Raw genomic sequence first — 288,358 nt, 5'->3', positions numbered from 1 at the left:
CGTCTTTCCCGTTTGTTTATGGAAATCGAGTTGACAACTTGCTTTGATTGTGCTGGTGGAGGCTGCCACGCCTCGGTTTACTTTAGCAGCTTTTACGAAATTTGATAGCTACTCAAATATGGACAAAGTCCGTGAGCTATTGATGGATTGGATTTTTTTTCGAAGGTGAATTTTAATTACGAAGCAACGGAAGTAAATTTGCGTTTTATGCATTGTTTAAACGAATTTATTTTCAATTTAATGCTAATGAGATAAATTCTTTTAATTATTTATATTAAATCACGGGACATATTCCAAATGCTTACAAAGTAGAATATTTAAGTAGTATATATTAAGTTATAGTCATGAAAATATTATAATATAATTATTTCATTAGAACTTTTTAAAAAAATATATTTTAAATAGCTCAACGTATTTTCCAATTCAATAATTTATTAGATATTTTACGTCAAGGAAACGTTCCAGAGGCTGGGAATTAACAGTATCAGGGAATTTACAAAGTAACACTCCTCTGACCGTGCATTTTACAATGACTCACCTATATAAGTATAAGCGTTATGAATAAGCTTCACAAGCCTACTGAACACATGCATTTCCGGTAATCTGCCAAATATAAAGAAATCTTAAATAATACCTTAAGTTGATCCTTAGCTACAAGTTATACGTACTAATAGTCAATATTAGTAAGAATAAAAACATCAAATTATGTATATCACACAACACACACAACAACAGCCTGTAAATTCCCACTGCTGGGCTAAAGGCCTCGTCTCCCTTAGAGGAGAAGGTTTAGAACATATTCCACCACGCTGTTCCAATGCGGGTTGGTGGAATACGCATGTGGCAGAATTTCAATGAAATTAGACACATGCAGGTTTCCTCACGATGTTTTCCTTCACCGCCGAGCACGAGATGAATTATAAACATCATATATTATAAAATTAAGCACATATATATAGTGGTGCTTGCCTGGGTTTGAATCCGCAATCATCGGTTAAGATGCACACGTTCTAGCCACTGGGCCATCTCGACTTCTTATGACTCCTTATTATGTATGTCTGTGTTACAAACATATTATAGAGAAGGTGTTCGTTGTTGTATTAATGCTATTCTACAAAAAGAATAACATAGACAACGCGCGTAAAACGAACGAGGCAAATTAAGATGTACGAGTATGTGCGTGTTGGTGGCGCAAAAATACCTTGTAAAACTAGTTTGTCGATGTGTGCGTAGCTATCAGCGCACGAAAAAACTAATATTTTATGGAATTTCAAATTTTCAATAGATATTGATTACATGTCACAGCTACATAGACTATTATTGAAAATCAGCGATAGGTTTTGGAACCCGACTTGAAATCTGAATGGTACGTCTATTTAGAACACGTTTGCTATCATTGCTCATCAAATGTCATTTTTTTCTTTTATTTTTTGTTGTGTGTTTTTGGTAGATTAATTAGTAGGTATATACTTTTTCTATTTTCTGGCAGTATTTCTTACACTCTTTTATGAACGTGCCGCATCTAAATAAACTTTTATTTCTTTAGTACATTTATGAAGAAATATATTAGGTATACGTATTTATACGTTTACATACTAGTAGGCAGGGTAGGTACTAACCGGTAATTATAAGTAATTATTCTTAGTAAATTCTAAAGTTGAACTTTGGATTATAACTGTTTTTTACTAATATAAATATTTATAAACTATAACGCAGCGAAGGTCTTAAACATATGGTTGCATTACGTTATATATATATAAGACGATCTTATTTCAAAAAAAATTATGAAGATCTAAGAAAAATCTGAAATTTCTTAATTTCAGTCAAACCTATCACCTCCAAGTTTGGTGTATTCCATTTGGAATACATATGTATATATATACATATGTCATGTATATATGTATGTAAGATCGTCTTATATATTGTATATAATACATACATAACGAATAATTACCTTCCATAATTTGAAAGTTCCATATCAATTAAAATATACATTGTATGAAACTGAAAAATACAACCCAGACAAAACTTGAATATACCATATAAATGAGCGTATATTCTTACACGTTAAAAATAATGGTTAAGATAAAATGGCTCCTGTTTATAAAATCCAATAGCCCCAAAGTACCTACTTCTTGTTCTCAGCTGGCCCGTAATAACGCTAACAATGATTAAGATTGCACTGGCAGCGCCCTGTTGAGCGATTTGAATCTCCTCCAAGTCTTAAACGAATTTCATTGTAGTAAATAATAGGAGCATACGGCAGCGATGCGGGCTCGTATATTTATAACATCACTCGACTTAATGTCTTCGTATTTTATCTTAAGTACGTTTTTCTCTATCAAATTATTTTCTGTAAATTATAGCGAACTTTTAAAGATTACTTAATGGATCATTCTCTATTTGTTTTATAAACTGCACTCAACTGAAACCCACGTCACTGGATTTATTGTATTTAAGTTGGCTTAGTTGCCGATTTATCTATAAAGTTTCTATCGGTAGTTCAAGTGTAAAACTTCGAGGTCCATCCCAGTAGGTCTGCGAGAGCCCTGAGTAATATACATCTTATCAGGGGTAGCTCACCCGCAACGCCGGTGAGCGTAAATCTTGCCTTTACGACCTCACCTGTCGAAGGAATAATTTACTGCCGGCTTAAAACTTCTAAAAGGAAATCCCAAACACTTCTCAAGAAATAACTGAATAAGAAATTCACGATTGTACGCACAACGCGACAAGCGGCCCGCCCGCCTTGACAGGAGGAAATTTGAACTTAAACCTTTCCTAATGGAATGGATAAATTTTCAAATATTTTAGCTGCGACGCAGAGCATTACATCGAAATGTTCAAGTAAAGCTATAGTAATGCTGGTAAACTATACATGTTAATTTTTAAGGGATAATAAGACGTAAGTGTGTGTATTTGGAGCATGTCGAGAGTTATTACTGACTAGATTTGATAACGTTCGCCGCAGGGGACGAATCCATAATCAATATGTCGGTTATTGTAATGATAATATATGTGTGTATAACTACATTATACTATTATGCATATGAGGCCGGTTTTCCGATGCCGATGGATAAGCAATTTGCAAGTAAAATGCGGGTGCTGGATGCATGGCGTCGACAACGCTTCTAGGTATTTTTTATTTAACAATAGAATTTCATACACTTTATTGCGCGACTTCGTTCGTGTCTGACTTTTAGTTATGAGAATTTATCGAACTTTATTCGTGGAACAAGTTTTCTAGAACATAAGTCAGTCTAATGCCAACTCCAAGTAATTTTCTAGACATAACTTAAACTACTGAAACTATAAACTAGTATACTGAAAATAAACAGATAAACATTTTTATAATAATTTTAAAAAATATATTTATTTACATTATTTTATAATAATAAAAATCATATATATCTTGCCTATGTGGAATGTTAACGTTATAATATTCTTTATATGTGTTGCAATTAATTTTTTTTCAATTTCCATTTGTTAAGTACCAAATATAAAATCTAAAATAAAACATCTTCACTAAATTATGAAATACAATCCTACTAATATTATAAATAAGACTTTGTGAGGATGGATGTGTGTATGTTTGTTATTCTTTCAGGAAAAACCCACTGAACGGATTGGGATGAAATTTTAAACTAATGTAGGTCATTAACAACAAACAGGCTACAATTTATAATGTTTTTTTTTTCATAGGTCATAATATTATTTATCGTTATATCAAGTACCCATGCAAAGACGGGACTGGTCGCTAGTATTGTGTAATTATGACGTATACTTATATATTAAACACTTATAAAAATATACCGGTTACGATTTAAAGAAAATTAAATATACAAATAATAAAATATCAATATATGGCAAAAGTTTTATTAAAAAAATATCTAATAATAAGTTAGGTTAGTATTTACTTTTTAAATGAAGGAAATCATCGTAGCGAAACCTTCACATCGCCTTTTTATTTATTTTTATAAAAACAAACCTAAAAAGTCGACGTGCATTCACCATTGCCCCTCCATAACGTGTAAAAAAACAACATGGCCGAATACAAAAACGAATAAAAAATAATATTAAAATACAGCAAACTACATACTTGATAACGAGTGCGTAAGTGAATACATTAAAGGTAACTTAAAAAATCGAATTGAAATTAACAATTTAACACGCTTATACAAATGCAACCATCAAGATACAAGTCAACCGTCATTTTAAGGATAGTGATGTATATTAAACCGTGAGTCGATTAAATTATGAAAAACCGATATTCTCACTCCTACCAAAAAATACATGTTCGTAATTTCAAATTTACTTTTGATAATTATAGTTTGATATAAATCGTCTATATTGGCAGTGTTTTGAAATTTTTAAGTACCTGTATAATTATATCGCGTTGTAATTCTAAATATTTTCTGATACAATTTCAAACATTTGTTTTATGATATTGTTTTACAAAACAATATATACCATCGATAATAAAGAAGTACAACCCTACATTGATATTGCATGCAACGATGAACGAGTAAATTCGAACACACCATTTTCATTCACGAGTGTTTACGGTCTAGGATTTTCAATGGAAGTGTTTGTTTGTTACCTTTCTAACGGTACGATACAACATGATCCACTATGAGCCACGATAAACGGGCGATCAACTTCAATAGTGCTTATTACCACGGCGAAGCTAAAATGTGTTCTCAAAAGATATCTTTGTACATTAACAGTGGTTATCTTATTTATTTCGAATCGAGTTTGCTCTTGCTCGATGTTTAAATAATTTTGACAGAGTATTATTTTCGTAATATTTATAAAATATTTAGTTAATCCATTAACGATATAAATGAGACGCTTTAATTTATAAATATACAAGTCCAATCATATTTATTTATACATTTATAAAACGCAATTACATGTCATCGCACTAATTATTAAATATATATTGATATAACAAAAATTTTCAAATTATACTTCGACAAAAAGTGTGTTTATTTTATTCGTAATTTTATTTAATATTTATTTATTTACATTAAACTTAATTCGATGATCCGAATACAAATTCCTTCCTTCGTGTAAAATTAGTGGAGCTTCAATATAATATAATATAATAATATATGTTTCTTTATAATCTAACTTGTATCATTCTCCATCCTTAATCTTAATCATCTCAAGCCCACTAAGATATCTAGTAAGCACGAATTTCACTTACTCATACTAATGCATGTCGATTATAAAATTTTATGTGGTAGGGCGCGCCTTCGTGGGTGAATAGATCTGTTATAGAAATATAATATTATAATATATGAAACAAATGGTGATGATAACGCAAAGACTATCGCTCATCTCTCAGACAACCTTTGGTGAAAGAAGTTTAGTAAAATCGTTAGTGTGGTCAACGAGACATAAATACTATTGTATAAACCACAAAACATATGAAAATTAATTTCACACATATATGCACTATACTTTTTTTTAATCAGGTACACACACACATACTAATACTAATGTATAAATAATATCCTTCCAATCGAATTTCCGAAAGGATTGATGTCAACTGTCAAATACATATGTGTGCGTTGAGTATTCGCGAGCTTGACGACTTTAACAATAAATAAATTACTTTAGATTTACGTCCGACTGCAAAGAACCTCTTTCTTTGGTTATTGTCATCAGTAGAAGACAGACGAAATTGCACCTGTTTAATTTTTCCTAGACTTTTCCCATAGACTATGACATTCCAGGAAATATAAATTATGCCATTCCTCATAACAGTTACCATATTTTTACTAGAATCACACAACAGATATGTATGTAAAAAAAGGACCACAAATAACATTATATTTGTATTCTTTACACAGGTCTTTATTATTAAGAGAAGCCTTAAATAAAAGCGAATACTTAAATAGAACATTAGTTTTGACTCGTCTTTATCATATAGAGATCCTTACAAGGGAAGAGTTTGTGGAGATTCGGTTCAGTAGATTATCTTGGCTTGGAACTGGCCTCATATTATAGGCAACATTCCAACTGGCACACGACGTCCTGAGTCGGCAAACAATTCATTAGTACGTCCGATTTACCACTGAGAAATTTATGTGGGTTGATTTTGTTTCGTTTAAGTTTCGGTTAGTTATTTTAAATTACTTTTTATCAATGCAATCTTAATAGATGAGGTTTCTTCTTATAATATTATCATATATAATGTCTGGTTGCATTGTTAAAAAAAAAAACATTTTGTTCACAGATAGTTTTATTCAAAAGCCTCCCTATAATTTTACAGGTAGTCAAGTCGCGTTTATATAACATATAAATAATAATAATATAAATAAATATGAGACAACATCACATACATTACTCTGATCCCAATGTAAGTAGCTAAAGCACTTGTGTTATGGAAAATCAGAAGTAACGACGGTACCACAGACACCCAGACCCAAGACAACATAGAATACTAATTATAATCTAGATCGACTCGGCCGGGAATCGCACCCGGGACCTCGGAGTGGCGTACCCATGAAAACCGGTGTACTCACCACTCGACCTCGGAGGTCGTCGTACACTTTTAAGTTGTTAATCATTACTTAAAACTATCGGCTATCGATTTTCTCGTAAAATTAACATTGAGAACTGAGCATAAATTCTATGGAGCTAAATTGCTTCATACATATTCCGGACACTTTATTTAATTCGTCGTATATTTAAACTATTAGTTGAATGTTGATGTGATTTTATTATTATTTAGGCCTTATTCGGAGTGTTATTATACATATATTTATTTTAATATTATCAAAAAACTTTTGTCAAACTATTTATTACAGTATTAAGTATTCGATATCTTTATTCACATTCTACCACCGATTCGGTAAGAAACAGGTCAGAACTGAGAAGAAGTAGGGGAAACACTTTTTTTTTTTTATTTATTTATTTATATAAGTTTACAAAACTGACTTACAACTATAACTTACAAAATTAAATCTTAGCATAAGAGACAATACTTTTGTTGCAGTCTTCTAGATGTAAACCTAGCATGCTTTAAAATAAATTTAAGTTACTCAAAGAATAACCGTACTTGTGTAAATACTACATAAAATATTTGTTTAACTTGCTTTTAATAGAGCAAGTGGACTCACCAAAGATATCTAAGTTTTGACGAGTACAGTTCGCAAGCGAACAAATACGGTAAATTGGTGAATGCTGACCAAGATTCAATTTGGTGTCGGGTAGGGTAAAAACTTTACGATTTTGAAGACGGCTGCCTTGACGCGGTATTGAGAAGGTAATCTTAGCTAGTAACTCTGGTGCATCAATGAATCCGTTTAACAGCTTATATAAGCAGAGAAAGTCAGCAGCATCTCTTCTATGTTTGAGTGTTTGCATTTTATACTTAGCTAGGCGAGCGTCGTAGGAAATATATTTTTTAGCATTGAGATCTATATAAGCAAGGTGATAGATAAACCGTTTCTGTACACGTTCTATTCTGTCTGAGTGTACTTCGTAGCCAGGATTCCAGACAACAGAACAGTATTCTAAAATACTTCTTATTATACTATTGTATACTAGTATTGTTAGGCTTGGCTCTTTAAAGATTTTCATAAGTCTTAGTATAAGACCAGATAGTTGTGAGGCTTTTGATATAATAGAGTCAATATGGTATCTGAAACTTAAAGTGTTATCTATTATTACGCCGAGATCTCTAACGCTAGTTGATTCACTCAGAGGCACGTTATCAACATAGTAGGTGTGATCATGAAGCTTTCGTTTTCGGCTAAATTTAATATGTGTACATTTATCCTTACTTAAAATCATATTATTTGCAAAACACCAATGAACAATACTATTAATATCATTTTGAAGGATATCTGTATCCTGCAATGTCTTTATTTCTCTGTAAATTTTTAAATCATCTGCAAATATTTGATATTTTGATTTAATTACTTCTCCTATGTCATTAATAAAAACAAGAAAAAATAAAGGTCCCAAATGCGATCCTTGTGGCACACCGGACGGAATTGTGCACTGATAGGATTTAAAACCATTAATTGCAACTAACTGTGATCTATTCCTTAAATATGACTCGCACCAGCGTAATAAAGAACCATGAATCCCCATGAATTTTAATTTGGCTATTAGAATGTCATGGTTAACAAGGTCAAAAGCTTTTTTGAAGTCCAGATATATCGCATGTACTTCTTTATTTTTGTCACCTGCTTCTGAAATATCAGATATGTAACTGACTAAGTTAGATGCAGTTGATTTGTGGGGACAAAAGCCATGTTGCTGTAAATCCAAATAAGGTTTTGGGATGAGAATACATTTTCTTTTGAACTAGCGACTCAAAAATTTTGCCAAAAGAAGACAAGATGGATATTGGTCTGTAATTTGCTATATTATTCAAGTCTCCAGATTTATGAACAGGTGTCACATATGCGATTTTCCATTTAGTTGGGAATATACCTGATCGAAGAGATTGATTGTATATAGTTGTTAGAGGATTAACTAAAACTTCAGCACAATTTTTAATAAATAAAGGTGGTATTAGATCAGGTCCAGCACCTTTGTTACAATTTAGAGTAGCAAGATGTGTACTTACTTCTTGTTTTGTTACAGAGCAGGTGGCATACGTTTCATTAATGAGTTTATTATTGGTTAGGTTCTTAAATTCAACGGGTGGAAAGTTAAGAGTCGTGCCGTAAATTGTCTGAAAGTTGTAAGAGAAAAGATTACACATATCCTGCTCTCCGGTCACTTTTTTATCATTTAGAATCATTTGATTAGGAATTGACTTAGAATTACATTTTTTCTCTTTAAAGTATATCCAAAAATATCTTGGATTTTTGCGAATGTGATCAGATACATGTTCTTTAAATAATTTGACATTCAAGTATCATCTCATTTAAGCGATCTCTTAAAAGATCGTAAGTATATTTGTCCATAGGATTTTTATACTTCTTGAATATTCTATGATATTTAGCCTTTTCCCTGAGAGTAGATATAATAGAGCGCGAGTACCATATAGGATGTTTACCGTCGAGACTTGGATTTTGGAGTATTTTTTTTAATAATAATTAATAAAGTATCATAAAACATTTCTATCATTTCATCTACAGAGTTACAATTTTTTCCATAAAAATGACAGGTCAATGTCAAAAAGTTTTTTAATGACAGATTCATAGTCACAATATCTAAAATTTAGTTTAGGCTCAGTTCATGGGAATTATCATTATCAGAAACATTTATTTACAACAATAAATTTCTAAACAATAGCTTTTTTCCTAAGAAGTGCTTGAAGTCGTTAGTGGCACTCCACTCAATATCTTCCTTCACCACTGAGCAAGAGATGAATTATAAACACATTAGGCACATGAAAATTCAGTGGCGCTTATCTGGGTTTGAACCCGTAACCATCGATTAAGATTGCACGTGTTCTAACCACTGGCCCATCTCGGTCTATTGGGTAGTTTATAAAGCCGCAGTCCCAGCCTATATGAATAAAGTATAATTTAATTTAATATACGTTTTAAATAACCCCTATTACTCTTTGCCTGTTTCGCAACTTAAGCAATACACCATCCATGTTTCACAGTTGCATTCTTTCATAAATATTTTATTAAATCAAATCGCTAGGAACTCTTGCGGACCACTCAGCTCGAATTAGATTTTGTGATTGAACTGCCTCGCTTTTAGTGTACGCGTGCGTGACATTTTGCAATAAATATACTATATCTCGTTTGCATGTTTATATATTATATCAAACACTATGGAATACAAAACGGGTGTCTTTGTACGTGATTTATATGTGTTTGCAAAAAGTTTTAAAACATTTTTTTTCCTTATCGTTAAATATAATACAAAAACAAATTTTGATTCGTTTACAAATGAATGTATTATGTAATCGATTTATTTCCTGGCTCCGCACGCGTAATAAGGCTCTAAAATAGTTCACTTATATTGTAAAAAGATTACCTAAACCTTATTTTTTTTAGAAGGATATTCGTAAGCTAGGATACGTAGAACACTTCATCTAAGTATCGTCACGATCGCATAGTTTTTGGAACGCATTAAAGACCAACATGCAAATATTAAATTTTATAAATGTTTAGCCATATCCTGTGCTATACTTTCACTTTTGTTATTGAAATACCAAATCAAATATATATTCTTATACTTTGTGAGATAATATGACGAAGTTCTAAAAAATAAAAAGAAAAATTCCAAATCAATTAAAAGATAACAATGGATTAGATATCCACCAAATGGCAGAATTTTAATCGACATTTTTTCTTAATCTCTATAGTAATGAATTTACATAGAGATTATCGTAAAGAAGTCTACAATTATCCCACAACTGGGCTAAGGTGTCCTTTGGTTTTTAAGGCTTGAATCTTATCCTGCTAGGCTGCTCCAATGTAGATTATCAAGCCAACATATGCCATATTTTCACCTGAGATATGCATATTTCCTGACGTTATTTTCCTTCACTGACGAACTCGGGATGAATTTCAAACTACAATTAAGCACATAATAATTCAGTTCTCGCCTGTTTTTAAGCACGTGAATCTTTAACGATAATTGCGTCGTTTAAGATTCACGTGTTGTAACCACTGGGTCATCCCGGCTCAATTATGGGATAGCTAGTAGCAGAGATTACAAATTGGATGAAACAGCTTGCGATTTATATATTTATACGTATACGTGTCTAGCATTTATTTAGCTATTAGCCGCCTCACGCACCGCACAACTCGCATGTGTAAATATATTATTACTTAACGTGTAACGTTTTTACTTATCGCACGCGACTATGAGATAATGTAATTATTTCCCGTGTCCGCGCCGCGTTGATACGATGCTTTTTGAGCCCAGTAATTAAAATCGGGTTGCGTATCGCGAAAACCAAGCGCGTTACATTAAAATATTATATTCATTACGTGCTACGGTTATTTCATGATTATATTGAATTTTGTGGGGTGTGAAAAACATTGGCGAATTTGAGTTATTGATATCGTCAAATGAAGTTTTTAATTATGAAAAATATCACTGTTTCTCACAGTGGTTTTCATATAAAAATGAGTCTATTTGTTCGCTGGAAAATTAAATGTTAAGTAAATATTTCATCATTTCACCTAACGTAATTTAATTTCTATAAATTATATAAATATATATAGCACATAACTGATAACAGGTCATATTATAATTTTGTTAAATATCAAAACCAAAAACACACTGTATCAAATAAATGACAACAAATAGTACTCGAATTTTTCATAGGTGTTCTATGATCAATTTATAAAAAAAAAACATCTAAAAATTCGAAATACGATTTAAAATAAATCGACAAACATAAAAGGAAACAGCAGACATCTGAAGAAGACATCTGGCACACTTTAATTTGCTTGCAACCATTGTTATGCGAAATTAATATTCCATTTCTGTATCGAGGGCTGTAAATCAATATTTGCTATCTCTCTCATTGAGACCCGTCTTAAAGGCGGCCTATCTACGGAAATAGGTGTGTCTAACAGTGAGATTTTAAGATAAACAAATCTTGGAATGTTTAAGTATAAATCAATATACAGAAATCGTTTGTTCTATTCCATTCAAATTATAACAATATTTACGAGGATTTGTAACAAAATTCATATCGTTATATAGCCGCGATGGTTTAGTGCTATAAGCGAAACTTAATCGTAGACTACAGGTTCAAAACTAAGCACATTCAATTATATTTCATTGTATTTACAATTCGTATTGCGTTCAATGGTGAAGATATAATTATAAAACCTGCATTTGACATCCCCATGTCTGTCTGTAATTCCAGCGGGATGGAACGCGCACCAAACCTTCTCCTAAAAAGCGAAGCTAGAACTAGCCGTTATTCACCCGTTAAATTTAAATACTGTTTAATTATTTACCAATGCTATCAAAGGAATGCAAGGTTTCAACTTTATTAATGTTTCAATATGATACATAATTTTTCGAAAATTACAATATAGGTGCTGTATAATGACAAAATCTGTCAGTAAGACATAAATTTTCCTATGCAACAATTTAGTTTTACTTTGAAACGAAATTCGTTATCTCCTATATCTCGTTAATATTTTGGTAAAAAAATTAAAATAAAACAAGAACTCAAGTTTTCAATCTTATTTTATCGCGATCCATGATTCCTCATTGAATAAAACTATATACATATATGACACCATTTTTTTCGTTTTATACAACACTTAAAACATGCAGATGCATGTGAATTCCAATTTCCTTTATTCCTAAGAACTAGATTTATAATTACGAACATAAATGGGAATGCTTGGTATAGGGTTTTGTACAAGCTGGATCTAAGTGGTACCTACCCACTCATAACACATTCTCCTGACAATCAACAATACTTCATAGAGTAAGTCAGAGTAAGTCAAGAACATAACGTCACATATCCCAAGGTTGGTAAAGCCTATGGGCAGTGAGGTCCTCACTAGGCTTTGCCTTCTGTGGAGCTAATTGCCAGCCCGCCTACCAATGACATAAAAAAACTGTAGAGTTCTTCCAGGTTTAAACCATAATCTTCGATTAGAGAACCATCCACGACTATCAGGTCCACAGGTTCTGTCTACCTCGATGTTGTTACCTTTTCGTAATATAACATTTAAAAGTTACACTTTAGAAACAGTTGATAATATTATATACACGTCAAAAATAATCTAAACTCGTTCGTGTCAAAACGCTTGTAGAATATTTCATTATTTTAAATATAACAAATTGTTTCACGTAAGGCCGTCGCGTGTGATCTGCGATTTGCACGAACTCCACGAAACAAGTTAACTGGAGCCATTATAAAAATGATAAAACTTTAATCTAAGATATAAAACGCAGGTATAAACGTAATTTTGTTAGCAAGTAATACACATACTATTTTATTGACATTTCTCACTCACTAACAAACTCATTATAACGCTTGCTAACAACTTTATTAGTTTAATGGTTAGTTTATACCTAAGGCTGAAGATCCTGATTAAAAAAAAAATAAATTTAAAAAGTCACCTTCCAGTGACATTGGCCCTATAAGAAATTAAATGCTAAAGTGTAACTACTGAGTTTCTTGTCGGTTCTACTTGTAGAATTTGCATTCCGAACCACTATATTAAATTAAGCTACCAGGGTATCTACAATTAATATAGTTGTTAAATGACGATTCAAAAGTACATGAATAAAGTATATTTTGATTTATATAAGATTTTAATTGATTTGAAATTATAATTTTTATACTATAAGAAAAAAAAATGGTATCCTTTATACAGTCGAGATGGCCCATGTGGCCAGTGGCGACTGATCAATTTAGTGGTTACTGTCTGTATCATATACAGGTGCAGTACTCTATAGTGTTTCTACAATAACCACTAAAATTTGCTTAACCAATGCTTAATTTGTTTGTATACTTCATCTTGAACTCAGTGGTGAAGAATAAGAAGAGTAGGATAATACTGCCTTGAGTATCCACCAACTCGCGTTATGAAACCCACATGATGGCAAATAAATTAAAATTTAAATATAACAAAATAGGTTATGGACTAAATGGGTGGTACCACCCCGGACGATCTAAAACCCGTAGACTACTAGCCTAAAACCGGGTCAGGCTTATAAAGCATTTTTATAAAATTGCTCTTAGGTATTAATCTGATAAAAAGTAATTGTGCCTATGAAAGCACGTAAAACCATTAGTTCCTCATCTGATCACTTTTAATGCAAGCATGGTTGATATTTCAAAAGACTGAGAGTGGAGAAATAGCAATACTAGTACTTATTATTATTTTGCGCTAGCACTTTTGTAATATAATTACACCTGTGAAGATGGCTAGACCTTGAGTCTGTGCACAGTGACCTACATTCGTTCAAATCGATATTATTACAATAATTTAAAAAAATATGTAATATTTATTTGTTCGATTACATTGCACGAATTCAATTTGATTTCTACGTGTCGAGGTTCAGCGACGAGATAAACAGACATCAACAAAATATATAGCGAAATACTAATATAGATGTTAAAAAAGATAAAGCTTATATCTTGAAGGCAACAAGAATAATAATTCGAGAATAACAATACATTGACTGTTTAATAAGATATTAATAAATTACTTAATGAGATATAAGCACGTAATCTAAGACGGCGTCTAAAATTTTCTGAGAAACGTAATTAATATAAAATTAACTCAGCATAAAACGAATTTATCATATTAACACTATTTATATTCAAAGCCGAGACCTCATCAGACATACAAGTTATTCATACCCGGCAATGATTAACATGAATGCTTTCATATAAAAAAAACGCTTTAAAATCTATTTCTATTTATAATTAAAGAAGCGGAAATTAAATGAATGTGTAGTTAGGAGTTCCTGGGAAGTGTTTAGAATATGCTTTTTATTTTATTAAATACATAAGTAATTAAGAGGCATTCGTCTTAAGACTGTTTACTGTAAGGAAAAGTAATTATAAGAAATGACGATGACGTCTCGCCAACTTGAGGAACACGCGTTTGAATTACATGTTTTGATAGAAAGCGGCACTAGTGTTTTCATATTATTTTATTGAAAAGCACATGTTATGGTGCATTAACCACAACTCAAAACTCTTTTATTAAGCTTTGCATAATGAAAACAAGAAAATATTTATATATAATAAAAATAAAACGAGATTTCTATTATGGATATTATGATTAATACAAATGGCATTACTATAAATATGGCTAAGGATAAAATGAAGTTTTTTTATATATTAACACAAGCTTAAAATAAAACCTTTTTTTTTACTTGCTAAAAATGTAAACATTATTTAAGTTTATATATAATATCATAAGATTTTCTCATAAGTGCTTTGTTTAACAGATTCAAAATATATTATTCCTTATTACAACTGTTATAATAAATGTTACCTTATTTTAATTTTAAACTTGTATGTAATGCCAATTTAAGAAAGAGATTCATGGAAAAGATACACACGCATAAACGTATTATATATACATGTGTCACAAATATTAGACAGTGTTTTGGGTATCCGCGTTCATACCTACATTGTAAAAAAACAAGTTCAATGAATGTTGCCCAACGCCGAACATTGTAGACAGATTTTCAAGGTTTTTCAGCCGGAAATTTTACATGTGTAATAAAAGTTTCGACCCAATCGGTAGTCTGATGCCTTTTTTTATATTTATACTGGAAACAATTTGAACAACCTGACATTTTGACATACAAACAGACTCGCTAGTACAGTACGTTTTTGAACGGCGCCACAGAGATACTTTGTGTTGTCGAAAAAACTATTGTTTAATATATTTGCATTTGTAACACGGTCAATAAAAGATACATTTAATTTTTATTTTTTTGTACACATATCTTTAAAATTGTTTTTTTTTTTTTTTGTGTAAACAGAGAAGGCAAACACGCACTCATAGTAAGACAGATATGTAAATTATTGACACCGTCCGCGTGCATCTACTATCTAAGACTTAAGAAGAAATTTGTGAGTCATATCTATAAACAAAATAATCATGATTGAAACTGAAACACAGTAATAAAATATAATTGTATACAGTACGCTTTTTGCAAAGAGATGTTACCACCTCGGTTCAGAATATACATTCTATCGAGTAGAACCGCCAGGAAACACAACAGTTATATATTTTTAACATGACTAATATGTTAATTAAATATATGATATATCCTGCCTAATAGTTAACAAATAATGGCTCCACTCCTTTATAATCATCTATATATTATTGTGTTGATATTGTGTTTATCATCTATATAGAGAGAGATTGAACGTTGTGGAAATGTTTGTTAAAACTGGAAATAGGCAATTTGAACTGTATGACTTCCTAAGTAGTAGCGCATTGAACAATATCATATACATGTACTCATATTCAATGGCTGTTGTTGTTAGTCTAATTATTTGAAGGCTATAAAATCACATGACTTTGAATCCGACATCAAGCGAAAGGCTTTTTATTAAAAAAAAACTAATTATAATTAATCAAATAATTAGTTGTAAGCTTGATTAAATGTTTCAATCTTAATTTGAAAACTAAAATGTATGTTTGACATAACAAATTTCCATCAATCAATTTCCATTAAAACACGAAATGAGGTCCACATCTGCGCACTGCCCGCGGACGTGAAAAGAAATCATAATTAATCGTCCTATTCCACGCCCGCTCGTCTTAATAGAGAGCTTTCCGCTTTCAATGTTTTCTTTGCGACGTAATAAATTAATCTCCATTCGTTGTGACCCTGGAGTCGCAGAAAAGATACAAACAAGACAATAGAAGGACGACTTAACTTTGCGACATGAACTTCACCGAGACTAGTATGACAATAAAACTCGATTCTTTAAGCTTGATAAATGAAGATTAAGATTTTACTAATGCATTTAAATGAAAAAATTTATAAAACTTTGTTCAAATATATGTTCTGATTCTTCAAACCGTTTAAAATCAATATAGATAAGGTTCGCAAACTAAGATAAATATAGAAATAGTGTTGCTCTCAATCGACTACTGCTAGTCACTGTTTAAGGTACTTAAAAATTAAACTAGTGTGAGTTGTGTGGTTTATTTATACAAAGAGATACTCGTCAATTATAAAATACATAGAAATTATAAGTACTTATACGAAAAAAAAATAAACGTTTTACATTAAAAACATTTTACTAAAACGGTTATTACATGCCGAAAGAAAATACAGAATCGCATTATGAAGAAGCAGTGTGTGTTTTAAGCCAAATCATGTTAATCCTTTGCCTTATTTGTTTGCACTGTCACCGCAATGCGGGAACCGACCTGTCAAAGTCATTGGTGAATTCGCCAGGAATTGCCTTCTTTCGGCACATAAAGACGTTTATATTATGTGCATTATGAAGACGACGTGTTTGATATGAGACGGTGACGAACAAACATACGTAATGTGGCTAAAATATAGAATTATTAATATGTTAAAAGTCTCAAACATAAGAGTAGATACTAATAATAATAAACCTATTATCAGTCTTTGTGTCTTTATTGCATAGAAAATAGCTTTTATAAATTAAGATTTCGTGTTGCAAATAAAATTGAAATAAACAACTATATTTTATTTCTGCACTATTAGCAATGTACCTAATTCAGTCAATTAGCTACAATTGTATAAATATTAAAGAAATAATACTAAAAATTTTAATCAAAATAAAAGTTATAATCTACTGACACATAGTAGTAAATTTTATAAATATAGCGATTAGAAATGAAAACTTAATGGACTTCAGATCTGTTTTGCAAACGGTTTGATTTTATTCACAAGTAGGTAGGTGCCTCCTTCCCTTTTTATTTGAAAAAGTTTAAGTTCAGATTTAGTGGAGGAAATATCAGTCCCAACCGATAATTCTTATCTCTTGAAAAAACGTCTATGAATATCGCGATGGCATTGCCGACGTTCTATCTACGCAAATATGTCCATGTCTGGTTTGCCCCAACACGTAACGTCGTTTCAACAGCCTGTCTGCTATAGAGTACCTGTACTAAGTTGCAGTGTTTACTATGTTAAGTAACTATACTATGTGCAGATGGACAGTCAGAATAAGAAAACCTTCGTTTTCAAATTCATTCCTTTATCAACTCTTAGTACCTTTTGAATCTAAACATCAAATCATTGCGAAACAATATGTCATTCTCGATCGGTAAAGACGATTATCACTCATACTGAGCACACGAAAATAGATCTTAAGTTGACGAACTTTTTTTTACCCCGACTGTACCTAAACTATGTTACATTTGTTTCAAAATGTCAAAATTTTACAGCAAATATAACAGCAATAGCGACAAGCAAGATGGGAAAATAAACGAACTTTGGACAGAGCAATAATCATATGAAACATCGAAAAAAATACAATAAAATAAGACGTAATCTTTTCCAATATTTTACTATGACTTAGTGAATAATAATATGCAGCAAGGTTTGCACTGTATACGAACAAACCACATACAATAACGTTTTTAATTTAATAAGCAGTTCTATTTTACAAGAAGTTCATCCAATCCTAGCATTATTTTCTGTTATATACACATACGACAGAATAGTTATCGGTATAAAAATAATGTGCATAATATACATTACTTTTATTGCATTGCTTGATTTCTAGGTAAGAATTAAATAAAATGTGTATTTGATACTTGATTAATTTGTCGTAATTTAAACCAATGAGAAATACCCGGGGTATCGATTTACCTATTTTACAGCTGGCCTTGTGACTGAATAACTATTATTGACTGTCATTTTCAGACATTTCTGAAATGAAGATATTTATGTTATATTTATTTATTCCGTATGCACGCGGGACGTCACTCGCGGCCGGTTATGCACTTCGAGTGCTTGCTTACGTACGGGACCATATTACTCCTTGTAACATTAAGAAAAAATTAAAATCATACTTTCTAAGTCAGTTATAGTTGATTTAAAAAGTATTAATTATGAATCAAAATCAAAATAATCTTTATTCAATTAGGCTTTTAGAAGAATCTTGGATTTGGAAGATCATTTATTTATACACACTAGAAATAGAAAGGGACCCAAAATTGAACCTTGCGGAACACCCATTTTTAACGTAGATCCAGAAGGCTTTATTCCATTAATGAAAACTTGCTGGATTCTTTGACTGATGTATCATTTATTAAATAGTATTAAAATGTTAATTAATGTTTATGTTCTGTAGATAGATTTTGTTATTGTTTTTTACAAAGCTACATTTCGGTTTTCTAACACGAGCAAAAATATAATTATTTTATAGTTAATTTCATTTATTCTGTAATTTTAAGTAAATAAATAATAAAAAATATCAAGGTCTTACAACCCTTTATTCCAATCAATGCTCTAATTATAATCCTCATAATAAAGAGATAAATGATAAAGGTTGTGAGAGATTGCATAAAGCAATAAAGCCGTTTCTATACGCTCTTACTTCAAGAAGTTTATTTGCATTTAACTCTTTCCACTTAACTTGTGCGCAATAATGATTTTTCTTCTATAAGACTTATTAGGGAGATATACGCACGCGTAAATATATCTTCTATGTACAACATTTACGATAATAGATATCTGGTTTCATTGTGGGAATATTTTCATAATTTTTTATAAAAAAATTGACCATAATTATATTCCAGACTAGCCACCACTCAGGCTTCTCTCGGTTGCATAGCTCATACTAAATTTACTACAGAATTTATTTATATACGACATCACATTAGAATCTTATAAAAGTATCAGTGTTACGTTACTATATTTTCCATTTGGATTTTTTTCAGAGGAAGATTTTTGTATATAATAATACATACAAAAATCTTCCTCTAAAAAAATCCATTGCGTAGTTTTAAAGATTTAAGCATACATAGGGATATAGGGACGGAGAAAGCGACTTTATTTTATACTATGGACTGATTAAAAGTTGACATGGACGCCGAAGGTTTTTACTCAATATGACACCAACTATCTTCAGTGTCTGAAATACGTGATAAATTTGAACAACTAATCCATGGAATCTAAACTAGTGACGATAATCTATTGTAACTTCCCATGATTAATGTTTGGATTGTATTGCTTTCAGAAGCTGATGAGATGGAATAATTTTGTTTTTTATGTACTATACTATAAGTTTTCTAGAGAGAACAAATAAAAAGGCAAAATTTTGTGGTTAAAGGATATATTTTGCCAGCGATTATTGTCACTGAAGATTTATCATTAGAATGAGAATGGACGAAGAAGCGTTAAGTATTAATATAATATGAAAACATTTTAACATTAGAAACACCTTTTACTTGAACAGTAAACACATTGTTTTTTTTTTTACTTTTTGTAACTTAAACTACTTTATATATAAGAAAGTTTTGATTGTAATTTGGAAGCTTTCCAAGTAGTTCAGCAAGAACAATCCATTAAGAGAAGTTTAAAGGACTTTTCCAATTCCAATCGAAGCTTAAGTCTAAATTATCGAGCTAAATTCATAATATATTCTGGAACTTACAAGTTTTGTTTAAATCTTTATGTGCGTTCTTTTCTTGTTACAAATTGAAAATGTATTATTTATCATCAGTATTTTACGATTAAAACTTTCTCAAAGATCTTGACTTACTGCTATTCAATTACTACACAAAATACAAAGTGACTTATGAATAAAAATAAATTCAGCAAACGTAAACCTGGTAAATACTATTCTCTTGAGTTGGAATTAAAATTATAATCATTCTTAAAATCAGATCTTGAAGGTGATTATTGTGTTATCAATAGCTAGTTAGATAAATGAATACATTTTAGCAGACCAATTTAATTGATTTTTTGATCAACAGATACTTAAAAAAAAAATTATTTAATAAAAAAGCGTGAAATTAAATTAAGTTATAAAATGTCAAACTTTTATTCAAAAAGTTTTATTTACTTTAATTTGAATATCAATCTCAATTTAAAAATTGATGTACCTACTAAAATCTCCTTGTGTGAACGTATTTTTAGCTTTAGCCCATAACGACTGTAGTAGAAATTCTAAAAGCAAAATAATTCATACCTACTTTAGTATATTTTGATAAAGCACTTCCCATCTTTTTACGAACAATAGTAGTTAACGATAAATCACGTGAAAAAATCTTTTAGAGGCAAATACCTTTCCACAAAAAGTTAATTTAGGAGGAGGCAACGAAATGTACAATTTCAACGCCATTGCCGAGGAAAAAGACAAAAAATGCCACTAAATATATAACATCAATTACACCATTAAGAAACTTTTTATTGTATAAATATAGTAATGGTGTACACGACTTTTCGCTCTATTAATACCCGATGACAATAAAAGACTTAAGATTTCATTTTATATCTTAACTGCTGGACATCTTATGCTGGAGTCTTATGCAATCAAATAGTATAATGCGTACAGTACGTATATGATTTTGTATTACATAAATACGTGCTTCCAATAAGAATAAGTATTTTTTTTTAAATAAAACTAATTATAACGGATTTGAATCGCGTATATTAATTTTTTTTTAAACATCCCGACGTTTCGAGCACTTTACAGTGTTCATGGTCACGGGTAGACTAAGTATTTTTTTTCCATCTAAATGTGGAACTCATATGTATGTATTTACTTCGCTGAGCATTAAAAAAAATAAATTCAAAAGACATTTTTTATAGAAGTCTTATTTATTATCCTTTCGGGTAAGTCGTATGTAAAAATGTTTTAAGCTCAGTAGTCGATGGCAAAGCACCGCAGTTTCGTTAACTGGCATGTATATATTCGATCAGTTATAGGACAAAGCTTGAAGCCTTTCTTACTATTATATTATATATTACAATATTAATAGGACAAAGGGCATTCTTCTAATAAAATACATAATAAACTATACACTCAACTATACACACAAGTCGTATTGAATTCAAAGAATAAAAAAACCACTCATTTGTATATTGGTATATTTTTAGTATTTGAACCGTACAGTAAATACGTAAGTATGTGCGTAATACGTAAAGCTGTTACATCAAGATCCTTTCAAAATAAAAACAGTAATAATATAAATGTTATTCTATGTATAGACGACCATGTAATTTAAATTGGCATATAAGAAAAACCTATACTGATTTGAGATTGTTATTTCTGTTAATACAAAAAGTATACGAATAAATTGTGTTTTAAATTACTGATATGTATATCTATCTCGCTCTTTCACTAGTGCTGTCGCGTTACTAATTAGATTACATGTTTAAAACTAAAGCTGACTTCAGACAATAAAATATATTTCGTCTTGAATATGAATAATTAAATTCCTATAAACAGTTCTTGTCTAAAAAAGGCCAATATTAAACAAAACCTACCACAGATTATTAACGTTACACTTTTAGTTACAAACGTAGGGCATGCTAACATTTAACTATATATCTGTTTAATATCAAAAGAACAAATCAGTATAAAGTATTTATTTTGCCAACTCGGACATGGGAAAATTTAAATTAAGTAATAGCTTTATAAGAGGCTTTGTATTAAATTAATCATTGCCCAATTCACATTGAACATAGATAAAAAACTGTGCTTACTTTAAAGCCACATACAAAAATGTACCTTAAACCTTCCTACGGAAATTACACGACTAATAGTTGATTAATTTATACCGAATACAACTGGATCTATCCGCCATGCCTTCACATACCGTACCGGGTGCGGCCTTGAGCGCGGGCAACTGCTGACCTTTCGGACATGATCCATTTCACGCAATAAGATTTAAATAAATATCATACTATATAAAATTAAATAAGAGAAAAAGTTGTAGAGCTGAGAATTATAAATAATTGTTACGGACTTGTATGGACATTTACTTATAATTCTGATAGTTTTTTTTTACAATATACTAAATACATATCAACATAATATAAATCTTGCTTTATGGTATAAATATATTTCTTAAAACCAAACTTATATCATTTGAAACAAAAGTTAACTTAACCTGGCCTCTCTAAAGAAGCTATCAGTTTTTCAATTAGAAAATTAGAATAGTATTTAAAGTCTTACTAGATAACAAAGAGCATCAATAATTGATTATTTTTAAACTCGAACAAACCAAATAACAGCTGGTCGCTTGAATTTAATTCAACATAACTGTACAAAAATACTAATGTTGATTTACTAATTGAGGCTAATATAAACAACAATTTAGAATATTTTTAGAGTATGACGAATATTTAAATTATTTATATGAATAATTAGCATGGTTTAAGGATTCGTTGTTAACAAAAACAATTTTAACGAATTATTATTTATTTGAATTATTATTATATAAATATAATAATAATTGAGATATTAGTGAGTATATATTAAATATATACGAGTATTACTAGTAGATTCGTTGGTCTTGTGGTTAGCGTATTAAGTAATAGATCCCAAATTATTAGGCTTTTATGATAGGCAGTTTAAAAGACAGTAGAAGTTTATAATTTCTCGTGCCGATTTCTGTCAAAAAAAATCAATCAATACAGTCGCTTAAGTCTATCCTAGGATAGCCAATCATCCAAAGTAACTTCTCTCAGTTGGCCACATATTTATGGAATATCTGCTTGTTGTTTTCAACCGACTTCCAAAAGGAGGAGGTTTTTAATTCGTCTGTATTTTTTTTTTTTTTTTTTTTTTTTTTTATGTTTGTTACCTCATAACTTTTCACTGGGTGGACCGATTTTGATAATTTTTTTTTTGTTTGAAAGGTAGTGCTTCCCGTGGGGTCCCATTTTTTTTATTTTTTTTTCCGATGATGGTATCCATGTGAAAACGACATAAGTCTTAAATTTGCATTATGTATATGCGCGACAAATAGGTGAATAACTGAAAATCACGTTAACCAATTTTGATAATTCTTTTTTTATTATAAAATATATACTTCAAGGGTAATTTGGTGAAAGTTTGGTAAGGTTCTGAGCACAGGATCTATGACAAAGTGACGGATCGGAAGGGAACAGAACAATTCTGAGGAGCACGTTAGCGATACTCGGTCGAATCTTTTATTTATAGGTTATTTGGATATTTGAGTCACCTTCCGTAATGTGGTTATGTTTATGTAATTATCATAGTCGAATATTATAATCAACTAGCTACGCACCCCGGCTTCGCACGGGTGCAATACTGATACTAAATATACTACAGAATTTGTTTATTTACGACATCACATCGCAAACTTCTAAAATTATCAGTGTTTCTTTACTATATTGTTCATGTATTATATACACAAACCTTCCCCTTGAATCACACTATCTTCTAAAAAAAACCGCATCAAAATCCGTTGCGTAGATTTAAATATATAGGGACTGAGAAAGCGACTTTGTTTTATACTATGTAGTGATGGAACTCCTATACGAATCGCAGTTAGGGTGCGATATGGGGCAGAATTTCTTACTATCTTTAATCAAATTTTGTGTATGTGATGTGATGTCATATGATGTACGAAATATAGTTGGTCTTTTTCAAAGTTTTTTTGCTGAGTTCGATTACAGCTCTTTCGTGGGATCCTTGTAGTTCACGCCGCGTGACGTATTAAATCCGCATTTTCGAAAGTCTATTTTTGCTTTATTCGCAAGTTTCCTTTGAAATTGTCCTCGAAGTAGTTTCTGACTCATATAAACGGAACGCTTAATCTATCCATATTAAAAAAAATTAGTTAGTCAACATCAGCTTCACTTAAAATCAAAAAATAAATAAAATTTTAACAAAAAGAAAAACCGACTTCAAACAAAACACTATTTTAAAACAAATGAATATGCACGAAAAAGTAATAAAAATAATTGCGTATTCAACATATTTTTTAGAGTCTTCCTAAGTTAAATGAAATGAAAAATATTAGACTACTTAAAAGTCGATTAACGATTATATAATGTAGTTATAATTATTGTTATATTTGGAGTCGGTGTCAGCCAATAAAACCCTACATAACCCTACGTATATCTATCAAAAAACAATACGAGAATACTTTAACAAATATGTTTTTTACAACTTACCTTTTACACAATAATGTACTGGATCAATCAAGGGGCTCGTATCGCTTCTTTCTTTTGATTGTTGGGGCAAGGGCACTGTGGCTGACACCGGCTCCAAATATACCAATAACTATAACTACATGATATAATCGTTAATCGACTTTTAAGTAGTCTAATATTTTTCATTTCATTTAACTTAGGAAGACTCTAAAAAATATGTTGAATACGCAATTATTTTTATTACTTTTTCGTGCATATTCATTTGTTTTAAAATAGTGTTTTGTTTGAAGTCGGTTTTTCTTTTTGTTAAAATTTTATTTATGTTTTTTGACAACGGGAAAATAGCAGTCGTTTTTTTATGGCAACACTTAATTACAAAAATAAAGACTAAATTTACCGATTCCATTTGAAATAGAAAGCACCTCAAGCACGAGTGGACTCATAAATCGCTGACGAAAAAAAATATGTCGTATATATCTGAATCCGGAGATACCGGATGCGTAGTCCGAGCCTAACACTCCCAAGCTATTAGAGCCGTGGATTCAGCATCATCTCATCTCTGACTAATCGCGTCGGATTATCAATCAATCGGATTATTTAAATAAAGAATACACATACAATTGCATAGTTCTACTATTACAAGGTTGAATTGTCCGTATATTTACATTCACGGTCGAAATTTGATTCTCAGAACTTTACTTCGCTAAGACATCTAATTAAACCGCAAAGCTGATGTTTTGTTGCAAGCTGTTCAATAAAACATTAGCTAAGCCTCTTATTATCTGTTATTAAGTGTATTATTGAGTTATCAACTATCACTTTATTATTCAATCGTTTATGTCTCGTGTAACCTGTAAGTCTGCAAGCAAGGCTAACGACCACGTGCCCACAGCACAGCATTGGCCATAGATAGTAAATAAAATGGAAACTTGCTTAGATTGTTGGATGGAAATGAGACTCGAATACATTATTTTTATTATGCTGTCGTGGAAGAAATTGAGTCATCTTTATGAGTGACAATTGATCAATTTTCAATCATAATTATTTGGCGTGCCACTACAAAACATGTTGTACAGCCATCACGGGTGCAAAACAAATCAAATCCTGATTTCAATGTAATATGTATGTGCTTTAATAATTTGTTTTTATTATGTATCACGTTAAATTAATAAAAAAAAAATGCAATCTTTACGAACAAATACGAAATTAATTAAAAACTAATTTGGATTAAGATTCACGTTTTTTTAGCAACTGGTTTGTAATGGTTATTACTAAGTAAATAAAAATAACTTTATGGGAATCCGAAGTAATCTTCTATATGTATAAAAGCGAAATAAATCATCAAAATCGCAGAAAGTATAACACCTACAAAATTAAAATATAGCAGGGTGCTTCCTTATAGGCTGTAGGGTGTGACATCCGTTAAGAACGGATAAATTCCAAACCTAAGTGGATGAAACAGGGATTGGGAGTATGTGTTTTGTAAATTTCGCATGTAAAGCCACAAGTTCAACTAGTATTTATATGTATCTATTACTTGATTGTATCAAGTATGTAACAAAATACGCTCAGGACATGACCTGGTTTATAATTTGTTTATAATATTATATTCAACGCTTTTAACTTCAAATATTTAACGTAATAAAAAAAGGTGTCAAGTCTAAGTTTTGAAATATAATATGTTTGATGGAATTATAGATAACAGAGACGGAAACGTATTACGGAGAGGTATTTCGAGTATGAACTACATTTTCGCCCATTAAAAAAACCAAATAGTCAGCTATTAACCTAGAGGTATAGGGAAATTGCAATAATGTATGTCATAATGTACTAAACCACGAATATTGTAAAGTATAGTAAAGTAACAGCCTGTAAATTTCCCACTGCTGGGATAAGGCCTCCTCTTCCATTAAGGAGAGGGTTTGGAACATATTCCACATGTGGAATGTAATTAGATACATGGAGGTTTCCTCAAGATGTTTTCCTTCACCGCCGAGCTCGAATGAATTATAAACACAAATTAAGCACATGTATATAGTGGTGCTTGCCTGGGTTTGAACCCGCAATCATCGGTTAAGATGCACGCGTTCTAACCACTGGGCCATCTCAGCTCGCTATTCACGGATATTGTATTTCTTAATTAGAAAATTCATCCATGTATATTTTTATGATTAGTTGTCATTTGTATAAGCACAATATAAAAGTATATTATACAATATGTTTAAATTTTGGTACCGGTAATAAAAGATACAAGAAATCAATGTATGCATAAAGTTAAGGTAAGGCTAATAGGCAACAGTTTGCATAATTTGATTATATTAATCTGTTGAGAAAATCTAAAAGTAATAATAAGATATATTGTAAGTAAAAAAACAAAAGAATCATTACCAATCTGGATTTCTCAAGTGCCTAATTATTATACGACGTAACACCTACTACCTCATGGTTACAAGGTAAATTCTTAAAATGTCACGCATGACATTAAAACATGTCCAAATAAGTTTTCTAAGGACAACGACAGTGGCTATCCGCAGCGTAATATCACTTCCTAGATGCGCCCCATACATCCGTTGTACCGCAAAAAGATAATATTTCGTAGTCGCATGTTATAAACTCGTGGTCGAACCCGCAAGCCCTTCCAATATGCGTCAAGGCCTTTACTTGTCTTATAAAACGAGTTAAAACGAACGCAAGTACACACTTTGTTACTTTCACGCGAGCAGTGCACATTTTGAGCAAAATGTATAGGCTCTTTGTATTTGCCTTTGTGATCGCGGCGGTCGCGTGCCAGCAACATGAAGGAGCAAGACGTGTTCCCAAATATGCTGGTGATCCAAAAACTGCCGCCATTGTTCAAGAGGCTCGTTACCTCAGCGGAAACGGAGCTTTTGGAGCTGCTTACCAGCAAGAGGATGGCATCGACTTCAAAGAAGAGACAGATGCTGATGGCAACAGGAGAGGAAGCTACTCTTACATCGATCCTACAGGCCAAAGGAAAACTGTGAGCTACGTTGCTGGCAAAAATGGATTCCAAGCTACTGGTGATCACATTCCCACCGCGCCTCTGCCAGTTGCACCCACTCCTGGATACCAACCTGATCCTCGTTACAATTCTCCTGATTATAAATCACAACAGTACAGCGCTCCTCAGCAGTACTCAGCTCCTGTAGCTCCTCGTAATTATGGCGGAAAACCCAATGTTGACGATGGCCAATACTACCCTGAACTGTACGAACGTGAAAACCAAGGTGCTCCCCAACAGCAATACCAGGCACAACCTCAATACCAAGCTCAAACTCAGTACCAACCCCAGCAACAATACCAACCGCAACCACAACCACAGTACCAACCCCAGCCACAATACCAGCCCCAGCAGAGCAACACCAACAACATTTACCCAGGAGTCCAACAAGCTCAATACAGTGGAATTCAATCTCAACAATACAACGCACCACAGCCTTCTCACCAAGACTACTACGAGCCCACCACGCCACCACCATCGCGCTTCTTCCCTCCGGGCAAGTTCAGTCTGAACCGTGCTCCTGACGGTTACACCTACTCGTTCCACAAAGTATAAATTTTACTTAGAGAAAAGGCACTCGGCGATTTGTAATGGCTGAAACGTAAAAAGCTCGCATCAATTAGTAATTCGCCGAGTCATCAGAGGGTAGCGCTGCGGGTACATGCTCGCTTGCTTCGAAAGCATTTCTTAATTGTTGTTTGCTGTGATATTGTGTGCTAATGGACAAAGTGTTGTTAATATCATTACTGAGTATGGGATACATAATGGAACGTCTAAAGCAGTAGTTGCATACTTGTAAATAAATTTATTATTATCTTAATTATTATTAATTAATGTTTTATTAAATTTCCTAACTTTTTCTCAATCTGTAATTATTTTATTTAATACCAACTGAAATTACATAAAGTAATATAAGTTTAGATTATTTAACGAAATTTAAGATTAAATTATTCCATCCGATAACCAATATTGAAGTATAAATACAGTTGTTTAACAAGGAGAGAGCAAAGTTACTTCCTTTGTTTCCGAACTAGACTCAATATTACATTTTCGTAACACACTCCATTACGCCATTTGGCGTAATTCATAATAAATATTATCCTTATTGTATAGTACATATATTTATGAAATAAGACATGTGCAAAGCATAGAAACTATATTAAAATACACATGAGAAGCGAAATATAAAAGTCGAAAAAAAAGTTTTAATGGCGTACGATTAAATAACAATTAATGGGCGTGTTTGAAAGAAATATATAATTATCCCAATTAATTGTATAAAATAATTATATATTTTTAATTGATTCCATTAAAAATACATTTAAAACAAAAAAGTTTGTATAAATTTACGATATTAGCTGGCATTTAAAAAAAAAACTAAGATTATAAAAGTTGCTTTCAACTTCCTGCTCTCCAAGGTTCCAGGGGCGTGGGCGTCCGCATTCTACCGCACTTGCAGACCTACAACTAGATCACCTTACTACTAATAATGGATATTATATTGTTGAACGTTCTACCACGCCTTTCCATTTACCTACACTCGATCCAGTAAAGAATATTACAAAATACTTCAAGCAAAATTAAACTTTATTTTTATACACATACGTTTTTAAATTGGATGCAAAAGGTGCAACAAAAATTGCTGACATTTAATCAGATACTGTCAGGGTACAGGCTTTATAAATAGTCCAAATATCAACAGTGCTTACTATACTGTATACGAAACTTTCTGTAGCTGGGTAACTAAATAAAAAATTAAGCTATATTTACATCAGACAAAAGTATCAAAATTGTTTAGTAATAAAATAGCAACAATATCGTATAAAGTACCGCAGTATTTGAAATTATAATTTGTAAATTATACTCACAAAAATATAATGCCGTAAACGGAATGTCATTGCTAAAAATTATAATCTGCTTAGGACACATACATGTTACCTTTATGAAATGGACAATTTCGCTCTATTTTTTTATGACACAAAATTATTGCTCAAATTGCCAATTGTGTGTACAGTGTGCGTGGAATAGTGACTATGTAGTTATTGTAGGCTAACCTTTAACTCCGATTGGTCACACCAACATTCACAATAGTTTGATTAACAGTGATTGTACTCGTATTGTTTTGTGCCTCGCAATATGATTCTCGCAACATTGTTTCAATGAATTGTTGCACCAATTTCATTGTTTGAGCTGTGTATTTTTTTTTGTTACACGTTAAATGATTATGTCAAACGGCTGTGAACTAAACACATTCATTGCTATTTATTATATGTAACTTATTAACTACGAACAATTATGTAATTAAAACTTAAAATCGAGAATAATTAGTAATACAATTAATTCATGTACATTTACATATATTATATTACTAACATAAGGTAATGAAATAGTAATGTGTATTTCGCAAAATATGGCGAAAGAGCTCTTTATAAGCCGGTGTTTACTAATCAGATATTCTTTCGCCTAAAAACAAACTCATTATTGTTGTGTTCCGGTTTGAAGAAAGAGTGAGCCTGTGTTATTATATGGGGACATATACAAACAGAAACGTAACATCTTAGTTCTTCAGTTTGGTTCAATCCATAATCCATAATTTGCTAGAATGTGGAATGTGATCTTGACATAAATTTTAGTATTTAAATAAGTCTGTTCGGAACTATATGCCAATGTCATAATAATCAGTTTAGTGCGAAAGAATAAAAGCGTACCGTATAAGCAAATTAACAATCTCACATTTGCATTCACGAGAATTATATTTATTTTATCGAGGTGAGATTAGTTCGGAATGACGAAACATAAGTGGTATGCAACTTTAATTGCCAATGTAACAGTTAAACAAAAAAAATTAGAGCGAAAATAATATTAGCACTTCCATGTCTATGTTTTCGCAATTAACATAACAATTAACACCGAATTATTTCAATATCATTCGATGCAATCCTAAGTTTTTCGAAAATGTGTAATTTGTGAGCCTAGATGGCCCAGTGGTTATCTTAACCGATGATTGCGGGTTCAAACCCAGGCAAGTACCATTGATTTTCATGTGCTCAATTTGTGTTTATAATACATCTCGTGCTCGGTGGTGAAGAAAAACATCGTCAAAACATGCATGTGTCTAATTTCATAGAAATTCTGCCACATGTGCATTCTACTAACTTACGAATATGTTCCAAACCTTCTCCTCAAAGGGAGAAGGTATGGAACATCTCCCCGGAGCACTGGCCGCCGAGTGTTTACCCACTAAAAAACCAGCGGTACCCTCTCGGTCTTTCGGCGGACGCCATGGGATCGCTTACGCATTCTACCGTGACGCCCTGACGGTCGGCCCGTCTATGCGGGTCTCCAAAACCTAGGGGGGATTCCTAGGGTACTGGGACCCCCCCTGGTCCCTGTGGCGCCTATCGAGGCGGGGAGAGACCTATGAGGAGAGCCATGACCCTCTGCAGCTTTCGCAGCAGGGCCCGATTTTTAGTGGTGAGGGCGTCTACCTAGATGGGGGGAGGTGATACTCGCCCCTCGTGGACGAGGTCTTTCCGTGGACCGTGAAAGAGGAGAGCCTCTGTTTTGGATATGGAGACCCTCAAGCTCAGCATTCCCATGCGGTCCACGGGGAGAGCTGTTCCGACTTCAGCGAGGCGAGCCGCCTCCTGGAAGTCCCGCCCAATCGCCGTGACGAGGGTGTCGTCAGCGTAACACAACACCCCCATTCCGGGAAGGACGGGAGCGCGCAGGAGCCAGTCGACACCGACGTTCCACAGAATTGGGCCGAGAACTGACCCTTGTTGAACGCCGCAGCTCACTCTGTGCCGGACTAGCCTCCCATCGACCCCCACCCAGAGGATCTCAAAGGGAGAAGAGGCCTTAGCCCAGACCTTAGAAATTTACAGGCTGTTGTTATTGTTGTATATGATTTTATTACATTTAGTGATTTGGCCACGGTGGTAAAGTGGATGGACGATTCAAAAATACTTTAATGCAAAGTTTACTTCAATAAAATGCATTTAATTTGTTTTGGTTCAGACTATTATCGCGTAGCTCATCTATGGTAACCGTACAAATATTTAAATGACTTAACGGTCAGTAGTTTTTTACTCATTTTTGGGCCTTCTAGCATTTTTCTTCCTGAGACACATATAGCTATTCTTGCGCCTGGTCTATTAACATTCATCGCATATTATATTTTGTAATATTATTATTGTGAAATAATAAAGTGTGTATCTATTTTTACGAATGTAAAATCACCACCACCATCAAACCATTGACTTCGATCAAACTGTACAGGAGATACTGTATCTCCAATGCAGTTTGGTAGAAACACTTGACGGAATGGTAATTTATTGAGGCATGTTTTGATTAATTGACGATTTCAATTTAAATCCGTGTACAATTCATTAAAGAAAATATAAGGTCAACTTAAAATTATAATCGATTCTTAATGTATTTTTAATATTTCGTTTCGAACGGCGAAGTTATTATCAAGAAAGACGATGCTTTAAATACATTTTCCATCACGGCAATTAAATTTCAAAAGTTTGTTCTGTAGCGAAAATTTAACTGGCAACATTCCACGACGAAAAAGTATTAACTCGCTAAAGTACATTAAGTAAAGAAGAAAATATTCTTGAGCAGTTGTCTTCAGGTTCGCTGGAAAACGAATAGCTCGAAGCGATTTTAATAAACTTATCTATTAACAATTTTATTACAATAGGAAATGGAAATCTAAATGCATTTAAATGCAACCGGCTCGGAATGAAATGCAAAAATCAATGACTTAGAGGTAAAAAGCGGGAAGTGGGCTAGCCTATAAACTAATATTTCACCGCAGACAGCAACAGAGTAGTAAATGGAATCCTATTAAAACAACCTCAGTCTCGGATTGAAGTTTAAAAGGCGGTCAATTTTAATCCTGTTCAGGTTTTCAATTTGTTGGACGGACGTGGACACACTGTAGACATTATTACCTCTGGAGATATTTTGTCGCTTAAAATTAAGTCAACGTTAAATCAACCAACTAGTATGATTGTAACAAAGCATGTAATAATGTAATACAAAAGCTTTGGTTAGGCTATTTAAATGAATAAAAAGTTAAGGTACTACAAAACTGAAGGATTTAAATTTAGAATTATGTTGCCATTATTCTACAAGGACAACCAATTTTCCTCCTCAGGTCAACTTACATGGTATTTAAAAATTGGACGCAATAACTAGAGCGTGGGACTTAATTGAAGTTCAAGGGTTCAAATCTAAATAGATTTGGACCTAACCATCGTGTTGGTATTTTCATTAGAATATCAATGTGGAAAATGTTCCAAACTTGTTTATTGAGATATTAAAGTTGTTGCTTTATTAAACGAAAGAAAATTGGTATTATTTAGATAGGGTATATCACGGCCGTGACATTGAACCTCATAAATAACAAATCAACTCTTAATTTATTTAACGATGAACAGGCCGATAAGTAAATGATTATCAAGGCAAAGTTCTTCTGACACCAGTAAATGTCTCAATTTAAATATCAATGTAAAATACGTTGGAGTATATAGCTGGAGTTATTGTCAAAATGATCTACACTCATCGACACTTTTACTTCAAACCGTTAAATGTAGAAGCACTATGTTAAGAACTTAGAAACTTGTACCCTAATTGGCATAAATAAAAATTGGCATAAATAAAAGCCACGGTGCCCTTGCCCCAACAATCAAAAGAAAGAAGCGATACGAGCCCCTTGATTGATCCAGTATTTTATTGTGTAAAAGGTAATTTGTAAAAAACATATTTGTTAAAGTATTGTCGTATTGTTTTTTGATAGATATACTGTAGGGTTTTATTGGCTGACACCGACTCCAAATATAACAATAATTATAACTACATTATATAATCGTTAATCGACTTTTAAGTAGTCTAATATTTTTCATTTCATTTAACTTAGGAAGACTCTAAAAAATATGTTGAATACACAATTATTTTTATTACTTTTTCGTGCATATTCATTTGTTTTAAAATAGTGTTTTGTTTGAAGTCGGTTTTTCTTTTTTGTTAAAATTTTTATTTATTTTTTGATTTTAAGTGAAGCTGATGTTGACTAACTATTTTTTTTTAATATGGATAGATTAAGCGTTCCGATTATATGAGTCAGAAACTACTTCGAGAACAATTTCAAAGGAAACTTGCGAATAAAGCAAAATAGACTTTCGAAAATGCGGATTTAATACGTCACGCGGCGTAAACTACAAGGATCCCTCGAAAGAGCTGTAATCGAACTCAGCAAAAAAACTTTGAAAAAGACCAACTATATTTCGTACATCATATGACATCACATCACATACACAAAATTTGATTAAAGATAGTAAGAAATTCTGCCCCATATCGCACCCTAACTGCGAGCCGTATAGGAGTTCCATCACTACATAGTATAAAACAAAGTCGCTTTCTCTGTCCCTATATCTTTAAATCTACGCAACGGATTTTGATGCGGTTTTTTTTAAAAGATAGTGTGATTCAAGGGGAAGGTTGGTGTATATAATACATGAACAATATAGTAAAGAAACACTGATAATTTTAGAAGTTTGCGATGTGATGTCGTAAATAAATAAATTCTGTAGTATATTTAGTATCAGTATTGCACCCGTGCGAAGCCGGGGTAGGTAGCTAGTTGATTATAATATTCGACTATGATAATTACATAAACATAACCACCTTACGGAAGGTGACTCAAATATCCAAATAACCTATAAATAAAAGATTCGACTGAGTATCGCTAACGTGCTCCTCAGAATTGTTCCGTTCCCTTCCGTTCCGTTACTTTGTCATGGATCCTGTGCTCAGAACCTTACCAAACTTTCACCAAATTACCCTTGAAGTATATATTTTATAATAAAAAAAGAATTATCAAAATTGGTTAACGTGATTTTCAGTTATTCACCTATTTGTCGCGCATATACATAATGCAAATTTAAGACTTATGTCGTTTTCATATGGATACCATCATAGGAAAAAAATTAAAAAAAAATGGGACCCCACGGGAAGCACTACCTTTCAAACAAAAAAAAAATTATCAAAATCGGTCCACCCAGTGAAAAGTTATGAGGTAACAAACATAAAAAAAAAAAAAAAATACAGACGAATTGATAACCTCCTCCTTTTGGAAGTCGGTTGAAAATGTAATTATATGCTTAGTAGACGTGATTTTTTGGTATATAGCTAGACGGAACAACTTTGATTTGTCTCTTGTGTTAGTTATTCTGACTCACTTACCCATTAAACAGAAATAGGATAAATAAAAAATTTAACAAAAAGAAAAACCGACTTCAAACAAAACACTATTTTAAAACAAATGAACATGCACTAAAAAGTAATAAAAATAATTGCGCATTCAACATATTTTTTAGAGTCCTCCTAAGTAAAGTTAAATTAAAAATATTAGACTACTTAAAAATCAATTTACGATTATATAACGTAATTATTTTTATGTTTGGATCCGGTCAAACAAAAAAAAATTATCAAAATCGGTCCACCTAGTAAAAATTTATGAGGTAACAAACATAAAAAAAATACAGACGAATTGATAAACTCCTCCTTTTTGCACTCGATTGATAATTTGACCGTAAAATATGTGATGAGTTGACGACCGTGCAATAAAACCTACCAACCAAGTGCCGCAACCAGTAATTTTTGACGAGCCGGTATGGACCAATTGACCAAAAAAACATTTTAATCTTAACAGATGATTTCAGCGCTAACACCAAGCAAGCAACGCTTCTATTCTATGCTACCGCCAAGAAACATGTTCTGAATTACACTCTTGTTCAGATACATGGTAATACAACCAATAGAGATATACCATCGTCAACGCTGACGGTGGCACATTCCCACTTCAAAAACAAGTGTTGTGTTTGTTACAGCAAAAGTGTCTATAGCGAATGTACTCGTTGCTTACCATTTTGCTCGTTTGCTTACTTTAAATAAATAAATAAAAATTTATACATTTACATAGTTGATGTTAATGGATCTCACTACAATGTACGGAAAAATAAACCGAATTAATGTTACAATCGACGCATACAAACTGCTTTACAGTTTTAAGTTTACTTAATAAATTTGGTGCTCCGTATTTCTGCTTTTATAATCCGGTTCGAACTTTGTAATGAGTGTTCAATTATTTATAAAAGTAACCGTATGTAGGCAACATGTGACCGACTTTTTCAGTTAACTAACAAGTACTACTTTAAAATAATTTTGCGTTATAAAAGTTGACATGGCTTTAATTGAATCGTTGAATAATGTAAGGATATAAATTGTGAACTGTGATTGCAACTTGGCAGCCTTTAAGCGTGTACAGTTGTGAATTACAGGCTACGTAAATCTTTTAAAGTTGTAATAATCTATAGTAATATTATAAATGTAAATGTCTGTGGATCTGTCCGTAACCTTTTTTACGCTTAGACTGCCGAACCGATTTAGATAAAATTTGGTATGGAGGTATTTTGAGTGCCGTCTTGGGACCGAGGTTGCATTTTTTATTTTACCTCTCAGGAGGAAAAATTGGAGATTACGATGTGTGTGCTATGAGTAAAGTTTGCTACTCCGTGATATGAAATAAAATTATCATATATGTTCTTACAATCTGTCTCCTAGGTGTTTCTAGAAGATTTCATAATAATATTCGAATATAATAACAATAATTATACTGCTGGAACAGCAGTATAATTATGTGACTTAGAACCATTTTCTCATAAGTTACTTCTAAAAACGTTGTAAGGGTATATATATTATACTAAGAAAATAGGATATATAATGTACATTCATATTATTTTTTCTTAAACTAACATTATATATAGAAAGCTACAAACGTATATGCCTACATATATATATATATATATATATATATATATATATATATATATATATATATATATATATATATATATATATATATATATATATATATATATATATATATATATATATATATATATATATATATATATATATATATATATATATATATATATATATATATATATATATATATATATATATAGCTATATTTTTTTTATTTAAGGGTAATATTTTGAAACTATTTATTAAATTCTAGACCCGAAATAAAGTGTTCGGTGATGATATTATAACTTTGGGACAAAAAATGTATTATTTTAAATAATTTATTTAATTTATTGTCACAAAGTAATAAGTAAGCTTGCTACCGAATTTAGGTAAAACGTTTCTACATGTAACGTTACAAATTGAAACTGTCGCACTAGGCATTCTCAATCGAACGCGTTCTTTTCTTTTTAATGTCTGTGGATGCTGCAGTATTGCTCACTGCTGTGATATAGGACTGCGCTATTATTAGACACAACTACCATCCGAAAACATAGTTTTTTTTCCTATTACTTGTAAAATATAAATACTATAATAAAGTTTTTCGATTCCGTTCGAATACTTAAGTTTTTATAATATTTCTACAAATAGGTACTTTTCCTTTTTTCTGTTTGAAAACGAAATAATTCTCTAGAGGAGAGAATGCAAAAATATTTTTACCTGTAACAAGCTTAATAATAATTCATGTTCAGTGAACCGTTGTATAGGTTTTATAGACGGAGGTGTAGGAAGAAATATTGCTTTTAAATATTCTTGCAAAATAATATTTGAAAAAGACACTGAAAATAAATATTCAGCCGGATTTTTTTAAGATTTTCTTATTCTTATGAACCAATAGAACAATGTTTAATTTTCATAGATTAGTTTCATTAAAAAAGTCAATTTTGTTTAAGAGTTTTATTAATTACTGGGCCTTATCTTTAGAAGAACAACCTTTTTGTGGTACATTTATCTCTCTTCGTTCACATTTCGCAGAATATCTGTTAAAACGTTATAAATTTGGTCCAAAGATTAGAAGTTTAACCAAATTATAATCGTTTTGTTACATCTTACTAGGAATAACAATTACTTTAAAGTTTTATATTATTTTTCCTTAATAATAATTTTTTTATTTTAGCTTTAGACTCATATTTTTATTACCTTTATTTTATTTAGAATTTTAGTTTTTAAAATATATATTTAAACCTAGTATTCATTTATAATATAAATGTGAATCTGTATTAGATTATTTTTATACCAGATTAACTCATGCGTTTAAGGGCACTATACAATATTATTTTTTTATTTTAGAATTATGTTTAAACTTTTATTGTAAATTTATAGATCCGAAATAAATTATTCAATGACACCAATGACTAGAACGCGTGCTTCTTAAACGATGATTGCGGGTTCAAACCCAGGCAAGCACCACTAAATATTAATGTGCTTTTAATTCATCTCGTGCTCGGCGGTGAAGGAAAACATCGTGAGGAAACCTAGATGTGTCAAATTTCATAGATATTCTGTCACATGTGTATTCCACCAACCCGCATTAGAACGGCGTGGTGGAATATGTTCCAAACCTTTTTCTCAAAGTAGGCCTTAGCCCAGCAGTGGAAAATTAAGAGGCTATTGTTATACATACTTAAAATCTATTTGTCATAAATAGCTTCACGCTGCCTGACAATGATATCCCCGTTGAACCACTCCGACACTTTTCGTAGCCATCTGTATATAAGAAGCAGAAATCACAGCTCGCTAGATTCACATTTCACTTTGTATGCATTGTGCATTCCGTTGCATTCGGCTGCAGATCACGGATCAGCTCGATGCGACAAACACTTGCCAATTGCCAACTCTCGGCTTTTGATTTTGTTTCAGCAGTTTTAAATTTAAATTTTTGAAAATAATATTATGCTTTTTTTATTCTGTAATTAACTATTGTATATTAATTAATAAAAAAAGAAATATAAAAGATATTAGAATGCTAAGTTCGAAATGAATTTTATTTTCATAACTTTTATTATACGTCTTTGCGACATGGACAATTCATGAATACATATATAATATATAATATAGAGCAGCATCAAACTTGTAGTTAGGAAGAAATTGATAAACCAGTTGAAATGAAAAGCGAATTTGTTTATACTACAAATATTTCCAAATTATTTATAACGTTATTCCATCACGGGGTCATAAATTCCAATCACACAAAGTCTATGTATGGAATAATCATTACAAGTATTTATTTTCAACATTGAACTTGATTAAAAAGAGTTAGAAGATAATTCAGATCTGACCGTTGTTTGTACTTTGATCTTTAGTAGAAAGAAAGAATAAGTTACTTACCTACCTTTGTGCCTTTTGTTTAACTCTAAGAGAATAAAAGTTTCTAGGTCTAACATCTCTGAGTTCCTCTCAAATATAAAAGAAAACGTGGCTTTAGAAAACTAAAATGAGTTTCATTATACCCAGAAATAATACGCTGAATTTATCCTTGTTCTAATCGTATAAACTACTTATGATATAAAAAATATTTTATTGTTTATTTCATGACACATTTTTAAATTTAGAACAATAATACTTTGTTGACAAATATTCTATAATTTGCAAACTCTGAAAGCAATCAACTCAATGAATACAAAATAAGTTCTATACTTATGAGATATATTTAAAAAAAAAGAATCACAAAATATTCAGTATTCCGTAGCACGAACGTAGTTTTATACCTGAAACAAAGACGTTTCGAAGTCGCTATCGTATGTCCGACCGTCTATTCCGACGTCCCACGGGAGGTCTCAGGAGAAACTGTTTATGCAGAAATAATATTAAACAGGACTACGTAATAGTCTAATCGATATAAGCTTACCATTTAGATGAGGCACTATTAACATAGCGAAAACCAAAAACGAATGGTTATTACCTTACGTTTGAGAAATATAATATCATCAAAATAAATAAATTGTACTTAATAATTTCTATTTTTATTCATTTTATGCAATATGTATAAAATATATGTGTATCACTTTAAAACATTGCGTCTACCTAAAATTTTAATATACATATATACTATGTAAGTGCAATATAAGACGGTAGCTGAGTATAATGTGCTTCCCCCTGAGACTGTCCAGGAAAGAACAGTTGAATTCTGAAGTACATAAACTTCTATAAAACTATAAAGAATTATAAAGTACATATTTTACACACTTATATGTAGTAAATATACTCATAGAGTAAATCTATATCAAATTAACGAAGGATGAAATAATTGCTAGGTTTTCAACTATCTAATACAAACTTCGTCATTGTCGAAAAATATATGGGTAGAACAGATATTATCTGTTGAATAATATTTTTAATGAATTTTCTAGGTTGCTCGATATAAAGGCCTACCGTAATACTATTACTGGTTATGTACGCTGATCGATTCGGTCTCGGCGTCCATTCTCCAGAGACCCAACTGCGCTGGACATACTCAAAGACTGTTCACTCACTCTCATAATCCGAAAGGACGGTAAATATGAAGAATGAAAAGACGTCAGACATGAGATCAAGGAATCTTGGTCCAATACACTCCTAACTTCCAGACTGAACTGCTACTGGGATATTTTTGATAGGTAAATCCGATAGCTTTTGTTTTGGACCAATTCGAAATTTGAATCCAGAATCTCGGGTGATCAAGGCGTTCTAACTCATCCAATGAGGTCGTTAAACTAGTGATCAGCTACTAATTTTCTTTAGTGATTGACTACCTAGTCAATCATTCAAGTAAACTATACCAAGCGTTGGCTGTCTATTCACCTGTCTACCACAGTCGTAGCGTCGAATAGTACTATAGCAAGAAACAAACCGTTTTGCTTATTTATATGAGTGAAAGACCCATCTTTGGCTATAATTATGAATTCGTCTGCCTTGAGTTGAATAATTTTTCAGGAGAAGCGCGAAAATTATCCCAACAAGCTCTAATGCTGGTTAGTGGATTAACATGAAGAGACTTGGTTGTGATGAATTATTCAATATCAATACACAAGTGCATTAGCTACTTACATTGGGATCAGAGTAATGTATCTGATGTTCAAATTTTATTATTTATTTACTAAATACTTATAAATACGTAATATTTTTTGCAACCATTATAAATACTTTACGCCTGATAAAATATTTGGAATATATATTTTTTTCTAAATATACAAAATTAATAATGATTACCGATCATTACGCTCCAAATTCAACTACAACTGTAACATCGTAATTGTTATTGATTAGGCATAAAACCATGTTACTAATGTGCGCATAGAATAATCACATTACGTACATAATGCATTGCATTGATTTAACGCTGTACAATGGCCACAAATTAACGATAAAGGAGAATGCCCAAAATACTATGGACTTTAGTATCGCCACAATTTTTTTTGTGTCAACTTTAATTCATGTTTATTTTATAGTGATAATGCTACAGAAACATATAAAAATAAAACAACATGGCTAAAACTCCGGAATTAATAAATATAAAAGTATTATTAATAAAATAAAAGTAGTTGTTAAATCTACATTAAGGTACGCTATGGTTTGAAAATAAGCCCAGCAGTGACAGCTGTTGAAAGAATGAAAGAGAAAGAGTCAGATGGAGAGAGAGAGAGAGAGAGAAATAAAACAATTAGGCAATATACAAAAAATATTTTATTTCATATTAATCATTTATATTCTTCAAAAATATAACAATATTCTTCAAAAATGTTATCTAAAAATTGGGCTGGTGCATTTACATCATTAAACGTACGATCCTGCTGATCTCTTGGTTTAATTGCCATTTCTCTGATGAAGTGACAGGTGGGTTTTCACGTCGTTCACAATCACTGTGGTTAAATTATAAGTCACAAGGTAAACTCTGCAAGGATTAAAAGTATAACTAAAGCAAAGGAGTCTCAGCCTCACAATCACTTTAGCTTATACTAACACCAATGCTGTTATACACGTACTAAAATATTACCACGAGCTTAAAACAAACAATGAAAACAGTTACTGAGTGACATATTACTCGTGCTGCCAGACAGAAGTAAAAGTTATTATCGATTTAGTTATCGATTATTTCTTTATTAATTATCTGTTTATAAATTGTATCTATATAAACAAAAAGTCTTTTTAATGCATATTGCATATATTATAATAGTGTTATGCATATTTTAAGTATTTTTAGATAAAATGTAAAAAATTCTACGATATGTATATCGGAAATTAATTTTAAAAAAAAGAATCGAAACTCGCAACGTCATCATAATCGGACTGAGTTGATCGATTTTATAAATATACAATGTAGACGAAACAACTACTTTTTTTTGGTTTGAAGTTATCCGGAGATATTATAATGTCATCATATTTAAAATAATTTGTTTAATTTTACTTTATAATAACTAAGTTTATAAAAAAGAGACACAAGAAGATTTTTTGCGATACTATTATTGGGCATTCTCCTTAGTTTGGAAGATGATTTATGGACTATCTCAATTTTTTTTATTTTCTTTATGATAGCACTCCCTTTCGTCGTAACTTGATTGAAAAATCAAGCATCAATTAAAACATACACCAAAAACTTGATATGTTAAATCTCAAGCTAAACTAAAATCGCCTGATGGTAAGTGATTAACACTGTTGTTGACATTGTAAAATATGTACGTGATTGTATTGTTGATTATTGATGTCGTTCCAGAGATTATCCGGAACAAATAGAGACAGACAAAAATGACAAAAATGTTTTTTTTTTTTGGTAAATGTCGAGTTAACACACATTGCATTTAGTAAATAGGAGTTATTTTAATAGTATTCCAATTTTATTATATGTATAGATTCCGTAAATAAACTTTCAAGTATGAAAGCACAGATATAAGTTAATCAATTGTCTTAATTAAAACTGATAGTTAAGCTAATAAGTTGATGGTACCTAAGGTAACTAAGACGATATTTATGACAACATATAAAAACTAAAGGCATAAATAAAAATCTGTCCATCTATTTGTGATGTAAAAACTTGCTTCCTGAATAATACGAAAAATATTTTTATTTGGTCGAAATAGTTCCCAGGAGATAATCCGTAAACTTTAGTTACTTAGTCGGAGCGAACATAACCAAAAATAAAACGGGCGTGAGTAAAACAATATTTTTTTCCAAAATTACTAATGGATTATATATTAAAATTACATACTTTATTGTTATATGGAGTTCAAAGGTCTTTTTTATGTAATCTATTTTTTTATTCCACAACACAAGATTATTATATGTTGTCTTGTCTGATTGATTAAACGTATATTTTATAAAGAGCAAGCTTTAAGAGGTTTCACTTGTTCGACTGCCAGATTACCTAATAATAAGTAGTGTTATGTGTAGACATCAAGGATTCTCTTGCTTATACTGTCTACAGTAAAGTTCAGATAACTGACACGCGTCTTTTGGTTTCGTTTGTCTTGAAGTATTCTCAAGGTGCTAATATCATTCCTAGCCCTCATTATGTTCTTTTTGGTGACGATGGACAGTAGTTAGGTACACGAAACCGCCAGTTTCAATTACTTCTTAGACAATGTCTTGATCGAGAGGAACGATATCCTGGCGAATAAGACATCAATTGCCCTATCTACTTAAGACACTACATGAGAATCGAACGAGAAATAGCTTATCTTCGTCTCTCGACACTTTCTAGAAATTATTTAGGCTCTGAATCTTTCAATTTAATCCTCAAGCTATTTAAATCTCATATAATCCTCCGTAGAAATTGGAGCCATAACAAAAGTATCTTTTTGTCTTTATAATTTTTATTATACATATATAATATTGCTTCATCAATTATTATTAATAAGCATTCATTTCTGTGTATAAAGTAATTCTAAAATTAAATTGAAAGTAACAATAAATTAATGGAGAAACACTGGTTGATGTTAAAATGTCAGTTTTAAAAGCGTATTTAATGAACCTTGAACGGTATATAAATTACAACGTAATATTATTCCGATTTTATTTATCGAATGACATTCACTCACCACAAAGTAACCTATTATACGAATTCAACCCTGCAATGGAGCGCATACGTTTTACGAATAAAGTGAGCAGATAACTGAGACGGCACAGTACATAAAATTCGTGAATCTCAACTGAAGATCGCATGTTCAAATCCTGCACAGACTAAATCGAATGAAATACACTCACAGGTATGAATCAGCTGATAATTTGGTGTGATTTTTTTTTTAAGATACACACTTATAATCTTTATATGTAAAAAGTTGGAAGCTTTCGCGGGCGGTTTTTCCGAACCGACACGACATGGGAACCTTGAAGAAAAGAGCCTATTCCTTTCTTAAAGGCCGGCAACGTACCTGCAAGCCCTCTGGTGTTGCAGATGTCCAGGGGCGGTGGTAGTCACTTTCCATCAGGTGAGCCTCCTGCTCGTTTGCCACCTATGCCATAAAAAAGGTTCTTAATTAATTCCTTGTAGCAGCAGAAACATACAAATAAAAAATAAAAAACGTATGCAACAAATGTAATTATTGAGAGCGTATCATCTAGTTTCACAAATACTTCAAGTTCGGTGAAAACGTAATATATGTATATATATGCACGATATAACGCTCTGGAACGCAAATATGGTGTTACTTGGAATACAATATTCTATCGGAATTCGTCAATTTAGTTATTAAATTATGATAATCCTCATTACACAATATCACCGCAACGTATTAATATAAATCCTGGTTTAAACGCAACTTAAACAGAAAAATAAACAGTACGTAGAAGAAAACAAAACAACAACAACAGCAGCCTGTGGGTGTGTTAATTTCCCACTGCTGGGCTAAGACCTCCTCTCCCTTTGAGGAAGGAAGAAGGTTTGGAACATAATCCACCAAGTTGTTCCAATGCGGGTTGGTGGAAAACAAAGGTGGCAGAATTTCTATGAAATTAGATACATGCAAGTTTCCTTCACCACCGAGCACGAGATGAAATTATAAACACAAATTAAGAAGAAAATAAAAACTTCACAGTATTTAGAATCATTCGGTCAGAACTCGTAAACTAGGCGACTAAACAACCGAAACTGCCTAACGTCGTTACAAGATCGACCCGACGCTCCCGAACTTTGGATTAGACAGATTAGCGAACAATTTAAATATTTTAATTCATTCGAACCCGATTACCGTATTGACTTGACTTCTCGCAAATAGGACAGGCTCGTCCAAATCTCGAAGTTTCTAAATTAAATAAAATTGAAGAAGTTAATAAAGTTTTTCTGTAACTTTACATAAGTTTATATCTTCGAATGACAACCTTAGTTGTGTACGTGCCTTTGTATGCGTTTGAATTTAACAAAAAAAATATTTTTGAAGCCTGAGTTACTCCTTATTATATCAGTTATCTGCCATGAAAGTCATATCAAAATCGGTCCAACCGTTCCAGAGATTAGCCGGAACAAACCGACAAAAATTGTAAAAAATGTTATTTTGCTATATGTACCATGTATACATATATATATGCATTGAGTAAGAAAGGGCTATTTTAATATTACAAACAACCACTCCAATTCTTCAAACAGGTCGTTATTTTAATATAATTTAAATACGCAAAGGCCCAACACACTTTCATTTCAACATAACCCTAACTAACAACGCAAAACGTATAACAAGGTAACATATTTTTTTGTCCTTTTTGTTTGTGCATTTAATGACATAACTACCTACCTGAAATTCCTGACAACAGAAATATTTAGCTCAAAGAGAAATTCTCATACAAATATTCGAGAGCAACATGAGAAAAATGTGAAAATGTTTCAACTTATGGATTTAGTTTGTTTTTTTTTTTAAACGTTCCATTTTATGTGCATTAAGGTTTTAATGATAAAACTATTTTTTTTCTTTGTTATTTCTTATGTATTTAATTAAATAAAAATATTTTCCCTGACTCGCTAAACAATACTTATTTTTCAAATTTGATTAAAAAAAATAAAAATATATATTAATGTAATATAAAATATTATTTTCTACTAGCAGAGCCCGTGATTTCGTGCCCGTTTGATTTTTACAAAAAAATATCTTATAACAGCCCAAGTTATTCCTTATAGCAAGCACCAACTGTCTGCCAGTGAAAGTCCCGTCAAAATCGGTCAAGCCGTTTCAGAGATAAGTCGGAACAAACAAACAGACAGGCACATATGCATTGAGTATAAAGCGGTTATTTTAATGTTACAAACCAGCACTCGAATTTTATTGTATGTATTAATTATGATTAGAAATAATAATCAGCGTTGGTTTCTCTTTTGGTTTCGTTCGATTGTTTTTGTATATGAAACATTATAATCTATTATAGTTTCTAAATTCAAAAGGGCATTGGCGCACATTACACAGATAAAATAAATAGGTTACCTTCCCAATATAACCTATATGGATGGCCAGTTTTTATTGCAGGGACTTCGGGCAGGCACGATTCGAACATAAATCCGGTTAGCGTACCTTACCACACGATAAAATTAACTTTGGACAATGACGCTTTTTCCGAAGCAATGCAATATAAACTATTTTGTAGCAGTTAGTGAGATATGTGTTTTATAGCCTGTTACGATAATTACTTCAAATTTATTTAAAGTATATACTTATTATGATACGACTACAGAAGTCATTTAAAGCATTAACCGTCTTGGTTGAACATATTTATACCATAACAATTTTTATCCGATTATTATATAGAATCATAAATATAATTCAGGACTGATAGAAAATAAGTAATTTAAAATCAATTTCTTACCAACATGGTATGGTTCGGTACTTTTATTTGGTAAGAAACTACACATTACAATTTTTTTGTGAAATAAAATATCTTTAATTCGTAATTATGAAATACATAACTATATAAATAAACATGGCTGTTGTTAATAATAAACGGTTTTATTTCCATGGACAATGTTTGGCACATGAAAAGTTTATACGATCTTTTCAAACCACAATATTTTATTCTACTGTAGTAGTAAATATATAAAAAATACTTGTTATTTCGTACAATTATTACTGAAACAGCTAATAAATGTCCCACGACTAAGCAATAGCTATATATCATTTAGAAAACGCTATATAGGATGATGGATTTACATGTGGCAAAATAAAATCGACTCAAAAAGGTTCCGTACAATACCCTCAAGGTATTCTTCGATATATCAGAAGTGTATCCTTCTGTGTATTAAAATAATTTAAAACACTTATTAAAATCAATACATATTAAAGTAGATACGTACATGTTCAAAAATTGACAACTATTTAAATATACTATTTTACAAAATGATTGCAGTCAAAGATTGTGTTAAAAGTGTCAAATATTTTTAAATTTTTAAATTTGTTGCTAGTAAAAGTCCACTTGAATAAAGTTTATTTTGATTATAATTTTTTAATTTATAAGTATATTATTTTTGAATAAAGACTGCAATCAAATAAATACGAATAATTGATTTTCGTTACCTATTTTAATCACGACAAGGAAATGTCTGGAAAATAAATCAGATGTCAGTTTCGGATATTGACCATGAAAGAAATATAAATAGTTTCATACAAGGCATTAGCAACCTAGGCATAGAGGATGTTTAGTCCTATCTATTGTTAAGTATACTAATATACCTATGCTATTAAGGGTCGGAAAAGATTAACTAAATAGGCACTAGAAAGTATATTCATTTCGAACCAATAGTATCAATTTCATTTAATTTTAAAAATGTGCAAAAGTGTTTGTTAAACCTCATATGATTAAAATATATTTTGTTTCTGAAAAATGTTGGGATAATATCATGTTATCAATACAACAAGTTGTCTTAGTACAGTTCTCTTTCTTGGTCACACAAAAGTGAGTAATCCCTTAGTTAGTTTTAATCTTTCGGTTGCCTAGGGCTTGGCGTTTTATCCCAGAGCTCGATTCGATTGTGGATAGCGCATAAATAACGATAACACGCTATTGCGTTCAATTGAGCATTCTTAAAAAGCTAGACATTTACAGGTACATTTAACACATAAAATATGCAAAGGTTTTAAACTGTTCGTAAGACAGTCGGATGCTGTATATAGGTGAACAAATAAAATTTTCATTTTCATTATTTCAGCACTACATTTTCCTCTCAGAATTCTTAGTCGGTAAATATTAATAAAGTCTCGGCGTTATCTAAGAACATAGAGACTGCAAATGCAGTCCGTGCACGTATAGTTTCGTTCAAATAAAGTGCAACTCTAGTTTACTTTAAGAGATTATTTCCTTGTACATACAGTGTTACGCTATACTGTATACACAGTAATCGAAAATCTCTTGGAATTAGCTGGCTAGTTCCGTTTACTCATTTACTTTCTCAGGTGTGGGATATACGGTTGCGCTTTTCCAATGTTCCTTTTTTCCTTCAATTCGCTTCGATTTATAGAATCACAGCAGACAGCTTAATCCTATTATAAAATCCCGCAATAAGCTATTTAAATGTTATAAATATAATTAATATATATACTATTGAAAGTTATATTCAACGTCTCTTGTTAAGAACTCATTCTAAAGTAAATAAAACAGCAGACAACCTAATGCGTTATAATTTGACGTTCGATTGTCTCGTGAGTATTTTACTATCAACTTACCTTGACTCTTTCAATATTTTTACTTTTTGCTTTCTATTTAAATAATTATATCCAACTTTTAAATTAATTCTTCTCACTAACATAGCGGTGATCATCTCATTTGTATTTTTTATTAACGTTTAATTTAATACAGTAAAAAAGGTTTTATATGATAAATATAAGTATGATAAAAAAGTTACGTATGCCACTTTCTTTAATATTTTTAATAATATTTCAGTAAATAGTTCGTCATACTTTTAACACGTGTGTATAGAATGTTTGCTTGAGTGGACTACGTTCTCACACTACTTTGTTTGCGGAGTTGGCCACTACTGGCGAAGAGTTCACTGCACTTTCTGTTTGTTTCTTTAATTGCTTCAGCCATTAATACTTGTCGACCACGTGGACCACGGCAACTAAGCACTGAACACTACATATAATGAGTATTATAAATATTTATACACTTATGTAGACAGCTCATTACGGTACAAATTCAATAAAATAATTTAACAAAGTTCGTGTAATTTAGAAATGCGTTTCAAAAACGATTAAATATATTTACAGTATTGACTTTATATATGTAAGTCATGGTGACCTAAATATTTCACAGACTCACACATAGCTACAGATCAAAGTAAGTGACGGCAAAACCTACCCTCATTTTCAGGAGCAGCCATCACTTCACCATCAGCTTAATCTAATAAGGTTGGGTGAGGAGAAATTTTCATCCGACACATGCAGGTTTTCTTATGATGTTTCTTCAATGCCAAAATAAGTATGAATTATAAAAATAAAAGAAATACGTGTAATTTAATTGGTACCCGCGCTTACAAACAATCTTCATTTCAGGGTTTTCAAAAACAGGACTAGCTTAGCTCTTATGATTTATAATTCTGTGCAAATTAAACCGATACAATTACAGCAAACGGTTACGATGTTTTGTCCTGCAGTCATTATAGCATGGTCAGCTGTCGCTCTCCCAAGGTTTTTGCACTAAACCCTCGCAACCCTCGAAGCTAAATGTTTTCTTGTATCAAATCGGTATAGCCCGCTAACGACCGGTATTTAGCATTTATATTGCTCTCTAATAGTGCTAGAAAAACGTAGTATTTACGAATAGCTAATTACAAATACTTAGTCATAGTATGTAGCTTGATATTTTCAATCTATATTAATATTCGCCTTCTGTATGTATGTGTTTCAATGAACTCCTCCATAATGGCTGGGCTGATTTTGATGATTTCTTTCTGTTTGAGTGGATTCCTGAATAGTTAGATTAGATCCAGGGTAACGGCATTCGAAAATCTTATCTTAACGATACGACGTAGTTACGTGATGCTAGTTGTATATGAAATCTTAATTACATTTATATGGTTTAATATAATAAAAATATTTTCCAAGTATTAAATATAATGATATATATGTCAATAAAAATAAGTAACTTGAAAAAAGTGCAATCTCATAGAAGTGATAGAACGTGTAAAAATTAAAACCATTACAATAACATGTATAATATTTTTCCCGCGCCCGCAAAACGTACTCTTTTAATGGACCATTTAATTTCATGTAACGGCATATATATTTTCATACGCGGCCCGTATTTTGCGCAACGTTGACACAACGTATACGAGGAAATAAAAAATATATGGATTTATTACAGCTTGGCCACAAGCGCACATTAGTGCGAAGGAACAATTAAACTTTTTGTCTCAGTACGCTCGGATGCATCCGGCACGTCCCGGAATTATGAGACGATCGTGACTGTGCAGTAGTGCTAACAATTTCTTTGTTTTCTTACTAACGCGCATCCGATGTAAATAATATATGTGAATGTATGTCAGAGGCAGTGCTAGCCAAAAAATGAGATTCTCATACACAACATCGTACGCTACGATACGCTAGATATCAACATTGAAACATTTCTGGATTTAAATTTAGATATATCGCTGATAACAGAAATAAGAATAAAGGTACTATTATCAAAATATAGGATAGGAAACATTAGTGACAAATAAAGGCATTTCGTAAATCTTATCTATAAAAAAATGAAGTATGGTAAATATATTTTACATCTTCAACACTCTTTGCCCAATCAGCCTGAAAGTAAGCACAAGATTAATTTAGTCATGTTACACTGTGACAACTGAAAACAAATGATATTTAATTTAATAAAATTAAACCACTGCCTATTAAGGAACAGGATGTAGTTTTAAAGATAAGATTTATATTTATTAAATTTATAGTGAAGTAGTGATTGATTAGATAAATAAGTTAATTTTGATTCGAGCCAAGCGTAAAGACATTCCAGTATAACTGATTTTAAATTAGCTATTTCAATGGTGTAATCACATACATAAAATCTAAAAGTAGATACCACAAATGCTACAAATAATATGAACCCAAGTGTGCCACTTTTTGTACCTACTGTAATGTCTCAAGAGCAATGAAGTGTTGGGAAAGCACACGTACTACAAACGCCAATTCTTTTCTGATCTAGGTAACAGTATTAGTTTTGTTAAATTACTCAGCGGTAAAACTCAGTGCAAGCCCGTCTTTGTAGATTATCCACTCCACTCATCAGATATTCTAACGATAGAAACCGGTTTGAAGGGTGATTGAGCCCGTATAATTATAGGCACAAGTTATATAACACTTGGTTTTCAAGGTTGGTGTCGCGTTGACGAATTGGTTAACACTTCTTACAGTACCATTGGCTATTGCCAATAACGACCAAGTACCATCAAGTAGCGTATAGTTCTTCCGCCTTTTTTTGTTTAACGAGTAGGAAATACGTTTACGCATGCCGCACGGTCGGGGGACCGGAACGGGTATGTGGGACTCAACCGGGGCCATGAGGGCCCCATTCCATGGCTTAATGCCCTGTCCTACCCACTAAAACCATCCTCGGGTTTCCACGAACTCCCCCGAGTCGGCCACTGGAGGCTGGGCGTCAACGAAGCTGACGCCCTGCGGCTGAAAAGATGGTAGGCTCCGCCGCTGAAAGCCGGTGTAAAACACCTGGAAGACTCGAGTAGCGATGCCTCCCACTCCCTCCTAGTCAACGAGGCTACTCACATGATCCGCCCTGACGCCAACCAGGAACGTACCAGGAGCATCCCCGCTGCATCCTTCCCGCCAGTCTTAGTCGTAGCCGACAAGCAAACTAAAGCCGGCCGCGTTGCTCAGGGTGCACCACGAGGAGGTGACTGATATGCACCCCATAGTTCTTCCGCCTGAGTATATCATAAAATATACATATTGAAGAAATCATACTATTATTTATTGGCAACCAACTCATATAAATTACGTTGATACATTTTAAATTAAACCCCCGAACAAATAAATTAATGTCAATAAAACACTATTTAAGTATAAATTTTATATATTGTACATATTATAAAAGATTTATGTAATAATATAGAGGAACTAATCCATTTGGAATTTATCATTCCTCAGCTTCTGTTGCCACATCTCGATCTAAAACACAAAAGTCGATATAGCTTGTGCACTATATGTTACATTTGACAGAGGAATAATAAAATCCTCCGGACAACGAAATACAAGCATAGCCGACAATATAAATCGTACATATACGCAGTACATTGCGTATTAATAAAAAAGACAAAATTTATGGCGTCGAGTTAAAGTCGCAATGAATAATGATTAAAGAAGCTTTCTCTTACATACGTCATTACTATAATATATAAAAAACCACTTCCATTTAAAAAAAAATTATTAAGAATACTAAGTAGATTGGTTTCGAGTTTGATTGTAAAATTATTTGTAATTAGACAAGTTCTATGAAACCTATTTTCAAAGAACAGTTGATATCTTACTTCCTAAGCCTACGCATCTATATATTACACTAAAGGAAGATTAACAATTCTTACAATTTGATTGTCAATGAGAAGTAGTGAAATCATACAACCAAATGTACCTTTTGGAGACATAATGAAAGTTGTAATTTACACTTACAATCACATTCCATACAAAAGTGCTTCTAATTAGTTTTATCGGAATTAAATATTGACATCAGCAAAGTAGCGGATAATGAGCTAGTCAGCTAGGTTCAGGAATATTAAAATGATTACGTAATCGTGCATATGCTCTATTACCTACTCACTCTGGTGTCATACGAGTAGAATAAGGTTCTACATTAAATGTTAATATACCCCTTACTCAAATAATATACGTGCACACCAATGAAGTTCCTAGTCAGCATCATATTCTTTTAATATTTTATTCAATCATCATCATATTTTAACCAATTTACAAAACCATAATGTATTACACTTAAATCTCAAGAGTATTTCTGTCGATTTATGAAAATCATATGCAAATCCAAACGACCTCCGTGGTCGAGTGATGTGTACAACGGTTTTCATAACCCATGAAAACCGGCTTCGGTTCCCGCCCGAGTCAATGTAGATTATCATTAGTTTTCTATGTTGCGTTGGGTCTGGGTATCTGTGGTAACGTCGTTACTTTTAATTTTCCATAACACAAGTGCTTTAAGCTTACATTGAAATCAGAGTAATGTATATGATGCTGTTTCATGTTTATAACACCTTCTCATTGTCAAAATTATGCAACTGGTTTGCAAAATGCCTCAGACTTGAGAAAAACCCGTGAAAGAATATCAGCGGGATATTTAAATCGAATCGGTAACTTTTAAATTTAACGCGTAAACACACAGCCAAGCGTGTCTTTGTTTTATAAGTGTATTAATAATTTGTAAGTGTAAAATGAAAGACCTTGACTAATACCATTTTAGGGTTTTATCCACACTAAGAGATAATAATTTTACCCAGCTTAGTGAACCCTAAACGGATCAAATCATTCACCGCTGAGCAAGAGATGAATTATAAAATCTTTTTTAAAACAGCTCTAGCTTTATGGGTTTGCGGCAAAACATACAAGCACTTGGTTTTCAATACTTTAATATAACTTATATATATCAAATAAAAATATGATTCAACCAGAAAAAGAACAGATGCAGAACGAACACTGAAAACTTTTAAACACCAGATTGCTGCTGAAGATCAGTAACTTAATATGACCCAAGACAAGATCTGCAGTCTTATACTTACTAGTATATATAAGTTTTGCATCTCACGTAAATATTAGATTACATTTCTAAGGATCACTTACGAATCTTTCAAAACTTCAAGAAAATATGTTTTAAAACATTTTAAGATAGCCTTAATATGAATCAAATAACATTGTAATGGTATCGAATGCCTGTGCGATTGAAACTTCAAATGTAAACACTTTTCATAAGCGTCTAGCTAATTAGTATTGGCGCAAATCTTCCAACTCGAAACTTTTAATGACGTCGACTGAAAGTTTACACGTCTCTTAAGTTCTAGCACTTGGCGTGCACAAATATTCTTGGCCTCATTAAGAAGTTGCCGTGAAATTTTCGAGATGTAGCCATTATTGATAATATGCTTGTAGCACCGTTAAAAGCGATGGCGGCCCATTACGAGATATGAACGTGTACTTGTTATTTTTCGAGAGCCTATTCCTCGGATGATAGGATGTTTCGTAAAATACTGACGCATTTGTTATACGCTCGTTAGCTTATTACATAAAAAACGTACATAGTCTTTATAATGTAATTTGTTTAAACATTGTTTTTGTCGTTTCGAACGCAGTCTTATTTCTAAACACAGGTTGAAAGTAATAGTAAAACTAGTGTAGTTAGCTAGAAGTTGCAATTGTGATTTACTATAATAAAAATAAACTTATGTTCTTGATTGAAAGTTTAATAAATTTATAGATATAGTTATAGTATATAGGTTTCGTTTAAAACAATGTGGAACACGATTAAACTTAGCTTTATTAAAGAGCGGGTCTGTGATAAGAAAATTAACACGAATCAGCCTTAACCAACTCAGACTTAATTTCTTGTATGTCCATCCCATAGTATTTATGAAACCATATGTGCGGATGGAAAATAGTGTGCATGTATTGCGTTTTACGCAAGACTGCGTCGCTTGCTGCACCATCAGCAGTTGTGATTTAAAAATGTTAATTAATTTCTTAACATACCCTCTTTATTCGATTTATAATAATTATGCTATCAAGACAAGAATGAGGTATTATTTTAAATGGCATCTGAATCGGGAAGGGTAATCACCACCTTTCTCTAAATTTATGTATGTATTACTATATTATTTATGACTATTGAATCACAGGAAATGACATAAATAGTCATTCAATAGCGCAATACAGTAGCCTAGCGATGTTTAATGTCGCAGATTCGATCATTGGACTAAAGTCTACACCACTCCTAGCACTAGCTTTAAGCTTAATCGTAATAGATAAAATAGTACAAAGAATTAGTGATTCCTTACAATGGAGCAGTGATATACTTTACTAGAAGTTTTCAATTTGACAAAGTTCCAATTGAACAGATTTTTAAAAGCAGACAAATAATTTTGATTTTATTCATATAAATAGTTCTGTTAAAAAACAAAAGTACTGAACCAATATATATAAAATTTATACAGAGATTTTCAGAAGATTCAGTATATTTCTGGAAAGATTATAAAATATTTACTTTATTTATTTAAATACTACGTAAGTAACTGCGCTGTCCCCTTTAACCAGCTTAACTTTAAGCCATTGAAGTGACATGATCGAAATTTCTTGTTCTTTATCTAACGATCAAATATGTAAAAAAAAAATCAAGAATGTATCTTACGCGTATGTAAGAAATTGTTATATGAAATATGAAAAAAACATATCTGACAATAATTAGAAGTACTGATGTACACGTTAGTAAAATAGAGTAATGTAAGAAGCTGACAATGTCCTACTTTTCAGCTAGGGCCGCTTATCCGTTTTGAGGATAAAGTTGGAGATGTACATACAGTGGCGTAGCTATCGTAGGGTAGGTGCAGTGCAGGGCCCCGGAGTTCAGGGGGCCCTCTAATCTAAACCTTAAGCTTCTGAAGCTAGAAAAATACGACCCTACGCACAAGATTTGTTATTTGGTATTTGTAATTTTAATGGGTAATTATTAGTTAAAGAGGGATGGGAAAGAGGGGATGAGGGCCCGATTCTTTTTCTAAGCACTGGGGCCCTTCCTTACCTAGCTACGCCACTGTATACATATACGTTAGATATCATGAATTATATTCAAAATCGCATTCAAAATGCCGCTGTTGACATATTAAAAAAGTTAAATAACTCTTGTGTGCGAAAAGCAATTAGAGAGTTTATGGTTGATGGCGCACCTTGAAAATGAAACGATCCTGACTATGTTGATATAGAATTGTCAAAAAAATGTCCCGTTGAGTTTCTTTCGCCGATTCTTCTCTGGATAGGATATTTTCTTTTCCGAACCGGTGGAGTAATTAATCAATCAATCAGTGTTAAACTTGTATATTGAATAAAGTAATTTGATTTGATTCAGTGAAGATTTAAATAAGCATAGCTCGAATTTCTGTGTTTCAATACAAAAGTGTCAATGACACCCTGTTGTAGCTAATGTCGCAATAAATATATAATTTTAACGGTATACTTTAGAAAACAAAACATTATTTTCTTTATACGAATAACAACTTGACATTTAAAAAAAAGTATTTATGTTATATATAAATTTTTCTAACAATTTATTTACAATATTAAATACTTTTTTATTTAAATAACACAAATATTACAAACTACTATATCACAAAGTACCAATACATAACTTTTTATTGATTTTTTATTTTATTTATTTATTTATATTATAATTACTATTTAATTATAATTATTTTGTAAAAACGCTAACAAAATCTATCTACAGAACATAAACATTACTTAAGATTTTTAATACTATTTCATAAATAATACATTCATAATTAATAATTTTTAAATCAATTATAACTGACTTAGAAAGTATCTTTAGTACACACCGTAGTATTCGATTTATTGATTAACGTATTAAATTATAAATTTGCATATAAAATATAAGCAATAAGAAAGAGAACGCATTCAATCGTAAAAAAATATGAGTAAACTTTTCCCTGTTTTCCGTCACAAGTCATAAAGTAACGACAATATGTTTACGATCCATAAATCTTCAAATAAACCGTAAAATTTCATTGTCTTTCAGCTTCGGTCTCCGTCTCCATCGACGATTTTATAATAGGATAATCGTAAGATATTAAATAAATACCATTTTTTTTTAACAGATTTATTCTGTAATTTTAATATTCATTCATAACATAAGTCACATTCGTAACAATAATAGTAATTATAATCTCAATGATTAAATCACGTGAATATTAATAGGTGATATCGGGTTAATACCTGAGTAAGCATCACTGAAATTTCATGTACGTGATGAAATTCTGACCCATAGAGGACACAATCGACATGAACCAGAATTGTAAATAAGGTCCAAACCCATTCTGTTAAATGAAAATCGTTTACTTATTACAACACTTTAAAAAAAGGTATCAAATTTACAAATTTAATCGTTTCGTTCGATATTTAAAAAAAAAAGATCAAAACTTTAATCGTTTCGTTCGATATTTAATTTGATGTATCGTTACTATCTGAAACAATGAAGCATTGAACAAACGGAGAACGCCATAACAAGGTCGTAGATGGAATGCAAATTGAACGGCAAAGTTCTGCGCCGCGGGAATAGAAAACGTCAGCAACTCGTAGAAAGGCTATTAATTATGAGAAAGGAAATTGAAACCCCAGTGGAAATGGAAAAGTAATAAAATGCAACAGTGATTGCAAGATGAGTGCGGACGCCGAGCCCATTTTAAACTAGGCCAATCTCTGGCAACCGCTTACTATTAAATGATAATTTCGCTCGAATAATGATATTATTTTGACTTTAAATATTTCGCCATTGTTCAGAGGGACATTATTGCCTGGCGCTCGAGGGATTCTGGTTAAATTTAACTAGGAATATTAAATGTGTTTTGTTTGTTATTTCGGTCACTAGTTATTTTATTAAGTGTAATATTTTTGATACTATTGGCGCGCCTTGGGGGAATGGCTAACTCGTATGCAGTGACTACAAAATATTGCATGGCGCTCTCTTAGTCCGTCATGCCCAGCCGTTGCTCTCTTTACATAATATACTTACATACATATATTAATATATAAATTAATATAGTAACGAAACACTATTATTATTTATGATTTTACTGTTTATTTATTTATCAGTGTTTCCTTTAAATATGGATTGTTTTAATAACCACAAATTTCGATGTTGCAGTACCGCCGAATGTCCCGTGATAGCACCGTGTTATTTATTTAATAAATAAGCGTGCATTTAGCACCTAATGAAGTAAACAAAATATTAATAATTACCTACATAGAAATATTTATATTTAAATTCTAAAAACATTAGTCAATAACATAACTATCGCAGATTATATCTCAATAAAGTTTAAAGTTGTTTCAAACGAATCAGATCGAATACTTTAGATAAGAAAGTGTGTTTATATAGTTGTTTGTTACGCTTACACATCTTAAACTATTATCATCAATCAAATTACATACACTCAGGGGTAAAGGAGATAGATATATTACCTAACATCTACCCCGCCCCCTACGATTTAAGTTAATTTTACGTATTTAAATTATAATTGAAGTTAATTTTAAAACAAGAATTGTCTTTCTCCGTTTAGAAACTGAGACGGCTCGACTGTTACCGAATGAGCAAAACATGAGTGCCTACGTAAAACAATCTCGAATATAAAGTGTGTTTAAATGACGTCACGTTTCATATTAAATAACAGGAATACAGAGGAAGAAATCGCGTAACAAAGCGACAGGGCCTAGAGGTCGAATGAGAATACTGCTGATTCGATATATTATTTTATTCATATAAATATAAAAGATATAAAATGTTATATTATTATAATTATGTAATGAAATCAAGAACAATAGACAAATTGAACACTTTAGTATTTTTTTTAGATAAAGAAGACAAAATTTGACTAGTTTTGATTTAAGATAGGTCCGTACCATGACCTACCTCTATCTATTGCTGATTGTGTGTGATGACGAATTCTGTGTGTGTGTGTGTGTGTGTGTGTGTGTGTGTGTGTGTGTGTGTGTGTGTGTGTCTCGGGTGAATAAACTTCAAACCCTCCCAACAGTGGAACGTTTACAGTCTGATACATTTTACTAACATCCGTATTCCACATACGAATTTGCTTTTATATCAGAATGAAAATTTTAAAAACAATCTCTTTTTATATACACGCAGACAGTCCTCGTAGGAAGTGCTTTTTAAAATTGTTTCAATAAAGGTTTGCCTCGAACACGAGTGTTTAATCCGGATTTGTTAACGGGCGAAAGTAACGCCACGGACATTTTTTAGGGATTTTCAACTGGTAGGTGTTGGCTTTATAAGCATTAGCGAAAACTCGTTTACGAGTTACATAAACGTGGAATAAATACAATTTGTAAATTGAATAAAATAAATAAATAAAAAAAATTGTCACAGCAATTTCATAAACCAATTTAGTTGCTAATGTTATAAGGTAACAAATTTGTTTATATTGAAAAATATACAAAGAAATAGAAAATGAGTAAGTGCTGTGTCTCCTACCGGTTGTTTTGGTCTCGTTAGAAATGATATCCCAAAATGATGATCGCTTAAACATTCAACTTAATCCTGATATATTCGACAGATTCAAAATTATTTATAAGCCTACTTGAACAAAGAATATTTTGTATTCGAGAATATTCAATTCGTAAAAAGGAAATTAAGGACAACATTTTCAGAGTATCCATCACAACTCTGAAACAGCTACAAACACTGCATACAAAACATCTTATGATTTCAAAGGGATTCGGGAGTCGTCTCTAATAGAATTATATCTGCACAACAAATACTTAGGGCACTTGAGAATTACGCAAGCTGTCTACTTACTCGTAATTGAGTACAAACGTATTACTTTGATTTACAACCCTTTAAAATAACCCTTCAGAAGTGCCCCCTTAAATCTTAACTTTAGTTAAACTTCGCCATATCTTCCACGGCGGGAGATTTGGATAATACAATAATAATAATTGAAGTAGCTCACTGAGGGTCGGAGATTCAAAGTATAATGACAGTGAATATTTAAATATACAAAGTAAAAAGTCTGTTGACGCCTTATATACCGTTGATAAACTATATATCACCTAGTTCAAAGAAGTACATTAAAAAAAGACAGTTTCTTTTGTTTAAAATAAAATATCAAAACTTAAGCGCATCACTTGAAGATATCTCTGTGTTGCTGCAAATAGTTGTTATTTACAAAACAATATAAAATCTTCAAACATAACAAGGAGTACAAAATCAAACAATCTTTTTAAACCGCGTGTTATAGCAAAGGTAGTAAAACAAACTATTCGCTGAGTGACACTTATCTGAGAGTACACTCGCTCCTCGAACCTGACCCAAATAAAACACCGCTATCGTCGACGTAGATTTGTTGGCGGAGTAAAGAATTTACTGCTCACCTCTGTCCCGGGTCAAGCCTTCCACATGTACCAGGAAAGCAAAGCTTCACTAACATTATGAATGTCTTCTTCTATACGCGTGTATTTTATTTAACTAAAAGCATATACATAATACTTATCTTGTTAAACAGTTATTTCACATCTCCATTCATTTTATTTAAATACCTTGTTTTTTTTGTTCTTTATTTGAATTTACAGTGAGCGATCGTGATTACAAAGTAATAACTATTACTGGTGAACTTACACTAAAATATGATTGAACAATAATAGTGTTTCAATGATCCTGATAAAAATGAATTAACATATAACAGTCCGTGTTACTTCACTCGTACCTAATGAAACTATTTCGAAACGCGTAAAAAGCTGGCTACCATTTTATTGCCAAAAGTGAACTCAATTTAAAATGAAATACTCTCGTAACTTGCGAGCCTAGCAGGTAATTCCGACAGAAGCACTGAAGCGATTTTGAAAAGCACCTCGCATTTTTTAGCAAACAACACATGTGGCTCGGGAATTCCTGCCCACCCTATATCAAACATATCATGGGTAGTGTTTACAACGAGTGCGAACGGCCAACGGCGACTGCGCAACATCCAGCATAACTTTTTACTCAGTTTTGTTGAGGCACACCTGAAAAAAAGTTACAGTTAGCGACCAGTAATTCACTACAACATGACATGCAAACGGTACCGCCTGAATAATCACATTTCGTGCTATCCCTTTGTTGCAGGACGCTTGGACAAAAACTTTTATGATTTGTTCGCAACGAAATTGCGTCCGCATTACAATACAGCGTAACGATGTACCCATTTTTAGTGTACTTCAAAAGTAAGGAGGTTATCAATTTTGTCTCATTGTTGTTTGTGTTTTGGGTCTTTTAATTTGATACTTCCTTTTTTATAGATATGTTTTATAAATGTTCATAAAATTCACTGAGTTATTTTTGGGATATATTTTTGCCAAAACAAGGATTTTTCCCTACGTCGACAACCTCAAAATGTTTTTTTGTTTTTTAAAAAATACTTCGTTACGCCTTCCCATTTCAAATAATCTACATTAATTTTAATGGTAGGCACTTAGTTTCGATTGAAACATTTTCCATTATCGAATTACCCAGACACAGAGAAGTCAATCTATGATAGGAAATTGAATGGGATGGAATTAAAATGAAAGTAGCCATTCGAACTTTTTATTCAATGACCCATATGACGATAAAACCTTATTGTAAGAGTATTTTCATTTAAAACGTTCGATTCGATCGTAGTGAATACAGATTGGCACTATGCCGCTAAGAACATTTCTATTGACATGTTCCTACTTTTTCTCGGGGATTCCCTCTAGTGTGAGTGTACGAAATATATTAAGTACCTACTTATATCAGTGTACTTTCCATACTGTCAAAAACTAAGAGGGATAAACTGTTAAAATTTTTAGAGCGTCAACAGCGCTATGGCTTATGGGCTCGTCTAGCGATTAAAAACTCGCAGAATCGATCCTGACCCCTTGGACTATTTGTCATACCCACTCCTAACACAAGTGATAAGCTTAAAAGGAGGGGTAAATAGAAATATTAGTAATTACCTAATACATTTTTGAGGCATTTTATTTAAAAAAGTGTGTTTAACAAATATTTAAAAAATATAACTTAATCTATTGTAATCCATTGTATTTTTTTTTAATTTAAATTTCGTTTATTTCTATATAACAATATTTACGTATACACAATTTGTTTATAAAAACAATTAAACTTAACTAGCAAGTATTGAGAAGATTGCTTTTAAATATTGCTATCCTCTATTGATTTGATTCGCATTCATGACAATTATTAATGAGTTTAAGATAAATTTACTTATAATTTAGCAGTTTTGAAAATATACTTCATATCTTGAAAATATAGGCCTTCCTAACTTACCTAATTATCTATATAACTTTTATGATTATGATTATGATATTAATGGAGATTAACTTATTTCCATTATTTTATTTCCCAATCATTTATATGTATAATATTTATATGTTTTATTGTTCTGAGTTTTCATACAATTGCGGCAACACAACACATGGGAAATAGCCGCAAAAATTATTTTGTTTCCGGTTATTTGGAATAAACTTTTAACGAACTTTACTAAATTATTATGACTCACTTTATGACGTTTGAGTATTATATTATACATATTTTCTGATAAAATAGTAAAGATTATATTTAATTTGTGATCAGATATAGAAAGTCGCGTAAAAGTCGCGAAAGTCGCGAAAGTTTGTCATATTTTTTTTAAAAGGTAAGTGAGTAGTAAAATCGGAAGGGACATAACATCGAAAATCAATAACAGCGCGATTTCTTAGACATTTTCTGCCTCGCACAACCACTTTGTGGAACCAGATTTCGCAGGCGGTTTTTCCGAACCGAACCGAACAAGTCGTATGACTTGGGAACCTCCAAGAAAAGAGCCTTAAAGGCCGGCAACGTACCTGCAAGTCCCCTGGTGTTGCAGATATCCATGGGCGGTGGTTGTCACTTTCCATCAGATGAGCCGCCGGCTCGTTTGCCACCTATGTCATAAAAAAAAATTGCCTGAGAAAATTTGGTAGGCATATACAAATTAGCTGACACAATCCCTCATTGGAAATGCTTTTTGTTGGTTAATCGGTGCACTATTAACTGAAATGCTTAAATGCTCGATTGATAAATGAGCTTAACATTCCCTTAGTCGGCTGTTACAAAGCCCAAGACTTAAGATGCGGTGGATTCTAATAGACTGAAACAAAATAAATAACATAATTTTCTTAAAGAAATTATAAAATGCTTTGACCAAACATCACATAAATCCATTACAAAATAATTAAGTATACTTTACACATTATTAATTTTTTAATAAATATATTTGATCCAGTATATTCAGATAATGCTTAAAAAACCACGCACATGCGCGATCAAGCATTCATACTTTAAAATAAAAAAATATAAGTTATGAAATTTAGAGTTCGAATAAAAACCAGTCTTTTATATTTAACATGTATGGTTGCATAAACGTAGAAGTCATCTACAGGTTGATACAGTTATCTCAATATGCAAGTCACATTGCACCCCGGAAACAATCTGAAAGGCCACAAACTCTTGGATTATCGCCAGTGGCCTGACGTGGATTTGTTACAAGAGTATAAAATTCAGTGTTCACTCGCCCTAAGTCTTTTATTGGGACAAAAAACTCAGTAGAGAATCAGCATTACAATTATAATAATTACTGTGAATATTTTTTTAGTTTCCTTTGTTTAGTATTACATATATGTAAATGTTTAGAATCAGTTAAATTTTCTGACAGCTGAAACATTATATTTTCATTTTATTTAATTGCTAGAAGGGAGGGAAACCTATGTTCTTATTATAATTGAAAAAAATAAATTCATATTTTTATTTATGTACTAAAAAATATTAATAATGACTGTTATATTTTATTAATATGAGAATGGCCCTAACAATTTAGTCATTGAAACATATCACTTTAAACAGATTTCGTATTTTAAAAAAACTATTACAACTTAACAGACGATTTAAAAGCTGAACTTTATAACTAGAAGCTTGAAGAAAACTCTTTACCATCGATCAGATTTTTTATAAGTTTTTCTCTATTTGCTTTCTAACTTCTAAACGAGTATTCCTTGTATTTCTCAATTCCCGCTATCCGTCGACACAGAGGGGCGTTCCGACTCACATCGGGAAACTGTCGGATTACGCGCTACGACCGCAAACGGAAACTTTCATCCTTTACCGTTTTTATGCCCCTAACAACTGATGCCTACATTAAGTACTTCAAAATTAAGCAACATTTACGCTATTTACAAATTCGTACGATTCCAATCGAGTCCCGCATACCGAATGAGCCAGACCTCAATAATTACCATTTTTAAAGGCGCTTAATGAGCTATTTGAAAACGAGTTCCCAAATTCGCAAAATTTCCTCTCCCGCTTAAGTAGACAAATTCTTACGATTATCTAAAAAATAAAACGTTGGAAAATAAACCAAAAGGTACTTTTATGCTCGACGTGTATGCAAAGGGATATAATTTGTACATAAAAGCGGTAAAAAGACTTTATAATACGTGGAAGGGTCATTACACGGTCGTTGAGTTCACAGCACTTGCAAAAACAACCTCGAAATGAGACGCACTGTACTTTGTGCCTATTATATATTAAACGTGCGAAGCGTATTTGGTGTCTTGCGATAATATTTATTCAGGTTGATGCGAAGAGAGAACTTTGCATGACGAAAAAGTAACGCCTTATAGAAAATTACATAGATTACATTTCAAATCAAATAAAAGTATTATATATTATAAATAATCTATTGGTTAATTTGAGTTAAGTAATACTAAATTATATATAAATAGATATTTCCGTACAAAAAATGCCATTAAGTTCAACATGTGACAGTTACGGTACGGAAATTATATTTATATGTTTGTAAGCATTATTTAATATAAATAATCTATTGGTTTATTTGAATTAAGAAATACTAAATTAAATATAAATTGAAAATGCCGTACAAAAAATGCCATTAAGTTCAACTTGTGCCAGTTATGTACGGAAATTATATTTATAGGTTGATATTGTTCGAATTCATAGTCGAAATATTGAATATGGTACAAATCCGTCTCTGTCATCACCCCCGTTTTCCTACTTGAATTAATGGCTAACGTAATTAAAGTAGTAAATACAGGTGTGCTTTTTAGCCTCACCCAGCGGACTAACAGCGTTTGTGCGTATAATATGAGACGTAGTAGGAGAAAATGAAAAAAAAGTCTTAATTTACTCGTTTTTAAATGAGCTTCGTTAAGGAAGACTTACCGGCTTATTCGCAGACAGAAAATTAAGAATGAATTTTGTGTTTTTTTTTTTATTTATGAATTCCTTAATTTGAATAAGATCCGCTATTATCGTCCTAATTGCAAACAATTATATATTATATTATATTAATTATATAATTAATATGGAATTATTTAAGCCAATTATCACAATATTACTTATTTATAATATTATCATTTTCCGTTATCTCTACCGTGTATTAACGTTCGATTTATAAATTTGATTCTACAATAATCTTAATGATAATAAAGTTACGATTTTTTAAATTTTATTTTAACTACATGAGGATAAGTTTAACTTTACTAGATTATAACAAATATTAAAAGGTGGTGTGGTGTTGTTAGCTTATTTGTTTGTTTTCATTTTACACAGTAACTACTCAATCGATCATATTCATTTCAGACAAAGATAAGAACGTCTAAGGGTAACGACTCCCTCACGCGTGGGCAAAATTGAGGGCAGAAATTACCAAAACGATTGTAAGCATGAAAATTTAAGTGTTATCAAAAGGAAGTACTATTAATGTTAGTAATATTAAATATCTGTATCAGTAAACTACAAGATATCTCACTGGCCGGCTTCGCATGCGTGCATAGCTGATACTAAATATACTACTGATTTTTTCTTGTTATTTTACTATATTGTCCATGTATTATATACAAGAGCATTCCTCTCGAATCACACTTTTTATAAAACATCAAAATCCGCTGCTTAATTTTAAAGATGTAAGCATACATAGAGACAGACAGCGGTATGCGATTTTGCTTAATACTATGTTAAGATTATTTATCTGTTTTAGCATAATATACGATCACGGTACAAATAATTTTTAATGCTTTGGTAGCGATCACAAAATTACAAGTTCGAATTTGGCTGCAACGTTTTAATGTGTAACGTTTATAAATGTAAAAAAAAACTTTTCTAACAGCATGAAAAACAGATTTGAATAGACATGTATTGAATTTTATATAGCAAAATAATCGAACAGAAAATAATATGAAAAAGTGATCTTTATAGCATAAAATATTCGCTAACATAGTGATTCTGAAACCGACGCTAATAGCATTACAACCCAAATCATGTTATACGATCCTATCAATATATTAATTGATTTTGCGTTAACGCACCATAGAGCTAAGGACGGGGTCTCACAGAGATTCATTTTGATTACGGACAGATTAAGGTCTAAGACCCGTGAGACACTGCACATGAGGACCTAGTGGAGCGACGATTAAATACGACCTCGCTGGATTAGCTTTCCCTTATCATAAAAGAGGGTAAGCTAATTTACGAGAGCCTTGGATAATGAATTAGTGTGCAAATTGACATTTGAAGAAAATGACAAAAAATATTCAAACAACTTCATAACAAAAAAATTGAATTGTTTATCAAATTTCATAACAATAAATCATTAGTGTAAGTTTTCAAAATAATAGACTTTCATTTGTAAGTATTATATGGCGGCAAACTGAAATAAAGGCAAAGTATTGTATACTTTTTTATATTGCTATTCAGTCCATAATCATGTCTTTTTCCTTTTCAACCGACTTCAAAAAGGAGTAGGTTATCAATTCGTCTGTATATTTTTTCTTTTTTTGTTTGTTACCTCCTAACTTTTAACTAGGTGAACCGATTTTGATAATTTTTATATAAAGTAAACATATAAATATAACAATAACTATATTTTATAATCGTAAATCGACATTTAAGTAGTCTAATATTATTCATTTCATTTAACTTTTTAGTGCATATTTATTTGTTTTAAAGTAGTGAATACACTACTTTAAAACAAATAAACCGACTTCAAACAATAGTTTAAAGTCGGTTTTTCTTTTTGTTAAAATTTTTATTTATCGTGTTTCCGTTTAAAGGGTAAGTGAGTCAGAATAACTAACACAAGAGACATATTAAAGTTGTTCTGTCTAGCTATATTAAAAAAATCACATATACTAAACTAAGCATATAATTACATTTTGCCAATTAGGGTACAAGTCTCTAAGTTCTTAACATAGTGCTTCTACATTTAACGGTCTCAAGTAAGAGTGTCGATGGGTGAAGATAATTTTGCTATTTGTTAAAATTTTTATTTATTTAAATACATTACCCTTGCCCTTAACGCAGATCAATATAAAACATTGCTACTATATTGTAATGTTGGATAACAATCACCATTATCACTTATAAAACTCAATGACATTTCGTTAATTGTTGAATTACCAGTATAACAAAAACATTGTTTTTTTTTGTATTTACATAGTAGGTACTTTAATGTAATTCAATGCTATCATAATGTGATTTTAAACGTAGCATTTTTGATTAAGATTTCATTAATGATATCATCTTATCTGATAGTAACGCGTTAAAACTGATTTAAATTAATAAATATCTTGTATAAGTTCAGAAAATGTAATCGTTTTTTATCTTTATAGGAAAAACCAATCCAATTCAAATCTGTACTTTACAAATATTAATCATACTGGTTTTTTACAGAAACAATAAAGTATGTAATTATATTTATATTACCAGTATCCTGTATATATATTTGGAATGTTCTGAACGATAAAGAGCATGATTAATTTAAGCATATAATATATCGTATCGTTTTAACCAGTATATATCATTCATTCATTCGTTATATACTTGCGTCGTGAAGTTTTGGTAATTGTCAAAAAATAGTGGCTATAAGGAATTATAATTTGAATTTGTCAAAAAAATCAAAATCAAAATAAACTTTATTCAAACTTTTACAAGCACTTTTTCTCATTTAACAATTAAGTCAGAAGTTAAATTATTTATAATCTAGCAGAGCAAGAGATGATCAAATAAAGTATTTAGGTAATTGTATTAAAATATCGGTTCAAAATATGGTAATATTATCCTGAACGTTCTTAGCATTAGCTATTCATAGAAACTAGCCACATACGAGAGATATTATTAAAAGTAGAAATATTACCAACTGAACCTGCAGGCTTATCCAGGAGTCATATATAAAAAAGTACCCATAGGACTCAAATGATCCTATATCTATGCCAAATATCGTCAAATCGTTTCAGCGGTTAAAGCTTAAAGAGGTAAAAGTAGTAGTAAAAAATGTAAAAGCCTGTAAATTTCCCACTGCTAGTCTAAGGCCTCCTCTTCCATTAAGGAGAGGGTTTGGAACATATTCCACCACGCTGTTCCAATGCTAGTTGTTGGAATGCACATGCGGCAGCATTTCAATGAAATTAGACACATGCAGGTTTCCTCACGATGTTTTCTTTCACCGCCGAGCAGAAGATGAATTATAAACACAAATTAAGCACATATATATAGTGGTGCTTGCCTGGGTTTGAACCCGAAAACATCGATTAAGATGCACGCGTATTATATAGTTAATTTAAACTTAAAGAGGTAACAGACAGAATTACTTTCGTATTTATAATAATACTATAGACACAGATCAAATCACAAATCTAACGTAAACTTTGGAATATTTTCAAAATTTTTTAAATAAGTCAAAATATGGTCATTTATTTTATGTATTGTTTCATTTGCTTATTATCCGTATGAATGAGTTGTGTTTATTCGTATTCAATCAATCAAAGATACATTATAATGTTCCTATATTGAAATATATATAAATTGTAATATTTTAATTACGAAAGTGGGGTACATGCTAGCTGGCAACACAATGTACTATGAATATAATACTATCTATATATTCAACAGTGACCATTTACCATTAGGTAACCTATATGCCAGGCCACCAATATATGCCATAAAAACAGATTTATCAATCTAAATAATAATTTGGATTGAAACATTTCTACATGTCATTTCCAACGCACGAAAAAAACCAAATCATGTTAATTTGTTTGTAATCAAAATACCTTTATTTATCCGTTAATTTAAACTGATTACATTCAGATAGATAAGATATCTCTTATATAAAAGGACTTGGAAACATGAATACAAAGATTATTCTCCACGATGAAGACTTTGCTAGTATCGGTTGTGTTGGCTGTTGCTATCAGCGCCGCGTATGCAGATGCCGACAATTACGATGGCGCATCTGCGTACGATTACCACAGAACAGTTGGTATTCCACTGGCTAGCAAAGTGAAGACCGCTGAAGAATTAGGTTTGAAATACTTCCCCAGAATCGTCGGTGGTGCCGTCACTGACATCGCGGAAGTCCCCTACCAGGTAAATAAAATTAACTTTTATTTATTCATATTAGTTAGTCAAGAAGTTAGATGCAATCTTAGTCTCAAAATCATAATCCATAAAAACATAATCCTTCAAACCTGAACAAGTACTGTCGTCATCTTTCCGTTTGCTTAATTAATCTTTTGCTCGGCGGAGGTCGAGAGTTTATCATTTTTTCATATCTAGATAACTAACCTAACCTAACAAACTTTTAATGTTACGACTATACATACAAATTCAACAACAAAATATTGAATACAACATTGCTTAGTAAGTATATTAAAATTGTTAATTTAAACAGCAATGAATAGAAGTAATATATAACAATTTAAGGACACTATTAATTTTTTAATATTTTGCTTTCAGGCTGGACTCGTGATTACAATCTTGTTCATCCTGACCTCTATGTGCGGTGGTTCCGTGATTTCCAACACTCGCGTCTTGACTGCTGCTCACTGCTACTCCGATGGTGTTCTGACTGCCCAATCTTTCACCGTTGTCCTCGGTTCCAACACAATCTTCAGCGGCGGTCATCGCGTCGCCACAACCGATATCGCAGTCCACCCTAACTGGACTCCCTCAACCGCTGCTAACGACATTGCTGTGATTCGCATTCCTTCAGTCACCTTCACCAGTACGTGTGATAACTTATTTTTTTTGTTAAATGATTATGTTGAATTATTATTATGATGTTAGTATATACTTTGTTGTACACCACAATCGTAAACAACCTAGCCTGAGAGATTTTTAAAAACGTAATCTGGGTGAATTAATGCTACAACAATTATTTAAAATGTTTACTGAAATAAACAGATTTACGTTATTATACTTAAGTCAATTTAAGCTAAACATGTCCTTAAAATGTTATTTCTTATTGTAGATGTAATCCAGCCAATTGCTCTCCCAAGTCAAGGTCAACTTTTCAACAATTTCGTTGGTTGGAACGCTCTTGCATCCGGATATGGTCTAACTAGTGACGGTAAGGATATTATTTTCGTTCTATTTTTAAATATACTAAACTAAGCAGTTTATATTTATAGTATTTGATAACAGACGTACAAATCAATTGAAATTCTATTTTCGAAAGTTTTTTATTGCTGTTTAGATAAAGCCCTGGTAGAGTAAACTCTATGTGTTAGTTATATCGATATTATATACAAGAAGTGATTTGTATTTTTATGTTATAATTATTAACATTTTATAACACAGGTGGTTCAACCCCAATGAGCCAGAGAGTGAGCTCCGTGACCCTCCCCGTCATAACCAATAGCCAGTGCGCTGCTGTTTACGGCACCAACTTCGTGCGTGACACCAACATCTGTACCAGTGGAGAGGGCGGCAGGGGAACTTGCCAAGGTGACTCCGGTGGTCCGTTGGCCGTCACTATCGCCGGCACACGAGTCTTGGTAAATACAAATGTACTTTTAGTCATCGTAATACATATTTTTTATAAACATATTTGTAAATATTATTATATTCCAAACGAAAATTGCTTCATACATATTCCAAAACTTTTTTTATTGGCGTAATACACAATGTAACTTTTAAAGTAAAATGATAGTCTTTTTGTAACAATAGACGTATTTACGCATTGATGTGGCTAAGGGGGTAATTAGTTAAGTAATGCTGTCTTTTTCTTTCAAATGTAAAATTAGTAATGTCAGAAAGAGTCATATCAGTTAATTTTTGCAAGGTTAAATCCGCTACCATTTATAAATGTTTGTCTCATCTAGATTGGTGTGACATCGTTCGGAGCCAGGGCTGGTTGTCAAGCCGGCTTCCCTGCAGCTTACGCAAGAGTTACTTCCTACGTATCTTGGATCAACAGCCAATAAACGATAGTTTGAATCAAATACAGCAAATTGTTTTATAAACATTCAACATTCCTGGAAACCAAATGTTTCACATCACTGATGACTTCTGACCTGTTTGCAGACACAGGTGTACTCATAATCCCCCAACTTGGGTTAAACAGACATAAATAGGTAGTCAACGATCCTATGACACTATCAATTTAATAAAGAATATTTAAAACCCACTGTTAGTATAATTTAGTACACCTTTGACAATTTGACTATAATTTAGATACAAATTATACACGAATGTCATAATTACAACACTTAGCAGATTAACTAAGACTGTATGTTCGATAATTATACATATAGCACTCAAAACATTTACCTTTGGAATTAGCTTAAAATATTCTTATTGCTTATTTATATTATTACAAATTTAAGGTACACAAATTGAATAAAGATTATTATTTGATAGTTTTAGTATAAATATTAGACAATTAGCGATTAGATGAAAAAATGGAAAGACAATGACTTATACTACCATCATATTATACCATAACTTCATCATCATCATCATAATCTCAACCGTAGGGCGTACACTGCTGGACATAGGTCTCCCATAAAAATCGATACATTACACAACAACCAGTCTTATGCAGCCCACATTCAGCGACTTACCGCCACCTTCGCCAGGTCGTCGGACCAACTCGTGGGGTGCCCAGACACGCTGCGTTTTCCGGTCCGTGGTCGTCGCTTGAGAGAGAGAGAGAAAAAAAAATGGTCAAACTCTGACGTTCTCATACATAGTGCTATAAATTTACAAAAGGTTTAGGTTTTCGAATAATGAATTCAAAATCAATTGATATAAATCCTTATGTACTTAAATTCGAAGAAATTAAAAAAGTTCGTTCGACGAAAACAAGTAGAGCGAATAATTAGGGTAATTATTTTAATCAAGTTAACATACATTCTGCTGACAATGTAAGAAGCAATGACACGGACGCACTGATGCGCAATACCTGTTCCGCATTGCTTCTAGCCTCTCTGCAATAGACAAATGAATATTCTGAGGTCAGATTTCCTCACTACACTTACTTCATTGCATTTCATGTTCTATGCGGTTACCAATAATTTTCACACGTATAGAAACTTTTTATCATTGGTATCTGAATTCGAAATATTACTTATGATCTTGTGATAGGTAAGTAGCTGCCACGGTAGAACCAATTAAAGCTAGTACCAATGGCAAATGTACTCCTGCATATTTCAGATGCTCGATGCTTAGTCTATTGAGCTCCGGAGACTTGACGCCTTGAATCGTCTCGATAACATTTGAAACTTCTATGGACAAACTAACTGGAAAAAAATCGATCTGCAAACGTCATTATAACGTATTAATTTTATTCACGATGTACCTAAGAAGTAAGTAATGTTGAATGCTACATGCATCAAAATACTTACAAAATTACAAACGTTGGGATACTCACTCAAAATAAACTATTGAAAAGTATTTTTAAACGTATTTCTAAAATGCAAAATGATGCTTCCACTTAATGGAGATATTAATAAACTAAGTTCTAATTAGATCCAGGTTGACCTTAAAACAAGCTATTCGTTTTCATTGTACCTAATTGCTATATTACCTATAATTGCACCGTCAGTTCAAAAACATTGCCCTACAACTTATAAATCTATGCCACAAAATTCATGTCTTGTCTAGAGGTGCATATCATTACACAACGTATCATATCGTTTATAAAAATATTTACCAAAAAAAAGGTTTTATTTGATTTATTTTCAGTTTGGTGAATTCGAACATTTTCTATTTGAATATCTGATAATTCGAATCTGTTCCGTTATACCCACCCAATCGTGACTGCGCCGAGTAAATTGGTAATTTGATTTGAAATATATGGATTACCTGCAAAAACAAGCGTATTGTTCATCTACATACCTGTAATATGAATCGCACACGCTCTCGGGTGTCCGATAAAATTATTATGTAAGAAAATAATTAAAAACCATTTCTTTTGGAATTGGTGGGTCATAGATAGAATGAATATTTAGATTATAAACTATTCTCGTTTTCCAAAGCTAAGTTCTCAAATGTTTTGACATATTCTTCTTTTATTTTGCTATCATATAACTCGGATATTCTTTACATCACGCTTTATTTTCTTTTTAATTCTGCAACCCTTTAAAATCAGTCAAAAGATTAAATCACAATCATCTAAAATTTTCTAAATCGTAAAAAAACCACCGTAGACTTCGTTTTCTAGACACAGGCATATTATATGCAGTTAAGTAACTGTTATGTACAAAATCATATTATCATAAAATCATTTATAATTATAAACATGTAAAAATTCAATGTAAAAATAAAAAACAACCAGAAATATTACATACTTCTTAGAACTTTTTGGTAAGCCTTCGTACTACACACACAAAAGCAAAAAAACACTTTTGCCTCTAAACTACAATAGTTGAAAGACGAAAGGTCCACAGATGCACTGAACATAAATCACGGACGAAGCAAATTATTAGCATTTCATTTGACCGAACTATCTACCTTATTATTATTATAAATTGCAACGGTCTTGGCGAATCTTACCACATGTCTTTGACAATTTATGTTATTTGACACTTCCATTTGTAACATATTTGTATTATTCAAACACAAATTATACACGAATGACATAATTACAGCACTTAGCAACTAAACTAAGTGAGGTTATCTTAGACTGCGATAATGTATAAGCGAAATAATATAGCGTTCGAAATATATACCATTACTTGCACTTAGTTAAAACATTCTAATTGCTACGTCTATACTCTACAGCATCACAAATTTAACATTTGGAGAAGAGAGTTAAATTGTATTTCATTTTGTATGCTGGATTTAGATCTTTGAATTGTTGATCATATACTTATTATACAACAACAACAGCCTGTACATTTCCCAATGCTGGGAAAATGTTTGGAACATATCCACCACGCTGTTCCAATACAGGTTGGTGGAATATACATGTGGCAGAATTTCTATGAAACATGCAGGTTTCCTCAGAATTTTCCTTCACCACTGAGCACGAATTATAAACACAAATTAAGTACATGAATATTCAGTGGTGCTTGCCTGAGTTTGAACCCGCAATCATCCGTTAAAATACACGCGTTCTAACCACTGGGACATCTCGTCTCTCATACTTATTATAATGTATGTAAATAGTCTAGATTTCAAATTGCTATCATCAGTTAAGTTTTCGACTTCTAACAACTCAGATGTTTGTGGTCATCTTTAGGCTTGAGATATGAAATAGGTAAGTTCATCTGTGATGGCGCAATGACAATGAAAGAAATAGTAATTATCTCCTATAGTACCAATTTCTATGGGGGTGATCAATTTTAAATATAATATATATGTAACAAAATATCATTTCAAATGCGACAAATATAATAAAACTGACGGATACATTTTCCGTGTTTGCTCATGCATGTGCCGAATGTTAGCAAGATACCAATTAGTGCGTCTATTGAAAATACCATTATTCTACAATGCCGGTTCAGCCAATTTACCTATCGTCCGGCCTGAGTCAGATGTTTCAACAGTCATCGCCTCTGGCTGTAGCATAACAAGAGACTGCAACAATACCTGCATACATGTACTATACTATATGCACGTATTATATATAATAATGTACACAATTCAAGTTTACACAGACCGAATGCATCAAAAGCAAATACTAATGTAGAACTGAATGACTTGGGGTTATATAAATAATACTAAGAGGTATTATTTGGTGGTAGAGCTTTATGTAAGACTCTCTTGGTTTGTTTCATCCACTCATTTTTATTTATTTATTTTATTTAAAATACTTTATTGCACAACACATTACACGACAATGGGTAATAGAGAGACAAAAAAACAACAAATGGTGCGCAAAGGCGGTCTTATCGCTTATAGCGATCTCTCACAGACAACCTTTGGTGACAGGAACTTAAGACGAGAGAACAGGTAAGTGCAAATAGAATTAATAGTTAAGAGATAATAACTATAATTTAAGTAGACTAATATTGCAGTATAATAATAAACTACACACAACTACATCCAAATAATACACATATAATAATATAATATACATATAATATATATCAATATATATACATAATTATAAACTACATATTATTTCATACTTACATACATTCTTGGGATATGGACAGATAATAGCTTTTCAAGCGATGTTTAAAGATGGACAAGGATTTCGATTGCCGAATATCGTTGGGTAGTGCATTCCAAAGTTTGACGGTTTTCACAGTAAAAGAGCTACTGTAAGTTTGTGTCCGGCTGCAGGGCGTTACAAGCTTATTATCGTTACTAGAACGCAGGTTGAGTATACTGTCACACCCAAGAAATTTGAAGCGTTTAAACTCATCTCCACTCATCAGAAATTGTACCGCCAAATAGCAGTACATTAACAATATAGTATGCTTGTGTTCCGGTTTGAAGGGTTTGAAAGTCAGAGTAACTGCAGGCAAAGGGACATAACACGTTATCTCCAAATGTTGGAAACGCATTGATCATGAGTGGATTGTTTAATTAAGGCGGTAATGACTTACCGTGAAGTGATGAAAATTACCTATTCTCTGAAATATAAGTTACATTTTTCAGAGAATTATAATGATTAGCTTGAGAACAAACTTGATATTAGAGAGGCTAATTGACAGAACACGTTGATGTTAACTGAAGATTGTGGGCCTAAATCAATCAATGCCGCTGAATTTCCAAGTGGAAATTTGCAATATACTAAAAGATCGTGAAGTAAACTCCATGTGACAAAAAAATATTCCCGACGTATTTATACCCGCCAACCAGCACTGCAGCAAAGTATAGGTAGATATATCTTAAAACCAACTTCCTTTATTAAATATAGTAAGATGATACTCATTGATAAAAGAATATTCCCTGACCTGATAAGAACCGGCCAGAGAAACTCAGAAGGTTTTCTTTTTTGGCGAATTCTGAAAACTGTCAGCCCTTAATTGGGTAATACTGTTGTATATTTATGGACTCTCGCCAAAGCTGATAAGCAAGTAGAGATAAAAAGAAACTGTCAAGATTACAGCTATTCTTGCTATTGTAAATGTTTTAAATGGTATTTTTATAAATATTAACTTAATAATGTACTATCGGGGTATTTTATAATTGTTTCTGATGCAAGTGTAGTGTCACTTTATGTATGTTTACACGGTACATATACCAAAATAACATATTTTTTCAATTTTTGAATAACCGTCTTTTTGTTCTTGATAATCTTTGGAACGACTGGACCGATTTTAATGGGACTTCCACTGGCGGATAACTGAGGTAATAAGGAGTTTTAGGAGGCTTAGGTTAAAATAAAAACTTTTTGTTTATGTCAAACGCACACGAAATCGCGGGCCCAGTTAGTTAACAAATAATTACATATGAAATCAAAATTATCACCTGGATCTATGAAAATCTAAAATAAATAATAATAATTTACATCAAAATATACAAATGAGTATCAGTTTACGAAAATATCGAACATTTGCATAATTATAATCGATTAGGACTTTATTATTTTTAAATATTTACAAACTAATTTTAAAAAATTGTAGTCAATCAAAATATCTGATCATATTCATGGTGTTTTAATTAAATGTTGGTTTATGTAATTATAACTAATATAAGGCAAAAGGACTTTTGACGTCTTAGTGACCTGGTGTTAAAAACAGTCGTATATGCCAATATAAAAATTGAAACCTTACATTTTTATTTTTATTTGTGTATTGCTATGTTTAAATTCTGTTTAATATCAAAAACGAAAATATATTTTTAATACTTGATCCAATTTAATCTTCATTATGTATACGGAATCAAGCAACTGTATTTAATAATAATTAAGCGCCTTAAAAATTAATTATCATAAGTAGTACGGAGAAAATTTTGAATAGAATTTAACAAGGCGCTTTGACAAAAACTTAAATTAAATTTGTATCTTTTAACATTATAAATGTTAAGCTAACTGTTTGTGTGTCTGTTGTTGTTGTACAGTTCAACCAATGAAACAAATTCTATGAAATTTGTATTAAATATATCTAGCTGACTTGAACTACAAAGTAGGACTTGGTTTCCTTTTTACGCCTTACACCTGACGATGATTTGATTTGATTTGATTTGATTTGATGTGTACGAGTGAAGCCACGGGCAACAATTAGTCTGTAATACGAATAAACAGAGTAAAAGTTTCTTGTAAATACACTAATAATATAATTGATTTGTAATGATGATATTGGATATAATTCTGGAAATTGTTTAACCATGTAGTGTTCTAATACTTAAACATATACCTAATTACTACTCTACGTCTGTTAAGTTGATTACGATATACAATTATCATTCCCGAAAACAGTTTAAAAAGTTAAAAGAAAATATCATGGGTGTGTATATTTTTATTAATACAGTTTTAAAAAACAACGCAAACGTGTAGTCGTATCTTTAGTCACATAAACATTCAAACGCTGAAATTGGAAGATACTCTTCGGCCAATCCCTTTATCGCGTGCCTAAACCTCTAATCGGTTTTTCCTGTACTAGAAAAACGATATCTAAATACAACCGTCAGACAAGGCTTGAAAAATGAATGAAGTTATCAGCCGAGAGGGGAATAATTGAGAGGAGGTACAATCGAGATATGATGGATCTCACACCTTCGCCCTATCAAATCGCTCTTCAAAGGGTAAATCTATATTTAAGTGCTTCACGAACTTCCACTTGTAATTACATTTTTATGTTGTCGAGGGCTCGGGTCTTCGAACTAATGCCTCTTACAAATGCGAATATAATAGAGACGACTTGCGGTTCTTAAGATTTCTTTCAGTGTTCAAATAATATCTTTATAAAAAAAAAAAAACGGTGGATGTATTTTTTTAATCGTGTCATATAAATTTTAAGTAAGAGATTTTTTTGAAAATCGAACGATAGGTTGTTAACATTATTGACACGACAAAGGTGTTGATTTCATACATGTAAACAACTAGTAATAAAGCACAGTAATCTTTCTGTAGGGCTTTGTGCCAATTTATAGGGCTGTCAAAACACTTTATTTTTAACGCATCAATCGTCTGAGAATATTTTTTGAACATGATAAATACGAAAGCATAAAAAAATTACTTCCATGGTAAAAAAAACTTTTGGTCTATTGTGGGGTTGGATATATGTCCCGTCGCACATCAGGGAAACAATATTAAAGGCCGGAGCGGAAAATAGTCAAACTAACAACGGTTAAAGAAAGTATTCATCTCTAATTACAAATTGTACTTACTACTTGTATTTGTACCGTTTGCCTTGAAATACTTGGAGTAGTATTGCTAAAACATTTCAACATTTGAGACAAAAGGACTGCATATTTTGCCCTAACAATCGGTATTGTAATTCAATAGATACAATAATAATCTTAAACCTCGTACTATTTATTGTAAAGAGCAAAATTTATTAATGATAAATATTTGCATGAGAATTATTAACACACTTAAACACGAAACAACACTTAAATACATACAAATAAGAATAAAAAATAGTTAGGTATAGTTAGACACAACTTAGATGTCGCATAGGCAAAATTCGTAAAACCGATCACATCCGAATTAAATATGCTATCCCAAATTATCAATATTTATTTCTCACGCGAACATGATCTTTGCACAAACGCGTGACGTTTCTCTGATGTTTTCTCTGACGCGTGAATCTATAGCGACGAATAGCGTCGAATGGCGCGATAGGGAGCAATTTCTAATGGTTGTGTCAATCGGCACTAATCGTTTTTATTTTCATTCCATTGCATTTTCCGTTGCTACATCTTATTTGTGTCCTACTATACTATATTCCTAATTGCATAGAATGGTAAATAAATGGTAATCTTCGTATAATGTTCGTATAGTCTATGTATAAAATTATACATTACACAATATATAATTTTAACAATAGCGTAAATTTATTTATAACAATAACAATAATATATGTGTTACACTTAAATTTAATTTACAGGAGACGTCGAGCCCTACTGTGAAGCCTTACTCAATAAAACTGTCTCGTCGTGACGGCGACAAAACGTAATATTACCTGTTTATAGGGTGGTATTTATATTTAATACAAATCAACTATTACATTATCATCCATTTAGAATGACAGCGATTTTTTATTATAGTTTTATTTTTTAAACTGGTTTGAATTCGGCTAAAAATTTAATATCACTCGATCATTATTTTTTGAAATGTATACTCTCTCTTTCAAATATAATTCATACGTAATAGTTAAGAACATATTTTATAACTACATATAACTATCTGTTTAAACCTACTGTTTCTATTATTTGTATACGATATTATTATTTGGCAATGTAAAACAGTATAGAAGTTAGCAAACTTGGATAAAAAAAAACGTTTACAGTGGGATTAAAACCTTATTATTGGAAGAAACCATGTTTCAGCAGAAGTCCAAATATTAAAAAGGTCACTTAATTCTATATTTTTACTATCATCTTTTGGCTATTTACATATTACTAAAAATATGTCACAAACACATTTTCTTTGATCTTTTCGATGCTGAAGTAACTTAATTAGAATTGTTTTACAGTTTCATCATTTGAATAGGCTGAAGGGACGGTCCGGAGTAATGATTAGTATGTGTTGTGTGGTCATTGTTTTGGAGCAAATTAGTGACGGTTGGCCGCCTGGGAATAGTTTCCAGTCTGCAGAATACCCGCTTAGAAAAGCCCGATCCTGAACTGAAATGTATTTAAACCTAATGTATTTAAATACATAGAGATCGTAATATAATTGCGACGAAGATTACTTACATATGTAGCTGTTCTTGTAGGTTCAATCCTTTGGAATTAGTTGGTTTTGCGCTATAGGTACGTACTACTACTTATTTAGATACTTTGATAAACTGAAACTTGTGTGTATATAAATATCCTTTAAGAAATTAGTAGGTTTATTTCTCAAAGACAATAAGGTATAACGTATATGAAACTCTATATAAGTGATGTTTAGCGCGTGTTTAGTTATACATTGATTTATGACTTTCTTTTTCTTTTATTATATAAATCTTTCAACATTTTATAGAACATTAGTATCTAAATAAAAACATACGTGTTTTGTAAACTTTTTTTTTTATTTATCTATTTCATTAACTTCTAATTAAAAATATTTTATGATTTTTTTTTTTTTTATCGATTAAACTATGTACTTACTATGCACCTTGTTTATCACGCATGACTTTTTTGCACAGATATTAGTTGTTGCTCTCTGTGAATTTTTTTAATACTATTCACACTTATGCAACTGTACATAAGAAAATATACTTTGAAAAGTTTTTTAATTAATATTTAAATGAAATTACTGTATCAGAACTAATCATTACAATACCTTCTAAACTTTTAATTACTTTTTACCTTTAAGGCACTCTATTTTCTTACGAAATATTAGAAGCTGCGTAGAAAGCGATTATGTATCTGATGATAAAAAGTAATATATTTCTGCTTCACGTTCGAGGGTTACAATTCAATTATGTATAAACATCTTCAAAGATGCATTACTCATGTTTGGAAAGAAAGTTAATACTCGGGAAAAGTAACTCAAGAATATATACATTAGAGTCCACGTCAGTAACACTTATAAAAAAAGTCTTCGTTTATATTTAAAAATAGAACGATAAAAACATTTGGTTTATTCCCTTTTATAAAAGCTACGTCAATCTAGATTAATAAAGATTCTTCAAAAACCTAGGATAAATAAGGAACGCACGTGCAATAATGTATTGTGTCACAATGGATACGTTAGTTTGACAGCTATCTCTGGCAGGATATAAGCTGAGAGGTCGCCTGACACTGTATCCAATACAGATATATGTATATATTTATATTACTATCTATACAATATATACATTTTGATGGTCGAAGTGGGTCGCTTGAAAACAGATAAATATGAGTCCACATTATCATGTCCAGACGTCCTTATACGTGTATCATACAGAAGGAAAATACGTATATTTTAACATATTACACAGATTCCAAACAATTTTTTTTAATAATTGTTGTGTTCTTTCGTCGAATATCTGTGGGTAGTGCTTTACAGAACGCATAATATTTTAGGATATATTTAATTGTTATCTGTGTCGGAAGGTTCTACCCATGTTAAGATTTGATCGTACATGGCTATTTCATACGCAAAATGAGCCTGGAATTAGGCAAATTGGTTGAACCCTTAGTTTCGCCGTGAATCTCTCTCAATCTTCATAAAAGGGTTATGTATCTAAAGATAAGCGCGTCCAACCATACAAACTCTCTCAATAATAGCTTTATAATAAAGCATAACTAGCAAAAGACGATGGACCTGATCAGATCCAGTCGGTGTATATTTAGTTCTTTACCTAAAAAAATGTATTGTGTTTAACATGGAATGTATTAGTTAACCAATGATATTCTAATAAACAGATATGTTGTTTCCATACTAAACAACAGAAAAAATGTGCCGCGCCGGGGACCGTTTATTTTAGTTTATTTTTACAATTCGTTAAAAGTAATAAGGATAGCTTGATAAAAACAATAAGTAAAAGGGATAACTAGATGTTTTAATTACGCAAAACGTAATACTACGTAATTATGATGTATTATAATGTATTACGTAAAACAACTAACAACTAACGTTTTCTAGTCTTCACTTTTTGCGCGTTAATAGCATATCAGTTTACTACAACATCATTGTAGTTAACATTAGAAGGCAAACGAAGCTAGATGATATTGCCTCTTATCAAAAAAAAACTCAAAAAAATAAAAAATATATTTTATCCGTGCTCCTATATTTATGCGCTATTCTAAACGAAGTAGATCGATAAAAATATTCCAACTATTAGATTAACTAAAAGCTGTACTATGTGTGCATTATAAAAAAAACTTGATGCTTATATTGTCTGTATGAATACAACACTATTCCAATTAACTACTTGTATGTTCCACTGTAATTTAACTTCCAAAGTTACGATAACAACTTCGCCGATATTCAAAACGCAATTTCTTCGGAAATCAATAATGAATACCATAGATAGACTATTCAATATCTGGGCCAAAGCTATCGCGTCAATTCAATATCAAAGTTGTTTATTTGTCATTGATCCTCCTGTGGATGAAACGGGCTATACAGCGAGCGCTGGGAAACTTGATGTTTTGCAGCGCCATCTAGTAAAATCATTCAACAAAACAATTCCATATAAATATTTTTATGGATATAAATATAAAATATAAATAAGATAAAAAGATAATTACTGCTACAATATATCTGATAATTGTCTTTTAGCCATAAATGTATTATTTTCTTTTTTTTATTGAACTTTCAATTCAAGTGCTGGATCGGGATATTGATCCCAAAGTTTGGAAGCTGATAATGATGGAGGGATTGTTCCCCTTGCCTCGGTGAGCACGTAGAAGCTGATGGTCCTGCGTTTGACTGACTCCAGTGGTATTGAAATGCCATCCTAGTTTTTTTATGGTGACAAGCGAGAATTGCGGGTGATCCACCCTGGGAACTCCAGGCAGAGGTACTAGCGGAAGTGTACCGGTTCCGGGTGGAAGCCAGAGCGAGAGGAGACCGTCCAGGATCCGCGGAGGTGGGGCGAGTAAGGACTCTTGCTCAACATGCCCTTATTCGCAGATGGGAGGAGGACCTGGGGTCCCCAACAGCAGGCCATGCGACAGTGGAGGCGATCCGCCCCCACTTGAGTCGATGGATAAAACGAAGTCACGGCACACTCACATTCAGACTAACTCAGGTGCTTACCGGACATGGTTGTTTCGGGAAGTACCTGCACAAGATAGTAAGGCGGGAAATAACACCCGCCTGCCACGCGTGTGGTGCGCCTGTGGACACGGCGTGTCACACCCTGATGGAGTGTGCCGCTTGGGGGCCTCAGAGGCATTCCCTGGTGGCGATAATCGGCGGAGAACTTTCGCTGCCAAACGTTATAACCGCCATGATAGGCAGCGAGAGGTGCTGGAACGAGATGGCGTCTTTCTGCGAAAGTGTATTGTCGCAGAAAGAGGCTGCGGAGCGAGCGCGTGAGGAGAGTGCCGCCGCGGATTCGCTTCGACGAAAAAGACCGGGGAGAAGACAACAGCGCTATGCGCAGCTTCTTCTCCAGCTGTAAACGTCGCCGGGAGTAGAGATGTTCTCTGTACCCCGGGAACTCCTCTAGCTTGGAAGCTCATGGTGGGCCAACCGTCGGGACGTCACGGTAGAATGTGTAAGCGATCCCGTGATGCCCCCCCTAGAGACGGAGTGGGAACCGCTGGTTTTTTAGTGGGTATTCCGGTGCCTTCAGCGCTGGCGAGCCCCACATACCCCCCCACAATACAACATCATGTGGGGGAAACGCGAAATGCGTTTTTCCAGCGATAAAAAAAAAAAAAAAAAAAAATATATATATGGTGACAAGCGAGAAGGAGGCTCACCTGATAGTAAGTGACTATTATTGGTACTTTGTCGGCCTTTAACGATATTTACGCTCTTTTCTTAAAGGTTCCCAACTCATATTACTTCGGAAAAACCGTCAGCAAAAGCTGGTTCTACAGAGTGATTGTGAATGGCAGAAAATACCTTAAAATTCAGAGCGTTTCAACATCTCTTCACAAATTCAAAGGATGAGGTAGGTCGGAAAGGCCTTGGGGTGCTAGTATGTCCCATGGTGCACCCTGGAAAACCAGGTCAGCTTGAGCTTGCTCGTCGGCCATGGCTAAGATCGACGGGGCGGTGTACCACGTCTCTAGTTGAGCAGAGTGGACAATGTCTGTGGCATCGTTGACTAGAAGGAGGGAGGACTCGTTACTCGAGCCTCCGGATGTTTTACGCTAGTGGTCAGCGGCGGAGCCAGTCATCTTATTCGCCGCAGTACGTCAGCCGTTGACACAGTTATTCAGTTGCATTCTCTCCTTCGCTATGTCTAAACTGGCTACTGATGCTGGCACTAAACTGCTTCTGCCCATCTATTGGTCTCCGGCTGAGCGACCCCGATCGAAATCGTCCTGGCGGTAGCTAATCAGTTAATGCTTCTGTAAATACCGAAACAGCTGGTAGTTTATAATCGAGTCGCTAGTCAGGGAATAGAGAGTTAATAATATATTTAATGCATATTGGAAGTTTTCAGTATATATTAAGGGACCATTTTTATGTACAGATATAGTTTTAATGTCTGCCTTCTTTGAGTAATCACATCGAATAGATTTTACTGTCTTTTATTTAACGACATCTATAAGTTTATTTGGCTCAAGTATATATGTAATACTTTTTGTGCTGGTAATAATACTAGTTTAATTAATTTATTATTTTTGATATGAAACATGTTTTGGCGCAGTTTGGGGGTAAAAAAGACGAACGTGTCATGCCGACAAACGGCATGACGCTCTCTTAAGCTGGCAAACCCCTTCTACTCCGCCGCTCTCCTCCCCCTTATGTGTGCGTGGCACGTTTACTTTGCTGCTACATTTTAATATAAATATAAGAAAAATACATTGATTCTATTGAAGAAACCTAGAAAGTTTTTATTTATTTCATTTCATTTTTATTAAATTATAAATCACAAAATGTCATGTATTTTTTAATTAAGTTGGCTTATCAATGTCATTATCAATTAAATTTAGCAGTGAACAATAAAATTACAATACTTTGCAATTATTTAAATTAGGTATTGTATTATTGTGGAGGAACTTGGTAACGTGTTATGTAAGCAGATAATTATTGTTAATACCGAGTGGAATTTGATCTCGTTCCGAGCAAATATAAGCAGTTAAGTTATTACTATAAAACAATTTGTAATAATAATACGATACAAAATGTATCACTTTTATATACTTACTTCATACCATTACACATTTTACTGTCTAATATAAAATATATTAGACTTGTTTAAATTCAATCAAAATAAAAACATGGCAAATTTAATAAAAAAAATATACGTATATATTGTTTCACTTTCGTCGGGAAAGTTTTACTCGGAAGTTACATACACAAATATTCTACCTTGAATTTTTATCTATTTTATCAACCATGAAAATTATTACAATCAAAACGTAAATAGTTGAAACTGTAGGTCAAACGGTAAATAAATATTTTAATTAATAGTCATTTGTAATTAATGTTTACAAACATATGCTATCAGTATGGAACGAAACATTATTCATTGTGATAGCTGTCCAGTCACTGTATGCAATAATATATAACATATCAAAACATTTTCTATGGAAATCGGGGTCACGTTCAATGACTCCGCGCAGTCACCGAATATTTTCGACTCTTACGACACTACCGCAGCGTCAGCGGAACGATTACCTCATACCATCTACCTATTATTAGGTAGATACGCAAGCTTCCATTTACGCCCTAGTACTCACGGAACCGCGCGGCAAAACGAACGTACGTCGAAAATGAATAAATACATATTCGTCGTTTTCTTCGCTGTTCAAATAATCGCGGCACAGAGCTACAAGATACTCGGTGTATTCCCCTCCCTGGACCGCAACAATTATGTCACATACCGAGGTTTGTTCCGAGAGCTAGCGAACCGAAACCACGATGTGACTCTTATTAGCCACTTCCAATTGCCAGACGCGCCCGCTACTTATCGAGATATATTACTCAGTGACAAACAAGTGTACAAAGGACTGTCGTTCGAATCAGTTATAGTGAATGAAGTCTCGCGGGTACCGTTTGAAACATTAGTATACACTAAAGCCGGCAACGATGACTGCAAGACTCTAATGAATAATAATCAGGTGCTACACATGATAAGAACTCGACCTCGATTCGATGTGATAATCGTGGAATCTTATAATAGTGATTGTGGACTCGCATTGGCGGCAAATTTGAGCGTTCCGTATATTGCTTTCAACCCTCAGCCGCTACATCCGTGGCATTACAATAGATTGGGAATCAATTTTAACTCGGCATACGTGCAGCAATCCTTGTTACCATACGGAAAAAAGCCTTGGTTCTTCGATCGAGTTAAGAGTTTTGTGTTGTATCACATTACTAATTGGGTATATTACATAGGGTCGCAAGTGACGGATCACGTGTACCTGTATAAATATTTAGGAGATAATGTGCCCACGTTGGAAAGCATCGCTTCGAATGCCAGTTTGGTGTTTGTAAACACACACAAATCAGTTTTCGGAGGCCTTGTACGGCCTGATAATGTTGTGGACATTGGTGGAATACACATTAGACCGCCGAAAGTTATTCCGACGGTAAGTAGAACTACATAAAATATAATGTTTTAGAAGCTTTTCACGGTTCTAACTGATTTTGCAAAAAAAAAAATATTCTATACTTAATACTTAAATATATTAATGTTTTTACCTGGCATGTTATATGAGATAATCAAAATACTAATTTTATTTTAGAACGGCATCCGAAACTATAGAAGTAATTTATGTTTAAGTTACTTAAATCGCCATTGTATTAAAAAAAAACAACATATACTGTGTTATCTGTTAGCGCTCCCACAGTATGACATTGAAAAATAATTTAAAATTAGTGTGTATATAACTCATGTATTTAACATATATTGTAAACAAAAATATATGATCATTCTACTTCTGTCACTGGGCTTTTTACTCGTAAAGTCAATGACTATTTGGTTTAAAAAAAAACAAACATACAGTTGCTAAATTTAAAATACATTACCTTGCAAAAGTTTATTTTACAAATAGTGACCTCATAGATAATTTTACTTTTGGTATGTAATGATACCCTCAGCCATTGCTTTTATATTAAAAAACGACAAATTATTATGGAATTTGACAAAAAAATACGAGAGCATATTATTATAAAATTGTGCCATTTACCCGTTATGTCATCTTAACTTTTGTCTTATCTACAAGTGTGTATAATACTGTTATTGTTTCGGCTTCTGAAACATATAAACCGACTACTGTATTTACTGTTGGATTATAAATAATAAATAGATTTATATGCGTGTTAATTAAGAACGCCTCCTGAAATTCTTTTTGATACGAGATAATTCCAACATATAAAAAGAACCATGGTATAAATTTTCAGGAAATCGAACGATTCATTAACGAAGCAGAGCATGGGGTAATTTACGTAAACTTGGGATCGTCGGTCAAGGACTCCACGCTTCCGATGGAAAAACTAAACGAACTAGTATCAACGTTCAGAAAATTGCCACTTCGAGTCCTGTTCAAATGGGACGGAGCAAACCTGGAGAACCTGCCAAGAAACGTTATGACCATGAGATGGTTCCCGCAATACGATATCTTAAGTGAGCATTCAGTTGTAATTGTGTCATTATTTTTTATGATAATTTCTCCTATACTTATCATCCAACTATTAAGACGTTTAATTTCTGACTAACGTATGTAATAGAATATATTTATATGTATTGAGTTTTAAAGGAATTTTAGCAGCATATTTTTGAAAAGAAATGTTTATTTTTTTAACTAATGACATCATCATTATATAGCTTGTTGAGATGAGTGGGTCAAGTTGTATTCCCGCTTTTGCATAGTATGGCCATTAAATATTTTATTAGTGCAAACAAATTTTACTGTACATATTATTTTAAAGAAAAACCAAATAACTTTATAGTAGTCGGTAATTTTGATGGTAGCTAAATTTAGACGAAACCTTTAGCCAAATAAAACAATCAAATGTAATGGAAAAATTTATAGATTTAATTTATGTCTAAAATTTATTCCAATATTTTTTTCAGAGCACGAAAATGTAAAGGCATTTATATCTCACGCTGGAATACTCAGCACTATTGAAGCTTTGGATGCCGGCGTACCAGTCATAGCTATTCCTTTATTCGGCGACCAGTTCGGCAATGCTGCGACCCTGGTAGACGCTGGTGTTGCCACTATCGTGAATTACGAGAACTTGCGAAAAGATTTGCTGTTAGACGCTATTAATGATGTTTTGGATCCAAGGTCAGTACATTTTTATTTTGATACTTAGTTTCCGTAATTTATAATCGATATTTTTGACTTTTTGTATGCGACGAAACAAATTTCAATGTCGAATTTTAATAAAACGAGTTTTAACGCAATTCTTTTTACAATAAAACGTTATTATTGTAAAATTAATTTCACTTTTATGTCTAAGCGCTTTATTCTTCTTTCTTTAAAATAACTTCTCAGAATAATATCACACAGGATTTTTATATTTAAAGCTACTCTTATAATATATAAACATATACTATATATAAATGCGTAGAAAAATCTTTAAAATAGCTCAAACTAAGAATCTTAATTGCTAAAATCAAAGCGTAAAATTCTATATTTCCCACGAAATCAAGATCAACTGGATTATGACATCATCATTGGTTTCGGCTTTGATGACGTCTTTAACACAAATATAAGCCGACATTTTTTATAGCATTATTAAAAAAAATATTCATATTGTACTCGTTACTAGTCCATTATGGGATATTTACACTTTATCAGCGATACAAGCGATTAACTCACAGAATTCCTGATATAAACATTTCTGCGATATAACTGCATTACTTACAGTACCTACTTTTTTCTTAGACGTTTTTTCAAGCTTCTTGTTTAATTATCTTCTAAAGTAAAAGCCAATTTTTACGAACCATTTTTCAAATTAGCTAATTAAATTTACCGTTAATATTGCTCATTTCAAAAAAATAATTGTTATTGTTGTTTATTTAGAAAGGTTAACTAACGCCTAGTTTTGAGGAAATATTACGTGCTCTTTAATTTTTTTCTTAAAATATTTAGTTTGTTTGTGTTTTGTTCAACTTAAAATCGCCCAAACTCACCAGTAAATATGCCAGGCGATATAGAGTTTGTAAATTGACACAATATAAGGTGCAATATCCAAATATAATATTTATTTCTAAATTTGCCCATCTCAGTTTACTTTGTGAAAATAAGTGTAAAACAGCAAAGTATATTTTGGGAAATGGAAAATAAAGTCACTCCTTGTACTCACGTATCTTTCTGGCGACTTCATGAAAGTAATTTGTAGAATTTTATGTACTTTAATTCATAATTAAGAGTACGATAGATAGAGTACGAAGAGTACGAAAATCGATAGGTTATCCTATTAGTAGCTATATGTAAATATGCGGACTTTTTTTATAATGACACCTACCAAATATTCTTTATATCGTCGATATTCAATCTTCAAAGCTAAAATGTGATGTGCGTTGTGGCTGGTTACACTGGCTCACTGACCAGGGACCACTGACCAGAACACAGCACAAGTTTATGAAAAGTAGTGCCACTACTTTACATAAAAATAAGTTTTCTTTTTTATTTTATAATAAATTATATTATTAAACAATAATAAAAGTGTTTAATAAAAATCAAAGTGGAAACCTGAGATATTGAACTATTTTTATTATGGAACCTAGATAGGGTTGCAACTATAAAAAAGGTCACTCATTTTTATGAAGCTGCCAATCGACTATCACATAGCCTAAATCACATTTACTTATAATACGTAAAAGAAAAAATGTTTTAAATCAGAGTTTATGGAACTAGGTTATTTAACTAGAGCTCAATTTCGTCGAATAATATATTTGTATATTTAAACTGACATTTAAACTACTGATATTTAAACTTTATTTTGGAACAAATCTTTCGTCACGTTAGATTCGACTTAAGCTTGTGCATGAATTGGCTGAAAAATAACGATGATTGTTGAAAATTTCGAAAAAAATATCAACGGAAACCCTTCTCTTCCTGCGCTGTGTAAACCAATAGAGTTATTTGTATAACGATACAAATGTTTTATGTTCATTCTAGTACACAGGTAACATCGGTAACTAATTAGAAATATAAAAAAAAAATGCAATGCAAACAACATAATCGTAGAGGATAAGGGATTACTTAAAAGGATCTTAAAAGAGAAACAAAACTAACAATAAAATATAAATAAATAAAAAGTATTTGTTAACCTAGCATGGCCTAGAGTCCAGGCGCGCTTGTACTGAGTAATTCACTACGTAATTCGCTACATTGAAAAACCAGTAAAATGTGCAATACCAGATATGAACCAGAAAAGGTTCAAGTTCACTGTCTCGGATGAAGCGGCTTAAATCGCAGAGCTCTGATATTTTTGCCATTTTACAGTAAAAGAACCTAAATGTTGGATTTAAAAGACACTCATTTGACCTTTTTGCGAGATTTAACGGAGTTAGCTCAACGTTCAAAATCATAAGCATTTCTGCTTAACTCCTGGCAAATACTTGATGTATATAATTTAATTTATAATTCATTATTAGGTCAAAGGTAAAGAAACTGTAGGAAATTTCTGACTCAAGTATGTATGAATGTATGTGTGATATTAAGATAATGGATTGATAAAATAATCTGCAACATTCATTTACAATAGTTTTAGAAGTTATAGATTAAAATATGCAATATATATCAGCTCTATTTAAAGATATAAAATATAGTTAAGTTTTCTCGCGTTATATTTAAAAATTACCGCTCCCTCCAATCGATTCAATCAAAAGCGGTAGTGCGAAACGATGGGTCTTTTTGTTAATACGTCAAAAGACCTATCAATTTAATTGTTAATTAATTATTGGCGTATTAACAAATTGTTACTATAAACACTACGGGGAATTTGAATTCGCTTTTGTTGTTATAATGTTCTGCGATCTCAGCTAGGTAGATGATATTATAGAACATAGTAAAAGCTGTTCTTGTATAAAAATGTGCTATTCTGTTTTACCAAAATCATTATTTTATTTTCTATTAAGATAAAAAAATATTATTATATACCTTACAATGAAATATTCAGTTCAATTTATTATTCTTGAGTACTTCTATACTACATTCATATTGTGAATGATATGGGTGCTTTGATATTTAGATTGTTAATTAATAAAATAAAGATATAAAGATATCTTTGTCTGACAATAAAGAGGAACATTATATTGATAGTATCATGATATGGAAGACGTCAGACAAAGTAACTTTATTCATTTTAAATGTAATGATTAATAATGTCGTTTTTAAACGTCGAAACGTATGTACTTAAATTAAGCTAACATTATAACTGCAGTGATATAATGTGAATACTTTACCATATAAGTGAGTGTGATATAAGCACGAAAGTAGCGGGTTACGTGTTAAGAAACGAGTGGGCCCTTGCATAAATCTGTAGAAAGTAGAAAGCTTTGATATAACACTTCACGGATGCTTGTCACGGTCCGCGACCGTGCTGTTAACGCTGAGATGGAAAATGTGGAATAAAAAGGTGTTTTTCTATTTAAGGAAACGAATTATATAAGATTTATGTCAAATATTTATATTTGTGTAGATATTTAATGCATCTTACGGAAATTATTATAAATTATATTATTCCTGGGTATAATCTAAGTAGTACATCTACTTAGATTATACCACCAGAGCACGTTGCGGTAGTTGGTCATTATTTAAGTATATTTTCTACGTTATTAAATGTTGGTTGTTTTATACATGCAATAGAAAAACTGGTATCCATATTTCAACATATAATTAATTATAATTTTAATAAAACTATTATTAAAACGAAAGTAAACATAATAATATTAACAACATTACACTTTAAAAAGCAAAGACGAAAAGTCTTATTCAGGCCAGAAGTTATTTATTATATGTACCATCTATTGTAAATATCGCGAGATGAGTCTTCTTGAATAAACTTTATTTTAATTAAATTTAATAAAATAAAAATATTGTAGCAAAAAGCTAATCCATTCTAATTTTTTTATTTTTATTTTTTCAGGTGGCAACAGCGTGCTAAACTTGTTTCTCGAATGTGGCATGACCGTCCTATGACACCGCTAGAAAGCGCCATCTACTGGATAGAATACGTAGCTCGATACAATGGAACTCCAAACTTAGTAGCGGCATCTGCTGATGTCCCGTGGTACCAACAATTACAGCTAGATGTCTTGGCTTTCGTGGGACTCGTTATCTACATATTATTGTATGTTGTTTATAAAATTATAAGCTCGTGCTGCTGTTGCTGCTGTCCAAGCGAACCTTCAGTAGAAACAATGCCACCTGGAGAACGAAGAACGAAAAGAGTCAAATTTGAATGAAGTCAAACCTAATATTAAGTACTAATTTAAAAAAAGAATACGCATTTTTATGAGAAGAAAAGTTTTCTTAAGACTTGTATCAATGATGTTCTAGTAAACAGGTGTGTTATTAACGCGCAAAAAGTGAAGACTAGAAAACGTCCTAATTGGGACGTTTGCCTTTAGTTGTTTTACGTAGTAATACGATATAATACATCATAATTACGTAGTAATACGTTTTACGTAATTAAAACATCTAGTTATCCCTTTTACTTATTGTTTTTATCAAGCTATCCTTTTTACTTTTAATGAAATGTAAAAATAAACTAAAATCAACGGTCCTCGGTGCGGCACACTTTTTTCTGTTGTTTAGTATGGATATAACATATGTGTTTATTAGAATATCATTGACTTGTATACTATATTCCAATGACAACAGAAATGAAAATAAACAAAACTAACTCAACTTTATTATGCACTACAAAAATATATTGTTCAATGTATAAATGTACATAGTTTCTATTGTACATTTCACATGACTATATACTTCAATACAACTTAGTTATAACTTTAACGACTTAAAACGCATTTTACAAAACCATAACCACCATAGACTACGCAACATAGACTAGTTAAGATCTCAACCAATAATGTAATGTAAACTCAAGGTCAAATTTGTTTATTCAACTTTACTATAAATGGTTATATTATGGTATTATAGTGCGTCAAGTGTAAGTTGGCGTGTGGCAAAAACATGTACTAATTTTTTTTGTTTATTTATATATTATTTGTTTTATTTACCCTAATTAAGAAAACTTACCCAAAACCTATTAAAAAAGAGACGTAGAGAATTATTTTCTAGGGAGATATTGGTAAAATAAACAAATAAGTGGCAAGACAAAGGGTGTAGCAGGCGCTACCACAAGAACACCAACTTATACTTGACAGTCTGTATTGGGAATTGGTTATTATGATTGACTGTCACACAAGTCAATAGAAAACTAGAAATAAGCACAGATACTTAAGTTGCATGAAATTATTTGACTGGTTATGTTTTTAATTATAAAAAAAATTTATACAAGCTGTGTTTAATTTTCTAATTCTTTAAGCATTTTAATTAAATGAAATTAGATTTTATTAATACCCGTCTTTCTCTACTGTACTTTATTGTGCTATCGTGACTTTTAGCAATACTTTGCATTATTACACAATTAAATAAAAGGTTGACTGGCAGAGAATGCTTTCAGGCATTAAATCCCTCTTTTGGCCCATAAACATTGTGGTGATCAATAAAGTATTTAAATAAATAAATAAAAAGTATTTTTTTTTTTAATATATGAGTAAAGTAATACTGAGCAAAGCTATTATAATTTCCACTTTGTTTAACTAATAAAAAATTACAGCCGAACTTAAAACAAAATAAAAAAACTGGCGATTTGATCTGGTCAAGTGATTCAAACTGCAATAAGTATTAAGATTGCATAATACATACATAGCAATAAGATTTATAACTCATGTCTTGTTGAAATCAATAAGATAATATGTTATTAGTTGGTATAAAGGCTTAAAGAAAATGCAACCCTGTTGTTACTGTTAGCAATTGCTTTTAGCCACTCTTGTAATAGTTTGCTGTTACAAAACTTTTTTTATGGTATAGATTGGCGGACGAGCATATGAGCCACCTGATGGTAAGCGGTCACCATCACCCATAGACAACGACGCTGTAAGAAATATTAAGTATTCTTTACATCGTTAATATGACACCAACCTTGGGAACTAAGATGTTATGTCCCTTGTGCCTGTAGTTACACTGGCTCACTCACCCTTCAAACCAGAACGCAACAATACTGTTATTTGGCGGAAGAATAACTGATGAGTGGGTGATACCTACCCAGACGGGCTAGCACAAAGCCCTACCACCAAGTAAACATTTATGCGATGATATCGCCGAGCATAAGTGCTTAACGCTAAAGAAAGTTTTAAAGGTAGTTCCTTATTTAAAAATAATATTATAAGGAAACTTGCCGCAGGCATGGTAAAAAAATGCCACAAATGTATACATCAACCTGTATCGGGGCAGCGGTGATAATAATCTCAAAACTATCCTTTCGAAATACGAGAAGACTTAACAAAACAGAAGGACATTATAACGGATATTTTTTAACCATTAATAACAATAACTGACATTAATAATAATAAATGACACCTGTAATTTATATATACAGATAAGAATCATGTTTTTAAATTCTATGGTCCAATATTGACAGTATTACCATACATATTTTAAGTAAAAAAACGCACGGGCGAGTTTTCTGTTAACGATATTCCCCACAAAATAATTAATCAAATCGTCTGCGTTTAGACACAGAGAATCATTATAAATAATCAAAACGTTATTATCGACAAGTCATTATTATTATTAAATTTACTGAACTCGTTTAAATAGATAAGTAATTCCAACCGTCGAGAACAAAACCTTTGTAGGTTTTTCCTATAAACACTAAACATTGCAACTAACAATAATAAAATAAATAAGTGCACTTAATCATATAAATGTTTTGATAACTTAAACACGAAATTGTAGTAAAGTATAAATATATTATTCAAACATATTTAAATTTTCGTAAAGCAAATTCAGTTTTAATATTTTTATCATTTCAACTTGCAAAAGTTCAGTTAATACATAGTCTTGTGGCATTTTTTTAATATTTGAAACTCTTTTGTAGAAATTATCTGGAAAAAGACATATTGTGACGGTAATACGATTGTGTATAGTAATTATACATACATGATTTACTGCATTATGACGAACAAATTTTTCAAAGAATTTTATCAATATAATGGTGTAATTCTTTGAATGCAATTCTTTTAGTTATGTTCCGTGAACAAGTTACAATGTTAGTATTAATTTTCGTAGTTATCCAGATTCATCTTTAAAGGCTAAAGATGAAATTGACTACCTCAACGCAACACTAAACACAACAGGTACTGATCTACCGTTATATCATACCATCTCTGCTTTGATGTTATACGTTGTATGCTATAGTCTTCCTATTAAAGTGACCTTTTTTAACATTTGCAAAAATAAGTACAATAAGAAATCTATAACACCGACTGTATTACATGTAGATTCCAGTTAAAAAACAAATAAGTGTTTTCGCAAATTACTTATTTTTTACATTGATGCTCGAGAACTGTTTAAAAATACATAATCATTCAGTACGGTTAGTAACAGGTTTGGATAAATATAATTCTGTGATAGTATAACGATATTATCTATACTAAATACTGCCTTAATGACTTGACTATTAGTCAAGAACCTTTTAAATGTTTTATAGTTACATTAAATTATATTTATATTATATTTAATAAATAAATAAATAAAATTATATTTATATTACGTCTAATAGGAGAAATGAAAAAAAGGAATTCAAATAATGAGAAGCATCTACGAACAATTCCGGATCGATTGATCATACCAATAGGTTCAGAAGTTTTTACGCGATTGTCACACAAAGTTAAAAAACCTTTGATGTTTATAAAAATCAAATTGACTATTGTCTCCCGAAGTTGGTATATTAAAAGACTTCGATTTCCTCCTTTCTTGCACCTCTTAGTTAATAAATTGGTGCCTGTAATTTTTCTCGAGTTCTCTTTCAGTGGTGAGGTAGACGTGCAAATAATTTTTGTCCTCCAAGTGTTTTGAACTATTGATCAACATTATTCTGTGCAAAGTAACGAAGATTCTTGAACTTTTAATTAAACCTGTATATTCCTATTTTACCCTTGCAAAGCTAGGACGGGTAGCTATTAAGTAAATATAGACGTATCTCCAGGATTGGGCTGTATATGAAATAGGTGCAATTAAAATACAAATACGTATTTGATATTTCTATTTCAATTACATCCTTAAAATGTAATTTGTAAGCAGAGGTATTTTGTAATTAGTATTCCAAACACTTGAGGCTTCAAAATACATTTAAATACATTTATTCTTCATTTAGCGATCGTGAGTGTGATTGCGAGACGCGAGAGTGTAATGATGTTAATGCATACACTCTCCAGCTAGAAGATGTTTGACAGGCAATACATTCAAAAATCTAGTTTTTTGTGAAAGGGAACTCTGTACATTCGACACCCGTTCACATATACACGAGCAGGATCTGCGACAAACGGGATGTATGTGAAGGGGTGTCGATTTTATTCTAATACTTTTAGGAATTCTCAAATATAAACATGGCATTGTGAATGCATAAAAAGACATAACTCTTTCACATTTTCTTATTATGTATTTTGTAATTTGTATTTAAATTAAAAATATCCTAATTACAGTATTTTGTATTTTATGTTCAAATACGTCACTTAAATATATTTCGTATTTTAATTACATGCGATAAAGTATTTTGTAATTTGTATTTTAATTAAAGTAACTCATGTATTTTGCCCAGCCCTGCAAATATCAACTATTTTACAATTTAAGATTCGGATATACCGTAGCGTATTTCGAGTATATAAATGATATTATATATACGTGTCGTAAAAAGTGTGTATGTGTACTTCTAATATAATTGAGGCTGGCTCTAGAAATTAATATTGTTGTGTTGCGATTCGAAGAGCCAATTAAGATTCAAGCACAACGGACATTTAGTTCCTCAGAGTGGTCGAATAAAGAATGGTCAATATTTCTAACAGCAGCAATTTTAAGGCTGTGATGACCACTTACTCTCAAGTGACTTATTAACCATCCAAGTACCCATTATTACTTTTTTATTATATTATAAAAAAAAACTGCAGATTAGTTTTAAAATTCATATCAGTTATTGTAAAATTATTGACAGTCTAGTAAGCTACGTTTTTCCCGACATCTGGATTATATTCAGACGGAAATATCATTTGTAAGTATAATATACAATCAAAAGCGATTGACCATCAGCGATACCGCCACTGCTTATCTTTGCAATGAGATAGCAACATAATATTGTATTAGAAAAATATTTATCAGTCAAGTAATAACTCTCAGGTAGACATTACGACTTCGCGACAACATGAGAGTCGACCTTAGTTTATTAGTACACATAGTCTATATATGTACACAGTTTTATCAAGTGCATTCGTTAAATATACTGGGAGTGTTTCCATACCAAGGCAAAAGTCATTTTTTTGTATTTAAACCTTATCTTGAGGAATTGGCAAGAAGAGGACACAATGTGACAGTTATATCATGCTTTCCAAGAGAAAAGTCGATGAAGAATTATCATGACATTAGTCTGGCAGACAAGGTTCAAGTTTTAGAAGATGTGTTTCCGATAAAACGATCGTACTATACAATTTTTCAAATCAGTGTATTTCTTCTGTCGACTGGTACATCAAACTGCGAGTCATTACTAGCTGATGAAAATGTTCGAAATCTTGTTAAGTCCAAAGCCAAATTTGACCTTGTATTAATGGAACTATTTAATAGTGATTGTGGACTTGGTCTGGCTTATAAATTAGGTGCTCCTGTAGTAGGACTTTCGTCCCACCAATTGATGCCATGGCATTACAACAGATTTGGTGTTCCCTACAATCCGTCATTCGTACCATTCCTACTACTTGAAGGAGGAACTAAACCTACGCTTTATCAGAGAGTTGAAAGAACGATATTTGATGCGTATTTTAATACAGCATATAAATATTTCGGTCAAAGAGTAGACCAGAACACGCTAGCGCAATATTTTGATGATATTCCTCCACTGGAAGAATTGGCTCGTAACATGAAATTCCTACTCTTATACACTAACTTCCTTCTGACAGGCTCGAATTTGTTACCTTCTAATGTGATCGAGGTTGGAGGATATCACGTGGCGAAACCTAAACCCTTACCTAGTGTAAGTATAAAAAACAAATATATACCGGACATATTTAGATAACTACAATAATGCATTTTGCTAATATTAAGGTCAAAGTAATACAGCACGTCTTGCAAATTACAAAAGTAATAACTTTATTTTCAAATAATCGGCTGACAGAATTCCTATTTTGTTTGATTTCTTTCATAACATTTTTAAACTTTGCTTCAAGGCCAAACCATCTTTACTGATTTAAAAATGGATCAATTTTACAAATTTATAGTACAAGTCTTATTATAAATTAATAAATAATAGAACGCGTTCTAACCGGGATATAAATTATATCATATAAAATTGAGTCGGGATGGCCCAGTGGTTAGAACGCGTACATCTTAGATGATTGCGGATTCAAACCCAGGCAATCACCGCTGTTTCATGTGCTTAATTTGTCTTTATAATTCATCTCGTTCTCAGTGGTGAAGGAAAACATCGTGAGGAAACCTGCATGTGACAAATTTCACGGAAATTCTGCCACATGTGCATTCCTCCAGCCCGCATTGGGACAGCGTGGTGGAATATGTTCCAAACCTTCTCCTCAAAAGGAGAGGAGGCCTTTAGCCCAGCAGTGGGAATTTACAGGCTGTTGTTGTGGTATAGTTCCAAGTATTGTTATTAGATGAAAATAGACGTAATATTTGCTAGGTAACAATATCACATCTAACTAAATAATTGAAACATTATTAAAGGTGCAAAATAAAAGGTTACTATGTGGTAATTAATTACGATATCCTTATCAACATTTGATCATCTACCTTGAGGAAAAGCAGACTACAATATATAATTATTTATAATAAGTCTTAGATTACATCAAAACTTGCGTTAATTTTATTGCTTATTCGTACAAGCGGCATTAAGAGATTGATAAACAATTCTCTATCATATTTATATTCTTGTTGAATATTCCTGGATATGTATTGTTTGAACTTTACTGGATATGTATAATATAAATTTAACATTTAACAGGAACTAAGAAAATTCATTGAAGAATCCGAACATGGGGTTATTTACATCAGTTTTGGATCAGTGTTGAAAGCCACTACAACACCAATAGATAAAATTGAAGCGATAACTGCCGCCTTATCTGAACTCCCTCAAAGAGTTATTTGGAAATGGGAAGGGGAAACTCTTCCTGGAAATCCCAAAAATGTATTCTTATCCAAATGGTTGCCGCAAAATGATATTCTTGGTAAAATATTTTAATTTATTTAAACAGCAACGTATTAAGATATGTCGTAGAACAAATATAATGTAAGAAAGTGCAGATGAGATAGTTTGCATAATGATAGTAGTGTATGTAATATCTAAAATAAATGTGCACTGCACTAAATATTTTTATCGCTATAATTCTATGTCACCTTCAGTATTATATATTCATCAACAATACCAGTAGTTACATTGTTTACTATCAATAATTTTAAAAATTATTATTATTGCCTAATCCAAACACCTCATAAGAACATTAATTACATTGAAAATCAATTATTTTTCAAGTATTGTAGTTAGTATATTTAATATAGGAATTCTACTCGCACTGTTGAACTGAGAAAAACTATTGCTCAAAAAATGTCTCGAAAAACACTAACGAAACAATAATATAGAATTTCTCATAAAGTCGAATGCCATTTATATATCATTCAAATATATATTTTTTTTAATCTTCAGCAAATGGAACAAAATTTATATTTTTACATCTTGTAAAATAAAATCGTATATTGTCTTGTTTTGTTTACTACAGCAGTTTCATTAGTTGAGGGCAAGAATACTGAACATTACGAGTACTTATGCTATTTTACCAGACTTTGCACACTATATTTTGATAATAAGTAAAAATATCCTTTCACTGATTAATAGTTTGTATTTATTTTTACAGCGCATCCAAAAGTTTTGGCTTTCTATTCCCACTGTGGCTTATTAGGAACAACAGAAGCCATATACCATGGTGTTCCAATGGTAGCAATGCCTATATTTGGTGATCAACCATCAAACGCAGCTGCTGTTGAAGAAAGCGGTCTAGGAGTTCAGATACAATTGAATGAACTATCAAAAGCAAAACTCTTAGAGAAACTTAGGACTGTGTTAGACCCTAAGTAAGTAAATGGCAACTTTTTTTTCTCTATGTTATTTTCATAAACATTTTGTTATCCTAACTGTAAAACTATCAAAAGAGATATACTTAATCCATGGTCTTGTTTTCTTCAGTTTTATTGTCAATACTTGTAAAATAATATTCCCACAAAGCTCCTGCAATGCTTTATGCCTTCAGTTTTGGGTAGTTCTCACTTGATATATCTATATTATTTTTAATCAGATTCAATCAACGAGTCAAGAAGTTGTCAGAAGCCTGGCATGATCGACCGATTTCAGCCATGGATAGCGCGGTATATTGGGCGGAATTCGCAGCTCAACACCACAACTTTACTTTTAGGACAGCAGCCGCAGATGTTCCATTATATCAATACCTATGCTTAGATATATTATCTGTTTTAATTGTCTTATTTTTAATATTCATCGGCATTTTAAAGACTTTACTAAAATGCATATTTACTAGCAAATCTAGTTTACAAAGATCTAATAAATCTAAAAAACAGTAATATTCTGGATTACTTGAAAATTAGGCAGTAATTAGTTAGAAAATTCTTGTGCAAATAAACTTTATTTTTTATTAATAAATTATTTAATTCACAGTAGGCCAAATTTTACTAAGTATTTTTTTTTATTTAGAATTAAGCCTAATGTATTTATAGCTGCAATAAATAGTATTTGTCAGCCATGCATTAAAAATGTTTTAGATAGTTAATATATTTATAACAAATCCAAGAATTTTGATATGATAAAGAACCTCATATTCGCGTTAATTTAATCAAATATATAAAATCTAAGAACGGTAAGATTCAAACGATTAATTAAAAAAGTAGAGAATATTTTTGAAGTTTTTACGTTTGAACCTATACGAAATAAAATATAAACCAATATTTCCTTATATTTAATGCTGATAGACATACACATTCATTGATAACAATTGTAACATATTTTTATCATCTAAGGACATTCTTAATCTAAATCTATTTCAGTTTTGATTATTTTTGATAATCCACCAATTATTTCAACAGTGCATAACGACATCAATCACGACAAAAGCAATTATTATGTGCAAATTAATATAACATTTAAAAAATGATTGTGAATTTTTTAAAGTTTAAATTCATTGTGTTTATAGCATTAAGCAGTTTTACTGAAGTGCAAACGTTAAATATATTAGGTGTTTTTCCATTACCAGCAAAAAGTCATTTCTTCGTATTTGCTCCGTATTTAAAGGAACTGGCAAATCGTGGTCATAATGTGACGGTCATATCGTTTTACCCTCAAAAGGATCCTATACCAAACTACCATGACATAGACTTAAGCGAAAATTCACAAGCTCTTCAAGTAAGTCACCCAGTCACGAAATCCCTGTTGGTAGTTTTCCTTTCTTTAACTATACTCCAGGCTTTTGGTGGACCTTTCACATGTAGAATACTATTTGAAGATGAAAATGTTCAAAAACTATGGGCAACACAAACGAAGTTTGATTTGGTTGTTGTGGAACAATTTAATAGTGATTGTGGATTGGCATTAGCACATATTTTGGGAGCACCTGTTATAGGAATAACGTCTCATACGTTAATGCCCTGGCATTACAGCAGATTCGGAGTTCCGTACAATCCATCTTATGTAACATTTGATTTCATTGAAGGTGGAACGCATCCAACCTTTCTTCAAAGAATTTTAAGGACAATAATATACAATCACGTCAATTTTGTGTTTTATCATATAACTCATCGATTAGAGCAGAATATTATTGGAGAATTTTTTGATGATGTACCCCCACTAAAAGAATTGGCTAAAGATATAAAGTTAGTACTCGTATATCAGAACTTTATGCTATCCGGTTCAACTTTATTGCCGTCTAATATTATTGAAGTAGGTGGTTACCATGTAGCAAAAGCGAAACCTTTGCCTGATGTAAGTATTGATATTTAATCATATATATTTTTCACACTTAGGCGTTTATAGTTGCAGCTTAAAGAAAATTCTAGTTAAACATGTCCGTTGAAATAAATATAGAGATTATAAAAAACTCAGTTTACACTATATAATACATTAAAAATTTAACCCATATTTTGTTGTAATGAAAAAATATATTTTTAATTTTTAGGAGTTACAAAAGTTTATCGAAGACTCCGAACATGGTGTAATATACATCAGTTTCGGAACCTTATTGAAAGCATCCACATTGCCACCTGATACGTTACAAGAAATAATAAATGCCTTAGGGGAATTACCTCAGCGAGTTATTTGGAAATGGAACAAAAAGTCCCTTCCTGGCAACCCTAAAAACATTTACTTAGCTAAATGGTTGCCACAAAACGACATATTAGGTATTAATAACAAACACAACTTAACTATATTGTACAAGCAATTAGAACAAGCTTCCAACCTTTAAAATAACACAAAAACCAACAACACTAACTTTTAAAAGTTTCAAATCTGTTCAATGAATACAAATAATAATACAAAAAGGAAAAGACATGGTTATATAGTCAGATACTAAGTACTCGATGATTAAGATTATTATTCATAAGTATTTTTTAAATATAATATTTTAATTACAGCTCATCCAAAAGTCTTGGCGTTTTACTCCCATTGTGGTTTATTAGGCACCACAGAAGCGATTTATCATGGTGTACCAATAGTCGGTATGCCAATTTATGGAGATCAACCAACAAATGCCGCTGCTATAGAGGACAGCGGTCTTGGTGTACAATTACATTATGAGCTTCTTACTAAAGATTATCTTCTAGATAAATTTAAAATTGTCCTTGATCCTAAGTACGTATAGTAACAAAAATATATGTCACGTGCACTAATCAATTCAATCAATTTTAATTACTTTCATGATATCAATGTATTATTCATTATTACTTTATCTACTTGTATATGGTCTTGTTAGTCTAGTTTAAGTCTAATATTTTCCAGAGTTAGAACTCGATAGTCAGGCCATTAAAAAGCTATGGGGTTTTTCTGTTGAGAAAATTGGCAATGTTTATGTTAACGTCTCTCAGACAGCAAGTACTGCTGTTGTCCATGAGCCAAAATTATTTTCACTTGTATCGGAATTTCCACCCCATACATGCCATCATGTGAAGGAATAGAGGATAAACCAGTGTTGCACTTTATATACACAAGAATATGAGACGCGCATTACCTAATCTTTCACGTGGACGTCACACCATCTTACAAAGAATATAATAAGAACAAGACATATATAAATTCTTGACTCATTGGGGCTGTTGACATTATTAAAGTGTAAATCGCTTTCCACACATACAAAAAGAATTGTGTCTGATATGGAAATTTATATTTTTCAGATTCCGGGAAAGAGTCAAATTATTGTCTAAAGCTTGGCACGATCGTCCAGTAAAAGCAATGGATACTGCAATTTTCTGGACGGAGTTTGCAGCTCGCCATCAGAATTTCACCTTCAGATCCCCGGCAGCCGACGTTCCTCTTTATCAGTACTTCTGTTTAGACATATTCGCGATTTTGTTCATATTTTTCGCCGTAACTATTGCGATTCTCAAATATTCAATAACAATAGTAGTAAAAATTGTATTAAGATCAAAAGATTTATCTAGTAACGGTGCAAAAAAATTAAAGGTCAATTAAATGAGTAAATACTAATTAATTTATAATTTTTATTTTTATTATTTTAAGCTAAATCAGAAATCAATTCAAGGAATTGTATTCTCTTTAATTCTAAATATAGCTTATTTTGCAATTTGGTTTATAAAAAAATATTGTTTATAATAAATCGTAAACACATATGTAAAATAAATTATGGCTAAGTTTCGTCTACTAAGTCTCTACTTTCCAGTTGCTGGTTTATCGAAATCTATGTCAAAATTTTGCGGCAATGGCTTTCGTCATCTACGTTAAATTAATTTAATTTTGTGATCTATGCCACCTTTGTTACATTTAATATTTAAACAAAACGCATGACATTTATCTTCCTATGCAGTTAAAACTTTGTTTTTAATGTCAATAATTCGAGCTCAATGGAGAGAGCTGGAGGAGGCCTATGCCAAAAGGCACGCCGAACTTCGTGACATATTATAAATAAATATTTTATTGTTTTGTATTTGTACTGTGGTTCGGAATAAAAGGGCTTTATTATTTATTATAATTAGAAAATAAATATTAAAGCATTAACCATCTAAACAAAAATTAACATTAATATTTATATTTCTCTAGATTAAAAAAAATCATTGAATTAATTTCTTTTAGGAGTAACATTAACAGTACACTAATTACAACTGGGCTGTACAAATAAATTCATTTATTTTTTGTATGAACATAGAGCGCGTATCATAGCAGATGTCTAAATCCTTAATTTGCTTACAAATACTAATATATAATAAAGATAACCTCGGAATAATAGAATTTTTACCAAATTGCGTTCTATATGGTCGTATATAGAAGAAATTACTAAGACTACGAGAATTATTGCGTGGTGAGCGCAGTATCTAAGCGAGAATTTATTTTCGAACACACACATAGGTATTTTACAATAATACATTTGCATTTTTCGGTGTATCGTACGCATTCCCTGAAATACTTAGTTGCTTTTTGTCGATGCAACGAATAAATTATATTTTCATTGCGCATTCACAACGTAGGATTTATAAAAATACATTTAAATACGAGCAATGTAATTAGCTATGAGGTTGTCACTCGCAAAATCAATTTTAAATTGTTTGTTAGCAAAGGGTGCGGTCCGAGTGCAATAAGATGCCTTATATACCTAATGATTTTTAGATTTTCAACTGCTTTTGTTGCTTCTAAATAAATAATTATTATTTTGAGAATATTTTAGACACATTAAATAATCGCTTACTAATATTTAATAAATAAAAATAACGGAAGCATATATTAATTATATTGTTTTTTTTTTTTCATTTCACTAAAATCTATTAAATAAACACAAAAAATATTACAATTTGACAATTATTAAGATAACAGCGATATGAAAAAAATATCTATAACATTTTTTTTTATATAAATTACAATCAGAAGCAGAAAAAACTAATAATACATTTACAAAAAAATAAAACAAATTTTTTGGTGTTATGGGGGATAAAAAATCTTTGTCTTGGTTAAACAAGTCAATAACACAAGAAAATGTTTTTTATGAAATAATTCAATTAAAATTATTTTATATTAGGTATATAAAAATAAAGGGGTTGGGCCGTTGACGGGATCTGCTCATAAAAAGTACTAAGCATCAATACACAGAGGAATGTATATCAACATTTTTGCTTAGCACTATGTACTAACTAATGTATTAATAAAGCAGTTAAATATTTAAGAATTAAGCAGACTAACGTCATCAACATCATGAGCAATGGTATGAGTTACCGTTCGTTTTAAATTTGGAATTTAGAAAAAAAAATTAGGCAACTGTGAGGCAGCAAATCCTCCACAAAACAGCAGCTCCAAAGCAGTAAAACTCTCCAGTTAAGTCAACCGAGAAATATAATAATACTTTGGAATATAATTTTAAAAATATATGACGATAGAGTGACTTTGATTAAATGATAGAGCCGTGTAGTTTTTTATGTATGATCTGTTAGACGAGCATGTATGAGTTACTACTGTGATCACAGGTATTCCGTTAATGTCTACTGCGACGTCTAGTAACACTAAATCAAATTCCTATGCAGCTTCTTCCATTCCATGTATAACATTAATCGTACAGGTTTTTAGATTTACAGGGTATTGCAAGATAAGCAGAAACCTGTTTTAATCCAGCATAACCAGTACCTTTCGACATAAAACCAGACACAGCAGTCTCATTTATATTCAGGTTTCCACAATTTTCATCCTCACAATTTTGCATTTCTAATTCGACATTACAAATTTTGCACATTAATATTTAAGATTTTACAGAGGTAAATTCAGAATGCAAATCCTTTTTTTTCTTTTAAAAGTTGAAGATGCTTGAAATCATGTATCCAAATGCCGAATTGCGATTTGTGATTTTCTGTAATTGCTCGTCAAAGTGTACCTAAAAGGGCGCAAATTCATCTCAGTGCCCCAAGTCATCCACATCTGCATGTGGTGCACCCTGATCTACGAGGCGACCCTGGCGACCGATTGATGGTAGGATGAACATCTAAAACAGCGTAAATAAGTGATACAGACATAGTCACCTATGCGTGAACGCCCTGCGATTTCCAGCCCGAAAGCCAAGCTTGGCGAGTATAGCATTTACTCCAAAAGAAGGACCAAAATGTCCACGGCTCCACTATTCTACTATTCTTGATTACGGCGGTGGCCACAGTAACAGTAGGGCAGGCTCTGCCAAGAAACTCCGTGTTACGAACGGCCCCACAAACAAACTAACCCTACAACAACAACAGCCTGTAAATTCCCACTGCAGGGCTAAAGGCCTCCTCTCCCTTTGAGGAGAAGGTTTGGAACATATTCCACCACGCTGTTCTTCGGTTTCCTCACGATGTTAACCTTCACCGCAGAGCACGGGATAAATTATAAAGACAAATTAAGCTCATGAATCAGCGGTGCTTGCTGGGTTTGAACCCGCAATCATCGATTAAGATGCACGCCTTCTAATCACTGGGCCATCTCGACTCAACTAAACTTAGGTTTAGTTTTATCGTATTAACAAACGATTAGGTTTGATGAACATCTGGTGCAACTGGAAGAGGAACTGAAATATATAAGATAATACCTTTGAGGTATCTGCGAAGTCCGAAGAGAGGGAGAGGACAAAATCACTTAGATTCGGGTCCTCTTATGAACTTCAGGGAGGGAAACCAACAATCTCAAGGCGGGACCGGGTTTTTGGTGCATAAGGACCTCATTAATAACTTCAATACAAATGGGATATTTACCATATTTTTTATGTTTCTTAGATGCAGCTCCATATTTGGACATTATCTACGAATGTCTTGTGCATGAGTCTCATGATAAAAATAGCCATTTTAATTTTAAATCTCATTAATAACGTTGTCGAAATCTCCAGTGAGTTGACAGGGGTTGCGTACTTCTTCAAAGTTGTACAGGTTACGCACCCAACAAGACACCTTCAGATGATGAAGAGGAAAATATGTACCAAGGCATATCAGGCAAAGCCCCGATGCAATGACCAAAAATTAGATAGATTTCATCATAAAGGACAAGCGACGGATACTGGGAGATGTCTCTTTGGTTACCGGGTTTAATACCGGAAGTGATCACCAACTCGTACGAGGCACTCTGGATATTCGTTTCAAGCTCGAACGTACCTATTTGATGAAGTCTACGTTTAGACCTAACATGCTTCAGGCCGGAGATAGCAACCGATTCGCTGCCTTGGAAGCCACAAACGACGTTGACCAGAAACTTGCACAAGTGGTAGGAATTCTGCGAGATGAAGGCAAGAAATTCCTCCAGCAGAGACTCTGCAGCTCATGCAGGAGCGACGAGGTAACCATCTACTTCATCAGATAGGGCTCAGACAAACTACAAAATCACGAGACTTGTGCAACATGATCTCCACAACTCGAATATCCATTCCAGCGAACGGCCGATCGAGCTACGCAATGCATCTTACAAATTTTTCGATATTTATGACCAAAAATAAAAATTAAAACAAAAATTTTTGCTGAGTTTTTGACTTTTTTGATCGACATTTTCATAACGATGACGACGAAGATGACGATAACGACGAACGCGAAAATGATTAAGATATCTTTGTAGAGCACAAAAAAAGGTACAAAAAAGGTTCTCGTAAAAATTTTCGAATCTCATCGGATTGCCGAGTTATTGCCGGGAACAAATTTTACCATTTTTTCAAGATGGCAGCCTTAGCGCCCCGGAATTCATGGCCTTTCATTGTCATTTATCTGCCTTTTTTTTCGACGAAATGACTGCACTAATAAGCAATGATAAGTAAAACATTAACCGATTAGCAATCATACTTGTTCAGATCATCTGATTCCTTGAAAAGTAAAAATTACCAATTGCGTCCCACGACACTCGGGCCCCACCCTTATGTGCGCTTGTCTATGTGTGCGTAGACGTTTCGCGTAATTATAATGTTCGGCTCGAAATAAAATTGACGTGCTCTCACCTTGAGCTCTGGGGAGGGACTGAAGATTTATTGACAGCGATGTCGAATAAAAAATCAAAACCGTCAAATGATTTTCTCCATACTAAAATGTATGGACGACGAATGCAAAAAAGTAACCAATATTTAAATAAAAAATACTAAAATATTGTGTAATATAATAAAAATTGAATGTGGTACACTTATTATTTGCACTTTTGAGACCCTTTTTAAGCAAAAATACATTAATAAACTAGCAGCTAAATAGCTCAGTAAAGCTAAATAAAAAAGGTCGATTTCAGTGTTTGGAGTCATGTTGGCGATGAATATGCTGGGTTATTGATGTATATTTTAGATATATCATGATGTGAAACTTGAGACATATCTATTAAGATACTGCATGTAATTTTTTATCCATATTCGATGCTCCAGTTTTCAGATATTTAAAAACTAGTAAGTGCTATTTTAGCGTTCCGTAAGGACGGCCCCCTTAAGTAAAATCTTGATAAGAGTTCTGGACAGTCTATATCATTATTGAATAAATTAAATAAAAATTTCATTGCTAAGAGTTTTCGTCTGTTTTCCAGGCTATGGATTTTGAAATATTTGTATCTTTCATTATAAGTATTAAAATTTATTCTAAACCTATATGACAATTGACGAAGAAACTTTTTTTGTACTTTTTCTATTCTGTTTATTTGAAATTTTGTAAATGGGGACCAGATGGAACAACAATAGTCTAATCTACTACGAACGAAACAATTAAATAGCGTTAATGCACTTGTAGAACGTTTGAAATCTTTGGAGCATCTCAGAACAAAGCCGAGAGATCTGTTCGCTAAATCAAGAGTTTTGTCTATATGCTCCTTAAAAATTAATTTTGAGTCCAATATAATCCCTAAGTCACGAATTTCTTTAACTTCATACAGTTCCTCACCATATAGATATATAATATTTTGTAGGTATAATGTTCTTTTTACGGGTAAACTTTATATGATGACATTTGTTGATATTCAAGACCATTTTATTTTTATCACACCAATCAACTAGTTTATGTAGATCTTCTTGTAGTAACACTACTTCTGAGTCATTGGTAATTGTTTTACTTAGTTTTAAATCATCAGCAAATAAACTAAATAAATTAAAGGGAACTATGAGAGACCGGCCGTCCCACTCTTCCAGGTTTAAATTACATATAAGATATACAAGATATTGCTAATTAAATAACATCAATAAATAACAACCTTATTTGAAATCGCAAAAATAATATTATCGCATATTCAAAGTTTACAATGAATATCTGCTATATCTCAATATCTATAACTCATATAGTAGATAAACACAGAACAAAATACAATGGAACTAGCGACTTATCTAACTCAGTAATAAAGTTTACTTAAACATACTTTTGCAGATGCGATTCTAAACTAAAAAAGAAATAACTATGCTTTCAAAGGCATAATATCTTTATTAAGTTATAGCTTCAGTATACTTCAACAAATAATTTATTGCCAATCACACCCAAGATTATTTGAAGTGGTAACACTCAGAAATGTATTTTTAATTGGACGGCGCATAAAGTTTCCTATTAGAACACACACGCAAGGTCAGTTCGAATCACAAACCAGAAACGTACGGACGGACGCGCTTGTCCGTAATTCTAATAATGTACTCAAACACACTACGTATTGCGATATTACTGATAATACCGTTTAATGTTATTTCACTTAACATTCTAAGTATACTACCGTATCATGGAAAGAGCCATTTCTTTGTATTTAAAGTGTATTTACAAGAATTAGCCAGACGAGGCCACAATGTAACAGTGATATCACACTTTCCGCAAACTGACCCGCCGAAGAATTATCATGACATAAGTTTAGCCGGGAGTATCGAAGCTATCGAAGATAATTTACCGTTTCATAGGTCATTCCTTACTATTCTCGAAGTTGGTATATATTTAACGAACTCGGGTAAAGTGAATTGTGAAATAATGCTAGCAAATAAAGATGTACAAAAACTTGTTAAAGATAGACCAAAGTTTGATGTTATCGTTGTGGAACAGTTTAACAGTGATTGTGCTTTGGGTATAGCTTATAAGCTACAAGCGCCCGTCGTTGGTATAATGTCACACATTTTAATGCCATGGCATTACAACAGATTCGGAATTCCGAGCAACCCATCGTTCGTTCCCTTCCACTTTTTGGAAGGAGGAACGAAACCTACATTGATGCAGAAAATCGAAAGGACTATATTAGATGTTTATTTTAAAACAATGTTTTATGTATTTAGTCAGAGAAACAATGAGCAAGCACTTGCAAAATATTTCGACGACATACCTCCCTTGGAAAATTTGGCTAGAGAAATAAAATTTTTACTTATATATCACAATTTTATTTTAACTGGGTCAAGACTGTTTCCAGCTAATGTTATTGAAGTTGGCGGCTATCACGTAAAAGAAGCCAAGCCCTTAACCGGAGTAAGTGATTATTTTTTATAAATCATAATAACATTTTAAAATCATCCATTAAATAAATTTATAGAGTGACTGTGAGCATTTAAAAATCATTTCAAATTTATATTTATGATTCTTATTTCAAATTCTCATTGCTAACAATTGGACCAATGCAAAATAAAATTAACGAATTATGACAGAAACAGTTATAGGCATATTTTTATCTCTGTAGATAAAATATTGCGTTATCAATAGGTCATCGCAAATTAGTATTTAATCGAACTTCTATAACGCCATATTTGTATATAAAACAGCAAAACCGAATTGCTAACCAATATAAAATTAAAACATATATTTCGAAATGATTACACAGGTATAAATATAAAGAACAAAGTTGTAGACTATATAATTGAAAAATATGTTTTAAAAACAAATGAGTTTACTCATTTGTTTTTAAAATTGATAAGAATATTTTTTATAGCATGAGATATTTGTTACGATTTATTCGTAAAATATGGCACAACTCACAGATATGATATTTAAAACTACTTAATTCCTTATTGTTGTTAAGAGGTTTAGAGGAATAAACTTATTAAGATAGGAAAACGCTCATCGTTCAAAAAATTATAATTAAAATCGAAAACATTTTTCTTTTTATAGATATATATATTTTTCTTTACAAACAACGTTCACACTTTTTCTGTAATTAGACAACATAAAACGGTATGTGCCTGTATGTGAAATCCGTAATATCTTTGAAAATATTATTTTAAATGACTTGCTTAAAATAAGCCATTGTTTCTCATAAAAGGTTTATTATAAAAATGGTTATTGTGAGTTATCCGTAAGTGATAGTAGATGTACCATCGAGGACTTTTGTAGACCTTTTAAGGTCTAGGTATTATACTGTAGTTCAGCCGGCGTTTGCAATGTAAGCGCAAAATAATGTGTTTATTTACGACAACACTTAAGAATCCCCGAAAATTGTCAGTATTTCTGTACATATAAACCACTATCTTCTTGAATCACTCCGTCTAACTCAATCTATATAATATATCTCATCTAATTAAAAAAAACACCGTATCAAAATCCGTTATATCAATTACTTAGTTTTAATGATCAAGCATACATAATAAAAATAATTAATCCGCCGACAGAATAACGACTCGACATATATTTAGTGGACGGCGATTCGTTTAGACAATTGAGCAAAACCATCGATTTTTGAAAACCTGTTTATGATTACATATTTTAACGAAGGGTTCAAAGGTTTCAAAAAAAATCTTTCTCATATTTCAAATTCAAAGGTTTTAATTTGAAATGCAAGATTTTTTTTGTGACATGTAATTAAAATGAAGTAGTAAATGATGAAAAAGAAAGAATAGGAAATAATTTAAGTTACAGAGGAAAATATCTACAAGGAGTAGCCTAAAATGTATTTTAATTGAGGAAAAATTATATTAAGAGATTTTAATTAAATGTGCATGTCAGTTTAAATTAGCAGTTATAAATGTGATATGATTTATCCTTTAATATATTTTAATACATCCATTTTGTAAACCCGTTATTTTTCAAGCTCAAAAGTAAAATTATTAATGAAAATATTGACTAGACTGACGTAAATTACTTTAGATCAAGAAATTATCAAGAGTATAGTTTGATATTTCCGACCGTCGCGCGTCGCAGATACAACGATTAAAAACAAGCAAGTTTGTTTGACTATTCTAATATAACATTTATTGAACTCAATTATACGTACCAGAAATAAAATACAAAAATATTAAGCGAATTAAGTTTAAAAGGAAGCTGCACCTAAATAAAAATCAGCAAAAAATATCCACCTATCACAGAGCTTGACATTGAATCGTTTTTGTTAAATAAATATAAGGTTGTATTGTGATTCATTATATTTAGTGAGGCTGACTGGCAAACTGGTACTCTGATGATAATTGGCCGCATTCATATCCGGTCAAAGTCATACATTAGCATACATTAGCATTTCAAAATATGTGAAACATTCCTTCACCGTTGCGCCCCAACTACGAGATTTAAGATGTTATGCACTTTGCGCTAACTATTCCAGTAAAGCTTCAGTTTTATCTATAAATCCTACTTGGTGGTAGGGCTTTGTGCAAGCCCGTCTGGGTAGGTACCACCCACTCATCAGTTATTCTACCGCCAAATAATAGTACTGTTGTGTTTCGGTTTGAAGGGTGAGTGAGCCAGTGTAACTACAGGCACAAGGGACATAACATCTTAGTTCCCAAGGTTGGTGGCACATTGACGATGTAAGGAATAGTTAATATTTCTTACAGCGTCATTGTCTGTGGGTGATGGTGACCACTTACCATCAGGTGGCCCATATGCTCGTCCGCCAACATATTATACCATTAAAAAAACTGTAGCACAAAATGGTCAAAGATATTTACTATAACTAGTCGTCAATTACATACATTGAAATCTCATTGTATTTAATAAGTTATTATAATTAATAAAATGTAAAAAGCCTATGCAAGAGTAGGGTATATGAAGAGGAAAAACAACATGAATAACAAAAAAATCATGAGTCAGAATTTCTTGTACACTAATAATCTCAGATTTTCTAACGTTCTATTAATTTACTGCTGATCTCATTTAAGAGATTCATTCATTGTAAAAAACTTAATAATACTTTATTCTAAAATAGCACCTCGCCTAGTCGTTTACTATACGAGTACATTAAAATAAAACGACTTAAAACTGTCGTCAATTAAAAAGAAACCACTACCTATTTTTGGTATAATTTGTAATTCATCGTATTATAGCTTTCTGATATTTCTTTTACTTTTCATATAAATCAAAATTATAATGGACATAGATTCAAATAACTTATATTAAATTTCAGTTTCAATAAGATCTTTTAGAAAAGAGGAAAGTTAATATGGTGAAATTATAATTTATCAGCACGAATGATCTAACGTAATTGTTGACAAATTCGAAAGCTTTAAAAGCCAAAGAAATATTTTTTGTCATTTCAAAAGATTCGATTCGAGTGCCTAAACCACGTAAGGCGTATCATATAAATACTTTAATTGGGCGACAAGTAATGGTTGATCCCTTGCACTGCCTACCATCTGCACAAGATTACCGATGCAAAGTTGTATATAAGTTGTATATTCTATATATTTTTACCTAATTTAAATAAACCAAATAATTCTTTGTAAAATACAATGTGGCTGTAAAGTATAATGAATAATAATCAACATACCTCATGATTTGTATAATTTAGTATGATATATATACAAAAGGAAAAACAACTGCTTATTACTAGGCCCTCCGAGAAATAAAATTATAAATAAATTTAAAGCTAGGTTGGTATTTTTGCTTCGAATTAGAGTATAAATCTTATCAAAAAAAATTTAAAAATTAAGCTCTGCATTATGATTTTTTTTGCAAATCATTTAAAATAAAACTTTTTTTAAAGGAATTGCTTAAATTTATGGAAGAAGCAGAACATGGCGTAGTATACATAAGTTTTGGTTCAGTCGTCAAAAGCTCTACAATGCCCGAAGATAAAGTCAAAGCCGTTTTGGAAGCCATGGCAGAACTTCCGCAGAGATTTATATGGAAATGGGAAAATCAAAATATGCTAGTGGATAAAAAGAAGCTATACACATCCAGCTGGCTGCCACAAGTAGATATATTAGGTAAGAATCAATGCTTCAAAATCTAATGCATACTAAATCCATTACGTTAAAATCGCATACGAAAATAGAACACAAATTATAAAATTAGATTTAAGACAATCCTGATACAAAGGGATGTAATTTTTAAGGTTGTTTACAGTACATATGTACACTTAATACCGACGTGTAATCATTTTACACAAAATATCCATATATTAATTTTACTCATAAGTCAAGTGAGATCACAGTTCTTAACGTATTCAAATAAAATAAATAAGGTGCATGTGGGTAAAATATTTATGATATAATGAAATCTTTTGAAATAAATTTGGAAATAAAACTTCTATAAACGGTTCAAAACAATGAAAAACAGGACAACGTAACAGCTAGGAGCCAGACAAACACAGTGTCTTGATAATAGGTACATCATAACTATATTATGTTAATAAAATAAAATGTTTTCAGGTCATCCCAAAACATTGGCCTTCCTATCACATGCTGGAATGGGGGGCACAACAGAAGCAATACACTTTGGAGTGCCAATGGTAGCGATGCCTGTGATTGGTGACCAGCCAGCTAATGCTGCTGCTATCGAAGAAAGTGGACTTGGAGTGCAGCTACAAATCAGAGACTTGACAAAAGATAATTTAGTCGCTGCCTTCAAGAAGGTGTTAGATCCGACGTAAGTAAAAAAAGAATTGTCAAAATCGCCCAGCCATCTTCGAGTAATTCGGTAACATACATAAAAAATAAAAAAAATAAAAAGAAGGCCCCGACGAATTGAGAACCTCCTCCTTTTTTTGAAGTCGGTTAAAAATACATTAAAATAACACATTACTTACATACTTATTTTCGCGAATGTTAACTAAACAAACATCCTTTTAATTTATGTTTTGTAAATAAAATTATTCATAAATAACATATAAGGATAACTTATTAACATAAGTATTTCGCCTTTCAGGTTCCGAAAAAATGCAAAATTGTTATCAAAGGCATGGCATGACCGCCCAATGTCTCCTTTGGATACTGCAATTTACTGGACAGAATACTCTGCTCGTTATCCTAACATGACATTCAGATCAGCAGCCGCTGATGTACCTTCTTATCAATACTATAATTTAGACGTCATTGGCGTTTTTGCGATCGCATTATTATCAACAATATATATGTTAAAAGGTATTATGTACACGCTATGTAGTAAAAACAGGAAAACGAAAAGCAACGAACAGTCTAGTAAGAACAAAAGGCAAAAAAGAACTAAGCGTGAATAAAATTCTAAAGTAAATACTTCGATTTGTACACATTTTATGCGACGAAATGACGAAGTAGAAATAAGACTTTGAAATAGTATTAGCAAGTACGTATGGGCATGATTGTCCCATTAATAAGGACAATCAAAATTATGCGACACGAGATACTTTATTATTTTTTTGCTTTGTTTATTTTTTATTTTTGTTAATAAAGTAACAAAATGATTTCAAGGATTTTTATTTAATACGTTTTATATTATTGAACTGAATATTAGATTTAATTTTATAAAAATAGATCATCATAAGAATTTCTAACTAAAACTTAGGAAATCTTACCTAGAAAAAGTATTCATATATGTAGTATTTTAATTAATTTGCGGTAAAAACAGTACAGGCCATAAAGAAGAATTGATTAATTTGATTTTATGTTCTACATAATTTAGAAAATTTTTGAGTTGTCATTTTTGGCATTTTCACATACAAGTTACAACATATATTAAAAGCATTTTAAATAATTTAATTAACATCGAAATGTAACAAAAAGCAGAATTCTGCCTCAACAAACATGGCAAAAGAAAAAAAGTGTCATCTTCCATAACATCAATAAAAAAGGTATGTTTTGATAAATATGAAAAGCCTGAAATTTTTTATGATTACCACTGTGCTTATATCATCATCATCCTCCTGCCCTTATCCCAATTTTATTTGGGGTTGGCGCAGCATGTCTTCTCCTACCACACTTCTTTGTCAGACATCATCTCACAAGTAACATACTTTCTAGCCATATCGTCACAATCCATCCATCTTTTCTTATATGCTTATATATATATATATATATATATATATATATATATATATACCAACTTAAAAAAAAAGATTAAAAATAATATTATTATTCCACAGGTCGCCTACTTTAAAAATGGCATGCTGTTGTAAACCCGGCCGATGTAAGACTAATTGCTTAGAATATTTGTATTTTAATCCTTTTCCGACTATTTGAAGTTTACACATACATTTTTTCCATTAATCTACTAGTAACCATGTCTTCTACTGCTGTACAGTCATCCATCACACAACCCTAAAATCTTCCATTTACCTCTTATATAGTCATTAGTCATGTAGATCGATATTGAGCACTTATAGTAAAGCGTCCCATCGATTTATAACAATCGTAAAAATTTTGAAATTTTCTACAGCAAATAAATCTTCAGTGAGTTGCTTGGGTCGTTGCGACCTACCGAAACATCGATGTTTAAGAAAAGTTGAAGTCAAACCGGGTCCCATCCCAAAACATATGGGATGGCACTACACAGCTAAGGATGCACCAGAACATCAGGTTCATTATTCGACTTAAAATTTTATACTTATAGTTTCTTGCATGAAATAAAGTGTTTTGTTTTCAGCTACGCTGTGGCTGGCGACCGGGACACATATCTTGCCAAGTACTTAAAAGAATTGAACAGCATAATTGCATGAAATCAAGTGACTGCACACCCTGTCCGTCGAGTTGTTCCAGAACACCATGCTCCAAGTCCTGTTGTATGCCACCGAAATGTATAGCGGTTTGCCCAGCATCTACATCATGTTGCAAGACACCTGCATGTAGCACACAACCGTTAATAAGGATAATAAGACATGGAGGTCAATACAGCATTTGCACGAAGCCCTCAAATATCACCAATGCACCTTCTGGTCCCTTTCCATTAAAATACGTCTTAAATACAGACGAAAATGAGAAATCATCAACCGCGGCAAAATTCAGCGTGGAAGCTAAGTTCAACGACTACCATTTTGATTACACAAGTTCACAATCATCATTCGTTTTAGACTTTTCGCCTCCGGAACAGAGATGTATGAAGCCATGCCCAAAAAAGAGTGTCCTATGTATGATGTGTCGCGCAGAGAGTAAAACCTCATGTAAAAAGTCTTGAAACTTTCTACAAATGTAATTAAATGATAAACAATACCATTTACTGTCTTGTATAAGATTTATAATATTATCCTTTTTATATTAATTTATATGATTTAACATTTTTTATTAAGAGAGTAAGAAACTTTTGAATATGACAGTGCCCTAATCAAATTGCCTATGGAAATAAAAAACTATACATCAATTACTCACCAATAGAAACTTTTTCTTTCGAGGATTAAAAAATAGCATGTAATTGCGTCGATAAACATTTGACAGAAACTCTAACAAAGGGATGCATGTGGAAACCAGCCTGACTTTAAGCCCATAATCTCTCATCCTAACCACCATAACCACATGCAGCCACTCTACCCTGTTTTAAATCGACGGGTCCCAAGAACAAAATCTTATGGAAAAATAAGACACAATCGACTTTATTGTTAATTATTAACCTGTATAACATTAACTACACGGTAGTGTGTTTGATTGTTTGCTTTGATTGAGAATGTCTTTTGATCAAAAAACCTTCGAAATTTATTCATCAAACGAAATTATTCATAAACATAGTTTTACAAAACTAAGCCATCACACTGTAAAGCAGGAATTTCGCAGATACGATTTTGTTCTTGGGATCCGTCGAAATAAATCATTCGGCATAGCATGGATACTGTTACGTTTAGGATTCTAAGTGTATTATACATGCAGATATATTATAATTATTCATTTAATAATATATATCTTTAAAAATATTGCAAAAAAACTAAAAGAAAAAAATACTGTGTCGGCTTGTCATATCGTAAACATAATACTATATATACATAATATACATGCTCAGCAAGAACATGTATATATTAATTAACTGTGTTAAAACTTACATGGTTTTCATATTTTTGATTGAATTTAAAATTTCGCATAATAGCGTGTCACCCTGAATATTCACATTTATCTTACTTAGGCATCACAGTATAAATATGCCCTAAATTTTTATTTATAATTTTTTTATGAATATATTAAGAATGACAATGCCTAATTGGTGCCTATAGTAGGAAGTTAGCCCACTGCACTTGACAAAGTGACACTACAAAGGGAGTGCAAACCCAGGTACACTTTCTGTACCCGCTCTCTCTATCTCAATCCAATCAGAAGAATGCTGATAAATATAGTTCAGACTTGGAATCAATCTATAAATTCCTCAATTGTTTTACTCATTTAGTTTTTTGTCTTAAACCCAGTACATGATGTCTACCATATATGCCATTTAAGCTACCTAGCGGAAAATTAGAGCAGTCAAGAAAAAAGGGCAGACACTGAAAACTACTCAAAAATACTAGTGTGCCATAGTGCACCAAAGCTTAACAACCAAACAATTAATACTTGGACTATACCCTGTATTAACCTTCCTCGGTTCTTCGGGTCATTTTGACCCGAATCTGATGTTTAACTGGCAATAAAAGTTGTAATTTTTAATATAATTTATTAAGACTTCAGGACAATTATTAATTATGTATTTACTCTATATAAGCACTATAAAATTATAGAAAAGTCTCTTATCTTAGCTAGAATAAGTTTTTTCCATCTTAGGTTCCTCGGGTCAATAATACCCGAGTATGAAAAAAAAACCCTCGGGTCAAAAAAGCCCGTGTTCGTTAACAATAATGCTTTGTTGAATTCTAAGGATATAGTTACAATTTATAAATATTAGTCAAACCTCAATCATCACTGATGTGTTATTGTTGAAAGTAAATTGAGAAAAATATTTGTTTACATTTGCATGCGGTTACATTACATTAGTTTCGTGAGACGATTATTTTTATTCGATTCATTTGTTGTTTGGATCGGACGTATTCCGCTAGTGTTTGAAATGGCTCACAATTTGACTAATTCTATGATTTCGCAAATCCTAAACTACGATATAAATTCTGAAGATAAAATAATTAGTGAATTGGAGAATTATCCTAAACCTGTGTTTTCATTTACTGTTGCATTCAATTCAAAAATGGTTCTCGTTTCTTACATTCCTAAAAAAATAAAAATATAATTCTGTTGAGCACAAATCACAAAAAAATAGAAATACATCATTCAGAGCAGAAGAAACCAAAAATGATCATGGACAAGAAAAGGTGCTGTTGACTTTCTAGATAAAATGGTATCGGCCTATAGTTGTAAACGAATGACAAGAAGGTGGCCAATAGTTCATAACATGATTGATATTTCATGTTTCTATAATTTCTTATTATACTGTGACACCCATCCAGACTGGAGACAGTTTCTAGAGAAATTAGACATGGGATTGGTAAATGACCACATTGAGCGTAGGCAAACTCTTCTTCGGACAAATGCTTCACGGGAATTAGTACTATGAAGTACGAATACAGTCAGATGTTACCGAGACAACTAATACTTCAACTACTCATAGTTCTAATAAAAGGAAAAGGTGCAGTGTATGTCCATCTTCGAAAGATGTAAAATCTTCAAAAGTCTGTAAAAAATGTAAGAAATACATAATATGTCCAAAACATTCTGAAGTTTTGTGCCTTTCGTTTTGCCAAGATAATGAGCAATATAAGTATAATATAGTCGTTTAATGTAATTTTATTCGTATTTAATAAATATGATTTATAAATATTAGATTTTGTATTTAATTCAAAACAATTACTCCATATTTTTGCCATCGGGTCAATATGACCCGAAGGCCTCAAGTGTACATTGTATTTGAAGAACCGAGGAAGGTTAAAGGGACAATATTTTACCTTTAAATTTACTGTAAAGCTTCAAAGCATTTTTGAATACTAATAAATGCTTAGTAAACAGAACAAAAAGATTTGTTATCATTGTGAATGCCACCTGATGTATTGTCTATTACGCCCTGGACTCTATATACTATAGTTTTCAGAAACACAATGTAAATTAGTGCAATTTATACTATTGTTGTTTCAGTATAAGGACTTGGCTTTAACAAATTTCAAGTTTTTTAACATTTTAGAATTCAAAAGATAGTAAGGATTTATTAATGTAAATAGCGACTGTTCAACAACATTTTATTTGACAACATTCAAACAAAAACACTAATAGAATAAATTAATACTAACATATACAGAAGAACTTTAGCTTGGATTACCAGATTTCTGAGCTAAAGCAATCATATTCTCATTAGCTATCATTTGGAATTCATGGAATCTTTGTGAGACGCGTTGATTTGTTCGCAAATACTTCTCCATGCAGTTGATTGTGCATTTATCCTGTAATGTAAAATTTTAATAATTTTTAATTTTTTTATATACAATTGAAGTATGGTAATTGAGTTGTCTAGATAAATCCCAACATGATATAAACATAACATTATTGATTCCGAGGTTGATGACACATTGACCATGTTAGTAATCATTATTTTTATACATGCCAATGTGATGATTGGCAGTGGTGACCTATTACCACTAGGTGTGACCCATTTAAGAGGCTACTACATGTTTTATAGAAAAAAGAAATTCTTAATTTATGGTGATAATATTTTTTTTTGTTATGGCATAGGTTGGCGGACGAGCATATGGGCCACCTGATGGTAAGTGATTACCATCACCCATAGACAATGACATTGTAAGAAACATTAACTATTCCTACATCGTCAATGTGCCACCAACCTTGGGAACTAAATGTTATGTCTCTTGTGCATGTAGTTACACTGGCTCACTCACCCTCCAAACCGGAACACAACAATACTGAGTACTATTATTTGGCTGTAGAATAACTGAATAACGGTGCAAGCCCATTTGGGTAAATGGGCTTGCACAAAGCCCTACCACCAAGTAAATTCAATATTCAGTCAGATAAGAAAATAAAACTATATTGCAATTATGAATGAATTTTAGTTCCAATTTTTAGAGGAAGTTGCTGTTGTTTAAAATATTATATCAATTAAAAGCTGCTCCACAAGTGCTACTTCTTACAAATCTTGTATAAGATTTGCTAATTTAAATATTTTTAAACAATAATTTCCAAATAATGTTAAAACTAACAATAACCTATGAAATGTTAAATATACTAAGCATGTAGGATAAATAAATACCTCCGAAGAGCGAAGATTTCTCGATGTAAAGTCATGAATGCAGTCATTAAAGCAAAGTTCTGATAATTTGTTATATTGTACCAGAAATTCTTTGAACTGAAAAAAATAACACATATTATAACTTATATAAAAGTGTATATCAGATTGTTTACATAAATTTATGTCTCTATTTTAAAAGAATTACCAAATGAAATTACCGTTTTTATTTGATCAGCTTCACTCATCATTTGTGCTGCGGCAGCCATTTCTATATTTATGAATAAAAGTTTAGATAAATAATTATATTTAATTTACACAGCCTATTGTGTTACTTAGAGGATTATTATTAAATATTTTTTAAATTACAGAATTGAAATTGAGGAATATTTGAGGTTAGAAGAAGTATTGCCAACTGTAATGAGAACAAACTAATAATATAATATAAACTAATAATTATAGTAAACATTTTGTGTAGTAAAAATTTGTTATAAATATCAGTATAATTTAATATCATTTTTTTTTTCAAATTCATATTATATTTACATTCCAGATTTTACAAATAACTCACATTGTACTCTTTTACATGGCATTATTTTCAACGACGAATTGTAACTAATTTTGAAACTTTAACTAGTTCAAGTTTCAAAATGTAGTTAAAATTTTGAAAAATGAGACTGTTAGATTATTTATTTTGTACTTATTTATTTTCTTATTTTTTGTAAATATTATTTTATATACTGTAGCTTGATTTTAAAAACAAAGTAAATATTACTGTCAGTTGTCACACCATTGACTGATGTCAAAATAGTTTGACAATTTATTGTAAAACAAGGGTGATTTAATGTAGTTTTAAGCATAAAAATATTACTATTTTCATAATGACTGAAAATGAAGACGAAATAACGACATTTTGTGACTCAGCCGTATGTAAAAAACAACAGATGAAATTTTTTTTTTTTCTAGCACAATGTTGACTGATACCATATTATTATGCACAGGCATCGTTGGTGGAGGGATGTCGACTACCAGTTCGAATGCAAGGTGGAGATGATTGGCCCCTCGCTGAAATTATAAGTATCAAAGAAGTTCGTGGGCAAAGAGGATATTATGTACACTATGTTGATTGTAAGCTTTTTCGTATATAAAATCTTATGTGTTTTATCTCTAAATGTATACATAAATACTGAGTTATTGTTTGTATATAAATAAATTGACGGATTCATTGAAATAAATATTGCTTATTCAAGTCAAGTAATATGCTGTTTTATGATTACTTATTTACTTTTCAAGTTTCTTATTTACATACTGTACCAATAAGTATATTAAATGCAATATCATGACTTAGATTGAAGTACAATACTATTACAAACAATAATATTTATGGCCGCTTTATAAATTTCAGTCAATAAACGTTTGGACGAATGGGTTGGGGAATCATGGTTGGATACAAGGAAGGTACAATTTCCGAGAAGAGACGGTGCACCGACTGGTGGAACGACGACTCCAAAGAAAACTCATATTGGATCTGGAGGTGGCGTCATGCCTACTTTTCTTAGTATGTGTGTTTTAGTTATTAGCCAATGCACTTCATGACAAATTTTATTCTGTATTACCTATTCCAATGGAAGAAGGTATTAAGATTATAAATAAACCTTAGATTACTTACGTACTTCATGCGCTTTGCTAATAGTTTGGCTATATTGTGTACTACTAAGAGTTGATGATTAATGTATCTTAATTTATTCCACTTTAATTTTCCTTACGATATTAAGATGCTAGTTTACTTAATATTTAAAACACTATTTTTTCACAAGTATGTCGAAATCATAGATTTATCAAGCTCATAACTAATGATATAGCATCAATTTTGTGGCAAGTATGTAGCTTCTTTCCCATTATACTTGGAATAAAGTATATGTGTAATTATCTGAAAACTACTGTTGAATCTTTTAAGTAATTTATTAAAAATCTTTCATTGATTCTTGATTCTTTTTTGATGAAAATAGTGTTTAACAATGTATGATATGACACAGTGATCAATACAATTTATTTCAGTAACAATGAAAGCATGACAAATAGGTTTTGCAGTTTCTTTTTTGCATGCATTATGATTTATTTTGATCAGTAATTTGCATGATGTTTTCCAACATTCATTTTAAGCATAATTGCTTGAAACTGTTATTAATATTAGTCTAGCAAGCAAAGCAATCCTTATAAATGTGCCACAATGCTTTTAATGTATTATTATAAATATTCGTAATGAATATTATATCAATATGTAAATAAGTAATTCTAAATTTAATATTTTTTCTGCAGATGAAACAGTCTGCAATGAAAATCAGAAAACCGTTATTAATAGCAATAGAGAAAATAATGTGAATCATCAAACCACACCAAAATTACCCGAGAAAGTACAAACCCCACTAAATGGTTCTACACCAAAAATTACTCCTGGTATGTTTAATTTTATTTTTATAAATAAATTTATCGATGATGCAATTAAAATATTTATTTTCAATTATTTAAATACTATATTCATATATAAGCTATTATTCTATGAAAACTATTTAATTTCAATTTCAATTTAAGTTTGTACTTGAATATATTCACCTGGTTTGTTTAGCGAGAGACTTAATTCAGATTAATCTAATGTGCCTAAAATATAAGGCATATTAGGTGCTTTAGTATTCATAATAGTAATTTTTGTAACATTACATTTAACAATATATCACACACAGCATGAACTATTTAAATTTTCATTATAAAGAAATATTAAAATGAAAGAGTATACTCTAGGTATGTATATCTTTACTTGTATGGATTAATAATGTGATGTGTAAATGAGCTCAGATGGTCCAGTGGTTGGAATATGAGCATATTAATCAATGACTGCAGGTTCAAACCCAGCCAAGCACCACTGAATATTCATGTGCTTATTTTGTGTTTATATTTCATCTCGTGCTCGGCGGTGAAGGACATCATTGTAAGGATACCTGAATATGTCTCATTTTGTAGAAATTCTTCCACATGTGTATTCCACCAACCCACATTGGAACAGCTTGATGAAATATGTTCCAAACTTTCTCCTCAAAGGGACAGGAGGCCTTAGTCCAGCAGTGGGAAATTTACAGGCTGTAATCAAACGATTAAAATACTCCCATAATAGACACAGACGTCTAGAATTTATTTCTATACTATAATTTTCCTTTAAAATTAAATTTTCAGGTATTTATTTTATGGATATGATAATTGATTTTAAATATTAAATTTTTCAGTTCAAATTCCACCATTAGAACCTCGTCAGCTGATATCTCGGCCGGCGAGCCCCACACTCATAAATGATTCACCGTCGCTAGTCAACGGCGGCGCAGTTCTGGCCGCTGCGCTACAAAAGAAAATGAACAGAAAGCGGAAAGCCAATTCTTCGGAGAATGATGTGAGATATTTTAATTCCAAATCTTATCGACATGTTAAACTAGCATTCAGCTTTACTTAGCAGAATATATACATTACATTAGTAGTGTTTGTGGAATATGAGCGAATGTTAAAGCACGGACATAAAAAATAATATGTAGTATAGTAAGTATGGAATGTGAAATCATCACTACCCACCATCCACCACCATCATCAGTAGGGTGACTGTAAGCCGCGTAAAAGAACTTCATTCAAAATGACTTTTAACATAAATGTCAGTGGCTTTCGTCGACAGACACTTTCGGCTGAAAAGTTCGTTTCCGTATATGTCTAAGGGCATATTGAGTCGGGGGCGTGATGCGTTGAAGCATTCTGTGCGGTTAAATCACAAATCAAAATGTTCATTATTCAAGTAGGCTGATAAAAGTACTTTTGAATTATCAATTTACAGTATTGTATTAAATATAAACATACTTCCGGAAAATATCGTCTACTTTGAAGAACCGTCTTGCCGAGATTCTGGCAGTTATTTTATAAAGTACAATCAAATATTTCCCTCCGGAAATCAACATATACTTAGCCTATGCATTTATAGCATAAATAATCTTGTACAGAGATATCATGAGATTTTTTTAAAGGCAAAGATATAATATAAAGCGATGGTATAAAAACAGCACCCCAAGAAGGATGTATAGTACGACACAACTTAGATGTAGCATCGGCAAAATTCGTAAAGCCGATCACATCCGAATTGAGTACGCTATCCCAAATTATCATTATTTATTTCTCATGCGAGTATGATCTTTGCCCAAACGTAATAACTTGTAATATCATATGACCGAATATATTCGTCAATTTGACACGTCGATTAACAAACACTCGCTTTCTCTGACGCGTGAATCTATAGCGACGAATAGCGTCGAATGGCGCGATAGGGAGCTATTTCGATTGGTCGTGTAAATCGGCAGTGATCGGTTTTATTTTCATTCCATTGCATTTTCCGATGCTACATCTAATTTGTGTCCTACTATACAGTACGACAAATACGCTATAGATTCACGCGTCAGAGGAAGCAAGTGCATATAAATCCACGCGTCAAATTGACGAATATATGTCATATGATATTACAAGTTATTACGTTTGTACAAAGATCATATTCGCATGAGAAATAAATATTGATAATTTGGTATGGTGTACTCAATTCGGATTTGATCGGTTTTACGAATTTTGCCGATGCGACATCTAAGTTGTGTCGTACTATACCTGTATTGTATAACGAATGTTGACGTCGGGTGGCTCGTGTGTCAGTGCCCGGCGGCGGAATCGGCGGAGGGGGCGGAGGGCGAGGGGGGCGCGAGCGGCGCGGCCACGCCCAAAATCAACGAATACTTAGCCTATGCATGTGTTCTACAGCATAAATAGTCTTGTACGGAGATGTCATGAGTTTCAATCTTGTAAAGGCTTATATATAATAGATATACATATATGAAATTAAAACAGCATCCCAGGTAGGACGTACTAACAGTATAACTGGTGTGTTAGTGCCCGGCGGCGGAGGCGGCGGAGGGGGCGGAGGGCGAGGGGGGCGCGAGCGGCGCGGCCACGCCCACGGCGCGCCCGCGCCAGTCCGGCAGCCTCGTGGCGCACGGGCACGACGACCTCGTCACGCGCATGAAGAACATCGAGATGATCGAGCTCGGCCGCCACCGCATCCGCCCCTGGTACTTCGCGCCCTACCCGCAGGTCAGCCGATATCATACCTAATATTGTACATATGATAGCATTATCACGAGAAATCATATTAATCGAATAAGGTATTCAATTCGATCACCTATAAATCAAAAAGATTAAATCTGAGAATTGTTTTTTTTTTTATGGTATAGGTTGGCGGACGAGCATATGAGCCACCTGATGGTAAGTGGTCACCATCGCCCATAGACAATGACGCTGTACGGAATATTAACTATTCCTTACATAGTCAATATGCCACTAACCTTGGGAACTAAGATGTTATGTCCCTTGTGCATGTAGTTACACTGGCTCACTCACCCTTCAGACCGGAACACATCAATACTGAGTGCTGTTATTTGGCGGTAGAATAACTGATGAGTGGGTGGTACCTACCCAGACAGGCTTGCACAAAGCCCTACCATCAAGTAAATTGGTGTTTTATTTAAAAAAATTCTTGTCCTTATTTTGAGTGCGTGCATTTTTTTCCTGTTTGATTTAGCCTTTATTCTTAAAAAAGTAATCGTATGATAAGAGTGACCAGAAACGGTGGGATAGAGTGATATATTTACAAGTGTAAATCTCACTAAATATTGGATCCATATTGTGGATCTCATTACTCTGAAATATATATGAAAACAGATTTGATGAACATTGTATAATTCCCCTTTAACTTTTAATGGAAACCAAGGTAGCAAGCCATTCCCGACTTCCTGCGACATGTTTTCTAAGCCTAATTTAACCATTTTTTTTGTACTAATATCAGTATTCTTCTTGTTTTCCAGGAAATGGTTAATCTACCATGTATATACATATGCGAATTCTGTCTCAAATACAGAAAAAGTAAAAAGTGCTTAGAGAGACATCTTGTAAGTATAATTTTATATGAACATATGACCTTTTTAAAAATATTTGAAATTATTAATGATATTATTTTTAGATAAAATGCAAACTCAAACATCCACCGGGCAACGAAATATATCGCAAAGGCAGCATATCGTTCTTCGAGATAGATGGAAGGAAGAACAAATGCTACGCTCAGAATCTATGTTTACTCGCAAAACTGTTCTTAGACCACAAGACACTGTATTACGATACTGACCCATTTTTGTTTTACGTTATGACGGAGTTCGATTCAAGAGGTATGTTTAAAACTCAAATATGACTTACAATCATAAGTGTAGCCAATTGCGTAAACATACGTTGTTTATGCATTATATATAAAATTTTATTTAACATAACAATAAAAAATATTTGACTGCTTATTGATAAAATTTAAGAAACACCATCGGTTTATACAAGATTTTAATTTAACGTGGTTACTTTTATTATTAAAGCTATTAATTTCGGGATATTTATCATGTTTTTTTATTTTCGTTCGGAGTTAGATATTTCGACATTATCTGCGAATGTCTTGTTCACGAGACTAAAGTTTGCGGGTAGATGTTGATAATGTTAGAAGTGTCCATATCGGACTAAAATCATGGTAAATATCCCGAAATTAATAACTATCGGTTTACTTTTCAAAGAAAATAAAAAATGACTAAACTACTTATAGTACGACACAACTTAAACATCGGCAAATTCAATAAAACCGATTCGATTACTGCCGATTTATACAACCAATAGAAATAGCTCCCTATCGCACCATTCAACGCTATTTCTCCCTATGGATTCTCGTGAAATCGACGAATTTATTAGGTCATGGGATATTACAAGTTATTGCGTTTGTGTAAGGATCATATTCACTTAAGAAATAAATATTGATAATTTGGGATGGCGTACTTAATTCGGATGTGATCGGTTTTACGAATTTTGCCGATGCTATATTTAAGTTGTGTCGTACTATACATTAATAAAGATTGAAGTAATAGCAAATTAACTTCAGGTAAATTGCATATCAATCTTCTTCTGCCCAGCCAATAGAATGCCATAAGTGGTCGATTTACTCATATTATATATTCCCTTTTAATTCACTTTTCAAAATAAACACCTTAAGAACCTTAGAACATAGAAGTAAAAAAAATATTTTATAAGAACTTATTACCTTAATTTGATAGCAAACCTGTTTTTTTAAATATATCAAGTTAATTTGGACTTCTAAAACAAAAAAGAAAGTTTTGTTAACTATCGTCTTCACAAAAAACTCCAAATTATTATAGTTAAAATATTAATAATCTTCAATATTTTCAGGTTTTCACATAGTAGGATATTTTTCAAAAGAGAAAGAAAGCACAGAAGACTACAATGTAGCTTGTATATTAACATTACCTCCATATCAAAGAAAAGGATATGGAACATTACTTATAGAATTTAGTAAGTACATACAATATGAGACACACACACTAACATAAATACACTCACGCACACAACAAAAGGTTAAGACCATTGCGGGCCCATAAGTTCATTAAACTTTATACATAATAGGGTATTTGACTGGTTTTTAAAAACCATTTCATATTATTTAGTAGAAGTTAAGGAAGCCAGTAAAAGTTGTGTTTTTTATTTCTATTACATATTATAAAATATCATATTAAAAATTCCATATTTAACTAGCGCGCATAAACGCTACTTGGACAATATGGCGCTGCAATGTGGTCGGTGACGTCACTTTCCTGTATTTTAATCTGTGGTACATATAATAAAACGTGTGTCGCGTGACAAACGTTTGAAAAAATGCATTTTTATTTATGGATTTTTGAATAAACTAAGCATTATTTTCAACTTTCGTTAGTAAATAACCATTTTTAATTTTTCGCATTGTCAAATAGCCCATTATTACCGGATAATTCATGTGGTATAATTTCATTGAAATTATACAAATGCAGATTTCCTCACAATGTCTGTTTTGACCGCATATCGCGAGATGAATAAACACAAATCAATCACGTGCAAATTTAGTGATGTTTGGTTTGAAGCCGCAATCATTGGTTAAGATGCAAACATTCAAACCACTGAGTTATCTCGACTTATATTCTATATTATTTAAATTGAATTAATGATGTGTTAAATTGCAGGTTACGAATTATCAAAGTTCGAAGGCAAGACCGGTTCCCCAGAGAAACCTTTGTCGGATCTTGGTCTGCTCTCGTATCGAAGTTACTGGGCTCAAACTATATTAGAAATATTAATAAATATCAAACCAGTCGGTGACAACGAGAAACCAATTATAACTATCAAGTGAGTATCTCTATGGGTTTTGTAGATTAATTATAATGTTGACGATCTATATATAAAATCAATATGTATATTCTTTTCCGATTCATCAAAAATTATATATGTTTTTTTTTTTAAATATGATTTAAACCAAATTAGTTGTTAGAGTTGGATTCAGATTCTTATTCCACTATGCTGATCAAGTGAATCACTAAAGAATTAACAACATTACATGCTTAAATATATATATATATATATATATATATATATATATATATATATATACAAATATGAACTAAAACTAGTCACTGTATAAATCTTGACCGCGTGGAATGGTGGCAAGAATGCTAGCAGCATTTCCCCGTTGAATCGCAATTCCGATCCTCTGGGCAAATAACGAACCAGCCCTCCTGTCACCAGTGGAGGCAATGAGGCGAGGTGTTATACTTTTGATGAAGCTTTTTGCACCACTACTCCAAGGGCCAAGCGTTTCGACAGCAAATGGAATCACTTAGCCCACTTTGAAAACACGACCCCCAATCAACTTGTTCTATCGTATTCATAATCAGCTCAGTTAATACTCTACTTTATTCCACCATACAAGGATAAAAGCAAAATAAATAACATTTGGCATTGAATTTGGCCCAATGTTATAGAGAGCTGAAATTATCTTTACCTTAAAGACTCCTATTGAGTCTAATCTAATAATATTATATATGTGAAAGTAACTATATCTGTCCGTCTGGCTGTCGCTCTTTCACGACCAAACAGCTGTACCGAATTTGATGAAATTTGTAATAATCAAAACCCTAAAGTCAAAATCAAAATAAACTTTATTCAAGTGGGCTTTTACAAGCACTATTGAATCGTCATTTAACAATTAAGTAAAGCTACCACCGGTTCGGAAAGTAGATTCTACCGAAAAGAACCTGCAACATACTCAGTAGTTACTCTTTTTAAACATTTATAAATATACAGTCATGTTAGTTAATACAATTATTTAAATTAATATATCCTCCCTGGAAGTTAACAGGTATTAATTCCACGCCCTTTTATCATCTACAAAATCTTGTATCGAATAATACGCCTTTTTATCAATGTATTTTATATAAACGTTTTGAATTTACGAGACGGCAAAGTTAAAAAAACCCGCTGGCGACTCCTAGTTTTATATAATAATAAACGATTATAATAATATATAATATAAATATGACTTTTGTAGTGAAATCTGCGAGCTTACAAGTATTAAGAAGGAGGACGTTATCAGTACTCTGCAGAATTTGAATCTAATAAATTACTACAAGGGCCAATACATCGTGTCTGTGAATCAGGTGAGTGATCTGTTCAATTACATTTACTGGCTTTTGTAATATCTTAAAAGTTACTGGGTGATGTAAAGTGTAGTCCATATAAAAGATAACTGTTTATTATCTATGTATATTTATATTTATGAATCATCCCCGTAAAGTAAGTAAAGTAAAGTAACAGCCTGCAAATTTCCCACTGCTGAGATAAGGCCTCCTCTTCCGTTAAGGAGAGGGCTTGGAACATATTCCACCACGTTGTTCCAATACGGGTTGGTGGAATACACATGTGGCAGAATTTCTATGAAATTTGTCACATGCAGGTTTCCTTACGGTGTTTTCCTTCATCGCTGAGCACGAGATGAATTATAAAGACAAATTAAGCAGATGAATCAGCGGTGCTTGCCTGGGTTTGAACCCGCAATCATCGGTTAAGATGTACGCGTTCTAACCATTGGGTCATCTCGACTCAATATAATAGATAACCGTTATGTTATCTGTGTATTATAATATATATTTGTGAGTCATCCCCGTATTTTTATCATATGCTCGTTTAAACAAATATATACATAATTATGCAGGCAAGAATTACTATACTCAACAACATAGTAAAATATACGCCTAAAACACAGAGCAACCCTTTTGTTGGTTGTATTGATTAACTTTATTGCTATAATATTCAATTTGACGTTCTTTTTTATCGAAATACCAAGGCGGTCATAGCCGCTTGATGGAAAGTAGTCACAACTGCCCATAGACATCGTACCGTACCGTCACCGTAAGAAGTTTACATATCCAATTTGCTACCAATCTTAAAAACTAAGTTCTCTGTCTGTAGTTACACTGTCTTACCGTTCAAACCGAAACACAAAAATTCAAATTATTGCTGTTTCGCGATAGAGTATATGATGTTTGAACTCTACCAAGTCGGTCTTGCACAAAACTACTACAAAGTATCATATAACATACAGTATGTTATGCGCGAAAAGGCAAAACACAGCTATCCCTTCAGTCAAACATCTAGGACAATAACTTGTACATATTAAGCAAATTGAAGCCTATAATTATTTAGATATTTAAAAGTTCTCATAAATAAATTAATAAATTGGTTCCAAAATGTAATTTCAAATTTATATTCGAATTTTAAATAATATTTTTTCTTAATTAATAAGGAAACGATACAACAACATGAAAAGGCAATGGAGAAGAAGTTATTACGAATCGATCCAAAATGTTTGCATTGGACACCAAAGGATTGGTCCAAACGAGCCAAATGGTAAGCCAACTCCAACTACATCCAATCATCTTCATCTATCATTTAATTTATATTATTTTCATTTAAAAAAAATTAAAGCTTTATCGCACATTACTATTAAATATTAAATGAGATAATGATCTTTGATTTTAAAACAATAAAGTCATTAATATACTGTAAAGTAAACATTTCTCTTTTGTCACCAGCGTTTGAAGTGTTTTGGAGATGCGAGCTATCTAATTCGGGCTTCGACACGTATGACTCATTTTGTATCTAACGAATATATGTAACAGCTTTACAACCATTTAATAAATTACATCGCTAACAAAGTCTTTGGAAACCATATTCGTCTAACACTTATATTTTAATGCACTAATGTCATTGCTATTTATAATTATATATTTTACTAACAAGAAAGCTTAAATATTTCTGTATAATAAAATTTTATTTTACATTAAACGCTTGCTGCGTTTGTGCATGTTTAATATATCAAAACTGAATTATTATATTCCATCGTGAAACAATATCACGTTGGTCTTTTACTTATAAACAGAAGCCTTAAAACTGATTTCCATTTCCAACTTCAAAACAAACTTCTACCCCCAATTTCAACCTCTTGGGTGAATTTTCAAGAACGCTGTTATTCATAAACAGAAAACTAAATACCGTATTCTATAATTTTCTGAAAAATCGAACATCTGTACTAAGTTTCATCCAATCGTTAGATCTTATAAGTGAATGATGATGATTTTTTTTTAACATAAAAACTTTTTCCTTATTTCATTCGAATTTAACTTATGTAATTAATTTTGAAATCCTGTATTGGTGCTCATCCCCTTTCCGTTACAAACTTCATCCTATTTGACTCACCATTTTAGACTGTGCATTGTATCAGTCATTTTAAAATTTTATTGAGCTTTACTTAAGTTTTCCGATAATACCATTTTAAATTAAAATTCTATGTAGTAAATTTAAAGTACTTTACTACAGTAATATTTATATCGTGATTTTCGTGCTCCCATCTAATTGTTCATTTACACAATATTCCTTAATAACAAAATGAGTAAAGATAAACAAACCACCCATTTACATATTCAACAGATCTGCTATAATATGCACTAAAACACGTTGTCTATTTTAGTTCACATAACTATTTCATCCACTTAAATTTGAATTCAAAATATTTTTTATCTATTCCCAATTAATACCACAGACTATTCATATTGTATATATTCAGATCTGAACCAATGACATGATTTTATTGAAGGTTAAAATTGTTTATTTATCTTTACTTCTGCCACTGCATATATATGTACATACAGCTATTTAAATATATATATAGCTGTATGCAAAAGCATGAATCATCTATAATGTCATCAAATTATGATTTTAAATTGTAATTGACTCATTCTGATGACAGTTTAATCGCTCATACAAGCTAGATATTTATTTTTCATCATAATTTTTTAATCATTTATTCATTATATACTTTATATCGCTTTGACTTTAACGCTAACATGTAAATATGTATAATTTATTGCAGGATTTGCACAAAATGTAAACAAAAGTTGTTGATTAGATTTAAAGTTGAGTTTATTCAACTCAACTTTTCTTTTTGCTTTATATTCTTATGCCAAACATACATTTGGGTATTCACCTTGCTTTACATCAAATTTTACTTAGTTCTGTTGACCGTATTCAATGAAAAATGTACAATATTGACGCTATGATAACTTTAAATTCAATTTTATAGATTTTTTGACGTATTAACTATATAGTAATTCTTTGTCCTGAATCTTCTAAGAAAGTTGTAGAATATTGAAATAAAATCTTTTTTTATAGTTATTTAGAAGACTGAGAATAATATATTATATTTATTTAACTCAAATACATTTTTATTGCAATAAAGCTTGTAATTTATTAAGATCAACCAACTCACAATTTAAAACGTCACTACGTGCTATGGAATGTAATTATGTCTATGTCACGTGGCTTTTTTTACGAATACTAAAATTGGTTACGCAATACGAAACCGTTTCAATTCAACTGTCAAAAAAAGTGTTATAACTGGTTGTACGGGGCATAATAACCTTTTTTTGTAGTTACTTAATCATACTTATAATCGTCATCGTCTTACAATGTATGTCTAATAGTTGAATTTGTTTACAATTTGTACATATTCTGTTGTCAAGTATCATATAATCAAATAAATTTATATTTTATTATCTGTTACTAATTTTTCGTTTTAAATTTTCAGGTAGGGAAATCGGAATGAAGTTATATCAGGAACTTTGCTCAGGAGACAGTCATTTATTGTGATTCAGCCATTTATCTGTAATATTTGAATGTTTTTACATTACAACTTGTTAAAAATTGAACAGAATATTTTTGTTCGATATAAAGCCCGTGTAAAATATTGTAGATACATTTTCTGTAACTATCCGTGTATATTGTGATATTAAATAAATATCTTTATTGCAAATGTTTGAATTTCATTGACACTTAGGGAAAAAATGTATGTTTATGTATATACCAACTTTTTTTATTACTTTTTTTTAAAACGTAGTTTCTGTATAAAAAAGGCAGTACAAATAAAAAAGGAAGAAGGTTATTTGCCGATGTGGGATTCTGGATTGCTAAGCCGATGGGTGGGTAATAAAATGTATATTTAAAACGAGGAATTATAAAAGATTTATTTCTTATCGGAATCAAGAGATAATGGTATAATTTTAAGATGATTCTTCGTAACTATAAATTATGTACATTGTTGCTGTGGTGTTGTAAGGAAGAAGAAAGAGAAAAAAAATAACAAAATACTGCAATATATGATTTATTTTCAGTAGATAAGCACAGTAATTTTGCTTCGATTGTCAAAATATTTATATTCAAGAAGCAGGTACAAGTGATGTTTAACACTTAAATATTTTAATAAGTATCAGATAATATTTCACAATAACAACTTCAATTACTCAAAGACTTCCTGAAATCATTCATAGAGTTAAAAGGCGTTACATAGACATAAGGCGTACTTAATTAAAAATATATTTAAAAATTACAGAAGATGAATTTAGGTCATTTGATTTATAAATATATTGAAAATTATCAAGAAAATAGAATATGTATTTTTTTTAAATCAATATTACTATGTAGTTGTTTAAATCTAATAACCATTTAAAAATATATGTTTTAATATACATATGTTATATATTTATTAACATTTTTATGTGTATAAACGTAAATGAACAGTTAAAACTTGAATAATTTTATTATTATAAAGGTATTCTAACCACCATGAAATACATATTCTTACTTATATTAAATACCAAAATATCAAAATACTTAATATCATTATTTGTAAAGTAGATATATCTTAAATATATACAATTTATTTCTTCATGTTTCATTTTCATTTCATTTGTATTCGACGCGGAAGTAGGCACTTGTGGATGGAAATATACTTTTTGTTACAATTAGAAATTTCTAAAATCATATTTGATCTGTGCTCAAAACGTACGTACAGTAGACTCATTATTTTAATCAAAATTTAGAATTAAGAGAGGACAGAGTATAAAAGCCAAGTGCTCGACGTTTATATTTTATTTGGGAATTGAAAGTAAAATAAAAAAAAAAAACAAAACACTTCTTACGAATCAAATAAACCCTACAAAGTTAATCTTAGGCATAAGATTACTACGAGGGAATACATCCAGTCCATAATCAGCCGCGGTCTAAATATGCCATCGATATACAATTCATTTATTTGAAAGCAGTCATTTACATACTATAACAGAAATATAATCAAGTTGACAAACTATCATTAAAATGTTTTTAATTTAAAAACTACCAACTGTTAAACTTTTCATTTGAAAACGGTGAATCTGCAATCCCTTTATTATATCGTACTATCTTAAGAATCGAACATACATTCTACATCGATTATAAAGCTACGATCACACCTGCGCACGAAGCGAGCCAACTATGATTAACTTAGTTGTAGCTATACCACACAGGTCTGACAGCTTCTATCGATGTTTGGTCTCGTAAATATTCATGATTCTTAACCAGACTACACATTTCAATTCACCATTTGCAATTATAAAACAAATTAAATCTTTATTATAATTTTTGAACAAGTGATATTTTTGTTTATCACAATAACAATAAAAAAATAAATGCTTTCGCGACTGGCTGCTTTTATGCCGTTATACGTTGGCAGCCGAGAGACTAGTTTCACTGGTTGTAAAGGCACTGTTTTTCATAAAATCTGGCTTTAAAATCTTTGCTGACTCGTTCGTTGCGCTATATTTGTACTGTTGTATACCTATATATAACGAGAACATCGAATATTCGAATTATACATTTCAATATTTAAAAGGTAATAAGTCGTCTTATATTGCACACAAAATTTGTTATTTTTCTTTAGGTCAGCAAACGAAACTACTCGATAGTGGTAAATTAAAATCGATTTTGTGAATATGATTGAAACAGGCACTTTCATTGTTGTCCTTCGTTCAACACTGCGTGTTTTTGCAATATATTATTTTATTATAATTATTAGTAATGTAAGCTGAATACGCAATAATTCTAAACTTAAGTAATTTATCGATAACAAGTTATATTATCACGACTTAATCTGAGTTAAAGCGTCTTACATCTAACCTTACGCGAACAACGTACAATGGAATATCAGTATCCCGATATAATCTGTGAATATATTTCTATGTAAAATAAAATATACGGAACTTCAACAGGAGGTATCTTTAGTTAAATTGTACTGAAAGATACTATATATTATTTATTATGTGATGCATGTATTTTTAATTTGGCGTCATTATTGGCGACTAGACATAGGTAGCTATTGAAGGGATATTTACAACCAATCTTTCCAACAATTGCACCGCCATTAAATTAATCAGATCTAAGAATTAGATAAATATTTTGTACAGATCAAAGCAAAATTATAGAACTTAACGAACGAAACGATTTAACGAATGCGATAATATTAGTTATACTATAGTAAAAATAAAATATATACCTACCTACCAACTGTTAGACAGTCCTATTGAATGTTACTCGGTAATGGTGATTTTTATTATTTCACAACACTTGTAATATTAAAACAATAAATTAAACGTATGTGACATCGCAAACGCCGCATTGCGGCAAATATCAGATATATCCAGTTGTTACTACGGCCCGTAACCGTTACGTTACAGCTCCCTACTCTACGTTGTTGTTCTACACAGTAGACATACGATTTCGTTTCGAAATAATACCTTTCCGACGACTGGCGTGACAAATCAAGAAAGATGTGCTTTTAATACATCAAAAAATATAACTAGCTTTAATAACGAATCGAAATTCAAACGAATGCGATTTAATAAGAGATGAAACATTCTTTTATTCCAAGGTCTAAACTATACGTATACGTGTGAAAGTAATTTTGGACCCCATATTGTAATATCGCCCGCCACTAAACGAGACAGCCGTCGTTTAGATTGTTGCTGAGTTTTGATTGGCTGTCTTGAATGTTGCTCGGGTAACTATGGCATTGTTGAGGACTGACATAGGTTAACTCAGATTCGTAATATTCCGCCTCTGGCTCCATGGGACCTAAAATCGTGGTCGTTTTCGGCAAGTAACCATCAGTGGTTATATAGCCTGCGTCAGAGTTTGGAGGGAGACTGAGAACGCTGTCCGGTCTGTTGTATTCGACGTCTATTGTCTGAGGAGTCAAGTACGTCGTTTCGAGTGACGATATGGTGTCTATGGAGTCTCCGTTGATGGGTGTGGCACACGTGTAGCTCGAAGCGAGTATGTTCGCTGACTCTGGTCGTATGTAGGGCGAGTGGGTGTCGAAGGAGACTGGGAATGTTGTCGGCGATTCAAATGTTCGAATCATGTTGTAGGGTGTTGAAGGCGACGTCCTCGCGTTCGAATTGTTCTTGACGCACGAAGCCGCGTGCAGTGATAGCATGTCAATCAGCTGCCGTTTCTGAACTTCGAGATCCTGAAAAAATTACAATAAATATTACACAGAGCAAAAGCATTTACCAAATTTATGTTTTGTAAATACCTAAAAAATTACATCGACGATATCACTTCGAAATATATTCAGATAAAAAAAAACTTTTATTACCAAATCTTATCGAGTTTCGGTATTTCTATTAACATTTAAATTAACACTAATGAGTGGTCTGATAACCTGCATCCGTATTCCATAGATAATAACGCTCGACAAATTACCTTCAATTGCGCCTTTAGGTCTATATTTTGCGTTTCGAGTACTTCACTTTCGTTCACCAAGTTCACAGTTCTTTCCCTTTTCTTCATCCTGCACTTCGTAGCTGCTATTTTATTTCTTTCTCTTCTGCGTCGTCTTCGCTCTTCATCTTCAGGTGTTAACTATAAAAAAAAATAAAAATCATGTTCAATACTTTACAATTTAACAACAATAGCAAGCCCAATTTATTTGTTATAATGCGCTTGTAATTGTGACCTTGCTGAGCCTAGAAAGTATTAACTTTTTATCCCTTTGAGGAGAAATTAGATATTTTTTCCGCCGATAGATATTTTAGCATCAAAATGCTAATTGCTCAAACACTGTGGCTTAATTAAACACATACATTTTAAATAAATAAAGCTTATGAACCCGTAATCGTCCGCTCAGATTTACGCTTTCTACAAAACGCATACGCAACCACTTCACGGCTATATCTTCTCATTCTACAATACTGTTATTATTAATTATTTATATTTAAATTGAAAGATGAAAAAATACAAGTAATTTACTATACAGCTATAGGGCACAAATAAAATTGTTTTTTTTTAACTCTATTTTGGTATAAAAGCGAAGACGTCGATTAAATAAAACATAATAAAATTAATATTCGACTGATTAAATCATCGAACAAAATTCGTTTTTTAAATAAATCATTCATTCAAACAATGGTCTGAATGCATCGAATCGCTTTCAAACTCATTTCCAATGACAATAATTTCTCATCGTCCTGTCATCAACTTTCAATCAGGAAGTTAAGTCACGAACATAGCCACATTTGCAATGCCAACCTTCTTTGTAAGCTCATAAAACTTCAATAAAGCCGTTGAATTATAATGCTCTTCAGTTGCTATAAAGCCAGTTTAGTTTTGATTCGCAATCTTCATGAACTATGAGTTCCTGGTAGATACCCTCATTGATGGTATTGGTATGCATGTCTGTACTCATATTTTGTATAATGCATAATGACGTTCGTAAATTAAATCACGATTAGTTGAAATCAAATGAATTCACCCTATTTTTTGTATGATACCTTTTATGAAGTTGAGAGTTGTTAAAATATATATTACCTATCTACTATCACTTTTACTGACAATGACTAAACATATTTCAATTTCTGCACGAATGAAAGGAAAAAAATAGAGCTCTATAATGACCATAAAAAAATAATCATCCGTTTTATGAACCTTAAAAACGTCGCATGTTTTTTTTAGATAAATTCTAGAATCTTTTCGATCATTTAACCGTTACGTGTCTGTTTGGTGTGATATATATGATGCATAAGCATGTTGCATTAGTCAATTAAAAATATTATCCTTCATAGATCAATAGGCTGTAGTTTACCAAGATATATTTGGCTTTGATTCCTGCTTAATAAAGATTTATTAATGTTCCTAATTACCTCGTTTTTAGGAGCTTGCGTATGACTACTGTCATAGTCATCATCGCTTTCCTCCTTCTTAAGCCGCTTGAATCCTCCGTCTGTGTCGCTGCCTGACATCTTCCTCTTCGACTCTATGGATAACTTTAAACCAGCCTTTATTAATTCCGAACACGTCTGAAAAGAAATTTTGTATCTATAAATAATTTAAATTATAAAATTGGAATATATACTTTACGTTAACAATTATTTAAGTAAATCGATGCATAGAGGTAGTTAGTTAGTAACTTTACCTATGCGCCTGTCTCAATATTTAAAAAAAAAAGTAAATGTCATTTAAAATCGTGACAATTAAATCGTGAATTTAATTAAACGTAATTTCAGGGTTACGACGATAATGAATTCATGTTTATGAAATATCATCTAAACTAATAAGCAAATATTTATTTTAAATAAATCAATCAACGAATAACATTTAAAATCGTGCTCAATCATTTTCAACATAATATTTTTCTATATAACTGCTATCTAATGATGGCATCAAGGCTATGGCGTTATAAAATATGCATGGTCTCGTGTTAATCTTAATAATATACCTATCTTGATAATGTGGACAAATGCAATCGTATTTTTTATTATTGTTATAGTTAAAAGTGTTCATTTTTCTCACATTAAAAACGTCCGTTCATTGTTTGAGTTCTATGTAAGAAGAAACGTTGAATATTCCATTGATTACATTTAAAGAAACGTTTGCACGATTATAATAAAAAAATAGAATAATTTAGTAGCTTCATAAATGATGTTATCCTGGTACCTCAGATAAATTTTTATCTTTGAAATGTAAAAAATATTTTTGAAATGTATTCTAGTTGCATACAAGAAGTAAAATATGTTTTTGTAAAGATTGCACATCTTATTATCCTATACTTAATGTATTTAATGTTTCTACCTATTATTATTTATTAAATATCGGGGGCGGAGTCGTAACAAAGCTTACGAGATTCAATGCCATCTTAACAAACATGGCGGATGTATCAAATTATAAGTTTTTCGTGTAAAAAAAAAGAACATTTCTCTATGATCATCAAGAATTCATTTAGATACATATTGCCGTAAAAAAGATTGATAAATTCACTTGATTACATTTTATTTATTTTAAGTAGTCGTAAAAGACATAACTCATAGATAATTAAATATGATATAGTAGACTTGTAGAGCGTTTTTTTTTGTAACGAAACACAAAAAAAAGTATACTTATTAATCAGTGAAACGATACCAATCTTACGTATTTAAGAAAGCGGTGTCACGAGCTTGATTAATACATAATTTGGATATTATTTTATTCTTTTAAGTCCACTTAAAAATAAGTTACGTAACTAATGTTTCGTATTGTAATAAATACCTTACACATGAATAAATCATTAATGCACTTTTAAATCATCTATAATGCAATAAATAGTATCTTTTAAGATAATCAGCCAAAACACGTTCAGACGCACTAAAAAGTCAACATTTGGTGAGATTAAATCTCAATAAGTTGACTTAATTAAGAGAGCCAATTTAGAAGTACTTTTTTATGTATACTGTATTACGAATATTTTACAACGTTACCAATCTATGTATCGATATTCGGATAAAAACGTCACAAGTATATTTCTGTTATAAACAAAATGAATGTAATTATAATTTGAAACAAACCTTTTGTATGCTGGGCGGAGTGCCTGATGCTGGTGAAGTAGCAGAGGAGCTATTAGACATTGAAGAATTAGAGTCTTGACAGATCGCATTCTGTAATAAAAAGGAAAATAAGTTAACATAACGGTTTTAATAAGGTAGAAGTCGTGATGGCCCAGTGGTTATAACGCGTGCATCTTAACCGATGATTGCGGGTTCAAACCCAGGCAAGCACCGCTGATTCATGTGCTTAATTTATCTTTATAATTCATCTCATGCTCAGCGGTGAAGGAAGACATCGTGAGGAAACCTGCATGTGACAAATTTCATAGAAATTTTGCCACATGTGTATTCCACTAACCTGCATTGGGACAGCGTGGTGGAATATGTTCCAAACCTTCTCCTCAAAGGGAGAGGAGGCCTTTAGCCCAGCAGTGGGAATTTACAGGCTGTTGTTGTTGTTTAATAACGTACTTAACGCATAAGACATCAAATCACACAAGTAATCATAGTCGCTTATTAAAAGTCCTGTAATAGATTTGTATTAAGAAATTCTAGTAATTCAAGCAATGGATTGTTAACTTAATAAACGTAGGCGTGAAAGCTAATTTTCCGTTTTGTAATAATTGGATGCGAGTAGCCGGAGAAAGACCACAATGGCGTGCACTTGGAAAGGCCTATGTACAGCAGTGTATAAACACTGGCTGTAAATACAGTCTTTTTTAAAATTTAGACTGTTCTACAATCTTCGTATATTGTTGCTCTACAATGTGCTCTTAGTAATGTTTTCCATGTCACCGATCGCTTGTTAAATGGACTTCATATGTTCTTGACAGACGACATGTTTATTAAAGTGGATTTTTATGCAGTTCAGCCAAATTATATCTTACTTTTCTGTATATTTTTTTTATAATAGAACAATAATAAACACATATCAACGCAAATAACTACGCAAAGTACTTAAAGTAATAAATAAATCATTGATTGGTAATCAAATATTTGTCTTTTTATCTTGATTATTATCTAATAATAAGATAAGGTTTATTACAACTGTATAAATAAACAATTTGTTAGTAAGTGAATACCGTGTCATGATATCGTAGGGTTCTGTAATTATTTACATAAAACATATATTAACTACGTTTTTTCTTCAGTACATTCACATTGTCATTCGTTAAAACATATCTCCGAAACGTGTTCGTGAAGGTTTTATATATTTTTATTAAAAAACACCAATCTTCATATTCTGTGAGTTTTAAATAAAACGCAAGATCAAAACAGCATTAGAAGATACTCGTATCTTCTGCTTTTTATCAAAAAAATAATAAATAGAACCTCATTCTCTACAACATTATGTAATAAAGCGGATATGTTTATGAGAGAGAATTATATGTAACAACAATTACAATAAGATGGGTCACAGCAGATTAACCCTTTGTTCGTGATCATTTCACGCTCTACATTCCCAGCTACGATATTTAACGTTAATGACGCTATTTTTTAAAGCCAAACGTTAAAAAGTAGTGAATCAATCACAATTAGTTTACATAAACAAAATGCAATACATGACAGAAGATACCAGCGGCGTCTGTCAGTCTAGTTGTCTTACGGAGTCATATAAATGACCTCAAATTGCATGGCGCTTAGAATTATCCAATGTTTATAATGTCGACTAATAGTCACGTGGTCTTTCGTGGCATCTAATGCTTGGCAAGCATTCAATTGCTTATTTTGCATTCGAACGAGCATTTCGCGTGCAACGGACCTAAATACTATAAGGATCTCTTTTGCATTTCGATCGATTTGTAATTTCAAAGTACAAAGTTCAAAAACTTGCTTTATAATTAACTTTTGAAATAGTTTTTTATTGCATATATATTAAATAGAGATTTTGCCAAGCTTAGCAACGTATGTAACATTTATCTTAAGTGCTCCTACTCTAATGTTTGATGAAGTAATTTAATTTGAGAAAGTAATATTTAAAGGTCGCCAAAAGTAATTACTTTGACGATTTGCTCAATATGTAACCATTAAATTGCATATTCATTAATTACATCGTATCGAGATGACATACGAGACGAGATGATATGCTACATTTTAATAGACATATTATCGTGTATCTAAAACGATTCTTGAATGTAAATTAAATATAACTTACCTTGAAACTAGAATTTTTATCGTAATTGTACTGATCTAGAGGATTCGTCATGGTGATGACATCGTTAACAATCTCTGGTGTCCGGAGCGTGGTGTTGCCGGCGCCCTCTGCCGCGAGGAGGTTCATCATGGCGGCGCTGAGGTTCACGTTCACGCTTAGATACGCCCCCGACTCCCCGTCCGTACCCACCGCAGCCGTCGGCGACGGGGAAGTGTCCTCACATTTAATCGTCGGCACAGCTGAGCTTATGCTCGACGAATTCATTATATCCTTGTAAGGAGCCAGCTTCGCTTCTTTTTGGTTACGTTTCACACTAAAACTATCGGTCAACGAATAAACACTAAGTCTATATCACGATTACGCACTATCACTATGTCCTAACGCTAAATATCACTGATTGTGGTAAACTGGTTCCCAATGGCACTTAAGTCTTCCGATAGAAGTCTTCACAGGGAGGTAACGTTGGTAACGACGTGACGCTATCTGAAAATAAAAGAAAAGCTTGTATGAGTACAACGTTTTGCTTAACCATAAATTTGGCGATTGTTTACCCTCAAATAAAACAGTATGTTAATGCGCAATAAAAATCTCGCAAAGGGCAAGTCTCGGTTTCGCAATTCGGCGGAGCCCCGGTTTCGCAAGAGCCCGCAGCAAGTTTTTAATTAGAGCTATCCGAGCATCGCGGCCTCGTATCCAGGATGCAACTTCAATAAAACGCTTTTTTACAGGCACCAATTGAACGCGCGCTATAAAATTAAAACTAGCGCTTTTTACGACGCATTTTAACGCTCTTCCGTATAGCGTGTCGTCTTGGCCATTGTTCGAACGGGCGCGGTATCGTGCGGATTACCGCGACAAGGACATGAATGGATTAAGCCATTAGCAGACACCACGATATCGATGTTAGTATAGTCAACAATGTGAACAAATTCGGGTGCTCGATGTTCAACTAGGACGCGCCGTGACTGAAAACACGATTCGCAAATGTGTTCAAAACAGGAGCTAAATGAGCTCGTTCCCTGCGTCGATAGATACGAGTCGAAAGCTGTACGCCACCTTGACCCAGCGTTTATAACGACGTATGTAGATATCTATAGTCATATCTGTCACGTAAATACAATAAAACCCTGAGTCTTGGTAACCTAGTTGCGTACAGTTTTGCTTATTCCTCTCGTGGTATGTAAGTAAAATTCCTCACCGACAGAAATATGGTTGGACGAGGCTTAATAGATTGTCGTCTTCAAGGTTCAAACCGCTTATAGGTATTTTCGACTGCCACTCCCCGTATCTGTTGTATCTCACATTGATTTATGATTCCATAATAAACTCATTGTGTAAAAGAATCGAATAATAATTTAGCTATTTTAAGTTTATAATTTTTAAGTTTTACGATACTTTATAAATAATTAGAAATTCATGAAAATTGTCACTTTATAAAAATGGTAAATAAGCTGATGTCGAATATATTTACCAGACTGTAATGTAGGATTTTTTTTATGTTAGATAAACATATTGACAATAATAAACTAATAAAAAAAATCGTTTTAAAAAACGAAAACATTCGACTCGCCGTTGACCTTCCGTTGGTAGCTGGCAGCTCGCCGTTTGTGAGTTAAGGAAACATCTGCTCAAATATCACGTATTGGCACGAATTATTTGACATTCAAATAATTAGAGAAAGCTAAATACGTTAATAATGACACTTCCTTAAAGGATATTTTAAAAATATATATGAAAGATTTTTAATCCTACATAATAACAGTTGTTTGAGACGCGTGGGCCGATACTACCATATAATATGCTAATACCTGGCAGTAGGACGTCCGTACCCCAAAAAAGGGAAATGAAAAATAAATGTATCCGGCCAATACTGCGTGGGCTCATATTAAGTCTTGACATATATATTTATTATTATTCTCTTTTTTACTTGACAACACTTAAACTCTTTTTACCAAATTTATACACACATTTCAATGAAGGGGAAAAATAACAGCAAATTACTTTGTCCTTTCTCAAATAACGCTAACGTATCTCACATTTCACTCGCACTTAGATATTTTTTTATGAAAATGAAAAGGATAGAGAATTCTAAGCTGAAGCTTTGAAGAAAGGGGTCGCTGAGTCTGATTCTACAACGTCATAAGGAACATTGAAAATGAAGTTGAGTCGTTTCTTTGTCCTCGTGTACGCTACGAGAAATAGGTAACCTACTTTAAGCCGCACCCGCTCACTAGCTACGAACGATTTAATATATGTCAACTTAATTGCATTAGTTCTATTACTGTTTAAGCAACAAGTCCATTATGAATGCCGGTTTTAAATACTCTATTTAATTTAACATTACTATATAAAAACGGAAGAAGATTTAATCCTTTTTATATGAAGTAATTTGTACTGTTTATCTTATGTGTACTTTACGGAATATGTGTATATAATATCTGAATAAAAAAATGCTAAAAGACTTGAAACATAAAATAATAAGTGGTCGTAAAGTAATGAATGAACGTAGCTTAATAGGAATATGAAGGTCGTTCTACACATGAATCGCATGTGCATAATTTATAAATAATATTGAAATATATTTTTCATTTTAATATTATACTTGAAAATGTTGCTAAATTATAGTTTTTTTAATGTTTCCGAGATATGTAATTACACAAATTAATATGCTTGTGCTTATTTACAACTAAATATAATTGAAACCAAACGAGTCTGCTTTATTTTAAACGTAACATTGTATTACGTATAAAGTAATACATAAGAAATGTATACGGTTTTTTTTATGATAACGCTGTTTTTTGCTCTGCTTGGGATATTTTAAAGATGAAGATGAGATAAAATGGAAATGTAAAAAATATTAATTTGTTATATTATTGCAATTCCGCAATGCACATTTTGTTATGTAATAATAACTAACTGACCTATAAATTAATGTTATTGACCTATAATTAAATGTCAAACATAGATTAATCAAAACTATTTAACCGGATATATAGATTACTTTATTCCTATAACATAAATTAAAAAAAATACTTTACTTAATTTTAGTTACATTAATATATTTTAAATTATAATTAGCGGTTAATCGATCGGCGTTGCGTTTAATAAATTATATACCACATAAATAAGAGAAGGGAACTTAGCAACCTTTGTCCGTTTTAAGTCAATTAACAAATACGAGACCCTTCGATTTAATATATATTTTAAATGATACATGAGCATTATATACAAGTGACTAACCGTGTAAGATTGATTACTTATTTGAGACCTAACCTTAACCATAACGAGATCATATCATTTATTTACCTGTCAAACTACACACGACATAATAGCGAAGAATGTCACCAGTTTTGTGACCGTACAAAGAAGAATATTGCAATTACAAATTAAATATTATTAATATACAACTCATACATCAAACAACATATTTCTACTATTCACGGCAATTATGACATTTCCTGGCGACATATCAGAGGACTACGTTTCATTGGGGACTGTAGCAATTCAGGTAGTCCTACCGGTTGTTTTTTTTTTAATAAACAACTGCAATTGACTCAAGGCGTTTTCAAATAGAAATATAAAAATTAAATTATAAATACAATTATTATTCTTCCGCTCAGCAGCAATATCGTTTTGTGATTCGGTTAATTTTTTGCAATAAAGTTAGCAAGTGTAATTTACACGAAAAAGGGGCAAATATCATAAATACTAGTTGTAACCCATTGACTGCGTATAAAAGAGTTTATACTTCTTATAGTTCCAGTGTCTATGGTTAAAAGTAAATTTATTATCAGACAAAATCAATAAAAAATCGCATTATAACGTAATATAATCGCACTATAAATAATAATGTTCTGCAAACAGACGGTACCGACAAAATTTAATATTCCGTTCTGAGATGAGATGTTTATGAGATTTTGGTGTCCATTCCTATGTCTGTATGGTATCCTAGCCAAATTGAAATTTGGCACAGTGTTAGAAGCTGTTTGTCTATGTCGATGAAAAAAGAAACAAATTTATTGACAATATAACATAGGCATTTATTTTAAATACAAGATAAAGATATTTGTTTAAAAAAATGACAATAATTTAAAATAAAAATTATAATTTTATATCGTGGTAACAACCGTAAAATAACTGACCTTACATTTTAATGAATGTAATTGATTAAACATCGAAGTAAATCTAATTCACGATTTGTTATAGAATAATTGCCAGTTTCTGATTTAGCATTCCAGTAAGTTCAATGGGTATAATATGTTATATATAATCGAATGAAATTATTCGGAACGTTACATACCAATTATTTTATATGTTAACAATTAATTGTTAAGCATAACAAGCAAAATCGTTAAAAAAGATTGATCAAATAAATTTATATAATAAATAAGTATTCCTTATTTAATATAACAACATTCTCATTATGACAAAATGTGCAAAATTATTCGTTAAAAAAATGACTAGTGCGTCTACTAAAATAATTTATTATTCGAACATGTGTAAAAATTCTAGCTCGAGGCAAGAGTTGAATTGGTTTATTTCGCATTGAATCAAGAACCTTTCATCGAAACGAATAGCTAAATAATAAATAAAACTCATTCGTATACCAGGTGGGCGAGGCTGTATCTTACATAATAAAAGAGCGACTTGTAAGATGAATAATTTTACACAGTAATTTATGTTAAAAACAAGTACGACTTCGACGTCAAAATAGTAGATTTTGTTCAAGTTATTTCAAAGTTGTTATACCTAGATTTAATATAATAGAAAATACTGAGTAGATAATTTAATTATATGTATTTACCGGGATGTCTTGTACGTACAATATAAATATGAAACAAAGCGCTTACAAACGGAATTAGAGACAAACAAATGTCAAAAGATTAATAAAAAAAATAAATAAACGTCAAAAAGGCACAGCCAATCGTCATTATGTATTAGCCTTACTGACTGATTGCAATCCTGTTTAACAATAATTACTTATTTACGCCTCATTCAACAGAGTTTTATTTACATAGTCGAATTTATTTATACAATTAATTGATTTAATATTTTAAATGACGGATGTTTAGAACTCGCCTAAGCCTATTTATTTTATCATAAGTCATTAAGGTCAATGACATCAGTATAACTGGATCTACCTTCCGTTTTGAGACAACATTTGAAATAAATACATAAATTATTAATTTATTTTATAAAAATCGAAACCTAATGCATCGGTATAATAAAAAGGAAAATAAATTACTTAATTAAGTACTTAAAACTGGATGCGAGTAGCCCAAGAACGATCTCAGTGGCGTGCAATTGGAGAGGCCTATGTCCAGCAGTGGACGGAAATGGGCTGATGGATTGGATTGGATTGGTACTTAAAACAAAATTAAACTCTACGTATTAGTGATGTTATATACAAATTAAAAATCATAAGTGGCGATGTTCTTAGCATCTCTACTCATAATCGTTTTCTCGTGTTAAACCAAATGATATATTTAACTTATTTCTGAACGTAGCAACAGAACCGTGTCCTTGACACTCGGCAGCGGGCAAAAACTATCGGCCGCAATTTCGGCGTCGGTGGGTGTGTTCAGAGTAAACCGAAACACACACTACGGCACACCATAGAATAAAATTACGTAGACAGTACAAACGTATGAATTTTTAAAACACTTTAAACTTCATGCTTAAAATAAATCATTTATTTCTTTAGATTTGACTTTTTTGGTAACGGAAACACACTTTATAAAATTTACTAAGTTTTCCTATGTATAATAGACGCAACAATTTCTATAAATTTGGTAATAAAAAATTAAATAATCACATTCCTCGTAATTAAAAACAAAATGTATGTGTAACAAACATTCGTGGTTCGGCTTTCAACTTTTGATACCCATTAAAATTAAAAATTACACGCGTTAAGGAAAGTAGACGTAATTTATTTTAATACATCATAAAACTTAACTACTGATCTACTTCACATTTTATTGCCTCACCTTGCCCCATTTTTTTCATTTAGGGTGTAAAACCTACAGTATAATTTATTAATGTCATTTACGAGTTCAACTTTGTAGTTATTTACTAACCAGAAGGCTTTTTTATGAGTTATAATTGTACGATTCTTGTGTTTTTTAGCTTTGTCACTTCTGATTTTTTTTAATCTAATCGTCTGCCGTATAATTCAGCGCCGGTTTTTATGTATTCACTTATACATCGCGTAAAAGGAACAAAGGAAGTTTGGCAACGCATTGTTCGCTCGTTTTTCGCGTCTGTCAAGTTGTAGACGAAAAAAATTGCATTGAATATTGACACCCACACAGTGTCTTATGAATATTACGACGCGACGCAACCGAATACTCTATCTTGATCCCGACTGACTGTTATAATTTTTCTATTATGACTATTATTATATTACTACTAGTAGTCGCCTGCGACTTCGCTCGCTTTAGATGGTTGGTTGTCATATATAAGGCAAAAAAACTAACCTATGTTCTTCCTTGGAGTTTAAATTTACTTTATACCAAATTTCATCAAATTCGCTTCATTGGTTTGGTCGTGAAAGAGCGACAGACATATTTACTTTTACATTTATAATATTAGTATAGATACAGATGAAATAAGTTATTTCCGAATATAACTTATTTAATATACTTACAATTATTGTTATTATACTATATTTACATTAAACAAAAAACAAATCCACGTTAACATTTATTACATCTGTTTGTCAATGCCATAACGGAAAAAAACCACTGCTTTAATTTGAGCCCAAAAATAAATAGTTATATCATTTGTTAACACATAATGTTATTATGAATAGTTAATGAAAGGATTTATCTAAAAATATATATTGAGGTAGACACAAGTGTTTTCAATAAAAAAATGTTTGACGTAACCTTACATATGAAATAGGTACAATAAATACGTCCTTAATTTCATTCGCAGTACCTTATACTTATTTCCGTCGTTTAAACTTCGATGTGTTGAAATAATAAATCAAACGATAATTTTATAATGGGGTAATGATTGATATAAAACATAAACAATTTATTATTAATAGTCTTTTAATCCTTTTCATTTTTATTTTACATAAAACCATAGACAATTCACTAGAATTATTATTTATATACAACCTTCATTAAATGCATGTTATTATACGTAATGCCTAGTCTTACTGCAATCACGATTAACGTACCTATAACATCTGTACAGTATATATTATTTCACGAATTATTTTGATAGGTGTACAATTAATATAATAGCTAGCGTTCCATTCGAATAATCTTTGAATGAATGAAATATATAACTGTCAAAAAACAAAAAGATTGAGATCTTATACTGAAGCCGTGAATCGACAACCGCAAAAAAATTAGTTCCTGAGAGAGTACGTTTTTAGATGATTACAATGTAAAAAATAAATTGAAATCATAATACAGGTAATAATAGACCGTTTTTAATACCTTAACATTCCAAAATGAAGGAGTTATTGCGTAAAACGGATAAATTTTAGTTACTCACTTAATTATTGTTTTAATTATGCGTTGTGTCACATGTCGCTGAAATGAAACCAAATGTAGAGCTTGGAAAGTTGAATGTACATAGGTTATGCCATACGTGACCATATTTCCCATTTTGAGTAGGTCAGTCTCTGCGTGGTCCATTGTACTCAAAATTTCACAATGTTCTGCTATAACAAAACCCGCCAGCCGAGACAATGATTAAAATGGGCCCTAAAAACCTGATATTTCACGGCATCAACAACCTTTTTGTTTAAATTTTTATTTTCTATCTAAAGGCTTTTCTTGAATATAGTGTATTTTAAGAACTGACAATAATGTCATTGACCCTCGTTTTACATGGGAATTCACATTTTAGGGTTTACCTAAACTGTAGGTACATATTTTCGGAATTAAATTAATATTAATTGAATGTATATTTAGTACTACAGACATCACCACGCGGACTAACCGCAATCTTAATATGCAACCTAAAAACGAGTAGGTATGATGTGTATTTATGTGAATTTCAAAATATAAATGGATAATTCCATTTTCCTTCTGTTCATGTTCAAAGTCAAGGACACATATACAATATTGATCATTATTAAATATTTAAATATTCAGTATACATAGAGATTTTGATGAAGTATTATTCTTTTTTTTTTTTTGTTATAGATTGGTGGATGAGCATATGGGCCACCTGATGGTAAGTGGTCACCATCACCCATAGACAATGACGATGTAAGAAATATTAACTATTTCTTACATCGTCAATGCACCACCAACCTTGGGTACTAAGATGTTATGTCCCTTGTGCCTGTAGTTACACTGGCTCACTCACCCTTCAAACCGGAACACAACAATACTGCGTACTGTTGTTTGGCGATAAAATAACTGATGAGTGGGTGGTACCTACCCAGACGGACTTTCACAAAGCCCTACCACCAAGTAAAGTAAGTATTTATTTTTTACAGCGATACAAAAATACATTTTGCTTAAAATTTAAAGTAAAGGAAGAAAGATTATATCGAGCGTCCTTAGTCGCATGGCAATATTTTAGGCGATTTTAATAGTAATCCGTTTAAAACATTAAACTTTATCATGTAAAGGTACCTCGATCGAATTATACGAGCAATAAGATAATATTACGTGACCTAAGTAATTTATTTCAGCGTATAAAATCCAGCCCACGTTTATAACCGGAAAAACTGCAACTATTGATATCGTGGTGTTGCAATTTTGTCGAGACCTCGAACATTTTATGACAGGAAACTAATAAAATGATAATACCTGGAGACATACAAAACGTCGAACTAATTACTGGGCCTATTGTCCCGTACATCAGACCGTAGCTCTTATCGCTCAGATTATAAATACTAAAATGGAACAACGTGAGTTATTACTTAGGCAGTAACATATGTTTAGTTATTCATGTAAATAACAAAAAGTCATCATGTGGTCGTGAGCAGTGACAAGGTTGTTTAATTTAGTTTTATGCATGTGTAATTTTAGGTGCGCTACATAACATTTTTCATTGTCGATTAGAAGCATTGATACTGTCATCCGATTGTCCTCAAACGTAGATTGGTAGCTATTTATATGATTGCATAAGTAAACATACTTAAGTTACAAAGTGGCAAAACGCTTATGGCATAACAATACCGAATTGACATAATGTTAAATATACATTTAAGTGCCTTTATTTTACGCTTTGACGTGTAGAGAAATATGATTTATTTTTTAAACAGATATAAGTTTTGATTAAATAACTTTTTGTTATTATATATTAGTCCTGTCTTTAATTTTTTTAATTTAGTCTAAGCAAAAGTCTAAACTAATACGACCTATAAATATAATATTACATGGGTTTTTATTTTGTGTATGAACCTCATTAATCAATATTTGTCAGTAACCATTTTTTAAAGTGAATCATTTTTGTGCGTTTCAAGGTCGAATTTGAGTGCTAGATTAGTGTACGTAGGTACCTACTGTTCAAAAGGAAAACTATTTACGCTAATGTAACCAGTACTTCTGACTGTACTTGCTTAACAAACGCCCTGTTTTTATTTCTGAATCCTGGTTTCTAAATTTATTTTATATATATTCTATACATATATTTTTTTCGTTTATATTTCCACTGGCAACATCCAATTGTAATGGAGGCAACTGTTTTTTTATTCTGTACCTTATAGAAAATGTTTGCAAAATATTAAATATATAAAAAAGCTCAAGCACTCTTATTTATGATGTTAGTTAAGTCTAGTAAAATTATGGACCCATATTATGAATATAATTCATATTAATTGAATATTTCAACGTTTTAAATATAAAATGAAAAATATACATAAAACATCGTAAGTATATTTACACCACCCGTTAAATCATCTTTTTCTAATTCTATTGTTGATTGACAGCTGTAACCGCAGATCGACCTTGTAAGTTAAGCTCACGGATAACAACAATAATAAAACTCTATACAAAATGTATTAAATTTGAATAACTAGATGCGTAAATTGATTATTTTTATATACAAAGTCGTATTATAGGGTTTCGTAATTTTATTCACATTGGATGTATTGCTTATGCAATGCTTGTAACTCTACATTTAAATATTAAGGAAAAAATAAGTGTTTTTTATTAAAAATACAGCTTATGACTTTTTAGACTAGCAGAAATTGTGACAGCAATGTTTTATATAAAATAAAATATCTCCTGGAGGTCCGTTCCGGCTTTGCACGGTTGCAATACTGATACTAAATATTCTATAGAATTTGTTTATTTACGACATCACATTAGAAACTTCTAAAATTGTCAGCATTTCTTAACTACATTGTCCATGTACTATATAAAAAAACCTTCCTCTCGAATCACTCTATCTATTAAAAAAACCGCATCAAAATCTGTTTCGTAATTTTAAAGATCTAAGAATACATAGGGACGGGCAGCGGTAAGCAACTTTGTTTTATACTGTGTAAAGATATTATACAAATAGTCGATTACTCATTGTAAGAATAAAAAAGTACTATGGTAAGAATATACCATGGGTATAAAAAAGTTCCATCATTATTTTTAATCTCTGTCATGTTTGAAAATGAATAAACCTGTGACTTTATATTTCTATAGCAACTATGATTGATATTTTCTAATATCAATCATAGTCCTACATATTTTTAGGATCTATGGTGATTTTTTATTATTATATCATTATATAAATTTTAATACACTGTATGTATTTCTTATGTATGTATAGTACTAATACTTCTAGAGAGAACCGGTTACGGTATTAAAGTTCTTTTAAACTAATTGATACCATGGCTATACTATTCAAAGATAGAGTCAATTTTAAAATATTAAGTTCTATTTTACGATTTTTTTAAATCATTTAAATAGGAATTAAAACGAATAAATGAGAGATATACCATCCATAAAGATCGGTATTATACGTCATATTAAGTATTTCTTCCATCGTCCCTCATGCCTGTAGTTACACTGGCTCACTCACCCTTCAACGATACAATAATAATGAGTTTATTGCTGTTTGGCGGTAGAATAGAATGGGTGATACCCACAAAGTCTATTTGTATGAAACTAGCTTCACTATTTACCAAAAGCAAATCTTTAACGTTAGTTAATATTTCTTAATTATGCGTACATATGTATGTCTTGTCTTGTCTACAGTCTGTATTAGACCTTAAATGACGTATAATATGTAGGTATTAATAAAATCACGTACGCAATATCCCTTTTAAATTGTTACTACAGATTTTAATTCAAGGAAAACAAAACACTCGTTACCAATCTATACAATAGAATTCTTCGACCACAAAACTGGTTTAGTAGCCATAGTCATCCATATAAAAAAACTAAGGTCATAATTAAGTTTTTCATTCATATTATTATATTATATATATATTGTACAAACATCTACCCGCGACTTTATCCGTGAAGATTATTTATACCGAAATTTCCGTATGCTTGCATTTAGCTATCTAATAATGCTACAGTAGCGTGCAAAAGTTTTGGGCCATCCTATTTTTTATAAATATTACACAGCAATACGAAGGTAAAATAAATAAAAACAGTCGATTATAACAGATATTTATTTATTTTCCAAAATAACGATTTATATACATTGATATTATTCTCAAATAACATTTTTTTTTTCAAAATATTTCTATTAATAACTGTTCAACATATCGGGTCACACGTTATTATGTAAATAAAAAATCAAAAACCAAAAATAACAAAGGTGAATTAAGGATAATTGTTTTCTATTTAATTATTTGACTTAATACTTTGTTGCCATGCCCTTGGCAGCGATGACAGCAGCGCACCGACGAGGCATTGAGTCAATTAACTGTGAGATTCGGTCTTTTGGCAAATTTTCCCATTCTTTTCGCAAATGATTCCACAATTCCGTCTTATTGGAGTGATTTTCCGTTCCAACCCGAACCTTTAGGTCTTGCCACAAGTGTTCGATTGGATTTAAGTCCGGTGATTGTGACGGCCAGGATAGTACACGGACTTTTTGGCTCCGAAAAAAATTTTTGACAAGACGCGAAGTGTGTTTTGGATCGTTATCTTGCTGAAAAATCCAACCACGAGGCAAATTTTTTGTCGCAAATGGAAGCATGTGGTCTACCAGAATATTCTTATACATTACAGCGTCCATATTACCTTGAATTTCCACCAGCGGACCAACGCCATCAGCAAAAAATGCTCCCCAAACTTTGATGTTCCCACCACCGTGTTTCATAGTAGGAGTCTGATACCTTACATGATATCTAGTACCTGTCGGACGTCTTACGTACTTCCGACCATCGCTTCCAAACAATTGGAATTTCGATTCGTCAGAAAATAGCACTTTCCGCCAATCTGATGCTGTCCAGTATTGATATTTTTTTGCGAAGTCCAACCTAGCCTTCTTATTTTTTTTGCTAATCAGTGGTTTCTTCACGCCAATACGTCCAATCAGTCCCACGTCTTTCAGGCGTCGAGACACCGTACTGCGACTAATATTGGCTAGATTTTCGCTGCGTAATTCACGTGAAACATCAGCTGCAGTTTTTCGCGGATCGGCAACACACTTTCTTCTTATAATTTTGTCGACACGAACTGAAGTTTTTCGCGGCCTACCGCTGCGTTTTTTATCGCACAATAAGTTAGTTGTTTTATATTTGGAAATAATACGATTCACAGTACTTTTACCGACAGATAAAGCCCTTGCAATAAAACGTGAGCTTTTTCCCTCTGAAGAAAGCTTAATTACGATTTCGCGAACCTGAATGTTCGTGTGTTTCGCCATGGTGGCCACAAGATAGCTACTTTTCCTTTGTGGAATATTTTTTGACACCAGCAGGCATAAAAAATTAAACAAACCGGGAGTACAAAGACCAGGCGTGTAGTGGCCCGAAACTTTTGCACATCAATATTAGTTATTTTACGTAGTACACGTAAAATATGCTACGAACCAATCAAATGTTTGATGTTTTCGTCTATATTCGAACTATCTTACATATTTTAAACAATGGACCAATGAAAAAAAATTTTTTTTTTTCAATCAAATGGAAAAATCAGAGTGGCCCAAAACTTATGCACGCTACTGTATATCGAGACAAGCAATGAAAAAGCTACCATTTATTTATTTTTTACAGATAGTGACACTATATTACGAATAAAGAAGAACAGAGTATAAAGATGACAGGTAATAAATAGTGTTTCAATAAAATTAAATGTAAATTTTAATTACATTATTCTACTCCTCGTAAACAACACGATTTGATTTTTTTTATGGGCGTGAGAGGCTTTTACGTAACACGCTACCAGACAGACAGACGGAACAAATTTCCTATTATAATATTTGAACGGTTAAACTGCGCGTAAAATATACATATATAATCAAATAAATTTAAAAAAGATGCCGAAGACTCCACTTTCGCAAATAACGTGTGGGTGTGAAACCGGTTTGTCTCAAACGACAAAAAGACGGATCAAAAAATCCAAACGAAACAACCAAAATATCTCGTAAAAAATCGTGTATCTGTCGCACGTTATTTTCGATCTTTAATACATATAATATCAATATTGATATTAGCTCGTGATTTATGGTTATTTAACTTGTACGTTTAACCCGGATAATTGCCTTGATATTCCGTAAGAAATCACTTCGCATCTCAGCGGTGGAATGTTAAAACCAACTTACGGTGATACGCTATTTTGATGCCTGTATCCTTTAATTGTAAAAGTACTATAGTTTAATGTCGCTGCCTAACATTTCACTATGATGATAATATTAATGCCAGAAAACTTGCAACTTAAATAATTTAATTTAAAATAATTAACGCGAAAGCATTTGTTCTTATTTTTTAAATTTATTTAATAAGCTTTACGAAAACGCTTGCTATATATCATGATTGATTATTTAATGATGATAAAAATATACTAAGGTTTTCTATATAAACCTAGAGACCATTCATATAGTTTTAAGGAATTTATAGCCTTATTACTATTACATTACATGTTAAACGAATATATTTACTACATAGAGACGGTTTTACTAATTAAATAATTTCAATAATTATAATTTAATTCAAAAAACCGTGACCTGCAAAGTTAATAGCACGGGCTCAGTGGACTATAGAACTTAATGCTTATGTTTCATTAAGGAATCCCCCGAGGCGGTCACGCACTTGCTGTACGAAACGAAACGTACTAATCATATAACTATTGACATAACTTTTAGGTTTGCGCAAATTAAAAGCATAGCAAGCATTGTATCCGTTTATAAACATTTATAATTCGTGCTAGGGCTTTATACAAGGCCATGCGGGTAGATATCACTAGATATTCTACCGCGTAACAGCAATACCTAAGTATTCCGGGTTGAAGAGAAGAAAGCAATCGTACACAAAATTGATAACGTTTTACTTCCCGACGGTTGGTATAAGGAATGGCTAATATTTCGTACAGCACCAATGTCTATAGGCGATCGTGACTGCTTACCATCAGGTGGCCCATATGCTCGTCGGGTTTTTAATAGACTTTAATGTATTACATACAAATATATCTGAATCGCGCACACGGTTATTGCAACTTGGGTAGCGCTTTGCCTTCTGACTACTATTATTTCAAGCTAAAGAACTGTTAATCACAAAAATAACATATACCATATGTAACTTGCTTTATAAGTATTATTATATTTGATCAAATGTTTTACAGTTTAAAATATAAGTATACATATTCATATAGAGATATATATGAGAATTATCACAATAGTATCCCTTCACATAAATAAAATGATAATCAACTAATATCACTGAATTAAGTTATAAAACGACGATTGTAAATCATGTGGGTGCCGACTCCGTTAAGTGGCTGGTGTAGCATAATAAATTTCTTTGGATAATGTTCTTGTCACAACACATATTGCAGAAAATGCAGTGGTCATACCATAATACGTATACTTGTATATTTTTATGAATTCTACACTTTCCTTGATTGTATAAGTATTTTGAATATTCGATCAATTTATTATTCAATTTATTACATCGAATCCCTTCGAATTTGGTCACGTTGTATCGTTAAATTAGAAGATTTAAAAAAAACCGTTCATTCGCATTCAGTAGTGATCACATTTTAGTACCACTACTATATATCAGTTAGTTATAAATATGAATTCAAACCTTCGTTCTGGGACACTCCATCTATTGGTGAAAACCGTACCAAAATCTTTTCATGAGTTCAGTCTCAAAGCGTAATTATAACCATTATAATTTCTACTTTTATAAAAATAAATAGCATTTGTTTTTTAGTTATTTACATGTGTTATTGCCGACTCTAGTTTGCAGAATGTACTTTTTATTTAACTCCTACCTAGTTTCATATCTAATGAACATGCCAATTGTCAAAATAAATTCAAGTCATATGAATCAAGTTCATTTTATTTGATTAGGTTTTTATCTTTTGTATTTTTATGCCCACTGCTCTGAGATCCTGACCTATATCGCCGTCGTCCTAATCTATGCAGCCCACACCCAAACGTGCCTAACGAACACCTCAATGTCATTGCTGTATAACATTAAGCATATGCATGTGACTATTCACACGTACATCTATGAAATATCTTACATTGTATTGATTAACGAACATTTTTCCTGAATAAAGTTTGTCATAGTTTCACACTTATACAAGTTATATCATAGAGAACAAAAGATGAATTATTTGTTCATACAATTTTGTATATAATAATAATAATAATAAAAAAACAATAAACCGTTACATGTCAGCTGTGCGATCTTAGTGTGTAGAGACACTGACTCACTCACACTTCAAACTTCTCGAATTTTCTTCTCTTCTTGAATTCTCAAAACCAGCCAGTACTACATATTTTTTCCCAAGTAACATTTAAATATTTTGTTGATAAATTATGAATAAATAATTCATATTATTTAACACAAAGCAGTTTATATGTATAAAAATGTTTGTATTTGATTGACATAACTTTGTAATTCAAATAAATAATTATTATCAGTCCTTCTTCTTTAAGATTATATTTTCAAAGTTGCTTATATATTCGTGTAGTAAATTTCGCGGGAACAACAATTCGTAGAGCACAGCTAAGTGTGTATGTGGCTTCCTTAACAGTCACAAAAATAATATGTTAGCCGAAATAATATTTGTTCTAATACACAACCGCTAATGTAAATCAACAGAACCTTGAGAAAATATCTTCTACCGGTACACAGACATGTGTATACAACCAAATTAAAAACAACAAATTCAGTTTGTATACATTAATTACCTGATTTTAGAATTTTCAAATATTTGAAACTAAGATTTTTGACAGATCTTAATCTGTCAAATAATTATAAATCCTCGAAGAGAGTAACGCGGTTTATTAAACTCGAACCGTCGCCTCAATAAATTAAAATTTTAACAAAAAGAAAAACCGACTTAAAATAAAACACTATTTCAAAACAAATTAATATGCATCAAAAGTAAAAAAAAATACGTATTCAAAATGAAATGAAAAATATTAGACTACTTAAAAGTCGACTTATGATTATATAACATAGTTACAATTATTGTTATATTAAAATATCAAAAATCGATTCACCCAGTGCAAAGTTATGAGGTAACAAACAAAAACAAATTCAGACGAATTGATATCCTCCTCCTTTTTGAAGTCGGTAGAAAAGTAGAGTCGGCCGTAGCCCAGCCATGTAACGCATGCAGGCTGTTACTACGCTATTTATGAAGTATCAAGTTTTTAGATAAAGATCGTTTGATTGTTTTAAGTGTGCATCTGCATAACGTAATTTACTGGGTTAAGGTTACTTTCAAGATTTAAGATGGTCAATGACTATAAGATTTTCCTTAATAATATAAAACCGCATGCTATTTAAGTCCATTTAAATTATAAACTTAACGAATATGCCTAAAAATGCACGTTTTTGAAGTATATAATTTTTAAACATTATTATATAAAAATATCAATATTGCTTATTGCTTGAAATTATTAGTTAATCTAAGGAATGCGTTGCAATTTTGCCCATTTATAAACAATTATCCGATACGAATCGACTGACTGGGTATTATACGTTTATGGTATTAAACCAAAAACCTTAATATATCTAATTGCAAACTAAAATTGAATTATTATATTACAATGTATACTTATTTGTTTCCTATTACTAAAAATATTCAATAACGTATAAGATGTGTCAAAAAAGAACGCTGACAACGCAAGTATGAGACAAGCGAGGTAAACTACACTACTCCAAGTAGACTACCACTGGGACTAAGAATCCTTGACCTTTCAGGTCTAAATGAATTGGACCGGTAGCTAAGGCTTAGGTAAGGCAACTTTAAGGATATGCCCGAGTAATTATGGAAACCTCGTCTGTACGTGGCTTTAGATAGAAAGGGTAACACAACTGCTGCTAAAATCGCCAATTAAATTTTAAATTGTCATATTATAATGCATACACATTCTTCTTAATAGATAAAGGATATCAATTAGAAAATATGCTGTGATACTTTTTTTTCGTAAGTGATATTTTATCAGAAAAAGTTTTACTAAAAAGTATAATTAATTTCTAAACTTATAACACTCGAATAATTACCTGCACCTCCAAAGTCCTCTAATGTAAATTAATGTAAATCAAAAAACATGTTATTAAAGAAGGAAGTTGCTCAATAAAAAAAATTAATCATATTTATGATAAATGACAATAAAACATTAAAATATCGTCCATTAAATACAAACACAATATACAATGTAATAATAATTATCTTAAAATAGTATTGCCTTATAATGTCCATTTGTATAATTAATTTAAAGACAATAACAAAAACTCGCAAGTTTTTTTTAGACACGGTTGTATAATTCTATTAATTTTTTTATGATTACTATAATTAAAGACAAATCTTTTCCTCTGTCTGTCTTATAATCACATCACATCACACACTCATGTATAATGATCACATGTATAATGTTATGGGTACATTGTGACCTCGGGAGAGACATTAATTGTAAGTCTGATAGAGGCTGAGTTTACGATCGTTACGTCGCTTCGAGTGAGATTTTATAGCCCACTATACGTTAGTATCAACTATATAGGCCCCTTAACCACTATAATCTACTCAGTAATGTAGGATTTTACACGCCTTGAGGTTATTAGGTATTCTTTTATTAAAACCAACGCCTGTCAAGTAATTGTTCTAATAAAAATATCTCGTTTCGAGAAATGAATGAATGAAACGTTATGAATGAACTAGTTTATATTAATTAAAGTCTTGGTCGATTTATTTATAACTTTTTATACCTACAGATAACCATACCGCTTTAAATATGGCTCTCATCTGCGAAAAGCTCGTCGATATGTCGAGGCCGTGAGAGATTTCATGTAGTAACTTATTACATTAATTATATAGACCAGTTTGTTCACATCTTTGATCAAAATAACACATTAATCTTACTTTATATGTATTTGAATATAAAATCATTCATTGATAAACAAAATGAGGGACATTATTACACAGCAACCTACGATGTGACTACGGTGTGATGTTAATAAAGTATATGAATTGAAGTAGCGCTACAGCAAATCTGCTTTTAAATTACGTTGTCCGACAAGTAAATGCCTTAAAAGATCTCCACAAACCTACGCAGGCAATAACAGATAGGGTTACATGTGATACGTTCTGATGCCTTGGAAATCTTTGCTAACTCCTTCTTATTTAACGTGTAATTTGTTTCGCGGAATTCAAACTTTCACCTTTAAAACGTGTGATTAAAACACAATCAAATAAATATATATTATATATACAAAATCTGTATTATAAAATCTAAGACCGATGTTTTTGTTGTTTCTTTTTTTTTGTTCCGTTGCTTTATTCGTTTTTTTTTTTTTAATTATTACTTGAGAATTTATAGAATATAATTAATATTCCTTTTCATCTATTCTATATTTAAATTTGCTTAACTAATAAAATTTTATCACTGTAACGGCTGTTATTTTGCATAGATAAATAATAGTAATGAAAATGCATATAGGTATTTATAAGACTCAAAGACAATTTATCAACAGGTAAAGGATATGCATTTCTATAATAATTTTGTAAAAATCCCATAAAATCATTTACACAAACATGCCAAGCACTCACGAAGAACGATAACGAATCGGAAATATTCTCGTGAACAAATTCACTTAATGGAAATCCATTAGGTACGCTCGCCCACAAATTCTACGATTTTATTAATAGGTCACGCGTTCCATCTAGGTCATAATAAATTGGTAGAAATAATATTTTTAACCACTAAAAATCTTATATGTTTAGTGTATACATATAATATTTTAAATTATGGTTTTCTCTACACTTGTATTACTCAGACAGATGTATTGAAAATGTTCGTTTATTGACCAGGGAAAACCCGAATTCTATAAAACACGCTTGACAGTCAAATTGAGTTCAATTGCTGTTCCAAATTTGAACGAAAGATTATTAATATTAAAAGTTTAAACTGTTTGATAATCTATTTAAACCTCGTTAACGTCTACTACGCGCAATTTTGACGTTTTTCAGAGATTGTAAGCGTCGAATGAGTTTTAGTTTTTTTTTTTTAATTTTAAGATCAAGAAATTTCAAGCTCTTCCTAAAATTTCAATCGAATAGTTGATGGTCAACCATGTCTTGATTTAATAACAAGAACAGGTAATTTACCGAATTCGACAGTAATAAATTAGTTATTAGATAGTGAAACCTCGTGACGTCTGTTTTAGTTAACATTTGTAGGCCTCGTGTGACCTTGGATGCGGCCAGTTATAATTAATTAAAAAAACTTTGTATTAAAGTTTGGACGTACATCATTAATCATAAAACATTTCCTTGCTTCCAACTGTTCGTCTTTAAAAAAATAAGAAACGGAATAACGAATAATAAAGATACATCTAACAAATAATAAAAATAGATTTTAAGGCTATAAAAATCATAAAGGTATTTCGATAAAGTCGCTTGAATGTTATTTAAAAGTATTTAAAAAAATACAAAAACCTGCATGTATCCTCGTTTTTAAGGTCACCCATCAAACTATTGGCAATCACGGGCTAGGTCTTGCGTAAGGACTAGGCTAGCTACATAATGTATGTAAGTTAACCGCAGTAGCACATCAGGTGGGCGTGGCCTTGTTTGCGAAGGTGTCTCATTGGCGGGTTGTGAATGGCGGTTGCATTTCACTTAGATCTTTCCTGACTACTAAACAGCGATTTTCACGATTGAGTCATTCGATTTTACGGTTTTATCGACCTCCAAATTGAGGCAGGGCCTAGAACATTTGCATACTCTTTAATTGATTTTTTAATATTCATAATAAATTCTGATTTTATTTTCTTTCCTTTAACGGTGATAGAGAAGATAGCTTTTGTCAGTTAAATTTTGATTCTTTTGTAATATTGTCATTTACACAAAAAATATTATTAATAATTAAAAAAAATATATAAATTAAATCCGATAATCAAATATATGCTACAATCTTATAACAATATAATTCATTGCTTTGCATTTTACGATTTATTAATTTTGACAGGTATTCGTAATTTTTTATCTGTAAGGCCAATAGTCATTATGATTCTATAAACAATAACAAATACTGAGCACTTCATTGTCAATCATTTCGTAGAACGAAGGGAAATTAATTATAAAGATGTAATAAAAATATATCGTCGTAACATTTTTTGACTTTCATAATCGCCTGTAAAAATACATGACCAGACATTAAGAAATAGTTGAACAGTAATAAAGCATTAGCGAAAAATGTTCCTGCTCAAATATCACAGATAAAAAAAAATATAAAAAAAAAGAATTTACTGCTTTGATCACATCTGTTCCATAGACTACGACCTCGAGCGTTAAGACTTTGATTAGACATTCAAAATAACTAACAAAGACTCTATTTTCATAGACAATATAAATTCGGCTCACCGAGACAGGTGTAAATTAACCACATTCAATTTACTATCAAACTATTTTCATACAATTATTATCGACTTAAGATCTAGTACAAATTGGCAATAAAAAAAAACAAGCATTTCACGATAATATTACATATACAACAATGCGAAAACAAATGAAATCTACCTTCGCTTTGAAAATTTATTTAAAAAAAAAAAACAATTTACGAAACACATTTCATTAAACATGACCTAAATATTCGTACAAAGATACGAATCGCCGAAGTAAACGGCCGAAAGCTTGTAAGAAACGTTTAAAAAGTATTTATATTGGGAATTATATCCTAAAAGACGGCAAAACGCAAGGTCTCATCCATTTATTCATATAAACATTCGAAGCAGGTAAGGTCCGATCTGACCTAGATCTTATGATATATCGACAGGATACAAAGATATATGTATTTTCGCAAATCGTCATTGTACACTTGAATTGCAATACATCAAACAAATAAATGTTGTTTATGCTAGAAAATATTTGTTCCAATAAATTGATTCGAAAACGTCGAGTACATTTCAAATTGTTTATACGAGTTAGGTTTGAAATGATTTTCATGACCTAATTCTTATTTCTTATAGATAGTTATATAGATTTACAGATTTTTAATTAGACTAGCTTTTAAGTAATGTATATATACGTATGGATTATCTCAAGAATATAGATTATTTATTATGAAACGCTTTCATTTAAGGGTGAGTATTATAAAGCAATGTTTACACTTTCATTGTACCGCGAACTAGATATTACGGTTTAGAGACGTCATATTTACATGTTTATTTATAGTATATTAAAAAAGCCGAATGTAATAAATAGACAAAGAATATTTTAAAACATGAAAATAAACATAATTCTTTAATAAGACGGAACGGACAACGCAATGTTTTCTGTACACAATGACAACTAGAACAAAGGGTTCCAATGAAGAATAGAATATAACATTCAAAATAAACATACGCTGCGAATAATTTAGATAGTTTCAAAACATTTCGCTCATTGAAATAGCCCTTACATTTATTTTCTCATCTCGTTTGATATTTTTTGTAATAGAATTATCTCATTCCTCCTAGTTTAAAATTTCGAAATATGTACCTATATTTGTATTTAGTTCATTTATTATATATTAAAACCGTGTCGTTCATAAAGTATTATCATACTATTTTATAAAACTTCCTTCATAATATCAAGTATATTTATTGCGTTATCGAATAAAATGCTAATTTAATAGTAAATTGATGATACACCTTTAATTTCATTAACACCTGTCATTTGTTTTATTAATCGTCATCGATAAATCACGTTGAAATATGAGATCGAGTTTTCCGACGCTGACGTTTCAAATTCCATATAATTCCACTCTGTATGCGAGTGACATTGTAACATGATCACTGTTATAGTCTAAACAAACACACAGCTGCATATATATATTATAATAACACAAAAATTAATGATTCGTCAGGGCATTCCCCTCTCTCGCTCCATTTGTCAGACAACATCTATTTATTCTGGGTCGCTGTGAAAATACTTATTATGTAAGTCCATGAAATACAATGTTTGGTGTTGTCTAAAATTTAACGCTTATTAATATGTAAAAAGTGGTCCGTTTGTTAAGTTACTTAGGAATACTTTGGTAATAACAGCTTAGTAATAAATTATCAAGTAACGGTTTCCTTTAATTATGAAGAATTTTCGTATTTAGTCTTATTTATCTAAATTGGAACATAACGTAAGCCTAACGCAGATTCGTAATATTTTTAATAGAGTTTTTAATAATAAAAACATACTTGACGATTTCAATGACCCTATTTCATTTACGCGAGTGGTCATAGAATAAAATAAGAATTAGAACACTATATACACAACAACAAGTAGAGTATTATTTTTTCTCCTTTTTGCGACTTCTATCGTAATAATTTTACGAATAAAATTTGATTAGAAGATGCTTCAGGATTAATGAAAATAACTTTGGATGTATTATATAATATATTAATATTTTTCGTGCCTGGCACAGCGCCCGTGGGCCTAGTGTATTACCAAACACAAACAATTTACTTGCTAATGGATGTCTCGAATGAAATAAATCACGACAACAGATACGCGAGTGGAGTAATAGGAAGATTCGATTATGAATACAATACATTGTTCTCTCATAGAATTGTCTTATTAGACAGTCTTTTGTTTTAGTTATTATACAAAACGATCATATTAAACTTTCTTTTAAGCGCTTGGTATCAATTATTTTGTAATAATTCATTAAAACAAAGGGATAATTATGAACAGTGGTGGGTAACATACAGGCGCCAAATATTTAGAAGAACTTAAAGAACATAAAATACTTATTTAATATATTCAAACAATAGGACCATTTCTCTTCAAATTCATCCGATAAATTATTTATTACAGATGTATTAAAAATAGTCCTTTTAGTAGACTATAGAAGTCTCAATAATTTAACAACGTCTTTTTATATTATTGACATTATAATAATAATATAAAATAGTTAGATTGTATTAGTTGGAAGTTTCCCACAATTTCAATAATATTAATTCTGAAACATTTCGTGGGTATTTTGATAATATGTCTAAAAAATGCACAAATAACGAGACCGGCGATACGACCCAATTTCACTGGCACGCCGCCCGCGATGTGTTTTTTCAAACGACATGGGGAAACCATCCGTCATTTTCTTTGTTATTTTACACCTAATATTCCATTCATAATTTGACATTTGACTAATAGCATAAAAATCAAAACAAAAATATGTCTAAATACGTAAAATTTGTCTATTTTTAATTTCCACACTTAATACTATATTATAATTAAACTTTTAATTGAAAATGCTGTAAATGTTAATAGAACTTAATCAATCTGTTTTGTTAAATGTTTCCGCCCAAATATTTTTCACCGTATAAGAGCTTACATATTTTATCTTTATACCTCGAACTCAAAGCGGTATGCTCTATTACCGCCAGCAAATTGAAACATGCATTCTATTTTATGATTTTTAAAAGTTAATTTAATTTAATGAAATAAGTTAATTTATTATTATAGGAAAAAAGTGTCTGATTCAAAAAGCCATAGTTATAAATTTATCTATTTTAATTTTATCAGCTACACAGACTATAAAGCATAAGCCGTCCATTCATTGCTTGAATTGATTAATTAATATCTATTGAATTGCTAATGAATGGTGCGAAGAAAAACTAGGAAGGGTAGAATCGTAGAACAATCGATATTCATACTCGAGTAATTAAAAGACGGACACAAAAGATTTATTATAGATCTTTTTTATATATATCTCTATAATTATATTACTTATTCGTTTCCTGATTTTTTTTATAATATACATTAATTTTCCGTTAAAGCTGATATCGTTAATTCGTTCATTCATTTTCGGATCTTTTACAACGACAACTTTTCTTTTTCTTGGTGGTAGGGCTTTGTGCAAGCCCGTCTGGGTAGGTACCACCTACTCATCAGTTATTCTACTGCCAAATAACAGTACTCAGTATTGTTGTGTTCCGGTCTGAAGGGTGAGCCAGTGTAACTACAGGCACAAGGGACATCTTAGTTCCCAAGATTGGTGGCTCATTGACGATGTAAGGAATAGTTAATATTTCTTACAGCTTTATTGGCTATGGGTGATAGTGACCACTTACCATCAGGTGGCTTATATGCTCTTCCGCCAACCTATAACATAAAAAAAAAAAAAAAACGTTCAACAACTTTCAAATGGAAAGTTATAACGATTTGCTAAATTACTCTTCAAATTATAATTCAGTCATCGAATTTTACAACCAATTGAGACGGGCTAAATACACAGGAGATTAATTATAGCGCACTACAGATAACTTGTATACGAACTATTCCTTCTAATATCAGACGGTATTCTGAAATAACCTGGATATCAATTCTACTAACTAATTATCACACTAGCGTAATTAAATCGAAACCCTACGATACCCAGATATATATCGAGGAAAACGTTACATATGTATATAAAAACACGACACTATAACCTATCCACCATAAAACCCTAATTTATAATTTATACTAATAAAAGAACGAGAAACTCGAGAAAGGTAATAATAATTAATTGAATTTGTATGTTATTTAAATATCATTAATTAATTACCTACATTTTAAATTCAATACAAATTTAGTATTTTCATTTATTAATAATTTACATAATTAAAAATGCGTGAAACAGATGCAATAAGAGATTATCGCTTTGCGGTGAAACATAAGATTAATTTCGCTTCCTCGATACAAATACATAAGTATAAGTAGTTTACTGTTTCACACCTTAAACTGTTGGAGTTGGGCCAACATTCAAATCGTGCGGAACTACCTGTCGAACATTTTACTGCTTCCTCTGCTAAATAATATACTTAAAATAAATATAGATACTGATTACCTTTTTTTATAAACGTTTACGGAACATATACATTCATATATTTTTACTTTTTAACTCAATTTAGATTTTTTTTGCGATATGAACTAAATATTTATAAAAGCAGCTGTAATGTTAAATACGATTAAAGAAAAATGAACTTTATACAGTCGTTTTGGGATGGAATTTAAATAATTATATTAACGAAATTACAAAATATTTCTCACAACTAATAAAATTGTAATGAGCTATCAAATCTAATACGAAAGGAAGTTACATCAAACTAAAACCATGTTTTTTCATTTCCTATCGTAAAGAATATTTATTAATATTATTCAATTTTGATAAACGATCAATACGGCGTTATATGACAAGCGTGGGCGGGCGTTTTTTCATAAAACATTTTGCTTCGATGAACCTGGACTCGTGCCAAGTTCTGTTAGATAATACGTGTGTACATCTTCTTATAGTTGACTGTTTTAACAGAATGTATAAAACATGTTTTCAAATAAACTTTAATTTTGATATCTTAGCAAGGTTATATTATATATAGTTAAAACGAATTACTTTAACCTCGTTTTACTATTCGAAAATTCGAAAACGATACATTGAATCGGAACGCATATTCATTTCTTAATTCATTTGAAAAATAGAAAATCTTCTTTACATTTTCACATATATATTATTTAATGTATTCATCAGCCTGTTCTTTATCAAAAATTAGAGGAATATAATAAAATTGAAAATTATATTCACGCAACTAAACGGTTTTTTAAGTTCAATCATTGGCTGCAAGAGATAATACACTCTTATTGTAAACATTGACGTAATTTCGTGAAGGTAATATTTTTGTACGCTTAGTGCACGTCATGTGCACACATGTGTACCAAAATGTTCACACCCAATACACATTAAAATTAAATAATAGCTCAAGGCCCGGCTATTTTAGTTTTATACCGCGGTCTTCGTCTCGCGATAATTTTTTTTAGTAATCAAATCCTTCCTGTCAAAACACTGAAAGCGTGGCTGTACATTACAATACCTTTAACAAGTCCATGAATAAATGCTTTTAAAAAAAAATTTTAGTTCGTTGTCTATGGAATCTTTCGGATAAATGTAACTAACGGCCAGCAACGTTTTTGCTTATAAATAATAATCGATGATGTAAATGTAATCAATATAATATGAAGCAAAATATGCATATCGAAAACGCCAAAAGTATTTTTAGTTATTGTCTTAGAGAATACTAAAATTAGGACAAAATATAACCAGTTCATTCTTCTTTCATTATATAAATTACAATTATAATCCGATTCCCTGAACAAAATGTGATAAATAATTCGTTTACAATTAATTTCAAGTAATATATGTGCATCATAAACGCCTTTACCTTCAAAACATCGTAAAACGAACAACACATAAATAACCTTGAAACATAATTAATGTTAACAAATTAACATATTTATTTACATTTTATGGTGACCATAGTGATAATCCATCTATAATTTTCAAATTAAATAGATAAGTTAAAAAACAACGTATATTAACTTTATTTATTTATTGTGTCTAGGATTTTTATCTATTAATTATTGTATTAATAGAGTAAAAAAAAGATTATAATATGTATAATATGGTTGTTGTTAAACAGTTTTTCGTTTTAACCGTATTGATAAAAATTGATTACTGCAGTTGTATGAAGTTAGAATTTATCTTATCTTATTAAATAATGAAAGGTAACCCTTTGCTCACGTTAGATTATTATTAAGTAAAATACTTTTATAAGCACCATATTTTAATGAATTATGTCGTGAAAATCATCAGCTACTACTATAGTTGGAAGCTGGATATAAATTGGGAGTTCCAACTTGCTTCATATCAAATTTTATCAAAATCAGTTCTGTGGTTTGGGTGTGAAAACGTAACAAATAGACGGACAGAATTACTTTGCATATATACTATTGCTGTAGATTTAGTTGTCCTTTTTCCAAAACAAATTATCCTTACTTAATTAAATCTATTGAGGACTTTTGGTTACTTAAAAACATAAAAGAAAATATTAGCCTAGGAGTCTCATTACTTCAACTGCTGCCAAGAAGGCGGGTTAATTTTGCGCTCGTACAATAGGAATTGCGATTCAAAGGAAAAATTATTATGCTTGCATTCTGAGTATTGCTGACCAGGTCTTAAATTTAAAATTTAAATAGAGTTTAATATATTTTAGCGGTTAAACTTTTTGTAACATTATATAATGTTGAAATATAAGTGTAAAATAATTACATAAGTACTTTAAATTATAATTAACTTGATATTATTACTAAACAGGTTGCTTATCATCTAATCCACATGTGTACAAGTAATTGCTTATAATAGAATTAAATTAAATTACAAAAATATTTAAATTATTATTTTATTGACGCATCTTTTTATTTGATATATATTTTAAAAAATATTATTATAGGTACGTAATACTTTGCAAAATAGAAATAACTTCACTATTAAATATATTGTTGCAATATTTATACGGAACGTATAATTATCTAATTATAAATGTCAATATATGTATGTATATACAATATATTAATTAACTATTTATATATACACTAAAAATGACATTGTAATTGGTACCGTGTATGCGAGTCGGAAATTAAAAAATATATATTTTAAAGAAAGTATTGAATACCTTTATTTATTGACAGATAACATTTTTTTATTACAGAAAATATTCAGTTAAAAAGCTAATGAATTCATAAAACAATTTTCGGACGCTAATTGCGATATTAGAAAACATTTAAATGATTTTTGAACGTTCGTGATCGCCACACCTGCAAGATGGAGGTTAGGTCGGCAATAACCAAATTTTTACGAGGAATATTCCTAATTTATTAGCAATTTTATTTTTTTAATGGATTCTTAGATATTTCGTCATTTTAAAACTAGCTTTAATTATGAAGCGATTATAAGGCGCAATGTAAATATCGATATTTATTTATAGAACAGCACTATTATATAGAATGATGTCTTCAAACAGACCGCTTTTATCGTACATGCAGTGCGATACCGACAAATTGTTATTGAGTAGCGTTCGGATGACCTGCGCTCTGGGTCCGTTATGAGGTCAATGTGTGTCTCCCAGTATGTGCAAGTTTTGTACAATGTTTGCGCTAATTATAATAAGCAATAAGTATACGATATATTTTAGAAATTACTCTATAAAGTATTTGTAAATATTTTTTACGAATTAACTGGTAAACTAGTTTTTAAATAATCAAGTATCTAAGCGCATTAAGAGAAATTTATTAAGGCAATAAAAGACAACATTTTTTTATGTCCATTATTAAAGATATTTAGATCTAAGTACTTACATAGTATGTCCATGTTTCGGATTATTAAAACCAATTGATTATATAAAATAATATTTGAATATTATGAATAATACGTATCATATATTGTAAGTGTTAATGCTGTAAAAAATCGACTACATTATTTAAGATTTAAAAAAAAATTAACAAAGTAATATGTAAATACGACATTTATAAAAACCGACCATAATGCATTTGTTGCATTTTTTTATTAACCCTTAGAAGTAAATAAATGCAGTTGGCGGCTTATCTTAAATGGTAATATTTATTTTATTTCATACATTTTTTTATCTGTTGTATCTAACTATAGACATAATAGAGTCTAATCTGTTTATGTTTTATGTTATGTTTAAATTATTAAAGTACATCAGGTTTTATAAATAATAAAAATTCCATCCTTAGACTTTATTCATATTTTAAATGAGTCTTGAATTACGAGCGGCGTATAATTTGCAGCATCATTATCTACATTCTCTAGAATCTGTACTTTACTGTCGCGTCGGCTCGTTTGATGTAGGACGGCGAGATAATTAAGGAATTAATGATCTGATACATGGAGGTTGTTTTTATCACAATCAAGAATGCGCTATCGGCCTCACTTGCCTCAGTGCACTAATTCACAGATTTAAGGCCTTGAGATTCGTTAGCTGATTTAGCAGCTCCCAAATTGTAAGTCGGGGTCACTTTGATTTTTATGAGCAATACAATCACATCAAGTAATCGATTATATTATTTCGGTGTTATTATATTTTATGATCTATATAGTTCACCATGATATTAACCAAATGAATAACTAAGACTGCTTATTCGAAGTTATTTCTCAAGAGTTATTCTTGAGTTTATATATACGCCCTTGCTTTCAGAGAATGAAGTAGAATTGCGGGAAACTAAATAAACCTACATGTATAAATGTGATAAAAAAATTGGTACCCTGCGCAAACCAATTTCTCCGTAACGTTCTATTAACTTTTGTTTTTCTTTGGCGCCAGTATTTACCAGCCTCAACAATAACGATTTTCTTTTCGATTACGTTGACTTACGTTGTCAGTTTTCATGTTACTTAATCCAAATGCAAAATCTGAACGAATTCTCCAAAATATGGTACCTATGTTTTGGTACGGTATAGGATACATTTCTATTAAATACAAAGCAGGCGATTCAGACCCAAATAATGTACGACATACAAACAGTTAAAAATTATCTATTCAACATATGTAGAAATTATTAGATTTAGTAATTGATAGCCAAAGCAGAAAAATAAAACCTCTGTTTCGTAATAGGCACCTTCTGAAAAGGCCGGCAACTCATTTACGAGCCCCCTGGATTGTTCCAAATAGCCACGACCGGTGGTAGTCTCTATCCATCCTGTGAATTTCTCCTGCCTGTTTGCCACCGAACTTAAGACCATTTATTATTTCGGAGAAATAACTCTTAGTATCACGAATTAACGGTTAAGGTAATGTTCATAGTTCCAAAATGACTATCAGTGAAACTATTTGCTTAATTTTTGTTTTAAAAGCTCATTAACGTATAGATAACCGGTAATAAGGTACATTGTTTCGTAAATTGTGTCCATTTTAATAAAATGCGAGTAGATGTTTGATAGTTGCAGTTCTCAGTGTAATTAAGATCGCTATCTGTGTATTTGTACAAAGTTAATGTTTATGATTTCAAGTACAACCCACGTAGTTAACTTCAGCTGTACGATTTTGTTTTATTAAAACTTTTTGTTCTTTTTTTTTGTATTTAACGCCGCAAGGAATTAAACAAACATTACTATTGGTAGCCATAGATAACCGTATTACAAGTTGAATTAAATCTTGAGATTAATATAAAAAAATATCTGAATGTTTATATTTGTTTCTAAAAAGACATTTATTATTATGATCATTACGTGACAAGATAATTTGAGTTATTAAAATTATTAATTTATTACCTGTTTTTATCTTTGTCAATAAAAGTCGAATAAATAGAAATATTAAAATAAAAAGATAACAAGAAAATATAACTAGCTCTTTGTAAAATGTAATCTGGGTATCTGGATATATTTATTAAATTTTTTATTTTCTAAATGATACATTTCTAAACGTAAACAATTTAAAAATAAAACTATTTCTTTCTGTCAGATATAATTTACAACGAAAAGGTTAGTCTGACCTTTCGTTGATCTATTTCAATGTACTTTTAAGCTTAGCATATAATATATCGTCACTCTATCACATTGTATTATTTATTTATTGATGAAAAGTGAGTGAATTAGTAATAATAAGTCATGACATCTTCGGTGTCAGATTTGGCAACGAATTGCAAGGAACTTACTGTCTCTGCAGTTGCCAATTTCCGTAGGTAGATATAAGCTCCTTAATCTTATAACCTTCCTTACTTTATTATCTGTGGAGACGTGATTTAATCACTTGGCTGAATAATTCTCTATTAATATTTTGAATAATTCTGAATTGAACCCAATAGGAATAAATATGATTTAATATAAGTAAAATATTAAAATTGTAAAAATAAAAATAATGTAAAATTTATTATTGCAACATTATCATAAAAAGGATTTTAGCTTCAATCAAACAGACGAGACGGAATGAATCTCCTAAATAGCTGGCAAGGCTAATGGTACAATGGAGGCGTCAATAGATCGCATTCCGGGTCCGACCCGTAACCTGATTACAGTGCTTATTGGGTCAACGGCTACTCGATTATAATATTTGAATGTTTTTTGTTTTAAATTTATAAATAAGTATGAGGTATTATATAATGTTACCTGCCAGTGTTATTATGTTTACTCCCATTCGATATGGTTTGTAAACTTATAATTATAGTATGATGAGATCTTTAACGAGAATATTGATAAACCTGTATATTATTTAGCGTATATTCTTTGATTTTGTTCACGTAATGTTATTTATTATTATGGGTTATATCACATTGAGAAGTAAAGAAAAATAAAAAGTATTATCTATGATATAAAAACATATGAGTATCGATTGTCACATTTTCGAACAAAGAACGGAATAACAGTGAAGAGCAGCAACAGTTTAAACGTTTAAGCATTCAGCCGGTTTGTCATTATTTAAATGTTCGATTTATTTGTCATAATTTATGGTTTTATTGTATGTTAAACGTATTTATAATTTACTGGAAATTACTTGTTTAATAAACCTTGATGTAATTGGACAAAAACAAACAACTTAAAAAATATGTTATTATTCGTTTGTTTCATGTTAGAAAATTAAAATACATATATATAGTTTTTCTTTTTATTTCAATTGCATTTACATAAATATAATCATTATTTATCATACTTGATATACAAACAAAATTTCCATTGATACTTTAGTCCTCATTGAATTTTCTCTTATCTAAGTTAATAAAGGATATAAAAACGCCTGTCCCACATAGAGATAAAACAGCTGGCAAACTGTCCATATAGAGCGAAGTAAACGGGCTCGGATAAAGTTGTTTACTTTAGACGTTGAACCAATATTTGAGAACCCACTCAGGTCAGGCAAAGACGCCTTGGCCATTTGCAAGTGCAAATTTTCCGAGATAAAAAATAATCTCTAAGGGACTTATTAAGATTACGATAAACGCAATAAATAATCGTTTCCTCTTGTAATATAAAACTTGATAAATGAAGGACGAGATATGTGTTGGCGGATTTTAAGCATTCGTAATTTCTTTTGTTTTTCTCTTTGTAAAACTATAGTGTATTGATATTGGCGTTGAGTAAATCGTTTGCAACACTTACAAAATAACCTGCAATGCAAAAATGTCACTAGTTCATAATTGTGATAGAATAGTTTATAATTACTTGATTTTGAATACAACTCAAGCTATAACTTATAAAGTTGAATTCGTATATTTCTTCTGGTCTTCGGAACTATAAGTACGATATGAAAATGATTTGCACTCGAGAGCATAATTTCACACTCTAAGCCGCAGAGGAACCATAAACGACAAAGAAACTTGCCAACTAGTATTTAGTTGATGACATACATTTCATTATGTAACATGGTCTAGTGGCTAAAACATGTGAATAATAAACCAAGACTTTATTGTAAATCCGGGCAAGCACCGTCAAGTTTTGATATACCTACTTCATACTATATTCGTGCTAGATGGTGAAGGAAAACGTCGCGAGGAAACCTGCACGTGTCCCATTAAAGCACTGTTCTGGAATAAGGCCCAGAAACACCTCATTAAGAGAAGGGAACTATTCTACGTAGTAAAATATTATCATTGTTTACTACGTCATTTTTTATGTAGTCTTTTATGTAGTTATGTAGTCATCATATAAATATATATGCAATTAAGTATTGTTCAAAATGACTGCGGGTGCAACCACAGGTCGCGGCTAGTATTATTGGTATTTCAATGAATACATTGCAATAACGAGTATTAATTTTGTATTGCAATATAAATATATGTATAAGAAATAGATTATTTCATTTCCTACCAGGATGTAGGTTATTATAACTAAATATTCAATTCACGCCGCGTACTCGAGATGAATCACAAGTAAGATTTATCAGTGTGGATTCTTTCTTGAATATTAACCATATATAATAAATATATGAAGATTAATTATTAAATTACAAAGTCAAAAAAATATAAACATTTCAATTCTTATGTTACTAAAGTAATTATCTTAGAGATAACATAGTATTATTAAATTCAATGAAATATGAAACAAAAAATCATTATCTATGCATTATATGATGTATGTATAATGAAAATGAATCGAGTATGTACAAGCTTCAACTATATATATTAACCTAATTATCTTGATCGCATCTTAATAGAGCTATATATTCAGTTTATTTTACTATTATCTAAATAGTCGGAAATGTGATATAGCAATAATATATTATTCCGGACATATATAGATATTTTCAGTGCGAACTCATAAACTCGACCTAGAATATTCTGGAAATGTTCTGTAAATTGCCTGTGTAATTCGAAAAGGACCTTCAACTGCCATTATTAACACACATTTAGTATTGTTCTATTAATTTTTGGCAGCTATTTCATTCAACAAAATGTTTTAACTCAAATAATAATTCGCTTGACATTCGACGTTTTCTAATCAAGATGGTCTTGAGTTTTTACGTTTCATTCATCTTTTGCATATTAATCTTTATTTACGTTCTGATTAGTTGTCACGTACAATTATCATTTATGAACAATCTGCCGGGGGCGGGGCTAAAAAAACATACAAGTAATCTTTACTTTAATTAAGAATTGCGAATAAGTTTACGAGATAAGATCTTCGTATAGAAATAGATAAACATTTCATTGATAAGTTAATTTAATTACTTTCAAACTAAAAAACTAAAGATACGGCAAATCTTATAAATTAAATTATATTTTGCGTGTAGCATTTGTTAATGTTTGAAGGAATTGTACGTCTACACATTTATGACATAATGAATTAGTAACGGAAATTTGGATATTAAAACTTCGATTTTTTAAATATAATGTTTTTATATTAGTTTGGGATAAAATGTTCGAAATTCAAAATATTCAGTTGAAGGGATAAACAAGACTATTATTCTGGCTGACGATAGTGTGTAAGTGCATGCATGCAAAAATAACTTTCAATTACCCCGAGCGAAGGGGAACGTGACACAAAATGACCCGAGATTACTCTCAAGATTTACTAAAAACGCTATAATTCATCAGACTGATTGAGTTTCACCCGCGTGTGGAATGTACCCTTATTTGACAACATAAATGCTAAATATGTCAAAATCAAAATATGTCGTGAGCAAACGTAACTTTCTCATGTATAATATTAGTAAGTAAAGTTAAATATTCCAATTATTACTTGAATATCTCGATAAAATCTGTTACTAAATTGACCTTAAAATCAAAGCGATTAGTAAAAAAGAATTAAACAAATACAACGTGTCATTGAGCAATAGGTATTCGACGTTATAGATGACAACCAGTGCCCACTCGAGTTTGTCAGAAAACTTCTCGAGAGTTACCGAATGCCCACATAAACAAACATTTGTTTTGTTAAATTTGATATGTGTTGTAATACCCTACTAAAATTGAAAATTGACCTCTACACAAGGGCATCTAACGAATTGTATTGAAACAGTGGCGTTAATTTATTATTTCTGTAAACGCATGACTTCCGCCCTTTGAGCAGTAGGAAGTGATTAAGTGTTATTTCGATAAAAAACTAACAAAAGTTTGAACATATTATTCTCACGATGGTACTAGTACTTACCTAAGGCATGTGTGAAGGCAAAATGAACTCTGTATTGTATGACGAACGACCGCTTTTCCTTCGGGATTATTATTGCAATAGGCAGAAATATCTAAATTTACTTTGAATTTAAAAATACGTGTTTTACTTAAACATCAACGCAACACTGAACAAGATTTTCTTTCCATTATAATATTGTAATAGTCTCTGTGCCTAATCTTAAAAAGACGTGACATTTTTGAAAATCCGTTCTATAGTCGGTTTATTTTCTAATCAGCAACAGTTTAAATGTGAAGGCTCATTATGCGCGGTGTTTACAAATGTGTGCGGATATGTATGTGTGTGGGTGTGTTATAAACAAACATGTACTAATTAACATTAATTCATATGTGTGTAGGCCTTGTCCGTTGCATGTGTGCCACGTCTTATCACGGATACGTACATACTCAACGCCATTATAATATAGAACTTGAGAATACGTTCTTATTGTTACTTTGCAATAACTTTTAATGTCCCGCCTTAACAAAAACACATTTTCACAGTACTTACTATTCTAAATAAACTGTTACATAATATTCAAAGACTGTTTCTGTACGAAACAAACTTGCTATACTATACATGTATGTATATTGCAGAGTAGTCTGTCTAATAATAGACCTTATGTGTATCATTGTATTATCCTATCGTGTTGATGACTTTATTTGCATTTAAATAATGAAACAAATGTAAAAGAAACGCTTGTTATGAATATTTAAAATGAGAACTGCAGTATGCTATAGATCGATAAATAACATGTCCGATCAATAGTATATAAGATTGCATACTTTAAACAAAATGTCAAGAGAAAAATACTCGAGTTTATTTAATACGCATGCGTTAAAGATTGGTCACATCAAACCTTGGTGAAACGCACATTTGATAGATGGAGCCCTGTTAAAACAATTATTTCAGTCCGTCCATGGACGGTTATAAAAAACGGCATTGCGTAGGCGACAAAACTCATTCATAAGAATCATATTGTTTGTTCGAGATGTTCGTGTAATATTGGTCATATTGATAACTTTGAATTTCGTAATCGAGTATGTTGTTATGCGATACGATCGATAATATTTTATGACATAATATTCTGTTTTAATTTAAAACATTTATTCGAATGATAACCTACTGATAGAAATCTCTTAAAGCTATATACCTTGTTTCCAGACAATTCTTAATACATTAATGGCCAATCAAAGAAACTGATAATTTTTTTATAAAAAAATAAAATTATCTCAACTCAAAAAAATACAAGAACGTATTAGTATACACACTAGTAACAAAAATGGTATAAGTTCTTACGCAAGTAACCTTAATAATATTTATTTAAGAAAAATGCAGAAACATCAAGTGTTATTCATATTAGCTTAAAGATGTAGTTGTTCCAAGAAATGAAAACATTATGTAAAGTTATTTTGTGAGGAGGCAATCCTTTTTGTGTAATGTATTTAATGTCCTCGTAAGAATTTCTTCTTAAGAATTAAGTATTAAACATATTAATACTTTTATAGAGTCTTTATTTTTCGTCAATCTCAATCAATCAATCAACTAAATCAATAACAATTACTTTGCTAAGAAGTAAATACAGTAATTAAATTATGGGAGTTATGTGTTCGCCTTATTTTTTATATCAATGATTTATTATTGAATTGAATCGCAAAAAGTAAAGTTGAGCCCAGCATATTAGTCATATGAGATATAATATAGTACTCATTACATAACAATTGATAATGAATATTCAGGATGTTCAACTGTTAATGTTCTATTGACGGATTGACTCACATACCATGCCCTCTCACAATAGAAGAAAATATATATATTATTAATTTTATTTATTTTTGTTATAATGTTATTAGCGATTCTCTATCGATTGTGCATATTTGCAACTAAATGAATAATGTTGATGGATCATAAAGTTTTTATGATTATTAAAAACATAGATACAGGCTATGGTTTCGGTTTTGTATCTGTGATGATATTTTTTTTAATATAAAACTGTAATGGGGTCATGTCTGTACAACAAAATTTTAAAAAAAGAACGACGTGAATATTTGGAATGTATACGAAATGCTTGATCGTGACATATTTTTAAACAAAAACGCGCTTTCATCTCTCTATTGTACATTGAAGTTTTAATCACTGGACCGTTTCTAGTTTATATTGTTGGTTATGCTGAAAAATACATCATTTGATAATTAATTCATTGATTTTTATTTTAAAAAGGCCCTGTTTTACTAGTATTACTAGAAATACTACGGATCTGTAAAAGGATTTAATTTATGTCGATAAACTAAATATCATTACGGACTTTTAGTATGCCTCAAAAAGATTTATCACCGTGTCCTGTAATGAAGACGTATCGAACATAAGAAAATGCATCGGAATAATGTTGCTCCGACACCGATTAGAAGATTAATTGAGTATTAACTTTCATGTACTTTTAAATGATTATTTTTTAAGTCGACCGTGAAATGTCAAAAATATCACATATCGTACATACATCTAAATAGAACATCGCCATAAACTACGCGTAGTTAAGTAGTACTTAGAAGTGTTTCTTAAACTTTTCACGAGTGAGTTATGAAGTGATTCTTACAGGATATAACAGAATTCAACCTTTTGACCTTTATTATTAACTAGTCCTTGTTAGTTTATCATGCCAAATTGAAAGCCTAATTCTTGAACAATCGTTTAATTTTTATCAAGAAAATCTTACATTGAGTACAAGGATACGAATAAAATAATCGTTATCTAATCAGATAAATATATATATTACATGAAAAGATTCTTCTCCTTTGTGTTACACTTCTTATTTTTAATATAAAACATATATCCAGTAAAAAGATAAAAAGTAATGTGCGTGTGCTAAAGCCTTTAAGCATGAAAGCCTATCCCGATATTTACGAACTATATTACAATTCATTTAAATAACAGCTACATATATGTATATATATTATACCAATCAATAAAATATTGATGTATACAGTAACTAGTTTTAGTTCATATTTGTATATATATTTAAGCATTTAATGTTATTAATTCTTATGTTAATAAATATGTTTTATTAATTTTTCTTATAAAATACAAATAAAATATATTCACTTATTTATTTGTGAAAGTAACCAAATCTATCTTTATCCCGGTTGCATGGATAGGAATTTTTTTTTAATATTTTATTAGGGTGAGAAGATACCCAGACACTGCTTATAAGCGGATTTTCGTGCTTAATACAGGCCTGGATCTTGAAATACCCTACTCATTAACTTGTTTTACAAAATAATATGCGGAATTTTATTGCAATAAAAAATCAGAAACTTTTTATATTTTATATACGTATTACTGTGTATATTTTTGTGGTGCATACCTCCCCTTTGACACTGCAAGAAGTATAAACCAATCCTTACACCGTGAATGTATTGACCATATGGTTTGCCTGTAACTGGCTCACTAGCAGTTCAACCGGAAAACAGTGAAACAAGAGTATTGATATTATACTTACTACTTTATTTTTTTATTACAAACTGTGTTACTAGTACCTAATGCTAGTAATACAGTAAGTAGTTTATAGTGCTAAAAAATACCTACTTAAGGTAAGTATGTAACTATAAAGTTTTATTATAAATAGAGAATTGTTTTTATTATTGAGAGCCACTCACAAGATTAACAGGAACATTTCGTTCGAGGAATTTAAGACTCAAGGACTTTTCAAGACACTCCTATCTTTTTCACCAATTCAATAGTTTTAAATCAACTAATAATGTATTTATATTTATTAAAAAAAAGTGTATTCCGATTGAAAATCGTTTGTAAAATCACGGGTTGTTTATTTAATTCTATATAACATTAATAAACGAAAGAATTAACAGCTTTTAACGTAATATAATTATTGCTCAAGGTTGTAGACCTGAGAAATTACAATGTTATGCGTTTTTATGTGAAGCACAAAATGAACGCGCCCTATAATTAATTACCGCCGGACATATATTATGTAATAAACGATATGTTAATAAACATTGTGTTTAATTCGTAATAGACAAAAATAAATAAACATCTGCGTCTAGTACAAAAACGAATTATGCGTCAGACACATCTATGCCTTATCTTTTTTGTCTATTCTATACGTACTATGTCGTAATTAAAAACTATATACCAATTTATACAAACTCGATTAATTTTAAAAGTAATGTAACTGTGCTTGACTGACTGAAGATAATCTTGATATTTTAAATACCAGATTTTATTTAAAAACAATACAACAATAAATTACGGTAAAAATACATCTTTGAAATGTTTTTTGTTGACATATGTGTACGTGTATAGCTATCCCAATTATTTATGACTATATTTAACTACATAATGCTTACGCTTATGTAACTGAACAAATTTTCGACTCGAATTAAACTGCATTTAAAGAGTATAAATAGTAAAACTGTGTTATGTTCTTTAAATGGTAATTCTAGACAATCTTTCAGTAAAAGTAGATATATCATCTATCTATTTATCTATTTTTTATTCATTTTTAAAGACAAATTTAACAAAGTTAACATTGTTAAAAAAGAACAATTCAATTTATAAATGAACTATAATTATTAATTTCGTTGACCTTTAAAATATGTAGAGTTCAGTTGTATCTTTTTATTATAATAGCATAACTGTCACATGAATCTATTATTCAGGGACTTGTTAGTTAATAATGTTACTATAAAAATATATATATATATATATATTTTTATTTTGATTTAAATATCCATGAGCACCGCACCCTGTAATATTTTTTAATTTTGTGCGTGACATTTTTCTATTAAATAAATTATTAATTGTACAAAATACTTGTTAATATAAAAAAAGAAATGTACAATTTATCTATTTATATTTTTGTAAAACAGTGAAAACATGTTCGTGAATGTAATTATGAATAGCATTATAGGAAAACCGTAATTGTTATGTTACACGTAAACAAATAAAAAACTCTATTATTTTAACATACTGGCTGGAAAAGTGCATATGCTATCAACTCATGTATTGAAAGAGATAAAATCGTCGGTATCAATAGCAAAGATATTATATTTTAGGTCAACATACTTAGAGTCTACTTCAGAACGATAATTAAATTTAAATATTTGTACTCTTTTTTTTTTGAAGTACACATAATATTCTGTAACACATGCTAATGAAACGCTAACTAACATAAATCATAAAATCCGTGCGAGATTCGCTGCGCTTCAGCGGAAATAAGCAAACTCTCGACTGAATAAGGAAACAAACATACGTGATAAGAATATCAAGAGGATGCACTTTGTATGTATCCTGATACAAGATCACGTTTACCTTAACATGTGCCAGGCACAGCGTGAAGCATCTGGATCAAGTCCTTGTTTACAGTTCCGAGTCCGTCTCCGAGATCCAGTACCCTCAGGGTCAGGAACTGGCAACACTGTCGCAATTTCACTGATACCGGCAGCAGGAACGCGAGCCGAAACGCATCCGCACCGCCCGGCACAGCCACAACACGCCGACCGATCAAAACATAGCTCTCACGAACCTTTTCGACACACAGACTCGATTTGCAAAATTTATTCATCGCATCCGCCGAAAACACCTATAATTTTTATGAGCAGGACCGAAATAGGCACGCTCGATCTATCCGTGGGACCCTGCAATGTTATCTTAACGCCCGGCACGAATTAGCACCAATAAACTTTTGGAAAACACCATAGGCTGCTAATGCAGGTCGGCAGCCGCCGGAAAACTCGATTTCGCGATACACACGTGAGTGCGAGGCGCTCGCCGGCCACAGTACCGCGCGGTAAACAGAGAGAGCGCGCCTCAACAACACACGCACACATCGATCGCCCGTGCACAGATTCACACATGTTAATGTTTCTCAGCGCGCGCATTCTCACTCGCGACCAAAATAGATATCGCGTCATCGTCCACCAATAGGAAAACGTAACTATCACGCTACAATTCATTCTGATTGGTAAAGACTTCATTGACGGATTACCTACAGTTCAATTAGCGATTAACTGAAACTTTTTGATAAAACTAAACTGATATGAAATCGTATAGACAATTATTATCAAAATAACTATCAGAAAAGTAATTAAGATTGTCGAAGATTTGTAACGTAAGACCTTTAACGACCCTAAGTTCTCGAAATCTACAGAATAAATAATAAACTTAAATTATTATCAAAAAGTTCGTTACCGCCGACTCTACCAGAGCAACCTAACGATAAGCGGATTTAACATTATTATTAACACTTTTCTTAAAATTAAAGTACATGATAAAATTATTTTTACTCTTAATCGTTTTATATTAGAAATATAATATGCTAATTAGAACAACACAGATGGTGTTGAATAGGTATATATTTTATTGAAAACGTGTAAGCATTTTAATATATTATAACAATCTTGACAGCATTGTATAAAAAATTGACGATATTTCAACGAATACTTTTTCTTATAAAACCAGAACCAATTCAAATTAAAGGAAACATGGTATGTTAATAAGCGCAACGCACTCGTTCAATCGCGCCTTTGCCTGCATATTGAATTCAGGGGTCAAGAATTCTATGGATAAACTATTCTAAACTCTATTTCTATAAAAATAAAGACTATTTCAACAAATTCTTATAACAAGAAGATTCTAAATAATAAAAATAAAGTTAGGTATTGTTATTTGCGCACATATTGTCGGTAGATTCAATTTCATTAATTTATTGCCGTAAATGATTATATAGTTATACAAAATCAACTTTGTTGTGTTATGTTTGATTCTAGACTTTTCTGGAAATATAAACAAGCATAATAAAATATAACGGATAATGATAACAGAAAAATATAAGACTATTTTTTTTTCATTTGTAACATTTTAATGATGGAATGTATTAGAAATCCGTGTTGTTTGCTGATTAACAGGCTGGGAATAAATTAGCGATGCGTAGTTATTTTTATGCAATAAGGTACTCATAGAATTATAAAACTGATCAGCAAGTTAGCCTAAGGAGGATCTATGCCAAATAAGAGTATATAAGTATATGGCTTCTTACGTAACTTTTCAGTGCTAGAAAAATAAAAAAGTCTTAAAGGTCTTTGTCCAGATTTGTGCCTACATCCTATAATATACACATATTTATATGTATATAATCTGTAAATGTGACAAATGAACCTTGATAGAAATTGCTTAAAAAAACAATTAGAAAAATTTTGCTCAAAAATTTAAAAACATAAGAATGTGAGAAAATTATTTGAAAAATTATAATACATACTATTTCCACTTACGTTTTCATAATGGCCGCCGCGAAAGAACGGAAGTATAAATCATTTGAGGCTTATTTGAGATTTATAATATCTGATCTGAAAAGATGTTGAAATATCTTTAAAACAAATGTTTACTCTGTGAACCAAATATCTATACAGCCCCTTAACCTAGAACAAACCTAGATTTAAAGGGACTTTTGATTGAATTAAATTGAAATATAAATTGTAATCGGTCCTTCTAAACAGTAACTCTCTTCCAATGACGAAATGACATAAGTGAGATCATGAAATAAATATTTTTCCTTTGTGAAAATGAGCGATTGTTAACTCTACGCTTTTTTTATCAAATATATAATCTCTTATCGTATCATGTTTATCTTTTTCTTTTATTATTCAATTAATTTTATTATAAAGAATGTCCAAACTGACTGTTTATTTTGTATTCAGTGTTTATTTTGTACTCACCGGAATACCCACTTAAAACTAGAGGTACCGTATCCGTCTCTTCGGCAGGCGCCACAGGATCGCTTTCGCTACCGTAACGCCCTAAACACCTGTAACCTGCGTTAAACTAAATAGAGTACAAACCCAACACAAACTTCATCAACTCTGAGAATGATCTGTACATATTTATAAGACAAAATCATGAATGTTATTGAGGCAATAAAGACCTGGAAAGTAAAGTGCCCTGATCATGATATCCTTGAGGAAGTTACAAAACAAAAACTTGGGATTCGTCATTGGTCTACGTTACATTATACAGTTTGATACAAAAATTAACTAGTGTCTAAGACCGTGCCAGGCTTCTAGCGTTATCAAGTAAATAGTAAAGTCTGGTTGAATTAATTACCACTAGTATCGAATAAATAATAAACTAACTAGCAAAAAATGTCTCTTTTGCGATGCTTGTTCTTTTATTGAGAGTTTTAACACCATATTAGTGTTAACGATTAATATATTTATCAATACAAATATATACATATTTTATTTTAATTTTAGTCATTTTAGATGTACAAATACAACCGAATTATTATATTAGTCTTTATAGTTACTTACCCATTATGATTATTGTCGATGGAAATAACACGGCGTGTCTTACTTCGTTGATGATGGTAAAGACTCAAACCATCCGCGGAACCATGATGGGGGGTCCCCAGAAGGTCCAAATAGTTTTTGAGTTCACCCAAACTTTTTTTGCATCCCATATTTATTTCAGACGTGGTTGCTTTTGTATGTACCTTCATATTATATGGTGCTTATACTAAAAATTCTACTATATTAAGAAAAGTCTTTATGTATTTTATTTCATAACCTCTTTAGTACCTAATTCGTTTGTCTATTGTATACTTTATTTAGTTGTATTAAAAGTACTATATCCTATGTAAGTAATATGGAACTTACTTAATACTCTATATAAACTAAACTTCAAGTAAATTATGAAATCTAAGTAATGATTTTTTGTGTAAAAATGACGTATTCATACAAAGATAGGTTAGATAAAACTATTATTATTCAATGGATTATCAGTTATTTATTACAATTGAATGTTATTATCGTAAGCATATAACAAATATAATTTATCTAACAACCAATTAGCAAAAATATCATGATGGATTAATGATATCATATTGGTCATAGTAAAATAAAGGTTATTTGCCGTATTATATATTTTCTTCATTACATTTTTGCTTTATATAGACAAAATTGTGGAATATTAGTCTATGCATTATTCTAGTTTTGCTATAATTTTATAATTTCAATACAATACTAACCAATAAACGTTTGAGTGATACTACATATTGATAATAATTAAGTGTTAAAATTCTGTTATAATATTCATTACTTTAACACAGTTTCTAGATATCTTTTATCGTCAAAATAATAGTGTTATAGTAGATTTATAAAAACACAAACATAAAAATATTTCCTTGACTAAATTACTATAATTAAAAAGGTAATTTTATTAATTGTATCTCTTTTATAAGCGTCTTTGTATATATTGACCTATCAAAAGAACCGCACCACAGATTATTTATATTTTTTTTATTTTAAATGTTAAAAAACAGCCAGTAGCATATCGTATGCATACGCATAGTTTAATATTAAGCATACATAATGGTAATATAGCGTATCTTAAGCCTGCTGTTATATTATTTATGACTAAGACAAATTCTTGTTCCGACGGTAAGTTTCATCCGTGAGGCGATCATTAGGATTGTCTTACAACTTAAACGCAATAAAAAATTACGTCAGCATTTAATAATAATTGTTTCTTTTTTTATTATTTTGCTAACAGAAAAATATTTTAAAGGTGAATGTTTTTGATTAAGCGGATACAGCTGTTCTTAACTATAAGAGGATCTGTGATTTGCAATCAATACAAACGAGGTGGCCGCTATTTTTATAGAGTTTTGCTTAAAGTTTGCACGGTTTTAGAGCTGATGCGACTACATAGTAGTATATTCAATTACAATCGTATCGGGAAGTGATAAAATATTATTCTAGAATTGTTGTTTTTGATACATGTAAACTTATTGGTATGAATTTGTGTAAAACGTAGGTATTGCTTTTTAAATTGTCTTCATATAACTTAAACAGGAAATCCATTACAATTAAGTAGTACATATAGCAGTTCGATTTTCTGAGCAAGGTTATTATGAAGCTCCATAATCGTAAAGGAAACTATCGGACATTCAAAATTCGAAATAAATTTGTTATATTTTTTTTTTGCATAGTACTCTATCAGATCCGAGATTGTGTATCACAATCAAGTAGTACCTAAAGCATTACGATGTTCTGAGCAAGGTTATTATGAAGCTCCATAATCGTAAAGGAAACTATCGGACATTCAAAATTCGAAATAAATTTGTTATATTTTTTTTTTGCATAGTACTCTATCAGATCCGAGATTGTGTATCACAATCAAGTAGTACCTAAAGCATTTCGATGTTCTGAGCAAGGTTATTATGAAGCTCCATAATCGTAAAGGAAACTATCGGACATTCAAAATTCGAAATAAATTTGTTATATTTTTTTTTTGCATAGTACTCTATCAGATCCGAGATTGTGTATCACAATCAAGTAGTACCTAAAGCATTTCGATGTTCTGAGCAAGGTTATTATGAAGCTCCATAATCGTAAAGGAAACTATCGGACATTCAAAATTCGAAATAAATTTGTTATATTTTTTTTTTTGCATAGTACTCTATCAGATCCGAGATTGTGTATCACAATCAAGTAGTACCTAAAGCATTACGATGTTCTGAGCAAGGTTATTATGAAGCTCCATAATCGTAAAGGAAACTATCGGACATTCAAAATTCGAGATAAATTTGTTATTTTTTGCATAGTATTATACTCTACAAGATTCGAGACTATGTACCAATAACAACCCTGGTTCAGAGACGTCTAAGGAGGTATAAATAACTAGCTGAATCTGCGGCTTTACCTGCACGTAATTTAAATATAAAATACACGTTCAATCTCGTTTTACTTCCTCGAGGGTCGAGTTTCATAAACCTGCCAAATTTCATCGTTAAAGATGTTATAGTTTCGAAGATTTCGTTATTACTCAGTGATATTTCGTTTTTATATGCATAAATTAATCTCCAATTTATTTGTCCTTTTTATTTTGTAATGACCGATCATTCTTAGCAATTATTTAGTTTAAATAGTCCGTAAACGTCACTGATGAAGATTATAAGTTATAAGGTTATTTCACCTCACAAAACCAGACCACTTTTGTAAAAGGAATAAATTAATTTTAAATAAAATCAATCGTGTAGCAGAAACATTGCAAGTAAGTAATATATGTATTCTTTATCTCAAATATGTTATATGTAGTCTTAGTTTTTTATCTAGTCAAGCAGCGTAACGGCCAGTGATGTCGGAAGTGTCACTTGGTTAACGAGATAGCGTCTTTCTTAATCCCCTTAACGATGATTAGCGTATGGACACTGTTAATTTAGGACGGGTTCGAATGAAAAGATGAATTTTATCATATCACCGTCATAAATGGAGCTGAGATGGCCCAGTGGTTAGAACGTACATCTTAACTGATGATTGTGGATTTAAACCCAGGCATGCTCCACTGAATTTTGATGTGCTTAATTTGTGTTTATAATTTATGGTGAAGGAAAACAACGCGAGGAAACCTGTATGTGTCTAATTTCAACGAAATTTTGTCTCATGTGAATCCATCAACCCCCATTGCAGCAGAGTGTCGGAATATGCTCCAAACCTTCTCCTTGAAGAGAGAGGAGGCCTTAGCAGTGGAAAATTGATAAACTGATGTTGTCATAAATAAATGGCTGGTACACGTATTCGAAAGTATGACAACTTAATTTGTTAGCGTTATTTGATCGATACACATAAAATGATTTATTTTCGGTACACCAAATAATCTTTCATCAAGGCGAAAAAGATTTCTTTGTAAAATGTATCTTGTCAAAGTGATGTATGTAAAGAACATAAATTTTCGTCAATGGCAACATTTGTAGTTAAATTTCAAAGTAAAAGTGTTGTATTATGTCATCATATCGTAAGTGAGGAGGCCCCCAGTTGACATATTGACGGGACAAAAGCATCGCATACGTTCACAATTTATCTACCGCTCTGCAATCTTAGAGTCGCTCTAGTGTGCTAGTTTTATATTGACATACCTTCCGCATTAAATTATTTTTATTTCCGACTTTTTTTACAATTATTATGCAAGTTTCAATTAGTTACATATCAATAATTTCAATATTCTGGAACTTTAACAACTAGCCACAAAAAACTGTTGGATTTTCAGTCATAAAATATAACGATTGAAAGTAACCTCTTGCATCTTCATAAGGAAATTAAAAGAATTACTTTTATAATAATCATTAACTATAAACTGTAATACCATAAGTTGAAAATAGCATTATTACTTTTTTTCGTGTCATTTATTACTTAGTTTAAGTATATAACATTAAAATTGCAAATAACGTCCAATATTATTTATTTAAATACATATGAAAACACTTTTATTTTGCCTTATTGCCTCCACTGGTGACACGAGCTGATTCGTTTTTTGCTTAGAGAATCGGAATTGCGATTCAATATGGAAAATGCTGCTACCATTCTTGCCAATATTCCACGCGAATGCGATTAATACAGTAACCATTTTGTATTTTTAAAAAAATATTTTTATGTAAATAAAAATAAACTTTTATTTGTATTCGTATAGGTATTATCTATAGTAATCTAAATGAAACCCGCGCCCATATTTTCATAGACAGTTCGGTAATTCATAGATTACATGTCGGTCTAAGAATTGATGTCTTTTGTTCTACGTTGTAAATCTAGCGTAGACAGAGGGTGTTCAGCTTCAATCGTTAATAACCAAATGTCGGGGAATTTCTCACTGAAAAGAATAACACGTGCGGCTATGATAATGGGAACACATTAAAATTATTTGGGGCTTGAAAATATAAATGAGCGGACGCCATCTTTAACTAACGATAGTAGCATCGCGGTTAGGACAAATGGGTCTTTGTAATAACTTCGGAGAAACAATTTGAAAGATTGAGAGGAGCCGTCACTAAATAAAACAAACAAGGAAAGTGTGTATTCGGTATGATTTTTAAACTAGGCCACTTGTTCATTAATAGCATTAAAATAAAATTTTATTTTACAACGAATTTATAGAATAAGAAATAAATAGTTTCAAAAGTTTAAATGCAACACAATTTGAAATTTGACTGGAAACGGCCTAAATTGATCAAATTAATTATTGTATGTTTGTTCTATACATTACATTACATTAGGTCATAATTTTCAGTCATATACTATTTTTTTTATTACAATCGTAAGAAAATAAATTTATTATAACAAAATATTATATAAAGAGAGCTTGTATTTGTTTGTACATTGCAATTTATCAGATTTATATTAAACTTTGATAAGTTATTCTATGTACATAGAGTAAATGCTTGGTCCAAAAAAAAAACAGATATTTTAAGAAGACTGATAAAAAAGAATGACTTTACGTTGTATATTTCTCCTAAAATAAAACGCTCTATCAATAAGGAAAAGTCTCTAATTATAAGTGTTTCCAGAAAATTATGAAATAATTTATTATGAGCTGAGATGGCCCAATGAGCTGAGATGGCCCAGTGGTTAGAACGCGTACATCTTAACCGATGATTGCGGGTTCAAACCCAGGCAAGCACCACTATATATATGTGCTTAATTTGTGTTTATAATTCATCTCATGCTCGGCGGTGAAGGAAAACATCGTGAGGAAACCTGCATGTGTCTAATTTCATCGAAATTCTGCCACATGTGCATTCCACCAACCCGCATTGGAGCAGCGTGGTGGAATATGTTCCAAACCCTCTCCTTAATGAAAGAGGAGGCCTTATCCCAGCAGTGGGAAATTCACAGGCTGTTACTTTTTTTTTATTTATTATGATACTTCTAAGAAAAAGTTATAACTGTCGTAAATACATACATACATATGTTTTGTTAACTTGTCTTTTGCTTCCAATTGTGCTAGAAGGAGTAGTTCATATTGCGTTTCAATTGGATACGATCATGACACGCGATCATAAATTATACACTACCTGGCCATAAGTACAAATATATAATTTAATATCTTATATGTGAGCATTAAATTGTGTTTACATATGATTAAGTCCAATTTAATTCTCAGTAAGGTATTGATTAATATTAAGCAAACATAACTGGCGTATCGCAATAACAAACAAACGCATTCGTAAAACCTTTAACCTTCGCTGTTAAAAGGCGCTAATTCTTCAAGCATTAGTCAAGGTCCATTGTGAGTTTGATTAATAAAATGAAAACATACATCAACACATTCTAATATGTGACTTATGATGTTAATTTAAATCGTTAATCTTAATGTAAAACCAATGCTCTCCCAACTTTGTACGAGTAGAATTAATTTCTTCTATAATTTCCCCAATATAGGTTTAATAACTATAAAGTTATTAAACCTATATCACAAAATTCTAGACTCAGTAGTTTCGAGTAGGAAAAAAACGTTTTATAAGTATTTTCTCGGTCTTTATATATCTCTCGGTCGCGCTCTAAACGGAGAGAACGACTTTACCGATTGAAGTAATATTCATATAAAGTTTTCTAATACTGTCATACTAAAATAATAGCTAAGAATATAAAAAAAAGTATTATTTCACTCGAACATAGTCAGGACTTCTATAATAGTTGCAATCGATTTAGCCTGTTTTGTTTGAAAAATATGTATAATATTTTTGCGAAAACTGTGGTAGATTTCTTAAAATTGATAAATTTGGTTTGTTTAACGATTATTCTAAAAAACTATAAAATATTAATTAACTATCTAATAAAAAATACAGACGAAATATCAACGCAGAATTTGGGTCGTCACGTTTTATGGCTTGAAAACTCTTATTCCGTTCCCTTTGAAAACTCACTGTAACTTTGAAACGACTTTTCATAATAAGTATTTTTACAACCCCTATTAAACTTTTGAAGTGAAATAAAGTTACTTAATACGTAATACAACTCTAAGTAAAAAAAATCGGATAGGTATGTAAGCTTAACTTTCAGTAAAGATTGCAATATGCGCAGTGGAATTTTTAGTTTAAGACCTTGGCATTTAAAGCGAATGAAAAGACGACACTAAGCGTTACTACTAGCCACTTACATCAATTTTGTTAAGCACTTAAATGCTCGATAATAAAAATTAAAAATATATAAACTGCTAATTTGGTCAGCCTTTCCTTACAAATTTTTATACTAGCCTTTGTTCTGATCGAAGGTTATAAAAAGCCTTAGAATGATGCCGTGAACACGCTGTTATTTGTATGTTGTATTTTGTTCGCTTATTAATATGATGTTGGCATACCATCAAAGAATTTGCAATTGGTTATTAATTGCAACATTTAGTTTTAGCTTTAAATGTCTCACTGCAATGAAGGTCTTAAATTTTACAAGAAATCTGTATATTGGTTTTATATCTGTACTATGTTTTGCAAATTAAAAATAAATGTGACGGCATTGTATCTCCGATATTTACGATATGGTATAAGTTAATCGTTTTCATATCTATCGAGACTTTACGCAGAAAAACAATCATTGTAAAAAAAACCTATAGTGTTCCTCAGTGACTTTTAAGTTTAACTTAACAGCCACCAATGGCAAACAAAACGCGAAGATATCAACTTAGAGTCATATAAATGTATCGGATGATACAGTATCGGAACGATAGAGCATAAGTCACAATTTGTCTCTTGAGCGTCAACTAACAAAATGATTGTTTACGTTATTGCGGTCAGTGTGACTTAACACATATTTATGATGACTAAAAGGATCCAACCCACGGACAAAAAGGACTATACATGAAGGTAACAGGTTATGACCGTGACTCAAACCTTCGATGATGTAATGCCTCGTAATTGAACGGGTGATTCGATTTTAATACGAGTCTAGTGCTTGCTAGCTTCTCGTTTATATCGATGAGCTCGCGAATGTTTAGGCCAAATGTTTAGCTCATCGCGTGCGTGTTCTTATTGGGCGGCGTAAGAGTTTTTAATAAGCTCTCGTCACAAATCAGTCGGCTCACAAGCAGCGTCTAAAACTAAGCATTATCTAATCGACTCTTGTTCACAATTTAAAAAGAAATTCTCTATGCCTAAAAATTCAAATAATGATACTTCTTGCATATTTTATTTATCAACGATTCAAATGTTATGTTAAGTACCTATGTAAAGTGTTATACTCGTATATTATATATAGAGGCATAATTTGTAGCAAATATCAAAAACTTGTTTTGTTGTTGAAGTATGTTTGTATATAAGAGCGTTTCCTATTTCAAACACAACATGTAAAAAATATATATTTATCATTAATGTATAGTCGATATCGATAAATTCAATGTAGCATCCTTTATCCAACTACAAGCTATAACGCAATAGTCATTGTGTCATTTCACGTCACTTGTGACGTTAATATCGCTAAAGTTGAGCAGATTTTTATTATTCAGTCCATTACTAACTGTTATCACTTGACAAAATATATTCATGATGTCCTGTTTGATAAAAATGTTTATAATTTTTATATATTTGATAAGATATTTATCGTATAGGCTTTTGTCTTTAAATATTATTAAACATAATTGAGTATATCAAGATAGAATAGCTACTTATCATATCTTAATGTGTTCTTATCAAGCTTTTCGTGCTATATATTTTTCAAACCTTATAATACGTAATAAAAATATATAATACACCGTGAACACACACACACAGACACACATCAAATCCTTACACGTGTCAAGATTACACAAGTTGTCTTCTTTTACTGTAATTAAACTATTTCCTGTTTGTTGCAAATTTTGTCTTGATATATCTGATTTGGATTATTGATTCTTGATATTTTTTTATTATTTTTAATTGAAATATCTACCATCATTGTCAGTACATTAATTAAAAAATTAGTTAAACATTTATTTATGGGATAAAAATCCCATAAATAAATATTTAACTACATCCATATTAAACTACGACATCTTATTCGGTGCTATTACTGTTTTAGGCATTTCATTTTTGAACGTACATATAATATGTTATACAGGTTCAAAAAGTTTTAAAACTTTACACATTTGTCTGTCCTTAAAAAAAATTAAGCCGATCGTAAGTGTGATACATTTTGCAAAGTTTTTATCATTCACGGTTCAGTGAATTTAAGTAGATTAACGGATATAAATGTAGACATTTAATAGATTATCGGTGTCTCTTTAGAAATATGTATGTATGTATATATTAAATTTATCCTACTATTCTTTATTACATTATACAACTATAGACTCATCATTTTATATTCTAAGCAATTCTAATGATTCACATTTAATGGGTAATATCATATCTGGTATATTAAATGTTGTTGTAAATAGTAATTTATCTGTAAATAATTACCGATTTTACAATACTTTTTATTAGGAGTCATTGTTTCGAATGTCAAATCAAAGATGACAGAAAGGAAGAAAATAACAATATTTAATTAATCACGATACATATAAATAAAGCCGTTATTTTTTATAATGTTAACGTTTATTTCAACTTATGTTTCAAACATATTCATTTCATTGTAACAGTTTAGTTACCAACAGCGATAAATTCAAGGTTACGTAAGGATTAACATAACTTTTATGATGTGCTAAATCAAAAGATTCATTATGTTTAAAGAACAACGTACGTACTTTAATTTCATTTACAATGACCTTAAAAAATCTATATTATTTCCGACCATCACTAAATAAGCAAGTCTTTAAGTTTTCGTTCTAGAAATATTTAAAAAAAAATCAAGTTGTGGACAGGCTGTAATACGAGACTCAAAGCTTAGCATAAAGTTCACGCATCGCTAATGTATTCCACGACGGCTGAGCTCATAGCCTTTAATAGAATTCTCAATCAGCTTAAATGTTGAACGGTACTATGGACGCAAGTCTCAGTGAAACCTTCGCATAGATTAACAAGTCTTTAGAACAATCTTTTTAAAAGCGGTTTTTAAAAACTTTAAGCGACCAAAGCTGAGGCCTCACGTTGAATATTTGAGTGTTGTTACGTCCGCTTACGTCGTGTAGCTTATAATGTTTATAGTTAATATACGTATTGTTAAGTTTGATTAATATTAGTATTTTAATCAGAAACAATATTTCCAGTTCTAGTAAAATTTCCAGTAAAATATGATACATCGCATACATGTTTTTTTTTGTTTTATAAGTACATATTTCCGTTAATAAAAATAGTATAATCGTCCATCTCTCTTCCAATATCTTTTGCAATATTTTATCTATTTTATCTTAGTGAGTTTTCTTACGTTTTCCTTAAATATTGGTCTCCTTAGTTTCAATGATAAATTTATCCGAATATATAATATTCATGTTTTAATTCTATAATTCAACGATCTATATATACAACTGAATAAAAACAGCCGTATATTCGTTACAATTCGTTATAAATATTTCACGGATTTATTTTTATTGATGATCTTATTTGTTTTTATAGATGTAAGCAATCTTGACTGTAGATAAAAAATGTTAACGAATATAGTAAACATAGCTAATTAATTAAAAAAAAAACGTTATCATAAAGTACCTACGCGATAATAAGATTTAACATGACTTATGACAATTATATATTGATTATCTAATAAACTTTCGGAACGATCACACGGATGGATGAAATATACATATATTTATGGAAATCTTGTAGTATTTTTGACTCGATTTTTTTTACTGAGTCTCGATACTGTTATTTAGCCCTTTTTAAATATTTTCCGGAGTTATGTAGCTGCCCTAGGTACTCTATGTCTAAGACACCTAGGCCTAGCGCTGACTTCATAATGAAAGGCGTGTCGCTGAGGAATTTGTATTAGATAGGAACTAATTTCTACTTTATACTTACGCAGCTGTTCAATTTAACTTAAAACCTGTGATTATGCGTACAGATGGCATTTAGAGCAATCTCATACGCTAGTGTAACTAATTTTGCATGTATAAATGTCAGATACAAAATATTATACGAACACATTCGAAACAAGTTTTATAACCTGTATTTACAAAAACGTTTAAGTTAAAATATAGTAAAAAAAATATTATTATTATTATAAATGTTTGATCAGAAATGTAAAATGTTGCACAGTATTTTATTCTTTTATTTTCTGTAAGTAATGTCTAATATGTCTTCTAGCTGTTTCCCGCTTCTACGCACTTTTCAGATAAATTTTCCTTCGAATCCAATATTTTCCCGTAAATATCTTACAAAAATACAATGTATTTGTATATAAAAGGTTATTTCTATTGATATTATCTATTGAAATAACTGAAATGGGTCAACCTTAAGTAATTGAAATTCAAAGATGCAAGATAATCCAAGGGCTGGAACACTGTGAATATTAAACAAAGTTTCGATTTAAGTTACAAACCCAAGCAAGCCTTATTGAGCTTTCATGGACTTAATTTGTATTTTTATTCTGTACTACTAAAATATTTGGTGCGTGTTGTTATTACATTACTAAAAGAAGTTTTAGAAATGCTTACCTTTGAATTTGAAAAAGTATTTTATGTAATAAGTAAAATATTTACATTACATACAGATTTATTAATAATTCATAACTTAAATATTAATGATCTGAGGAAAACGAATGAATAATCTCTGTATATTATATACCATAAAATTCCCGGAAAAACGAGTCAATATAATTTCCATACTATTGCTGAAATCATAAAACGTTTTTAACTAGAATTATTTACTATTAAATAGCTTACGTACCTATTTTAATAAAAATAATACTTGAGGATAAAATATCAAATCAAAAACAGACAACGTAAATTGACTTTGTTTTATACTACGTAAAGATTAGACAGGCATTACTAAAATATAAAATTTATGTATGATCTGTAAAGAAACGCCCACGGAAATACGAAATTTAAATTGAAAATAGTCAACAAACAAATAACTATATTTTTATGTATTTACTACATGTAAATAAATAAAAATATTTTTTTTAATCAAATAACTACTGCTACTTGCCGCGATTCCACGCGGCCATGATTTGTTAAGTAACTATTTTATTTTTTTAACACGGAAACTTTGCATCGGCTAGATCAGATAAATCAACAGAAAATTCTAGTTTGCTCATTAGCGTCCGAAAAATAATAAAATACCTTTTAAATATTGAAAGGCGTGTCCAGGCGTTAATAAGTATACTTACTATTTATTCAAAATTAGATGGCATACTGAAAAAGTAAAATGTTTGATAAATATATTTTAATACCTATTTACCTTAACCTAAAATAAATATACATAATAAGAAAACAATTCTACAATATTTTTTAATAATCAATCACTACATATAATAATTATCATTTTCTACTTAAGCATCGATGGGGCCAAGGTTGACTAATTCATTACGATTGATATTTTATTAAATATCTAAAGTCAGAATCGATTGACACCACTTACAAGCTTTACTAGACAGACTTCTAAAAGTGAATATAAATATTAATGTAGAAGTGCCCACTGCCGCAATATTGAACATAGCTAAAGGAATCGTAAACATGGATCGTATATTTTAGTGAAATTTTGTCTAAGGCAGAATAGAACATACGATAAAATATATTATTTTAAAGGAAATACAATTCAAGATTCTTTTCTTTTTTGGAAATTATTGTAAACCGTTCGCATTGGGAAGCATATTTAAGCATCAAGACTTTTGATTCCATATGTTAAAAGAGATGTTTAGGAGTGAGTACGTACGTATGAATATTGGGGCTAAAGCTTTTTATTACCCATCAAAGAACATAGTTTTACTTGATGGTAGGGCTTTGTGCAAGCCCGCCAGGGTAGGTACCACCCACTCATCAGATGTTCTACCGCTAAACAACAATACGCAGTATTGTTGTGTTCCGGTTTGAAGAGTGAGTGAGCCAGTGTAACTACAGGCACAAGGGACATAGCATCTTAGTTCCCAAGGTTGATGGCGCATTGACGAGGTAAGGAATAGTTAATATTTCTTATAGCGTCATTGTATATGGGTGATGGTGACCACTTACCATCAGGTGGCTCATATGCTCGTCTGCCAACCTATTCCATAAAAAAAAACTTGCAATTAGATTGAAATAATTTAGAACCATAATGATTACAAGTCTCGTTAATAGTAACTGTGAATCATTAAAAACATAAATTTGCCAGTTTCTAGATGCTTTTTAAGATTAGGTTCCAATGTTGAAAAAAGTATTATCTATTTCCATTTTTAGGCGAAGTATGAACTATGAGGAGCTAGCTATACAAGCTCGAATTAAATACCCTCAAATTAAATTGTTAAATTGTTTCTATTTTTTATGTTATTTGTTATTCTTTGTATTATATGTATGTGTGATTTGGTTTTAAATTTAAATTGTATAATGTACATAATTTGTAACATTTTAATATATATACATATTTCAATCGTAACATTCGAGTAAAAATTATAATATTAATTCTACAAGGAATAACAAACAGTTTTCTTGGTTTTTATTTTTTAAATAAAATAAACGAAAATAATTGTTAATATTGTTCATAAATATGTTTAGCATTTTGGGAAATCGAAAGGTGGACGGATAAATTCGCAAGCGACACATTTTTTTAATGACATATTATGCATGTCATTAAATGCATGCGGTCAATATGACCATTATATAATCTCGTCTAAATATCTGTCAACCACGATATATGCCGTGTAATGCAGAGGGCAATACTTCGGATGAAAATTGGGGCGATTTCAAATAACTTTTCGTAGAACTGACTAAGCGTTTGCCAAGTCGGTGCACCATTGCCATTGCCAGATAAAAATTTAGATGCCATTGTCCAATTATAACCTTAAAAACTGCATTTTTGTATTTTATACTAAATCTATCGATTTATTGTGGATATTGTAGCTTTATGAACTAATTATTATTACCCTACTAATAAACTTTATGTAAAAAAAGTATAGTAACAGCCCGCAATCATCGGTTAAGATATACGCGTTCTAACCACTGGGCCAACTCAGCTCTCAAACTTTATGTAGTGGGTGTGTAATTGAAGACAATTCTTGTCGTTTTTCTTTTGTCAGCTTAGTGATAAATAAAATTAATAAATCGGTGTGTACCGATCAGTAACATAATTTATCTTGTAGTTAATACCACGTTAATTTTGACTGGGGATATATAATACTCAATAGAAATCATGGCTCTAGCATCGTGAGAAAATATTTTAAAGTATTCTTAAGAATGATGCCTTTAGACGCCACACTAACACTAAATAAAAAGGTAGACGGAGAGCGTAAAAAAACAAGTGAAGCCAAATTAAGCTTACAATTAGTTACTGCTGCGTTACAAGGTTGTAACTATAATGTATTCCCGCTAAAACAGATCAATATTTTATGGGCTTGCATTAAGTCATTGAACATAAGATCAATATATGTCTGTTATTTATTAAATTGAGTAAACCATACCAAAACTACGTAGTTTGTAAAAGGATTTTACAAATACGCTTCTTTCATATTTAGTCGGATCTTGAAAATTTTGTTACAACTTTCGGTAATAATGTCGTTTTCCTCTGCGGCTTGAAATGTAGGTAGATTGAGAATATTCTGATAACTAAAAATTATCACAGCCTATTTCGTACGAGAAGTAGGATCACTCGGAAACCAAAAAATATAACACGTTTATAAACAAATTCAAGTTCATATTTGTATAAAACCCAGTATATTTTAGTAAACCTAGTAAGTATTAAAGCACCAACAGAATACTTATATTTAAGTTTTACATTGTACCTAATAATACCGCTGGCAGGAGAAAATAATAATAACATAAAATAGAATGAGAAATAAAAAATGCATAATTATTTATTTATTTAATTATTTGTAACAAATTATTTATTAGTAATAAATGTACTTATCGAGAAATAACAATCTATAAGTTTCCAACAGCTTCAAAAATTTGGGATCCAAGTTTCCTCCTAATGTTTTCATTTAACGCCGAGAACGAAATATTAATTTTATTAAAAAAAATTAACAAAAATAGAAACCGACTTCAAACAAAACACTATTTTAAAACAAATAAATATGCACAACAATGTAATAAAATAATTGCGTATTCAACATAGTTTTTAGAGTTCTCCTAAGTAAAATGAAATGAAAAATATAAGATAACTTAAAAGTCGATTTATGATTATATAATGTAGTTATAGTTATTGCTATATTTGGAGTCGGTGTCAGCTAAGAAACCCCAGTACAGTATATCTACCAAAAAACAATACGAGAATACTTTAATGAATGTTTTTTTGCTTTGCAAAAGAGCTAATATAGGTGACATATAATAATATAGGTACATCATGTGACATCACAACACATACACAAAATTTGATTAAAGATAGCAAGACATTCTGCACCAAATCGCACCCTAAAGAAATGTTCAGTGAACCTGTAATTCTCTTCATAGAAGGTACGAAGAGGAGTAAAAATCCATATATTAATGTTGAAAGATATATTTCCTAACTCCTTGTAATTGAGGACTTACACCTTCCATCATCAGCTCAGCAGCATAAAATTATAATTGCCTGACGCAAATTTTGAAGACGGTTAAAAATGATCAAATTGGATTACTTTGTACGACAGGTGTTAGCAAAACAAAAACTAAAAAAATATTAAAAAGGTGTTTGTAGAGTTTAAAATTCTTATATATTAGCATGTTCATGCTCATATGAACAACGTTCAAGACTGCTTAGATTAAGTATAAAACAAAAATCAAATGGAATGGTAGAATAAATATTATGTGGCTAAAAAAAACTATGCAGTATTAGTTTTTTTTTTAAATAAATTATAGCAATTTTGTAAATGCATCAAGTCTTATATTATTGCCTTTTGATGACTTCCGAGGAAAATTTTTCCAATGTAAAATAATAACACCAAGCGAAATTCGTTACTTCACGGAAGTTTTATGTTTCAAATCATTAGTAAAAATATATGTAAATACAAATATTTCGTTTTTTTTTAATTATTGAAAACATTTTTTTATACGATGCACGTTTTTATACGCTTTTGATTTTGCATTCGCAAACAAAAGTTTTTTTGTATTATGCTTATGCGCTCCATCTCTTTTGTTTTATAACCGCAATAAAATTTACACAAATATTTAAAAACTTATTTAGTAATACTCTGAACATTTGGTTCTTGTAATGTATAAGTTAATTTTATAATACGTGGTCAAAGAAACATGTAAACTGCTTAGTTTTATTGCTGGCTTCGTACATCATTTTTATTAAAAATAGTAGTTATTGCTACTTATTATGTATCTATTATAAAATGCTTTTTTGGCTAGCTTTAAACTTTAAATTATTTAATTTTTCGTAGACACTAGACGTAGTTACGATACAATTGTACGGAATTGTGGAAAGGGCGGGGAGTTGTCACTGGATTACAAAAAAAACACCTGCTTTATGTAAATAAATGTATGTTAAACCGAAATGAAAAGTTTTAAATAGTCTAATATCGGTGCAGTGCTTCGTGGATTTCAAAAAATATCATATATCATATCTATAATTACAGATTATTTCGCATATAAAAATATATTTAACATGTAATAATAGATATTCCATATTTTATAATATAGAATTACACCATTAAATCGAGTCTACGATTTTACAAATCTAACGTCTGTACAAAATATATTTTGAATGTAATGTATGTTTAATTGTAACACAGTTTAAGTATATAAGCATATTTTTGAATATAAAAGATTTAGTCTGTCTCTAAAAGGCTTATTCAATCGATTTTTTTGACAAGTCTTAATATTTCACCATCGAACTCGCCAAATAAATTTGCTCGAATGATTACTCGAGTGATTTACCTCGATTAGTTCATCTCTAAGCACTAACGTCAGATCTAGAGGTCGTAGACGTCAGTTGTCAACGTCTCTTTGTTGACGTAGTGTCATTTTTCATAGAAACATTTACTTACTATTTTTAGTTTAATTCGTTTTCCCACGTTTTCAATTCAGATTTATTCACTTTACTCAAATTATAATAAATATCTATTAACAGTGAAGTAGTGAATTATATAACTAATAATAATGGGTCGAAAACTGCAATCTAAACAAATGTCGAAAAAGCGAAATCAAAAGGAAGGAAACAAATTTATTCAACAAAAGCGAAAAGAACTTTCGAATTTAGTAGATAAAGTACTTAAATTAACAAGCATATTTCAAGCTACGGGTACTGTAACCAAGAGTTGGGAGCATCATTTACAAGTAGAAGCAATAATTAAGGAAATTATTAATATTGAAACACCACTGACAAAAAACGAACAAAGCCAGAGAAAATTATATTTAGAAAAGTATGTCAGTTGGTTACACGATAATGGAGCGCAATTCGATGGTAATTATTTCAATCACGAATATTTATAGTGGCACTATCAAGAATATTTTTTAAAGATTTAAAATGATATCGATTTCTTTCAGGTGTTGATATATGCGATTTTGATGGCTATGAGCTTGGTTTGAAAGCAACCAAAGAATTTACAGAAGGATCTCTAATATTGACTGTGCCACATAAAGTCATTATGAGCGAAAAAGATGCAAGGGATTCAGACCTTTCTGCATTCATCAAAATTGATCCTCTTCTTCAAAATATGCCAAATATTACTTTAGCATTGTTTTTACTTCTTGAAAAGAGTAACCCAGGTAATATTAACATTACTTATATTAATACCAATGCAAAATGTACATAAAAATTAAATTCTAATTTAAAAATTGTACAACCCAATTATTATAAATTCATTATTGAAACTACAATTTAAAGTGAAAGGAAGTGGTTAAGAGAAAAGCTTTTGTATTCTGAATGAATATAAATGACTTTTAGTAGAATATAATATGGTAGAATTCGCAAATTGTATGAAATATGTAAAAAAGAGTTTGTGTATACTTTAAGTCCTAGTAAGGCATTTGGCAGTAACATTCATTTTATTTGATAAAATTAAAATAAAAGCTTTTTTTTTAAATTTGAATAAACAAAAAAGTATTCCAATTGAGGAATTATCATTAAAAACTAAAGAGAGCTATAAAAAAAATCTGTAAATGAGATATTGGGCTAAAAGTAATCTAAACTACTAATATGTTAGTACATACATACATACAACAATATTGAAATATATATATATATAATAATAATTAAAACTAAGCTAAGATGATGATTACTCATAATGATATATGACTTTTACTTTATTTCAGATTCATTTTGGAAACCATACATAGACTTTTTACCAGAGAAATATTCAACAATTCTTTATTTTACATCAGAAGAATTGGCCGAGCTTAGGGTATTGTATTATCATTATTATATTTATATAAGTACTAAAACATAGTTATATTTTAAATTGATAATTTATTTTAATTTATTCTATAATTTTCAGCCTTCACCTGTTTTTGAATCATCATTAAAATTGTACAATAGTATTGCAAGACAATATGCTTACTTTTATAATAAAATTCATTCATTGGATGTACCAGTTCTTAACAATTTAAAAGAAATATTTACTTTCGAAAATTACAGGTAAGAGATAGAATATGGAAATATCCTTTTTTTTTAATGTATTTGCCAAATTTAACATATCCTTTAGAATAATTAAACCAATTTTCTTCTTTAAAATTTATTAATTAATCTCCAAAACTTACATCAATTATTTTAAAATTAAAGACAATTGCACTTGCCACATAATACTGAAGTCTAGTTAAAATTACATATAATATACAAAGCAATTAAAGTGATAATAATAATTTAATTTTAATGACCAAATAGTTATTAAACGTCATTTCAAATGGAGATCTAACTTTAGCTGTTGTCAGGTCACTAGTAAAAAAATTTAATAAATATTAAGAATTATGTTTAAATTCAGTCTAAATGTTATCTAAAATTCTGCTAAATCTATTGAAACGGCTTTCTTAATGTGTCCCACATATATTCAGGTGATTCGCTCCCAGCACGAGTGTCAATTGAATCAATAGCATATATGTTTGAAGAAATCATAGGACTCTTACTACGAGTACTGCTATTGATTTTGTGTCCCTTTCGATTTTCAAAAATAGGAGTTGGTACGCACTCTTCTTCTTTAGCATGTTTCTTTTGGAACATTTTATTTTGTTGCCTCCATTTCAGAATAGCATATGTTAGTAAAAAGAGAATGAGAACTAATCCAATTATACTAGCTGTAGCAACTGTTACTGATTTGGTATTATTAGAAACAGTATTTGTTGCAGTAGGTTTTTGTGTTAATTCAACATTTTCGAATAATTTCATTTCTAATAATTCATCGGATGTTATTTTGCTATCAAAGTCTTTTAATTTTTGTATATCTTCCAATACAGTTAAGCTGTCACCGTCAATTTCATTTTCCAAATTATTCTTTTTCAATGTCTCAGACATTATCAGATCTGAAATTAAATGTGTTTTAATTAATATTCAAATACTAATTAATCATTAATTGTAATGCATTGCACTCACTTACCATCTCTTGAATGTTTATTTACTCCAATATTTTCGTTTTGATGACTCTGTTGCATCAGAGTTATTAAGTCATTCCATGTTATTAAATCTTTTTCAGAGTCTAACAGACGACCTTCTCTCGTTGTTACATGATTGGAAATATCTGGATCATCTGAATTGGTTTCATATATTTTTTTCCTTTCATCGTACAGACTTTGTCCTTCATTATCTATTTGACTAAAATTTTTAAACAGCGATATGATACCCATATTTTCCCCGTTTTCATTGACATTGTTACCAAAATCCATTACTACTGGAATGTTTAAATTGTTTGTTGCATTTAGATTGGGTTCAAAAGTCGTAGTTTTAGGATCATATGAATTTGCTTCTAACAGAGCCCTAAGAGGATATGTTTCCTTTGAAATCGGTTCTATAAGCGACTTCGACAAAAATGGTTCTGGTGGATTAGGTTCTCTTGATGTGTTGTGAAATATATCTGCCAAATGTACATGACTAGATCCCCTTTCCCTATGTTCCACTAACTCTCTCAAAGTCATATTCCTCTCTCTAAGTATTTTTGAAAGTCTTGCGCTAGCTGCAATGAATAATTAAAAATGTATTAACTATGTATAATTAATATTTCATATTACATTTTCATACAAATAATTGTAATTTAATTTTCATATTTTAAAACCTCAGTTCAATAAAATGTATCCCATATTACTTAAGATTAACATTAATAATAATACAAGTGAATAATGCAAAAATTCAGTATGAAACTTTAAATGATATTTATGAAAATAATGATTTAATTAATATTTTTAAATTCTAAAATACTCTTTTTAAGTGTAAATTTTTTTTAGAGACGGCTAAGTAAGTACATACCAAGATTATCACTGAGAATTTCATCTATTTCGTATTTAGCAGTTTCTCCAGTTGTGGCTGGAGCTTGCGTTGTTGATATCGATAATCTATGGTTTCTTTGAGGTATTCTCGTAGATCTAGTTATGTCATTCACAGTATTGGTAGCTTCTGTGGTCATGAAATCCTCTAAAGTTGAAAAATCGTCATCCTGGTCAGAATTTGTCGTTCTTGTCTGTGATTTAGAAATAAACTCACTAGCTGAAACATAATTTGCTGTACCATAAATATTTTTTAAACCTTGATCAGATGGTACCTTGTGGCGGTTGTTTAATTCAGGTGATTCAGTAGTTGAAATCTTTTGTTTAAGACGTTTCCTTTTCAATCTATTACTGTAAGCTTGCCTTCTCAATTCGGAGGAATTTACTATAGGTCTTAGTATAGGTACAATTACAGGCTTTTCAGTAACCATGACTTTGTCATCGTTATCTTCTTGAGTTACAACTGTCGTTGGCAAAGGCGTTTCTGTTTTGAAATTTAATCCTTTAGTGTCAGCGGACTCTAAACTTTCCGTTTTTTCATTGTCAGCAAAAAATGATATTTCTGTGTTTATAAATGCACCCGATGGATCAGTAGTAGTTTCGAATATTTGTTCTGTAGTTGTTTCTTCAGGTGTAAAAGTGGTGGTGATAGGCAATTTCACATTATTGGAATTATTTTCTATAATTTTAATATTAGGCTCTGTTGTAATATGACCTCTCCTCGTCATTGCAGGCAATACATCTTTCCATTCTTTTGACTTTGTTAAAGTTTTGCTGTTTTTGTATTTGAGTGATGTTAGTGTGATTAAATCTCGACTTAACTGTCCTTTTTGCGTATTATTTACTGCTGGTCTCATCCTTAACTTTCTTCGAACACCTATGGGGAATCGACGTCGTAATAAGGACTTTGTAGTATTCTCGACTAATAACGTTTCTGAATTTTCAGAACTTTCTGTATTACTAAAAGTAACACTTTCTGTATTGGTCGAGCAATCTGTAGTTGTTTCTATGTTTTCCTTAACTTCAAGACTTAAGTTATATAATGTTTTTTCTTGATCTTCTGACTCAGACATATTTTCAACTGGATCTACAGATTTTACATTACTGTTCACAGACATAGTTTGACTCTTAATTGAACTTGCGTCTTGGCCATCAATAACATCCTTTCTTTGTAGAACAGATATTGCTTTTTCTTTACCATGAAGTAAATCGGCTAAAGATAAATTATTTTGTTGTAATATTTCGCTTAAACTTTTTCCATTCGATTTCCTAAGAATGGCCTTTAGTGTATAAGGATCTAATGGTCCGTTTTCCTGAAAATATACAGAGTAATTTTAGTTCTAATTTTATATATATTTTACTACACAAGAAAAAAATAACATCACGTTTTGCTACATAGATTACTAGAATATTATAGAATTTATCATGACTTCTGTGAAATAACTTAAAAAAGTATGTCATAAAAAACATTAAACAAACAAGGTTAGAAAAATAAAAAACAAAAGTTAGTATTGTTCCAAAAATTTAACAACAAACGATGGTTGGTTAAAATTTAACTACGATACAGTGTTAGCAAATTGAATTTAAGTATTAAAATTTGCTGTACCACGAGATCTTCTTGACACAGGAATTGGTAAGATCCTTTCAAGTTCTCTTGCCACTGACTTTTAATGTCGTTCCAAGAATCATCGAAATAATCCTATGCGCTATTTTTCTAAACTAATATATTTTATTGTGAATGAAGTTAATTAGTATATCTTTTGATTTATTATATCACAATTTAAATAATTAAATAATTTTAAATATTATTTTATACGTATAATTATTATTTTTAAAACTTATAGATAAATTAAAGACAGGAAAGGGTTTTTTACCTTTGGTATTTCCACATCGCTATCTACAGTACTTGGTTTCTCTATATTTTGTCCATTTTCAATACCAAGTATTGAAGTTGTGTTTGATTTTTCAGCTTTCATAAAGTTTAACGAACGAGGTCCGTCTTTTTGTAGAATGGCTTCAGATTTAAAATTAATTTTTATACGATTTTTTTGAGTTGTTGTTTCACCAAATTGTGCTTTACTTTGATCATCAAAATCTATATTAGAGTCGATTTGTTCGTTCTCATCCCTGTCATAATTACGACTATTTTCTATATTGCTATCAATTCGAGTTTCTTTTTCGTGTAAAATTTCTTCACTACTTTCAGGGTGTTCGATTGGTCTAAATCCATTAAATTCGCTTAATTCTGGCCAGGTCTCTAACGATGGCCTCTTTCTTCTTTGACCACGTCTTCGTAATGGCCTTTCTAATCCTTCGTCGGTCCATTGAGTAGGTCGATTACGATCCTTAGAATCTTGATAATCGGCTTTCTTTCGGCGTCTTCTTGGCATTTCTATTACATCTTCTTGATGAGCTTGAGATGCTTCTCGATAAGATATACCTTCTTCTGGTGCAACGTCTTCTGGAGATTGATGCGGACGTCGCTTCCGCTTACGTCTTCTTCGTCTCATTGGTTGATTATTACCTTCGTCATCCCAATTTTCTTGATTAACGATCGGTAGTGGTGTCGTTTCTGGTTCTACTTCTATAGCCCTCCATGACTGAAACGTAACGCAAACATTTAATTAGAATTTTTTTATTATACAACTTAAAAAGTTACATTTCGTGTTATTTTTAGGTAGGGATGTAATTTGTATAAAATAGTTCATGTTCATAATGATATGAACGCTAATATAAACGTTTGTCTTTTTCTAATCAGATGTTTCATAAAGAGACAGCCCATCGCAACGCTACATGCTCTACATATTGTACACATTGTTTGCCAATTGTTAAAAAAATATCCGCTAAATGCTTGTAAAAGTGACAATACGCTAGTCACAACAGAGCGAAAGGATTTGCTTCATATAATAAACAATTACAGTTTTGTTTATTTCCCGTCTTTCTAGAAGGATTATTAGCAGTAAACGATCATATTTTATGAGTATGAACTAGCAATATATCTGTAATAATTTTTTTACCAATATTGTAATTTCGAATAGTTAAAGTATAATATCCGTATATGCTACTAATCCCTCGTAGATAATTCTACCACTCGCAAGCAAAACTATAAACGGATATTAAAGCTTCTTTATCTTTTATAAAGAATATTTTTTAAACTTGTTTCAACTTGATTAGAATGTATAATGCAATTAGTGACATGTCAAATTAACAAAATTTCATTCAGGCGTTATGATCATATACTGTCATATCCAATAGAATTAAAAAGAGATCAATAAAAAAAACAATAAACGATGTCAGTTACAAGTTGACCGCAGACTCGACTGTCACTAATCGAACATCACACCGATTATCACACCGACGAAAGTAGTTACAAAACAGATGTCATAATGGTCGAGGAAAGTCGAAAGCGAATATACCGGTTTTCAGTCAACAAGTGGTTGTTTAGTAAATTTTATGCGAATAAACATAATACCGATACTTTTCCGGTTTTGTAAACGGTTTCAAGTTCCGCGTTTTGCTATTCTCAGAATAAAACTAATGAGCGTATAATACTTATCTAAAATCTATTTATTGAGGAAATCAGTAACATTATATGTTATATAAACGCGTAGTAGACTTGATTGTCTTTCGTATCCCGTAAATAAAATTAAATATTTCTATCGTTAGTAAGTACATACATGTACAAATTTTTAGATATGAGTTCTACTGCTGGACAAAAGCACTATACTTTTTGCTGCTCCAATTAATGTATGGATTTACATGTGACAGAGTTTCATCCGACTTGTACAAGTTTTCTCGCAATGTTTTTCTTTACTGCCGATTAGGGCATGATTATAATAATTAATCTCCCGCTCGACGGTACATAAAAACGTAAAGCCACTGTGTAATACAACATTGCGTAGCTTAATGTTTACATTTAGAGACAATGAACGTATCTAAAATATTAAAATTTGTTGCAACTTCAGAAAGTAGCTTGATTTATAATTTAGGTCGACATAAAAAAAATACATCGTAATATTGATTGGTTTTTTTTTAGTTTCTACGGTGTGCCTTTTTATCGTTATAATATTGACAAGTAAATAAAATTGCGATTCATATATATATTTTTGTCTATTATATTAACATTCGTATAGTTTAGGTAATAATATTTGTAAACTTATAAGCATTTTAAAGTATAAAATGAGCAGTATCTCAAGATATAATATAACGGCAAGTAATCAATTTATTAATACTAAAATCGCAAAGACGTAGATGGCTCTGGAACCGAGGTTAGGTTAATAAATTCATTACTGTCAAACCCGGCAACTCAACTCTACGCTTTAAAAGGAACCTGTATCTGATACTACAACCAGTTTTTAGATCGATAGTTGGATTGTCCCAGTTTTCCTTATATATACTATAGCCCTGCTTTTAAGCCTATTTAAAAGGTAGGTTAATTTTTTCATATGTTACGCGATATTGTTACTTTGAACTGTGTTGACTTATTATATTTTTCATTTTTATGAAATCATATTTTACTGATTTCATTTCAAGAAAAACGAGACTTTTCGAGTTCTTATCCGGATTTTTGGGATTTTCCGGGAACTTTCCAAAAATTACAAATTAGGTAGTGTAAATATTCAAATGTGTATCAACAATTGTATACCTATTATTCTTATACATTTTTCGTAAACGCAATGGTTTGCAGGTTTTTTAACTTTATAAAAAAATAAAAATAATTTAACATTATACAAACTTAAATCAAAGTAAAGACAAATATTAGTCTGATCAAGGAGATTGTAAAAATAAATGATTATTTCAAATGAATTTTCAAACTGTCCACATTATCCATTTAATTTAAACGTCATTGGCGTTTGGCTCTATGTTATTTATGCTCTTTCTTGTAGAGTTGAGAGAGTTTTGCATTAAACATAATTTCCCTACCGTCTTGCATTTGCGGATAAAATTGTAGATTGTTTTCTTACGATACCGGAACTATAAAATATACAGTTACGTAATTAAACAAACATTTTCGAAAGTTTCACGGCTAATCTGTTTACAAAACGATTAAACCAAGAAAATGTCGACGCTTAAAAAGACTTCAAAGTACAAATGAAATATTCCATTGTTAACTAGTATGGATTGTTTTAGAATTTTTGTATTACCTTTTAGAGCCGAGATGGCCCAGTGGTTGTTAGTATGCGTGCGTCTTAACCGACGATTGCGCGTTCAAACCCAGGCAAACACCACTGAATATTTATGTGCTTAATTTGTGTTTATAATATATCTCGTGCTAGGCGGTGAAGAAAAACATCGTGAGGAAACCTGCATGTGTCTTATTTCATAGAAGTTCTGGCACATGTGTATTTCATCAACCCGTAATGGAACAGCGTGGTGGAATATGTTCCAAAAACCTTCTTCTCAGAGGGAGAGGAGTCCTTAGCCCAGCAGTGGGAAATTTAAAAATTCTCAAACACGATAATTGAAATCGATTGAAGTTGTAGAAACTAAGTTCGACTCGTGTTCCAAATTTAAAAATATGGATTTCAGATTCACTTTGAAATTTTTATCAAACGCGAATTTAATTTACTGATACTTATAGTATATAAAAAGTGAAGAAAGTTAGTTGTTTTACAAATTCTCGCTAAATTAGCCGTGATATATGAACTAATTGCACGATGTCTTGCGTGTCATTTAAAGTAATAAATCAAAAACGTACGTTTTTTCTAAAGATAACTAATAGAATACTTTTAATTAGGACTTTTAACAAGATACTCCTTTACTTCTCTAATAAGAAGGCCTCTCTAACCCCACTGACATTATTAGAGGCATAGAATTTAATCATACATGCTTAAATTCTATCTCTTCGAGACGATTCCATGCAACCCTATTGATCGTAAGAAGTAACTACAAAAAAATCGTATTTCTTTTGTCATAGGCATTTTTATGCTCCTAGAATGCGTCTGGTGGTGCTTTTTAATGTTCATAATTAATAACGAATAATATTATACCCTTTCCTATTGTATTTATTTACACTCAATACAGTTAGTCCAGTGGCTGACAGTCAAGTTAAATAAATTTTATAGGAAACATGCAGATTTGAATGTATGATACAAATATTGCATGTTTCTTCTATTATCTGTCATTTCCAATTGTTCTCTCGATACAACTTGAACTTGTTAAGGTCCTACACTATAAAATAAAATCGGTTGACAGCAGTTCGCCCTTGTTTTTAAACATCAAATAGATATTACTTCATTTACCTGGTCGTAGTTCGTTTGAGCTAAATCCAAGACTCTAGGTCTCATCTGTCTGTGGTTTTGTTCGTAGTTTTCTTCGGCGGAGTGCACGATAATCACCAAAGCGGCTAACGTACTTAACAAGGGCATCGTAACCTTCCAAATACAACCCATATTACACTAACGAACAAAATCCAATAAGAACGTCCCCGCACTATCAAGGTACACAGACTTATCACACTTCACGACAATTTTTAATTAATTTTGAATGCAAATAACTGCTTACACTTGTTATTTAATGTTCGAAAAACTAAGGGAAGAAATCACAGAAGGAAGAAAAAGAGATAACGTAGAAAGTTTTTATCGTTTACACTCATGCACTGGAATTCTCTTAGGCAGCACACGTTTAATCGAACTTCTAATTCGACATAATTTATTTGTAAACACTCCGATAAGGCTCGGCGGCTTGGAGCCAATTATGTTACTGGTTGATTAGTGGTGATAAATGCAAGATTTCTCGTGCGAGTTTCCCCCTTTTTTTTAAATTTCGAACGTGAAAGTGACTCGACACGTTCGCGCGCGACAGTACGGTGCGTAAGAGTGGCGATCGAGCTTCATCGTCTTTGAAGAACTCGAAACCGTACTTTACGCGCTTATTGTTTTGAAAGAATTGTTTTTCTTGTAACGAATAAGGTTTCAAAAACGTACTGCTTTATAATTGTTTATAAAAAAAACCAAAACATATACATTACTATTTAATTTTTATTATCTAATTTATTTATGTTTTATTATGACTTTTTTTTTGTTGTGTATTTCAAACACATTTTTTGTAGAATCTTTAAATTTGATTACACAGAGGTGTGCGATATTTTTCTTTATGTAACTGTTTTCTAATTCAAATATATTTTTAATGTTTTATTTTAAAACATGACTCAGCTAAATATTTGATTACATAACGAGAGAAACAGATGACCAAAGATCAAGTTAACATTCTTAGAAAACATTAATATTTTTTATATAATATTCTCTACTCATATTTTCTAGAAATTATAATTAAAATTTCAATTATGACAAGTAGTGAATTTAGATAATTTTCTTATCAGCATAAATTAATAATTTAAAATACTAATTTATCTTATAGTTTCGTTAAATAAGGGTAGACCTTAACATATAAGTACCAAAAGTTGGAGTGAACCAGTGTAACCACAAGCACACGGTGTATAACCTAATAGTCCCCAAGGTTGGGGGCGCATTGATGTAAAAAAAATATTAAATTTTTTCATTACCGATGTTTATAGGTTATGTTCACCTATCAAATAATCGGTTAGCTTTCTTATTCTTTTTTTTTATTTTAAATTAGTTTGGCGGTAGTAAAAGTTGTAATTTAATGTATGCATAGGTATGCGTTATAATTATTTTAACTAACAAATTACTTATGATATTGTGTTCCAACGAAACATTTTTTTTTTTTTTTAATATTTCTTTCATATATATAGGGTATTTATTTCATATGAGTTATTTGGAGATTGGTCATAAATACTTCCATAATAACTATGTTATTGTGTTGTCAAAGAAAAATACATTTATGAAATTATTTGAAGTAGTTTAGTGCTAATGTAAGAGTTTAAGACTCGAGCTTGTAGTAGAGTGTTTACTCTACTATAAGCTCGATAAGAAAAGATAAAATTATTAACATATAACCAATGGATTTTTGACCCATGGGTTATATTTAAACAGACCAGAATCAGTCGTTGACGTTTGTGAAACGGAGTTATGGAAGTAATCTTGGTAGGTATATATCATAAAAGATTACGATGTAATTTCCATTCGCGAAGATGCTGATCGCTGATCATACTATTATATATGTGAAACGGAATGTGCGCACGCGCCGCCTCCCATGCGGAATGTTCGTCGTCTAGAATTATCATTATTCGCGAATCTATAATGGAATAATGATATATCACTATAGTTTTTATATATTCTTAACTCTCATTCGTTAGCGATATTTATTCTATTATTAGAAATTTCTATTTGTTTTTATTAAAATGTAGGTTTTTTTCGAGTGTGATAATTTTTAATGTAGACAATATATAAATATATCAAGCTGAATTTTTTTATATAATTATTAAATACGATATTATTTTCTCTATTATGCTATTACGATTAAAAACTTTTCAGGATTTACTTGGTTGTAGGGCTTTGTGCTAGCCCGCCTGGGTAGGTACCACCCACTCATCATATTATATTCTACCGCTAAACAACAGTACGCAGTATTGCTGTTTTCCGGTTTGAAGGGTGAGTGAGCCAGTGTAACTACCGGCACAAGGGACATATCTTACCCCGCCTAGCCCGCCTGGGTAGGTACCACCCACTCATCATATTATATTCTACCGCTAAACAACAGTACGCAGTATTGCTGTTTTCCGGTTTGAAGGGTGAGTGAGCCAGTGTAACTACCGGCACAAGGGACATATCATCTTAGTTCCCAAGGTTGGTGGCGCATTAACGATGTAAGGAATAGTTTAGTTAATATTTCTCACAGCGTCATTGTCTATGGGTGATGGTGACCTCTTACCATTAGGTGGCCCATACGCTCGTCCGCCAACCTATTCAATAAAAAAACAAACGATGGTTAAATCATATCGATAAAACTACAGACACAGCGGAAGGGTTTATAAAATATATTTTTTATGCAAAACAATTATTACGATAACTTCCGATCAACTTCCGAGATTCCGGGTCGATAACAACCTGATAATTACAATTTTCACGCCCGCCTGCTCCATGCTGTTTCTCTTAAACTATTTTCTCTAGATATTACTCTGTATATATTTAACGTCATCGTCGCTCTTATTTACTTTCAATACTGAAGCTGTTCAATGCTTAGGAAATGTTATTTTTAAGGAAACGTAGCGTGTTCAAATCACGTAGGTACATGTCCTGCTTATGTTTTTCTATTGTTTACTTTATGTTCAATAAGCGACATTTATCTTAGCAGTAAAATAAAAAGGCGTAAAGTAGTTTTGTATCTGTTGCTAAATAGATTCAAAATCAAAATAAACTTTATTCAAGTAGGCTTTTACAAGCACTTTTGAATCGTCATTTTACAATTAAGTGAAGCTACCACCGGTTCGTAAAGTAGATTCTACCATGAAGAACCGGCAAGAAACTCAGTAGTTAGGATGAAATATATATATCTTATAATCGGTCTTAAGTTAAAGACATATTGTTACTTACTAAATATTCATTCTGATAAAAAATAATTCTGACATTATATCCATGAAAAGGGTTACACGTGATACTTACGTAACCTTTGAAATTATGATTTTAATGAGTAAATTATGCCACTGCTGGGCGTAGAATCAGTTTGAGGAGAAAGTTAAGAGTGTATTTCGCTACGCCGCTCTGATGTGGATAGCTGATTACATATGTGATAGATTTTTATCCAATATATGTAGGTTTCCTCACGATAATTTACTTCACAGCTGAACACGACATGAATTATAAAAACATGAAAAGTCAGAGCCTAATTTTTTGGTTAATATTCGTGTGTTTTAACCACGATCATCAATATGAATGCTCGTCCTTTTAACTTAAGCACATTAATTGAAATGCATTATGTTGCTAGTTTGATTCTCGTACTTTCTTTAAAAACGCATTGATGATTTATTAGCTTCTTAATGTTGTTCGAATCGAAATCACTTCGCCTAATGATCAGTTTCAAGATACAAACAACCATGTATTAAATAGTGAAAGAATAATTTATTGCTATATTAATTACTCAGTTTTTATTACGTATTATAACCTCTCGTAATGAAATCCACACTCGATCTCATCTGAATCGCCGTCACAGGTCATTGTTTGCATAATTTCTCACACTCTTACTTTCCTAAGTATACTACAGCGCTACATCACATAATGTCGACTAAAAGAGCATATACACTTGTTTTAATTTTCAATATAACGGTATTTGTGTTGTTAAATACATCATTATATCAATATACGGATGACTTTGAAAATGATCTATACTTATATTATAAAGAAACTCTGACTAATACGCTTCTCCGGCTAAATCACTTACTCGAATTCTATCAAATATAAAACAAACTTGTACTCAAAAAACATACTACTTTTTGTACGTGAATGCTACTACGGCACTCCTAACACACGGCTGAAACCGCGGCTCAAAATTAGTGTACAATAATATGTAAGATTCATATGTATTTTTTTTGTTATGAACACTAACAATCGCAAAAAATAAAATAAAAGTTAGTTTATTTTGCGTGTCATCTTAAGTTCAAATCAACACCGACGCCAGCTTTAAATATAAACTTATTGTTGATTAAACGGCGCTTGAAATATCATTAAATAGCAGAAGAACAATAAAAGTAATTTAACAAAAAGTAACAAAACTCAATACAATGAACATTTTAAGTTATTTTGACTTCAATTACACCTGAGTATGTTGCTGATTCAATTACATTTTAAGACTACCGTATTTTACAAGTGTGTAGCACACTTAGTGAGATCGCTATACAACAAAACCATGTTATGGCGTCATTAGTGTTTTATCCATTTGTGACAAAGTTTAACATGTTATATGCAAAGTGACACTTTGTTCATTCGGGTAGACTGACTAGTAACGTATAAAGATACAACCTTACACACATATATATAATCATTGCGGTCTGGGTAGCTTATCAAACATCACATATTAACTTACGAAGACCAATACTCAGTGTTGTTATGCTTTGGTTTAAAGGGCGATTGAGGCATTGTAACTAGAGTCACACTATCTTATTTATAAAGACTGGCTTCTGATTTATATGCACAATGTCTATGAGTGGTAGTGACCATTTAGCGCCAGGTAGCTGATTTGCCTGTTTGCCTGCTTATAAATGAACAAAATTGAAATTAAATTGAAATAAAACAAACTCTATCTCAGCTTCAATAACGCCAAATGAAATATCTGACAATTCTCTTAAAAATGTCCATGATGAAACTCAATACTAAAATGGTATTTCTTACTCAAATACCGTAATTCCTATCATTATACTAAATTAATTATGCGAAGAATTTCTAACCACATTCAATTTGATGTTGGAGATAAATTGTTATTAGTCTTATGTAATGTTTTATGAATTCATTTTCTATAATGCGATGTGATTTCATCGTTTAAAGTTTTATTTTTGACGGTCTACTTATCAACGAAAATTATACGGACTGTTATATAAGGTATATAAGAAAGTGTCAGCCTCGTCGGATTAGTGACTGGCTTAAAATATTGCAAATACACAAGCCCTAGATGTACACTACGTACGATGTATGCAAATACATTGTAGGGGTTTTGTATTGAGATATTGTCAATTTCTCCCGACGTCCGAAATTTAACTGTTTGCACTGGGGAGTACAGGGGTGCCTCGGATATATGTCTTAATATGCCGATTTAACTTAATCTTGCAACTGATGTTATGACTCGTGTCGTATTTGAGGTCCTTTCGAATTATGAGAGGTTGTATATGCTGGTCTGATCTCCATTGTAATCTTTTTTATGATACTGGCTGTTAAATAATCTTTGCCAATTATACTTTTTTTCAAATATAATATAATATTTGAAAAAAAAAGTATAATTGACAAAGGGAATTTAAAGTTCTTTATTTAAATTTACTACAAGATCGTATCCCTTTAACGTAAGAAGGTGTGTTGCGTAACCACAGAGCGATATGTAAGATTATTTCCTTGAGAAAAGTAAAAGTTAATAGAAACCCACAATAGTTTATTGTTTTGATTCATTTACAAGCTCTCTTTTTGTTAATCATCTAAAGACGAACTCTATTATATTCTCGAGGAAATGTTTGTGCAAATCTTTCATCTTTTCATAATTGGTATCGCATTAAGCATTACGCACGTCCACTTAATTATAATAACTAAGATCAAGTTATCTTTTAAAGATAAATTTTCTTTATTACATCATTTATACAAAATAATACATTTTTACTTATATAACTTGGCGAAACGCAGCAATTTGTTTTAATTTTTGTAGATTAGAATAAGTTATCGATACTTATTATAAGTTTTTCTCATATATACATATTTATATTGTTATCCATCATTACAGTTGTAATTAATCCGACAGGTGGGCGGTGTCCACGGTCATGACGAGACTGAATAATATACAGCTTGAAGATCGACCGACTACAGCCTTTATACCTCTTTGGGATATGTGCAATCATGAACATGGGAAGGTACATATTTTTTTTATACTTATTGACGAAAGAAAAAAGAACAATGTTAAATTAAATTTAACGTAAATACTATTTAAAAAAAAAACAGTAGATACTGTTTTCCACGAATGTAATTACACAAGGCAGAACGCTTATAAACTCCACACTTTTTATACTAGTTTATATTAATAACTTGTAAAAATAACCGTCTGTCCGTTGCTCTATCCAAATCCAAATTTCCAAGAAAGAGTAACTGCTTTTTTTATACTTAATACCTGACGACCACTCACAGACAACGCCAACGAATCCGCAAGCGATACCTAGTCACACACTATTTCCAGCACCAAGTCCTTTATTGGTCTTTATAACATTCCAATCCAGACATAGCGATCGTAAAGCAAAGATGACCCATAGGTTAGACCCGCAAATCGTGACACTGGTCTAACAATTTTTTATTATTATATATTTATTTGAATCATATTATATATTTTAGTTTTTTGTCCTGCTTATTTATCAGGATAAAAAACCGGATATGATAAAATCTACATTTTATTTTGCTAAGTCAGAATTTACTTATCAAATTGTTAACATTACTAACAATTGTATACACAGAAACATACATTTATAATTCCACGTCATAAAATGTGCAAATTGCATTGAAGAATTTTGATTCGTTAAAAAAAAACAATTGAACGTTTTAGACATTTAAATCTTCGTAATTTATCCAATTAGATTTACGGTTGATAATTATATTTAATTGATGTTATTTTTTTTATAATTTAACGCAATATTTATATTATAAATGTGAAAGTTAGTTTGTCTATCATACTTTCACATTTTGACGCATCAGTCTCCACTGCGCATCTTTATTTTATTTTTAAAATATGTATTTTTTAAATTAGTAGCTTGCAGACACATTGGCAAATATATTACATAAATTGATTATATCATATATATTTTTAAATTTAGAATATAATGGCAAGGGTATCATGAAGGTAATTTATGATTAAAGGCTCAATAAAACCTCGCATTTTGCACTCGTAGGTTCAGCCAGCGTTTACAATGTAAGCGCAAAAAAATGTGTTTATTTACATCACATTAGAAACCTCTTTAATGTAAAATCACTGTTATTACATTAAAAAAAAACGCTATAAAATCCGTAGCATTAAAGATCTAATCATACATAAGGACAGCAGCGAGAAGCAATTTATTTTATGCTTTATTGTGTCGTGATTTATCGATATAAATACGACAGTGGTCAGTATTAAACTGCTCAGTTTAATTTTAAAAACCATAATTCTGAAATAGAAATAGTGAGCTTTAACGCTACGGGTCTCAAGGATTCAAATCGCATTTTGATCCTCAAAGTAACCGCGTCATTCCGTCTCTCCTGCTCCCGAACTTTCACCGGTCGTATTACCGATGGATCACCGGATTGTAAATGTGTGTGTAACAGAGTGAGAAAGAGAGACAGAGATCATCCAAGTTTAAACTACTTAGGCCTCGAAAACTGCTCAGGATCATCATCAATACTGATACCGATTAATCTATCTTATCTATATTAATATTACAAATACAGTATAACCCGCTTAAAACGATTTCTCAGGGACCCCTCCAAAAACGCGTCTTAAGCGAGAAAGCGTATTATGCGGGATAGGAAAACCAGTATAAGTGTAACCATGCAGTATCACGGGTTCTTCTTCCAACAAGTACGTTAAGCGCGGGCGTATTACACGGGATGACGAATCGTATTAAGCGTTAAGAAATGTATGAAAATATGTCTCAAGTTGCAGGGCGTAAATCGGGGTATTATGCGAGAAATCGTATTAAGCGTGATCGTATTAAACGGGTTATACTGTATTAAAGTTACTCTGTCTATCTGTCTGTAGATCTTTCACGACCGAACCAATGAACTGAATTTGATGAATTTTAATATGAAGCAAACTTGAATTCTAAAAAAGGACATTGGCTACTTTTTTGCCTGACACATGACAACCAACACCCTAACACACGAGAGAAACCGCGGGCGAATACTAGTACCAATATAAGACATTGCAGTAGTAAAGTGTTGGCATGTGGATTGTTTTTTTTTTTTTTTAATAAATAAATAAATATGATACAACATCACATACATTACTCTGATCCCAATGTAAGTAGCTAAAGCACTTGTGGTATCGAAAATCAGAAGTAACGACGGTACCACAAACACCCAGACCCATGACAACATAGAAAACAAATGGTAATCTACATCGACTCAGTCGGGAATCGAACCCAGGACCTCGGATTGGCGTACCCATGAAAACCGGTGTACACACCACTCGACCACGAAGGTCGTCGTCGATTAGTAGTTGTGATAAAATTACATTTGTAACATTACAGATAACGACCGATTACAACAAGGAGCTGGATCGTGGCGAGTGTTACGCGCTGCGCGACTTTCATCCCGGCGATCAGATCTTCATATTTTACGGAGCGAGACCGAACGCCGACCTGTTCCTTCACAATGGGTAATATTATTGCATTTTATATTTGCATTCATTTGTTTTTTTATCCCGTTCGTAATAGTCTTCGAACTGTTTTGATTACATAACTAATTGTGATTTATGTTTTCGTAAGTGGTCCGTGTGGTTTCGGCCTTTTGTTACTCGTCTAGATATAGCTACGTGTTCGTTAAGGTATGTGAGACTAGGTAGGAAATGTAAGTTTGAAAAAGCTGTGTAATTGCAAAAGGATTTCTTAGTCCTCGTGGTTGACTATAAAATATCTGGTCGCCTATTCACCTGTTTGCTGTTAAATGTTGAAAAAGAGTAGTAGTAGTAGTGAGTTTCTTGATTGTTGTTCTCAGTAGAATCTACTTGCCGAAACGGTGGTACCTTCACTTAATTTTGTTGTTAAATAACGATTTAAACGATTTGCTGGTAAAAGCCCACTTGAATAAAGTTTATTTTGATTTGATTCCTATCTTATATTAATAAATTAAGCTCAAGATTCTGTCACGAATTGTATGCACATTTAGTGTTTATTAAAAACAATGCCCAATAAATAGAAAATGCATAAACACGTTCCACAAAAGATATTATATCACGTTAAGTGTATCCGTTTACAAAACAATTGACTGTTTAACAAATCATACAATAGCTAAGTAAACAAAAAACATAAATCAGCCGACGACGTAAACAAAATTTATTACATAACGCACGTGTGATATAATAGTTACGCGCGGTTACGTCGAAACGTGCAAAAAAATAATTCGGATCAATTATATGCGGGCAGAGTTAAACGGAGTGTGTATAATGAAGTTATTATGATCTGAAAAATGCTCAGCTTAAACGTTTCGTAGCGCAATTCGAACTTTTTTTATCTGTAATCTTTTTTTTTTCATTTGTTTCTTTAGTTCTCAATGAAGTGCACTGTTACAGTAAATTTATACATATACTAGAATTTGTTTTGTAACATTGTAATCGCATTTAAAGAAATGTATTTATATGTAATTACATATATTATCACACTCAATAGATTGAATAGTATTAGTGTATAAGAAATAGTGACACGCTATTAAAAAGGAATTTCATAAACAGAAACAATTGAGTAAACTCTGCTACTATTTGTACTTGGACACACTAATACTATTTGGAGTTTGTTGATCGGAAAAGCGCATAGTTTTACTCATAAATAATAAATAAATAAATATTCGACAATATCACATACATATACTCTGATGGCAATGTAAGTAGCCAAAGCGCTTGTGTTATGGAAAATCATCAACCACCACAAGGTACCACAAACACCCAGACCTAAAACAACCTAGAAAATTAACGAACTTTTTCCAAATTGACTCGGTTGGGAATCGAACCCAGGACCTCGGAGTAGCGTACCCATGAAAACCAGTGTACATACTACTCGACCACGGAGGTCATCGAGTTTTGCTCATATATATTTTCCTCATGAGAAATTGAATAACGTTCTCAATAATTATTACGTTTTCAAAATATTACTAGAATTCCAATTTTCGTGTATATAACTTGAAGTTAACTTATTTTAGAATTACATGCTTTTGTTCCATTTTATGTTTTCAATGTTTCTAATTTACTATGTTACAGTCATAGTGATTAAATAGCTATTATACATAATGACTGGTCATTATATATAATGGCCAAATTCACTAGACAAAGTAATAAATTAATCACTTTGTCTGGACATTATTCATAATAACGTGTCAAAGTTAGTCAAAGTAATAAATACGGTCTAGCCGACTTGTTAACCCTCCCTTCATCTTCAACTTTACGCAAGGAATCAGTTCACTGTCTGCAAAGAAACGTTTTTTACAATAGATATCGTTCCTCAACATTAAGTTGCCATCAGGGAATGTGCAAAAAAAGAGTCACATCTTGACGGCCAAGGATTTCAGAATTGCAACTGTACTAGAGAATGCGTCTCAAATAGGTGTAAATGTAAAAAGTCAAACCTCATGTGTAACTCAAAATGTCACAAGAGCCTTACTTGTAAGAATAAAATAATAATTATGACCTGGTTAATTAATGTCAGTTCGTTTTAAAAACTTTATTATTTTTGTATTTATTGAGTGTTGATCCCTGTGTTTTTTTTTTTGTTTTATAGCCAGTGAGCTTTAAATTTTATTTATAAATTAAAGTTAAATAACTTTATAACAATGTTAATTGACATGAAATTACTATCTAATTTCATTTTAATTTTTTAAATAATCTTTATGATTAGTTAAGGCAAATTGAAATATAATTTTATAATTTTAAACGCATACCTACATGTTTTATTACATTATCCAAGTCATCGAAGATATTATATATAATAGCTAGTTAATGGGATTAATTTTGTGTTCATTATCACTTTAACCAAACTGAGTAGATATTATGTATAATGGCTAGTCATTATACATAATATCCAGATTTATTACTTTGGCTGTAACAACCACATAACCATAATCTGGATACATGTTTTTATCTGTTAAAATGTGTTACTTTTAATTGATATGTATAGTAGATAGATAGCCCTCTTGGTGGTAGGGCTTTGTGCAAGCCCGTCTGGGTAGGTACCACCCACTCATCAGTTATTCTACCGCCAAATAACAGTATTGTTGTGTTCCGGTTTCAAGGGTGAGTGAGCCAGTGTAGCTACAGGCACAGGGGACATAACATCTTAGTTCCTAAGGTTGGTGGCACATTGACGATGTAAGGAATAGTTAATATTTCTTACAGTGTCATTATCCATGGCTGATGGTGACCACTTACCATCAGGTGGCCCATATGCTCGTCCGCCAACCATTAAAAAAATCTTTGTTTGATTCATACTACAGCATATCGATCAGTTAAGTTTGTATTATTTATTTAAAATAATAAGCAAGCCATTTGACTCGGTCCGTTACCAATCAAAATCAAAAAAAAAAATCAAAATCAAAATAAACTTTATTCAAGTAGGCTTTTATAAGCACTTTTAAAACGTCATTTTACAATCAAGTGAAGCTACCACCGGTTCGGAAAGTAGATTCTACCGAGAAGAACCAGCAAGAAACTCAGTAGTTACTCTTTTTTAACATTTAAAAAATACAACGTCATGTTAATTAAATACAATTATTTCAATTAATGTATCCTGCTTGGATCAATACAATCGGGTCTAAATTCGACTGCGACTTTATTTAAAACATTAATTTAATTCAACTACGTCACTGGTAGACGTTGTTTTTGACCGTATTTATTTTCTCTTTCCAGTTTTGTGTATCCACAAAATCAACACGACAGTCTGTCGCTCGCCCTCGGCGTCAGCTCCAGCGATCCTCTCCGAGAGGCAAAGTTGGGCCTCCTGGCGAAACTCGGTCTCGCTGGAGTAACGCACTATAACTTATATAAAACCTCGAATCCAATAAGTGCAGAGCTACTAGCGTTTATAAGGATATTTAACATGAATCAAGGTCAGTTTGAAACGAATACGTTTTTTCAAGAAGTCTTTTTATTTTATAATAGATTATAGGTTAGTTATCTTAAATATATAAGTATTGGTACATACATAATACTTATCGTGTGTCAGTTATAAAAATAATTTAGAAGCTAGACATGTATCTAAATGTTTTTACAGAATGCGTACTAAAATGTGTTAGCCTTAAAACTCCGTATCATTTTTCAATTATTTGGAAAAAACCAAAGTATTTATATTTGTACACATGATATCGAATAATCGAAGGTACTTCGCACTTTAAATTTATTATAAATTGTTTAATTTATTTGCTTTCAATTTTAACTTTAAAATTACTACTTATACCGATTATATCAGAAAAAACATAGTTTAGATAAAATTTTTCATATTTACAAGCATGACTTTATTTTATGATTTGAAACAATACCTGCCTTAGGTAAAACTTGTAAGAAAACAAACTTACATAATATTTTGAGCACAATGAATAACCCCTTATATTAAATTATATTTTTAAAGCTACCAAATACAAACAAATAGTTATTGTTTCCCCGTGCAACTTGCAGAGGAGCTAGCGGAGTGGTCGCGGCAGAGCGTGATAATATTTTTAGCACAATGAATAATCCCTTATATTAAATTATATTTTTAAAGCTACCATATACAAATAGATAGTTATTGTTTCCCCGTGTAACTTGCAGAGGAGCTAGCGGAGTGGTCGCGGCAGAGCGTGATAATATTTTTAGCACAATGAATAACCTCTTATATTAAATTATATTTTTAAAGCTAACATATACAAACAAATAGTTACTGTTTCCGTGTAACTTGCAGAGGAGCTAGCGGAGTGGTCGCGGCAGAGCGTGATAATATTTTTAGCACAATGAATAACCCCTTATATAAAATTATATATTTAAAGCTACCATATACAAACAAATAGTTATTGTTTCCGTGTAACTTGCAGAGGAGCTAGCGGAGTGGTCGCAGCAGAGCGTGCCGGGCGAGCTGGTGGCGGAGGGCGCGGGGGGCGCGGGCGCGGCGGATGCGCGTGCGCACGCTTACTTGCTCACGCGCTGCCGCCTTGTGCGCGCCGCCTACAAGGACACCGGGGACGACCACTCCTCCCCTCATAGGTACTTATACTTGTTTCGACCCTGATAACTTATTACATACATTGCATCATCTACATTTCGATTGTAATTGATACTATATTCCCACTCATTTGTGTTATACCCAACTTGACCATTTATTTTTTGATCCAAAACGGGACACAGGTTTATTTCAGTCAATTTAAAGGTAGTCAAGAAAAAGAAATCCTTTTTTTAAAGTCATTCATTAAGAATATATCAGTTAGGTCAAAAGTTACAAATTATTAGAGGTATACGGTATACCACACTCGCACACCGCTCGCATTCGACTGAGCTGCTGACAATTTCGTGTCCCAGAGTTCATCTCACGAACACCGGAACTCGTAACCTTAAAAAGGGACTGTCCCGTTCAAAAAGGGACGTCTGGTCACGTTAGTTATACCACCTTAAAAATACGTCGTCTTTTTCTGCACTTGATCCCTCTCTAAGTCGGGCAGATTACGTAACGGATACCTATAAAAAAAGTACACAGGTACATTACGTTCATTTTGATTCTGTTAACTTATGTTGTTATCCCCTATATAAATGCTATTGTAATAGAGTCCATATTCCTAATACTTTATGAGGTCCTCTAACAAGACACGTCGCTTTTTTTCTGCGCCAATTCCCTCGCCATGTCTGACAGGTTGCCTATCGGATAGCATTTAAATTTTACCGAATCTCTTTATACCAAATACGTTACATTCGTTTAAAATTTAAATATGTTAATTATCTTATAAAACGACGAATCTCCATGCTTTTATTTCAATGTCTCCTGGTCCAGTATATTATGATATTGATTATGAGCATGTTGTGTTAGCGCTCTAACTAGTACAGTATTATGTTTCCGGCGCAGTTAACATTCTACATGAAAAATGTCGTGTATGAAATTTAATCAAATATGTATATAAGAAATGAAATATTAGCATAAGTTGTTACACAAATTGTTGCACTGTTCCTACCTTGCTCTTAAATCGTGAAACTAACTCGTTCTTTAAATTAAGACGAGCCCCTTCCAATCATTCCTTAGTGCAATGTTATACAAGTACATAAACGGTTCTTACATAATGCATAAATTCTTAAAAGATATTTTTTGGGATAGTTTTTAGTATAACTTTAAAAAAGACTGAGAATGTAGCTCAGAGTAATTAGGACAGTAATATAAATCCATTGTTTTAATTGATATTGTATTTTAATTTTTGATAATTGAACTTTTTTTCTTTACAGGAATAATATAAAACTACTAAAGCAATGTGAAGTACAAATATTAGATAATGCCATAGAGTACTTAAGGAATGTTTTAGAAAAACTTCCCACCGCTGAGAAACCTTAAAAATATAATCATAGATCAATTATAATTTGAACCTTATTACAATCGAGGTAAGGTCGTCTTTGTACAAGTTTATTTTAACTACGAACAAATCATGACAGTATTGCAATATTTTTACATGTTTTATACATCCTTTGTTATTATTTATTTAAGTAATATCTTTACAACGAATTTCGAATTCATGTTTTGTTTTTATGTGTGATGTGATTTAATTTCTTTGCAAGAGTGTATTTTAAATAAATATATTGTTTCGTGAAGGCGTTTTTCATTTCAATAAAAACAAAAAAAGTTGCTTAAAAATCTTAATTAATATAAATTCTTATAATATTATTTACAATTTGTTCTCGTGGCGTCTTATATCTAGTGTTAAATATAAATTAAATTACCTAAATGATATTTTTCACGGACACATTCAGTTATCACAATGTTGAGGATAATAAGGAGGCAAAAAGGAGGAGGTGCATTTTATTCGATAAAAATACAAATCCTCACAGTTTGTCATTTAAAAAGTTTCATACCAAAATACACTCAATAATTGAATTTCCAAACAATGACACTTTCCAAATCTCCGTCGTCATCGAGACTGAACTATGTCGTTTTGTCACACCCTCTATACGTCTCAAAATTTGTTAAAACTAAAAGCATTAACTCACACACAGTACACAAACACACAAGCACACACTAAGTACATATAAATATTTCTTTTTTTGCAAAAAGTTATTTAAAAAATAGTTTCCAACATTCGTATATATTTCCAGACGTATCGCATACACACACTCTCATACAACATTATAATCTCATTATTATTGATGATACATATGAACTCTATTTGATTCGTCCCTTGTGAGGAACATATGCATGTATTGGCTGGCTGCGCTGCCGGTCGCGTCGCCAGCCGCGTGCAGCCACCAGCAGCGCCGCCAACAAAGCTGCCACCAACACCGCACCAGACACTATCATCGCCGATAATGAGGATGTCTTCATACAGGTCTGTCCTTCTATCGCTGCGAAATACATTTGTGATTTAACATTGATGTTTAGCATTGTTAGGATTTTTTTTTATGAAATAAGTCGACGATCCAATGAGCCACCTGATGATAAGTGGTTACCACCGCTCGTAGACATTGGTGCCATAAGAAATTGTAACCATTCCTAACAGTGCACCAAGGCTTGTGAAATGTGCTACCACCAAGTTTGACCCCAGATAGAAATACTCAAAAAGTTTTTCTCCATAAAAAAATTATTACAGTCAGGTCACAATTGGCGAAGATACCCCGTAAAATACGATGAGCACCACACAAAAAACTTAAGAACCATCTTATCGCATGAATTTTTCAAATGGAAAGTTCATCCATCAATTCGCAATCGATCAGAGTTTGATAAAAATGAGTCTTCTCCTTAAAGACAAGCCGAGGAATTCTCCCAGCAACAGTCAATAGTTATTACTGTATGTACTAATTAATATAAGTCGCCCGCAGCTTCCCTCGCTTTTTAGGTTATTGGTTTTCATATGTTAGGCAAAAAAGTAGCCTCTCAAGCCTCTTTTCTTAGAGTTTAAGTTTGCTTCATACTAAAATTCATTGTTCGTGGAAGAGCAACAAGAGTATAATATTAATATAGATTAGACTATAGAAAACCGAGTCGAGATGGCCCAGTGGTTAGAACGCGTGCATCTTAACCGATGATTGCGGTTTCAAACCCAGGCACGCACCGCTGTTTCATGTGCTTAATTTGTCTTTATAATTCATCTCGTGCTCAGCGGTGAAGGAAAACATCGTGAGGAAACCTGCATGTGACAAATTTCATAGAAATTCTGCCACATGTGTATTCCACCAACACGCATTGGAACAGCGTGTTCTAATATGTTCCAAACCTTCTCCTCAAAGGGAGAGGAGGCCTTTAGCCCAGCAGTGGGAATTTACAGGCTGTTGTTGTATAGAAACCCCAAGTATCCATGTATTGATTCTCACCGGCCACCGAGTCGTCCTCCTCGCCTTCCTGCAGCACTCGCAGCGACTGGAACAGCGAGATGTTCTCGGACAATCGCGGCGCCACGCTCGCCGTCTCCGCGTCCGCGGACCGACGCCGCACGCTCTTCATGTTACGCCAGTGACACGGCTGGGACTGAAACATTTTCATAAATGAAATATACTAAAGGCTAAAACTAAACTGAAAACTAAAACTAAGTCAAACTCAGTCACGGTGGAGTGACGATTTACGCAAGGCGGCAGGCAGTAGCTGGATGCGAGTAGCCGGAGAAAGACCACAGTGGCGTACACTTGGAGAGGCCTATGTCCAGCAGTGGACAAAAACGGGCTGATGATGATGATGATGATGATGATGATGATGATGAAATGCTAAAACGCTTATTAAGTTATTTGTTAGATAATTCTTTTATCTGTTTTACTAAATATTTATTATTGCTATTTGTATAGTTACAGAAGAATAACGAAAAAAACCTTAATTCTATGAAAATAATGGCATAGGGTATTTATTACAATTCTCTCGAAATAGAATACAATAGTTTATCTTTTACTAGCGACCCGCCCCTGTTTGGCTCGGGTGCCAAGCTGATTGTAAATGTACTACAGAATTTGTTTATTTACGACATCACATGACAAACTTCTAAAACTATTAGTGTTTCTTTACCACAGTGTCCATGTATTACAAAAACCTTCCTCTTTAATCACTCTATCTATTAAAAAACCGCATCAAAATCCGTTGCGTAGTTTTAAAGATTTAAGCATACATAGGGAGAAAGCGACTTTGTTTTATACTATGTAGTGATATTTAGTTATACATATGTTCATAAAAGTAGTAGTTAGTAGTACTAGTTTGTGTCAATTTTCGACTTCCGAGTAAGATTCGAATCGTTGATAAATAGGGCAATCGTATCACATTAACCGGTCATTAGCTAAGATACTTTTTTCTTGTCATGGTTAAGATGGTAAAACGTAATAATTTTTTCAACCTTTTCCATGGCCTGCACAATCTACACCTGCCGTTTACGATCCACGACATGCGCAATAGAGCATGGCATTACTTTTATTCGTTGAAACGGAACTCAATTTAAATCCATAAATAAAATACGAAAAAATCTCACTCTGCTTTTTATATTTGTTTACAAAATTAATCTTAAGTAGACTTAAACGAAGATTACTGCTTTTTTCCGGTGTTGGCAGTCTGGTTTAATTACAAATGGAAAAATACATGGTACTCATTTTCCTTTATAAATTTGTGGCAAGTATGTAATGCTTTCCTGAGCGACCTACACAAGGGCCCAACTGACTGTGTTCTTAGTCTTGTTTCGTTCTTACTTTACTATAGAATTTTTTGGCATAGACCATATTCTAACATAGTTTTCTATCGTATTGTCAAATATTACAGATTACATTAAAAAGGGAATCAATTTTTTTACTAATATGATATGTATTCTTAACACTTAGTCTTAGCACATCCAAAAGTAGGAAAGGTACTCGTAAAAAAGTAAGTCAATTCAATGTGTCCACTACACATCAGTATTACATGAAATTATGATTGCCTAATATGCTCTAGATAGAAAGAGCTATCCTTAAATGTAACGATAAATTAAATATGTATATAAATAGAAAATAATTATTATACATACTTTTATTTCCACTTAGACACCATGGTTTAAATGGTTTATAGATTTTAATCGAAATAAAATTAATGGTCTTCAATTATAATATAAAGTAGTCATCAAGGAAAGATACTTGCGCGTACTGTTTTTTTTTTTTTTATAACCTATATTATATCGACTAAACCGCTTTATGAGATGTCGAAAAATCAGCTCAAAGCTTCTCATCAAGAGTAGAGAAGCAAACAGTGTGACATTTACAAGTTTATATACTTATTATAAAGTACTGACTATAATATTTCAATATTTTGTATCAACTTCAATTCAAAATACTTACTGGACACCTTCCATGGCACATCCTGACGTCACACTCGATGTAGAGCGCCGGCGAGCCCGTGAAGCGGAACGTCTTCATGTAAGCGTACACCTGCGTCTCGAACACGCCCGACTCCGACCACGAACCGCGGAACCGCGAGATCAGCTTGTCGTCCACGGGACAACTGCTCGGAAGGGAATTATTTGAAACATTATAATAAACGAAATATTGCAAGTCCCTAAATTGTTAAATTGGCTTACAAAAGTTTTTTATCATATCTGAAATTACTAATAATAAATTATTGTGAGACCACATCAGTCTGGTAAGAACTTGAATGTAAATAAAATGTTGTTTTTAAATTTTCCTATCAATGTTTCAACATGCATTATATGAATGTCACATTCATACATATTTTAAAAGAGCTGCTTCTTAGATCCTCTGGATTTTGATAGAAAAATTGTGGATGGTCGATGGTTGTAGAATACGAAGCAATTACTTCCCAAAAATTATTTTAATAAAAATATTTTGTTTATTTAAAGTATCTCGCATGAATATATATAAGAACACTCACCCATATTCATCTATGAGTTGAATCCTCTTTGCGGCTCCGTTGTGCGCAAAGCAATCGTTCACGACAATGTCGAAACCATCTGCAATTAAACGTGTACTTCACGTAATTATTCTGACACACTTACGCTAAGAACTCACGGAGCGGTTTTCAGCCCGCGCCCGCCGCGGTGGCGGAATGGAGTTTATTTTCAAAACTCACGAGACCGCAGTTTTGTGCGATAACGCAGCCGCCGCGGTTGCGATTATCACCCGCAAACGTAGCGGTTGATTATCGCAGGACGGGCGGTTGCAAGACGGGCGGTTAAACGATCAGTTCAGTTCCAGACCGTCATGGATACACACCAGAAACGAGCTGTTGCGTTATATTTACTTCACAGAAGAATTAAAAAAAGAAGGCCTAAAAGATTCTGGATACATCCACTAATTGCGGAAAGAAATCGTTATGGATTATTTGTTACTCTTATTAATGAGTTAAAGAAGGATGAGGAGAAGTTCTTTAATTATTTCCGAATGTCCATAAGTAGTTATTTAGAACTTAAAAAAAAAACAGAAACTGCTCTTCAAAAACAACATACTAATATGCGAGATCCCATATCACCAGAGGAAATGTTGGCAGTCACATTAAGGTATGTAAGTTTCTTTTAACAACTCGCACGCACGCACGCACATACGCACTCACACACGCACACACACACACATAAATGTTGTTCTTGGAAATCTTTACACAGCGCCATCTAGTCCCAAACTAAGCACGAGGCTTATACTATAGATACCAGACAACGGATACAACATACTTATATACTTTTTGCGTCAGGTGTTAATGAAACTAGTGGTAATATTTAAAAATTTTTTTTATTGAAAATACACATCATCTGACAAATTAGTATTGACTGAAGAAACTGATGGAATATTTTGTGGACTTTGGGTATTGCTTTCAGAAGTAGAATAGGTACGATAGCCGATATTTTCTTGACTGCCGATATTTTCTTGACTGTAATTATATGGTGGATATTGATAAGAAAATGCTGGAAGATTATTATCAAGATTATCAATAATTTGTAGAACTGCTATTTGAAATCGTCTTGTTTTTGCTTCATCAAAATTTTGCAATGAAGGCAGTATTCCTCGAAAAAATGACAAATGTCTATCTTCGCGTTGAGACAACATCTCTATTAATGCTTTGTCGGCGTCGTCTTTTCTTTTTCTTTTAACACCAGTTTGAGAAGATACTGAGGTGATAGGCGTAGCAAAAGCTTCTGATGTTGATGCAACAGTAGTAGTAGTGTTAGTAGTAGTAGTAGTTTGTTCAGTTGTAGCATCGCTCGTTAAGGTTGAGGAGGTATTTTCAATAGGTATATTTTTCTTCAAAAACTGTAACTGATCATCATAAATGTACTTTTTAGTTTTTTTAGCTCCCGATCCAGATTTTGTTTCCGTTTCAACTTTTTTGTTTGTTTTCATCCAGCAATCTTTAATATTTTTCCATTTTTTTATAATCATGTTACCTAAAAAAAAATATACGTAATTAAGTAAATTTATTTATTTCAGATACCTAGCAAGTGGGACTTCAATGCACGATTTGCACTACATATTCAGAATTGGGCACACAACTATATCAGCAATTATAAGAACGACATGTGAAAAATTATGGGAGGTGTTAATGTCTGAATGTTTTCCGGTAATCACTACAGAACTTTTAGAAGAAATCAGCCAAAAATTTTACAAGTACGCAAATTTTCCCCACTGTGTCGGAGCAATAGACGGCAAACATATAAGAATAACTAAACCAGATAACAGTGCTTCAATTTACTACAATTATAAGGATTTTTTTTCATTTGTATTAATGGCCGTAGTTGATGCGGATTACTGCTTCGTTTTTGTAGACATTGGAGCCCCGGGAAGTAATGCTGATTCAACCATTTTTAAAAATACTACTTTTTGCAATGCGCTTAATAGCAATTCTATCAAACTACCTAATGAAAAAATACTACCCGGATCTACTTTGCCACCTGTCCCGTATGTATTCGTAGCCGATGAGGCATTTGGTTTGCATCAACACATTATGAGACCTTATGGTGGTCAATTTTTGAGTGTACAAAAAAGGGTATTTAATTATCGCCTATCGAGAGCACGAAGATACGTAGAATGTGCATTTGGCATTTTATCAAACAAATGGCGAATTTTAAATCGTGCATTGGATGTATCAATACCTTTATCAATTAATATTGTGAAGGCATGTTGCATACTTCACAATTTTGTACGAAAACGAGACGGCCATCACATTAGAGAAGAAGATTTTACTCATAATCTTGAGAGTATACAAACACCTCCATCAATACGCAGTGGAAGACAAGCCAACAACATAAGAGATATTTTTCAACAATATTTTATGAGTGACAGCGGAGCTTTAAGCTGGCAATTGTCAAAAATTTAATAACGTTAATTATTATTCTTTTTACGACCCGCTACTACACAGCTCAATTATTAATTATTATTGTAGGTTAAAAATAAACTTATATAATACTAACCATATTTTTTTTTATTTGTCTCATCCAAATTTTCAAAATCTTTATTTAAAATACCGCAGATTTCTTCCCATGCTTTGAGTGTCAAGTTTTTGTACTTATATTCTTCTAAGCTCTTATCCCATATAACTGGCCTATCTTGAACCAAAGTAATTAGTAGATCGACTTCAATATCAGTATCCATTTTGTTGACAAACGTGCGCGTGCGTGCTTGAACGCGTCACTACGGAACAAGGAGTTATCACTGCCTACCAGCAAAATGGCGCGATTTCCCCCCCGCTGCCAACGCGGTCGCCCGCCAACCGACCGCAGAGCGCGCGGGTGCAAATCGCCGCGGCTGCGGGACCGCGACCCGCGCCCGCCGGTAGAAGATGAACCGCCAGTGCAGCGGGACCCGCAAACAACCGCGCACACCGCGGGCGTAAAACGCGTCGTGAAATGTGCTTTAATTTTTTACACATATATCTGCATTCTACAGAAGCTGCGGGCCCGCACCCGCGGCGGGTGCGGGTGAAAACCGCTCCGTGAGTTCTTAGCCTTATTCTATCGGGACGATGGCTTCGAGCTATTATCTATGAAGAGATCAATGAACTTTCGATCGAAAATCTGTGAATTAAAATAGGAAGATAACACGCGATGATCGGTCACCGTTAATTTTCTGCCCTTGTTCGTTACGGTAAATAATTGAACATCGGTCTTAATCGTTCTGATAAATTAAATAAAATCATTTTTTATTAAAATAGCGTGTAAAATGTGACTTTTATATGTCTATAGAAAGTATAAAACAGTTAGTTGTCTATGAAAGACCCAAATATGTTAGGTCTTTATTGCAGTTATTAAATATGGGATATTTTTATTTACAATATTTTTTATCAACGAGATTGAGTCTCGTAAACAAGACATTCGTAGATACTGTCGAAAAATCGAGCTCCACAGAATAAAAATAAAAACATGGTAAATATCCCGTATTTAATAACTGTAATAATAAAAATAACCATATCAATTTTAAAATCTTATGTTAGGTCTTTTTTTTATATTGCTCTTATAAAAAATATTTGCTTGTTACTTATTAGATATTAATAAAGGTACATATTTTACTCTCTTCTATAATTTTTTTGCCATTTTTTTTAAATCCTTTGATTTATTCCCAACACATGGAGTTGTAATATTAAAATTGCTTGCATTCCTTACTGGAAAGAATTCCAGTCTAGGACACTACTTCTTTTCATATACATTTATAAATATGAGAGTATTTAAATTATGTGATATATTCGCACTATATTAAATATAAGTAAAATTAAATCTCGAACAGTGACTATTTACATCCATGTAAATCTTACCATAAGCACTCCTCATGTATATAAGCAGGGTGAGAGGATCGCCCACGCGCACCGGGCCGGTCACACGCGCGCCGGTTGCGCCGTATCCGGACCGAATCTCCATATAGCACTCCGGCGGTTGCAGTGTAAACACAACAGGATTACCCGTTGCCACTCTGAAGAGAAATATAAATGATATATAATAAAGAAATATGTAAGTATATAATATGTGCCAAAAATTAATTGAATGTTTATACATTCATTCAAATAGGAGTTATCATCAAGACCTTATCTGTATAGTTATTTATAGATGAATAAGGACTAAAACTAAAAATCCGGCCAAGAGTGTGTCGGACACGCACATGAAAGGGTTCCGCAGCCGTAAGATGGGCCTGTCACGGTAGCATGCGTAAGCGATCCCGTGGCGTCCGCCGAAAGACGGAGAGGGTACCGCTGGTTTTTTAGTGGGTAAACCCGGTGTGCTTGGGCGCACTCGGCGTTCAGGGCTCCGGGGAGTCCCACACACCCCCCCACTTTCCATCACGTGGGGGAAGCGCGCAAAGCGTTTTTCCAGCGTAATAAAAAAAAAAAAAAAAAAAAAGCCGTAAGATGGGCCGACCGCTTGACACAAAAAAAAAATTCATTGAAGACGAAGACGCTTAAGAAGGTAAGCAGGTGTAAGCAATCTGTATTTGTACCCTGGCCCACTTCTGTATGTAGGTATGTAACATTCACTTACATACTTATTTTCACAATTTGTAGGTAGTTATTTCCATACATTTTTAGTTAGGGCAACTGCACGACATAAGTTGGTCGAGTTGTATAAAAATAACTATGTATGATACAGAGTCCGCGATAGTTTTCGTTGAAAGTACTTACTTGGAGGTATACAGCACATTTTCAGAATTATTGTAATAGTGTTCTAATTTTAACTTTGTATTAATATATCTCGAGACTAGGGGGTTTGATCCACATGGTTTCAAGGCAATTTTTGTTGTATTTAAAGATACCCATTTTTAACGATACCCCACACGATGGAGTAGGGCGATTTTTTTTTCGAATTATCTTTTCCCTCTATGGGAGGGGGGTAAAAATAATTATTAGGTGGAGAGATGTGTATCAATACACATCTCTCCACCAATTTTCGTGGCAATCGGTGCAGAAACGGCGGAGAACGAGCCAGGACAGACAAACGGACAGATATGACGAAACTATAAGGGTTCCTAGTAGACTACAGAACCCTAAAAAGACGTTACAAATATTAAAATGGTTAAATTTGTTATTTATGAAATCTTAAACATGAAGTTTATTGCTACGCAAACTTTCGAAATACATTTAATATTTACGTCTCATTGAAATAATTAATTAATTACTTACTATTTAAAATTCTAAGAATTACGATGTAATGATATTTACGGGTAGAGATTGACAATACAAATAATTTCACGTTTATTAAACCGTATTATTGAGATACGCAAATCTTCTCACACTTTCATTGCGATTACATGCGTTCCATTACATTTTTTTTCATTAGGCATGATCTCTGACCTCATTATGCTGCATCTAGCTTACAAAATATTTTATTTTTCACTTTGCTGTGGTTAAAATGAATTGCTATTGTTATTTGTGTTTTATTATTACCTTTTCTGTAGCCAGGTCTAATTCAGCACTGAGAAAGAGTCGGAAAAAGAGAGGGAAATAAAACTGTTTAGTTGACTTGAATATTACATTTTTCAGTCAAAACATTTAAGCTAAACAGTATTACTTTTGGTTTTTTTTTTTTTTTTTTTTTATTTATGTAACTTGTCATATTCCATTGTCTATATCTATATTTAATTTATATATAATTGTTTTTAATCTATGTTTATTATAAGTAGGTATATCATCTAACGTATAATACCTAATTTATACTTCAGTATAAATTATCATACGTCATCAGAACAATAAGGGCGATTTTTCACATTACATTTCACAAAACATTTAAAATTTATGTAAGTAGTACAAATGTATGTAGTAGGATAATTTAATCGACGACCATGATAAACACTTCGTCTCCTTTTGAGAGGAAGATTATATTATTCATTGTATAATATCTTACTTCGTTGATGTTGTTCAAATACGATCTCTCACAATGCTTTAATCACTACTAATCACAAAATGAATTAATAACACAAATTACTAAGTGCTTGCTAGAGTTTGAACCCACAAACTTCGTTTAACAATGGACCATCTCACAATTTTATTAAATAAATACTTAAAATGACTTACTCGACGTCTAAAAATGGAAACGTGACAGTCTTCCAAAAATCGTATCCATATTCACACGTCACCTTGAAGTGTTCGTCAAGTTCTTCCTCGATTAAGGAATTGTACTGCACGGTTATCGTGTTCCACATCAGATTCTTCTGTTGAAAAGTTTTACATCAAATATAAAACTTGTATGATTAAATACTTTGTTTCAGTTAATAATATTCTAATAAACAGATATGTTATACCCATACTAAACAACAGAAAAAATGTGTCGCGCCGGGGACTGCTTATTTTAGTTTATTTTTACATTTCGTTAAAAGTAAAAAGGATAGCTTGATAAAAACAATAAGTAAAAGGGATAACAAGATGTTTTAATTACGGAAAACGTATTACTACGTAATTATGATGTATTATAACGTATTCCTAGGTAAAACAACTAAAGGCAAACGTCCCAATAAGGACGTTTTCTAGTCTTCACTTTTTGCGCGTTAATAACATATCTGTTTACTACAACATCATTGTTCTTTACTAAATTATTGGTCAAAAACAACAATTATTGAAAACAAAAACTGATATCAAAGTCAAAGTTTATACAGGTTGGGAACTTTATCTTTAAAATATTTGAAGGTTAATTAAGTTTTAAAAAATATTAGCTGTTGCAAGCCGTGTATTGGAATTTGTAGGTAGCATGTATGAGGTACTGTGGCTAGAATAAACGCACATTGAATCAAAGTGTAAGCAAATAATGTAAAATTATATATAATATTTATATCCCAACATATACATATGTATTAAGCAAGTACGTAGATACTCACAGTGGGATGTTTCTTCGTGTCATCGTGCTGACTGTTTCTTCCAAGAGTGCCACAACGGTTAAGTTGTATGTAGAACTCGTAGTAATCGCGACCAGAACCATTTATATACATGCAATCCGGATCGTAGGAATAACCTGTGAATGTCGATTTTGATAAGTATCTTGTAAAAACACAATTGAATCGAAAAATAAAACAAAGGAATTCTATTTTCGAAAATCTGGCGTTATAAATAATAATTGGCCTTTTATTTTTAAGCGGAAAAAATATTTATCCCTCGAAAGTAAGAGCAGTAAAATTGCAGCAGCTTGCTTGTTAAATATTTAAATCTGCCACTGATTTGTGTAACACGGCATATTATACTCCGTTATTTGATTTCAGATGAATAATACAAACTGCACAAATATTTAATAAATATCAAAGACGTCAGCGTAAATTCCATTAAATCAATTTGTAAATCCTATTAAGCCAATGAACATTAAATGAAAATTTTACGGCATTTTTTACTAGTTTTGTGTTTGTAGGTAACCGAATTCTTTAAATCAATGAACAATACCATCAACAATTAATTTGATTGTTTTGTATACGCATATCAACACTTGGTGTCAATATAACGGATAATAAAAGGTGAATTGATTCGACGTTTATTGGAATACTGTTTTTTTTATGTCGTGAATATTTTGTTAAGAAATTCGAATACAGGTGGCAAAGATATATACTTGGATATAAACTTAATGTCAATAATTCTATGCCAATATATGGTATAAAAAATGCACGTATACTAGAGCACATAAATAAAAAATTGTGAAAACATCAGTTGGAGCATTCGATTTTATTAGTAGTCTACGGTTTAAGAATAGTACAAGTATGTGTCATCACCAACATCAACAGCCCATTTTAGTCCACTGCTGGACATTGGCCTCTCCAATTGCATCGCCAATTACAAGTATGTATAGATTTAGTTAGAATTTTTATCCTATCTATCTACTAATTGCTATAATAGTATTCGGCATAGAACCCACTAATATAAATTTCACACTTACTGTCCCGTCTTTTCCTGTTTATTCAAAGATATTAAGATTAGAATTACTTTATATCTAGAGAGCTGTCCCCATCGTTATACAATCGATATATAGTTAGTCCGCTTGCAATAGTAACAATGCAAGTAACGAGCTTTTATCCTCCATATTACAAAACTATCATTTTGTCTTTCAACGACGCTCTAATCTACTTACATCAAACTCATTTATCTCTACTGCTATACCAAATACTTATTTATCTTACTTAGCTTAACATGTCATTTATATTTGTAATACAATGGTTTTATTTATAAGTCTTAATATAAAAAAAAAAAAACATATTTTGCTTACCGGCTGAATAAACCAGTCCATTAAATGATCCATTGAATCCAACCCTTATCTTCATAAAGTCATCTTGACATTCTGCTTCAATATCTGTAACAAAAATGTGACTTATTTCACGAGAATACGTAGAGATATAGGTACCTACTGTTTAAAAAAAAACAGTATTAATTTCAATAAAAGACACGTGTAGATTTTAAAGGTTGATATGAGATGTAAACGTCCTAGCAAGAATTTAGTTTATTTTTATATACGATTTTTTTTAATGTATAAGTCGTGAGCAAAAATTATATCCCCGTAAATAAAAAGATAGATTAAAGATTGAGCAAGGAAGACGGTTAGTGCGTGCGTCTATTGATAGCATCAAAATTTGTCCGGTTTTGCAAAACAGGCATAATAGTTCGCATGTATGGGAAATCCGCTGTTTACAAATTGGTCACACATTAAACTATTTTTTGTAGTTTAACAATTTCGATATTATCATGTAGGCTAACGGTAATTCAGTTATCTATGAACAAAACTATTCGCTGAAACTAAATCGAAATACTTAAGTTATATGCAACGATACCAGGCTAAAATTTAGCCTTCCTGTAAAGGATATGACTAATAATATAACAGAAGATATGAAAGGAATAGTATATAATATATATGGAAGGACTGGTGTACCATACCATTATAAAATAAACATGAAACAATTACGTTATTTTTATATCTATTTTTTATATATTTAAGACATTTTCGAATACACGTTCAACAATTTTTTTTAAATTACTAATCGTACATTGTACTCTGCTGCCATTTGTCCGATGTCGCCTGTACTCTCGTTCCCAAGCAGGAGGTTCTCGCCAGCTAGAATCCACAGCGGGAGAACGCGGTTTGATGCTAACTGGGATATAGCCATTCTTGTCTGACAGGAATACGACCTGAGAATAAAGAAAAGTGTGTTACATCGTTGTTTATGATTCAGCTACTCTCAATTCAACCAGCCTAAGCTGATCTTATAATACGGCTTATGCGTGTGCACAAATATAGATGCACTCCCATACAACGAAAGGCCAAAGCACACGATCGAAAAGAGTTTAAGAACGGTAGTTAACACGCTTTGAAGTTCTTTTCAGACCCCTCTTAGTAAGAATTTTTCAAATGAAAAACCCAATAACTTTGTATCCGCCCAAACTGGCGCTTGAACCCAGGCCCTCAGCATCTGCAGTCTTGTATGTAGCCACTAGACCAACGACGCTGTCTTTGTTATATATATTTTTTAATGTTTGGATATATTAGGAAATATATCCAACATTAAAAAATAGTAAAATTGTCTATGACTAAAGGTGATCGTCTTTGATTAGTACTCATCATAATTTACAGTAGACTTATGTACCTCTGTTGCGTATATTATAATAGACCTGTAGGAAATGTAAGGGTAAGGTCTATGCTAATTTGATAATAACATCCTAGCATAAGTAGTCTCGCACTCTGAATTGTAAGCTTGGAGAATACCCATAATAAAATATAATAGAATCAATTACAGAACACAAAATGTTTTTTTGTGCCGGCCGGCTGGTCTGATGGGTTAGCTTTTCGCCACGTTATATTTTTTAAGCGCTACGTCTGACATACTAATATTATCAATGGTTAATAACTTACATTAAAATCGACATTTACAACTTCTATTGTTTGAGATGAAATAATATGATGGCTTATATTTTTGGCCGAAAATTACATACCATTATAATTCATACGTTATACGTACATTAGGTCATTGCCTCAGTGATTATGACCTAAACAGCAATTCAATTAGAACAATATTTTCATATAAATTGCGTTCAATATTAAGGATGAATTTCCTTCTATAATTATCAAGTAAACACGGATACTCGTCTTGTTAAGGTAAGATTTTTGACGCGTACAGCGAACACTACGGAACGTTTGATAGCCCTGAGATAAAACCACAGGCGCCTAACTACGTCCTTCCGGCAAACGCGACTTCGCCTGCATTTGATGATCATACATGTGTACAACTTCCTACGAGAATCGCTACTTAAATTAGTAACATAACATTGACCTAAAACGTTTTCGAAAGTAAAGCCGTTAGATAAATACGATAAGTGATATAAAATTTTACTATTAAGATAAGTTAGTGTTTCTATTAAAGAAAAAAAATCAAAGTATTGAATTACCGTCGTTAATGCACCATTTCACAGTCACGACCCCATGAAAGTTTTGCACAAAAAATTATTATCGAAGATTGTAAGACAAAGTGTGCCAGGGCGGTTCGCACGCCGCAACCGCTGCACGCATTATGAAAATTGGGCCAGTGGACTGCCGGAGCAGTACTTACGTTCCGTCGCTACACTACTCCAGCAAATTGGTTTCGATACGAAAAAATAAATCTATTCATCTGCAGGTACAAATTAGACAAATTGGGAGCGTGACAGTTTATATTATTGAATCATCGTGTCCTATCGAAACAGTTGTCTGAATTATTTTGAATATTCAGTTTAACCTTTTCAGACCGTTGCAAAGAATTTTAACTATTAAATGTTTTTGTTACTTAGAAATTTCGTGAAATATTTCCTTTAAAAATACTTAAAAATAGATTCAAGTTTCAGTTTGACACTTCGAATGTAATGAAATATTAGCATACATAAACGTTTACAAATGATATACTACGAAAAAATTGGTGTCTTACACGTTTTAACTGAAATTTTACGTTTAATTTTGTTTTCATTTAGCAGTACATTAAAACGAAACCAATTTATTTTCATTACGATTTCATGGGAAGGGTAATAATGTAGGGCAAACAAAATGCGTCCACGCTTATGGTGGCGTGCAATGTGAGTCGAGTAACTGACAATCACACGCCGACGGGTCAGAGATGGCTATCATAACAATGTTTGCAATGATCAACTTACTATGACAGACGCTTCTCACGAGCCCATAGTGTTAATCTAATCAAACCCGCAAAATCTCAAAGTATCAAGGAACTTTTACAGATCAGCGATTACTTACGACTTGTTAGTCATATTATCTGTTCAAATTAAGATGTAATTATCTGTCTATCTCGGAATTAAAATGAACTTTCATTACATTCACATGGAAGTATAAAGAGATCAACTTTGTTTGTTTTTCTATATACGGGACTGACATATTATGATAGATTATACTTTCGTGACTATAGAATTAGCTGTTTTTGTTTTTTTTTTATATTTCAAGACAATATAGTCAGAGACAACATTTTTGTACTTTGCGTTGATCGAGTGAACTCTACCAAAACTAAAACTAAATATAAATTCGAGTATGTATTAATAAATACATAAACATTTACATCAGTTATTAAGATTATTTAAAATATGTGGAAAATTAAAATAAATAAACATACGTACAGTTTATTTTTACGTGTTTTCCTAACTTAAAAAGTTAACTTCTTCGCTTAGATTGGTCGAAAAGCAATTGATTAAATACTGATATTATTATAATATTTATTTACTCTTATACTCTCGCTGTATAAAAATGTCATAAAACTATTTTTTCCCAAATCTTTTGTTAAAATGATTTATTCCAAGAAGTGATATTTACAAAAAATCAATTTAATTAATGAGCTTTAACAACTGGATGGAACACAACTTCATAACTAAATGAGATGAGAGAGGCCCTTCGCAATGTTATTGTACTTATTGCATAAAACAACCGCTGGCCTCTTGTTCGCTACGTGTATAGATTGGGCAATGGATGCGTGGACCATCCTCCCTCAAGCATAAAATATACTATAACATTTGTTGATTTTATTCCATTGTTATCTGATACACATTTCAATGTTGAGTTGAGTAATAAGCTACTTAATTTATAAATTCCAAATTCTGAGCCTTATTCTTTTACTTACACGTGTATGTTATTCAGTTATTTATTTAAATCAATATATTCAGATATATAATCTGTTTAACAAATTTCCTTTAATTTTAGGTTTAGTCAGATTTGAATAGTCATCTGACAATATAGAATTGAATTTAAAGAAACCACCAGCGTGTATTCACGTACGCACAAAGTTATTAGTTACTCTCTACGTATAATATATTTGGCATACATATATATAACAAGAACAACGACATATACATTTGCCACTACTGGGCTAAGGCTAAAGGCCTCCTTTCCCTTTGAGGAGAAGGTTGCAAACACATTCCATTCATATATATTTTCATTAAATTCAAATATTAATATTAAATAGCATTTCAACATCTACATATATCATAAGATTTTTGTTAATATTTCCTATCGAAAGTTATACACTTTTACAGAAACAAAACAACTTAAAAAAACCGTTGTCAATTACTGCTTATTAAATTTATAGATAATGCTATTGTCAATTGTTCGCGTCATTGTCACTTAGCAGTACAGTAAAATATTTAACTCAATTTGCGCTATGAAACCGCTATATTGAAATTGTAGATCAAACCGCAAAATTCCGAGATAATTCCATTTTAAAAGTGAGAGTATACCCGTGAACATCATACAATTTACACTTTTTGCTTATTTTTATTTTATTTCCGGTATTTTTGGTCCGTCACAGAGTAGATCACATAAAAAAATTAAGCTTTAAATTTATGTCGAGTGTGCGTGAAATGAATGATTCTTTTAACCTCATTTCGTATTTCACGTTTTTACTTTCTTATATATAGGTTTCAAATATATTTAAACTTTTAATTTTAGAAAGTACAAACAATAATATCATACAAAATATTGAAATTCGTTTAGGAATATTTATTATATAAAATTTATTCTACTAAAGTTTTCGTATTTTTACGCTTCGGCGGCGTTATAAATTCAATAAAATAAACTAACAATAGGTCTAATCTTTTGTTTTATTATATAAGTGGCTTGGCAAATGGGCAATCTAATAGTAAGTGATCATTACATCTGCAAATTCAGGATATAAAAAATTATGACCCTTGTACCTGTAATTTTACTGACTCATTCACCATTAAAACCCGAACATACTCGTAATAAGCATTGCCGTTTGGTAATAAATATGCGATGAGGCTGGTACCAACCCCGGTATGCTTGTATAAAGGATCACCAATAACTTAAATGTATTACACTATTAATATATCAAATATCAAAAAGAAAGATTTGATAACAACCACAAAACAAATGTTAGCTCGATCGTCGGCATGCTCTGTAGAAGCAGCCTTTTTATACAATAATAGTCATTGACATTGAGCCACATAGCAAGATATTTGGTAAGACGTTAATAAAAGAGCGCTGCTATGTATTTATGCGGCGAGATGGTTCATTGTTCCAAAGAGTGTTATACATCTCTTACATTCATTCAAGGTTGTATTGTATGGAGATATAAACATATTAGCCGTGAAGCTTTATAGAAAAGTACCGCGCAAGACATAACTATTATTTTAGATAGTCAATTAATCACTAACATTTTTAAAAGACATCTTTTATATTAACGGAATCTTTGTTCCATAAACTCAAACCGTTCATATTTTTTATGACAATATGTGGAACAATTCAATAGTAAATTAACAAAAAGAAACATCATGTCAAACTGTTGTAAAACTTGCGACAAGTCTAATTATACGTCAAGCGATCTTTTATCTTATTCAAAAACTGACATGTTCAGACATGTCAATTCATTGAAAGTGCGGAAATAAACTGCCGCAGAACATAAGAATTTAAATGTACAAACTGAATTTTTGAAACCTGCCAACTATTCTGTGACATGATCTAATGACACAAATCTCAGTAGAATAAGCTTTAACCCTTCTCATTAATTGAGAGGAGATATTTACCATGGAGATAGAGGATATATTAGGGCCGTTACTTAAATATATATATGAGACGAACAATCATCAAACAACCAAAGATGTACATTTTAAAAATAATAAATTTCCCTCGACACATTTTTTAATTTTGAGGTCATGATTTCGTCATAAATTCAAAAAAATTATAACTTTGTACTATCTTTGAAATAAATCTGTTACTATATGATATGTAATAATTATGTTATAATTTGACAGAGAAGAAATCAATCTTCACCTCATGGGTTTAAAGAAATAAGCTTCTGTTACCAAGTACCTTTAAAGCATCTTAACCTCTCGTGTAGAGCTAAAAAACTACTTCCCAGAAAATCATTCACAAATAACGTCCGTAAAAGTATGATAAATTAGATAGAACGGAGTGTCAGAAATACATTGCGCCGACCCCAAATAACCTCCTAAAACGTGTATATAGAAGAGCATCGTTAGAAAATATTTTATATTTAAATTAATTATTACCTTTTTCCCGGTATACCCTACTTAAACACAGCATTAAAGCATCAAAGGCAACAAGATTTAGACATAGACAATTTTACAATTTTTCACTAATATGATATATTCATAATAAAGTATTGTCACTTCTTCAGCTTTCACTTGATAATAATTTTATACGTATTTGTTTTTTTTTTTAATAATTTAACACCATATAGAACATTATATAAATTTAATACTTATTTCAGCAGCTTTTGTTTCCAAAATTTTAAAAAAGAATTTTCACTTTTTTTGTATCGAAATACTTTTAAAAAAAGAACACTGTTACTTACTGGATCCTGTTCACTGCCGTCCGATTTAAGTGCCTCTCTCGTTTCATTCTGTTAAATGAACATCAAAGTATATTATTAGCTAATAAAAAAAATCGTAAAGCTTTTGTTGTAAAATAAGTAAATTAGACGAAAAAACATAAAACTTTCGAATGATTATATTATAGTTGTTACCTTGCTAGTAGCGACCAAGGATGGTGGGTCATCTCCAGATCCCTCGTTTAGTTCAGCTGATTCAAGAGAACTGAACGACTCTGTCGACAGCTCCGCAGATTCCGCTGAAGAGTCTAAGCGTGTGTGAGGCGTAATCGCATGCACTGCCTATAATAGAATTATAATATATTAGGCTAGTATTATATTCTAGGATTATAATATAAATTAAAACTGTAAATTAAGAATTCTTACTTACATGTAAAATGCAGAATCCGCAAATTATGATTAATCTAGAACAACAAAAACATATATGATATAGATAAGTTAAATTAATAAAATACTATTATTTAATTATATTATGTCATCTAAAAGTATTAGTTGCATAATTTGTGTTCATAATTTAAACTCTTGCTCAGTGCTAAAGGAAAACATCGTAATCCTGCATGTCATAACCGGCCTCCCCGCGTAATCGACACTGAAGCACTAAATATATTCTTTCAAAGGAGAGTCCTTATAGTAAGTATTTGAAATATAAAACTATTAACTAATATTTTACACGTAAATATTATAATGTAAAGTCAATTATAATATAATAATATTACATAATATTATAAGTAAACGTCAAAATATAAGCAAGTCGCAAGCCAATAAAAGTAAGACGAGCTCGTGCCTTGATAGTATCATTGTTTTGACTATAATAGATGTAATGACGGGTCAAAAGACACGGCGGGGTAATGACAGGGCTGCAGATTGAACCAAGGGAATCAATATCGGCGTCATTACCGTGGACTGTGATCTATGAAATTGTTTTACCAAAGCGGTAGCTGCACTGATTCAATTCTGATCGTAATGATTATCCTAATAAAAACACACAAAGAATAAGCCCTAACCTAATCACATTATTAGGAAATAAGATGTCTATTGGATAGGGAATGATTTCAATTCTCAAAGTGTATAAGAATAGCTTCTTCAATTCAATATTAGAAACTCCATTGTAGTTTAATTCATTATTTCCTTTTGCTTTTATTTAATATGTAATAAAAAAGTAATTTAAAACGGTAAACGATCAAGGTATACATTTCAATCTACCTATAAGTAAAAAGAAATTGTAAACATCGTAAAAAATGTGTCCTGTTCGCTTTTTCGTAACAAACATAACCTTATTCATAGAACAAAAATGTCGCTCCGACATTTTTTCAAACTGTTCAATAAAAGAACTCAATTGAATAATCAATCTTTTCAATCAATTATTGACATATAACATTACCTAATTTTCCACATGATTGCCTTCATCTCATGAGGTTAGTCTCACTTCTTAGTCTCACCACTATTCGATATATCTCAGTCACACAGTCAGTGACCTGTGATATCTATTGAAGCATAGCCTTTGTGTCCTTAACAGTATCGCATTGACTAAATGTAATTAACGAGATAAAACGTGCTAACAGGTGTATTTAAATTGAATTCCTTATTTAAAAGATCGGATCGGTAAAAAAGTCCTCAAATATTTATTATAGTAAAGTTTGGGGCACCAAACTTTTCCCAAATACAATTTTAATATTAAAGTATTTTAATTAACGTTAATCACGCTGCTTTAATCAGCTTAAAGCCTCTTTATAAGATCAGACCTTCTTACTCCAAACTTCTCCTAGATAATATTTTAATAGTAGCTTAAATCAGACTGCTCTAATTCGGATCAGTGAATAAATAGTTTTTACCTTAAATTCTGCATAATCTACCTTTGAAATGATTTTTCAACATTCAACGATGAAAAAGTGCTAAGTTACTATTATACACAATAATCTAAAGGACCAAGAATATTTAACAAATATATAACTCAAATAGTTTTCATCAAAATATTGTAATTAATGGTATCAAATAGTTTTAACCGGCTCAGTTATAATGGCTCTGTTCGTGAACACGATCTGGCTTACCCGTTATCGATGGTAAAACGACATGGTGTAATTTTCAATTTCTATCCGAGATCCACTTGTTTATGGTATTGCTTACGCTTCATCTATTGTATTCGTTTTCGCTATCGAACGGTAAAAAAGTTAACTTTGACTTATTTTAATTCGAATAGCAAGATAAATGATAATTTATTTCATTAAATTTTTTTATAAATAACACAGTACGTAATATTGCAACGGATTCTAAGCTAATTTCGTTACTGAAATTTTGCACATAATTTTGGTCCCTACTTGTGGTAATATACCATCTTACTAGACTGTATTCATACATATAATACTGTACCTAAAATAGTAATGGAACTTAGTATGTAAATTAAATATTGGCTTGTATTTTTAAATATTTTACAGAAATCTTTATAATTTAGGACAACCATCGTAAGTACGATTAAATTTGTTTTCTACATTTTTCCCGTGATTTTATCGCTCGCATATACTTCATGCTACTTGTTCGTTCGGATTAAAGAACTATCTGTCACATCTCAAACTATGCTGATGCAAAAACATCGATTGGTTAAAGCATCAATGTTTTGAGCGTTGGAGCGTAAATGAGAACAAACAAACTACCCAAAGTAAGTGCATTTGTTCTTTTGTTAAAAAATGAACTTAAAAAATATTAAGAATTCTAAGAGTTTCCTATGGCAATTTCGCTAGTTTGAATCAATTCATATAATAACATTAAATTACATACGATAACGTTTTACTAACTACAAAATGATTCAATAGCCTTATATCACGACCTTGTATAACTTAAATGCATAAATAAAACATGTAACGGTGACTTTCTGTAAAACGGCGTCTGCGCATGCGACGTTACGCGCTCGTTTATGTCTTTTGTTCGGATGGCGATTACGAGATTTTTACGCCCAACAAAGCATAGTTTAGAATTATTTAAATGATATTTATTGAGAACGAACTTCTGAGACCAAAACTCTGTACTTAGATATTCAGATTTCGATTTCCACTTAATAACTATATTTTCCAGAATTTAAATTTAGTGCCATAATTTGAATTTAAAGAACAGTATATAGTTTAAAAAAGGCAAATATAATGTATAAATCAAATTTCATTTCACCTTATTTGTTAAAATTTATAACGATTTCTTATCATTTTTATTACAGCAATTAATGTTTTAATTAGTAGAACTTGTGTAAAAATGTGCAGGTATCATTTACATGTACATACTTATGGATACAATCATTGCATTAAAAAAGTCGACTCATCAAATAAACAAATAGTAATGTAGGGTTTCGTGGAGACAATCCAAAGAATGTTTGAGGAGGATTGAACGGAACAGTTTCATGGGCAGAGTTACACTTTTATGATTTATGAAAATAGCTAATTTATTACATTTTTTTACATTATATTATAAAAGATAATGGAAATCGGTTTGGACAGGAAGCGACCTCGCACCGCTTCCTACAACATCTCTGTGGCCTCATTACTGCTTCCTCTCCGGACTCGAAATTATATGTAAGGTTATTAATTGTTATAATTGTTTGCTTATGCAATAATGTTATCTTTAATAATATGAAAGATTTTAAGAAGTAAAATTAGATTACCAAAAGGTTAACTGTGTAATTGAATGTTTGGCAAAATCCGCAATAGCCGTCTGAATAAATTTTATCAAGGCGTATAAATATGACTTTTGTTTTTTTGTTATTCAATTATATAAATTAAAAAGTTTCCAACTGAAGGTTTCAAAATGTTGGAGGAAACCTACATGCATCAAATATATTTATTTTTGAAATATGTTTCAAAAATAAATTTTGAACATTTCGAAGTGATTCCTGACAGGATAGAAATGCAAACTGAAAAGGAGCCAAGAAATGGAGCAAATCCCTGTTATCCATTAGAGAATAAAATAATTTACGTATTACTAACTAATCTAACGCAATAAATTCTCAGTGACTTTACTTATTTTATTTATGGAATATTTAGAACCAAAGAACGATCGAAGGAGACATCCACCCTAAATTTCCCGAACGTAGCAATCTAGCTGCGTTATGTTTTAAGTAGGTACTGTCGGGGTAAGAAAAGGTTCGTCACCTTAAGAACTATTTTCGTTTGCTCAGTGTGAGTGAAAATTTGCATTACCGATCGAGAATGACATATTGCGTCGCGATGATTTCATGTTTAGAGTCAAAAGGTACTAAGAGTTTGAGACTTGATACAGGAATAAATTTGAAAACTGACGAAGGTTTTCTTACTCTGACTATACAATAAACTTTTGTGAACGTTTATTTATCAAATACAATGTCAAAAATGGCATAAGTCACTAGTTAGGCCCCCATTATGTCCGATTATATTATTCACCCTTGATGAGATGTAACACCAGTTCCTAGAATTGAATAGATTATGGAAGTTCATAAAAGTCAACAGTTGTTTAGCATGATCAGCGTAAAAGTGACGACTATGGTTTTGATCAAAGCCGGAACGCACCGTTAACGCACGCGTCGGGTCACATCAGACGCTTTACACTTTGTTTCCACGCCAGACTCATTATATTCTTACGTTATTCACCGTTTAAAATCTTAAAAATCTATTAATGATTAATGAATTAATTTTTATTTAAATAAAACTATACAGAGTGACAAGTTTTTAATGCAATGCATAAAAATAAAATAAATTCCCACTTTGATTACCTAAATATATTTAAAGATAGTAAATGATTTATACATCACCATTACTATTGAATTCAATTATTTATACAAGTGCATACTGTTTTGAATAAATATACGATTATAAAAAAATCTATACGAATTCCCTCTACGAACTTACTTATTAAATGTACTAACGTAAATTTAAAAAGTTAAGTAAAAATGGTAAGTTTTAATTTTTAGGAATTCAGTTTTAAAATCCAAGAAAAAAATTCCAAAAAAACTTTTATAGGAAGCAAAACTGTCAGCAGTCGTCTGCCGTAATCTATACTGAAACCATCCCCGAAACGCTCTACATCTTCTGATATGATTCTTATATAGATTAATATATTATTTTTTTAAAAGAATCAGTTGTTTTATAGGGGTTTCAATATAATAGGATCTACATACAAACTAGACTAAGAAAATAAAAGAAAAATTTGGGCTTTCCTAAAGTTTAAATTATCAGCTTTTCTGAACTATGTATGTATAAAGTACTAGGATTTAAACGTCCCTCTAAAATCATTGATGAAACCGCATTAAAATCTGTGACACTGTCTGAAAATATCTTAGTGTAAAGGCAGCTGGAAGCGATTTTGTTTTAAACTATGTACAGAATTAAAAAAAAGTGCTGTTCAAAAATGAAACCAAGGCAACCTAACAATACAGCATAAGAAAATAATAGATTTGATTACCATAAACCAGTTTACAAATAAACCACAAAGAAAGATTGAAACTGATTTTTATTTTATATCCAAATTATTATATTAAGAATTTGTGGAAGCAAATCATCGACGCCATTTATTCCATTGAAGCGTAGCGGGGTCACAGAACTAGTACAAACATAATTTTTCGCGGCAGCTTTATGCCTTTTAATCTTTATCTGGGACCGTACTTGAACATTTTTTATCTGTGGATATAAATATAAAATATGTCTATATCAGTATCCGCGAAACTCTGACGAATTGCTTATGGTTTTTATTTGATGAATTTCAAAAAAGAAAAGTTGAAGTTTCTTCGTAGATCACATTGTAATAAAAAAATTAGAGATTCATTGTTAGAATTCAGTACTTGGCAATAGGCATAGTCAATATCTATTTGAACTATCAAGTTTAGGAAAAAACCATTATTTTAGCAATTAGTTACTAGTTTTATTTCAAGAGTTCGAGTGTAAAAATAGGTCTACATTACAGCTGCCTAATTCCTAGCTCCAGATAACTTTTCGAAACAGAAAGACCTTTTTTTTCTACTTCTCTTCTCACTTGAGATTCGTACCTGGGACGTCGCGACCTGCAGCCTAACAAGCTAGTCACTGGACAACAAAACAATTATAACAATACGTTATGTTAAGTCCACATTATTATAAAAAAATCACAATTATTTTTTCAACGCATCGAATATCTTTATTTTTCATAAGTTACTAGTTCTAATTCAACCTCTTTGATCTGCATTATAAAGGCATATAAAGAGTATAATCCCATTCGATAAATGAACATGATTCCTTATTCAAATAATGTATTACTTATGAATGAACTAGTGATATCCACTATAATCGTTGTTAGATCTGTTAAAAATATACTATAAAGAATATACGAGTCTTTCGAAAAAAAAATAATAAAAAAAGTTAAAAAAGTGAACGACAATAATTTCAGTCACTTAATAAAAAAAAGTAAACAACAATCTACTCCACTTACCTCATATTTGGGACCATTTTGCACAAACGATGCACTAAGAGGTCGACACTTTTTGCCTTGTGTCATTTAATTACACTCCACTCAAACAAAGACGAATACCGTGAATAAAAAATATAGAACACTATATGAAAAACGCGAGAATACTATCGTTAAGTTTAGGTATCAGTGAGTCAGTTCTCGGTACAAGCGTCTCGGTCGGCGGTTGCCAGTGAAGTGGGCAATGGGCAAAGCAGCCTCCGTATCTCTTCAGCTTGTCAATGCTGCAATGTACCACGAGTAGTTGTTACCTCGGTGGCACAAAGCCTCAATATATAAACGTACTTCACGTATTCTGATACACTTATCTCGAAGTTATATTCGTTATATATGTATAATAGAAAAGTTTTTGCGTATATTCATGTGGCCTAGGATAAGCTGATGAAATTGGTAAATGTACTACGAGTACGTACCAGTGGATTGAGTTCAAAATTTCAAGCCTCTACAAACATCTCATTAATTTTGAACACTCGTCCCAAAAATAAGAACATTCACATTATTCATTTAATTATAGTTACCAATATTTATTCTTCAAAAAAAAACATTGTGTCACTAATTTTAATTAAAATTATTTTTTGGGTTTTGGGTTGACCTTGTGTACCATTGTACGATAACGATATACGAGACTTAATATCTTAGCTCTGAGTGTTGATGGCGAATTGGTGATATGAAGAATAGGTAATATTTTTAACCAATATCATTGAGCGGCGGTCACATGCCATCGGGTTGTCCATTTGGCCGTCGAACCGAATATTCTTGAACACCTGACAAATCTGATAAATCGTTACTTTCATAAAACTTCTACAAGCTATGGTGAAAAAGAAAACAAGCAAAGATTAATAAATGTGTATTGAAGCAATGTCCTAACGAAATACAAAAATGCATAAATTTATCTTTAAAATACTCCAATAAAGCGTTCGAGTCTTATTATCAGGTTAAAGGCGACAAATATCGATGTAATTGTAACAACGCCTATAGTTATCTTCATTGCACTGAAAAAAGGAAAAATATGCATTAACTTGAACAATGCATTAAAATGAACTCGATAATTTATATTTTATAATCTTTAAATATATTCTTCGTTATTAGCACCTAAACCTTTAAAATTTAATGCTATTTCTAAGATTCAATTTGTTTATACTACTATTAAAAAGAGGATTTATACTACTATTAAGAAGAGGAGGAGATTTTGTATTTTTGCATGTGTGTATGTAATAAATAAACTCAAAAACTACTGTGCCGATTACAAAAAAAAATTCACCATTGAAAAACTACATTTTCCTTGTAACATAGGCTATATTAATTGCTACAAAAAATTAGGGAAAAAGTCTCTCGCCTTTAAGATTAAATAAATAAAATTTAAAAAAAACAATGAACACATTCGGATTGTAAGTATAAGATAATTGTTCTGTGTTTTAAAAATTAAAACAACAAAAGAATGTAAATAAGAGGCAAAAGTATTTAAAAAAAACGTATGTCCACGTGTGCGAAGCCGGGACGGGCAAGTATTTTATACGTAAAAAGGTATTTTTTACATACACCATTAGTTATGATTTAGCTTTGTTGACTAACCCATCAGCATTATGGAAGTACAAAGCGCTCCTCAAAGTGTAATAGATCAATTGCATGTAACAGTAAATTAGGTAGTAGAGCGCCAGCGCAGTCGCGGTCACCGACAGCTGAAGCAGCTGTACAAGCTCGGTTACAATTCGCCACGAACGACTATTTACCTATAAAACATTAAAGATACAAAATCATTATAGTAAGACACAAATTAGATGTAGCATCGGAAAATGCAATGGAATGAAAATAAAACCGATTACTGCCGATTTACACAACCAATAGAAATAGCTCCCTATCGCGCCATTCCACGCTATTCGTCGCTATAGATTCACGCGTCAGAGAAAGCAAGTGCATGTAAATCGACGCGTCAAATTGACGAATATATTAGGTCATATGATATTACAAGTTATTACGTTTGTGCAAAGATCATATTCCCGTGAGAAATAAATATTGATAATTTTGGATAGCGTGCTTAATTCGGATGTGATCGGTTTTACGAATTTTGCCGATGCGACATCTAAGTTGTGTCGTACTATACATGAAAATTAACTGTACAAAAATAATCTTGTATATAATATTAAGGACTGAGCGTCATTGTTCTAAATTCAACAGCCTGTGATTGGGAAAACGCCTCGTCTTCTCTTGAAAAGAAGGCTTAGAACTGATTTCAGCACAATTAAAAGCGGATGTAGCTTCGTCACGACATTTCTTATATTTCCTATTAAAGATGAATTATAAACATAAATTAAGTTCATGAAAACGAATTGACGACCGGGTTAAAATCCAGTGGCCCAATGAAAAATGTTAATTTCGACCTATCGATACAGGTCAAAATCACGTTTTTCACCGGACCTAATCGGTACTCGCGATTCAGAAAATAAATTAAAATGTAATTTATTCGAACAGGCTATCAAAACCATCGTTTTACAATACTAACAAGAAACAATTTAATACATAACAACTTAATATAATCTATTCAAACGTTTGCAATGGAATGTTACTTTAACAAATATCGCTTTGTGTAACTCCAACAAATATTACCTACATCCGAAAAGGAAGGAAACGTATAAATAACAATGCATATAAAGCTTAATAAAATGGTACGGTCATATTTGATTTCAATTAAGATTAAACTCGTTAATAGAATTTGAAATATTCAGCAAGTGCGGAACTTATGCCGTCTGCTTATTCTGTAATCTGGTCTTAACCTAGAGAGATTGGTATCACGAGTAAATTGTACATAAAACAAACACTCGAATAGCCTTCCTCGGGTTCATCGAACAAGGTAGCCAAATTATACTTGCATATTCTGTATTGTTTGAAAACGTACAGATAATCTATTGCATTAAATATATTATTCAATTTTAGCTAATTACTTTTATTTATATGCTTAATTAATGTGAGCCGTGGTGAAGATACGTGATCTATGCACTGAATATATAAAATATGGATCTTATCTGAAGACTGGAAGTGGAAATCTAGGTGAACAGCGCCGAATTTATACGTCTATATTACCTACTATAAGCTGTTTTTATTTTGTTCCATGACGCTGAGGGATATTATTATGGCTCTGATGTATGGTGTATCCGCAGTGAAACCGCCAAATGGTATAGTAGTAGTAACGCCAGTTACATGAAGTTTATACTGTTGTGATACATAGACTGGATGTTAGATCGTATCAATATAGTTAATATTATATACGTATTATATAATTAATCGTTACTGATAAAAATTATACCTTTCAGACAGATTAAATTCTGCATGTTATTGCGTCATTTTAAAAATATACTTTTGTTCGATTAATTTATTCGATTTCTCAATCAGAAATCCAATGATCGGAATATTTATCAAGTACCTAGAGACGGATCACAATAATAAATGACATTTATAATATGTATGTAATATGTTGTTTAAGCTTAAATTATAAAAAATATGCCTTATGTATTTAATTCTTGTAATGTCTGCGCGCTGCACTATTCATCGGCTTCTAATTATTTTTTGTTATGACATTTGAAAAAAGGTTTAAAAAGGCTTGCGAGTTGTAAATTGCTTACAAAATTATTAAAGAAATAAACCTCCATAGAAAAGCATAGACAATACAATACTTACCTATAATATATCACACACATCTTTGTAATTAATTTATATTTAACAAAAACGGTATGATATATTTTAACGTCTACAATAAACCTGATTAGATTAAAATCAGTAGCATTACCTAAGTGATAGAATTTTTAATAACTTCCAGGAACATGCTATGGCCTCTGTAGCTGATAACTTGGTCACGATGCTCATAGTGGCGATTTTATCGTATTTCACGTATACATTTATGTTAGGTACATGTTACCTAACAATAGATCTGATCTGAACACAAATATTAGAAAAAATACTGTTTTAAAAACCATCCTGACTTGGACCTAACAGCTCAGCCATTTCTCGAAATCGGATTTATGACGGAGTATAAACACATATACGCAAATAAGCACTAATTTTATATATATATAGGTAGACAGTACACATTAATATATAATTTCTCTATCTTTGCCCTTACAAATAAATAAATACATTTTTATTATAAACATTTGTTATTGACATTCCATGCCATGTAAAGGAATTTGTAAAGACGCTCTTTTAGAGACAAAGTATAGTATATGTATCCTATTATTATTTAATGTTTTCATCCAATAAGTATTTCATATACTTGTTTATTTACATTACGCTTTTTTAATGCTATAAAATAAGATAAATAAGCTAAGATAGAAAGTATTAACTTAAAGAACTTACTTTAAAAGATTGCTCTGCGCACGCTTCCGACGATTCTTCGCACATTCTCCCCAATTTATTTGATGGGCAAGTTTGATGAACGTGAGTGCAAAAAGCGGATATACAATTATTTCCTATCTATGAATAAAAATAACGTTATTACTACTCATAATCATTTTAATTAATGATAGTATATCCAATACATAAGTCTATCGTCAGCCTCTCGAAATTTCAAGTTAGCTTTGCCTGAACTAAACCCGCAAAATAAACTAAGCTGAGACTTGAAATCGAAAAAAGAGGAAGAGTTTTATTTTAATGTTATTATTGATTGACATAATCTACGAAAAAACATATTTTCTACATTTTATAAAAATAAGATAAATGACACAATCAAAAACATATTACAGGGGTAATGGACTTCTTCTCTGCATGGTCTGGTGATGGCGTCGGTGGTGGGGGTGGGGGAAACGAATCGAGAATCTGTTTCAATTTCTCGCTGGTCCGGAGACAGCCACAACGTCGCCGCCAGGTGTCTTCTTCCTGCTTATGACGTCGCAGTGTGCGACTAGTCTCGGATTCCATTTCTATATAAATAGGAACAGCAATCATCGTTCTTATAAATACGTCATTAAATAAAAATGATACTACAAACATTAAAAAAATGTACTGAAGATATACGAAATTATTATTTTTAAAACTTGTTATTTTTAAATAATGATATTAATTTTAAATAATAAATACTAGCTTAATGGATACACATAAAATAACATAGTTACCTAATCCATTTATATCCTTTATAAAACAATTTTATTTAATTGTTTTAAAATAATATTCAATCCTCATAATTTGACAATCTCAAATAATAAAATGTTAGGAAGTACTTACTTTTTGTATTTATTGTTTAAAAAGGACGTAACACAAGTATGAATGATATATTAGTTATTTTTAATTGATTTAACCCATTTATTATCTATTTATACAGTAATTTAAAATTAAATACGCGAAAAATCGACAGACATCATTCTTTACACCTAAATCATAAACATTGACAAAACAATTATGTCATTTTTTTTCAGTTATTTTATGGCTAGCAAAATATATGAAAATATTTTTACAGGCATACATGTGCCACGATCATTGACATATCAATATTGACCTTATAAAAAAAAGTATGATTTATACATTATAGGAAATGAAATAAATTTCATTTCAGATTTTTTTTTTTATTTGGTTATTAAATATAAAATATTATTATTATTCTTTTAAACATATATTTATCTATCGTTTGAACTTCGCTTTACAAATGAGTTTTCATTGTATTTCGATTACAGACTACCTTAATGGCGAGCCAAATCGTTTATGTAACTTAAGTCTTTTCATAACTGCGAAGGCATAATATTATTACTAATACCTACTAAACGAAATTTTGCATAAAAGCATTACCTGTACCCTACACTTCTCACGGTCACCGCACACCAGAGCTGTGACAACGAGCGAATATACCGAAATGTATAGAAATTTTGTTTTACCGCTAGGCGGTAACCGTTTGTAGCAGAATTATGAATAAGATGAAAACACGCACGACGGCAACCATTATGCACAAGGAATTAATTGCCGCAAATTAGCGACACTCTCCATTGTTGCTGTCGATAGTTTCTTGAACTTAATGATATAACCACATTTCTTTTTGAACATTAATGCTATTTCTATTCAAGAGAAGCAAATGATCTTAACCAAATCACCAGTAATTTATAACGTTCCTTTCAGCTTGGCATCTTTTCAAGAGAACCTATTTCAAAGGCGCATTCGTAGACAGATATAAAGATGCTTTGTATTAGTGCCTGAAATAAAATACAACTTTGTCTAAATAGTAACGGAAATTATTGATTATAATTATCTGCATTATTTTCCATCATAGATAGTTAAAAATAACAATCCTTTGACTAGTGATAGGTTATTATATAAGCAAACATAACTATCACGTTATTGACCCCTACTATGTTTATTAGGTAATAAAGAAATTAAAATATATTTTATAATGCTCGTAAAAGACCTAGAGCTTTTTTAGGTCACAAAGCACAGGTTTAAACTTTAGTGTAATGTATGACAATAATGTTTTCTCACGGTTTGAGTAATATAACTACTAAAACGTTAAATTATATCACATTTTAGCCGAAAAACTAGGTTATGTCAGCAAAACAACCAAATGTATAAAAAAAAAAACAGTTTCCTGAAGTAATGTAAGTATTTTTATACTGAGTATGTGAACTTCATTCTAAATATGCGACCATTATTTTCATAAAAAAAACTGAAATATTAATTAATAGCAAAATATTAAAATGCCTACTAGTTTAATTTATACAGATATGTATAACATTAAGATAATCACGGACTTGTAGATGAATATTTTCATCAGGGGTTTTATTTGAAATTGTTAATTGTCCTATACAAAATGACATCTCGTGTTATATGCCACGGAATTTATGAACGTCACAGGAATGGCACGGTACGACCACCTGACGCGTGTCGCGAATCGTGCGGTCGTTCACTCAGAAAAATATTTCAACAATTATTACACCCACTGACAACGTTTTAAAAAGTAAAGTTCCAGACAATTTAGCTACGCACTATAAGCATAATGCCTTGTAAAAAAAATTGAAATGAGTTTTAAATTTCGAATTTTGCAACATGGATTTTAAAATTGTAAAATAAAATATAATTTGCGAAAAAATAACACAAAATATACAACGGTTAAATAATCATATAAAAAATTAACATCGAAGTTAAATTTGAACACATCACAAACAATGTTCGGACAATACAAGGCTAAGTACACAATGGACGAGTGATTTTGGAAAAGCGAAGGCCAGAGATGTCGTTCCGATGAGAGATACGTCCTTCCTTCATGTTGGCGATAAGCTATTACACGGGCCGGCAAGCACGAAACGAATTCAGCCCTACGAAGATCTTAAAATTATCTGACAACTTTACAATAACCTATTGTTTAATTTAATAAAAATGTTTTCATTTAAAGATTTAAACACCTTTTAATGATGAATGCCCTTTGTTACCTCAACAGACCGTTTATCATAATTACTAAAAATTAGAATATATTTGATCAACGGTATCCACCGCGAAGCTATCCTATAGAGTAGAGGAATTCAAACCGTAGAACAGATATAGGCTTTGGTGCCTTAATATTTCTTCGAAATAAATTAGCTATTTGAATGTGTACAACATTATTCACTGCGAATAAGTACATAGTTTTGTATGCATATCATTAAATCATTTTTTAATATAAGTATATAATTATATAACCTAAATATAGAAATTATATAATTTCTATTCCGTATAATGCAAACAAAACAAATAAGTAAAAGTCGTCAAAACCAGTAATCGGGAAGATAAAGTAACAACTTCAACCGAAAGAGGTACTTTAATAAACTTTTCTCCCTGTAAGTATGCAACAGAAACGAGAAGAAAGAACTTTACAAAACATGTGAAATGGATTTCAATTTACAATAGGAAGGCCAAAAAACTCATGTACAAAGTCTATAGGCAGTATTGACCACTTACCATCGGATGGCCCATTAGCCAGCCAAACTACAACACATTACGGTCCCAAAATGAATAAACGAATAATTTTATATAATGTATTTGGTTAATATTAATTCGTTTCGTATTTCGCTAATATAATATAATTTCGCTAAATGTTACTATTCCAAAAGGGCAGTGATGACTTTGATTTAAATAAAACGCGTTATATATTTTTAATTAATACGGCGTGATGAATAATACTTACTGAAAACTTTATTTCTCCATTTTTTTATGTAAACATTTTGTGTTAGTTATTTATAAGAAAAGAGACTTCTTTCTACCATGTAATATTAACTGATCTATGAATGTTATAATTTTGGAAATGTTAGGTAAACTTGATATGCCATATTTCAATAAATATATGACTGTAAAAACATCCTTACCATGCAACTATGTCCTTATAAAGAGAATAAATCATATAAATCAGATAACGACATAATTTTCAATTTTACTACTTAAATAAAACCAATATTACTTTGCCATGTATTTAATAAATAAACACGTTTACAATACGCTGCTGAAGCTTTACGAGGGACCAGCCTTAGCATTCTCATGTGAATTTTCAGCAAGCAGATCTAAGAACTTTTTATATAATAAATATAATTAACAAAATCACAAAAAATATTTAAAAAAGGACATAAGTCACATACAAACTCACTCAAACAATATCCTATTTTAAATGGAATTAAATTCCGGTCTAATCTAATGTATTTCTTGAGATTTGATACCATTATGAGCACAGACGAATAAATTTTATAAAGTATACTTTTATCTCTCGGTACAACCTTTATAGAATTGTCATGGTGCCAGAGCCAAGCCTCTTGGCATAGCAGCGGGTACTAGACATTGCTAGACATATTCATTATTATTGACTAGACAGTAAAAGGACATGATCCACAATTGCCTAGCAGTTAATATAAAATGTAGACGAATTGTGATACATACAGTACTTTAAATAATTGAACGATATAACAATATTGTATTTAAGCCAGTAGTATAATTAAAAGACCCGGTAAATAAAATCCCTGAATTTTTGATGTAATATGATACAAAAAAGTACGTATCTTGTAATTTCAGTAAATCAAAGAAAAAATATCGACTTATCGGAGCAAAATTATTTGAAGCACGAGATTTTATTCTAAAATAAGTGATACTAGAAATGAAACGTGATAAATTATAATATTCAGTTATATTTGGTAACACTTTTAAAAATAAACTTGTTATTATGTATTTATTATTTAAAGTCTTTTCGTTGCTTTGATGAGAATCTCCGTTATTTTTCGTTTTAATTTAGAAAATTTATAATTGCCTCTACAAAATTCGACCATGTCCTTTATTTTTTTCGTAATCATCATATATTAAATTAGACCTTGTCAACAATGAAATAATGGAATGTAAAAAAAAAAACATAATTAATTCAAATAATAAATCACAAAGTTCTTATTATATTACGGACCCTTACTGTGCTTGATTGAGGCGAAACACACACACGTAGGTGACAAATACAATCACATACAAACTATTATTTATTATCCTAACTAATTCAAAAATATACTTCCATCAAATTGTAGAATAAGACAGTTTGCACAAAACACACCTATTAAACACTATTAATAATAAAATATTCTTACAGCTGTTCTTTATGTTGAGAAAGCAAAAGCGTAGCATCATTTCGTAACTATCTATTTTAGCTACTTTTCAACATCTTTTAACAATCGACGGAATCGTAGTATCAATATAATATCAGAGGATAGTGGAATGGAAAGCTTTTAATAATAATTCTTTATTTGAAAATAATTTCGCAGGATCTGATTCGGAAATTCAACAATTTGTGCAACAACATTATTATGGTAAATCACTTTTCAACAACGAACATTTTTTTTTTTTTGTATACAGATAATAAAACTTAAGTTTTTTTGGCAGTGATTTAGTAATCTCAAAATCTTTACAAGCTGACCCTTGATTTAGTTGCAATACTTTCATTTTCTGAATTCTACAACAATCTTATAACTACCAAAAATTAAAAAATCTAATACAGACTTTTTATAAAAAAAATGGGCGTGCATACTAAGCCTAATTATAGTTTCGAACCGATATAAAAATTACCAATTATTTTTTAATAATAAGTTAAATCAGATCCTACGAAACTTCATAAAAATACTGAACGCCCTTAGATATCCTTAACATCAAGTACATCAGTGCTACATAAATTTGTACATACGTGAATTTATTCATAATTTATAGTTATCACATATATAGAAACTTCTATGCGTATTTTTCCGTATTAATACTTAATTGTGAGTCTATTCTACACGCTTTCATTTTAAATGGCAGCCACAGTACACTTTGAATTTCACTAGATGACAACTTGGAGCAAATAATGTACGTAATTTTTTTTACAAAAGTTTGCTATTATGGTCTTCATATATAAAAAGCATCTAATACAAATATGGACTAACAGTTATTTAAAATATATTTAGTTATTGAAAATGTTGATAAATAAGATCTGTAATAGCCCTGTAAAACTTTGGTTGTTAAGGCAAGCCACGGATAACATACAATGGTTAGTTAAAAATATACGAATAATCACCTCGAGAATAAACTTTGTAAACACCCGGAATTATACAAGTGACACCTATATCTTGAACATTAACAGTAATAAAGCGATATCTATCATGGACATACTACAATAGACTAGAACATACACCTCAGATGAAGACCATCGAATTATAGCGATTAAAAATAAATTAATATTACAAATATGATTGAATAAGGCAAAATTAGAAAAAACAACCACAAATAACAACCATAAAAATCAAAAAGATATCAATTTTAGTTACTTTGAACAAAATAATTGAAGCTAAATATTAAAGATTTTTATAAATCATAAAATTCATACAATATCAAAAAAAAAAATATATAAAAAGACTTTGTCATAAATAGTTATCAATAAAATCGATATATTTATAGGAAAAAATTAAACAAACAAAATTTAAATGCACTATAATTCGTTGGGCTCACTTCATGGATTTTATCTGAATAAATAAACACCAAACGAACAGCATTCTCTACATTTCCATGAATCAAGACACCAGCTACTACACGTTGCGGAATATACACGTACAAATAAGGAATGTCATACATTTCTATGGTGGAATTATACATCAGTCTCAGTTTTGCTACTTGTGCGCCGACTCCTACCGACACCCGGATTCACCCAATAAGGCCCACTAAGTAAGAATTTCTTCACATTATACTCCATTCTTGCCAAATCTTCGGACGAAATTTCCTTTTCACCTTTCGATTTCAAAGCGTCTCGCAATTCCTTCCCTACGTCAATATCGGCGATGTCGCTGCGATTAAACACCTTGGCTGCGTTATTGATCTCAGTGACCGTATCATCGCCATATTCGACTGGAAAAATGGTTTCTTTCACGAGATTATTAACAATCTTCGAATTAGACGCACTAGGCTTCATATTTTTGTCCTGATGCGTGCTTTGAGCCGTGACACTGTTGTGAGGCCAATTATTCCGTGGCTCTCTTGAGTATCTCGAGTATTTGCTGACGGGATGAGGCATGTTGAGTGCTAGTTCGTTTAAGGTTTCAGTAAGTCTGTTTATCTTACTATCTCTTCTCATGGCTCGATTTGGAAATAGGCATTCGTCTTCTAGTGGATCATTTAAATTGTTTTGTTGCTCTAAATTCTTTTCGACCCATTCCGCAACTCGAAGTAATTGCTGTTTTTGTAACAGAGCCGCGCTATCATCGCTTGAAAGTGAGCTAGTGCTTTGTTCATTTGTGAAGACCTTCTTATTTTCGTTAACTTTTAAATGCGTCTGAGTCAGATTAGGATAAACATTTACAATATTTGGTAGAGGCGGTTTTATTGTTTCGGGCTTTTTATTGAGATCGCCAAGGGGTGGGTAATCTTTTGAAATTTTTGTATTTTCAATGGAATGCAATTGCGACATGTCTATTTTCTTTATTGGTCGCGTATACTGACTAGGTGCTTTGCTTTGTTCGTAGCGATCAAAGTTGAATATTTTAATCTCATGATTATCAATAGGCGTTAATACATCCGTCTTCTTACTTGTATCGCTGTTTGAATTGTGATTAGTTTTCGTATTATTAATATCATCATTGAAGTCGTTTAGTAAGTTATCTATTTCCGAGACATTTTTCTGGCTACCGATATGAGAGTCATTATTGTTATGCTCCGACGTATTTGAAAAGTTATGAGTTTTCAACGGTTGTAATGGAGACGACGAAACGTTCAACAATATCGGATTAATCGAACTGTTTTTAACTGTCAAACCAGTTTCTTTATTATTATTATCAACATGGACATCGATTAAAGTAGATTCAACTACTACGAGATCATCTTTGACATCACTCTTTATTTCAACGTCATTCTTCTCTAAATCTATAAAGTTATCTAAGCCCTCATTGAGGTCTTTGAATATGGAATTTTCGTTACATTTACTTTGACGTCTATATAGGACCGGCGGAACATCAGGTTCTGCGTTGTCAACTAATATATTTTTAGACCCAGCTTGCATGCGCAAATGACAAAACCTCGGTCCGGGACCAACCTGAGTGTTCGACTTATGTGTGCTCACTGTTGATTTAGCTATCGACGATGTACGGCTAACAGCACCCATGGAGCTATGAGAATTTTTCCTCAAATTAACGCCTTCAATTTGCGTTATTGTATCACTCGGTTTAATTTCCTTGCTGTTAGATACATCTCTGAGCAAATCATCATTACATACGCTATGAATACTACTTTTTTTGCTAGAAATCGAAGTTTTTGTCCTATCACAAAGCTTGTGATGTACAGATGGCTCCATGTTAATGCTATTGTTTCTTATCTTAATATCTTCTTCCAATTTATAAGCGACTTCCCTTTGGATATCTGCTTCCAGTTTCATATTATTTTCATTTTTAATGATCATGTCGTTAATGATATTATTAGGTTTAATATTTTCCATTACTAAGTCAGAAGGCTCTCTTTGCTCAAGTACAAGAGGTTGCGGTGCTATGTATAAGGGGCTATGTGCAGTTTTATCATTAACCAATTTAACAGCTGAAGGAGAGCTGCTTCTGACACTAAAAGCTGAATGAATCGACTTAATTTCAGAATTGCAATTCATACATAGGTAATTCTTCACATCTCCACTCAATATTGTTTGTGTCGATACTGTGTAGTAGCTTTCGTTATAACAAAATGGTTTACTTTGAGATTTTGAGCAAGTGCAAGTATCACAATGTTTAGTCACCGAGTCTTGGATACTATCTTCTAGTATTTTAGACATAAGTGATGCAGAAATATTGAATTCATACTCACTTGCATCAAATGTATCAATTTCATTTCCATTCTTTGACTGTGTAGAACTTGCTGGTTTGGGAGTCTTCGACATCACATACTGTGATACTCTTGCCTGAGTGTCAACGGGCAGCTGCCAACAATGAATATCATATAAACACCTTAATAACCAACTTGACATTTAAAAAAGTAACATATATCTACTGTGTAAATTTGCTACTTACATTGTCAAGTTTCTGAGACACAAAATTATCAGGCTTGCATTGTAACAACTGAATCGCTAAGTTCATATCATTTTTATATCTTTCCTGTAATAATATAAAAATAATTATTATATTACTAAATAAAATAAACACAAAATTAAGGGGACTAAGTAAATTATACTGTACATTCTCTTTTTGTAGCATGCTATAGTTGTGTTTAGATTCTGCTAATCTAACAGATAGAGTTGCAATGTCTTTTGTCAATTGGCTTTTTTCGCTCTTCATCTTATCTACCATTTGAAGTAATTTGTCCTCAAGTACTTGATTCAATTTTTGAACTCGTTTATGTGAATCATATAATCTGAAATTATAAATAGTACAATTTATTATAATTTTTCCATAAAAATGATGAGACTCATTCATTCAACTATATTTATATATCATTCACAATATCTCTAAAAAAAGTACTTACAGTTTAATAATAAACAAGTTCTTTATATAGCTTATAACATTTTTGTATGTCTTATTCTTTTTATATTCATTGATTTTAAAATCACAAGAACTCCTAAGTATAACTAATAGTATTTAACCAAAATAATTCATCAATATATAACTATTTATTTATTTTTTCTATTCATTGATTAATAACACAAATAAATTTATAAACTATGGTTACCTTTCATATTTTTCCCTCCAAGTACCAATTTGTTCTTCTAAATCATTAGCTCTAGAGGAAGACTTGAAAAATTCTGTCTCAAGAGCTACAAAGTGTGCATCACGCTCAGCGAGATGAGCACGCAAGTGATCCACTTCCTTGCGCAACTGTGCTTCAACACCATCACTACATTCCTAACAATTTATGTGCATATTAAAATAAAAGATAACAATAAAATAAAAAAAAAAAACTTCTACAATTTTGTAAGAATTTTCTAATTATTAACTATTTCAACAATTATTTTATGCAACAAAAAAACAGAAAAGCAATGTGCTCTATTTTACTAAGAATCCAATTTTCTAATTACGGATCTAATAAGAATTGTTCTAATGAGTAAATTATACTTTTATTATAAAGCTCAAAATTCAAATGCTACTATTAAATCAAGATTAATTAAGTTCCCTTTTATTATATAGGAAAGCAATAGTTACTGATTACAAAAAAAGGACAATATTGATTTTGATTTTTGAAATAAATGTATGGTTTCTTACAAATAAGAATCCCCTTGATGAATAGAAAGCTAGTTTTAATAACAAAACATAGTTTTAAAAAAGTTCTATAGATAAAGAATAAATATATGATATTAATTAAGAAAAAAATTCTATGACAGTTAACATGTAAGAGAATTTAGTTAACTGATTTATTTGAAATTATAAACGAAGGTATATAACAGTATCGGCTTCAATTCATTGTATTACTAGTCTACTAATACATCGCTAAATTTTTACCTTACAAGGGGAGTTCTTTATGCTTTCATCCATCACTTATAAAAGCTTATCCTATTTCACATTTCACATTATGACACGTCCAATTTTAATATAAACAGCCACGTCACGCGCAAAGTGATTATAAACAGCTATTATTATCAATAAGCCACTGTTTAAAACATAAAATAAAAATCAATCGGAACACAAAACGTGAATATTTACTTCAATTTTGGATACAAATCTTTAGCCATCTGCTTTTGGTTGTAGAACAAACATAATGTTAAATTTCTAAATATTTTTCTGATATATTATTATATATATTCATTAAAATAAGAAATCTTCTTTTCGCTAAAGAAAAAGAACGCGATTTTTTAACAATCGCAGTTGACGTTACTCGTATTGACGTCTTATAGATAATAGATTAAAAAACGCTATGACATTGTCTATGCTCTATAATAGAAAATTTATTTTTAAAAATGTTTTGAAGCACTTTTAATATAATTTATGTAAAAAAATACGAAACATGGACTTCTTCGTAAATAATGTACATTTATAATACGACATTGTTTATGTGTCGAATTGTCTATAGCCTATTTTAATGTAAGTATGATAAAATAAACAAACAAACAAATACTTCACACGATTTACTAATAACTCAGCTATATTGTGTACTACATATTGTGCAAACTCCTATAAGAATTTACGATAAATATATCTTTATTTATACATATAATATATAATACAACACTATTACACTTAACTTATTTCTTACTTATTATTTACTTCCTTATTTTACTCCCAAAAACAGATAACAGTTTCATCGACGTTCACAACGTTTTTATTAAAATCCAAAGTGAATATCATAGATTACTCAAGCTCTTCACCAATGATATCACGTCAATTTCATGACAAATGTGGCATTTTTGGCTTTTTTACCTGTTTGGGCTCAGTATATGAGTATATAGCATATGCTATTTTGACTTTCGGATGAAGTCTGTGTATAACACTAACATAGTTATTAAGAAAAATTTGTAACTAACACTATGAGTCATTGATACTTGAAATAAATTATTATTATTATTATTATAAGTCCGTATAAGGAGATTTTAAATATTTTATATTACATTAAATAAAATCATTTTAGTTTTTAATATTTGATGTGTTTTAAGTATATTATAAATCCTCAAACCATTGTAACTTTTAGGCTTATTGACCAAGAACATCATAATAAGTACATTTTTTTTATAAGCTATTCTATATTTTTATTATGTAATTATTTAAAAAAAATACAGTTTTTGTATTTTGTAAATAATATTAGCATCGAAAATGATGTCCTACCAACAAAAAAATAAGATGATAATTATGCCCATTGTATAAGTACATTAGCTACATTATCTTTAAACTTAAACACAATTATACTTAGTAATCTATGTAATAGTCTTTTGCAGACGAATATGTGTTGAGTCACTGAATGTTACCTACTTACACAAGCTGACCAAACCTTCTACCAACGCATTATTAAATTACCCAATGTTATCTTTCTTAATAAATCCTATACCTACTTAAACAAAATATATTTTTTTATCTTCAATATCATCAATGTCCATGTATATTTTAAAACAAAGCCTGTCGACCGGCTGAACATAATAAACTCAAAAAGTACCAAACTGAATATCATGCATATTTTTTCATAGGTCATGTTATGAATGAATTAGGGGTTTACTGACATACGCCGCAAAAACTAATATAATGTATTACATTAAAAAAGTTTTATGACGAGTAATTACTTAAAATATGTATAAGAGCTACCGGTTAAACATGTACTTTTTAATAATTCCGGCTTATTAAAATTCCTATTTAGCAATTTCCAAATAAAACAGATTAACGAATTATATTTAGCTTTTGGTGTAGTTTTCTCAGAAGTTTTAAAACGCAAGGCCATTCTCATGATGCGTATTACACATTTTCTTGCAAGAAAAGTAGTCACGTCTGAAATAGCGTGATAAAAATAAATAATCGACAGAGATACGTTGTCGAAGAGAAGCTTGCTCGGCAATACTGTGCATAGTTTGAGCGTCAGCACACGTCTGGATCTGACGGGGGTTCTATTTCGGGAACGCTAACCTCACACCAATGCTTATCCAATTCTCGACACTCCTTTGTCTTATTAAAAGTATATCGGTCAATTTGCGTATAAAATTAGTTTGTTTATTATAAAAGTCTTCCAAAATGGGAAACTTACTCAGTGGTGCTTCAACAGAGGTTAACGCTTCAACTTTAAATACCGTAGCAAGTGAGAGTAACACAATGGAAAACGTCAACATATTAGCTGATAACGATGAACAAGTTGTTGAAGAACAGTTCCATGACATTATTAGTGATGATGAAGAAACACGTACTAAAAATAAGGAAAAGGAAATGAATGAATTCAGAAAACAATTAAGTATCAAACGTGAACAAAGAAAAGAAATATTAGCTCGACATAGATCTGAAAAGAAAGATTTAGAGAATGCTTTACAAAATGAAAAAGAGACTAAAATACAACTGTGTGAAACAAACAGACTTCTTCGAGAACTATTAAAGAAAAATAACATTGAGATACCAGAAAATATTGAAACTGTTGACGAAAAGTCTTATATCTCAGAGTCTATAACACAAATGAGAGCAGAAATCGAGAAATTAAAATCCAACAATAATAAATTAAGATGTGATTTAGCAAATTCAAATCATGCACTTCAAACAGCATATACAGATATTGCAGAATTAAGTGCTCAAAATACAGAATCTATTAAGCAAGTTAACGCACTGAAAGAAGTGATAACAGTAAGCAAGACATTGATCAACCTTCGTGAACAACAACTTACGGAGGTGAGTCATATTTTACATATTTAAATTACATAACGAAGAACAAATTTTTCAGTGACCCACAATGAACATTATTTTATGAAAACAAGCACAGAATTAATTCGTGTAATCAAAACATCTAAAGCCGATATACATTTGAATTTTCAATTTTGTTACTTTTAATAACGTGTATAATATTTTGGGATGGTTTATTTTCAAATTTCTTTGTTTTTGACGATGGTGATGATGATGATGTTTTCCAAACCGATCTCAGTCATGGCGGCTATTCTCAAGGGAGTCCAGCCAACTGCGCAGGGAATATTATAGTGCACAAATTTTAATTTACACGATAAAACCTAAAATCTTTAATCTCCATAACCTAGGGCTTTGCCCCAGGACCTTGATATGTGGTTATATCTAACCATTAGACAATCGAGGCAGTCTTTCTTTTAATACACTACACAAATTGTTAAAAACAGTAATTCCGGAAAAATATCGATTTAGGCAGTTTCGTACATATTGCTTTAATTTCTATTAAATATTACATCCGGCATGTTTTTGTGAGTGCGTTTTAACAATGTTTACATCTTTATAAATACCGCATGAGTATACATTTTATGGAAGTAAATACAGTATTCAAACAAAAAGAAATAGTGCCTTAAAGACAGTCAGCGCATTGCTTCGTTTATTTCTAAAGGCAACGACCTGCAGCATCGAGCACTTCCATCGGTCAGGGACCGCTATAATACATCGCAGCATGTTGCCGGTGTTTCCCTTTGGCACGTGAACTTGATGTTATGCCAAAATCTTTCGAACTTTCCTTTCATAAACAAAATATTTCAATCATATAAAGCAATAAAATGATTGACCAAAGATGAATGAAATTACTCATTTATTTTATTTCTTGCAGTTAAAAGATAAACTTCATGAAATAGAACAGTCACTTGCTGATAGGGAAACAAACATGCTATCGGCTGATTTAAGACAAGAATATGAACGTCAGTTACAAAATATCCGGACATTACGTGGGTTATATGAAGAGCGAGCTAGATTAGCTGATGTATCAAGACAAGCTCTCGCCAGAGATCTCGAAGAGCAAAAACTGCTTCTTGAAGCCGAAACTAATAAGTATGCTTTTATTTATCTTTGTAATCCAGTAATTAATTTCATCGTAGAAAATACTTATTTAACTCACTAGGCCTAAAAGCGCGTGAACTAATAAAATGATGAGCTTTTGTCTCATAAAATAAAGTCTATTGTAACCTTTGTGACTAATAGTGGTCATTAAGCGATTAGTTTGTATAAAATTTTTCCTATCTATCCAGTTATACTCTGGCTGCAAGCCAAAAAATAGTAAGGATTGTTATAATCAAAAAATGTAGGTACACTTAATCAATTACTTTTGTGTTTACGACTTCCAGAACGACTGATCTCAGTAATAAAATTGAGGAACTTGAAACCAAGATCACCGACTTAGAAGAAACAGTTGATGACAAAAATAACTTAATATCTGCTTCTCGCGAGGAAACACGGGGATTAAAAGCAGAAATGTTGGTTGTAAATAAGGTATGCTTTACATTAGTTTTATACATGTTAATTTATCATCGACAAATCTTACTTAATCTTACTTATTGTATATTGTTGATTTGTCGATGATAAATGAAAATTATAGATTAAAAAGTAATAATACTCTCACTATTTTCATATTGATTTTTGATTAAACATTATTTTAATCCTTGCTTGTTTTTACAGTTATTTTCACAAGTATTATTAGGTTATAAAAATAAGCAAGATTTAGACAAACTAGTACACCGTCTAGAAGAAAATCACGGCTTACTAACGCAAATGGCCGGAAGAGAGGATGGCTCAGAAGTATCGACAGAACTACCAAAATTGTTGTTAGAGATCGTCAGCCAAATAGACGAGAAAGACAATAATGACTTGAATATGATTAACGAAGAAACTAGCTCGAATGCAGAAAATGATTCCCAAAATATTGGTATGTATTTTTGAATGATTATTATTATTTAATAAACTTCACTGAGTCCATTTTACAAAACAACAAAACGTTTTAAACGTATAAGATAAAATTGCAATTATTCCACATACTTGTTTTAATTTTCAGTCAATACTACACCTGAGGAAATAGTTGAGAATCTTCCGAAAGTCTGGCGGGTTTTAATGGAACTGTTAAGTCATCAAAGCGAAGCTGACACCAATACCTCTGAGAAAGTAACAACCTGTTACAAGTCTGTCGAAACAAAATCAGGACCCGTTCTTGTGCCAAGTGTTAGTCAAACTTATATAAGGCTTAAGGTAATTATTATTAAATAGAACTAATAAATTAATTTAGATCTTACAAATCTTTCTTATGCTTAACATATGACTCATGCATTTATGCCGTATGTAAACAAAAATATGTCCATGACCAACAACTTACGTTTCATATTAAAAATAGAACTACTTTTATTTGTTTTGGTTTCCGGCCAATTTAATTTGATTTACTTTTTTGGTATATATATTTTTTGGCATTACATTTTTAAACGATATTTAATTCATTTACAGGATTTGATTCTTGAAAAATTGACTTTGATCAAAGAAGTTAATCGTATGAAACAACTGAATACACATCTAGAATCACGTTTAGAAGAACAAGAAAGGAGACTTTGTCTGGTCACTAACGAATTAAGCAAGACCTGGCACGTCGTTGGTAGACTAAGACGTCACCATCATCAATTACATACTCATGAAAAGATACTAAAATACGAACTACAACAAAAACGAAAATTACTGAATGAGCTAAAGGAAGAGCTTGAATATTGCCGTGAAAAATGGGAACAGGCGAGAGAGAAAAATACTCAATCCGAAAAAGATTGGCGCAAACTACGCACTGAGTTTTCGAACAGAAAATTGAAACCAGAGCAAGCCGCTTTAAATAACTCTGCTGAAAGTGGTTATAGTGACGAGAGGCCATCGGATTCATCAGAGTCAAATGATGAAAGTGAGTATGTTGAGACAAAGGTGAAATGTAAAAAGAAGCAAAAAAAGTCTTTTGAAACTATTCTAGACTCAAGCACTGATTTTAATTTGGCTGCAGAAAGGGAAGATCCTGCAAGTGACTTATTAGACGTAGCAGAACTCCCACTAGATACGCAAGAAGATAATCCAGAATGCGACGTATCAGATTTATGTAAAAGTGAGATTATTTTAAAAGATGTAAAAGTATACGACGAAACTGAAGATGAGATAGCTGATATGGCTAATGATTCGTGTTTAGATGACATTTCAATTGCAGAAAATTCCGTTGCAGATAAATCTACGTTTGATAATACTAATGTTCAAACAACCAACTTAAATGATCTAGATAGTAGTTTTGTAGATCACCTCGTAGAAGTACCGACACCAAGCGACCAAAGCAAAGATAAAACGGAGATGAACTTTGAAAACGCCGAAGACAAAGTTAATTATTCTGAAAGTAAGAGCGACTCTGACAAAAATATTCAAGAAACGCATAGAGATTTAAATCTATGTAACGACACAACCGAAATTCCTGATTGTAAGGCAGCAGAAAATATACCTCAAAGTTCCACACAACATTCAGCACAAATTACAGAAATCGATTTTAGTGCAATATTACAAAATGTAAAAAAACAAAATGAACGACTACAGATTAAAGACAAACGATTAGAAAGTTTAGAAAATGAATGTTCGTCCATTGTTGCAAACATATCTAATACTCTAAATTCTGGAGATGAAATGATTGCTAAACTAGATAACTTGCATACAAATTTCAACCATGGCGTACCAGATCAAACACAGCTACCCAAACAAGAAAACATATGCAGTAATGAAAACCAAAATCCTACCGATTTAGAAGAACCATCATCGTCCAGAGATATTGACCATGAAGCTAGATTTGCCGCCCGTGATATACGATTGAAAAGATTGGAAGAGCAAACGAAATCTTTAGTGAGTAAAGTTAATAAAACCGCAACGAAAGGCGTGAAAATTCATTACAAGTTAGAAGAACTGCATAATATATATGGATCTGAGAATTCGCGGTCTGGAACACCATCAGAAGATACTGAAGATATTTCACAAAACGATGACGAAATGCCAAACGAATAACAATGTCTTATTTATAATGTTGCATGCAAACTTTATTAAATCAAATATTTAAAATAAAAAAGTATATATATTTGACAAAATTTTTATTTACCAAATAAACGTAGGTATACAAAATAATCAGGTACGTGATTCGATTTTATTTCTTTCACAGAAAGTTTTAACATAATTTTACGATAAAAAATATTCAAATTTAGCACATCCACATTTATATTATCTAGCTTTATCATATCAGATCAATTCAAGGAAGTGCATTTAAAAAAACATATATCGACTATAAGAAATTTTCTCAATATTTTTTTTAAATCTTAGGCTCACTCATCACGTTTGATATTTGTTTTGTTACTGCAAGTATCTGCTTCTTTTATTTTCTCGTTAATAGTGAGACTGTCTTCAAGCACCGCGACTACTATGTGTTGCACTTTGTCCGCCATCTTTCCTGGAGGCACACGATACAATCGCCAAGCCCATATCGACAATAATAACATCTCAAAAATCATTATAATATTTTGTATCACTGAAAAAAAAAGAATTACGATATTAAAACAGGTTATTAAAATTGTATTACGCTTAAGTTAATCATTTATTAAAAACTCCTATATTAAAAAAGTTATTGTCAGATCTTTTACAGAAACAATGATGTTGTAGTAGACAGATATGTTATTAACGCGCAAAAAGTGAAGACTAGAAAACGTCCTAATTGGGACGTTTGCGTGTAGTTGTTTTACGTAGTAATACGTTATAATACATCATAATTATGTAGTAATATGTTTTGTGTAATTAAAACATCTAGTTATCCCTTTTACTTATTGTATTTATCAAGCTATCCTTTTTACTTTTAACTAAATGTAAAAATAAAATAAAATAAACTGTCCCCGGCGCGGCACACTTTTTTCTGTTGTTTACTATGGACATAACATATCTGTTTATTAAAATATCATTGTACAGAAACTACAAAAACTTTTATTATATTATTTATATTAAAAATGTTAGGTTACTTACGATTAACAAATACTGAAGGATGTAAAGCCATTATGCAAGGCAAATCAAATAACTCGGGCATAATTTTCGCAAAGCCGCATTGTAGCTTTACAATCAAAAGAACTAGCTGTAAGGCTAAGAATCTGGGCCTGGGGGTAGATCCCGTGGCCTCAGCTGCTCGCACACACATTATTACACCCCATACACCTGACAATATCGAGACGGCGATGAACGGTTGAATGTAAATAAAACTGTTCAGGTATAACATCTGAAAATTAAAAAGGAACATTTGAGTAATCATTATGTAATACCTTAAGCTTTTATCGAACTGGAAACAATGATTATACATATAATTATAAAACGATTATGATTCGAAAATATTGTCTATAAAAGTAACGTAAGTAACTTTTATCATTTGTTGTTAAATTGTTTTATGATTTAATATCGCGACAATCAAATTATTTTATGACTGTCGTGACAATTGCAGTTTAAGAACTATATAAACTTAAAGACTTCGTGATACCATTTACATGATGATGCTTGTATTCTTACCATATCTTCGGCCCAAAGAATTAGAACAATCAAGTACAAAATAGCTTGGATTACAGGCATCTGCAGCACCAGATATCGCAACCAAGTTAAACTCTTTCTGAAATCATAGATAATATTTATTCAATTATAAACTATATGTATTATGCATGTATGTTATATGTAACGTACACTGGCGGATTTGCAAATCTGCCGCTAGTATTTTATTAGTATGATTTTAAACGAGGTGATATTTCAGTTAGTTACTAGATTAGTTTTACAACCCGCTATGTAGTGACTCGTCACTACATAGCGGATTACGGACGTAATGTGTATACATATAATTATAAGATTTTTTTTTTAATTTCTGTAAAATAATAACAAAGTAGGGCTTAATTTGCCGCCCCTCTAAATCAGCCGCCCCAGGCTTCAGCCTACTTAGCCTATTGGTAAATCCGCCACTGATAACGTAATTGTTGTCGTATGTATGTGCAATCATTACTTTAATCTCTCTCTTACTCAATCAATCAACTCAAAGTACTGTATTTTTTTGTCCGTCAAAATGATAGTATAATTTATTGTTTAACGTACTTCCTAGGGAGGTTTGTAATATTCGAATATATTTCACGTTGAGTCAGACACAGTTTTATATAATACTGACACAGTAAACCTAATATACATAAATCGATAGATAATAAGGATTTATGCAAACTCATCTGGGCAAGTGTGAGTATCTTATATTATATAGCCAAACATTTGTATTTCTGTGCTTTTGCTTAAAGCGTGCGTGAGCCAGTGTAACTACAAGTACAAGGCACGTAACATTTTAGTTCCCAAAGACGATGGTACTTTAACAGACGTAAGGAACATGATCAGGAAGCAAAATTACAAACTTAGAATGGCAAAGATACGATCCCTATTCTATTCCGATCGGAAACCGACTAACTGTCAATAAAACTTCAATAAAATAAACCTCAGCTTAATCGTAACTGCGGGTCAATAAAATAACAATAATGATTTATATTCTAATCCAAGTGTGACCAAAACGCAACAGATTCATTGCGTTTGTAGAACAGTAACGGCTTAACGGCAATTATTGGTTTTCGATGCGATTGCGATAAATTATTAAATTGGGTCCCAAACTCATTTACGTCATACTTATATCAATACTGTAATCACGTTCAGTCATTAAAACACACTTTTTCTCTCTTACTTATTCTATACTTCTTTCAATACATGTGTTTTAGTTACTAGCCCAAACGGTAACTCTTAAATTAAGTTAAATATATAAAAGAATAGTAATAATTTAGAAACCAAATAAATATTATTAATTTGAAGTATCAACACAATTTTATAACAGAGACAGTATAAAAGGCGTTTCAATTACAACTATTAACAGTGCAGGTCAGAGCAATTTATCGAAGTGGATAATTTTTACCTCTACCATTAAGGGTTGCTAGGTATTAAATGTAAGCATTCGCTCAGTAATTACGAAATAATTGGTTATAAACATAATGGAAGTAAATAATGCCAGCTATAAATGCCCTGACAATTTACAAACATTTTGTAAACATTTTAACGACTGACACAATAAAATTAATTCGCTGAAATGAAATTAGTTTCCTTAAAACTGTGTAAGATTATAGTGGGTACAGAAAATATGTATTACTAACACATATGTGACTAAAAGGTCGACTTAGCGAATTAATTTAAAAAAGTAACATTAAATTAAGTAATAGATCTGCTTACTTTTGTACTTGTGGCCTCGGCAAGATGCAACAAGGCCAGCAACAGCATGGTAAAACCCTGGTCTCCATTTGAGACCCCTCAGATCGTCTAAAATCAATAATTAAAGAAAATATTCGTCATCATTCTTCTAATACAATACAAAATATAAAGACTCTTTTAAGTTACAAATAAAAGATTAAAATTATTCAAAAGCAACAAAACATCATCTTAAAGTTTTTAAATTATAACAATATAATTATAGTTATGCATGGACCGCTTTTTATAAACAATGGGCATTTTCAAAAAAAAATAATATTATTATTGTTTTTATTTCATAAGGCCCTTAAAGATTGTTAAATAAATCAAGTAACTTATGGTAACAATATTTCAATAATTTATTGTCTTACCTGACGAGTTGATTAGTACCTCCACACTCGGCGATGATTAGAAAATAGAAGTGATACATTGCCACCATTACGGCCTCTTGGGAGATCGCCTCAGCTATGATTCGTACTCGAGGCAAAATAGTTGTAAGTAGAGCCATTGCTGCGACCAACTGGAAAAAAGAAGTGAGTTCATTTGTTTATTATTATTTTGAAAAAAAAAGAACCAATGCAAGTAAAGATATCTCCCCTTTTAATGACCAAGTTTATTCCACATCGCTGATTGACAAATATATGTCAGTTACAATTTCGCTTAATGTATAACCAACATAAACAATAGCCCGTCTTAAGAAGAACAAACACCAGGGTGCAAGCAGTATTCAGGGGGTCACACTGCTCCCCAAAAAAAATTAATATTCTATATCGCTTAACCGGATCCCAAAACGACCTATTTTTTTCATCACTGGAAATACACATTACGCGTTTCCCCGTAACGTGATGTGGGAGGGTATGTGGGACTCACCGGAGCCTAGGGCGTCGGGTCACCCCGGCACACCGGAATACCTACTAAAAAAAACAGTTGTACCCTCTCCCTCTTTCCAACGGGCGCCACAGGATCGCTTTAAGAGGGCTTCGAGTATGTGATAGTCATACAGTGTCTATTATCCAGATAAGACAATATTCTAAATCATAAATAGCTTAATTATATACGAATATGTAAGGATAGTAATCATTTCAATATTGAAGTAAAACAAAACAATCCTTGGCACTATTATTTTTTCAAATTAAACAAATAATTAATTACCGTGTTTTAATGTCTAATTGTTTTTTTGTTAAGTGAAAATAATTACCTAAGAACTAATGGCTCATTATTGAATTATGAAATTCGCACGACCTCATTACATTGGGTCAAGAACAAAGAGTTTAAAAAAAATCAGGTTTGTTATTATCATAGTAAACATTTAAGGTTAGCTTAGTGATCTGTAGTATAACAGAATAGCCAAGTGGTAAAAAACTATGTACACACTTATATGATATGTTCGAGTACATCTAATACATTCTCATCTCCTTTAGGGAACTATCAATATTTAGTTTTTATATACGATTTTGTTCGCATACATAACAAAAACTTTCTTCTCAATACTATCAAACATACATTTATATTTTAGACTAGCGAACCACCGGCAATGCAACTGGTGCAATGCTGGTACTAAGACTACAGAGTGTCTTTATAGACAACGTTCCCATTTTGTTTTTGTCATTATGCAATATAAACCCCTGCTATTTATATTTTTTAGAAAATATTATAGTTGGTACATTATTTTGATCTATTTTGTGGGGCTTGCAATGTAAGTGCAAAATAATGTGTTTACTTACTACATCATAATAGAAACCTCAAAAATTATCAATGTTTCTTTACTACGTTATGAATTTATTTCACGATATAAAACTCCCTCTTGAATCGTTAACGACCTTAGCATACATGGGGATAGACAGACGGCAGGAAGCGATTTTGTTTTAGTGATGGATATGTATTGATCAACTTTTTAAATATTCAAAAAAAAATGCATAAATTATTGGAGTATCTATATACTTGTATATAATATGATCTTCAAAGAGAAAATTAATAGCAATGTAATACTAAAGACATAATAATTTTAAATAAATTAGCTACTCTGAATGAAACTAGTGATTACACAAGGATTCTTATGTAATCTTAAGCTCGCATAAGCTACAATCGCTGACACAAGCGTATTTAAATACTGATTTAATGTCACAAACAACTTTTTAGAATACTCTCTATAAACACTGTATATTATAAAGGTCTTTTGAAATATGGTGTCCATACAAGGTGTAATCGCTTCCGGGAGTTAATAGTTTGAAAAATATTACTTGTAATTACGATTTATTTATAAGTACCCAAAACATATCACTTATATAACATCAAGGCGATTAAAATCAACCTTAAATTCCATTTATAACCAAGTATATGACGCAAATTACGAAATACCAAAAAAGAAAAATTATTAAACAAACTTTTAGACGAGAGAGTCACGAGTGCGCAATAGGCTAAGAGTTTTCCTTTGAACCATACATAATTACGAAGTGTTCGTCGTCAATCTCTTACGAAACAACTTGATGTCGACTTATGCAATATCAACACAAGTCACTCACAACAAGAAACAGACTTGAAAGGCCAGGATGTTTGCTGCCGTTAACGTCTTTTGTACGGGAATTTTAAATAAATAATTGTTGTTAACACATTGGGATATTTGGCAATGTCCGACGTTAATACCTATAAAATGCTGAAGAAAACACCGTTAAAACATAATTACATTGATGAATAATTACGTTTAGCTGTGTTTCCGTCGTTTCATCAGTAAAATATACCCACATCTTCTTTAAAGAGGTAGAATTTATTTTTATTGTATTTTGTGTCGCCATGCAGAAATGTAACTAAAAGCATTATGTTATTTCTATAAGGTTGTATAAGATTTTAATAGACTAATGAACGATCTTAACTATATGCATTTTTTAATAAAATAAATGAAGCTCATGTTATTTAAACCAATGATTCATTTAACTAAGATGCCCTTCAGCTTGAATTTAATTAATAATGTCACCGAGATCAAATCTAGGTTGGTACTTACGTTATCAAATATTTATAAAAAAAAAAAAAAACATTTTTTTGTTTAACAAACATATCTGGGGTACAAGATATTTGCTCCAAATATTGACTTTAGTAAGTACATACATTTTATTTTTAAAGTGACTTAAATGACAAAGTTTACGATCGTCGTGCTCTATTATTATGAATAAGGTATAAATCTGTACTAATCACGCAATTGATTCAATAATAATTATAATATAACAATAATAATTATACCTAATAGACACCTTAGACTGACCCTGTAAATATAATATTGCCAAGCTCAAACCACCTTTCTATATGCTTCCTTTACATAGTCGTGGATGCAATGTGACAAAACGATCCCGTGGCCCTTCGGTCAGTGCGAGTAACCCCAAGAGTTTTAATGACTATGAACTCCCAATAGGCCGAATTTCAAAATGTCGTTCATATTACCAAGAGTCGAGATGGCCCAGTGGTTAGAACGCGTGCATCGTAACCGATGATTGCGAGTTCAAACCCAGGCAAGCACCGCTGATTCATGTGCTTAATTTGTCTTTATAATTCATCTCGTGCTCAGCGGTGAAGGAAAACATCGTGAGGAAACCTGCATGTGACAAATTTCATAGAAATTCTGCCACATGTGTATTCCACCAACCCGCATTGGAACAGCGTGGTGGAATATGTTCCAAACCTTCTCCTCAAAGGGAGAGGAGGCCTTTAGCCCAGCAGTGGGAATTTACAGGATGTCGTTGTTCATATTACCAAGCTTCTCCTGGATAGTAAAAATTTTATTCCGCACTCAGAGGTGACGAAAATAAAAAGAAAAGAGAACTATGCTACATATACATCAAACAGTGGAGAAGCCTCGTTGACAAAATCCAAATGGTGCAAAAATGGTAATATTATGAGCTGCAAATAGTAACGTAATTGACAATTGTAGAAAAATAGTGACCATACTTACTGGATAAACAGCCAAAACAATGGCTAAACTTGTACTCGACTCCTTCCAATAGCGTAGCGCAGACCGTAAGGTTAGGATATAGAGAAGACATAATGTTAGCACCACCACTAGTCCACAGGACCATATAATCCATGCGTTGGATTTGAGAACTGCAAACAAAACATCATAAAAATATATTACGATTTTATCCTAAATATAATCAATCAATTTTTTTTATTTTTTTCTTCCAGATGTAGTGTAAGATAATAAGAAATTACTAGAAATTCGATAAGCATACTTTGATATACAATTATATACCTATGTACATATTATACATATATAACCAACTTATCAAAAAATACAAACTCCATTTAGCGAAGGTATCTACTGAATGTGCGAACTTATACTACATATGTTGAATATTTTTAAAATTTATTTTGTATTCCATAGAACATACCTACATTTTTTTTAAATCAAATGACAAACACATATCAAAATCTCGAAAAACAAAGGAATACTTGAAAATAGGAATATTATAATTTTATTTACACTTACTTATTTTTCATATACTTATATTTTTCACTTACTTACTTACTTACTTTATACTAAATAAAGATATATCTCATAATATACTAATATTCAATAATCTCTCTGTTCAAGCTCTATTATGGGAAGAACATAAAAATTAAAAACGTATTTGATTATTTCGAATACTTGAACAGAGGTTAGTTTAAAGTAATTTATTATGAAGGACAATATTTTCTTAAGTTATGTGAATTACAAATTCATTTTCTCTTCTTCTTGTGACGTATATATAGCGTTACATACCTCGTAGTACTATAAATATATTATGATGTCACTCTTAACGTTTAATTAGTGCAATTGTAACTGTTAAATGAACTAATGTAATCAAGATCAAGGAGAACTGATACAGAAGCAAGCTGACCTAAATGAATATAATAAATGTTATAAAGCTTTAATAAAGTAATATATAGGTATTTCCTAGTTTAAATGGTTTCATAAGAAAAAGTTAAAAATGTGTATCTTTTAAATTTTTAAATAATATTAATTTGTATTCGATCTCTTTAGAAAGTCCGCATAGATTCAAAATATTTGTTTATTCGTTAATCATTAAACTAATATAGTTACAAATACCACCGGAAAAGCAAATACCGGTCTTGAAAATCCGATGAAATAATCGGCGGTGCTATTTTTTGTCATAACTTTTTGTTCACAAATGTTTCTTAATATATTTTTTTTATTAATAATCAAGTATCAGAAGTACGTAATTTCAATTGCATTGCTGACATTGATATAAAATCTACCAATCTAGATAAGATTTTTTTTAGATCTTGGATAATCTTTTGGTATGATACTTTCATAAGATAAATACTTGTATTGTAAGAAATATGAACTACGTGATCTCAGATCCGTTCATTCTTATCCGTTTCCGATCTTTTCCATTCCTGTATATCTTTATATATTAGAACTCTATTATCTTTCGAACCGAGGAAACTTAAAATTTTGTTATTTGGAGTGTAATCGTGTGCTGACCCTTCCTTCTAGGTCAGACAATAAGAAACTTGTCCCACATTTTTTAGGTTCGTTTAAATATTCATATGAATATTAAAGATTCAATATGAGAGTATTGTTAGTGTTTATCATCTCATGTTAGTTGGTGAAAGGAAACATTGTTTAGAAACCAGCATGTGCGTGAAATACTACACACCTGTATCCTCATATCCGTCCTAACACTCCCAGCTCTAGGATATTAACAAATTTTAAAAATTACAAAGTAAAAAATTAAAAATTCTTTTAGATCATCAATAAAAAAAATTATGTGTGCCGTGGTGGTATTTTATACCAATATAGTAATTAATATAGGACTAAACATTAATAATAACTTCCATAATTATTTTAACTCATTATAATGATTTCCCTACAGGACATAATATTGTTTTAAACACTTTTATTATCAAGGTTATTTGTATAGTATCAAATTACAACAAAAATGTAATCAACTAATACCGTATATTAAACAATTTGCGAAAACTCATCATTATAAACACTTTCATTTATGCCAAAAAACACATTTAACTTAATAATATTTACTTTTTTCGTGCCAATCACTTGATTGAACATGAACACGATATGGACGAATTGTTGTTGACCTTTGCTGTTTTTCCGGATGTCATTACCCGATAACCGGAAGTATATTAAAAAAGTTATAGTCAAGGGAATCATACCTTTTTGAGTTTTATTGCCCAAATTTTTTTTTAACCAATAAAACTCATTACTATAATTTGTCTACAATATATATATATTAAATAAAATAAAAATTTCTGATTGGCTGGTAACCAACTCAAGATCTATAAAACATAAAAAATTGAAATTGAACGGGACCTTCCGAACCGGATTTTGTCAAGCGCATTCAGACATTGTCCGGCTCTAGAATATATTGCCAATTACAATCGTTTACAAAAAACAAGCTATTTATTGTACAAAATTTTAATCGACTTATAAAAAAGGGAAGTTATTAGTTCGACGTGTACCTTACATAGGTAAGGTACTAAGGTGTAACATTGTTAGAATATAAAAAATTAAATTATAAATTTCAGAAACCCCCGCCACAAAAAACATAAGCTACCTTTAAAAAGTAAAAAATAATAAAAGAAAATTAATCCTAAAGTACCTGTATGTATAAGTATGTATTAATATTTAAAAAAAAAACTTCACGTTGGGGGACCGCTCCAAAAAATCAAAATCAAAATCAAAATAAACTTTATTCAAGTAGGCTTTTATAAGCACTTTTGAATCGTCATTTTACAATTAAGTGAAGCTACCACCGGTTCGGAAAGTAGATTCTACCGAGAAGAACCGGCAAGAAACTCAGTAGTTACTCTTTTTTAACATTTAAAAAATACAACGTCATGTTAATTAAATACAATTATTTCAATTAATGTATCCTGCTTGGAAGTCAACAGGTATTAACTCCACGCTTTTTTATCATCTACAAAATCTTGTATCGAATAGTATGCTTTTTCTACCAATGTATTTTTAACAAACGATTTGAATTTACTAAACGGCAAAGTTAAAAATTTCTGCGGAATTTTATTATAGAAACGGATACCTTGCCCCAAGAAGGATCCATTGACTTTGCGGAGTCGGAAACTTGGCGTTATAAGTTTATCCTTACTTCTAGTGCATATACAATGATTATCACTGATTTTATCAAAGTGATCAATGTTACTGTGAATATACATGATATTGTTGTAAATATATTGCGACGCAACAGTAAGTATTCCTACTCTGTTAAAAACATCCCGAAGAGAGTCTCTAGCTCCAAGATTATAAATAAACCGAATTGCTCTCTTTTGTAAAATAAAGACAGATTCAATATCTGCAGCGTTACCCCAAAGTAATATGCCATATGACATAATACTGTGAAAATAACCAAAATAAACTAAACGAGCGGTATCAATATCAGTTAGTTGTCTAACTTTTCTAACCGCGTATGTTGCGGAGCTGAGTCTTCCTGTTAGGGATGATAAATGAGAAGTCCACTGAAGTCTGGAATCCAATTCTATTCCTAAAAACACCGTAGTATCAGCTACTTCAAGACGGTCACCATTTAAAGCTATATTATAATTTTGCTTGCTAACATTAGATAGGGTAAAAACTAAGCTCCTAATTAATTAGTGTCACATGCTTACCTATCTCATCTTTTATCTAACACTTATTATTTTGTACAATAGCGCTCGGTCCCCTCGGACATATAGGTACTTTAGGATTAAATTTCTTTTATTATTTTTTACTTTTTAAAGGTAGCTTATGTTGTTTGTGGCGGGGGTTTCTGAAATTTTTAATTTAATTTTTTATTTCATACTTTTTAAATGTAAACATCCTTATAATATCTCTGGTTAAGTTGTAAATATGTGGGTTCTTTTCGATTTAAAACATATAAGTTAAGATTACATTTTAAGGTCAATCTTGTTCTTTTTTATTTAAGTTACTAATAAATATTTTTTGTTTCTTAATAAATTTTTTTTCCTAATAATTTTATTTAATTACTAATGTTTTTTGTGATGTACAAGTCATAACCTTTCATTTGATACCCCACTTGAGCATATTTGCAGACATTCGGTTTTTCTTCCCCACTTTAACCCCCCATAATTTTTAAACGGCTAAACCCATTTTCATCAAACATGTCTAAGAACACTCGCCCGTAAAACACCTATAATACAAAAAAAACTAAATTGTAATCGGATCATTCGTTCGGGAGCTATGATGCCACAGACAGACAGACACACAGACAGACAGACACGTCAAACTTAGAACACCCCTCTTTTTGCGTCGGGGGTTAAATTTTATATTTGAGTATGATGATCAAATTTTTTTTTATGGTATAGGTTTGCGGTCGAGCATATGGGCAACCTGATGGTAGGGGGTCACCATCACCTATAGACAATGACGCTGTAAAAAATATTAACTATTCCTTATATTTTCAATGCGCTACCAACCTTGGGAACTAAGATGCTATGTCCCTTGGGCCTGTATTTACACTGGCTCACTCACCCTTAAAACCAGAACACAACAATACTGCGTACTGTTCTTTAGCGGTAGAATATCTGATGAGTGGGTGGTACCTACCCAGGCGGGCTTGCACAAAGCCCTACCACCAAGTGATCCATGATCCATTCAGATACATTTAGGCTTCTAAGCAAGCGTGCTTAATTTCGTGGCTGTATGTTTGTATGTTTGTCAACGATTTTCTCGTAAATTAAAATACTAAAATTGAGAGGATATTTTCCAGATAGATCTAAGTTAAGTACACTTCAAGTAACTTCAACAATGAAAGCATTCATTAAAATCAGTCTAGTATTTTCATAGACACATACAATACATATTTTTAGTTTACTGTTTCTAATTTTGAAGTTGATTTAGTTTTTTATAAATTATTTATGCATTATTATTACTACTATTAATATCTTTAGTACGACAAGAAAACCTGTCTAATATAATTTATAGAAAAATTATCTTAATATATTGTCAAACAATAAAAAAATAATATTCAAACGACAAATATATATACAATATCGTACGTCTAATTTGTATAAATCCAATAGGCGTAATTAATAGTTAGTATTTAACAATCGAAAATGTAATAATTTTTCTGCATAGAAATAATGACCTTAACAATGAGAAGAAAAAAGAAAAAAAAATAATGACGAATAACACAAAAAGGAGGTTATCACTCCTTTTTGAAGTCGGTTGAAAAAGAAATATCCCATATTTTGACATATCTTTAGAAAATGATTCTTTTCAGGGAGTGTGCGCAGAATATACATATAATTCAATTACCTGCCAAATACGAGGCGAAATCGGGCTGAAGGCTATAGCTATGGCACAATAAAGTTGTATTAATCGCATTGTTTACTTCTGGCAATGATGTCTCAGCACTTATGTGACGAGCTGCCAAAACTCTCGGTCCACTAGTTTCTGCACTTAACAAATCCATTTTTACGTTTTTATAAAATCACTTATTATTCAAAAGACTAAGAAAACATTTTTAGTTCCCTCCAAATATTAGGGTTACGAAATGCGGCATAAAACGCGTCCCACAGTACAGGTTCCGCCGACGATGTCTTGCACACTGATGACCGGCCGATTCGTTCACTTTCTTTCGACATTTCTGTCTACGCAATGTCTAGTGTTGTACAACATCCCGCAAGGCACAACGAATACTGCCCAGAATAATACACGCCCGTAATCATCAAATATACCATGATAAAACAATCGAAACACGATAAGAACACAGCACACCATAAATTACTCAAACAAACTTTATCTGTTTCGTGTCGTTCATAAAAAAAAAATTGGCGAAGTTATTAATATCGATGTAAAATTGTCGAACATATCGCAACACTAATTAATATTTTTTACAATATATCTGTGTGAGGTAACAACGAGAGCCCCCGACCGACCGACTTTATGCTTTGATAATCACTGGTTTTGTAATTCGTAAAAGGATATAGGTATCTACTTCAACCATTTGTTTAATATAACAATAAAATTTAAGTTCTGGATATATTTCCTTTCATTTATTTCTGAGAACAAACCTCGTTATATCAACAAAAAGAGAAAGTAACGAGGTCATTGCCGGCTCCACTGCTATGTATTAAAGTTTTGTAACACAAAACTCCATAAAATGATACATCTAGATAATATTTTAAGATGTTTTCTCTAACTCGAATTAAGAAATTATATAAGAAATATTATTTAAAACCAAAGTATAATTTA

The 288,358-nt window shown here is 31.4% G+C and overlaps 19 protein-coding genes across 23 annotated transcripts; 12 read left to right on the top strand and 7 right to left on the bottom strand.

Annotated features, from left to right (window-relative positions):
• Positions 1–27,201: 27,201 nt before the first annotated feature.
• On the top strand, positions 27,202–28,400 carry LOC124535807 (extensin-2). The gene has a single exon (XM_047112166.1). It carries the CDS (start codon positions 27,254–27,256, stop codon positions 28,088–28,090), a length of 837 nt encoding a protein of 278 aa, XP_046968122.1. The 5' UTR covers positions 27,202–27,253; the 3' UTR covers positions 28,091–28,400.
• A 39,888-nt stretch (positions 28,401–68,288) lies between these two features.
• On the top strand, positions 68,289–70,384 carry LOC124535833 (brachyurin-like). The gene is made up of 5 exons (XM_047112209.1): positions 68,289–68,524; positions 68,894–69,161; positions 69,408–69,506; positions 69,737–69,933; positions 70,261–70,384. The coding sequence occupies exons 1-5, from the start codon at positions 68,309–68,311 to the stop codon at positions 70,360–70,362; spliced, it is 882 nt and encodes a 293-aa protein (XP_046968165.1). The 5' UTR covers positions 68,289–68,308; the 3' UTR covers positions 70,363–70,384.
• An 11,401-nt stretch (positions 70,385–81,785) lies between these two features.
• On the top strand, positions 81,786–82,542 carry LOC124535889. The gene is made up of 2 exons (XM_047112290.1): positions 81,786–81,811; positions 82,050–82,542. The coding sequence occupies exons 1-2, from the start codon at positions 81,786–81,788 to the stop codon at positions 82,540–82,542; spliced, it is 519 nt and encodes a 172-aa protein (XP_046968246.1).
• Positions 82,543–84,613: 2,071 nt separating this feature from the next.
• On the top strand, positions 84,614–91,948 carry LOC124535499 (UDP-glycosyltransferase UGT5-like). The gene is made up of 4 exons (XM_047111704.1): positions 84,614–85,633; positions 86,448–86,670; positions 87,121–87,337; positions 91,152–91,948. The coding sequence occupies exons 1-4, from the start codon at positions 84,629–84,631 to the stop codon at positions 91,468–91,470; spliced, it is 1,764 nt and encodes a 587-aa protein (XP_046967660.1). The 5' UTR covers positions 84,614–84,628; the 3' UTR covers positions 91,471–91,948.
• A 4,486-nt stretch (positions 91,949–96,434) lies between these two features.
• On the top strand, positions 96,435–100,260 carry LOC124535502 (UDP-glucosyltransferase 2-like). The gene is made up of 4 exons (XM_047111707.1): positions 96,435–97,316; positions 98,301–98,523; positions 99,208–99,424; positions 99,646–100,260. Exons 1-4 carry the CDS (start codon positions 96,495–96,497, stop codon positions 99,926–99,928), a joined length of 1,545 nt encoding a protein of 514 aa, XP_046967663.1. The 5' UTR covers positions 96,435–96,494; the 3' UTR covers positions 99,929–100,260.
• A 33-nt stretch (positions 100,261–100,293) lies between these two features.
• On the top strand, positions 100,294–103,062 carry LOC124535500 (UDP-glycosyltransferase UGT5-like). The gene is made up of 4 exons (XM_047111705.1): positions 100,294–101,339; positions 101,533–101,755; positions 101,990–102,206; positions 102,746–103,062. Exons 1-4 carry the CDS (start codon positions 100,512–100,514, stop codon positions 103,041–103,043), a joined length of 1,566 nt encoding a protein of 521 aa, XP_046967661.1. The 5' UTR covers positions 100,294–100,511; the 3' UTR covers positions 103,044–103,062.
• Positions 103,063–109,085: 6,023 nt separating this feature from the next.
• Positions 109,086–115,077, top strand: LOC124535501 (UDP-glucosyltransferase 2-like). Its single transcript, XM_047111706.1, has 4 exons — positions 109,086–109,963; positions 113,403–113,625; positions 114,070–114,286; positions 114,566–115,077. Exons 1-4 carry the CDS (start codon positions 109,151–109,153, stop codon positions 114,873–114,875), a joined length of 1,563 nt encoding a protein of 520 aa, XP_046967662.1. The 5' UTR covers positions 109,086–109,150; the 3' UTR covers positions 114,876–115,077.
• A 131-nt stretch (positions 115,078–115,208) lies between these two features.
• On the top strand, positions 115,209–116,820 carry LOC124535708. The gene is made up of 4 exons (XM_047112018.1): positions 115,209–115,466; positions 115,758–115,801; positions 116,051–116,190; positions 116,258–116,820. The coding sequence occupies exons 2-4, from the start codon at positions 115,774–115,776 to the stop codon at positions 116,783–116,785; spliced, it is 696 nt and encodes a 231-aa protein (XP_046967974.1). The 5' UTR covers positions 115,209–115,466; positions 115,758–115,773; the 3' UTR covers positions 116,786–116,820.
• Positions 116,821–119,787: 2,967 nt separating this feature from the next.
• Positions 119,788–121,222, bottom strand: LOC124535632 (mitochondrial import inner membrane translocase subunit Tim9-like). Its single transcript, XM_047111907.1, has 3 exons — positions 121,024–121,222; positions 120,827–120,922; positions 119,788–120,002 (listed from the first exon to the last, which is right to left on the bottom strand). The coding sequence occupies exons 1-3, from the start codon at positions 121,069–121,071 to the stop codon at positions 119,868–119,870; spliced, it is 279 nt and encodes a 92-aa protein (XP_046967863.1). The 5' UTR covers positions 121,072–121,222; the 3' UTR covers positions 119,788–119,867.
• Positions 121,223–121,569: 347 nt separating this feature from the next.
• On the top strand, positions 121,570–134,144 carry LOC124535748 (histone acetyltransferase Tip60). 3 transcript variants are annotated; one of them, XM_047112062.1, is made up of 14 exons: positions 121,570–121,728; positions 121,804–121,930; positions 122,208–122,336; positions 123,122–123,259; positions 124,081–124,241; positions 125,762–125,962; positions 126,733–126,816; positions 126,888–127,089; positions 128,141–128,263; positions 128,965–129,127; positions 130,326–130,434; positions 131,580–131,683; positions 131,869–131,917; positions 133,920–134,144. In XM_047112062.1, the coding sequence occupies exons 1-13, from the start codon at positions 121,684–121,686 to the stop codon at positions 131,873–131,875; spliced, it is 1,593 nt and encodes a 530-aa protein (XP_046968018.1). In that variant the 5' UTR covers positions 121,570–121,683; the 3' UTR covers positions 131,876–131,917; positions 133,920–134,144. The 3 variants fall into 3 exon arrangements, with proteins under 3 accessions (XP_046968018.1, XP_046968016.1, XP_046968017.1); XM_047112060.1 differs by having other exon boundaries at positions 122,208–122,360; XM_047112061.1 differs by lacking the exon at positions 131,869–131,917 and having other exon boundaries at positions 122,208–122,360.
• Positions 134,145–134,476: 332 nt separating this feature from the next.
• LOC124535543 (activating transcription factor 3) lies at positions 134,477–183,995 on the bottom strand. The gene is made up of 6 exons (XM_047111767.1): positions 183,494–183,995; positions 143,156–143,638; positions 141,022–141,111; positions 139,345–139,500; positions 137,909–138,067; positions 134,477–137,672 (listed from the first exon to the last, which is right to left on the bottom strand). Exons 2-6 carry the CDS (start codon positions 143,417–143,419, stop codon positions 137,136–137,138), a joined length of 1,206 nt encoding a protein of 401 aa, XP_046967723.1. The 5' UTR covers positions 143,420–143,638; positions 183,494–183,995; the 3' UTR covers positions 134,477–137,135.
• An 18,880-nt stretch (positions 183,996–202,875) lies between these two features.
• On the top strand, positions 202,876–227,452 carry LOC124535589 (actin-histidine N-methyltransferase). Its single transcript, XM_047111848.1, has 9 exons — positions 202,876–203,357; positions 203,441–203,662; positions 204,209–204,297; positions 204,391–204,530; positions 218,717–218,825; positions 221,184–221,311; positions 224,546–224,745; positions 225,703–225,871; positions 227,093–227,452. Exons 1-9 carry the CDS (start codon positions 203,054–203,056, stop codon positions 227,196–227,198), a joined length of 1,467 nt encoding a protein of 488 aa, XP_046967804.1. The 5' UTR covers positions 202,876–203,053; the 3' UTR covers positions 227,199–227,452.
• Positions 204,346–213,197, bottom strand: LOC124535588. The gene is made up of 5 exons (XM_047111847.1): positions 212,605–213,197; positions 208,237–208,962; positions 206,346–207,675; positions 205,483–206,055; positions 204,346–205,408 (listed from the first exon to the last, which is right to left on the bottom strand). The coding sequence occupies exons 1-5, from the start codon at positions 212,752–212,754 to the stop codon at positions 204,903–204,905; spliced, it is 3,285 nt and encodes a 1,094-aa protein (XP_046967803.1). The 5' UTR covers positions 212,755–213,197; the 3' UTR covers positions 204,346–204,902.
• Positions 227,453–227,967: 515 nt separating the features above from the next.
• On the bottom strand, positions 227,968–253,184 carry LOC124535654. Of its 2 annotated transcripts, none has more exons than XM_047111938.1 (13): positions 252,986–253,184; positions 246,942–246,975; positions 246,707–246,853; positions 246,536–246,583; positions 240,728–240,869; positions 239,956–240,039; positions 238,589–238,722; positions 237,792–237,928; positions 235,545–235,699; positions 231,681–231,759; positions 231,131–231,293; positions 229,166–229,319; positions 227,968–228,199 (listed from the first exon to the last, which is right to left on the bottom strand). In XM_047111938.1, the coding sequence occupies exons 1-13, from the start codon at positions 253,000–253,002 to the stop codon at positions 228,021–228,023; spliced, it is 1,473 nt and encodes a 490-aa protein (XP_046967894.1). In that variant the 5' UTR covers positions 253,003–253,184; the 3' UTR covers positions 227,968–228,020. The 2 variants fall into 2 exon arrangements, with proteins under 2 accessions (XP_046967894.1, XP_046967895.1); XM_047111939.1 differs by having other exon boundaries at positions 237,792–237,925.
• On the top strand, positions 231,796–234,207 carry LOC124535655 (protein ALP1-like). The gene is made up of 2 exons (XM_047111940.1): positions 231,796–232,305; positions 233,228–234,207. Exons 1-2 carry the CDS (start codon positions 232,010–232,012, stop codon positions 234,111–234,113), a joined length of 1,182 nt encoding a protein of 393 aa, XP_046967896.1. The 5' UTR covers positions 231,796–232,009; the 3' UTR covers positions 234,114–234,207.
• Positions 253,185–253,855: 671 nt separating the features above from the next.
• On the bottom strand, positions 253,856–258,382 carry LOC124535813. Its single transcript, XM_047112172.1, has 5 exons — positions 258,233–258,382; positions 257,753–257,931; positions 257,369–257,485; positions 254,594–254,751; positions 253,856–254,013 (listed from the first exon to the last, which is right to left on the bottom strand). The coding sequence occupies exons 2-5, from the start codon at positions 257,927–257,929 to the stop codon at positions 253,917–253,919; spliced, it is 549 nt and encodes a 182-aa protein (XP_046968128.1). The 5' UTR covers positions 257,930–257,931; positions 258,233–258,382; the 3' UTR covers positions 253,856–253,916.
• Positions 258,383–263,861: 5,479 nt separating this feature from the next.
• On the bottom strand, positions 263,862–268,296 carry LOC124535631 (bromodomain-containing protein DDB_G0270170). Of its 2 annotated transcripts, none has more exons than XM_047111905.1 (5): positions 267,919–268,296; positions 267,152–267,324; positions 266,662–266,836; positions 266,497–266,580; positions 263,862–266,405 (listed from the first exon to the last, which is right to left on the bottom strand). In XM_047111905.1, the coding sequence occupies exons 1-5, from the start codon at positions 267,949–267,951 to the stop codon at positions 264,102–264,104; spliced, it is 2,769 nt and encodes a 922-aa protein (XP_046967861.1). In that variant the 5' UTR covers positions 267,952–268,296; the 3' UTR covers positions 263,862–264,101. The 2 variants fall into 2 exon arrangements, with proteins under 2 accessions (XP_046967861.1, XP_046967862.1); XM_047111906.1 differs by having other exon boundaries at positions 268,120–268,296.
• A 1,655-nt stretch (positions 268,297–269,951) lies between these two features.
• On the top strand, positions 269,952–274,942 carry LOC124535733 (reticulocyte-binding protein homolog 1-like). The gene is made up of 6 exons (XM_047112046.1): positions 269,952–270,765; positions 271,652–271,869; positions 272,163–272,307; positions 272,494–272,740; positions 272,867–273,057; positions 273,307–274,942. Exons 1-6 carry the CDS (start codon positions 270,127–270,129, stop codon positions 274,867–274,869), a joined length of 3,003 nt encoding a protein of 1,000 aa, XP_046968002.1. The 5' UTR covers positions 269,952–270,126; the 3' UTR covers positions 274,870–274,942.
• Positions 274,938–287,792, bottom strand: LOC124535736 (organic solute transporter alpha-like protein). Its single transcript, XM_047112049.1, has 7 exons — positions 287,420–287,792; positions 282,080–282,228; positions 278,511–278,659; positions 278,125–278,211; positions 276,400–276,496; positions 275,869–276,115; positions 274,938–275,383 (listed from the first exon to the last, which is right to left on the bottom strand). The coding sequence occupies exons 1-7, from the start codon at positions 287,574–287,576 to the stop codon at positions 275,181–275,183; spliced, it is 1,089 nt and encodes a 362-aa protein (XP_046968005.1). The 5' UTR covers positions 287,577–287,792; the 3' UTR covers positions 274,938–275,180.
• Between the last annotated feature and the right edge of the window lie 566 nt (positions 287,793–288,358).

Source organism: Vanessa cardui, chromosome 15 (assembly GCF_905220365.1).
Source record: "Vanessa cardui chromosome 15, ilVanCard2.1, whole genome shotgun sequence".
NCBI classification, from domain to species: Eukaryota; Metazoa; Arthropoda; class Insecta; order Lepidoptera; family Nymphalidae; genus Vanessa; species Vanessa cardui.
This window is presented reverse-complemented; position numbering and strand designations above follow the sequence as displayed.

Bases quoted from the DNA above. Each gene is read 5' to 3' on its own strand.
- LOC124535807 (XM_047112166.1), top strand. From the start codon at position 27,254: ATGTATAGGCTCTTTGTATTTGCCTTTGTGATCGCGGCGGTCGCGTGC.
- LOC124535833 (XM_047112209.1), top strand. From the start codon at position 68,309: ATGAAGACTTTGCTAGTATCGGTTGTGTTGGCTGTTGCTATCAGCGCC. The intron at 69,507-69,736 runs GTAAGGATATTA...TTTATAACACAG, and splicing joins ATATGGTCTAACTAGTGACG to GTGGTTCAACCCCAATGAGC. The intron at 69,934-70,260 runs GTAAATACAAAT...TGTCTCATCTAG, and splicing joins TCGCCGGCACACGAGTCTTG to ATTGGTGTGACATCGTTCGG.
- LOC124535889 (XM_047112290.1), top strand. From the start codon at position 81,786: ATGGAGGGATTGTTCCCCTTGCCTCG. The intron at 81,812-82,049 runs GTGAGCACGTAG...CCTTATTCGCAG, and splicing joins GGATTGTTCCCCTTGCCTCG to ATGGGAGGAGGACCTGGGGT.
- LOC124535499 (XM_047111704.1), top strand. From the start codon at position 84,629: ATGGAAATCGGGGTCACGTTCAATGACTCCGCGCAGTCACCGAATATT. The intron at 85,634-86,447 runs GTAAGTAGAACT...ATAAATTTTCAG, and splicing joins CGCCGAAAGTTATTCCGACG to GAAATCGAACGATTCATTAA. The intron at 86,671-87,120 runs GTGAGCATTCAG...TATTTTTTTCAG, and splicing joins CCCGCAATACGATATCTTAA to AGCACGAAAATGTAAAGGCA.
- LOC124535502 (XM_047111707.1), top strand. From the start codon at position 96,495: ATGAGAGTCGACCTTAGTTTATTAGTACACATAGTCTATATATGTACA. The intron at 97,317-98,300 runs GTAAGTATAAAA...AACATTTAACAG, and splicing joins AACCTAAACCCTTACCTAGT to GAACTAAGAAAATTCATTGA. The intron at 99,425-99,645 runs GTAAGTAAATGG...ATTTTTAATCAG, and splicing joins AGGACTGTGTTAGACCCTAA to ATTCAATCAACGAGTCAAGA.
- LOC124535500 (XM_047111705.1), top strand. From the start codon at position 100,512: ATGATTGTGAATTTTTTAAAGTTTAAATTCATTGTGTTTATAGCATTA. The intron at 101,340-101,532 runs GTAAGTATTGAT...TTTAATTTTTAG, and splicing joins AAGCGAAACCTTTGCCTGAT to GAGTTACAAAAGTTTATCGA. The intron at 102,207-102,745 runs GTACGTATAGTA...TATATTTTTCAG, and splicing joins AAAATTGTCCTTGATCCTAA to ATTCCGGGAAAGAGTCAAAT.
- LOC124535501 (XM_047111706.1), top strand. From the start codon at position 109,151: ATGTACTCAAACACACTACGTATTGCGATATTACTGATAATACCGTTT. The intron at 109,964-113,402 runs GTAAGTGATTAT...CTTTTTTTAAAG, and splicing joins AAGCCAAGCCCTTAACCGGA to GAATTGCTTAAATTTATGGA. The intron at 114,287-114,565 runs GTAAGTAAAAAA...TTCGCCTTTCAG, and splicing joins AAGAAGGTGTTAGATCCGAC to GTTCCGAAAAAATGCAAAAT.
- LOC124535708 (XM_047112018.1), top strand. From the start codon at position 115,774: ATGGCATGCTGTTGTAAACCCGGCCGAT. The intron at 115,802-116,050 runs GTAAGACTAATT...AATTTTCTACAG, and splicing joins CTGTTGTAAACCCGGCCGAT to CAAATAAATCTTCAGTGAGT. The intron at 116,191-116,257 runs GTTCATTATTCG...TTTTGTTTTCAG, and splicing joins AGGATGCACCAGAACATCAG to CTACGCTGTGGCTGGCGACC.
- LOC124535632 (XM_047111907.1), bottom strand. From the start codon at position 121,071: ATGGCTGCCGCAGCACAAATGATGAGTGAAGCTGATCAAATAAAAACG. The intron at 120,923-121,023 runs GTAATTTCATTT...TATTTTTTTCAG, and splicing joins AAGCTGATCAAATAAAAACG to TTCAAAGAATTTCTGGTACA. The intron at 120,003-120,826 runs GTATTTATTTAT...TTTACATTACAG, and splicing joins GAAATCTTCGCTCTTCGGAG to GATAAATGCACAATCAACTG.
- LOC124535748 (XM_047112060.1), top strand. From the start codon at position 121,684: ATGACTGAAAATGAAGACGAAATAACGACATTTTGTGACTCAGCC. The intron at 122,361-123,121 runs GTATGTGTGTTT...TTTTTTCTGCAG, and splicing joins CGTCATGCCTACTTTTCTTA to ATGAAACAGTCTGCAATGAA. The intron at 130,435-131,579 runs GTGAGTGATCTG...TTAATTAATAAG, and splicing joins ACATCGTGTCTGTGAATCAG to GAAACGATACAACAACATGA.
- LOC124535543 (XM_047111767.1), bottom strand. From the start codon at position 143,419: ATGAATTCGTCGAGCATAAGCTCAGCTGTGCCGACGATTAAATGTGAG. The intron at 141,112-143,155 runs GTAAGTTATATT...TTTTTATTACAG, and splicing joins ATAAAAATTCTAGTTTCAAG to AATGCGATCTGTCAAGACTC. The intron at 137,673-137,908 runs GTAATTTGTCGA...TAATTTTTTCAG, and splicing joins ACCTAAAGGCGCAATTGAAG to GATCTCGAAGTTCAGAAACG.
- LOC124535589 (XM_047111848.1), top strand. From the start codon at position 203,054: ATGGGTCGAAAACTGCAATCTAAACAAATGTCGAAAAAGCGAAATCAA. The intron at 204,531-218,716 runs GTAAGAGATAGA...TTAATCCGACAG, and splicing joins TTTACTTTCGAAAATTACAG to GTGGGCGGTGTCCACGGTCA. The intron at 221,312-224,545 runs GTAATATTATTG...TTCTCTTTCCAG, and splicing joins GACCTGTTCCTTCACAATGG to TTTTGTGTATCCACAAAATC.
- LOC124535588 (XM_047111847.1), bottom strand. From the start codon at position 212,754: ATGGGTTGTATTTGGAAGGTTACGATGCCCTTGTTAAGTACGTTAGCC. The intron at 207,676-208,236 runs GTAAAAAACCCT...GTATATTTTCAG, and splicing joins GCGATGTGGAAATACCAAAG to GAAAACGGACCATTAGATCC. The intron at 206,056-206,345 runs GTATGTACTTAC...TATTCATTGCAG, and splicing joins AATTCTCAGTGATAATCTTG to CTAGCGCAAGACTTTCAAAA.
- LOC124535655 (XM_047111940.1), top strand. From the start codon at position 232,010: ATGGATACACACCAGAAACGAGCTGTTGCGTTATATTTACTTCACAGA. The intron at 232,306-233,227 runs GTATGTAAGTTT...TATTTATTTCAG, and splicing joins ATGTTGGCAGTCACATTAAG to ATACCTAGCAAGTGGGACTT.
- LOC124535654 (XM_047111938.1), bottom strand. The intron at 246,854-246,941 runs GTAAGTAAGAAT...ATTCTATTATAG, and splicing joins GCGGATTCTGCATTTTACAT to GCAGTGCATGCGATTACGCC. The intron at 238,723-239,955 runs GTAAGCAAAATA...CGACATTCACAG, and splicing joins TGGACTGGTTTATTCAGCCG to GTTATTCCTACGATCCGGAT.
- LOC124535813 (XM_047112172.1), bottom strand. From the start codon at position 257,929: ATGGAATCCGAGACTAGTCGCACACTGCGACGTCATAAGCAGGAAGAA. The intron at 254,752-257,368 runs GTAAGTTCTTTA...AATGTTTTATAG, and splicing joins GCGCAGAGCAATCTTTTAAA to GTAAATAGTCGTTCGTGGCG. The intron at 254,014-254,593 runs GTTAGTCAACAA...TCCTTTTTTCAG, and splicing joins TACTTCCATAATGCTGATGG to TGCAATGAAGATAACTATAG.
- LOC124535631 (XM_047111905.1), bottom strand. From the start codon at position 267,951: ATGGATGAAAGCATAAAGAACTCCCCTTGTAAG. The intron at 266,837-267,151 runs GTAACCATAGTT...TTATAATTTCAG, and splicing joins TGGAGGGAAAAATATGAAAG to ATTATATGATTCACATAAAC. The intron at 266,406-266,496 runs GTAAGTAGCAAA...CATTGTTGGCAG, and splicing joins TGTCTCAGAAACTTGACAAT to CTGCCCGTTGACACTCAGGC.
- LOC124535733 (XM_047112046.1), top strand. From the start codon at position 270,127: ATGGGAAACTTACTCAGTGGTGCTTCAACAGAGGTTAACGCTTCAACT. The intron at 270,766-271,651 runs GTGAGTCATATT...TATTTCTTGCAG, and splicing joins GTGAACAACAACTTACGGAG to TTAAAAGATAAACTTCATGA. The intron at 273,058-273,306 runs GTAATTATTATT...ATTCATTTACAG, and splicing joins AAACTTATATAAGGCTTAAG to GATTTGATTCTTGAAAAATT.
- LOC124535736 (XM_047112049.1), bottom strand. From the start codon at position 287,576: ATGGATTTGTTAAGTGCAGAAACTAGTGGACCGAGAGTTTTGGCAGCT. The intron at 282,229-287,419 runs GTAATTGAATTA...TTTTGTTTGCAG, and splicing joins TTTCGCCTCGTATTTGGCAG to TTCTCAAATCCAACGCATGG. The intron at 276,116-276,399 runs GTAAGAATACAA...TTTAATTTTCAG, and splicing joins TTCTTTGGGCCGAAGATATG to ATGTTATACCTGAACAGTTT.